Source organism: Sciurus carolinensis, chromosome 2, assembly GCF_902686445.1.
Source record: "Sciurus carolinensis chromosome 2, mSciCar1.2, whole genome shotgun sequence".
Taxonomy (NCBI): domain Eukaryota; kingdom Metazoa; phylum Chordata; class Mammalia; order Rodentia; family Sciuridae; genus Sciurus; species Sciurus carolinensis.
Window position 1 is genome coordinate 166,207,393 of NC_062214.1, and position 288,358 is coordinate 166,495,750.

The 288,358-nt window shown below is 38.3% G+C and overlaps 6 protein-coding genes and 1 non-coding gene across 30 annotated transcripts in view; 5 read left to right on the plus strand and 2 right to left on the minus strand.

Annotated features, from left to right (window-relative positions):
* Gphn (gephyrin) overlaps nt 1-6,867 on the plus strand; it is a 641,988-nt gene extending 635,121 nt beyond the window's left edge. For 19 of the 20 annotated variants that reach the window (XM_047539518.1, XM_047539521.1, XM_047539528.1 and 16 more), the window contains 2 exons: nt 4,701-4,797; nt 5,866-6,790. In XM_047539518.1, coding sequence (XP_047395474.1) covers nt 4,701-4,797; nt 5,866-5,999 — 231 coding nt within the window. In that variant the 3' untranslated portion in view covers nt 6,000-6,790. Of the gene's footprint in view, nt 1-4,700; nt 4,798-5,865 lie in introns of all 20 variants that reach the window. The other variant, XM_047539524.1, reaches the window with a different exon arrangement.
* Nucleotides 6,868-28,404: 21,537 nt separating this feature from the next.
* On the plus strand, nt 28,405-50,208 carry Garin2 (golgi associated RAB2 interactor family member 2). Its single transcript, XM_047539396.1, has 6 exons — nt 28,405-28,554; nt 31,000-31,199; nt 31,787-32,339; nt 35,315-35,562; nt 46,956-46,984; nt 50,153-50,208. Exons 1-6 carry the CDS (start codon nt 28,405-28,407, stop codon nt 50,206-50,208), a joined length of 1,236 nt encoding a protein of 411 aa, XP_047395352.1.
* A 25,165-nt stretch (nt 50,209-75,373) lies between these two features.
* Pals1 (protein associated with LIN7 1, MAGUK p55 family member) lies at nt 75,374-175,474 on the plus strand. Of its 5 annotated transcripts, XM_047538404.1 has the most exons (16): nt 75,382-75,518; nt 89,983-90,018; nt 103,618-103,711; nt 109,903-110,189; nt 119,365-119,573; nt 128,361-128,438; nt 129,012-129,158; nt 130,987-131,148; nt 131,832-131,909; nt 145,897-146,080; nt 146,782-146,853; nt 147,180-147,251; nt 149,683-149,850; nt 150,729-150,931; nt 155,652-155,762; nt 161,967-165,111. In XM_047538404.1, exons 4-16 carry the CDS (start codon nt 110,075-110,077, stop codon nt 162,141-162,143), a joined length of 1,776 nt encoding a protein of 591 aa, XP_047394360.1. In that variant the 5' UTR covers nt 75,382-75,518; nt 89,983-90,018; nt 103,618-103,711; nt 109,903-110,074; the 3' UTR covers nt 162,144-165,111. The 5 variants fall into 5 exon arrangements, with proteins under 5 accessions (XP_047394362.1, XP_047394358.1, XP_047394359.1 ...); XM_047538406.1 differs by lacking the exons at nt 89,983-90,018; nt 161,967-165,111 and adding an exon at nt 175,345-175,474 and having other exon boundaries at nt 75,374-75,518; nt 109,654-110,189; XM_047538402.1 differs by lacking the exon at nt 89,983-90,018 and having other exon boundaries at nt 75,374-75,518; nt 109,654-110,189.
* Nucleotides 97,481-97,553, plus strand: Trnaa-agc (transfer RNA alanine (anticodon AGC)). The gene has a single exon. It is a non-coding gene; the product is annotated as a tRNA-Ala (tRNA).
* Nucleotides 166,654-183,870, minus strand: Atp6v1d (ATPase H+ transporting V1 subunit D). Its single transcript, XM_047538407.1, has 9 exons — nt 183,630-183,870; nt 179,401-179,518; nt 176,361-176,440; nt 174,619-174,686; nt 174,252-174,296; nt 172,433-172,536; nt 171,106-171,172; nt 169,382-169,460; nt 166,654-167,516 (listed from the first exon to the last, which is right to left on the minus strand). Exons 1-9 carry the CDS (start codon nt 183,668-183,670, stop codon nt 167,375-167,377), a joined length of 744 nt encoding a protein of 247 aa, XP_047394363.1. The 5' UTR covers nt 183,671-183,870; the 3' UTR covers nt 166,654-167,374.
* A 390-nt stretch (nt 183,871-184,260) lies between these two features.
* Nucleotides 184,261-208,632, plus strand: Eif2s1 (eukaryotic translation initiation factor 2 subunit alpha). The gene is made up of 8 exons (XM_047539771.1): nt 184,261-184,401; nt 188,391-188,632; nt 194,014-194,093; nt 196,332-196,483; nt 202,616-202,722; nt 203,782-203,879; nt 204,556-204,699; nt 205,691-208,632. Exons 2-8 carry the CDS (start codon nt 188,392-188,394, stop codon nt 205,814-205,816), a joined length of 948 nt encoding a protein of 315 aa, XP_047395727.1. The 5' UTR covers nt 184,261-184,401; nt 188,391; the 3' UTR covers nt 205,817-208,632.
* Nucleotides 208,633-208,654: 22 nt separating this feature from the next.
* Nucleotides 208,655-237,415, minus strand: Plek2 (pleckstrin 2). Its single transcript, XM_047539770.1, has 9 exons — nt 237,158-237,415; nt 223,627-223,791; nt 218,406-218,587; nt 216,892-216,983; nt 216,402-216,589; nt 215,946-216,047; nt 213,583-213,666; nt 210,749-210,827; nt 208,655-209,884 (listed from the first exon to the last, which is right to left on the minus strand). The coding sequence occupies exons 1-9, from the start codon at nt 237,197-237,199 to the stop codon at nt 209,757-209,759; spliced, it is 1,062 nt and encodes a 353-aa protein (XP_047395726.1). The 5' UTR covers nt 237,200-237,415; the 3' UTR covers nt 208,655-209,756.
* Nucleotides 237,416-288,358: the final 50,943 nt, after the last annotated feature.

Here is a 288,358-nt window from a genome sequence, read left to right on the forward strand (position 1 = left end):
CATTCATCCAAAAAGTTATTGTGATAAGGCTCTTTTATCCACTCTTTGGGACCTTTAACCAGATCCCAGCTGAGGTGAGGCTTCCAGCAACACTCAGTGCCACAGTGTATCATCCTGGGCTTCTACCCGACTTTGGACACCTGTTTTCTCACAAACACTCTCCTCTACACTGTGCAGCTCTTAGTCCCAACCTGTTCCCCTGAATCCCTGGGGCATTCAGCTCCTCATCATTACCATCAAACTTTCCAGACACCATTCTCACAGACCTTCAGATCTCTGGAAGTTGCTTACATCTTCCTGTCTACCTTATCTCTGATCATCAGGCGCTTTACCTCCATTATTCCATATACCTTTATTTCTACTTCAGCAACTCACATGTTTATCCTTTTAATGTTCTGAATGGCTCCATCTCAATACTACCATTTAGTAATAATAGCAAACTACTTATCAGTAGATGGAAAATCTAGCATAAATATTCACTCCTATAACTCCTACCCTCTTCCCTCAGTGTGTAAATCCCCTTCCTCCAGCCCAAATCCTGGGGTGTGTGATATAACACCCCACACAATATTTTCTAAAATTCTCAACTTTTTTTTTCTTCTTCTTCCTTCTACTATAACTCACTCTAAAAATCCATAAACTTGGTTCAATTTTCTCTTCTTTGTCTTATTTTTACTTCCAGTCCACTAAGCCCTTAGAGTATACAGCTGTTTGAATTACCACTTCCAGTTTACAAATTTAGCAGCAGAAGCCAAAATTCACCTTACATATCCTATTATATCCTATGGATCAACTTCTTCCATTCCCTATTGCAATCTTCCAGATCTTCACCATTCTCCTCAAACCTGTCTCCCGTGCACATCCCCTGAGTTTCACAGCCAGATAAACCTGGGTTTGAATGATTGTCTAACATTTACTAATATTATAACTTTGGACATATTTAGTGGTTTCTAATCTTAACTACTTTTAAATCCCTTTTTTGTCTAACTGTAATTAAAATATATCTCCAATTAAAATCTATCAGTGCTTGCCATGATACCAGGGTTAAATCCAGACTCCTCTAAAGGGCATAGGAGGACCTCCATATGAAAGCCCAGGTTTTCTTCTCATGCTTCATCTGCTTCCCATCTTCACTCTGACCATAACAAGGTATTTACAACTTCCATAAAGAACATTAGGTTCCCTGCCTATACCTATGAGTAAGTAAGTTCTCTTGACTACCATCATTCCTTTCTTAGCTTGGTAAATTTCATACTTTCAAAACTCAGTCATCACATCCCCTATGAAGCTTTTCTCAAAGACACTTTGAGGTCACTTCTCAAATAGGAAAAACAGAATATTCTCCCTTTTGTTAATTAATAAATTTTATTTTTAGAGCACTTTTAGGTTCTTAGCAGAATTGAGTGAAAAAACAAAAAGGTTTTCCCACTATCAACATCTGGCACCAGAGTGGTACGTTTGCTAGAATTGATGAATCTGCATTGACATACGGTGATCACCCTGAGTCCACAGTTTACATTCATGTTCATTCTTGCTGTTGTATATACTATAGGTTTTGATAAATGTATAATGACATGTTACCTGTCATTATGATATACAGACTAGTTTCACTGTCCTACAGGTCCTGCATGCTCTGCTCACTCATCCTTCCTCTCTCAACTCCTGTCAACCATTGATTATTTTATTTGTTCCATAGCTTTGCCTTTTCCAGGAATCATGTAATATGTCACCTTTTCAGATTGACTTGACTTAGTAATGTGCATTTAAGTTTCCTCCACGTCTTTTCATGGCTTAGTAGCTTATTTTCTCTCAGTACTGAATAATGAATGTATCATCATTTGCATGTACACAGTTTATCCATTCACCTACTGAAGGACACATTGGTTACTTCCAAGCTTTGGCAACTTTGAATGAAGCCTTCGTGTGCAAACTTTTGTGTAGACATAAGTTTTTCACTTCATTTGGGTAAATACCAATGAGTGTGGTTATTGAGTTGTATGAGAAGGGTATGTTCATTTTATAAGAAACTGCCAGTTTTCCAAAGTGGCTATACCATTTTGCATTTCCATGAGCAGTGAATGAGAGTCCCTGTTGCTTCACATCCTTATCAGGATATGATGTTGTAAGTGGTTTAGATTTTGGCCACTATGATAAGATATATATATGTTAATGTATGTTGTTTTAATGTGCAATTTCATAATGACATATTAAGTTGAACATCCTTTCATATGCTTACTTCCCATCTGTACATCTTCTTTGGTGAAGTGTCTACTCAGATCTTTTGCCCATTTTTGAAATTGGATTATTCATTTTCTTATAACTGTGTTTCAAGGGTTCTTTGTTTATTTTGGATAACAATCTTTTATCAGGTGTTATGCAAAATTTTTCTCTCAGTCTATGACTAGTCTTCTCATTCCATAGACTTTTTTTTAACTAATTCTTTCCCTTAGATGTTTACATGTAGGCCATACCACATAATACTACAGCAAATAGTATAATTTTTTTCTCTTAAATAATAATTTAAGAGAAATAACTACTGTGTGCCAAGCACATATGAAAAAAAAAAAAAAAAACAGAGGAAACACTCTTAGTTCACATCCTTCTGCCCACTTTTTTTGGGGGGGTTATGGGAGATGAAGGGTAGTAGGGATTAAACCCAGTGGCACTTTACCACTAAACTCTATCCCCAACCTTTTGTTTGTTTGTTTTTTTAAGACAGAGGCTCACTAAGTTGCTTAGGGCCTCACTAAGTTGCTGCGACTGACCTCAAATTTGCAAAGCTCCTGCCTCAACCTCCCGAGCCTCTGGAATTACAGGAGTGCACCACCACATCCAGCCTTCTACCCACTTTTTAATGAATAAAGAAAGTCACTAGAAGGGGGATATCAACCATTTTTAACAGTCCTCATGGGTACTAGGCAAGTGTTCTACCACTGCAATACACCCCAGCCTTCACTTGGCTATTTTATTCACTAGTGTTTCAGCAAGGTTTTCATTTCTTCCCTATCAATAGCACTATTTGGTTCATGGTAATATTGTGGAGTGAGCACCAAAAACTGTGTCTATGTTTACCAAGGGGTTCATCATTCTTTAAAGCATTTAAACTCATGGTAAAAAAGTGCTTTCTTAAACTAAGCAGTGTAATAGACCAGAACAGTGTGAATATAAAAAATATATATTGGTTAATAAACTATTCTGCATTTCAGTAAAGTACCCCCCCTTAAAAAAAAACTAATCAGTTTCATTTCTGACTACAATAGGAACAACTGTTTATGTGTCTTTGTTTTTGTTTTTCAGTACTGGGAAATGAAGCCAGGGGCATTCTACCACTGAACTACATCCCCAGCCCTTTTTAGTTTTTATTTTGAGACAGGGTCTCCCAAAGTTGACCAAGTTGGCCTCAAACTTAGAATCCTCCTGCTTCAACCTCCTGAGCAACTGGGTTTATAGACACGTGCCATCATGCCCAGCTAGAAACAGCTGTTTGTAAAGAGACTATAAAACAAATTTTTTTCATTCACTTTAATTTGATACATTAGATTTTTGTTTCTTAAATTTACATAAACATCTCCCTCTAAAAATAAATTTTCATGTTTAGAGTAAGACTGAAAAATAACAAGTTTTTTTTAAAGTAGGATCATAAAGCTTGAGATGGTTTAACCATTATGTAGTACAATTGCATCTGAAGTTGAACAATCAGGTATAGGAAAGCAAAATAGCATGCTAATGCAGAAGACCAGTTAGCAGATGAGCTCAAAGAACCTAGATACTAAATATCTGCTATCATTCTAGTCCAGTGTCCATTCCACAGTATCACCATGAACCAAATAGTGCTATTACTAGTATGGGGGGGGGAATACTTTCTGAAACACTAGCAAATAAAATAGCTATGTGAAGGCCAGAGACATAGTGCACTGGTAGAGTACTTGCCTAGTATCAGTGAACCCAGAGTTTGATACCCACCACTACAAAAAAAAAAAAAAAAAAAAAAAAAAAAAAAAAAAAAAAAAAAAAAAAAATCCACATGAGTAGCTCTTGTAGTTTAGTGTTATAGAACACACAGACTGAAAGAAGCATAAGATGACTTAAGAATAATGACAGTTTACCCTATCAGTAATATAAGTGCAAACAATGAAGTGAAAGAGTGAGAAAAAGGAAAGGACCTATCCCTTTTATGTTGAAAATAGTTGTATATTTCAACTTTGGAATTGGAGTAGCTGAATAGTACCTAGTGCATAGTGAGTCCTCAGTAAATATTTACTGGATAGATGGATGGATGGATGGATGGATGGATGGATAGATGGATGGATGGATGGATGGGTGGGTGGATGGATGAATAGATACTGAATTTGTTTGTTTAGGTCTACCTCCTTTATTGTCACTATAACTACTTCTGTTTCTCAATTCATAGGAAGGGGTCTCTGTCCTCACAACTCATGAAACCACTACAGAATTAGACCTTATCTTTTTCATCTCTCCTTCTTGCCATAAAACTGGTTTCTTAGTCTTTTCTTTCCATCAGAACAACTCAACCCCTGGACTTCCCATTACTAAAAACATGAAGTGGAAGTGACAGAAATAGCAGAATGCCAATGTTGTCTTCCATTCCCATTGTATTCTTTGTAAAACCTCCACCACCCTGTAGTTTTGAGAAATGATGAGGTGACCAAGTTTGCTTCCTTTTTCTTTTTAATCTGTAGTTATCATGTGATGTAAAACTGGATCCTCGCCCAGAATATCATCGTTGTATATTGACTTGGCATCACCAAGAACCACTGCCTTGGGCACAGAGTACAGGTTAGTCATTCAGATCTGCAGGTACCCCTGTACCTTCATTCTGTTAAAACACAAATTTATATAAAATCTTCATTGGCTATACCTGATTTTAAAATTAGTATGCATTTTTTCTTTTCAAAAGGTTAGATAAGTTAAATCATTCCTAAACAGTATAGCATAACAGGACAAGAATTAAAAATTAATAAAAATTTAGTTGTTTCATTGAGCCATATTTTCTAAACACTGGAAATACAAATCTAGAATTATAGAAGATTCCATTCCATTAGTTCAAGCAACATTCTGAGCATAATTTTGGTTGTAGGAAAAGGAGGGCATCCTTAAGTGTGATATGCAAGCCAAATTTATAATGCGATCTCTGTAGATTCTACTATGTCCTAGACATTCTTGGTAAATTTTACGCATAGAATCAGGACTGATAATTCAGAGTTTTTTAGTTACCTGCCCTAGACTTTAAACATTTATCCCCAAATTCTCTGGACATATTTTGCCTAACTTTGATGCAATGCCACAAAAATTGTATTACCCTTTAAACAAAGGTCTTATCAAGTGTCAACATCAGCAAAGCACATGGACTTCGCCATCGGAGAAAGCTGCTTTCTCATTGGCCAGTTAGCAGGACCCTAAGCTGGTTATGAATCTTGTGAAAGTCAAATAAGATAGTTAAGTAAAATGCCTAGTACCTTGTCTGGCATTTAATAAAGAAATGATAGCTGCTACTGTTATTATCCTTATTATTTTAGTAGGTTTTTAAAAGACTTCTTTTCAGATACACATAGCATTATGACTTGAATTGGGAAAAATCTGTGGCATTTTGCATAATGCTATAAAATCCTGGTTTTCATTCTTTTAAACAGGAATTTCGCATGTCTGTTTTTGAAGTTCTAGAGAGAAGGAGTAGGATGTAATATATGGCCAACTGAAAAAGGTACTAGGAAGTCTGATCATCTCTCTCCCTCTTGTGACCCTACATTTCAGTTTGTCAGTTTTAAAGAAAAAAAAGGTCTGCAAGGGCTTCAAGTATATATACCATGATTCCTATGTTGCTGTAATGAGAGTATTTCATTCCAGGTAATCAGATGAGCAGCCGTCTGATGAGCATGCGCAGTGCCAATGGATTGTTGATGCTACCTCCAAAGACAGAGCAGTACGTGGAGCTCCACAAGGGCGAGGTGGTGGATGTCATGGTCATTGGACGGCTATGATGGTCACCATCAGGAGAAAGCTTTGATGCATGTCCACATATCATTGACTGTATCCTGTAATATGCAATGGCACAGCTAGTTTTTCTGATTTGGATAAAAGTTGATCTGTATAGTCAACATCTTGAACTATATTTCAAATGAATTTAAATACCTTTTAAAGAAAAAAAACACCTAAGAATAAATCTTAACAGACAATTCTATTCTGATAATATCAAAGCAAATTTTTCCTTTCTTGCAAATCGCTTTGTGTGTTCAATGCTAGGTCTGATAGCGATAGCTTTTAGTAGACAGCAGTAGGTGCCTGCAGAACTTGTGTTTTTCTCATCTTTAAAATACAACTACTTATGCTCTTAAATCAAGGCTGTCTGCTTATTTATACTAGCGTAGACAACACTTGGATTTCCCTTCTTAGTATGCTTCATAACTGCTTTACAGAGAGCTTTTGCTTGTTCTTTATCATGTATCTCGTGTTTATGTGCACTGTGCCAAAAGAAGAGTGACTGGGTGGAGGCCTTGCCCTGCCTCAAGAACCATCCTCTGCAGAGCATCGGGGAAGATTCTTACCCTAGTAGCCTCCTGGCACAGTACTCTTGGGCAGTAACTGGATACCTTTTATTTGAACAAACAAACTGGGGGAAAAATGCTTCCTTAAGTGCTGACAGCCTTTTTAACCAATACATTTAAAATTGTACAGAACAAAAAAAAAAAATCAAAGACTGATCTTGTACAGATATTAGTGTTACCAGCATTCACGTGGAAATCAAGAGCAAAGACAAAATAATGTTAAACAACTCTGTACCATAACATTTTCTGTAATGATACTGAAACTTAATGAATAAAAAAAAAATCCTTGATCATTATTTAAAAATTGATTGTGTTGGCCTTTTTATTAAAAAAAAATGATTGCTATACCATTCTGATGGGGTTGTAGTGGGATAAAAGGAATAGTAAAGTGGACTACCAAGGTTCAGTGGCATGAGGGAAAATTAAAATGTGGATAATAAAACTCTATGTCTTACTGTAGTATTTGGAAAAAATAGCATCATGATCTATAGCATTGTGAAAATATAGATTAGAAAATAAAAGAACCTCCAGTTAGTGCAGCCTTGCTGGTTATAGTTGACAAATAGTAAGCACTATAGAGGAAAGATACTTGATGATTTAGAAAAAATATCTTACTTTAGATGCCATAAAAGCAAATTTCAAATATTTATAGTTCTTTGAAAGGAAGGGGAAAATAAGTAATGAACCAAAAAATTTTAGGTAAGTGCATGGAAATTTTTCAAATCATGTTTGAAAGGAAGTAAGAAGTAGGGAAAATCTGTGCTAACCATTAAAAAAAATACAATAAATAAAATAGACTCTATCCATAATGATTCCTTTAATAAAAACTTAGGGGTACTTTTCAAATGGTGGTAACGGAGATGTATATGTTATAGAGTACACTTAGTAAAGCAAACTATAAAAGCTGGCAAAAAAGGCACCAAATGACAGTGATAAAGGCAAGTTGTAGATGATACTAATGGATACTAATACTCATTATTTCCAGAGTGGAAAACAAATTTTTCTATTTTTAAGTTTCCTTATATATATATAAGTTTATATATATATATATAAAATATGTATAGTTGTTGATGAACTTTTATTTTATTTATTTATATGCAATACTGAAAATTGAACCCAGTGCCTCACACGTGCTAGGCAAGTGCTGTACCACTCGGCTACAACCCCAGATCTTCTTTCTTTCTTTTTCTTTTTATTTATGTATTTATATTTTTTGTGGTAGGGATCAAACCATGATGTTTCATACACAAGCCTCCACTGAGCTACCTCTCCAGCCCCTTAAATTTTCTTTTGTATGTACAATTGAGGAAAAGATTAGTTAATAGAAGTCAAATTAAAGCAAGTGCAGAGTTCTTTACTTATATTCACTTACAAACTATTTATTAAGAATCTACTATATGCTTGGGTATAAAGTATGTTAAGCTACTATTTATAGAAATGAATAGGACAGAACAGCTGATACTGCATTCTATCAGGGGAGATAACAAAAATATGTGCAAATAACAATAATATTGTATATATTCAGTATCTGATACTATATGATAGTGTGTAGAAAGTGATAGTTGCTATATTACAGACTGAAAGGGTTGGAGGAATTCAAATGAGAACCTCCTCTAGGGTAAAATTTCAAGGTGTAAAATGGCATTATATTGAGTCTTGAAGGAAGGATAAAATTTTGAAAACGATGGTGCAGAAAGGATATTCCAAAAACAGAGAATTAAGGACCATGATAATTATTATTTTATGATAAAAGGTAAATGCCACAAAGGCAAGGATTTTTGTTTATTTTGTTCATTGATATCCTAAATCCTTAGAAAAGTTTCTGCCATATGTAAATATATATAAATACATTATATGGAACTTATTAGATACCAGGCACCATTATAAGCCCTTATTTCATGTTTAATTTTCACAATACCCCACAGGTTCTTATTCCCATATTACAGATGAGGAAACTGAGGCACCAAAAGATTAAGAAACTTGTCCCTGGTCTCACAGCATAGGAGAGGACCAAGGATTCAAATTAAGCACTCTGACTCCAAAGCCCATACTCTTGAACATTAGGCTATAGAAACAGAAAGTTGAAATATTTTAAGGCTGACAAAGTACATATTTAAGGCCCAAACTATAATGTTCTTAAATATCAAGGAGTCTAGATTTATTCTAGAGATGATAAAACTGTTAGAGATTCTTGATCAGGGAAGTGTCATGATCAGAGCTATCCTTTTAGGGGAAAGTCTCTGGCAGCATCAAGTAGGACAGGTTAGACTAGGGAGAAATTGAAATGAGAGAAACCAGTTAAATGATCAAGTCAGGCGTAGGTCTCCTGTCTATAATGCCAGCTACTCTGGAGGCTGAGACACAGAATAAAGGATCACAAGTTCAGCCCGCACAACTTAGTGAGAAACCCTGTCTCAAAGATTTTAGAAGGGCTGGTGAGGCAGCTCAGTGATAAAGACTTAGCCTATCATGTGCAAGACCCTGGGTTCAATCCTCAGAAGGAAGGAAGGAACCATTAATCAAGGTTGTGCAGTTAAGGGGTAGAGGTGATGAGAATGGGAAGGTCGGAGCAGATAAAAGTGCTTCAGAAGGTAAGAATGGAAGGAAGTAGATGACTGATTTTGAGTTTGGGGAAGGAAATTAGAGGAGAGCTGAATCAAAGTCTTCAATCTTGACTGAGAAAAATGTTAAACTATTAATTTTTTTTAAAGTTAGAAAAATGGATTATGTGGAGGAGTTGGTGAGTTTGGACATATGTTTAAGATGCCAAAGGAGTACTAAGTGACCATGTCCTGTCCTGTTGGTATTTGAAAGTGCAGGTTAGGAGAGCACAAAGAGGTACTGGCTGCATACAACCCTGGAGATCATTCACATAAATGATCCATCGGTGGATGAACAGGATTATCATGGAAAGTTTTGTCAAGAGAAGAGAAAAGACCTTGGGGTTAGAGGGAAAAGCCATCAATGGAATGGGGGAAAGCAGTTTGCAGAAGAGAAGAAATGGAAGTGCAGCATTCCACAAACCAGGGAGAAGAGTCTCAAAAAGGAAAAAGAATCAACTGTCAAATGCAAAAGAAATATCAAGAAGGATGAAGCCTAAAGAACATTTATTGACTATGCAATCATTTGTGAGCTCTAAGAGTAACAATTTCAATAGTGGGTTGAGAGCAAAAGAGATTGCAAAATGAAACTATGAATATGAATTCTTTGGAATTTGTGCATGAGGTAAAATTTGAGAAAGGAAGGACACAAGATGATAACTTGAGCCAAAGACAAGGTGGAAGGAAGATGTTTGTAGCTTTTGAAAAAGGAGAAACAACAGCAAAAGGAAAGAAGTGCTGGATTTAAGAATTCTGGTAGCCCAATTAACCTGAGGAAGAAAAGGGACATTTTTTCCTTCTGAGCTGGAAAACATATGAACATATTTGAAGTGGACACAAAAGAAATGTAAAACTTGATGAACAGAATGGTTTTACTTGGCATGGTGAACATTAATTTCATTCAGTCTATTCACATTTATTTGACCAAAATTTTTAAAGAATTAAGCATATATGAAATAATAACAAGTCTTCTTTGTCTTAGCAATTCATACTTAAAGACTACAGAAGAAGTTTTCAGAGTCTTACTTATACTGTACAGAAGTTAATCAGTTTTATGGTTCTGTTTTGGTTGTTTCAATCCATATCACACAATAAAAAAAGTACATAAACAGACAGTTTACGAAGTAAATGTTACTAAGTGATGTTGCATGTTACAGCAAGTAGATTGTTTGAATGACTTTCATTTTTAAGATTATTTGCTAACCAACAGAACTTTGTAGATCTAACTGATTACCCCCTCTTGATCTTTATGAAACCCTAACAAGGTAAGTCATTATCAGTCATTCCTAGGTACAGAAAGTTGGGTTTATATAACTACAGAATTCAGAGCAAATAAATTGTATCTTGTTATTCTAATAATGATGGATATAGATTAAGTAATGTATTGCATTCTAACATGTTTTTAAGTATTATGCTTGACTCTAAGAGATTTACTTCGTCACATAGTTTATTGATAATTTGTTCTAAAATCAAAAAGTTTAGAAATTGCTCAATTCTGGACTTTTTTTTTTTTTTTTTGCAGAGGCGGTATGGGGCAGTTACCAGAATTTCTCATGTGGTCTTTTGTAATATTTCAATTTATTTAACAAGTATTAATTAAGTATGCCAGGTTCCATGATAGGCACTGAGGATATAATGATAAATGAGACTAAGTTTCTGATATTCAAGAGGAGGAGATAGATTATAGGATAGGAAAGGAAAAATTATTGTAAATATAGACTAGGAAATGTCTATGAAGAAAATACAGTGATGTGTTAGAGAGTGACTGGGTGGAGGCCTAAATCAGGTTCAGTGGTTATGTCAGGGCCCATACATTTTGTAAAAGGCAAAAATCACATGCTAAGTATTTCAATAGAAAGGTTTTAATATAGGAATAAATTAAATAGATGTTGGAGGCCTAGAAAAGCACAAAAGAAACACTGAATATCAGAGATAATAACACAGGAAGTACCTACCACAGTCAGGACTGGGGAATTAGAAGGGAGAGAGATGAAGGTGATCAGATCTAAAACCTCAGCGGTCAGACACTTTGGAGCTAGGGATCAGCCCTCTAAGGAGAGAGCACTGCCAGATGCTGATTCTGAGTGCCAAAGTGGGTGGCAAATGCTAGCTAGAACAAGTTGCTGTTGCCAGGGTGACACTGACAGAAACAGGAGGCCAACAGGAAGGAGCTTCGTCCCTTCTCCCCTCCCACTGTCTTCCAAGCTCCCACTAGCCTAATGCAACCCATTGTTGAACCTAACAGAAAGCCAGATGGAGAGAGAAAGGCAGTTTTACCAAGTTCCAGCCACAAAACCACATGGCAATCTGCAATAGGGGATTTGGAGCTGAGAGATCATCACTTATCAAGTGACTGAGAACGGGCTCTCCAAACAGGTGACTTTTAAGCTGGGTTCTAAAATATGACAATAAGTCCCATGTGTGCAAAGTTGGGAGAGACAAGCATTTCAGACAGAGGGAAGAGCTTAAAGAATACAACATCAGGAGGGAGACAGAAGTATGATGAGGGAGGGGAAAGTGGTCTGAAATACAACTGGAGAAATCGAAGCCAGGACGGAGTCAGGTCATGCTCACCAGGGTCTAGGCTTGTGGGTGTAGTATTAAATAGACAGCCACAACTTATGGTGTATGTCATATAACCTAAGAGCACTGGGAAGCCACTAGGGTTTAAGAAAGAAAGAAATCAATTATTTACTAAACACCAATTGGATGCAAGGTGCCATGCTAAACAAGTAACTCATTCCCTCTGCCTCCCGCACCCGATCCTCTGCCTAGACTTCGTTTCCTGGTTAATGGCACCATCATTCACTCAGTTTCCAAAATGAGAAATTTGAATCATCTTTTCACTCTCCACATCCAGTGAGTCACCAAATTCTGACTCTACTAACAGTTCCTAAATTGTCTCTCTCTTTCCCATTCTGCTGCCACTACTGTGGGTCTCTGTGCCTCACCAGAATTGTTTTCCTCAAATCTGTCCCTTTCACTGCTATCAGAGTGATCAATTTGGAACATAAATCTCCCTATGTAAACCTTTTTACTAGGCAGCAGATGAGGTTCCAGTGCCCACTTACAACATTCAAAGTCCTCTTCATTCCACTCCGTCCCTCCTCTAGCCTCATTTTTCTCCACTCCAACTTTATGTAAGACCAGACCATCTCCAGTTACTCCCTCAAACCTTGTCATTTGATGCCTCAGTGCCTTTGCTGCACACTAATCTTTCAAGATTCAGTTTGAGGGTTGGGATGAAGCCTAGTGACAGAGCACTTGCCTAGCATACCACAAACAAGATTTAGCTAGGCAGTAGCTCCTCCAGGAAGCCTTCCCTAAATCCCCAGATTTAACAGAGTGCCTCTCCTCTGTGCTCCTGAGTCCCCTCTGTCTCACTACACCTTGAAATAATTTGTTGACAAATTATTTTATTTACAAATTTGTTTACAAATTATTCAAGTTCTCCCCAACTCAATGGCAGCTTCCTTGAAGGCAGAGACTGTTCATCTTTGTAGACTCTCCTAACTTGGTTCCCAGTGAATAGTAGGTGCTCATTTCTGACTGATCAACAGAACTGATCTTGCATAGCCACTCACCAGGAAGCCAGAGACAGAACATGGGAAGACCCTTCTTTTTTTTTTTTTTTATTTATTTTTATCGTAAACAAATGGGATACATGTTGTTTCTGTTTGTACATGGAGTAGCAGCATACCATTTGCATATTCATACATTTACATAGAGTAATGATGTTTGATTCATTCCGTTATTTTTTTCCTTCCCCCCACCCCTCCCACCTCTCTTTTCCCTCTATACAGTCCCTCCTTCCTCCATTCTTGCCCCCCTCCCATCCCCCATTACGTGTCATCATCCGCTTATCAGTGAGATCATTTGTCTTTTGGATTTTTTAGATTGGCTTATCTCACTTAGCATGATATTCTCCAATTTCATCTATTGGCCTGCAAATGCCATAATTTTATTATTCTTTATAGCTGAGTAATATTCCATTGTATATATATACCACAGTTTCTTTATCCATTCATCAATTGAAGGACATCTAGGTTGGTTCCACAGTCTGGCTATTGTGAATTGAGCAGCTATGAACATTGATGTGGCTGTATCTCTGTAGTATGCTGATTTTAAGTCCTTTGGGTATAGGCCGAGGAGTGGGATAGCTGGGTCAAATGGTAGGTCCATTCCAAGTTTTCTAAGAAATCTTCACACTGCTTTCCAGAGTGGCTGCACTAATTTGCAGCCCCACCAGCAATAAATGAGTGTACCTTTTTCCCCACATACTCTCCAACACCTATTGTTGCTTGTATTCTTCATAATCGCCATCCTAATTGGGGTGAGATGGAATCTTAGTGTAGTTTTCATTTGCATTTCTCTTATTACTAAACATGGTGAACATTTTTTTCATATGTTTGTTGATTGCTTATAGATCTTCTTCTGTGAAGTGTCTGTTCATATCCTTAGCCCATTTGTTGACTGGGTTATTTGTATTCTTGGTGTAGAGTTCTTTATATATTCTGGAAATTAGTGCTCTATCTGAAGTATGAGTGGCAAAGATATTCTCCCACTCTGTAGGCTCTCTCTTTGCATTGCCGATAGTTTCCTTTGCTGAGAGAAAGCTATTTAGTTTGAATCTATCCCAGATATTGATTCTTGCTTTTATTTCTTATGCTATGGGAGTCCTGTTAAGGAAGTCTGATCCTAAGCCAACAAGGTGAAGATTTGGACCTACTTTTTCTTCTATTAGATGCAGGGTCTCTGGTCTGATTTCAAGCTCCTTGATCCATTGTGAGTTGAGTTTTGTGCAGGGTGAGAGATAGGGGTTTAGTTTCATTCTGTTGCATATGGATTTCCAGTTTTCCCAGCACCATTTGTTGAAGAGGCTATCTTTTCTCCATTGCATATTTTTGGCACCTTTGTCTAGTATTAGAAAATTGTATTTATTTGGGTTTGTGTCCATGTCCTCTATTCTGTACCATTGATGCTACCTGTCTATTTTGGTGCCAATACCATGCTGTTTTTGTTACTATTGCTTTGTAGTATAGTTGAAGTTCTGGTATTGCGATACCCCCTGTTTCATTCTTCCTGCTAAGGATTGCTTTAGCTATTCTGGGTTTCTTATTCTTCCAGATGAATTTCATGATTGCTTGCTCTATTTCTGTAAGGTACGTCATTGGGATTTTAATTGGAATTGCATTGAACTGTATAGCACTTTTGGTAGTATGGCCATTTTGACAATATTAATTCTGCCTATCCAAGAACATGGGAGAGCTTTCCATCTTCTAAGGTCTTCCCTAATTTCTTTCTTCAATGTTTTATAGTTTTCATTGTAGAGATCTTTTACCTCTTTGGTTAGATTGATTCCCAAGTATTTTATTTTTTTTTTTTTGAGGCTATTGCAAATGGAGTTGTTTTCCTCATTTCCCTTTCAGCTGTTTTGTCACTTGTGTATAAAAATGCTTTAGATTTATGTGTGTTGATTTTATAGCCTGCTATTTTGCTGAATTCATTGATGAGGTCTAGAAGTTTTCTGGAGGAGGTTTTTGGATCCTCTAAATATAGAATCATGTCATCAGCAAATAGTGACTGCTTAAGTTCCTCTTTTCCTATTCGTATTCCTTTAATTTCTTTAGTCTGCCTAATTGCTCTGGCTAGAGTTTCGAGGACAATGTTGAATAAAAGTGGTGAAAGAGGACATCCCTGTCTTGTTCCCGTTTTTAAAAGGAATGGTTTCAGTTTTTCTCCATTAAGAATGATGTTGGAAAAAAAAAAAAAAAGAATGATGTTGGCCTTAGGCTTAGCATGAATAGCCTTTACAATGTTCAGGTATGTTCCTACTATCCCTATTTTTTCTAGTGTTTTGAGCATGAAGGGGTGTTGTATTTTGTCGAATGCTTTTTCTGCGTCAATTGAAATAAACATATGATTCTTATCCTTAAGTCTATTGACATGATGGATTATGTTTATTGATTTTTGAATGTTGAACCATCCTTGCATTCCAGGGATGAACCCCACTTGATCGTGGTGCATGATTTTCTTAATATGTTTTTGGATACGGTTTGCCAATATTTTGTTAAGGATCTTTGCATCTATATTCATAAGGATATTGGTCTAAAATTTTCTTTCCTTGATGTGTCTTTTCCTGGTTTGGGTATGAGGATGATATTAGCTTCATAGAATGAGTTCGGTAGGGTACCCTCCTTTTCTATTTCCTGGAATACTTTGAGAAGTATTGGAATGAGTTCTTCTGTGAAGGTCTTGTAGAACTCGGCTGAGAATCCGTCTGGTCCTGGGCTTTTCTTGGATGGTAGATTTTTAATGGCTTATTCTATTTCATTGCTTGATATTGATCTTTTTAAATTGTGTATGTCCTCCTGGTTCAGTTTGGGAGGAGCATATGTCTCTAGAAATTTGTCAATGTCTTCGGTAGCTTCTATTTTGTTGGAATACAGATTTTCAAAGTAGCTTCTCATTATTTTCTGTATCTCAGTGGTGTCTGTCGTGATATTTCCTTGTGCATCATGTATTTTAGTAATTTGAGTCTTCTCTCTCCTTCTCTTTGTTAGTGTGGCTAAGGGTTTGTCTATTTTGTTTACTTTCTCAAAGAACCAACTTTTTGTTTTGTCAATTTTTTGAATTGTTTCTTTTGTTTCAATTTCATTGATTTCAGCTCTGATTTTAATTATTTCCTGTCTTCTACTACTTTTGCTGTTATTCTGTTCTTCTTTTTCTAGGGCTTTGAGCTGTAATGTTAGGTCATTTAGTTGTTGAGTTTTCATTCTTTTCTGGAATGCACTCCATGCAATGAATTTTCCTCTCAGTACCGCTTGCATAGTGTCCCAGAGATTTTGATATGTTGTATCGTTGTTCTCATCGACCTCTAAGAATTTTTAATCTCCTCCCTGATGTTTTTTGTTATCCATGTTTCATTCAATAGCATATTATTTAGTCTCCAGGTGTTGGAGTAATTTCCCTTTTTTATTTTGTCATTGATTTCTACTCTCAGTCCATTATGATCTGATAGAACACAAGGCAGTATCTCTATTTTTTGCATTTCCTAAGGGCTGCTTTGTGGCATAACATATGGTCTATTTTCGAGAAGGTTCCATGTGCTGCTGAGAAGAAAGTGAATCTGCTCGTTGATGGATGGAATATTCTATATATGTCTATTAAGTCTAGGTTATTGATTATGTTATTGAGTTCTATGGTTTCTTTGGTTGGATTTTGTTTGGAAGATCTATCTAGTGGTGACAGCGGTGTGTTAAAGTCACCCAGAATTATTGTGTTGTGGTCTATGTGATTCCTGAAATTGAGAAGGATTTGTTTGATGTACAGGGATGCACCATTGTTTGGGGCATAAATATTTACTATCGTTATGTCTTCCTGATTTATGGTTCCCTTAAGCAGTATAAAATGTCCTTCTTTATCCCTTCTGACTAACTTTGGCTTGAAGTCCACTTTATCTGATATAAGGATGGAAACCCCCGCTTTTTTACTGAGTCCATGTGAGTGGTAGGTTTTTTCCCATCCTTTCACCTTTAGTCTGTGGATGTCTTTTTCTATGAGATGAGTCTCTTGCAGGCAGCATATTGTTGGGTCTTTCTTTTTAATCCATTCTGCCAGTCTATGTCTTTTGATGATGAGTTTAGGCCATTAATGTTCAGGGTTATTATTGAGATATGATTTGTATTCCCAGTCATTTGGCTTATTTTTGGTTTTTAAGTTGGCTTGGTTTCTCCTTTGAGTGGTTTTTCTCTAAGGTAGTTCCTCCCTTTTCTGACCTACATTGTTGTTTTTCATTTCCTCCTCATGGAATATTTTGTTGAGAACATTCTGTAGCGCAGGCTTCCTATTTGTAAATTCTTTTAACTTTTGTTTATCATGGAAGGATTTTATTTCATCTTCAAATCTGAAGGTTAGTTTTGCTGGGTATAGGATTCTTGGTTGGCAACCATGTTCTTTCAGAGCTTAAAATATGTCATTCTAGGCCCTTCTAGCTTTTAGAGTCTGGGTTGAGAAGTCGGCTGCTATCCGTATTGGTCAGCCCCTATATGTAATCTGATGCTTTTCTCTTGCAGCCTTCAAAATCCTATCTTTATTTTGAATGTTAGGCATTTCATTATAATGTGCCTTGGTGTGGATCTGTTGTGATTCTGTGCATTTGGTGTTCTGTAAGCCTCTTGTATTTGATTTTCCATTTCATTCTTCAGTTTTGGGAAATTTTCTGATATTATTTCATTGAATAGGTTGTTCATTCCTTTGGTTTGTATCTCTGTGCCTTCCTCAATCCCAATAATAATAATTCTTAAATTTGGTCTTTTCATGATGTCCCATAGTTCTTGGAGATTCTGTTCATGATTTCTTACCATCTTCTCTGTTTGGGCAACTTTATTTTCAAGATTAAATATTTTGTCTTCATTGTCTGAGCTTCTGTCTTCCAAGTGGTCTAGTCTTCTGGTGATGCTTTCCATTGAGTTTTTTATTTGGTTTATTGTCTCCTTCATTTCAAGGATTTCCATTTGTTTTTTTGTTTGTTTGTTTGTTTGTTTTTAGAATCTCTATCTCTTTGTTGAAATGATCTTTTGCTTCCTGCAGGTGCTCTTTCAGCTTATTGGTATTATCATTCATTGCCTGCATTTGCTCTCTTATCTCATCCTTGCTTCGCGAATCATCTTAATCATGTATAATCTGAAGTCATTTTCTGACATTTCTTCTAACATACTGTCATTGGATTCTATTAATATAGAATCTAGATTTGTTTGGATCATTTTCTTCCCTTGTTTTTTCATGTTGTTCATGTTTCTTCCCCTCTAGTAGTGCAGATCTGGGGTATTGCAGATTTCCCCCTACAGGCTTATAGTGGCCCTATAGGTTTCCAAAACCCTTTCTTTAAGGGGAGATCAATATTAGCAGTGCCCAATTCAGACACTATGCAATCCTAGACCAAATAGCCCCTATGGGAACAATAACAAAATTGTCATAACAAACAAAATGAGTTCAAATATTATCTTTGGTAAAACAAACAGGTTTGCAATAAGGTCTGCAGTTTCTAATGGAGGACAAAGAGGATGAAGAGGGATATAGAATGTGGTTGTTAATGGGATAAGAAAAGAATATACAGAAGTTCTAGAAAATAGAAAGGGTGAGAGTGTAATCAAAAGAAATTGGATGTTAGCATGCAAAAAAGGGAGAAAGAGACTCTGAGGGAACAGGTAAACAAAAGGAAAAGAGAGCAAGAAAAGTAAAGAAATAAAAACTTAAATTTTTAAAAAGGAGAAAAAAGAAAATCTACTGTATACCAGTCATATACTAATGAAACCTCCCAGTGTTCAGTAGCCTGATGCATGAGAGGTACCTGACAATGAGCTTCAAGCCTCCAGCAGGCGTCGCAGGATGGGATTTGCCCCACCCAAAGATCGGAGCTACGGCTTCCAGGATTATCCAAGATGGCCACTCTGGCCTCGAAATGTGTTGGCAAATGGGGAGCTGCCGCTCAGGGGTGGACGTGGTCAGCTGGAGGTCCTGGAGTGTGGATGCAGTTGGTCCACCAGGGGTCCTGGAGGTCCAGTGTGTTTGGTATGGTTGTGGGATCCTGAAGGCCGGGTGCAATCAGTCGGTTTGGGTTCCCGGTGATAGGGCGCAGTCAGTTGGTCTGGGAGTCCTGGCAGCAGGGAGCAGTCAGATGATGTGAGGGCCCCAGAGGCAGGGAGTGATCGGTTGGGCTGAGGAATCCTGGAGACGGAGCTCAATCAGTCCGGCCAGGGGTCCTACGGGGCCTGGCTGTTGTCTCAAAATGGCAGCAGCCACGTGTAATCAAGCCTGCAGGTACTGTAACAGTGAACTTCCAGGCAACAGCAGGCAGCTGGTGCTCCACTGGAGGTCGGGGATCAGTTTGCTGACTGTTGTCGGACGATCCGAGGTGAATCTTGAGCGTTAGGTGATGGATAGGTGTAAGGCAGGCGATGGACAGGCGAGAGGCAGGCAAATGGTGGATGATAGATGCCTGACAGTGAGCAATCTGCTCTCAAAAAAGGCGTCGATATGCTGGCAGACTGCAGGTCATCACAGCAGACAGATGGGTAAACACCAGGGGATCGATAAGCAGCAAAAACTTCCTCACTGAGAAATAGATATCCTCTGCTTGAAACCAGCATTATGGAGCGACAAGGAACGCAGCCTCCCTCTAGTCCGCCATCTTGGATCCCCAGGAAGACCCTTCTTATCCGAAGCTTACAACGCACAGCAGAGAGGACCCAATGCAAGAACAAGTAGGCCCAGCTCATGGGAGCAAGGACAGGGTTAATTGGTCATGGACCTCATGTTGACAAAGTGCTTCAAATTTGATTTATGGCATCATCACAAAACAAAGTCATAAATAGTTAAATATTTTGTGCATGTTAGAAAACTTTAATATTTGAAAAGTAAATAATTAAAACATGATAATTTTTATTTCCCTCTTTTGGTATTTCTTCACTTTTTAATATGTCAGTAGCCTCAAAAAATATAGAAGAAACACCAAATGATTTTGTCAAGCTACTTCAGAATTAAAATAATATCATCAACACTGAGGAAATGAAACTAGATTTATGCAAAAATATTTCCTGGTTGTGGAACAGGAAGAATGGCAAGTGATCCTGATTATGCTATATTAAATAAGATGCTGAATAAAGAACTACGTAACTAGAAACCTAGTTGCTGGTCCTAAGGTGTGACTATGGAAAGAATTCCTCCATCTGAAAGTTGGTACTCAGCATATAATATGGAAAACTGAGCTTCCAAGGCAAAAGCATCAGTCCCCTAGGGCCTTCACAGGGAGAGCCTGCCCTTTTCGGCAGATTCAGTCAGTTGTATATGTTCAGTTCTCGCCCAAGCCTGATCCATCAACTCTTCAAGCTATACATCCGGCCCTCTACTCTGCTTCTGGTACATATTCTGAGGGAGTGGATGCCATCAGCTCCATGACAGTCACACATCGTCCCAAATGGCAGTTACTTTCTTGTTAAGGAACACCATCACTGTTCATGTTTATTCTGAGAAACTGAAATACTCTCTGGGCCTGATCAAAAGCAAGCACTTGAATCTAGAATATAGAGACTTAAAAGAAGTGAACTCACTAAAGTTATGCCCGCTCCCAGGCCTGAGTAGCTAGCTAGCAGCCCCTGGTGGGCATCCATCCTCATAAGCAGGCAAGGAGGAAACTAGAGAGATGAGCATCTGCAGCACTCAACTCAGACATAAAAGTAAAGGATGCTATGGTAGGGGAGAATCCCAGAAAGGCAGGGACAAACAACCTAATCACATATTGTCAAGAGAGAGAGTTCCTTCAGAGAAAGGATACTATGAGTTTACTTGTAGTCATTCATTCATCTGGTGAACAATTGCTGAGTGCCTACTTAGCAAGTGTCCAGAATACACTAGATGCTGGAGATACCAAGATAAAACAGCCAAGTTTTACATCTGGCCCTCAACCCTGTTTCTAAGCAGAGCTGCCCAATAAGAATGCTATAGCCTTTTGCAGCTTTTCTTCATAAAGTGTCTTAAATATGTCTAAGTCTAAAAATTAGGATATAGGAAGACTGAATGATAATTATCAATTGAATGATAAATGGTGTAAAGTATTTTCAACTTTCACAGTATAATATCTTTTCCACAGTAATACTATTGCTAGGTTGACTTTTCTCCCCAAGGAAACCCTGAAATTGTCACAGGCTACAAGAACTTCCACCGCGAGCTGTCTGGGTTCCCCAGGAATGCTGAGGACACGTCACCTCAGTGGTTGATCTCCAGGCCTGCTTCTCGATGGTGCTCTTCTCTTACTTCAGAGCTGTGTCAGCACATTATGATGCAGGAGCAATAGAACAATGCCCAGAGTACCCTGGCCTGTGCTTCTTTTCCCAGTGGTTAGTTCCCTGCCCAGTAGACATGAACACCTCCTGCTAAAAGAAATGTGAAAAGAGTGGAAACGTGTATTGGGAGATTATTCTCCTATTCAACATCCAGGAGATTTCCAGAGACCTATTTCAACCTCATCTCCATGTAAGTGTCTATTTGGTTACTGCAACTTTGATGTGAACCTGAGGGACAAGGGAATGGATAGTTTTATTAATGCTGATCATTTGAGAGCAGAATGTCTCCATTCTTTCCAACTTCCTCTTTTCCTTCTAGTTTCCTTTCTTGTACCTCAACCGGAACAATCAGGAAACTCAGAGACTTAATACCTGAATGAACGAATTCCTTTTTCTTGAAAATAATTTTATTGACAGTTTGAGTTTGAAATGAAACCTTGCTGTCTGGATTTCTTTTAAATTTTGTTTTTTCAAACTGCTACCCTACTTTTCTTCCATTAGAGACTATGAATTGAATAAATATGTGAGAATACCATTGTTTTTAATTTTTATTAGCATATTATGAATCTCAGAAAAAATCCTATAGATAAAATGGTATGCTTCAAAGTGCTGTGAAGAATTTATCTCAAGTGCAAAGTATGGCAGAGAACAGTTTTAATGAATGATGAACACCATCATTTAAGAGCTATCATATAACTACAAACAAGAAATAGCACAACAGGGACTGGCAATGCTGCTCTCAGCGATAGATGGCTTCCTAGCATGTGTGAGGCCTTAGGTTCTATCTCAGCACCAGGGAAAAAAAGAAAGAAAGGAAAAAAAAAAGCATAATAAAGAGGAAAAGTCCACATGAGAATCTAGGTGGTAGATATATGGATGTTTACTATAGAAATTTTTTCAATTTTCATAGGCTTGAAATTTATTTGTAATAAAACACTGAAGGGAGAAGATCCCATGCGGATGGTAAAGAGCAACTATTTGCAGAGAACATTTTAGGGACCTGTATTGACATTCCTCTGAAGAAAGCAACCAGAAAACCCAACCCCAACACCTCCATGATGGCTCCTTGGACTCTCACTCCCTCCTCTTCCTGATTTCCATTAACAACCTATCACATTTCCAAAAAATTCCTGATGATTGCATTTATTCTGGAAAAATTAAGACACCCGACCATCAATGCAGGATTCACATACTCCATACAATACTGTACTTGTCCCTAACAGGCCGTGGTCATCCTTGAAACAGTAAGCACAGATGGGGAAGTCCTGGGGACAGCAGCATGGCAGTCAGGACAAAGCTGGAGCAGCCCCCTCCTGACACAGCTGTACTGAGTTTCCAGTGTATGACAAGCAATAATTTCTGGTCTGTAATCATACTTAATATGGGCTCTCTCTGCCTTTTCTTTAACTGAAGAACACAACAATGCTTTTTCAGATGAAAAATTATACTGTAATTCTGCAGAAAAGTACAGCCTGATGGTTACTGTCTGCCGAATTAATGTCCATTCAATTATAACTAGAAAAACAAAAATGACTGAGGAGGAGGAAAAGCACTAGTTAAAAGAAATAATAGAGATTTTAAAGGATCTGCTAGTGAAAGGATAAGTCAGGGTCCCTCTCAAATAAAATTAGATTCCTTTGTGCTGTCTTTGCTCTACAGCACAGTTAAAATCCTTATCTATGATAATATTATGCATATTGCTTGCTCCATAATTAAATGTATAGGGTGTTGGATGGACATAGCAAAAGGCATAAATTTTTTCCAAAAATATAAACTATGACTGGGAAAATCAATACGTAATCCTGGTAGAACATTATAACAAAAGATTCTGGGGCTGGAAGTATAGCTCAGGAATTAACCTCTGGGTTCGATCCCAGCACCTCAGAAACAAAACATTCTGTGCATCCATGAAATAAAGCTAGCTCTGCTTCCCCACAATAGTCTGTAGCAATCCTGCTTTGTTTCTCTACTTTAATTCACAAATTTGTTCAACATGTAAGTATTGTAATTCCATTATGTATACATTGGTAATCCTTTAATGTAAAATCTAATTACTCTTTTTAATATTAAAATTTAGTTTTTTATTTTTGAGTTTTATATTGTAGACCATATATATATATTTTTTTCAGTACTGGGGATTAAACCCAGGTGTCCTTTGTTGCTGAGCTACATCCCCAACCCTTTTCATTTTTTATATTTTGAGACAGGGTCTTGCTAAGTTGCTTAGGTTGACCTTGAATGTAATGATTCTCCTGTGTCAGTCTTCTGAGTTGCAGGGATTACAAGCGTGCACCACCATGCCGAGCATTCATATAATATTAATGAAGCATGAGAGTATGAATGTTCATACAGAATGTATATAAATAAGATTTGCTTTGTTGTTTTAAATATTTATATGGAATCTACAAATGTGTTTATTAATATAAATAACATTATTACAAATTCACCTGTAATCTTTCTGCTCTAACTTCTCATGATAAGGCTTTGGTCAAATTCCCACTGACAGGTATTGGCCACAGGATGATGTGAGACAGCACTATTCATGTTTTCATTTATCCTTATTAAAAATGTAAACGTAGATAATGATGGAAATGTTCTAAATAATAATGTTGACTAAGAACTATAAATACACTAAAACTTATTGAATTTGTACCCTTTAAATAAATGAAGGGATAATTTATAAATTATTTCTCAATAAAGCTATTTTTAAAATGGGTCTGAGCTAGGCACAGTGATACACTTCTTGGTCCCAGCACTCAGGAGGCTAAGATGGGAGGATCACTTGAGCCCTAGGAGTTTGAGACCAGTCTGGGAGAAACCATCTCAAAAGAAAAACAAGCAAACAAAATAACTGATCTAAATATAAAATTATTAGGAAATCAAAATTATCTTTAACATTCCAGTCCATACAAATTAGAATTATTTTGAGCCCCCAGAATTAATAATAATCAGTAAGTGCTACTATCAGGTAGAAGAGTAGAGGGCTGAGCTATCAAGCTTCTCATCTGTGACACCCACACCCCAAGAAAGTAAAGCAGAGCACAATGAACCTCTTTAAAAGAAAATCATTTCTCATTTAACTCTGGTCACAATTAATATTGGCATATCTTATAAGGATTATGATGTTCCCAATAGAGCTACACCATGATTGGTAACTGCTGCTTAAAAAAATTGTTATGGAGAAATATTAATATTAATATATATTATTTGTAATTAAGTGAAAAATCTATTTGTGAAACTGGAACAACCAAAATTTAAATACTGTTTCCAGGTATTGAGAATAACCCGAGTAAATAGTTAATTTAATATTTTAATTCTGAATTATTGATAAAGTGTGTACTGGTGTTGTTGGGGTGTGTGTGTGTGTGTGTGTGTGTGTGTGTGTGTGTGTGGTCAGAACTGGTTTCACAGAATCATTTGTGTCTCCTAAGAACAGTATAGACCTAGCTGGTCATGGTGGTGCACCCCTGTAATCCCAGCTACCTCAGAGTCTCAGGAGGATAGAAAGGTCAAGGCCAACCTCTGCAACTTAGCAAGAACCTGTCTCAAAATAAAAAATGTATATATATAAAAGAAGAAGAAGAAGAAAGGGGCTGGGGATGTTGCTCAGTAGTAGAGTGTCTTAGGGTTCAATACCCAGTACTGGAACAAAACAAAACACATGAAAAACAGTACAGTCTCAACTAATTAACTAGGATAATTGGAGAGGTCGGGTTGTACAATTTATAGATAATATTAAATCATAGTTAAAACAAAACTAATCAAAATTCAACACACATATAATCCAAAAGTGTCAAAATAATTCCATGAAAAAAATATAGAAACAAAAATCATCACATCGGAAATGATAAAAGAGCCTATAACTTTTTCTGCCCCTTAGCTAACCTCACCTTTGTTCCAGGGTTCAAAAAAAGGGGGAAGACCCCCTCGTGTTGGCAAGTCCCCGGCATCGCTTCCCTTCCTCTCATCTTCTCCTCCCTCTCTGTGTCCGCCAGCTCCCCTGGGATATCATCTGCCAACTGTTCAACTGTTCTCTGGAGGAATTGTTCTTGAATCCAAGGGATCCTGTGGCTACATAAATGACTGCACTGAGAAGGAACATTTTCTAATCCCAGTGACCATGTGGCACCTACTGATTCGCAAGTATCTGTAAAAAGTAGACATACCCTCCAATGTTTTCATTTTTGGGAGGGTTGTGGGTTTTGTTTTTTTTTTTCTTCTTTTTTTTTTTTTTTTTTTTCCTTTTCAAAAATGTGTACTCTATTGCCCACCTCTTGGGTTTTGTTGTTGTTGTTGTTGTTTTGTGTGTGTGTGTGTGGTACTAGGATTGAACCCAGGGTCTTGCACATGCTGGGCAAGTGCTTTGACACTACCCTATGCCCCCAGCTCCATCACCACCTCTGGATGAACAAGCTGACTGCTGCATTTCCTCAAGGTCATTATGAGATATGCCACTATTTTCTGGACTACTAAGAAAGAAAAATTGCTTTTGATCATATAACTTGATGCTTTTTACACTTAGACTTTTCCCTCACAATATCTACCTATTGTTCCTCTCTGCCATCATCTTCTGCACATTCCTTAAAGGGCTACCCTTGGACCTTCTTCCACGTCCCTGACATGCATTCTGTTGGTTTTGTACTGGGACATTCTCATTCTTAACAGAAGATATCAAAACAAGCTTCAGGAAAGTACAGGAACGCATTTTAATGGCAATTAAACACAACCCAGGTAGTACAGTCTGTATTACTCCTCCTTTGCCACATTAGCAAATACCTTCCTTGGCCACAGGAGCCCAGTATTCCACTGTTTGGCAGTTACAGGCCAACTATGAGCTAGGGACACATGACTCCAGTTCTACTCACAGACCATAAAGAAGATAGTCTTCAGCAGCCCCCTCTGACCAGGTCTCACCCTAGTAGACCTAGTAGTCAGTCAGAAGACTGACTCATGGACCTTGCATATGAAATAGAAGTAGGAATGAAATTAGCTTCCTTCTAAATACTTTTCTTTTTGTTTCTTTCACAAAAAGGTTTCATCATGAAAAGGAGGAAGCCCAAACTCAAGTGAGTGACAAACTTCTTTTCCAACAGAAGATGTGGTTCAGTCCTGAGTGGTGGTAAGATTTGTGGTCCCGTGTGCCACTCCTCCTCTTGCCCTTTGCTCTCTTCCTCCCTTTCTCTCTCCCTTTCTCTTCTGCATTTTCCAAGCTCTCTTTTCCTCTTCCTCACTCCTGAGAACCCAGGGTACCAAAGTCAGCTTTTCTAGACTTTAGAGGACATAGTGGGGCATGTGTGGAAGGGATGGGGACAGATCTTCCTTAGGTTGTGAACTGGGGCTCCACGCTTCCCCTTGCACAGACTCCTACCCTTCTCTCTGTCTCAGCAACACATTTAGAACTATATTGCTCAGGAAGAGGAAGGAGCAGGAGGAGCGGGGAAGGGTACTTCCTGTATTCTTTTGTCCTCCTTTCCTTTTTCTGCCTCTCACCCTTTCCATTTCTCACACCCATCTTCCCAAGCACCCTGGGCAGGGCTGAACACTGGCCACAGTACAGCTCCTCTAGTCAGGCTAAGAGGGTCTGAATCCTGGTTCGGGGACTTCCAGGCTATGTGATGTTGGGAAAGCTACTTTCTCTAAGTCTCAGTTGCCTTATCTATAAAATGAGTATTTTAATAGTGTTATTTTATAGTGTTTTCTGAATTATATGAGATAGTGCATTAAAGCTGTTAGTTCCTGCCATTTAACAAGCACTAAATAAATTCTGTTGATTATTATTTCTCATTCTCTTATTTTTAGAGGTGGTGGTGGTTGTTACTCTTTTTTTTCTGAATGCTCTTTTTTGGGTCCGATTTTCACATTCCTGCTCATAATGAATTATTTCAATTTCTTTACTTTCTTGCTCTTCTTGACTCATTTGACTTTTTCCCTGCGTACATTCATAAGATGTGCTGAAGGGATGCCACCAAGTTGCTACCGGTGGAAAGTCTGATGGCAATAATTGTGCCTTGGGCACAGCTTAACATGCTGAAATCCCTTGCTCAGAGCACACCTGGCAGCAGAGGTCTTTGTGTCCCGCAGTCCTGACTGGGACTACAACAAGAGATGCTCACTATTTGGGTGAGAGAAAAAAAGAGTCTCTGAGGAAGGACCCTTCCTCTAACTGGTGTGCTGTTTGTGAAGACAGAAATCTTTTTTCCAGTTATTTTTATTGTGCTAAAATACATATAACATGAAATTTATCATCTTAACCATACTTGAGAATATATCTCAGTGATATTAAATAATTTACAATGATGTTGCAGCCATCACCACCATTCATCTCCAGAGCTCTCTTCATCTTGTAAAGCTGAAACACTGTTTCCATTAAAAACTGGCTCCCCGTCCTCTCGACGTCCTCTATTCCCCTGGCAACCATCATTCTACTACTCTACTACTGAGTTATACCCCCAGTCCTGTTTCTTTTTCTTTTTATAATAGTAGTCATCCTTAAGGATATGATGTATTATTGAAGTAATGATTAGTGATATTTAGCATCTATTCATGTGGTTATTGGCCATTTGTGTATCTTTGGAGAAACCTCTGTTTAAGTGAGAAAGGTGATTTTTGAATGTCTGAACACACTACATTCTGGGATCTTACTCCGTTAAGAATTGTTATTCCTGAGAGGTAAAAGGTGAAATCCAATGACATAGAGTCACTGTTGTCTGTTGAAGTTGTTTTCAGGGGGAGGGAGGGAGAAAGGGAGAGAGAGAGCAAGAGAGAGAGAGCACGCCAGAGTTAGGCAGCAGACAAATGTCCAGCAGTTACTTCTCAACCAAGAGCTAAGGCTCAGTCATGTGTGAATAGCATGGAAAAAGTATTCTCAGTTTAGAACAGGAAGCCACACAAAAGGATTCACACAAAAGGATTAGAGAACACTGTGTGCAATGGGATCTTTAGTTAGAGATGTAGGAAATAATGTTTGGGGGAAACGGCATGTATTGAGAAGACTCCTAGAGAGGCCTTCCTGATCACCCTATAGGTATTGTTGCCAGCCACAGAGTCCAGTGGTATTACAGGTATCTCTTTTATGGTCTTTATAGTTCCTATTATCCAAACCCTCCCTCCTTCCCTCTCTCTCTCTCTCTTTTTGGCTTCCTTATTCTCTGTTAACCCATAGCATATAAGCTACATGAGGGCAGGGATCTTTTGTTTTTTTCTTTTAAGGCAGGGGATCTCACCAGTCCTGTTTAGATGTAACTACAGTGTCTGGCATAGTGCCAGGCATATCACAGATGTTGATAAAATTTGCTGAATTAATGAATAAATGAGCTAACTTAATTACATTGTATTCTCTCTGTATTCATTAATTGCACTTACATTCTCTCAATTTTCTGATGTTTGCATATAAGCATAATGAAGAAGATCAACAGGAAGTCCACCAATAAGCAAGATGCCCTCTGCGCCCCACCCCCTCGCAGTTCAGGAGATCTTCAAACTATGTTGGATGGAGGAGAGTATGCCCCTTTTGTATCTCCTCCCATGTTAGAGAGCAATTTTATTCAGGTAAATAAAACCTGGGCCCTGAATTAAGTACCAATAACCTCAGTATTTAATTTTCTCCAAGACAACTGAAAAAGTTGGGAGGAAACTTGTCTTAAATATGGTAAGAGAATGTGTGCTAATATTAAAGGGAACAGTTTGGGGACTTCAGAGAAACTGAAATAATAGCAATGTTAAAGGATCATTCATTTCAAATGTTCCCAACAAACTCTTAGTAATTCTGTCCTGATGCTGCCTTTATTGCATTCTAACATAATATTCCCAAAGTCACACCAAGGTGACTTTTAGAACATTTTGTCATAGGAAAACATGCAGATTACTTTTTTCTTAGACTTACTAGATGTTTTAAAGAAAAACATCTGTAACAAACTAGGGATTAAAATGAATCTTAAACTCAGCTAGTATCAGGGAGAAAAGCTTACTTTTTTCTAAGACTGTGCCTACATTGTGAATGAAACTGCTTGTCAGTGCATCTGAAAGCTGTGCTAACTCCCCTCTAACATTCAACATTAGAATATTCAGTCAAAGAAGTGGAGAGAGGAGCTCAGTGGTATGGGCCATACCTCTAACTTCAGAGAAATGCCTCGTCAATGCCTAACAGTCCACACTGAGCTCTAACTCCAGTACATTCCAGCAGCTACTCAGCTGATTCCACAGAGGGGTGACAGGGAGGATAACAGACACTTCTTCAAAGGTAAGGAGACTTCACCTCTCCTACACATGTTTTGTGCACTGATTCCTGACCTAGCATGACCCCCCCGCCCCAGTATACTACAGCAGGAAGTGAAGCCTCCAGAAACATTTGTTTCAGTGACAACTCATGATCTGATGCTCTTCACCTTCTACATATTTCTTTCCTACTAATAATATTTTACTTTTTTATACGCCCTTTTCAAATTACTGTTGGCGTATCTCATTGCATGACACTTGCCCTACACTGGGGAAATAGCCGTCTACAGATTAGACACAGTCCCACATCATAATTTGGTAAAAAGTCATAGCCTTCAAGATGCACAACCTTTCCTGGTCACCTTGTCTTTGGCAGCAAGCTACTTAATTTCCTGACTTGATGGGTTCAAATGAAGAAACAAAACAAAACAACAATAAAAAATAAAAAATAAAAAACACAATGATCTCAAATGGAGTGAAAGAGCCCAGGGTGCCAGCTTACTCCAGGAGACCTAGGTTCCCTTTTTGCTCTCACAAGACATCATATTCAGTCAGAGCAGTGACAGCCTCCAGGAACACAAGAGAAAAATCTTGTCCTGCTGTGTTCTTGTGAGGACTAGGAAACCTTCCCAGAGCCACCAGGAGGCCCCCCACCTGCTTCTCACTGGCCAGGCCTGCTCCACATGCCCCTGCTAAAATTAGTCATGGGCAAGGGGAAGGGGGTCCCAAGTCAGTTTAGGTTAATTGGGATTTAACCCTAGAAATGATTCACCATCTCTGAGGGGTGGATAATGAACAAACCCAGGATGCTGTTAATCAGGAAGAGGAGAGGCCCAGCTTTGGATAGATCATGAGTAGTGTGGATCACAACGTCTTTCAGAATATATTTACTTATAAGTGGTTTATTTTTAAATTAAACCAGTTATCATACAACTGAGAAAGCAGAGTAGCTCCTTTCTGGTTTCCTTCACATCTCTGTCTACCCCTTTTCCAGTCTCTTCTTTTGCTAACTAGCAGAGATGTTATTGCCCAAGGTTCTTGGACTTTGGGGTTTCTACATATACTGTCTGTTCCTATGCCCAGAAATTTCTCTACTCTACTAGTCAGTTTACCTCCCACATTCTTCAGGTGTCAGCTAGAAGTCCCTTCCTCAGAGGATATTTCCATGACCCCACATCCAAGGGTGGGCTGGAGTGAGCCTATTGGTAAGTATTCAGGAAGTTTACAAGTTGGTTGTTAAGTCCTGCCATCATCACCATCATCATCATCATCATGATTATTATTTTATTTATTTATTATTAGAAACAGGTATTGCTATGTTGTCCAAGCTGGCCATAAACTCCTGGGCTCAAGAAATCCTTCTGCCTGAATTTCTTGAATAGCTGAAATTACAGATGTATGCCACCATGCCTGGCTTAACACAGCCATTATTAAAAATTAAGTTATATTACTATGGATATAGCTCAGTGGTAAGAGTGTGTTCTCTGCATATATGAAGCCCTGTTAAATGTTCTCAGAACTTGTTCTTGGTAACACTTCCTACAGTAATAATTAGTTACTTAAGTTGTTTAATGTTTGTCTTCCCTGGGAGATCCCCACAGATGACAGACTGTGTCTCTTCACTATGGTGTCTCTGAAAATTAACCCAAATGAGCAAAGGAATGAACACATCATGATTCATTTCCCCTTTGTTTCCTGACTGCTCTTTGTTTCTAGTAAGTGAGGCTGTCAGTGCCCTGACTTTCATCTAAAATTCATCTTTCTGTTCTCTGCACTCAGGTCAACAGAAGAGGCGAATCCATTTACCTCCACAATCGAGCCAACTGGGTGACTGTAGGCATTTGTTCTTCGAGTTCCACCCAGGAGACTCCCAATGTGATGCTGCTGGCACATCTGACACCTGCTGCTAAAAAACATTCAGAACCCCTGTTTAAAAGTCTCCTGACATCCCCTTCTACAGGGAAGTTGGTGCTCACAAGGTGAGTTACAAAAAGAAGAGGTTAAGAGTCTCTTAGAAAATATGCAAGATCCCTGTGGAGTTGAAAATGGAAACGCTGATGACGATTACTCCAAAGTAGCTCTCACTTGCATTCCCTAAGGCAAGTGTTCTCAAAGTTGAGGAACATGGTTTGTTAATTTTAAAATAAATAAATAAACCTAAGTAACAAGAACTGATGACTCATAATAAATAACCTCCCAAGAACATGCCTCCTCCCCATGCAACATCCTAACTGCCATCAAAATTAGTTTTCGTCTTGTCTCAGCCAGTCACTTGCTCTACAATGTTGAGCAAATCACTTAAACTAGACACAACTTTTTTGGAGTTAATTAAAATGGATAATTTCTCATGAAAAATGGGTGACATTCTGAATTTTAGTACATCAGAGGTCTAGGCACATGATTAGGATGAGATGACTCTCAGGAGTCCTTCTTCAGAACTATCTGGGAAAAAAAATCTGTCATTCTGAGTCTCACTCTTCAAACTGTTAGAAATATAAAAGGAAAGACTTTTTTATAGGTCTTCAACCAGGTCTCCGGATAATGTTACATTTGCATTCATTTGCAGGTTTCTCCCTCTGCAGTTTGTTACTCTTTCTGTGCACGATGCTAAGAATATGCGCCTCAAATTGAAGTTGGTGAGTGGTCGAGCCTACTATTTACAGCTCTGTGCTCCTGCATATAAACAGGAGGCCTTATTTTCTCAGTGGGTGGACCTCATCTCCCTCTTGAATCGTGAGAAAATCAAAGTTCCCAAAGCATCAGAGGTCTCAAGTTTTTCAGAAATCACAAATAGCACAGATATCACAGGTTCCATGGACATCATGGACATTACAGAGTTCTCAACTATACAGAACCCACATGTGTACACATGGAAAGAAGCCATTCATGTCATGGAGAGCATAGATTTCTCAGAATTTGTAGACGTCACTGATGTCACAGATGTGACAGATGTTCCAGAAAATGAGGTCCCAGAGGTCTCAGATATAAAAATTGTCACAGAAGTCACAGAAGTCATAGAAGCCATAGAAGACACACATAGCTCTGATGCCTCAAATGTCTCAGGAGTCACCGTGGTGTTTGAAAATGATGACATAATAAGGGCCAAACTAGAGGAAAAGGTAGGTGACATGGAAGATTTTCATTCTTTAATAATCAATCATTAGAGCAATAAATGAGGTCATAGTTCTCAGTTGGGTGACATTAAATGTTAAAATGCTATGGAAACTTCTCTGAGTGACCAAAGTTTAAAAATGAGACCTGATCCCTAAGACCTGGTGTAAAGGAGTTGTAAGAATCTCCTGAAATAGGCAGTGACCATCCTTACTGTCAAACATAACCCAGTGCCCAAAAGCTATGGTGTAATGGAAAGAACTGAGAATGCAGAGTCAGAAGACTTGGGTTGGATTCTTAACCTGCTACATATTAGTTGTATGACTTTGGCTAACTCACTGAACCTACATGATCTTCCATTTCTTCACCCCTAAAATGAGGCTATTACTAAAAGAAAAAAGACTTTTTAATATACATAATATATGTTTTATATATTTTATATATTTTTTATTTATTTATAATATATCTTTATATATTTATTTATATTTATATTATATATTTATTTTATATATATTTATATTATGTATTTATATTTATTGTACATATTTATATATATTAATATAATATATATTTTAAATATATAGAGAAGTAGCCAGTAACTTGAAGGAAGGAAGGAAACTTCACTAGGTGAAGTCCAGGAGGTTGAAAAACACAGAGCCATGTCCAGGTTAATTCAAGTAGGATGGAGCATAATATATGTGGAGAATATTAGAATATAGGATTGAAAAGTTGCTTGTAAACCTTGAGTGCCAAGTTAAGAAGTGGAGACTTCACTCTGAAAACCTTAACTAAGGACTATATAAGGGAATGAAGGAGGTGTTTTTGTTTTTGTTTTGAAGATCAATCTGATGACAGGATGCATTATAGGTAAAGAGATCAGTCTGAAGAAAACTGCTAAAATTTCTCCACTAGGTTCACAATAGAAATAGATCAAAGGGTGAGGACAGATGTTTTCACAGAAGTTGTGCATAAATAATACTAGAAATATTTAAAATACTCTTTTTTGCTTATTTTACAATCTATAGACATTATACTGCACAATAGAATATCAGAACTTGCTCCTCCTATTGACCAGCATCTCCTATTTCTCCATGCACCGAGCTCCTCAAAAACATATTTAACCCATATAACTGTTAATTAAAAGAATAGACACAGACCTAGCCTCAGTAGCACGTTTGTAATTCCAGCTATTTTGGAGGCTGAGACAGGCAGAGGATAACAAGTGTGAGACAAGTCTAGGCAATTTAGTGAGACCCTATCTCAAAAAAAAAAAAAAAAAATGCTGTAGGTGTACTCAGTGTAGAGCACTTGCCTGACATGTTCAAGGCCCTGGGTTCAATCCCCAGTACTACAAAAAAAATTAAAAATTAGAAGAATAAAAACCGTCATTAGTAAAAGTGTGATCAACTGGGAATTTGTAGAGATTCATAGTGTGAATGAGAATTGGGTCAGTTTTCTTGAAATGATTATGAATCAAGAACCTTAAAAATATTTGTACTTTTTGACAGAAATGAAGATTTAATTACAAGGATGTTAGTTATGGGCCATGAGTGTAGCTCAGTGGTAGAGCATACTTAGCATGCATATGGTTCTGGGTTGGGTCCCCCACATATGCATACACACATTAATCATATCTTATGTTTTCCATGCTTATAATAATGAAAGCATGGAAGCAATTTAACCATCCACCAGAAATAGCTAAATACATTTGAACTTACGAAGGGTAGGTATCATGTTTATCTTGTTTACCTGACAAGATCATAGGCACTCAGTAAAAATTTGTTAAATGAATTACTATTTTGTAGTTATTACAATTGTTGAAGAATGTTTCTTGACCTGGAAAAATGTTTATGATATAAATTTGAGTGAAAAGTGAATAATATATTCTCTAGGCTGTGAAAATACATTTATACACACAGAGAGAGAGAAAAAATATGCCATATTGTAAATAAGCAGTTCATCTCTAGATTATAGGACTATGGACCACTTATGTCTTATTTATGCTTTTTTGAATTCTGTTTCCTACATTAAAGATTAATAATTTTTAATTAGGAAAAATTCAAGTGGTTTTACACAATTATCCATGACAGGAAGAAAATGCTTATAGTAATGAAATGTTAGGTGAAAAATATAGGCGACAACTTCAAAATGATTTAAAAGCAGATATATAAAAGATAAATAAATGAACAAAAAGATGGGAATTAATTGTGCTAGAGGAACATCTATTTTTGGACAGTGGCTTCATGCAAGGAATGGTTTTCTACCTTTCACTTTATTCCTTAGAGGATTTTCCAAATATTCTATAATAAATATATATAGCTTTCATTTTCAGGGGGAAAAAAGAAAGTGTTATCTTTCAAAATAAGATTACTACATAATTTTTAAGGAAATATAATAGAGGTAATGGACCAGGTAGGGGCAATGGGAGCAAGAAGGTGCAGATGTGAGGGATGTTAACACAGGCTTTGGGGCTCACCAACCTGATGATTCTGAGGCCTGAATGAGAGGTTCTGATGTGATCTGTGAGTGGGAGAAGTGGTACAGTAACAGATTCCAGGAAACTAGGAGAATGGGGAGAGATTTTAGGGTATTAGATTTTAGGTACAGGCTCTAAATCTTTTGAAAAACAAACCCTAGTATTATGAGCCCCAAGCCTCTGTCATCTTTTAGTTCCTCTTAGACTAATAGACTGGCATTTCCAGAAAACATTCCTTGCCCCCACAATTCACAGACAAGAAATGCTATAATTCTAAGTGCTGCTTGTTTTATGTGAGGTGACTTTGGTGTACATGACAACATGAGCTTTTGAATGTACTGTCAGGCTGTAGTGGGGCAGGCCCTGGTTCCCACACTGACTGCCTCTAACTCCTGTGGACACTTGGTAAATGTGGATGAAACGTTACTGTACTAGATACTACTCCATGATATTTCTATATCATAATCTTCTATTACCTGACTTACTATTGCTTTGTCATTTTCAAAGGAAAAAGTGGAGATCATTGTGAAGCCTGGATGTCTACGAGATACAAAAAGTAAGAGCGAATTCAAAGAATCCTCAAAACATGTCACCATCTCAGACATAACACTGACTTTCCAAGGTGAAAAGTGTTTTCAAACTACTTTGACTCCAGTAAGAAGTGAGGCAAACATATCCAAAGAAGTGAGTGACAAAACCTCTGAAGAAAAGACAACTGATCTGAAAAACACAGCTCTCAAGGCGGAAGACTCCAGGTATGTAAGGCAAGAAAATGTCGTGGGGGTTTCTAAGATACAAAGCAATGTAAATAGGTGCGTGCTTTAAAGTCCCTGTAATTGAGCCATTTGTCTCTGAAGAATCTCAGGGACAGGTACAGTGTAATTGCACAATGATATAGTAACTCTTAACTATCCACATTTGATTTGACCTTGGATAATTTTTATTTTTAAACCAGTTTCTTACACCACTCAGTTGATATTCTGGCTGTTGGCCTGGTGGCCTGTGTTTAGAAAATAGAATAGAATCACAGTGTTTATATTTTGAAGCTTGGGACATTGAATTCTGGAGGGATTGTGGGTACATTTTCTTTTATCTTTATACCTTTCTATATTTTCTTCTCTATACAGCCTCTATATATTTCATATATTTCTCTATACTTTGCACTAATGAAAATCTGAAAAACTGTAATTCCGATAGCTTTATTGCAAACTTGATTGCCAAAAAAACCCAACCAAACAAAACAAAACCAGCTTGGGCAACAAAGCAAGACCCCTATTAGTAACAATGAAAACGAGGAATGTAAATATATATATTTTTTTCCTGTTTTCCCCTGTTTTTCCCACTCATATATATATATTTATATTTAAAAGGAATTAACTAGAAAACTTTTAAATAATTTGAAGTGCTAAAAAGATGAGTTGATTCTTCAAAAAGAGCAATAAAACTGGACAAAACTGTCTAACCATTGGATTGGCTAATTCCTTTTTAAAGTAAAATTGAAAAATGTAAAAAGTAAAATGTATTGAGAAGGGCCAAATACAATTTTGTTTCAATAACTTGAAAATGCTAAATTAGGTTAAAAATTTTAAAAAAGCAAAATTGATACAATCAAATTGAGAACTGAAGAAATAGGAAAAAATTATCAAAAAAGCTCTCATTAAGTAAAAGACATAATTTGACTTTTCCTGGACAGTTTTTTAGACACTTTAAGAATTGTCTCTATTTTATGTATTGTTTTCATTTAATATAGAAATATAGAAAAAATATTATGTTTCTTGTTTTCACAATTTCATGAAGCAAATAATCTATTTGGATTATAAAGCCAGGTAAAAATAATACAAAAAAGAAAATTCTAGTTTAGTCTTATAATAAATACTAATTTCTTAGAATCTCAACAGGCAAAACACAACAAACAGTATAAAATTAAGGAAATGGTTAATATTAATCATATAAATATAACAGAGCAGAAATGTTATGGTAGTTTAGACATATGTAACAAATTTATATATTTTGTTTGCATTTTACAGTACTAGGGATCAAACCTAAGGGGACTCTACCACTGAACTACATCTTTAGTTCTTTTTATTTTTTATTTTGAGACAGGGTCTCACTGAATTACCAAGGCTGACCTTGAATTTGTAATCCTCCCGCTTCAGTTTCCAGAGTAGTTGGTAATAGAGTGTGCATTATCACAGAGGTCTCACAAGTTTTTTTTTAAATTAACAAACCAAAAGAATACTGAAAAGTGTACCTGTATGATTACACGAATGGTATGAATCTACATCGTGTACAACCATAGAAACAAAATGATGTACCCCATTTGTGTACAATGAATCAAAATGCAGTCTGTAAAAAATAAAAAAAGAATACTGAAAAGAGAATGTATTTTTCAATAGTAACAGCAACAAAAATCAAATAGTGAGGGTGATAAGATGACTGATTTTAAAAACACAAACTTAAATGTTAGAAATAAAGGACAACTTGGAAAAGGAAAAGAGGCTTTCCTTCTGGGTCAGTAAGTTTAAGACAGCAAAGTTGAAAAGACATCCTCAACTGATATATGTATTTAATATTAAACCAATGAACATCTTAACAGGGTATTTCAAGGAAATTATAAAATTATAAAAAACTAGGTGTGACGGTCTATGCCTATAATCCTAGCAGCTCAGGAGGCTAAAATAGGAGGATCTCAAGTTCAAGTCCAGACTCGGCCATTCAGAGAGGCTAGGCAACTTAGTGAGAAGCTGTCTGATGTGGCTCAGTGGACAAGCGCCCCCTGAGTTCAATTCCCAGTACTCCTCCCCCGCAAAAAAGAATGGTAATTATGAATAAAAGATTTAATATTCTAAGAACAGAATGGAATTCACTGATACTCACTTCTAGGGACATTTATAGGATTTAGGATTTAGTCAGGACTAAGAGATTGATGAAAAAGTTCTATAGATTATTTTTCTTTTCCAAGACCATGAATTTCAATGACACTTTGTGTACTTTTGGAAAACTGAAAAAAAAAAAAAAATTAAACAATGAGCTTGTTCAATTCGGCCCTTAGATTCACTAGTCTTTAGAATGTAAATAAAGCAATTTAAATCTAGACAAGATAAAGAGAATACGGACTTAAACTTTTCTATACTGTCAGTTTAGGTCTTTTAGAAATGAAGGATTTACTTTATGAAGCATTTATATTCCTTCCTATACCTTAACAATGGTGCTACATGACTGTTTTAAAGAGAATAGAAGGTTTTATTTTAATCTGCACCTATTTTTTAAGGTATACTTACTTTATACCCTCAGTCTCTTGAAAACTTTTATTATTAATCTCATTCAAATCACCAGATCAATTTTGGCACAGGCTATATGAATACTCATTTACAAACTCTTCAGAAAATTACTACTATATTTTTCCACGTTTTTTATTGGTGAATTATAGTTGTACATATTGTTGGGATTTGTTGTTACATATTTGTACATGGCACAGTATAACAATATAATTTGGCCAATATCACTCCCCAGCACTTCCCTCTCTCTGTCTTCCTCCCAGCCCTTGGTCCCTTTCCTTTGCTGATCCCTCTTTGATTTTTAGGAAAGCCACTCCCACCTTTGTTTTCCTTTTTCCTCTCTAGCTTCCTCATATGAGAAAAAACATGAGTTTGACTTACGTCACTTAACATGATGGTCTCTAGTTCCACCCATTTTCCTGCAAATAACACAATTTCATTTATCTTTATGTCTGACTAAAACTCCATTGTGTATATATACCACATTTTCTTTATCTATTCAACCATGTAGGCTGGTTCCATAGTTTGGCTATTGTGAATTGTGCTGCTGTAAACATGGTATGCATGTATCACTGTAATAAGATGACTTTAATTCTTCAGGGTAAATACCATTTACCCTAGAGGTTTTGGTTTTTTTTGTTTGGTTTGGTTTGGTACTAGAGATGGAATCCAGGGGTGCTTTACCACGGAGCTACACTCCCAGTCCTTTTTGTTTTATTTTGAGACAGGATCTTGCATTGAACTTGCAATCCTCTTGCTTTAGTCTCCCGAATTGCTGGGATTACAGGCATGCACCACCATGACTGACTCAGTGTAGTTTCAACTTGCATTACCCTAACTGCTAATGATGTTGAACATTTATCATGTATTTGTTGGCCATTTGTATTTTTTCTTTTAAGAAGTGTCTGTTAATTCATTTGCCCATTTATTAATTGGGTTATTTGCTATTTGGTGTAAAGTTTTTTGTGTTCTTTATGTATTCTAAATATTAATCTTCTGTCAGAAGAGTAACTAGCAAAGATTTTCTCCTATTTGATGGGTTCTCTCTTCACATTCCTAATTGTTCCCTTTGCTGTGAAGAAGCTTTTTAATTTGATGCTGTCCCCTTTATTAACTCTTGGTATTATTAACTCTTAAATAGGAATTTTAGGTGTACTATTGAGAAAGTTTTTGCCTGAGCCTAAAAGCTGGAGTGTTGACCCTATGTTTTCTTCTAGGTATTGTGTAGTTTCTTGTCTAATTCTGAGGTCATTTTGAATTGATTTTTAAGGGCTTAGTTTCATTCTTCTACATATGAATAATCAGTTGTCCCAGAACTACTGTTAAAAAGGTTGTCTTTTGCTGGGCGTGTTGGCACACAACCTGTAATCCCAGCGGCTCCAGAGACTGACACGCAGGAGGATCGAGTTCAAAGCCAGTAATGGCGAGGTGCTAAGCAACTCAGCAACTCAGTCACACCCTGTCTCTAAATAAAATACAAAACAGGGGCTAGGGATGTGGCTCAGAGATTGACTGTGTCCCTGAGTTCAATCCCTGGTATCAACCCCCACCCCCAAAATAAAGCTGTCTTTTTTCCAATATATGTTTTTGGCACCTTTGTCAAGGATCAGATGACTGTATCTTCTGTATGGGCTTGTCTATTTGTCTTCTGTTCTGTACCATTGGTCTGTGTGTGGTTTTATGCCAGTACCATGCAGTTTGTTATTATAGTTCTATAGTATACTTTGAAGTCAGGGTATTGTCATGCCTCCAGCATTGCTTTTTTAGCTTAGAATTCCTTTGCCTATTCTGGGTATTTTATTCTTCCAAATGAATTTTAGGACTGTTTTTTCTAGTTTGTTAAGAATGTCATTGGTGTTTTGATAGGGATTACAATTGAAACTGTATATTGCATTTGGTAGTACTACCATTTAACACTATTATTTCTGCCTATTCATGAACATGAGAGGTCTTTCCATCCTCTGAGGTTTTCTTCAATTTCTTTCTTCAGTGCCGTATAGTTTTCATTATACAGTTTTTTGTGTGTTAGTTTGTTTTGTTTTTCTCACCTTTTCACCTCTCTGGTTAGAATTATTCCTAAGTGGTTTTTTTGTTGTTGTTTTTATTTTTGTTTTTTGAGGTTATTGTGAATGGAATTGTTTTTGTGATTTCTTTCTCAGCAGTTTTATTGTTGTTATATAGGAAAGTTATTGATTTTTGTATGTTAATTTTACAAAATTAACCTGTTACTTTGCCAAATTTATTAGCTCTAGCAGTCTTTTAGTGGAGTTTTTTTTTTTTTTTTTTGGATCTTCTAGGTATAGTATCATATCATCTGCAAACAGTGATAATTTGACTTCTTCCTTTCCTATTTTTATTCATTTTATTTCTTTCTCTTGTCTAATTGCTCTGCTAGAATTTCTGCTACTACTCACTTAAATAGGAGTGGTAAGAGGTGGATATCCTTGTCTTGTTCCAGGTTTTAAAGGAAATATTTTCAGTTTTTACCCATTTACTATGATGAGGCTTGCTTTGAAATTCTCATACATAGCCTTTTTGATGTTGAGATATGTTGCTTTTATCCCTGGTTTCTTCAATGTTTTTAACATGTATGGGTGCTGAATATTGTTGGAGGCATTCTCTGCATCTATTGAGATTAATAAGTGATTTTTGTCCTTAATTTTGTTAATGTGAATGAATTACATTTATTGATTTGTATATATTAAACAATCCTTCCATCTCTGGGATAAAACCAACTTGGTCATGGTATACAATCTTCTTAAATATTCTTGAACATGATTTGCTAATATTTTATTAAGTATTTTTACATCTAAGTTAATCAGGGATATTGGTCTGTAGTTTTCTTTCCTTGATGTATCCTTCTCTGGTTTTGGTGTAAGCATAATGCTGGCTTCATAGAATGAATTTGGAGGTGTTCCATCCCTTTCTGTTTCATGGAATAATTTGAGGAGTTTTGGGATTAGTTCATCTTTGAAAGTCAGGTAGAATTCAACTGAGAATCCATCTGTTCCTGGGCTTGCTTTATTATTATTTTTTTCTTTCTTTCTTTCTTTCTTTTGTTAGAAGCAAGTCAGGCAGAATCACTTCTATGTTTGCTGTGTCTTCTTGATTCAATTTTGGAAGATTATATGTGTCAAGAAATGTATTAATTTCTTCTGGGTTTTCCAATTTATTGGAATATAAGTTTTCAAAATAGTCCCTAATGATCTGCTGGGTTTTTGAGATGTCTGTGATTTCTCCTTTTTCATTTCTAATTATTTCATTAATTTGGTTCCCCAAATTAATGATTTGGTTAGTTTAACTAATAGCTTATCAATTTTGTTTATTTTTTCAAACAACAAACTCTTTGTTTCATTGATCCTGTATATTGTTTTTTATTCTGAAATTCATTGATTTGGGAGCTGATTGTAATTATTTCCTCCCTTCCTGGTTTGGAATTAGTTTGTTCTTTCTTTTCAAGGGTCTTGAGGTGCCCCATTAGGTTGTTTATTTGGAATCTTTCTGATTTTCTTGTGTAGGCACTCATAGCTATACACTTTCCTCTTAGAACTGCCTTCATAGTGTCCCAGAGGTTCTGGTATGTTGTATCACCATTCTCATTTGAGTCTAAGTTTAAAATTTCTCTCTTGATTTCTTCAATCACCACTTATTATTCAAGATTATTGTTTGGTCTTCATGTGTTTATATAGTTTCTGCAAGGTTTGGTTATGTTGATTTCTAATTTCATTCCGTTACGATCTGATAAGAGACAAGGAATTATATCAGTTTTTTTCATATTTGCTAAGAGTTTGTGGCCTAAAATAAGGTCTATTTTGGAGACGTTTCCATGAGCCTCTGAGAAGAAAGTATATTCAACTGTTGTTGGATGAAATAGTCTATCGATGTCTGTTAGGTCCATTTGATTTATAATATTTTTCAGGTCCAATGAATCTTTACTGAGTTTATATCAGGATGACATATCTAATGATGAGACAGGTATGTTGAAATTACAAAGTATTATTGTACTGGAGTCTATCTGGGACTTCAATTTGAGTAGTGTCTCTTTTATGTCATTAGTTGCACCCACATTTTGAGCACAAATATTTATTATTATTATATCTACTTGTTAGATTTTTCCCTTTACCAATATGAAATGACCCTCTTTGTCTCTTCTGATTTATTTTGGTGTGAAATCTACTTTATCAAATATGAGAGTAGCTAATCTTGCTTGTTTTGGGGCTCCATTTGCATGGTATATCAATTTCTATCCTTTCACTTTCAGCCTGTGGCTGCCTTTCCACTTAAGGTTCATCTCTTGCAAACAACATATAGTTGGGTCTTGTTTTTTTAATCCATTTTTCCAGTCTATATCTTTTTATTGGAGGGATGAGACCATTTACAGTCAATGTTATTACAGAGAGATGTTTATTAATTCCTGCCATTTTAATTTATTTATCATTTTTAATTTGGTCCTGTTTCTCATTTGCTTAGCTACTCTTCAAATTAGATTTGTTCTTTTGTGAGCTGTAAGGTTTGTTTTTTATTTGTTCTATGTGCAGTATTTAAGTTCTGAAGTGCTGGTTTAGTAGTCACATGAATTCTTTTAGTTTTGGCTATCTTAGAAGGTTTTTATTTCATCTTCAATTTTGAATGATTGCTTTGCTGGATATAATAGTCTTGGTTGACAGTTATTTTCTTTCAGGACTTGAAACATATCATTCCAAGCCCTCCTGGCTTGTAGAGTTTGTGCTGAGAAATCAGAGGGGATTCTGATTGGCTTGCCTCTAAATGTGACCTTTCTTGAGGTTTATAAAATCTATCCTTCTTCATATTTAGGCATTTTAATTATAATGTGTCATAGAGACCTTCTTTTTTGATCTTGTCTGCTTGGGTTTCTGAATGCCTCCTGTGTCTGGGTGTCTGTCTCATTCTCTGGTTTGAAAGTTTTTCTGTTATTATTTCTCTGGAGAGTTTACCCATTCCATTAGCCCACATCTCACAGCCCTCCTCAATTCCAATAATTCTTAAATTTGGTCCCTTAATATTGTCCCAGATTTCTTGTATATTCTGATCCTGATTACTTTTTTTCCTTTAGTACTGCCTGAATATTCAAGGATGTCTTCCAGCTCTGAGATTCTGTCTTCAGCATGGTCTACTCTATTAGAGAGACTTTCAACTGGACATTTTATTTGATTTATTGGGTCTATCATTTCCAAGATTTCTGTTTGGTTCTTTTTCATGATTTCTATCTCCTTATTAAATTTTTCATTCATATTCTGTACTGACTTCCTTAATTCATTAATTCATTCAGTTGTTTTTCTGTGTTCTCTTAGAGTTCATTGCTGGGGATTGAACCCAGGGTCTTGTGCATGCCAGGCCAGCACTCTACCAACTGAGCTATATCCCCAGCCCTATAATGATTCTTTTGAATTCCTTATCTGATATTTCATATTCTTCAATATTTTGGAGGTTATTTGCTGGTATATTATGAACTTTAGAATACATTGGGTTAGCTTGCTTTTTCATATTTCTTATATTCATTTGGTGGGTTTTATGCATCTGTTGACAGAGATTTCTCTTCCACTCTATGTGTAGACCTTTGTAGGGCACAGTCTTCACTTCCTAAAGTGTCCTAGAGTGATCTGAATTGACACCCCTTATAGGTGTTCAAGAGCTTTTGTGTTATTTCTTTCTGTTTTTGCTATAGCAATGACTATCCATAGGTAGAACCTGGGGGTTCACACCTAGCTGTTTCTACTTGGGGCCTGGTCATTATCTTGGGTTCATCTCTTCTATTCCTTATATTAAAGTATAGCTGAAGATTGAATGTCATTAATTTGTGCATAGAGCAAGGTGCACTGTCTTTTAGTTGAGTTTAGTTCAGCAGCAAAGTTTCTACCCTGTGAACTTGTAGTGACACTGTAGGTTCCTAGCACCTCACAGAATAAGGGAAAATAAACAATAACCACAACCAATGCAAAGAATATAACCACAACCAATGCAAAGAATATACAGCATTAAACTAAATCCTTGGTTTCTACAATGACATCTATAATGTTCATTGCCAAAAACACAAAACAAAACAGAAATGGGTAGGGCCAGAAATTGCCAACAGCAAAACCAGTAAATATGAACTATATCCAGCATCAAAGTAAATAACAGGTGTCAACTATGTCATTCATAGCAGTAATAATTGCAACAACATTAAGGTGGAGACAGGAGTTATATAAACTAATTAGTGCTAAAAGATGGTAAGAATACAGTTAATTAAGAGAAAAGAAAATGTGATAGGTAGAAAAGAGTTCATAATTTCAAAAAGTGAACAGAAAGAATGCAAAAAATATGTAATGTGATGGTTATAAGGAAGGAGAAGAAAAAATAGAAATAACAAAGAGGTATAAAAGAGAGAACATTAGAATTTGTCTGTTAGCAGAAGAAAAGAGAGAAAGAGAAACAAGAGAAACTGACAAATGAAAAACAAAACAAAAAATACTAATCAAGACCCCTAAACCTCAAAAGACAAAACAAGGAAAAATAACTACATTTTCAAAATGCTAAATATGAGGAAAAAAAGAAATATGTATATATGTACATGAACAGTCAGCACAGCAAACACATACACAAAAACAAACAAAACAAAAAGAAAAAAGATTTTTAATAAAAAATTAAGGAATCATTTCAACTGAGGTGGCTAAAATAGTCAATGAGAATAGATGGACACTGTCTATGGCCAACTGTCTTTCTTTCCATTTCTTCTTGAGAGTAAGGACTGGAGGTTATTAACCACTTCCTCTTTTTTGTGTTGCTCACCAACCTGCCAGTTGGAGTGACCTAAGACTGAAACTGGTTCAAATAATTCTCACCTTCTCTTCTCCTCCCTAGTATGAGGTAGAATGGGAAGGGAAGTACTGTCAGGTGGAGTTTTGTCTGCAGAGACCAGATCAATGCATTCCAGGGAGGGTTGGAGGGTGCTGCTGCAGAGTTCCATGAGTGGAGTTCGAACAGGTAAGGCGTAGGTCTAATAAGGACTCAGAGGCTTTGCCTGGGTGGTTTCTTCTTTGGAGAGATTAGATCAACAAACCCCTGGGGTGTGGCAATTGCCAATCTCTGCTGGGAGTTTGAATCTCAGGAGCCTCTCAAGAATTCTACTTGTGGGGTTGGGGAGCCAATCCTTCACCCCGTCTGCTGCCCACAAACGCAATCTTTTCAGGCTTCCCAGGCTTAGTCCCTGAATATATTCACATCTGCCCATTCGGATTCCTGACCATTTCAGCTAGTCAAGTGAGCCACCAGACTCAAAAGAAGTGAGTTGGGCTCCCCTTCACTTTTCCAACTGAATCCCCCTGAGTAAAATATTCTCTGTGCCTGTTTTGCTCCCATTCTGCAAGGTACTCCCTAGGCTCTACAGAAGGTGGTAGGCACTTGCTAGGACAGTGTAGCCATGTTTGCTCAGATCTGCCCAGCTCCCACAGCAGCCGGTGTAGTGTGGTTACCTCAGGATGGCTCCCACCTCAGCTTAAACGGCCAGCTGGGAAACAAAGGACACTTTTCAAGCACCAGTTCACAGTTGCAGCCTCTGGATCAGCTAAGGACAGGCTGCTTTTCTGATTTCAGGGTTTTCTGTAGTAAATCTTTCCATTGTGTTGCTCTCTGTTCCCCTTCCCTCTGTGCTGAACCAATGCCACTACCACTGCTGTCACAAACAACTTGACTCCAATGTAGTCTTTCTTCTTTGCTTAATGTGCCCAAATTTCTGAGTCTCTAAGATACTCTAATTATCCAACATTGAATTTTAGTGAAATCCCTTTTTCACCTGCCTTGCAGAGAAGTACAGTACTTCTACTTGAATCCTGAGCCACAGAGCAACTAGGAGTGCAAGCCTTCCTTTAGTCTGCCATCTTGAATCTTTCAGAAAATTACTATTTTAAACTTACTTCCTAAAAGATTAATTTTAGAACTTGAACTGGATATATTTGCCTGATCCCTTAAATGGATCATAATTATGTAACTTTTCCTCCCAAACTCTGTGTTTTACTCAAGCAGCATATGTCAAAAATATTTATTGAAAATCTGGCCAATAAACAAGGATCTGATGAAAATTAAATGACTTATATAACCTTAAAGCTCTAAGAAAAAGAAAAAAAAAACCAAGGAGGAAAGAAAATAAAATTAAATGACTTAAGTTTATATTTTAGCATGCTAATGACATTAAGAAAATAAGTATTTTAACTATTGCTACTTTTTTTCTTTTAAATCAGGGGTACTGAAAAAGAAGTTTCTTATCCAAAGTCATTTCTAAAAGTTAAATTATTTGAAAAACTGACCACTAATCTCCTGTTTAATCCAATAAGCCATAAGAAATATTAATAAGTATACATAAGATATGTTCTTTGCCTACCAGATTCCCAATTGTTGTCACCCCTAGCAAGGGGTGAAGAAGTTAACAGAGATTGGTGGCTTCTCAGACCATCCATTCCAGAATTTATTCCCAGATCTCTATGAGACCTTATATTCCCAATAAAACTGATTTATTAACTTAATCCCCTGAGTAGCAGCAGTTAGTATCTGTCTCTGCCCAGAGGGAAGGGCTAATAGGCAGCAGGACTGGGGATGCCAGCAACCTCATTGAGTGACTGGAAAGAAATGCAATAAAAAAGATTGTATGTTATTACATAAAATATGCTTTTATAGCTTTTACAGTTTTGATAATCTGTAAAGAAATAATTTTACTCTAGTATTATAATCATTAACAGCCTCAGCTTGCTAAACATGACTCATTATTATCCACGAAGCATTTAGAGAATGACTAGTTATCTTATACATAGTACTTCTTTTCTAAATATTTGTGGTTATGATGGAAAATTTTTGAAATGTACTGTTTATTTTTACAGGAGCATGAGACCTCATTCACATCCTTCAGGTATGGAACAAATTCTATCACATTTCATTGTGATCTTTGGTGTCTAGGAGTTGCCTCTGGTTCTTGAATAAAAGAGTAGTTAAGAGGAAAGGAATCCATTCTGAGAGTCCTACACTTTCTCAAAGCCTATCCTCACACTACTTTTCAAGTGGCAGGCATTGCTTCACATTTCTTATTCTGTGCTGGTAGCATTTGGTTTTCCATTTACCTGAATTTAATCCATCAGGCATGAACTAATCCAAGACTAGTACAGCAGGAAGAATCCAAACTACAATAATAATAGGATCTCCTATCCTTGCAGATTTGAAAGGGGGATTGTCCACAACTAAATTTTTGGTAAATCTAAAATCAGTTAGCTACTCTTCTTCTCCTGCTTACATCTTTAGCCTTTCACTCACTGTCAGGTGATACTATTTAATGATCTAGGGAGAAGCAGTTTTTTCTTTACATAATCCCTTGTCTAATAAGATAACCTGGAATAACAAACTTTTGACATGAAAGTTATCTTACAGACAAATGTAGGAATCCCTCCATTTGCTGGCTACTAACCCACCTCCAAGTTTCTTTCTAACTAGGGAGATGGAATAGGCTTCAGCTTCAGTTATGCATAAAAAATAGTAGTACAGGACTGGGTGCTGTGGTGCATGACTATAATCCTAGCCACACTAGAGGCTGAGGCAGGAAGAACACAAATTTAAGGCCAGCCTGGGCAACTTAGCAAGACCCTAAGCAACTCAGCGAGACTCTGCCTCAAAATAAAAAAATAAAATAAAAGGGATTGGGGTATAGCTCAGAATGGTCTTGGGTTTAATTCCCAGTATCACACACACACATACACATATACAAATGTTATGGAAGAAAGTAACATTTAACTTGGCTTAAGTGGAGAGGAAAAAAATACTTCAAAAAGCTTGAATATTTTGAAGGCATTTGTAGTCACATTTATAAGTCCTACAAAAAAAAAAAATAAAGAGCAAATGATTATAGGATAGGTTTTGTGCAAATGTGATTTGTTTTTAGGCTTTCCCATTGGACATTAGTGTCCAAAAGTACTGGATAAACTTCATGGTAATATGAGGCCTATGTTCCAATTATAGGTTTGAATCTGAGAACATGGTAGGAAAATACTATTGTTGTTGTATAAAAAAAAATACAAAATTTCATTTGCAGTTTATAGAATTTTTATCTGTCAATTTCTAGTCCAAATTGTATTTCATAAAGAAATCAAGATAATGTTTAGAAATTTCAGAGTTATCTAGTACAGGTAAATATTTTCCTTGGTAGTCTTATAAGTAACATTGTTTATATTTAGTACATTTTATATTCTTTCTGAGGCATTCATTTATTTGGCTGTGGAAATTTGAAATTAATGTAGGATATTGATACTTTATTCTGTATATGACTAATTCTTTCACCTATCATCTGTCACAAACTCAATTTTGTTCAAATTGAACAAGTATTTGGTGACTATATTACATACAAGGCACTTTGGTAGGCTCTGGGAGATATTAAAAAAATAACAGGACATGTTACCTGGCCTTAAGATGTGTACAAATAATATAATTCATAATGTTGTATATACTTTAAAAATAGAGACTATTTTAAGCTCAGGAGAAAAAAATAACACAAAACTGTGAAGCAGGTAGTTTTGGCATTAAGAAAGGGGAAATGAGGATACTACAGATTGGGCATAATGTGAGCTAAGTGAAACAAATAGGATAGTGCAGGGAAGTTCAGTTCAGTTTAGGAATAGGGAGACATGCAGTTGGAAAGCAAGGCAGGAGCCGGATATGGAATATTTGCTAAGAAATTTATATACAACTGTTAGGTAGCTAAAGAGGAACTGCTAAAAGATAGGGAAATGTTAAAATTGGTGTCACATTTAAGATGACACGCTGACTGCAATCTCTGTCAGAGGAGGCCCAGAAGCAGAGACCTGTTAGGAAGCTATTATAACAGTTCAGGTGAAGGGTGCCAAAGTCTTGAACCACATAAGAAGCTGTCTGAACGAAAATAAGAGCAAAAATACACGGTTAACACAAGTTATTGACAGTCCTTTGAGGACAAGAGAAAAAAATTTGGGATGATGGTTGGGAGACAACATGACTAGGAAGTGTAAGTAAATAAAATGAGCTGTGGAAAGGAATCAGCAGAAGGTTGGAAAGGATGAAAAATCAGCTATTAAACACTCAAGTCAGAAAAAAGCCCCAGTTTTGAAATCTAACTGTATCTCCTCTGTTACATGAACATTTAATTTTTCTGGCCCTCAGTTTCTTTAACCATAAAATATGTGTGCACATGGCTCAAGTGCTGGGATAAAAAGGGCATGAATCTCTGTCTCAAGGCCTTTTTGGGAGTTTTGATATTTTAAGCTAATATGTTTGTGACCCTGATGGCCCATCTTTTAAAATCTAGCAGGCAGCTTGAAATAGGGCTCTGGAAATCAGGAGCTAAGCAAAAATACAATGAATGAACAGCAAACTTCACTTTGAGTTTGTTAAATAACAAGGATGATACAATATACAAAATTGGCACACAGGTTTTCCACAAAGCATTAACTATTTTCCATGTTTTGTTTTCTTTCATGTACTTTTTCATTTCTTTCCATCTCTCTCTCCCAATCTTTGTATTTTTTTCTCATTTAGGCTTGTATAGTTTTTCAGTTTTCCCCCTGTTTAGCATTTCTTTCCCCCTTTTCACCCTCCTCTAAATCATTTTTCCCCATTCATACACTTTTGCAAAAGCCAAATCTTAATCTTTCATTCCATTAAATTTAGTCTTAAGTATAGACTAAAAATGAGTTTGTAATTCCAATTTCTATTCTAGGTAGAAACTGGAATAATAATTGCTCCCCAAAATAGTAAATTTCTGGTAGTTTTACACTCATATCTGACTGCCATTCAATGCTAGTTAGGGTCAATGATCTTTAATAAATCTCTCATACTAGTCAGCAGTATGAGAGAATTACTTTTTATCTCTTTAACATAAAGTTTTGGGTAAAATGATACTTCAAACACACTATTTTTATGACATAACTATGTACCTACATGACAGGTCCCAGGCTGAACTTGTCTCTCTGGATCTAAGTCCATCTCTCTCCTTTCTTGACTTTTAGTTTCTTGCTTTCGTAGGCTTTATTTCTCTTTAACTTTTCTGATTTCTTTACAGTGAGACTGAACAATAGGCTTATCTATGATCCCATGGTATTTTTCCAGGATGAATAGAAATGAGACAAAGTATAAAGAGAGAGGAAAAACACTTATGAAATATTGGGAGGTTCCTTCCCACCCCTATATCTTTTTTCCACTTTCCTCTGAAATATTACAAATCATATTCCTTGGAATCCTAAGCAGTCAGGTTCATTCCCTGTTTATGAAGCCTGGGCTAAAAATAAAAAGGGGAAGGATGCCCCTAAAAGGAAACAGGTTTGTGAAATCTAACAATGAACACCACTAGAAAGAATGAAGACATTTTTGATGAGGTGATTAGAACATAATTTGAATTTAAGACCCAAATTAAGTTCTTTCTCCTTCTGTGCCTTTTTCTCTCCTGCTTTTGACCTTTTCTTTCTCACTTCTTCTCTAATGATCTCTTCCACTTTCCCCCACTTTTTACCCATTTTCCTTCCATCTTTATCCTCTCATATCAAATCCTCTTCTAAATTCCTCGACCCTGTGCCTCACCTGTCTCCCCCTTTCTCAGGGGAATGGATGTGAGGAAAGGAAAGTAAAACAGAAAAAGACAAAGTCACCAAAAAATTGTGTAAGAAACCTAAAGGTAAGTAACTTTTAAAAATTATGAATCTCTATAGATTTAAATGATAGATATGATACTTTCAGAAAAAAACCTGATACTTTCAGAAAAAAACTGTTAATGAGTGGAATCTTTTAATAGTAGTAGTGAATATTAGTAGTGACTCTTACAAAAGAGGTAGAACACAATGTTGAGGAGTTTGTAGTGGTTTCTGTCTTAGAATTCATCATGGGTCAAAAGGTAACATCAGCATGAGGAGGAGCAGAGGGAGCTTTGGCAAGACACTGAAAAAGAATTACATGCTGCTACTGCTATAGTGATTCTTCTCATTCACTCACTTACACTTCTTTGGTACCTCATACTCTTTCCCAATCTTTTTTCTTAAAGACCTCTTCCTTTAAAAGAAATGGGGGGCAGGGTCTCATGACCAATAGCATAGAGGAAAGGACCCAGGAAGGGAGGGGCAGAAAGAAAGGAGAAACACTAGGGAATGACATTGATCAAATTACATTGTTATAAAATGGCCATACTTTCAAAAGTGCTATACAGATTCAGTGAAATTCTCATAAAAATTCCAATGATGGGGGTTGGGGATGTAGCTCAGTTGGTAGAGTGCTTGCCTCCCAAGCATAAGGCCCTGGGTTCAATCCCTAGCACCACAAAAAAAAAAAAAAAAATTCCAATGGTGTTCTTCATAGAAATAGAAAAATCAGTCATGAAATTAATTTGGAAAAATAAGAGACCTAGAATAGCCAAAGCAATCCTCGTGAGAAAAGCAAGTACCAAGGCATCATAATACCAGATCTTATATTATACTACAGAGCTATAGTAACAAAAATAGCATGGTATTGGCACCAAAACAGACATGAAGACCAATGGAATAGAATAGAAGACACAGAGATAAACCCACATAAGTAAAGTAATCTCATACTAGTCAAAGGTGTCATTAACATACATTGGAGAAAAGATAGCCTCTTTAACAAAATGGTGCTGGGAAAACTGGAAATTCATATGTAGTAGAATAAAATTTAACTCCTATCTCTCACCCTGCACAAAACTCAACTCAAAGTGAATCAAAGACCCAGAAACTAGACCAGAAACCCTGTATCTGCTAGAAGAAAAATTAGGCCCACACTCCAATGCATTTGGTTCATACTGACTTCCTTAATAAAATTCCTAAAGCACAAGAAATAAAATTTTAAAAGTCAATAAACGGGATGGCAGGGCTGAGGTTGTGGCTCAGTGGTGGAGCGCTTGCCTGGCATGTGTGAGACCCTGGGTTCAATCCTCAGTACCACATATAAATAAATAAATAAAATAAAATAAAGGTCCATTGACAACTAAAAAAATTTTAAATAAGTGGGATGGCATCAAACTAAAAAGCTTCTGCACAGTAAAGGAAACAATCAAGAATGTAAAGAGAGGGGCGGGCCAAGATGGCGGACTAGAGGGCGGCTGCATTTCACGTTGCACCAGGACGCAAGATTCAAAAGAGGAGATAGTGAGAGACTTGGGGCCAACTCAAAGCCGCCGGGTGAGTCTCTCCTGTTGGGGAGGCGTCCCGGATGGGGCGGAAGCCCCGGGACGCAGGGAATTTGTGAAGTAGAGTGGCTCGGCGAGACGCCCCTCCCCCCGCTGGAGCGGTAAACACGGACAACTGGGATCATCGTAGAGGAGGCGGCTCAGCACAGCGCTTGGACTCGGAGCAACCACTGGGGCTCCGGGTGGCTGCCTGAGGAGGAGTTGCATCGAGAGCTGTTTGGACTCAGAGCGACCGCTTCTGAACACCCGGGGGGTTGCGCGGAGGAAGAGGAGAAGCGCGGCGGGTCGCTTGGCCTAGGAGTGACTGCATCAGAGCCACAGGCGGTTGCCAGAGGAGGAGGTGAGTGGTGAGTTGATTGGACTAAAAGCGACAGCTCCTGAACACCAGTGGCCTGCCTGAGGAGGAGCTGCGTGGCGAGCTGTTTAGACCCAGAACGACCGCTTCTGAACACCGGGGGGTTGCCCGGAGGAAGAGGAGAAGCACAGCGGGTCACTTGGTCTAGGAGTGACTGCATCAGAGCCACAGGCGGTTGCCAGAGGAGGAGCTGTGTGGCGAGCTGTTTGAACTCAGAACAACTGCTCCAGAACACTGGTGGCCTGCCTGGAGGAGGAGAGCGGTGGGACGCTTGGTCTAGGAGTGACTGCATCAGAGCCAAGGTGGTTGCCAGAGGAGGAGGCGAGTGGTGAGTTGACTGGACTAAAAGCGACCGCTCCTGAACACCGGTGGCCTGCCTGGAGGAGGACTGTGGTGAGTCACTTGTTCTCGGAGCCACCGCTCCTGAACACCCGGGGGGCTACCCCGAGGAGGAGGAGGAGGAACAGGGCGGGTCACTTGGACTTGGAGTGACTGCCTAGGGCTACGGGTGGTTGGCAGGAGGAGGAGACCCGAAGTGAGTTGTTTGGACTCCTAGTGACTGCGTCAGAAACCGGGCTGCTGTCTGGAGGAGGAGGTGTGTGGTGGGTCTCTGGGTCTCAGAGCTATTGTATGGGGCTCCAGGTGGTGGCTCAGAGGAGGGGCTGCATAGCCAGGCGATTGGTGCAGAGCAGGGTCCCAGGAGCTAGGTGGCTTCTTGCTGGAAGAGCCGCACAGAGACACGCCTAGGGGCGGAGCGAAGATTCCAGGACTGCGGGCAGATTCTCTGGGAGAGGCAGCCTAAAGAGACTCGCCTGCGAAGGGTGAGGCTCCCAGGCCCAGGACGTAGGTCCCGGCCCCTGGGATCGTTGCAAAGGAAGACAGCCCAGCCCAGGCGGTAGTTGTAGATTGAGGGGAACCTCTAGGAGGGCAACTGACCAGCAAGATGTCCCCACCGAGTGAGTCTTCCCTGCCGGGGGAGGTTTTCCCACAGGGACGGTAAAACCAGAGACACAGGCACAAACAGGCCTTGCCTCAGCCCGCAGTCTAGTTCCCCATTGGATGACCATTGGTCAACAAGTGGAGGCACCTCTGCCCACTAGCAGGGAATATACGCCACCTGAGGGTCACCACCCCTAGAGAGGCAGCTTCTTCGTGGAGCTCTGCATTATCAACCTCCTCCAAGACTTCAGGCTACTGAAGGATAAGAGGGGATATACTAGCAATCTTCAGGGACATTATAAGTTGATAGAGGAAATCTGCAATATCTTAATGACCCACTGATTCCTGAACAATATGAGAAAACAAGGGAAGAAAATGCCCCAAACAAATCTAGATGTTACATCAATAAAATCCAACGACAGCATGGCAGAAGAAATGACAGAAAGGGAGTTCAGAATGTACATAATTAAAATGAGTAGGGAAGCAAACGATGAGATGAAAGAGCAAATGCAGGCATTGAATGATCGCACCAATCGACAGTTAACAGAGCAAATTCAGGAAGCAAAAGATCATTTCAATAAAGAGTTAGAGATATTGAAAAAAAACCAAACAGAAATCCTTGAAATGAAGGAAACAATAAACCAAATTAAGAACTCCATAGAAAGCATAACCAATAGAATAGAACAGCTGGAAGACAAAACTTCAGATATTGAAGACAAAATATTTAACCTCGAAAACAAAGTTGAACAAACAGAGAAGATGGTGAGAAATCATGAACAGAATCTCCAAGAACTATGGGATATCATGAAAAGGCCAAATTTGAGAATTATTGGGATTGAGGAAGGCTTAGAGAAACAAACCAAAGGAATGAACAATCTATTTGAAGAAATAATATCAGAAAATTTCTCAAATCTGAAGAATGAAATGGAAAATCAAGTCCAAGAGGCTTATAGGACTCCAAATACACAAAATTACAACAGACCCACACCAAGGCACATTATAATGAAAATACCTAACATACAAAATAAAGACAGAATTTTAAAGGCTGTGAGAGAAAAGAACCAAATTACATTCAGGGGGAAGCCAATACGGATATCAGCAGATTTTTCAATCCAGACCCTAAAAGCTAGAAGGCCCTGGAACAACATTTTTCAAGCTCTGAAAGAAAATGGATGCCAACCAAGAATCTTATACCCAGCAAAACTTACCTTCAAATTTGACGATGAAATAAAATCATTCCATGATAAACAAAAGCTAAAAGAATTTACAAAAAGAAAGCCAGCATTACAGAACATTCTCAGCAAAATATTTCATGAGGAAGAGATAAGAAACAAAGAAGCAAATCAGCAAAGGGAGGAATTATCCTAAAGGAACTGTCAAATAAAGGAGGAACCAAGATGTGTCAAAAATTTTAAATATGAACCAAATGACTGGGAATACAAATCATATCTCAATAATAACCCTGAATGTTAATGGCCTGAATTCATCAATCAAAAGACATAGACTGGCAGATTGGATTAAAAAGAAAGATCCAACAATATGTTGCCTGCAAGATACTCACCTCATAGAAAGAGATACCCATAGACTAAAGGTGAAAGGATGGGGAAAAACATACCATGCACATGGACTCAGCAAAAAAGCTGGAGTATCCATCCTCATTTCAGATAATGTGGACTTCAAGCCAATGTTAGTCAGAAGGGATAAAGAAGGACATTTCATACTGCTTAAGGGAAGCATAAATCAGCAAGATATAACAACAATCATAAACATCTATGCCCCAAACAGTGGCTCATCCATGTATGTTAAACAAATCCTTCTCAATTTTAGAAACCAAATAGACCATAACACAATAATACTAGGTGATTTTAACACGCCTCTTTCACCACTGGACAGATCTTCCAAACAAAAATTGAACAAAGAAACCATAGATCTCAATAACACAATCAATAATTTAGACTTAACAGACATTTATAGAATATACCATCCAACCAAGAGCGAATACACTTTCTTCTCAGCAGCACAGGGATCCTTCTCTAAAATAGACCATATATTATGCCACAAAGCTAATGTCAGCAAATACAAGAAGATAGAGACACTACCTTGTATTCTATCAGATCATAATGGATTGAAGTTACAAATTAATGAAAGAGTAAAAAACGGAAACTACTCCAACACCTGGAGATTAAACAATATGCTACTATATGATGAATGGATAACAGAAGATATTAGGAAGGAAATTAAAAAATTCTTAGAGGTAAACGAGAACAAAGAAACATCATATCAAAATCTCTGGGACTCTATGAAAGCAGTACTTAGAGGAAGATTTATTTCATGGAGCGCATTTAATAAAAGAAGTAAAACTCAAAAAATAAATGACCTAACACTGCAACTCAAAGCCCTAGAAAAAGAAGAACAGACCAACACCAAAAGTAGTAGAAGACAGGAAATAGTTAAACTCAGAGCTGAAATCAACGAAATTGAAATGAAAGAAACAATACAAAAAATTGACAAAATAAATAGTTGGTTCTTCGAAAAAATAAACAAAATTGATAAACCTTTAGCCACACTAACAAAGAGAAGACGAGAGAAAACCCAAATCACTAAAATTCGGAATGAACTAGGAAATATCACAACAGACACGACTGAAATACAAAACATAATTAGAAGCTATTTTGAAAATCTATACTCCAACAAAATAGAAAATTTCGAAGACATCAACAGGTTTCTAGAGACATATGAATTGCCTAAACTGAACGAGGAGGACATACACAATTTAAATAGACCAATTTCAAGTAATGAAATAGAAGAAGTCATCAAAAGCCTTCCAACAAAGAAAAGTCCAGGACCAGATGGGTTCTCAGCCGAGTTCTACAAAACTTTTAAAGAAGAACTCATTCCAATACTTCTCAAAGTATTCCAGAAAATAGAAGAGGAGGGAACTCTCCCAAACTCATTCTATGAAGCCAATATTACCCTGATTCCTAAACCAGACAGAGACACATCAAGGAAAGAAAATTTCAGACCAATATCCTTAATGAACATCGACACAAAAATTCTCAACAAAATTTTAGCAAATCGCATACAAAAACATATTAAAAAGATAGTGCACCATGATCAAGTGGGTTTCATCCCAGGGATGCAAGGTTGGTTCAACATCAGGAAATCAATAAATGTCATTCACCATATCAATAGACTTAAAGTCAAGAATCACATGATTATTTCGATAGATGCAGAAAAAGCATTTGATAAAATACAGCACCCCTTCATGCTCAAAACACTAGAAAAAATAGGGATAGTGGGAACATTCCTTAACATTGTAAAGGCCATCTACGCTAAACCCATGGCTAATATCATTCTAAATGGTGAAAAACTGAAAGCATTCCCTCTAAAAACTGGAACAAGGCAGGGATGCCCTCTTTCACCACTTCTATTCAATATCGTCCTTGAAACTCTAGCCAGAGCAATTAGACCGACCAAAGAAATTAAAGGGATACGAATAGGAAAAGAAGAACTCAAACTATCCCTATTTGCTGATGATATGATTGTATACTTAGAGGAACCAGGAAATTCCACCAGAAAACTTTTAGATCTCATAAGTGAATTCAGTAAAGTAGCGGGATATAAGATCAATGCACATAAATCTAAGGCATTTTTATACATAAGTGATGAATCTTCAGAAAGAGAAATTAGGAAACTACCCCATTCACAATAGCTTTGAAAAAAATAAAGTATTTGGGAATCAATCTCACAAAAGAGGTGAAAGACCTCTACATTGAGAACTACAGAACACTAAAGAAAGAAATTCAAGAAAATCTTAGAAGATGGAAAGATCTCCCATGTTCTTAGATAGGAAGAATTAATATTGTCAAAATGGCCATACTACCAAAAGTGCTATACAGATTCAATGCAATTCCAATTAAAATCCCAATGATGTACCTTACAGAAATAGAGCAAGCAATTATGAAATTCATCTGGAAGAATAAAAAACCCAGAATAGCTAAAGCAATCCTTGGCAGAAAGAGTGAAGCAGGGGGTATTGCAATACCAGATCTTCAACTCTACTACAAAGCAATAGTAACAAAAACGGCATGGTATTGGTACCAAAATAGAAAGGTGGATCAATGGTACAGAATAGAGGACACAGACACAAACCCAAATAAATACAATTTTCTCATACTAGAAAAGGGGCCAAAAATATGCAATGGAGAAAAGATAGCCTCTTCAACAAATGGTGCTGGGAGAATTGGAAATCCATATGCAACAGAATGAAACTAAACCCCTATATCTCACCCTACACAAAACTCAACTCAAAATGGATTAAGGATCTCGGAATCAGACCAGAGACCTTGCATCTTATAGAAGAAAAAGTAGGTCCAGAGCTTCAACATGTCGGCTTAGGACCAGACTTCCTCAACAGGACTCCCATAGCACAAGAAATAAAAGCAAGAATTAATAACTGGGATAGATTCAAACTAAAAAGCTTTCTCTCAGCAAAGGAAACTATCAGGAATGCGAAGAAAGAGCCTACAGAGTGGGAGAAAATCTTTGCCAATCATACTTCAGATAGAGCGCTAATCTCCAGAATCTATAAAGAACTCAAAAAACTATACACCAAGAATGTAAATAATCCAATTGACAAATGGGCTAAAGAAATGAATAGGCACTTCACAGAAGAAGATATACAAGCAATCAACAAACATATGGAAAAATGTTCAACATCTCTAGTAATAAGAGAAATGCAAATCAAAACCACCCTAAGATTCCATCTCACCCCAATTAGAATGGCGATTATCAAGAATACAAGCAACAACAGGTGTTGGCGAGGATGTGGGGAGAAAGGTACACTTTTACATTGCTGGTGGGGCTGCAAATTAGTGCAGCCACTCTGGAAAGCAGTGTGGAGATTCCTTAGAAAACTTGGAATGGAAACACCATTTGACCCAGCTATCCCACTCCTTGGCCTATACCCAAAGGACTTAAAATCAGCATATTACAGAGATACAGCCACATCAATGTTCATAGCTGCTCAGTTCACAATAGCCAGATTGTGGAACCAACCTAGATGTCCTTCAATTGATGAATGGATAAAGAAAATGTGGTATATATATACAATGGAATATTACTCAGCCATAAAGAATGATAAAATTATGGCATTTGCAGGCAAATGGATGAAACTGGAGAATATCATGCTAAGTGAGATAAGCCAATCTCAAAAATCCAAAGGAAGAATGATATCGCTAATAAGTGGATGATGACACATAATGGGGGGTGGGAGGGGTTAGTGTTGGGGTTGGAGTTGGGTTTAGGGAGGGGGGCAGGAATGGAGGAAGGAAGGACTGTATAGATGGAGGGGAGGGGTGGGAGGGGAGGGGGGAAGGGAAAAAATGGCAGAATGAATCAAACAACATTACCCTATGTAAATTTATGTTTACACAAATGGTATGCCTTTACGCTATGTACAGACAGAGAAACAACATGTATCCCATTTGTTTACAATAAAAAAAAAAAAAGAATGTAAAGAGAGAGCGTATTGAATGGGAGAAAATCTTTGCCACTCACACCTCATATAGAGTGCTAATATCCAGGGTATACAAAGAACTCAAAAAGCTTAACACCAAAACAAAACAAAACTCAATCAATAAATGGACACAGGAACTAACCAGACACTCCTCAAAAGAAGAAATATGAATAATCAACAAATATATGAAAACATGTTCAACATCTCTAGCAATTAGATAAATGCAAATTAAAACTACACTGAAATTTTCATCTAACTTCAGTCAGAACGGCAATTATCAAGAATATGAGTAACAATAAATGTCGGCGAGGATGTGGGGACAAGGGTACACTCATACATTGCTGGTGGGACTGAAAACTGATGCAAGCACTATGGAAAACAGTATGAAGATTCCTCAAAAAGATAGGAATGGAACCACCATTTGACCCAGTTATCCCATTCACCTCAGTATATATCCTAAGGGTTTAAAATGAGAGTACTACAGTGATGCAGCTACATCAATGTTTACAGCAGCATAATTCACAATAGTTAAACTACGGAGCCAACCTAGGTGCTCTTCGACAGATAAATGGATAAAGAAAATGTTGTAAATATACAAAATGGAGTATTACTCAGTCATAAAAAAGAATGACTTTATGACATTTGCCTGTAAATGGATGGATCTGGAGACTATCATGCTAAGTGAAATAAGCCAATCTCCAAAAACCAAAGGTTGAATATTTTCTCCGATATGTGAATGCTAACACACAACAAGGGGGTGGAGAGGAAGAATAGAAGTTCATTGATTTAGAAAAAGGATGAAGGGAAGCGGGGAGGGATGGGAAAAAGAAAGTGGAATGAATATGACATAACTTTATTATGTACATACATGAATGTACCATAGTGAATCTCCCCATTGTGTACATCCACAATAAATCAATTAAAAATAACTATGGGTTAATGACAGAGAGATCAATAAATGGAAGGGAAGAAGGGTTAGGGGTATGGAAGGGTAGGAGAGGTACTGGGGACTGAATTAAAACAAGATAAATTTCATGCTTTTATAATTATGTCAAAATGGATTCTACTGTCAGGTGTAACTAAAAAGAGCCAATAAAAAATATAGTTATATCCTATGCATGTATGATTATGTAACAATGAATCCTACCATTGTGTATAATTATAATGCACCAGTAAAAAAATATGAGGGAAAAACCCCCCTCCTCCTGTCATACCCAAATTATGAAAATACTTATAGAACACCAACAGGGTTGTCACGTACAGTTGTGCAGCTTGTACACTGCATTGCATAGGGCACACCATTCAAACTGTAGTTTTGTACAATCCATAGCCTACCCAAGTATATGTGGTTTCCTGTTCTGCTGTATCTGAAATTTGAAACACCAGTTTTGCAGTAAGTTACAAATTTCTCTTAGCCATGGTAACAACAACCTAGGAACAGAGAGAGGAAGCAACGTAACTTTAAAATCATTGGTTTTTCTGTCTCCCCTATCATAGCTAATACTCTGTGTGCCTGCATGCAAGCAGGTATGTTTAAGCACTGAGTTCACAGAATTTAAAAGTTTGGTGAACCAGGCATGGCCTCAGCAAGAACCACTTGCCCATCTTGTCATGGTCCAGCTGGTGGAATTGAGGAGCCCACTGTTCTGCCCACCCTTTTGCCACTTCATTGCCAAAACAGATTAGCACTTGAGCACTCAGTTTATTAACAGAACTCCATCAAGATACACACCCTGGGTTGAAGGGAATGCACTTTAAAGGAGAACAATGTGGCCCAAAACCAAATGTCCATACACAATAATCCCTTGACTGCACAGATATTCTTTAGTCTATATCTAATCTTTTGTCATCTCTTTTCCTCCTGAAGAATGTCCCCTCCCCGCAAAAAAGAATGCTTTTAATATTCCCTTTAGCTTGTTTTGTGCTGGTGGACAGTGATGGGGTAGCATACAGGGTGGTCTCCACATCCACCTAGGAAAATTCCAAGTCCTGTCATATCTCATTATAGTTCAGAATTTAGAAAGAAATCTTCAAAACAAAATTCAATATTTACAATGATTTCTTTCTTTGCTATATTCTATAACAATGAAATTTCAAAGATTAGGTCTCACTGAGAGAAATTCACAAATAAAAAGAATGGGCAAAAATGACATACATACTTCAATTTTGACTTCTGAAATAGTGACTCCTAAATACTTAAACTGAAATGCTAATATGTGGGAAAAGATAAAATTTTTTAATGCTCAAAAATAATTACTAAGAAAATATTCATCTTGTTACAGCTGAAATAATGTGAAAGTTATATAAGCATATTATGATATATGTAAATCTCATGACCAAATTTTAGGATGTAGTTCAACTTAGATGAAAAATTTGCAAATAATTCAGTGACATTTAAATAAATTTTAAAGAACAAAAACATATAATCTTAATATCTTGAATGTTCAGGTTCTTGAATGGGCATAGCTTCTAAAAAATTTTTAAGAAATTAAAATTTTAAGAGGTTTTAAATATTGTTCCAATCTCTAAATTAAAAATTAAAAATGAGGCCTATGTAGTTCATTCAGTATTAGAGTCCTGTTCATCATTTATAAGCAGCACTTAAAGTAAATAACTAAAATCTAATCTGGCCAGAGGAGCTTTATTTTTATATTATAAATAAAAGCTGTATTATAAATATAATTGTACTTTTCTTCAATCACTTACTTTACTTGTATTACTTTTTGAGTCTTAAAATTAATAACTTTTAAAATATTCTGCATTTAAAATATAGAAGTTCTGTATTTCAGACCTTTTGAATTAAATGAACTGGCTTTTTATTTTTTGGTCAGGTAAATACAAACCACCCAACTAAACAAGCACACCTCAGGACAAGACCATGCAAGGGGAAAACAAAGAATGTCTTCTGAGTGGCGGAAATAAAGGCAACACCTAACCATTAAGAATTCACATTCATGTCAATCTAATTTCTTAATTCTTAACTATTTTAATTGTGGATATTTTAATGAAGTTAAAGAACTATGCAAAAACTATACAGTTTTCCATTTATAAACTCAGTTTTTGTTTTATAAGGCTTCTTTTCTTTGAGGTTGTTAGAAAAACTTATTACATATTGTTCTCTATGGTTTTATTTTTCTCATGTGAAACATAAGCCCAACGCTGTGTTGTTTGTAACATTGGGCACTGTGAGGTCTTTGAAGGTGTGGACTATGTTCCATCTTTGGGTTATAGCTGAGTTCTTGGAGGTGGTATTTACTGAATCCATAGGGTCATTTTCTATTTTAAAAATTAAAAGGAAACTATATGGCTAGGCATGTAGCTCAGTGGTAAAATGTTTGCCTAGCATGTTCAAGGCACTAGATTTGATCCCCAACACTGAAAAATTAAAAAAAAAGAAAACTCAAAAGTAAATTTGCAATTCACATTAGAACTCCTTCATTTAAATTAGAGATAAGGGTAGTTAGATTCTTAAGATTATAGAAATTTATTTAACTCAAATTTCACACAACACTGCATTTCTACTGTGAACTGAACTGCAAAGCTACTATCTCTCACCTCATCTTCTCTTCTCTGTCCCACAGACAACCCTCTAGAATTAACTATGCAGCCCAACATGGTAACCATTAGGTCCATGTGGCTGTTTAGCACTTAAAATGTTGCTAGTGTGACTGAGAAACTGAATTTTAGATTCCTTTTAATTATTTAAATTTAAATTTTAAAACAAAAGAATTATAGGATATTTTTCAATTAAACACAACTTTATCATTGGTAGGACTACTTTTTAAAAATTGTTGCCATTCTGGGACTGGGAACCCAGGGCCTCACATATTCTAGGCAAGTGCTCTAACACTGAGGTACATCCCCAGCACAGTAGGACTATATTTCTCATGTCAATTGTTGATAATTTAGCATCTAATTTGAGATTTACTATAAATGTAAAAAACACATCAAATTTTTGAATCTTTGTATGAAAAAGAGAATATAAAATACCTTATTAATAAGTTGTACATTGACTAAATATTTTTGAAATAGTAGCTTTTTTTTTGGGGGGGGTGTTGGGGATCAAACCCAGGGCCTTGTGCTTATAAGGCAAGCACTCTACCCACTGAGCTATCTCCCCAACCCTGAAATAGTAGCTTAAAATATTTAAAGATTAATTTCATGTTTCTTTTTAAAACTTTTAAAATGTAGTTATTAAATAATTTGTCTCAAAACTACATATACAAACAAAACATGTGATTTATGGTATATTTCCATTGGACAGGCACTGTTTAAGAGAAAAATCCTCTACTCATTTTCTTGGCTTACAGTCTAGGGGATTCCTCTTCCTCCTTTCCCTGCTGCTCCAAAGATGGAAGGAATGTCTTTCCCATCTCCATAATCAGGAACAAAAATGATTTCCATAAAACCAAGAAGAGACTACCACTGGGGACATTTTAAAATCAGGAATATGTATAAACCAACAGTTTCTAATTTGGAGGTAGTGGCCCCTTGTAGAAACTGCTTACTTGATACAGATTATCTGTAACAAATTGATTCTTTAGTGATGACAGTCATTAACTATGACTGATTATTATTATCTAGTAAGAATCCTTCAAAAGTTAGGTATATAAGTGCTCTGGAAAAGTTTGGGAGATTCTTACAAAGTTAAGACATTCTTAATATACAGCCAAACAATTCTACTCCTAAGCAGTTACTCAACAAAAATGAAAACATATTTATAACAAGACTCACACAGAAATGGTCATACAGTTTTATAATAGCAAAAAAAAAAAAAAAAAAATGGAAGCAATCCAAATGGCCATCAAACAGATAAGTAATTAAGCGAATTGTGGAACATTCATACAGTGAAACTACTTAGCCACAAATTGCTAATAAATGCTATAACACATGAGTGAATTTTTAGAACCATGTTGAGTGAAAGAAGAGCTACACACAAAAAGAGTATATACTATATGATTCGTATGAAGATTTAGACACAAAACTGATAAATTAGTGACTGAAGGGGTGGGAGGGAGGATATTAACTACAAAGTAGTATAGGGAAACTTTTTAAGGATATGGAAACATTCTATCTCTTATTTGGAAGAGTAGTTACATTGGTGTATACATTTATTAAACTAAATACTTTAAAATGGGTGGTTTTATTGCACTTAATTTATACCTCAATAAATTGTTTAAAAGCCAATACCATATATTCATAGACTAATCTTGAAGTTCTATAGTTTGGATCATGAAAGTCTCCCAAAGGCTCACTCATGTCCTCACCTATGATGCTACTGAGAGGTAGTACAACATTTAGGAGGTTGGGCCTAAATTTATTGGAGGAGCACCCTTGCCAGGGGACAGTAAAACCTTGGTTACTTCCACCCCTCCCTCTCTGTCTTTGCTTCCTGGCCATCAGGAGGTGAGCAGTTTCTTCTGCTGTATGCTCCCACCATGATGTACTGTGTAATCACAGGCCCAAAGCAACAGGCCCAAGCAAACGGGGATTGAATACTCTGAAATTATAAGCCCAAATTGGCCTTTCCCTTTGATTTTTCTCAGGTGTTTAGTCACAATGACAGGAAGCTGACAAAAAGTTTTATTAGGTTTAAAAAATAACATACAAACCTGCTCATCTTAATAATATACTGTATATTTTTCTTAAAAGTTTTGTGTTCAAAGAAAATTCATAAATATCCCATAACTTTCTGAAATATTCATCATTATTTTTAACAATGCACAGGAGAGTTTCATTACACTTTCCATTTAATTTACCTAAGCTTGTAAAATCTTATACTGATACTCCTTTATGTTACTTATATTTCTCACATCAGCCTATTATAAAAATAATTCATGGGGTAGCATACTGATTTCTTCTTTTTTTTTTTTTTTTTTTTGCAGTACTGGGGATCGAACTCAGGGCCTTGTGTTTGTGAGGCAAGCACTCTACCAGCTGAGCTATCTCCCCAGTCCAGCATACTGATTTCTTAGACCAGTACTGTGTTATAGATTATCTGTGCTTGTGAAATGATTAATACTTGTGCTGCCCAATATACACAATTATAGCTTTAAAATATAATTCATGAGACAACACTATAAGGGAAATATATTCATTACTTATTCTACTTTAAAAACAAAAATTAGAACTATATTTTGAAAATCTTTAAATAAAATGCAGATATTTTCCATATGAATGTATAAATGAGTGATACATACAAACACCAGATATTAATGTTACATGTATCTATCAGATTAGGTGGAATGGTCTCGATAATGTCAGTACTGTAGAAAAGTTCAACTAAAGACCAGTAAGCCCATTACATGACTGTTGCATATGGATGCAAAGTGTTATCATCCCAGGAAGTAGATCTTTATGATTTAGATATAAAATAACTCCTTAAATGCAAAGTACTTGAGTTAGAAGAGCCCTGGGATATAAACAGTCTAAGACATTAGCAGAACATTCTTCTTCAGTCACCACTATTGATACAGGATCCTATGCCACAGAGACAGTGCTTATTTTCCCAGTACTAGAAATGCTGCTGCCAGCACTGCATGGTAACAGGAGAAAGCAGGGGTGTCCTACACTTTATGGCTGCATAGACAGCATGAGTATACACTGCTGTCAATCAAATCCCAGTGTGAGGTTTCAATTTTGAATATATTTCCTAACAGATTGGAATGGGCAAATTAGATGGGGATGGGAGGGTTTGGGAAGAAAATAGATAATACAGATCTTATTAGCCATGAATGTGGACACAGACAATGGATTGTGATAATGATTTGGGCATTATTTGATTTTATCTACCCAATCCTAGTGGTTTCTTATGTAGAGAAGAGTAAAAAGCTATAAAGTCACAGATAAAAATAATCCTCAGGGTTGGGGATGTAGTTCAAATCTAATGCCTAGCCTTAGATGTGTAAAGCCCTGGGGTGGATCCCCAGGACCACGAAAGCAAGACAAAAAAACAACTAAACAAAAAGTATGTGCACAAATACTTGACATTCCTCACTGCAATAGGTGAAGCCTATTCACCTTCCCTTGACTGTTTACTAGATTTAGTAATTTGCTTCTAACCAAAAAAGTGGAAATGGTGGTGTGTAACTTTGGAGACTAAATCATAAAAAATAAAAAATAAATTTAAAAAAATACCTGTTACTTCTGTCTGGATCACTCTTGGATTCTTTTGGGGGAAACCAGCTGTTACATCCTGCAGGAAGGGTCAAATGACAGGAATTACAGCCCTAAGCTAACCACCGTGTAAGTGAGCATCCCTAGAAACTGACCCTTCAGTCCCAGTCACACCTTCAGATGACTGTAGTCCCAGTTGACATCCTGTTTGTAACCACAGTAGAAACCCTAAGGCAGAGTCACCCAATTAAATTGCTTCTGGTTTCCTGACACACACAAATGGAGAGCTTACATTTGTATGTACATAATTTTGTAATACAAAATCTCATTTATCCCTAATTCTAATATTAGAAGAGCTTGTCCTTCTGGATAAATTTTACATGAGAACTTCCAAACGTTTTATAAAATGATGTTAACTGAAGTTTTGGATGTCCTTTGAAGCCACTCCATTTCTTCATTAAATCAAATTCACACATTTTTACCAAGATCCTAGGTATATTCATCTCCTATATTTATTCTAAATTTAAAAGGAAAAACTGGTGTATTTTATTATTGGTGCCAAGTTGTTCTTAGCTCACCAGTGCCCTGAACTGAGATTACAAGGCTTGAGAGACTTGTTTGTTGTTCTGCCTTCCTGTGTTTGCCTGAAATGTTACCCAAAAGCCATGAGGCCTGAAAGCTTTCAATAAGTACTTGGTTAATTAGACCCTGGTATGTTGTTTACATTTATTTGATTTAGAACAGTTTATATTCCCAAATATGGTTTGAAGCATTCTTCTAAAAATTACTCTGAAAAAAAGGAAAAGAAACCAGTGTCCTTTTCCCTTAATGGCTCTAAAGGGATCCACTTTGATGCTCCAGACCTCTCACTCCACAAATATACTTTTAAAAACCTGGTTGGGGGCCAAGGCTTATCTATTCCAATTCCACTGGAATCTACCACATGGGAAGGTTAGAACTTTTTGTAAAAGATTTGTGAGTTCTTATATATCTGCTTCCACTGACAGTTCTTAGAAGTTCCTAGTTAGAAGTGCTTCCTATACCTAATCTGTAATCTGAAATTCTCATCCTCCAGCTGATCCCCCAGTCTCTCCCATGATACAGGTATATATGCTCCAATCTCACACAGCCATTAAAGGTTCTCATACATAAGCCTTTATAATCTGTTAAGTGTCAAAAACTTATGTAAGTTCTGAAGTACGAGTTAAGTGTAAGTAACTAATATCTATTTTTGTCTTTTGAGGGGACATTTTGCTTTCTAATTCTCAGCTGAATCAATTAGATGAGGAATTATTATAGTAGCTGGTGTGACCTGTGAAGCTAGGAAAGAGGTAGTAAAGGACAAATAGTTTTCTGTTTGCATTTGCCAATGTCCATCTCCTTCCTGTCACATGAGGGTACAGTCTACATATCAGTCTGAATGCACTCAATCTTGTTTAACCTCAGAAGATAAGTTGGGTCTACATCTGGTAAGTATTTGGATGGGAGAAGGGGACCAGGGGACAACAGCAATACTCCTTGTGTAGAAAATGTTCCTAAAATGAGATAGTCATAGGTCAAATATTTGACAAAGCTGAAGCTTCCCTTTGACCCTTTCATCATTCCTATTCTACCTACTTATGTTCTATTTCACTCATAATTCATTCAACAAATATTTGTTGATTACCATCCATGTATCAGGTACTATATTGGATGCCAAAGAATATAAAAATAAATAATTTTGAATAAAATAGACAAAGTTCATGCCTTTATGGAGCTTGCATTCTAGTTTGGGAGATAGATAATAAATATATAGTATTTAGGTGGTTAATAAGTCCAATGAAAAAATTCGATAGGGGTGTGAGGGAGTGCTGGGAGGTAGGGTGTGGGAGATGTCGCTATTTATCTAGAGCAGGACAGGCTTCACTGATAACATTTGAAATGAGACCTAATGGAAGAGAAGGAGTAGCCATGTGGAGACTAGACATTTCAAACATAAGAGCAAATTCAAAGGCTTCGAGTCAGAAGCTACTGGAACGTGAGAAGAAACAATGATGGTTGTGTGTTTGATGTGAAATGAGAAAAGGAAAGAGAAGAAAGAGCTGAGGCTGGGGAAATCACTGGGACTGCTATGTTGAACTGGAAAGGAACTTATTGCAGTAATTCAGTCAAAAGATGATTATGGGTTAGGGAGAAGTGGTTGAAATCTGGATATATATATATTTTTTTTATTGTAAACAAATGGGATACATGTTGTTTCTCTATTTGTACATGGCGTAAAGGCATACCATTTGTGTAATCATAAATTTACATAGGGTAATGTTGTTTGATTCATTCTGTTTTTTTTTCCCTTTCCCCCCACCCCTCCCACCCCTCTTTTCCCTCTATACAGTCCTTCCTTCCTCCATTCTTGCCCCCCTCCCTAACCCTAACTCTAACCCTAACACTAACCTCTCCCACCCCCCATTATGTGTCATCATCCACTTATTAGCGATATCATTTGTCCTTTGGTTTTTTGAGATTGGCTTATCTCACTTAGCATGATATTCTCCAGTTTCATCCATTTGCCTGCAAATGCCATAATTTTATCATTCTTTATGGCTGAGTAATATTCCATTGTATATATATATACCACATTTTTTTTATCCATTCATCAATTGAAGGACATCTAGGTTGGTTCCACAATCTGGCTATTGTGAACTGAGCAGCTATGAACATTGATGTGGCTGTGTCTCTGTAATATGCTGGAAATCTGGATATATTTTGACGATAGATATATTTCCTGATGAATTTGTTTGTGCAGTGTGAACGTATGCCTCATCATCTGGAAATGGGACAAAAAGCAATAGTTCTGACAGTTAAATTTGCAATGCTCATTAGAAATTCAAATGGAGACATTAAGCTGACAATTGAATACATGATTCTGGAGTTTGGAGCAGAAGTTCAGACTAGAGATAAATTTGGAGTTAACAGTGTATACCATGAGACCATGAGACCAGGTGAAATCACTGAAGGAGTAAGTGATAACACAATGATAGGGCTGGGGATATAGCTCAAAGGTAGAGCACCTGCCCAACATGTGCAAGGCCCTGGGTTCAATCCCCAGCACCACATATACACAAAAAAAAACACACACAAAAGAACAAAATAGGATGATAAAAATAGTTAATGCACATTTTGCTGGATTCTGTTCTAATCACTTCATTATATTTACTTTTTTTTTTCCCTTGGGGTACTGGGGATTGAACCCAATGGGACTACATCCCCAGTCCTTTTATTTTTAATTTTGAGACAAGGTCTCACTAAATTGCCAAGGGTCTTGCTGAAGCTGGTTTTGAATTTGCAATACTTCCTCAGCTTCCCCAGTTGCTGGGATTACAGGCATGTGCCACCACATCCAGCTCCTTCTAATCACTTTTCACATATAAATTCACTTAGTGCAATAGCTACTTTTATTATTTTCATTTTACAAGTGAGGAAACTGAATCTCTGAGAAATTAAGTGACTTTATTCTGATCGGACAGCTAGTGAGTGGGATTCAAAACCAGTTGGGATTCAAATCCAGGCAGACAGAAGTAAATTATTTAATGGTAGAGCTCTAGGACACCCCAAATTTTCAGCATTCAAGGAGATGAACAACCAGAATAGGAATCTGAGAAGGAAGTTCCAGTGAGAAACATGAGTCTTTTCAGGAGCTCAGAGAAGAAAATGGAAAAAATGATCAACTGTATAGGAGCTCAGAGAAGAAAATGGAAAAAATGATCAACTGTATCAGATACTGCTGACAGATCACGTCAGATCAGGATACCAAATTAACCATTGTATTTACCAAATTGGTGACCTTTTTCTGTTGTTTGTTTTATGCAGTGCTGGGGATGGAAAACCCAGGGCTTCATACAAATTAAAAAAGCACCTTTTCACACCCCCAGCCCAACAAAGCTGATTTTTGTTTGTTTTGAGAGAGGGGTCTCACCCTGTTGCCCAGCTGGTTTTGAACTCCTAGAATCAAGTGAACCTCTTGTCTCAGTTTGTGGTATGTGCCTGTAGTGGTGTGTGCCTGTAGCTGGAACTACATGCCCAGCACAAAAGCTGTTGTGAAGCATTAGTGAAGTTAAATTTCAATCATAATGGGTTCAAGAGGGAATAGAAGAGGCATTACAGTCCCATTCTTTAGCAGTCAGGCCAGATACACTCAAACTCATTTACAGGTATTCACATATAAATATGAGTTAAAGCAGTAGTTGAAATTTTTTTCCACACAAATAAAATGGAAATTTGATTGGGAGCTTGGTGAGAAAAAAATACAAGCAATTTTGCAGTCTTTTCCAACAACAAACTTTAATTTCCTCTTTTTTGACATTTCCTCTTTTCTGACATTCAGTCTTGATCTTTTCTTCATTTGAAAAGTTTCAGAGTTCCAAATTTACCTACCCTTCTCTCCCAAATAAAAATTCCCATGAACCATATGTTATATATCTAAACATTCCCAATCTGGAAAAGGACCACTCAGAAACTGATAAAAGTGTGAAAAGTGAGTGACATCTTAAGTATTATATACTGTCCTGAGGTGGTTATTGACTTATTTTCCCATTATAAGCCCAAGTATCTTTTCTATGTGTACGTGTTATTAAAATTTTAGATTTTTTTTTTTTTTTTGGTACTGGAGATTGACCACACTGCCTTGTGCCTGCTAGGCAAGCACTCTGCCACTGAGCTATGTCCTTATCATGCCATTCAAATTTAGAAAAAGGTTTGTCTCTTTATTTCAAATTTAATTTAAAAAAATTTTTTAAATTGACAAAAATCTACTCTCAGCGATTTTCAAGTATACCATACAATATTAATAATAGTCACCATGTTGTCTCTTTAGTTTATTCCTCCTTTAATATATTACTTTAATTTATTCCTGCTTTTGACTGAAATTTTGTATCCTTTGACCAATACCTTCCCAACTCACCCTGCCCCCAGGTCTCTCTTTTTTTTAAAGCCATGTATAAAGTTTCACTGCAGTTTATTCTGTTTCTACCTTACCCATCCCAATTAGCTAGGAAGGTTCCTCTTGATATAAGACCTTATCTTTGATTCCATAGAGCACCTGGTTTACATTTGTCATACTTTCCCTTGTATTTTATTTGCCTTATCTTGTCCCTTGTCACATGTTTCAATTCGTACAGCATCATACTTAGCACAAAAAAGTGTTCAGTATAGCTGGGTAGGTGGCTCATTCCTGTAATCCCAGTGACTCAGGAGGTTGAGGCAGGATAACAAATTCAAGGCCAGCCTCAACAATTTATTTAAGACTCTCAGTAACGTGGCAAGATCCCATTTCAAAATAAAAAAATCAAAAGGACTGAAGTTCTAGTTCAGTGGTTGAGTGTCGCTGGGTTCAATTCCCAGTAACAAAATAAAACAACAACAAGAAAAAACAAACAAAAAACCCAGCATATTTTTTACTAATGAGTGAGCATGTATTAAAGTCAATTCAGTTGAATAACAATAACCTGTACTAAATTTTACTGATGTTAACTGTAGACAGTGGAACTTTCTATTCCATGTAATATTAATTGTGTAATGTTCTTAGCTTAGAGACATAATATTTTTAGCTAAATCTAGAAAAGGTTAGATACTATTATAAAATATTGAACTAACAATGCTAATTAAATCCAATTAAATTAGAAAAGCTTACGATTTGCTTTTTGTAATTTATTTTAAAATTTAAGTATTTATTTACTAATTTTTATACCTGTCAATTTGTTGTTTCATAACTTCTCTTATATATGAAGCAGTGAATACTCTGCTTTTAATTCATATTATCTCTGATCATCTGGTTCATACAATTATAAATGTTTTGACTATGAATTTAGTCATAAAGAGGAGATATAATAGTTTGGTGAAAGATTTCACCAATAATAGTGAATGGTAGAATCTTGAAAACTCAGATTTCGGACCTGTTACAAATGACTGAAACAGAATCTTAATATGTTCTCCCAACTTACTTTCTTTTTTTTTTTTTTTTTTTTTTTGGTACCAGGAATTGAACTCAGGGGCACTTGACCACTGAGTCACATCCACAGCCCTATTTTGTATTTTATTTAGAGACAGGGTCTCAATGAGTTGCTTAGTGCTTCTTGGGATTACACGCATGCTCCCAGCTCTGTCCAACTTTTAATGAAGTAAAACAGCATGACATTTTCTACATAAATATCTAATAAGGGATATTGGCAGATGACAGGTAAGCAATTGCCCAGAAGAAATAAAGTTTTTACTGTGGTTACTCCCCTTCATTCACTTGATTTTATAGTTTGGCTTTCATTACTCACCCATAATACTTGGTTACAAATTTGCTAGGGTGAATCAGCAGGTCAATTGCCTTGTGACAAGGATAAACAACACTTTAGACAGGAAGTTTTTAAACCACTGATTGACCCATTTCATTCTATTTTGGTGTGAATATTATAGTCTCTTAACCTCCTATGCTATCCATGTTATACTTCAAATGCAGAGGGTGCCAGAATCTTAAAACCAGAAACAAAACAAAACAAAACCTATGTTATGTTACAGATGGTAAAATTGAGGCCCGGGAAGATTGTCACACATCCAGATCACAGAACTATTAGCAACAAGTCGAAACTCCAATCACCTTGCCTGTAGTTTCTCTACCTTCCACTCTTCCAGCCTCATTTTTTGTTTGTTTCATATAACACCAGTTTGATTTGGGAATTCTGGAATGGCTTTTCATCAGAGAGTAGATTATTCATTCATCTTTTAAAATGAAAAGACCTTTAGGAGGTAAAAATATTTTATGGCACTTTATAAAGGAAATTTCCATAAATTTGAGATCAGTAGCTGCTCTGTTTCTCACTAGTAAGTGATCATCATTTTATTAGAATGAGATCCTATAACTTGGGAATCTAAGCAACTGGGGCAGCAAGTTACCTGGGGGTTCATTTGAATGGAGGTGATTTGGAAAAAGGCCTGGACCAGGATATTGGAAGGTATGATGGAGAGATATTATCTAAAGAGATCATTCTTTCAACAGATCAGAGATCCATACCTATGGAAGTGATTTTGATCTCTGGCAAGGTCTGGAAACATCTTTTGTGTTACAATGGGAAAGGAAGACACAATTGGCATCTAGAGGTCTGAGGCTGAGAATGCTGCTAATCATTCTACAACATACAGGACAACTCCCACAAGATGAGTAATCCAGCCTAAATGTAAATAGGACTAAGGTTGAGAAACTGTGAACTAGAGGGAGGAAAAAGTCACCGAGGAGCTAGAGGAAGCTTCTTGGCTTATTTTATATATTTAAATTTATGTATTTTTAATGCATTTTATGTATTTAAGACACTGTAATCCCAGTGGCTTGGGAGGCTGAGGCAGGAGGATAGGGAGTTCAAAGCCAGCTTCAGCAAATTAGTGAGGCCCTAAGCAACTCAGCAGACCCCATTTCTAATACAAAAAATAATAATAATAAATTAAAAAAAGAAAATGAAAAAACTAGGAAAAACAAATGTTACATATACTAATCTTCATTGTTGTTTTTCCTATTTGAATGTGGCTAACAGTTTCTAAGAAAACTTGGAGAACTTTTACCTGTAGTTTTCAAATTCTCATGGCATCTTTGTGGAGGAATATAGATGAAGAGACAGTTTAGTTGAAATAAATTTGGAGTTGGTTGTCCCTTTGTATTCAAAGTCTATTGAGGAATGTTTGATGGCAGGAGGATTAAGGTCTTTAGTGGCATTGCAGCAGAGTTCTGTCCTTGGCTCTGTATTACTTGACATTTATAAACAACTTGAAAAAAGACATGGTTTGCTACGTTCAGAGCACATCAGTTCACTAGGAACACTAACAACCCACAGGTGTCCAGAAGAGAGTTAAGGGCAAGAATGTGAAAGAATTGGGAAGGACCTGGGGACATTGGAAATGGCAATTAAAAACACAGTAAGAAAAAATGAGGAAAGACATGATAACTGTTATTCAGAAGGCTTCCAGTGAGGGTTATGCATGCATGGTGTGACCCTTGGGAAATCTGGAATCAATCTGAAGTAATAGGCAGATTTTGGCTTAATAGGAGTTTGATTAGCAAATATTAGAACTATTCAAAGTCGGATCAGATGCTTTGTAGAGTTCTTGCTTATTATCAAAACACACTTTATGGTATTTATTAGAAGAGCCGAAGCAAGTTGGAGGCTTTTATTAGAAGCGTTGAGGTAAGCTGGCTGACGTGCGCGTGTGGTTCGGCTACTAGGGAGACAGAGGTGGGAGGGTCGCTTGAACCCAGAAGTTTGAGACCAACCTGGGCAGCATAGTGAGACCTCATCTCCACAACAACAAAATTAGTGCTAAAGCAAATATTCTGGTACGGTGTTTCTGCCGAGACCCGATTTCAGTCTGCTCGGAATCCCGTTTCCCCCGGACTGGCTTTCACAGCCCCTTCCCGAGTCCGCCCTACTCAGAGGGCGGCACAGGCACTCTCTGGCCTACGTAACTAAATCCACTCCACAGAGTTTTTGTGAAACAGCTGTGGCCCTTGGCATCCTTCCTTTCTGGTTTGTAGAACTCGGTCCCAGCTAGCAGCTTTTCGGAGTCGTCTGTGGAATCAGGGAATTCTTTCGTGGGACACTACCCACATCCAGGTGTACGTGTCGTGGTTGTGTTTTAAGCCAGCGTTGCGACGTGCTTGACAGGACGTGAGAAGACGCCTCAAGTGGGATCGGATTTTCCTCAGGAGATGACTATCATCCGGGGACAGAAGGGCCACAGGGCTGTAGAGCTTTAGCCGCTCCCGACTCCGCCTCAGGAAAACAGCAAGTTCTCACATAACCTAACCTCGGATTCAACCTCGAAGTGGCTTCTCAATTCCCGAGAGCACGACACGGTTCGCGTTTTATAGTTAGAGGAGCGCGAGTGCGCGCGACCGACCGCACGGAGCCACAGAGCGGACCAATGAGAGGACACTCTCTTCGCGCTGGCTCGGGATTGGGCGAACCGCGCCAGCCTCTCAGCCTGACAGTGGGCGGGGCGCGCTGGGGAGGGACTGGGATAGGCGCGTCCGCTGCGCCAGAGTCCCGGGGGCGCGTGCGCGGTCTCGCGGCGACCGCGGGGGCCGGTCTCGCGCGGTCTCGAGTTGGAGTTGCTGGCAGCGGCGACGGCCGCGACGGAGGAGGCTGGCGGTGGGGAGGGGGTGGAGACTAAAGATCCTGAGGTGGGGAATCGGGAGTTTCTGGATTCTTTATCCGGTATTTTAAGGGCCACTGGAGGACTGTGGCTTCTGCAGTGCTTAGGAGGAGCTGGGGCGCGAGGATTGGCGGCGCCGTGGCGCGGAGGTAAGAGGCGGACCGGTGGCAGCTGGGTTGTGGAGATCTTAATCAACAGGTCCGCGGGAGCGCGGAGGGGGAGGGGCGGCAGAGCTGGTCCTCTCGTTCCCTCCCCCACGCCCACCGCGCTCTCGGGCTCTGGCTGGACCCCCAGGCTGCCCGGCCGCCCGCTCTTGGCAGTGGGATCCGCGGCTGCGGCGGGTGCGAGCCCAACCTTTGTCCCTCAAAGTAACGCTGCCTGCGCGGTGCCCGCTCTCTGTGCCTTGGCCAGGGACGCACCTTGGCGCGGGCTCCAGCCGGCCCCGGCGAGTTGGGGGGCGCGCGGCTGAGAGTCGTCTGCGCGCTGAGCCCCGGCCAGGAGTTGGCGACTCCCCCGACGCCTTCCTGGCCGGGTCGGGAAATCGGCTGGGGAAACACTTTCCTTTAGAAGACGGAATGTAGCCAGCGTTCCACAGACTGAGTCAGCTCCTGGTATTCTGCTACTCCTGGCGTTCTTTAAACAGATAAACAGTTCCTGCTTCCTTGTGACCACTTTGAAAGAAAAACCTGATTTCCTTAATGCTTTCTGATAATTTACTCTGAGGTTGTAAATTAAACTTTGAAGCCTGTAAATCGTAAGCTATTTTCATTGAAAGGCGCTTTAGACGATCTCTGTTGTAAATTATGTAACTTCCTAATGATAACTCATCTTCTGTTTAGTTGATTGATACAGTAAGGCGTGTGGAATTTAAGTTTCGGTCGAAAGGTTTTTCCAGGCCCTTTATGAAGTACTATATAGTATGTGTTTTGTCCTGATTCTCTTTTAGAAGTCTAAGAATTTAGATTTGGAAAGCCTGTATAACAAGAATTGATTGAAGTATTGATCTGACCGATAAGATGACATGTGTTAATATTTCTAATTAAAAACAATATCATGTTTTAATGAGCGTATCCTAATTACCCTTTTGAATTATACCAGACATTAATAACCTATTAAATTCTGCGATAGGAACAAATGATGTGTTGGTTATTGGTGTCTTTGAAGCCTAAGTATTGGTGGTAATGAAAATTATTAAATAAGCTTTCTTGAATATGAACTACTAATTTTTTATGAGATTTCTGTGGACATAACATACAGGTTTTAAAAGTCTGTCTGAACTATTGGAGCGTACAGAAATTATTAAAATGTAAACACTATATATGGAACAGGCAAAAATATGAAAAGGATTATTTTATTATTGTTTTAAAAAAGTCGAGTGACTCTTACCATGTATGGCTTGCTTGAATGACTTGGCTAGGACAGACTTGAACTTGACAAGTAAAGGGGGCCATTAATAATGTTAACTCGTTTTAGAATGTTAAAATAAGAGAGGTTATATAAATTCTACATGAGGGTGACTCGTATGACCTTCCTGAATTATCTTTATTAAAAAAATCTCCTCAGAGTTATACTGAGAAATTTGGTCTGTTTATGTATCAGTACACTAAGATGTTCTATTTCTTTTATGTTTTCTGATTTTAGTGTGTTTGGAAAAAAAGGGTATCTTGACATATGTGCTTTAGAATATAATTTTTAATTATATACTTATTGAATCACAGAAGTATTGAGTTGGAAGCATTTGTAGTTGTTATAGAGTTCATCCTCATTTTCCGAAAAAAGAAATTGAGGTTTGTAGAAGTTAAGTAGCCTGTAGTTTGAGTGCTAGCTAATGATGGACTTGGAACTAAATGCTAAAATAATTGTTTCCATATTCCAACTTCAGTGCTGTCCTTAATTTATCTTATTAATAAATTTATAAATTACTTTCTCCAAATAATGTAAGTGATTGGTAGGATCAGTTCTTTCCCTTATGCATCCCCCTTCACCCCTTTTTTTTTTAAGTGGAGTACTGGGGATTGAACCCAGGGGTGCTGTACATTGGTTTACATTCCCAGACCTTTCTGTTTTGAGACAGGGTCTCCCTTAGTTGCTGAGGTCCGCTTCTAACTTGAGATTCTCTTGCCTCAGCCTCCACAGTAACTGATTTACAGGTGTGTGTCCCCATGCTGGCTGGCTTTTCCTTTTTTCAGTATTTCAAACAGTTTCAAATGAATATTCTTGTGCATGTCTCCTTGAGCACATGTGTGGTGGAAATACATGCCATTTGTAAGGGGAATTTCTAATAATGGGTTGATGTTCATTTCCAACTTTACTAGTTATAGCCAAATTACCCTCTAAAGGTGTAGTGACTTTCATTCCTACCAGCCGTGGTTTCTCTTCCTTGCCTTCAACTGGTATTGTCAGATTTTAAAATTTCTGCCAATTGAATGAGAAATTATGTTTCCTTCCTTTAAAAATATTTTTGACTTTGTACTACCACAGTCAACATACAGAATAGTTCTATCACCCAAAATTCCCTTGTGCTACCCTTTTGTATTCATCTTTCCCAACTATTTATCCCTGGGAACCAGTGATTTATTTTCCTTATGATTTTTCTTTTTCTTGAATATCATTAAATGGAATTATACAGTACTTAGCCTTTTTTCTGCTTTTCTTCATTTAGCGTGTATTTGAAATTCAACCATGTCATTGAGCAAATCCACAGTTCCTTATGTTTTATTGTTGAGTATAGTATTTCCTTATATGGATGTACCATCATTTTTTTATCCATTCACCAGTTGAAGGACGTTAGAGTTGTTTTCAGGTTTTTTGTGACTGTGAATAAATTTGCTATAAATCTGCGTGAATAGTGTTTTTGTGTGAACTTGTCTTCATATGCATAAGTACCTGAACGTGGGATTGCTGGTCATATGGGTAAAGTTGCTTAACTGTTAAACAAAACAAAACAAAATACCCAGTCTGGGGTAGGCAGAATAATAGCCCTTAAAGATGTTCTAGCAAGTGCATTGGTGCACACTTGTAATCCCAGTGACTGGCTCAGGAGTCTGGGGCAGGAGGGTTGCAAGTTCAAAGCCAAATTCAGCAATTTAGTGAGGGCTTAAGCAATTTATCAAGACCCTATCTCAAAATAAAACATAAGAGGTGAGGATGTGGCTCAGGGGTTAAGTGCCCCTGGGTTCCATCCCTGTACCAAAAAAAAAAAAGTTCTAATAACTAGAACCTGTGAATATGTTTGGTTACATGGCAAAATTGAATTAAGGTTGTTAATCAGCCTTAATACAGGAAGACGATCCAGGAGGGCCCAAGTATCAGAATTGTCTTTTAAAAAGGAAAGAGAAAGCTAAAGAATAGAGTCTGGGAAAAACATGTAACAATGGAAATAGGGTCAGCGAGATGGAGTGTTGCTGACTCTGAAGAGGAGAGGAGGCCTAAGAAATTAAGGTGATCTCTAGAAGATGGAAAATGCTAGGAAAGGCATTAATCTTAGAGTGTGCAGAAGAGAAAGCCCCCCTGCCAACCCCTTTATGTTAGCCCTCAATTGTAAACCTATGGATCTGTATATAGAGAGTTCTGTAAACCTGTAGATCTGTAAACTCAATATTTGGGTGTTTTGTTTTGTGGCACTTGGGATTGAACCCAGGGACGCTTAACCACTGAGCCACATCCCCAGCCCTTTTATTTTATTTTCTTTTACTTTGAGAAAGGGTCTCACTAAGTTAGAGCCTCACTAAGTTGCTGAGGCCTGCCTGAACTTGCAGTCCTCCTGCCTCAGCCTCCTGAGTCCCTGGGATTACATGTGTGTGTTACCTTGCCTGGCTCAGTTTGTGTTGCTTAAGATATTGTGTTTGTGATAATTTGTGATAGCAGCATAGTAAATGAAACACTGTCAAACTTTTTAAGGCAGTTGAACCACTTTGCATTCCCACTAGTAATGTATGAGTTCCAGTAACTTTATATTCTCATCAGCACTTGTTATGGTCAATCTTTTTAATTTTAGCTATTATAATACGTATTTCTTTGTGGTTTTTAATTGCAGTGCCCATGTGACTAATGATGTTGAGCAGCTTTTCATATGCTTCTTTGCCGTCTTTTATCTTCTTTGGTGAAGTGTCCAAATCTTCTGTTGGTTGATTGATTGCGTTTGACACCAGTGCACAGGCTGGCCTTGAAGTTTGGGACTCTAGGGATCCTCTTTCCTCAATCTCCTGACTGGGACTATAAGCATGCACCATCTTGCCCAGCTTAGATTGTTGTTGTTGTTTTTTTCCCTGTTTGTTTTTTGCGGGCCTGGGATTGAACACAGGGTTTTGTGCTTGCAAGCAGGTACTCTACCAGCTGAGCTATATCCCCAGCCCTGTTTCTTATTGTTAAAGAGTTCTTTTTCAGGGTGGGGATCCTGGGGATCAAGCCTTGGGCCTTGTGCATGCTAAGCAGCACTCTACCACTGAAAATCTGGCCCAGTGCCAGATTTGAGAATTCTTTGTTGTCTTTTGTCAAATAAGTAGTCTGCCAAGATTTTCTCCCAGTCCTGTGGCTTACTTTTCATCCTTCAGTAGTGTCTTTTGAGTTTTAAGTTTGATGAAGCCCTAATTACCAATTTTTAGTTTTATGAATGTGCCTTTTGGCATTGCAGCTCAGAATTTTTTGCCTTATTCACAGTCACAGATTTTCTCTTATATTGTTTCTACATATTTTGTTTGTATATTTTACATTTAAATGTATTTTATGTTTTAAGTCAATTTTTTTTTATAATGTGAGAGGTACAAATAGAACTTTGTTTATTTGTTCTGTTGCTACCTGATTTTTTTTTTTTTTTTTGAAAACATCCTCCTTTCTCACTGAATTACCCTTGTCTCTTTGTTAAAATCCATAAGATATGGACAACTTGTATTCTGTTGATCTGTTTACTTATACTTTTGCCAGTAATGTCTTAACATCAGGTGAGCCCTCCAGGTTAATTCTTTTTCAAAACTGTTGTGATTATTTTAGTTTCTTGGCCTTTCCACAGAATTCTTAGACGGCCTTATTGATAACACAACAATCTGTTGGGCTTCTGATTGGGATTATGTTTGATCCATAGATCAACCTGACATTTAACAGTATTGAGTCTTCTATGAACACAGTATTTCTCTCATTATTTAGGTCTTTGATTCCTTTCATGAGGGTTTCAGCATATAGATCCTGCAGTTTTTGAATTAGGTATATTTGATTTATTGATATAAAGGACTTTTTTTTTTTTTTTTTTTTTTTTGATAGTGCTGCCCAGGCTGACCTGGACTGGGCCTAAATAATCCTTCTGCCTCAGTCTCCCATATAGTGGGGACTACAGGGGTGTGTCCCCATGCCCTGTAGCCTGATTTTGTTGTTGTTACTGAACTTTAGGGAGGTTTCTTTTCTTTCTTTTGTTTCTTTCTTTCTTTGTTTTGTAGATTTCTTGGGATTCTCTAAGTAGATAATCGTATTGTATATGAATAGAGAGGCTTGTTGATGGACCTTTATTTTATTTATTATATGTGGTGCTGAGAATTGACCCAGTGCCTCATGTGCTAGGCAAGTGCTCTAACACTGAGTTACTTCAGCCCCATTGTGAAACTTTTTTTGCTTTTAGTCTATAAACCTTTTATTTCCTTTCTTTATTTAAATTTTCTTTATTTTTATTTGTTTTTTCTTGGCTTATTCCAGTGGCTAGGACTTCCAGTGAAATGTTGAAAAAGTGATGAGAAAAAAAGTCCTTATCTTAATTATTATCTTAAGGGAAAGTTATTCAGTGTTCATCTTTAAATATGTTAACTGTAGATCATTTGTGAAATCTCTTAACCAGGTTAAGGAAGTTTTTTGTGTCTCCAGACTACTGAGAGTTTTTGTTTGGTTGCTTTGTTTTAATCCTGAATGAATGTTGAATTTTTCAAATGCCCATTCTGCATCTGTTCAGATCATATAGATTTTTTTCCCTTTCCTCTAGTACATCATCATTTATACAGATTTTTTCAGTGTTGAACTAGCCTGTATGCTTTTGGGAGTAAACTCTGAGGTTATTTAAAAATAAATCATTTGAATTTTTAAGCATTAACATAATCAGGTGTCTGAGGCAGAATTGCAAGTTCATCTTGCAATAGTTGCCCATCTCAGCTACTTAGTGAGAACTGACTCAAATAAAAATAAAAGGGGAGGGCAATGTAGCTTAGTAGTAGATGCCCCTGGGTTCTATCCCATCTACTGCAAGAATGAATAAGTAAAACAAATATACATAATACTTAAATGAAGAAGGAGGGTTGGGATTATAGCTCCCATGGTAGAGTACTTGCCTGGCATGCATGAGGCCCTGGGTTTGTTCCCCAGCACCAAAACAAACCAACCCAAAAAACACAAAACAACAAAAACTGAAGAGTTTTATAAACTAAAGTAGAGAAGAGTCAGGATAATTCAATACTGGTACCTAAATTTTACATGTTAGTAGGACTTAAATTTCTTGATCTATATTGGAGTTTGGAGACTTGGAGGATTCTTATTTAAAAGGCCAGACAAGGTGGTACAGTCAGCAATTTAGAAGACTGAGATAGGAGGATCTCAAGTTCGAGGCCAGTCTCAGCAGCTTAGTGAGACCCTGTCTCAAAATAAAATAGGCTTGGGGATAAATATTTAAAAACATAAATAAAATTACTGAGTGAAGGCAGAAAATGTTATTTGTATTACTATAATCAAACACTGCTCATGCAGAGTTTAATTTCAATGAAGTATGTGAATGGACTCAGTGATCTTTTGTGTGGTTATGTCTGTCTTTGGTTTTACATACATGTCATAGAAATTTTATTCTAATAGTAAAAAGCCATATATCTTTAGGTGGGTGAATGATTAAACCGTGCATCCATTCCATTAAATAATAGTCTGTAGTAAAAAGATACAAAGTATTGATACATGCTATATAACCTGGATAAATCTCCAGAGATAATGCTGAATGACAAAAAAGCCAATCTCAGAAGGTTAATATGTGGTTACATTTATATAACATCTTGAAATGCAAAATTATAGAATTGAACAGATTAGTTGCTGCCAGGGGTTATGAGGTGGTAGAGGTGGGAGGGAAGTAGGTGTGACTTTAAAAGGAGCAAGTGTATCTTAACTGTATCACTCTCAGCACCCTGGTTGTGATGTTGTACTATTGTTTTTCAAATTGATAGCTTTGAAGTAAGCCAGGCTTGGGGCAGCACCCTGGAGTATTGCAAGTTAGAGGCCAGTCTCTGAAATTTGGTGAGACCCTGCCTCAAAGAATAAAGGAGATGAGGATGCAGCTTAGTGGTAAAGTACCCTGTGTTAATTCCCCAGTACTGGGAGGAAAATTAGTGTTGGGGAAAACTTGGTAAGGAATATGTGGATTTCTATAACTATAACTACACGTTCTTCCTTACAGTAGGAAGTCAACTGTAGAGCTTTCATTAGTCACATCAATGTTCGACGTGGTCAGAGTAGAATGATTTCAGTGATGATATTAATCAAAAGTGTGAAATGAAGTATAAATAAAGTGCCCGTAAGAAAAGCCAGAGTGTTTTTGTTTATACTTGATATGTTCCTTCATGAAAAATGTGGGTGCATTCTCATTAAATACATTTTGAATTGTGAAATTTTCCCATAGAAAACAGTTTAATTATGAAGAATAAAGTGTTAGAAACTTTATAATCAAGCTGTTTAGTTTTTATCATTTTATAAAATTGGGCTTATTATTAAGATTATAAAAATGCATGTAGTTTGGCCTTTTGGTTCATAATTTTACAGTTCTTCAGTTAATAATTGTCTCAAAGATCCTAAATATTGAAGTTTTGAGATCCCTTAATTTCTTGGCCTTTTAATCCTTTTAGGCAGTAGCGAACTATTTTCTGTAAATATTTTAAGCTTGTGTGGGGCATATTGTTCTATTGCAGGTACTCAGTTCTGCTTTTAGAGTACAAAGGTAGCCAGACAAATGAACATGATTGTGTTCTAATTAAACTTTACAGTTGTGCGTCACTTAATGACAGATATGTTCTGAGAAATGTGTAGGTAGTTAGGTGATAGAGTATACTTAGAAAAATCTAGATGGCATAGATTAGTCAGTCACTTGATGTAAGTAACTTTTGAGGCATTGAAGAGATGTGGAGAACATGAGATACATGAGGCTACTGTCCGTTTTAACCCAGCATACTGTTTCACTTTTATAAGTAGAAGGATTACATTCTAAAATAATAATTGAAAAGTATAGCATAGTAAGTACAGAAACCATTAAAAGAATATTTGTTATCATTTTCAAATAAGTACTGTATATATATGTGGTTATACTTTTTATGCAGGTTATGTTTGCACAAGCATCCCCATAGACTTGTATATATTGAACTGTGACATCACCAGATTAGAGGAATTTTACTCTACTACAGTCTTATGGGATCACTGTTTTATATGTGGTTTGTCCTTGACCTGAAACATCTTTTCCTTGTGTTGTTATACTTATAAAAACAGGGCATGACTGATTTGCCCTTTGAACTTAGTTTGCATACCTCTGCTTTTTTTTTTTTTTTTTTGCCTATATTTTTTAGGTGGACACAATTCCTTTATTTTATTTTTATGTGGTGCTGAGTATGAACCCAGTGCCTCACACATGCCAGGTGAGCACTCTAACACTGAGCCACAACCACAGCCCACATACCTCTGCTAAAAAATTAGTAGGGGAAATGACAATAAGTATAGTATATAAAGTATAGAAGTTTAAATTTTGAGGAAGACCAATTTTGTTAACTTTTTCAATTGATTTCAGTTTTGGTGTTTCATCTAAGAACTGTTTGCTTAACCCAAAGTTATAGAGAGTTTCTGTTATATTTCTTCTACATGTTCCATAGTTTATATTTAGATTTATGATCCATTTTGATGTGAATTTTATATGAAGTGTGAGGTATAGGTTGAATTTTTATTTAATTTGTCCACTTGTTCCATAGCTGGTTGTTTGAAAAGGCTGTCTTTTCTCCATTGAATTGCCCCATCTATTAATCAAAACTGTTGACTCAGTGTGGGTCCTGTTTTATGAACTCTTGTGTTCTACTGATGTGTGGTCCGTCTGTCTGCCAATACTGCACAACCTTGATTACTTCTCTTTAAATCAGTAATGTGAGTTCTCTACTTTTATTCTTTTTCAAAAATTTTGTTGGTATTTGAGTTCATATAAATTTAGAATAGCTTGTCAATTGCTATAAAATTATTTTTTGTAGATTGTGACAGGAATTAGGCAAAGTCAGAACATTTAAAGATAATTTAAATATTTAATTAGAAAATCTTCAAAGGGTTGTAGAAACAAAATGATTGAAAATACCTAAGAAAGTATAGATTTCACCAGATGCTGTGGTACATGCCTGTAATCCCAGCTTCTCAGGAAGCTGAGGCAGGAAGATTGCAAGTTCTAGGCCAGCCTGGGCAACTTAGATCCTGCTGCAAAAAAAGAATAAAAATATAAATGATTGGGAATGTAGATCAGTGATAAAGCACTCCTGGATTAAATCCTCAGTCCCAAAACTAAAACTAAAGCGTGTACATGTTTCTATTGTTTTGCAGTACACAGTGTATTGCATATGATTATTTAGGTATCTAAGATATCAAACAACCTATTTTTGTCTTTTAATAATGTGTTAAGGTAATTTAAAACCTATTCAAAAGCCTAGTGTTTGCTTTCTTATTTTATTTTTTATTGTATTATGAGGGATTGAACCTAGGGGTGCTCTACCACCAGGCTATACTCCAAGCCTTTTTTTTAATTTTGAAGCAGGGTCTCCCTAAATTGTGGAGGCTAGTCTTGAATTTGCCGTCCTCCTGCCTCAGCCTCCTGAGTGGTTGGGAATATAGGTGTGTGCCACTGGGCCCAGACCCAGTGGTAGCTTTTGAAGCCTCAGCTTAACATCTTAACATTGGGTCCCTACCATGCACCCCACCAAGTCATCTTTTTTGATTGCTCCTTTATATGTGCAGTCAAAATTAATTTCTTTGTTCTTTCATATACAGTTGTTTTTTGATATCTATAAGGGATTAGCATCCAAAATCTCTGGATGAGCTTGTCTTCTATGTAAAATGGTGCTGTATTTGTGTACAACCTCTGCACATCTTCCCATGTTCTTTAAGTTATGTCTATATTACTTTTTATACCTAATACTATGTAAATACTATGTAAGTAGTTGTTATACTGTATGGTTTAGAGAATAGTGACAAGAAAAGATGTCTGTACCTGTTTAGTACAGATGGAGTTTTTTTTCTTTAAAATATTTTCCTTCTACAGTTGGTTGAATACATGGATGTGGAACCCGCAGATATGGAGGACTGAGTATGATTGGTTATTTCTTCTTCTCAGACTTTGTTCATGCCATGCCCTTTACCTAGAACTTTGGCATTCCAACTCTTGACCAGACCCATAATAAGAAATATTTTACATAGGGAACCAGTTCATTTATGTTTTTGCATTAAAGTTTTCCTGAAACAACATCTTTGGTTACACATGGTGTATTTTGATTTTATATTCTATTTAGTTTTTTTAAAAAGTTGTTTGAGAGGGGCTAGAGTTGTAGCTCAGTGGTGGAGCGCTTGCCTAGCATGTGTGAGGCACTGGGTTCGATCCTCTGCACCATATAAAAACAAAGCCATATACAACTAAAAAATATTTTAAAAAAAATTTGGTTGAGAATCACTAAATCCATTTCATGGCTCACAGATGTGTCATATCCTGCAACTTGAAAGCCACTGAATGTAGTCTTGAATAACTCCTCCTCAGGAATCTATGTTCATTATTTCATTTAAAATTCAACTTGTCCAAACTTTTTCCCTTTAGGAACCCTTCACATTCCTGCCATTGCTTTAGAAAACTACGCATTGTTTTATATTCTTCCTCATAGCTAATTTGTAGCTTATCAAAGGCTATAACCATTGTTTTGAACTTATTTAAATATGTTCCAGACACAGTCTGTTCCTGACCAAAAATCTAGAAGAAAATGTACACATTAAACGAGTTCTTCTTTTGGTATAGAAATCAAAGGGCCTCACATTGAAACTGTATGAACTCTACCTTATACATATTGGACGTGGTAAATTTAACTATTTTAATTTATAAAAAATTCTAGTATTGAAAAATTATTTTGTGCTGGGTGTGGTGGTGAGAGCCTATAATCCCAGTGGCCCTGGAGGCTGAGAGAGGAGGATTTGCGAGTTCAAAGCCAGCCTCAGCAATGGGGAGGTGCCAAGCAACCCCACGAGACCCTGTCTCTAAATAAAATACAAAATAGGGCTGAGTATGTGACTCAGTGGTCAACTGCCCCTGGAGTTCAATTCCTTGTACCCCACCCCACATCAAAAAAAAAAAAAAAAAAGAGAGAGAGATTATTTTGTGAATGTGATTGTCATTTGGGCCCTTCCTCTTGAAACACACAACACAGTTGTGTGTATATATATATATGTTGTTGCAGGAGATGTGTTCATGAAAATAGGTGCAGATCCTTGAACCAGGGGATTCATCTAGGACCTATACAAGTGACCTGCAAATGTTTTTCAGAATGATTTACTTAAGGGTAATCAATAGATACTTAGAAATTGACAAAAGGAAACAATAGTTTTTTGTAGGCATCTTTAAAAAAATCTTATCTTTTTATACTTTATACCTTATCCTTTTATATTAAATTTTAGAGCAATATTGTTAGTTCATTTGATCAACTCCCAGTACATTTTGCTTCCTCCTAATTCTTTTCCAGAATTGTATCCCTTGCTTCATCTCTGTGTTAAACACTATGCTGTATTCTTTGTATATATTTCTTAAGATTACTGATGACATTTTAAAGTCTTTATCAGTATTATACCTTTTGCAAGGAAATTGAGACTCAAGAGTATTTTACCCAAAGTCCCATCGTAAGTGATAGCAGGATTAGAATTCAGTTTATTTTACCCCAGGCCCTTGTTTTCTACTTGGTATTATTGCATACCTCAAGGACTTTGTTTAACATGGTCTTCTTGATAAGATTAGAATCATTTTGAAGAAAATCATCTTTGACGTAGTGTTTAAAATATACTTGAATTAAAGTGAAGAATATTGAGCAGTTAAATTGTAAATAACCTCCTTAAGGGTGGGAGCTATAACTTTTTAATCTTAGTATCTTAATGTTTAATGTGGTTGTGATGCAATAAGAAATATGTTTGATCTTTGTCCCTGTTCCTAACATGGAGTTTCTAAGTCCCTTGGAATTTCTCTAGTGACAGGAGTGATAAGAGTATCTTTTGTTGCAAGGTGAGGTGCTTCTTGCCTGGGCCCTAGATAACTTCAGGTTGGGAGCCAGAAGGATCAAGGTATGATTAGAGGTTAGAACTTTGAGTCCCATCCCTTACTTCTGGGGAGGTAAAAGAAGTTAGGGTAGTTAGTCACCAATGGCCAGTGATTTAATCCATCATACTTGTGAAATGAAGACTACCAGAAAAGACTCTAAACAATTGTGTTTAGAGATCTTTTGGGTTAGTACATATATCAGGAACTGAGAGGGTGGTATACATAGAAGAAGCACCCCCACCCCCCCCACCAAAAATTCTTCTGTGTATCTCTTCCATCTGGCCATTCCTGAGTTATATCCTTTATAATAAACCAGTAACAGTAAGTAAGTACCTTCTTGAGTTCCTGAGCCATTCTAGTAAATTATGAACATTAATGGGAGAATTGCTGTTTGCAGGATTGGAGATGAGTTAGTATGAGGAAGAGGGATCCACACATTTGGTGTCCAAAGTATTGAGAGTGAAAAGAAGATCAGATTGACACATACTTTGTGCTTGGTTCTAGTTTGTAGTTTTATCATTTGTTTGTTTAAATTTTAGCTTTGTACTTTTTTTTTTTTTTTTTAAGATACTAAGGATTGAAATCAAGACCTTATGCATGCAAGGCAAGAGCTCTACCACTGTGCTATGTTCCAGCCCAGAACTTTAGCTTTGATTGTGAGCTTAATATCAGAGGCTGTTGTATCTTAGTCACCTCTGGGAAGTTGAGAATTTGAGACTAAAACAGTTCTGTTTATTCTGGGTTTGCTGTAAGTAAATTGAATTGGGAGGAAATCTAACTTTCTTTTTCTTTCCTTTCCTCTTTCCCTTTCTTTCTTCCTCCCTCCCTTTCTTTCATAGCAGAATGGGGACCCACTCTGTTCCCTAGGTTGGTCTTGAACTCATGAGCTCAAGTGATCTTCCTCAGTCACCTGAGTAGCTAGTATTACAGATATGTGCCACCATCCCTGGCAAAGACCTAACTTTCATTAGTTTTAGATTAAATTTTCTACAAAGACATAAACTTACCAGAGTGAATTTGCTAATGGCTTTATCTTGCTTTTCACAGGCACATACCATGAGGCATTGTAGTACACTTGTAGTGACTGTATAGGCTATAGAGAGGCTGTCACACTTTGCTGAAATGCCTTCTAGAATTGTGTGCGACTCTGGGAAAATTAATTTTCAAAGCTTGACTTCTTATCTGCAGAATGGAGAGAGTTAGTACTGCCTAGTACAGTAGGACTTCTTTGAGAATTTATTGAGATGTTGCATCAAGAATGGTAGGCATAAGCTGGGTGTAGTGGCCCATGCTTGTAATCCTATCAGTTTGGGAGGCCGAGGCAGGAGAATTGCAAGTTCAAGATCAGTCTCAGCAACTTAGGGAGACCCTGCCTCAAATAAATAAAAAGGACTGGGGATGTACCTCCATGGTACAGCACCCTTGGGTTCAATCCCCCAGTAACAACAGCAGCAAAAAAAGATGGTAGGCATAGTATCTGGTGTATATTAAGCACATCATAAATATTAGATAAGAGATGGATAGAAAACAAATCTGGTTTGTGAATGAGGTAGTTAACCTTATGTCTCTGTGACCAGAATACCTAACAATAACAAGTTAGAAGAGGAAAAGTTTATTTAGGGCTCATGGTTTCAGAGGTCTTAATCCACAGATGGCTGACCCTTGCTCTGGGTTCAAAATGAGACAGGATGTTGGGGAAGGGCATGGTGGAGGAAAGCTCTTACACCATGGTAGCCAGGAAGCAGGGAGAGGAGAGGAGGTATCAGGAAAGGTGAACCCTTCCATAAGCCCAGTGAGCACTCTTCTAGCTGTGTCACACCTGCCTACAGTTACCACCCAATCAGTTCTTTCAACTAGGATGAACTGATTAGGTTACATATCTCACAATCTGATGGTTTCATTTCCAAACAATCCTGCATTAATGCAGAAGCTTTTGAGGTATACCTCTATCCAAACTGTAATAGTAGTGATGAGCTGTTGGATTTAGATGTCTTAAATAGATTGTATGATTATAAAATTTTTGATTTAGTAATTTTATAGAAGTGTGGAATTTGTTGTCGTAGTCTGAGTGATGAATAATAGTAATTGTATATTGAGGTCAACCTTTTTCATCTCTGAAATAATAGTGAAAATCAATGTGGGAAAGCAGTTTGCTGCCTTACTTTAAACTACTACTTGTGTAGCAAGATAAAATTCTAGTCAGCTTTATCAGTTTCTGTTTGACTCTCAAGCATTATGCTGAGTGTTTTGTTATTAGGTTGTTTTCACTGCACTTTTTTTTCCCTTTTTTTCTTTTTTCGTAGTACTGGGGATTGAATCCAGGGCTTCACCCATGCTAGGTAAGTGCTCTGCCCCTGATCTCCACCCCAGCCTGCTCTTTACATGTAAATGACATAGTTTCAGAGTTAAGTTTACTGTGGTGATTTAAATCTTATGTTAGATAAAGCATGAATTTTACCAATGTAAATAATATATTTGTATATTTTTTTCTTTTTCATAATAAATGTCTTTCCTATCTCTTAGGCCTTACAGTTTTTATAAGGCCGACTTATAGGATACTCTTCCTCTGCAGGTAACCCTTGGGGCATTTTCTACAGTTCTAGTACAGCTCTTATCAAACAGTATTACAATTGAATTGGGTTTTGTTGTTATTTACTAATTTGATTTCCATGCTAGATTTTAAGTTTCTAAGTATAAAGATTGCCTTGGGAGCTTTTTTTTTTTTTTTCTTGGGCCAGGTTTTTTGTGCCAAGTGAGTACTTTCACTGTTGAATGAAAATGTAGTTTAGTTATCCCTCCCCCTTTTTTTTTTAAACATAAAGGATTTACAGTTTAGTAACCTTTGTACATTGACTTTTTATTCTTGTCTCTTGTTATTGAGGATATCCCCACATGTTTTCCTCCCCTTTAAATCTGGTCAAGGACATAACATTATTCATATCCTCAGTGATCACAGTACCACGGTATAAAAGTTCATTGGATTCTAAACTTGGTGACATTTGCATTCTCATCAGTCTTCCTTGTCAGATTCTTTCCCTTTCCTGTTCTGGTGGCACAGCCCTACATTGCCCCTGCTCAGTCTAATTTATAGGTAACTTCAGATATAAATCTTTATTAGTTTTAATTTTGCTTAGTATTCTCTAATATTCTTGTTCTAACTCTAAAATAGTTATTTTGTATTTCATCAGTGACAAAGCATTTCCCATTTCCCTGCCTGTTTTTTATTTGCATACCAATAAGCCATCTAGGTAGAGGTAATCATCTACTAATCTGCGGACCTTTGGAGCATATTTTTGCTCTAGTAAGCTGTAACGAGAAGTTGGAATATCTTGTAAGGCTTTTTTAGAGGTCCAAAACTTTAGAAACGCGTATTGGGAAAAATAATTGGGAGATTGGGAGGAAAATATTTGTAAGAAATACATTGAGAACAAAAAAAGCTGTATGAGTTGGGTATTTAGGATTCTTTGTCAGTGTGAGTTATTCACATGATAAAAGAATAAATACAGTCAGAATCATGAACCTGAAATTAAATTATTTTTGTAGTTCTGAATATCAAACCCAATGCCTCACTTGGCACCCTGCCACCAGTCACACCCCCCAGCCCTGACATATTTTAAAGTGTTAGTGATTTCCTTGTAATTTAAGTTTGTGTGTTCATTTTTAAAAAGTAATGCCTTTGTGTTTTTTCACAAAGTTGTGGCAGCAACACTTTCTTTTTTGTGTGAGCTATCGAAATAATACACAAGTTGGAAAATAGATACTAATGAGATCTGGCATTCTCATTTTTCAGGGATTTTAATTAAAGGTGCATATTCTTCCAAAATTTTTGTTATTGCCTTTACAACATTTAAAATGCATTTGTCAATGTGAATTATATACAAATACTATTCTAAAGTTTGCTTTTTTTTGCTTCCTTTTGTTTAATGTCAGTTCATATAGTGCTTCATGCTGTAACTACTTAAAAAAAAGTAAAGAGTTGGATGCAGAGCTCAATGCTAGATGTGTGCTAACACATGGTTTTGGTAGGCCCTAGATGTGTAAGGCCCTGGTTTGGTCCTTTGACCCTTTTCCCCGCAAAAGTAAATGCAGGTGAAGTTAATTTTAATAATATATTTATTTAATGCAATGTATCAAAATTACTTTTCAACATATATTAAATATAAAAAATAATGAGATAATTTGCATCTTTTTTTCCCCCTTTAGGATTAGGGATTGACCTCATCAGTACTTTGGCACTGTAGTCCCTAGTACCAAAAAGAAAAAAAAAAAGAAATATTGTCATGTGCCACATAGCAATGTTTTGGTTAGTATAAATCACATATTACAATAATCCCATAAAATTGTAATGGAGCTGAAAAATTCTTATCATCTAGTGATGTTGTAACATTGTAACACAACCCATTATTCATGAATTTGTGTGATACTAATATAAACAAATCGTTTTACCAGTTATATGAAAGTATAGCATGTACAATTACACACAGTGCATAGTAGCTGGTTAATGAGAATAAACAGCTGTTACCTGTTATGTATTTGCTATGGTGTACTATATTTTTAATTTTTATTTTAATGTATATCCTTCTACTTATAAAAAAGTTTACTGTAAAATAGTATATCTTAGACTGGCAGTAGACTCATGCATCTCATGTTTATTGTATGTATGGTGAGTGCATCAAAAGGCCATGATGAGGTTTATTTTATTATGATTATTACTATTATTTTAGGTGCTGGGGATTAAATCCCGGGCCTTGTACATGGTATGCAGGTGCTCTACCACTGAGCCCAGAGCCACATTGAAATGATATATATCATCTAGGTTTGTGTAAGTATACTCTGTGATGGTCACACAATAAAATTGCCTCATGAAGCATTTCTCAGAACCTATCCCTCATTAAATATGATAATGCTTGATCTATATTTAGATTTTATTATATTTATAATTGAAAAAGTGAACTCATCCAAATTATTCCAAAAATATTTAAGTTTTCTAATAATGGAATAAAGTATCATTTGTTAAATTAGTTAAAATTAAATAAAATTTAAACTTCAGTTCTTCAATTATTCTAGCTACATTTCATCTGCTCAATATCCACATTTGGCTAATAGCTACCAAGTTAGCTGTTGATAGTGAAAACCTTAACACTACACAGCATTCCATTATATAGACTTTCTGTATTTACCCAATATCCTATTGATGCCTTCCTCCTTGATATTATAAACAATGGTATAGTGGATATCCTTATAAAAATACATTATACAGATTTCTAGAAAAGGAATTGATCAGTGGTTTATTTTATTTTATTGACTCGGGAAGGTACTAGGGATTGAACCCAGAGGCACTTTTATCACTGAGCTACATTCTCAGTCCCTTTCATTTGTTTTATTTAATTTTTTAATTTTTTATTTTGAGTCTGGCTTTGAATTGTGATGCTCCTGCCTCAGCTTCCTAGGTCACTGGGATTACGGGCATGTGCTGTCATGCCCAACCTGTCAGTGGTTTCTTTTAATATTTGGTAGGTATTTCAAAATTGCCCTCCCAAAACATTGTATTGTTTTATAGAATTAACAGTACCTGGCTAGGGTTGTGGCTTGGTGGTAGTGTGCTGGCCTAGCACTCGTGAGGCCCTGGGTTCGATCCTCTGCACCACATAAAAATAAAATAAAGGTATTGTGTCCACCTGCAACTAAAATATGTATATTTAAACCCTAAAGACTAAAAATACATTTATAAAAAAATCTACAATATATAACATCTGTTTCCCTGTATAGTTTCCAGTATGGGTGAACTTTATTGATCACTCACACAGACACACAAAGCCTTATACCAAAATAACTATTTTTGCAACCATTTTTCTTATTCTCTAGTTGAAAGTAGAGGGCCATTTCACTATAAATATTTACTTGAGACATACAACAAAAGATAGCCAGAAGTCAGGGTATATAGCTCTGTGGTGGAGTGCTTGCCTAGCATGTACAGGATCCTGGGTTTAACTGCCAGCATCACTCCCCACCCCCCACCCCCAAAAAAAGATGAGAAATTCAAATAGGGGGGCAAGGAAGCAAAAGCATATCTCAAGGATGTTATCTTTCTATTACCAAGTAAATCAACATCTCAAAAATTTTACCTCATATACCCTTTTTCTCAGGAAAGTTCTTGGAGGACTCTCAGGAAGAGGGGAATGTGCGAGGAAAATTTCCCCAGGAGAGGGTTAAGAAATGATGGCTCCAAGAAATGATGCTATATGTTGAGAGAACAATTTCATGTTAGAGCCTGGTTCTGTTAGATTCCATGCAGTAAACTGATGGTAAACTCAACCCCAGTAATGGAAGAGTTTAATGAAAAGACTGTTCACAAAGGTGTAGGTGATGATAAGGGACTTAACAAAGGACCCTGAACCAGCCTAGGCTTAGCAACAGCAGGAAGCCTATTAAGCTCAATCCTGAAAGAACAAGGGAGAATGGTTACTATAATTTACCTAGAGCTGTAACTATAGAAGTTGGTCCACTTGATTGGAACTGTGACCTTAAAGGAACTTAACCTTTGCCAGACCACAAGAGGAAGCTGGGAGAATGAAGAACCCAATTGCTTTTTCCTTTCTTCCAGTGAGTATGTCCCATAGTAGATGGGTACTTCCTCTGTAAGATAAGAGAACATAGATTACAAAGTCTTTGAAAGCAGCCTTTTAGAATTTGGAGTAGATAGAGAAGGATGATGAATGAATCTGAGCAGAGAGAAATATCCAATAGAGAAAGGAAGATGGAGTGCTTCAAAAGCTATCCCACATATAACACAAAGAAGAAAATGATAGATTACCTGATTAGTTGAATATTGATTCTTCTACCAGAGAATGTGGGCATATGTTAGTATTTTCACAAGGAATTGAAATAAACTTATTGGATGAGGTAAATTTAAGAGAGTTACTTTTCATCTTTCATAGAATATGGTCAGCAGATATTAACTGTGATTGAAAAAGTCACAGGAAGTAGCATATACATACATATGTATATGTGTGTATATATATGTATAACATGCATGTGGTCTGTTCTATGCATGTTGCTCACATGCATGTTGCTAGAAATGAGGTAAATTCAAGATGAAAATAACTGAGTAAAAGCAATTTTGTGAAAAGGATATGTAGTTGTGTGTCACACAGTTGTACAGACAAGACTGAAGTATCAGTGTCGGAGTATATAAAGTAATTAAAAAACATTGTTATTACCATGCTAGTGATTAATTGTATCAGTTTACTTCCTTATTGTCATTAATGAATTTGAAGACATTACTCTCCTTGGGTTATTAAATATTTGAAGTAATAGTTATGTCCCCCACCCATTGTTTACTCATTCAGATTTAATGCATCAGGTACCAGGTTTATAATGTGAGCATACACAGCACTGTGCAGGGGCTGGAAGAGCCGAGCCACAAGTAGTAGATTGAGGTTGTTACTCATATGCAACTACTAGTAGATAAGGTTGGTACTCATATGCAAAAAATAATATATGACAATGCCACATAGGACATATTAATCACAAAGTAAGTAGTACAGAAAATAAGTGCTTTAAAATTTGATTATTAAATCAGAGACATCAATAGGTCGTTCTGAGGCTCTGTCTGTAAGTAGTATGGAAAAGATATTGATAATAGGTAGGAGGCTCGACGTGTAACCTTAAACTTGCATGATTTCCGACTCCTGCCTTGATATTATTTAGTGATTCTTTCCTTTGAAAAGAAAATAGGTATGTGTGGTTTTAACTTTTAACATTGTCACAAATATATCCCCTATTTCTTTTTTACTTCCTTTTTTCTCTTTCTGGTGTTTGGAATTGAACCTGGTGCCTTACATTTACTAGTCATGTATTCTGCCACTGAGATACACTCCCAGTCATATAACCTATTTCTGTATATGTATACTCTGTTTCTGTTTGCTATGGTCTTGGGTTAGTTTAGGCCAAAGTAAGAAATGTAAAAAATAATGGACTATTTTTTTGAGGTGGGGGGAATAGACACATTTCTAATTCAGTCAGTATGATCCTTTAAATGCACTTCTACTTCATATTAATTTAGGAATATCTATGTTTCATAAATAGATTTAACCTTAAGGCTCTTCTACTTTAACCTTCAGTTCATTTTGCTGATTTTGTGGGTTCTTCCAGTCTTGGGAATATTGTCTCCAGAAGAGACATTTAAACAAAAGCAGTTGTTCTTCCTCATCATTTATTTTTGTTGTGCTGGGAATCAGCTCTTCATTGCTTTAAAGGAAAGTACATGTTTGATCGAAGAAGAATGGCCATAACTCAACCTCTCATGTGCATATCTCTGTTAAACAATATTCAACCTTTGAATGTATTTTAAGTTTTTTTTTTTTTTTTTTTTTTTTTTGGTGCTGAGGATCAAACCCAGGGCCTTGTGCTACCGACTGAGCTATCTCCCCAGCCCGTATTTTAAGTTTTATGACCAGCTTACCATCCCTCAGCAGACCATGTTTATTTAACTATGTGTGTAAAATTAGAATGAGAACAATTATAGTCAGAAACTTCCCCTCTCCCCCACAAAAAGTCATTCTTCGAGCAAAAAGATTTTCATTCAGAAAAATATTTGTAGCACGGTAGTCCCTCCTTGGTGACATGTTCTAAGATCCACAGTGTATACCCAAAATGGTGGATAATATCAGGCACTATAAATATTGGTTTTTCCTATATATGCATACCTGTGATAAAGATTAGTTTATAAATTAGGCATAGTAGGAGATTAACAATAATAATAATGAAATAAAAAATTATGGTATACTGTAATAAAAGTTATATGAATGTGATCTCTGTTTCTGTTTCCCTTAACATATCTTATACTATAGTTAACCCTTCTTATTGACTGTGGGTAACCAAAACTTCAGAAAGTAAAAACATGGATAAGGGGGAACTATTATTTTGCACATAGTATAAGCTTATTAGATATGAATTAGACACAAATTAAGCCCCAGAGGGCTTGCAGTCTACTTGCGTGGATAAAACTAGTAAACATTGTGATTTCGAGGTAGAAAATAAATGGTACGGTGAAGAGATATTTAAGTATACAGGAAGGGTAGATTGTGGTTGTGAACAGGTGGGTTTAAAGAAGATTTTATAAGACACTGGAGGAGGAAAATTTAACATATTAAAGAAATGGAGAGAATGTTTTTCTGGGTATAGAATAATATATGAAAGCTGTGGAGGTAGGAAATTGCAGGGCTAGTATGGAAAATAGCAAATGTGGTTTGATTTGAGAGATAGGGGAGGGAGAAATAAAGTGAAAGAGTATTCTAGGACTAAGTCAAAAGGAGCCATATGAACATCAGACTAAGGAATTTGAAATTTCTCCTACAGAATAATGTTAAAGTGCAGTAAACACACTCCAGGACCAGATGTGCCATTTAGCTTTTGACATTGGGCAAATCACATATTTTGCTAAGCCAACATACAGAAGTGAACAGAGGACTATGTTGAGGGTTATGTGAGATAATTCATGCCAGGTGCTTAACTCAGTGAATGGATGGTACACAGTAAACCTTTGGTAAATAGTAGTTTGCAAAAGGAAAAAGCAACAAAAACTTGAAATATTGCCATGGCAATAGGGGTGCTTCAGGAATGTTAATATGGCTGGCTATAGTATATAAAATGATAGAGAGAGAGAGAGAGATCGAGGTTGGCAAGACTAGTTAAGCAATTTGTAAAAAAAAAAATCCATGCAAGAAATAATGTCTATATGATTAAGGTAGTGGCATGAGAACAAAGAAGCTAGGGTATATTGAGATATTATCAGGGGCTGGGGATATAGCTCAGTTGGTAGAGTACTTGCCTAGCATGCACAAGGCCCTGGGTTTAATCCCCAGTACCACCAAAAAAAAAAAAAAAAAGAGAGTGAGAGAGAGATTATCAGGTAGAATTGATGTCAGTTAATACAATTAGTTATAATGTATTTAGGGATATTATAGGTATGATTTTCAAGCTACTTAAATTTTACACCAGGAGGATAGCTAATTTCTCTAACAGGCAGTTCTGTTGTACTTTCAGGATATTCATTTTTCAAGATACAAATTAATGGTTTATTGTTAAAAATAGTATCACTAGGAAACTGGAATGTTGATAGCTTATTCACTTTTCATGTTCCATAGGAAAGTTCACATTTTCATTTCTCCACTTGATCGTGTCTGCTACTTGGTTTACTCAGTTTTTAGTGAACGAGCAATAGATGTTATTGCAATCAGGTGCTAAAATAAACATGTAGCCTATTAACATATAGTATGAATCATTTAAAGAAATGATTGATCATATTTAAAGGCAAAAGAAATGATGTAATTATGTGATTTTTTAAAGGAAGCATGTAATGAGCAGGAAATCATTTTATAGAAGTGTAACTTAGTACTATGGATTCACATAAGGGTTCACCCATCTGGATTTTAGTTTATATCCTATTCTAGTCATGTGACTTAACTTTTTCTGTACTATTTGGAAAATGAGAATATCTGTCCTGTCTCCTTAGTGTCCTGTCTAGCAATTAAATGCCTGCTAAAACTCCCACTTTAAATGCAATGCTTTATCACTTTTTCTTTTTTTTTTTTTGGGTGGTGCTGGGGATTGAACCAAGGGCCTTGTGCATGTGAGACAAGCACTCTACCAACTGAGCTATATCCCTAGTCCCTAAATACAATACTTTAAAAATGAAATTAACTATCTCCTTTCCAATTCTTATCCCCATTCTCCTGCCACCCTGGGGGTGAGAGTAGAGATCTGATTTTCTGGATTTTCCTATTTTAAGGTTGCATAATTTTCACAGATTCAGTTGTTATACTGAGTACTTTAGAATTATATTTATGTGTGTATATATATGTTATCTATTTGTATGCATATAGATATATAGATAGAACATTATATTTCCTGGTTTCCAAGTCCTGTCAAATTATCCTTTCTAATAAATAGTTTGAAACAATGTGTATTCCTTTCACTATTACTTTTATCTTCCCATGTGTAAAATATTAAAACATTGTCTTTTTTGGCTGCTTTGTTTACTTTTCCTCTAGTCAACTCTGGTTACAGTGTAGATTTAACTTTCAGAAACCTGTTGTCTCCCATTGCTTGCAGGAGAAAATTCTAATAATTTAGCTTAGCAGTCAGAGTCAACTCTGGCTTTATCTTCTATCTCTTACATTGGCCCTGTTCTTATCTAGACTGCTTTAACTCTCCAACTAGGCCTTATATATTCTTATTAGTAGCCATATGTGGAAAGTCACTATGCAGTCATTTTAAACCATGTTTTAAAATTCATTTCTAGGCAATTCAAAAATGTTATAAATTACCTTTAGTACTAATATATTGTTCATAAACTTTGCTAACCTTTGGGTGCATTAAATCTTTATTACTGAGGAGTTGAAGGTGATAATGGGGCAGTTCAAGTAACCAACCATTGATACCTTTGGTACTATTTGGCTTCTAACCAATTGCAGCCATGAGTGTGATCTTTAATATCTCCAAAGACCTTGAACTTTGTGTTTGATATGAACAAATACAAAACTTACACTGCTTAAAAACAAAATATTTTACTTTAATACACATAGTATATAGGGACCCCAATTATCTGGTTTTAAAAAAGAAAAATATCATGGGGACTGAGGATATACTTTAGTGGTACAGTGGTTGCATACATCTCAAGCATGGGTTGTGGGGTAAGGGAGACAAAGAATCATGATCTTTTGTTCCCTCACTGTTTCTTACATTGCATAGTACTACTGTTCAGATTTTGTGAAGGATGAGCCAGCGTGAAGCCCCATTGTTCCCCGTAAAGTTAAATTTTAAGTGTTAAAAAAGCAAGAAGAGTAATGAGAAATTATATGCCATTTATGAATGATATATTAATATGCATAAATGCATCCTACTATAATGTATAACTAATTAGAACAAATAAAAAAATTAAAAGAAAAAGCAAGATGTTATTGGATATTTGGATCTGTGATTTTTTTTTCATGGAATTTTATCCTTTAAATAATTTTTTCCTAAAAAAATTTTAGAATGGTACCAAAAACTAAACTGAGAATCTTACTGAGAATTAATCTTAATGATCAGTAGAAGTTTTTTTTCTTTATCTTACCGTTGGGTCATTCAGACTTGAGATGAGTCTTGGCTCTGCCACTTAGAATTCTGACCTTGAGAAACAACCTCATCTATCTTTCTTTCTTTTTGTGTGGTGTGAGACAGAGATATACTGGGGATTGAACCCAGGGGCACTTAAACCCTGAGCCACATTCCCATCCTTTTTTTTTTAAATTTTGAGATAGGGCCTCACTAAGTGAGGCTGGCTTTGAACTTGAGATCCTCCTGCCTCAGCCTCCTGAGTCCCTGGGATTACAGGCATGTACCATCATACCCAGCACTTAACCTCATCTGTAAACTGAAATTAATTGAGGAGTTGGAAGGGTTAGATGAGAGAATATATGGGAAATGCTTGGCACCATTGCCTGCCAACTGCTGCTGCTGCATTTTCACTTTCTTACTACCACTACCTTATCACTGATCACTCAGACCTTTAAAATTGATCACCCTGCTTTTGTTCTCTGTAAAATAAGGATAATAATTACTTTAAAATTAGTATAATAAAGATAGTAAAGGGTTATATGGTTTAATGGACATGAAGCCCTTTATATAGTCATGCAATCATTTAAGTACCTTCTATAATTGTTGAATGTTTATTTTGAGATTCTGTGTACCACTTTGCTTCCTTAAACCTGCCTCCTTACTTGTCTGGGATATTAATAGTATTTAAACATATAGTTTTATTTGAGGATTAATCAGATTTAAAGTACATAACAGTATTCATGATAGAGAGTGTTAAAATGGTCATTTATGACCTTCAATGTTTCGTCTAAATCTGTTTTTAGTTTTTCTTTGTGCCATTCTTAATGTAACTGTCATTTATGTGTTTTGCCTTTCAGCCAGATTGTAAGCAATTGATGGGTACTGCCATCATTTATTGGAATATGTTACTGAAAGCGTGTTTGCTTTCTTCCTCAGACCCCAATAGGCAGTGTAAAGTAATTTATTTGGCAGTTGTTTTTATTCCCTTTGTTTTATAACTATTCTGTTGGTGATCATTACCTTATTGGCTTTTAAAAAAAATATCTCTGCCTCTAAGTATTTGTATAATTTTGGCAAATGACTTAAAATTTCTGGATCTTCCTTTGTCATTTCTAAATAAGAGGAATGAATCCGATTAAAGGGTTTTTTTTTTTTTGTTGTTGTTGTTAGTTTCTTTGAGACAAGGTCCCTCTGCATTGCCCAGACTGGCCTTGAACTTTTGGGCTCAAGTGATTCTCCTGCTGGAACCCCCAGAGTAGCTGGGACTACATGTGAGTGCCACCATGAACAACTTTATTTGTTTTCGAAACATTTAAGTGAGCAGAACTTTTGTCTCTTCAACTTTTAAAACTTAAAGGATAAAATATGAAAGAGTTTCTGCTCTTATTTTCCCATCCATTGTGAAGATGACCCTTCAAATTCCTTCCTGAACATTTAATGGTTAAATTAAATACCTTTCTGAATTGAATGATACCTGAGGATCTTTGTTTCATTGTTAACTAGTTATTTGGAAATCAATATTTCTTAAAAATTTTGAAACACAATAAGCTAAAATACCACTGTTAGATGTTCAGCAAGGAAACTTCACTAAACTTGTGTGAGCAACATCCTAAATATTGAATGACTGAATGCTTCAGTGAATATAATATATACCGGGTTGGCTTTGTTTAACTCAGAGTTTCTCAAGTTTGGCATTATTGATATTTTGAACTGGATAATTTTTTGTTGTGGGGAGCTGTCCTGTGCATGTTAAGCATTCTGTCTTTAGTAGAGACGAAGTAGATTCCAGTAGCATCCCTCCCTCCCCGGTTATGGCAGTTAAAATTGTGTACAACCATTATTAAATTTCCCTAGGAATGGGAATGGGAGGCAGAGTCACCCTGGTTAAGAACCCTAGGCATCCAAAATGTTTCAGAAAAGCCAAGGTGATTTGGGAATAAATTTTTCTTTAAGCTCAATATTTTCTTAAGTTATAAGTTGACAGTATATAGTCATTTGTATTTATGGGATACAAAATGATGTTAGGATTTATGAATACAATATGGAATAATTAATCAAGCTAGTTAACATATCCATCCCCTCAAATACTTAACATTTTTTTTAATGTGAAAGCTTTTCAAATTTATTCTCTTAGTACTTTTGAAATGGAAAATACTCTGTGATATGTGATAGATCATATGTATAGTCCTCTCATAGTCCTCCTGAGATTTTTACCCTTTGACCATAATCTTCCCATTCCTTTACCCTCTGACCTTCCCTTGAGTCAGTTACTTTAGATTATGTATACATGTGATATTTTACCTGACTTATTTCACTTAGCACAGAATTCTCCAGTTTTATCTATGTTGTCACAATGACAGGGTCTTTTATAAGATGTCAGCATTTATCTTGGTTTTTGGAATATGCAATGGTCTTCTAAAAATTATTTCTCTGATGTATGATTTATATGAAACAGGATGTCATTTTAAGTGTATAGTTTGAGGTTTTGTTTTCTTTTAAAATCAGATGAATAGGTATAACATACTAAAATTTACAGCTTTTAAGGGTTCAGTTTTATGAGTTTTATAAAACAGCTTTATTCAGGTATATTTCAATATATTTCATATCCACGGGTCCCATTTTAGTTTTAATAAATTTTATGTAATTTCACATTCATCACTAAAAACTAATTTTAGAATAGTTCTTTGACATGAAACATCCCCTTTGCTGTTTTAGTCATTCTTTGCTCTGACCCTTAGTCCTTGGAAACCACCAGATTGTTTTCTATAAAAATACAAGTTTTGCTTTTTCTAGAAAATTTATATAATTGGAATCATACCATATGTACTGTTGTGTCTGGCATTGTTTTTGAGATCTTCCATGTTATTTCAGTAGTTCATCCTTTTTCATTGCTAAATAGTATCCCATATTTTGTTTATCCATTTGCCATTTAAAGGGTACTGTGTCCACTTTTAAGGTATTATTAATAATACTGCTATGCATATTTCTTACAGATCTTTGTGATTTTTACAAATAAAAATATATTTTTATTTCTCTTGTGTGGAATTGCTAGGTCATACAGTAAGCATACACTTAACTTTTTAAGCAACTGCCAACCAGGCTCTACATTTTAAATTCTCTCTGATTCCAGATTCTCTACATCCTCTCCAGTGCCAATTTATTGTTTTTAGTGGTATTTCATTGTGTTTCTTAAATACTTTATTGAAATATAATTCACATACCTTACAGCTCCCCCATTATTTCATGTGTACAGTTCACAGTTATACAGTATGTACGGTCCTTTGTGATTGACTTAACTTTGGTTTTCAAGTTTCGTCTCGGGTTGCAGCATGTTTCAGTACCTTTTTCTTTCTTTCTTTTTAACCTAATAATATTTCATGTATGAATATATACCTTTTTATTTATCCCTTTATCAGTTGGACATTTGGATCTTTGCCACTTTTCTATTATGACTAGTGCTGCTATGGACATTTTACACAAATTTGTGTGCATATGTATAGAAGTATGTTTTCATTTCTCTTGATTTTTACCTGGAGTGAAATTGCTGGGACATATGGTTTCCCTTTGTTTATCTTTTTGAGGAATTGCCAGACTGTTTTCAATACAAATGCACCATTTGACATTTCCAACAGCACTAATAATATACAGCATTAATTTTAATTATTTTCTGTTAGATATAGAGATGATGATGAATTTTTATAACTCTGTCCTAAGACATTTTAGTTCTCTGCAAACAGAATTGGATATCATATGGAATTAACCTTTCCCTCCTTTCCCTCTCCCTCAAAAACAGATTTTTACACTTGATTAATCATCTGATTTTTTTTATTTTACAGAGTAAGAAAATTAATCTGGTTAATCTGAGTTTTGTGAAAAATCAGGGAAAAGAAACTAAGGATAGTAGACAAGGTTTTTTCCAGTTTCCATAATGTAAGTTCTTTTCACTATTCTTGGCCTGAATCCTGTGTTAGCTGACAAAGCTGTTTCTATGGAAACAAATAGTCCAGCCTTTTAGAATGTCAGAGGAATGCTGATCACTTACAATGAGACTTCCCAGCTGCTGGTCAAGGGGCATTATTTGCTGGAGAAGTGGAGGAAGAATGAATTTAAAAAATTTTGAAGAGTTCTGGATTGTTGTATAGACTGTGAACATAATAATACATTCGGAATATGTCTTTTCCATTTGCCCCTGCCTAAAAATTAAGTTACCGAGTTTTTGGAAATTGTTTTCCTGCTAACCTGTCTTATTTCCCAGCTCATACTCAAATGATTCTATTTATTGGTACTGAGTTTTCAGTGGGCCTGTTCTGGTTAAACTATTTCAGTCCTCACCATCTGATTCATTTGTACTTATTGACACTAACTTAACTTCCTTTTACCCATAACCAATTCATGCAAGCAAAGCCCTTTCTCCCCGACTAGTTTGAAGTTATCATTGAAACAGCTTTGGCCTGCCAACCTGAAAATTTATTTTCTTGCTTTTTGAACTGTGTAGAGATTTATTTTTTTATGTTTGTTTGGGAGTGGGAGCAGGAAATCTGATGAGAATTTGCAATGTAGGCCTTTGAAAACTTTCCTTTATCTAATGTACCATTGGAAGGTTGAAAGGGGGGAATTAGGCCAGTAACTTGTAAATTCCATCAGGAGGTAATTCTCTTGTTCAGTCATTTACCAGCCTCTGAATTGTCACACAAGATTTTTTTTTTTTTAAGAGATGGGGAGAGTGCAGTTCCTTTTGGACTGGGACTTTTACTCTTTATTGATATATATTGAGTGTGTGTGTGTGTGTGTGTGTGTGTGTACGAACAAACTAGAGTATTTGTGGATTGCCTGCTTAAAAATTATAATGATATTAATGCAAAAACTATGGAGCACAGCATAATGGTTTGTTTTGTCTATTTGTTTTAAGAAGTTTAGGATCTTTCATAGCCTTCATGAATTAGCTTATGAACATGACATAGTCTTTTGGATTGTTTATGGTAAACTTGTGGTTTAACCAAGGAAGTCTGGAAAGATTTCTTGAAGAAATTAGGGACTTGAGGTATGTCTTGAAGGTAGAAAATGAAAGGAGATATTGTTCATATGGCATTTGGGCAGGAAACAACAAAAAAGTTATGGTATAGCTATAAATGAGGAGGCTAAATTAAAAGTCTCATGCAAGAAAGTAGTAAAAGACTGTTAAAAACTTAGATTTATCTTGTGAGTTTAGACTTTATTCTCTAGATAGTATTAAAACTACCAGAGGTTCTGAACAGAGGAATGATTTGTTCATATACGTGATTAAGCATTTATTCCTCACTAGTTATCATGGCTATAGATTTGAATAAAACAGATCCCTGTCAATTAGATAATTTAATCTGTGTGATCTATAGCCACCTTGGACTTATAGTGTCTGGAGCTAAACCCCTATTTCCCTTTTATTTTTCTTCTCTTCTAATTCTCCTTCTCTATTCTCTGTCATATTTCTTGATATCACCTCCTTAGCAACCCATGGGTAGTGGTTAAGAGTAATGGACGTGAGTTCAGACTGACTGAGTTTATATCCTGAAGTCTTCTCTTTGCTTGACCTGGACATAGGCTGTCTTTTAGATCCCGAGTTGAATCAGCCTAGTCTTGACCTCAAGGATTTTCTAGTCTAATGGAGTAGAAAGACAAAGATATAAATAGTTGTAATCTATCTTAATTAAGAATGTGTTAGGGATTGTAGAATTCCACAGATATATTTGAGCTAAGACTTAAAAGGAGAATAGACAAAGACTAGATCCTAGGTAATCTGGTTCTGGAAACCATTTTCTTCTCTTTTTTCTTTTGGGTTCTGGGGATTTAACCGATGAATGTTTTACTGCTAAGCTACATCCCCAACTCTTTTTATTTTTTCTTTTGAGACAGGCTCTCCCTAAGTTGCCCCGGGCCTTGCTAAATTGCTAAGACTGGCCTTCAACTTGCAATCTTTTTGCCTCAGCCTCCCAAGTCCCTGAGATTACAGGCTTGAGCACCCATGCTAGGCTTAGAAACTGTTTTCTTAAATATTATGCTGTCTTGAGTAACCACGTAGATGTTAGAGCACTAATTAGAATTGGAAACAGGAATAGGTTCAAAGAAAGTATGAACAAATTAGAGGGAAATTGGAGTTTAGTTCTGTACACATTAATTTCTAGGTCCCTGTTGGAAATTTTGGTAGCTAGAGTTATAGGCAGGGATTTTATCTTTATAACCCTAGTACTTAACCAAGGGTAAATGTTCAGTTAAATTTATGTAAAAATCACCCCTCTTTTATAAACATTTAATGACTTTCTTGCTGTCTTCAGAAGTAAGTTTTAAGGTATTTCATAAGTTATTTACTAGCCTTATTTGTACTTTTCCTGCCTACCTTTTGTCTTCCCTGCCTTTGTTCATGTGGCCCTTCCTTATTCTTCCATCTCCTCTTTAGGCCTACTTCAATTCCCATTCCTCATCTTCAAAATGTGCATTTTGGGGCTTACTTCTAAAGTTGTCATGAAGATTACATGAATGAATACTGTGTGAAATGCTTATTGCGCAGTAGTCTTTCCTTATCCTTGAGAGATACATTCTAAGATACCCCCCAGCAGGTGCCTAAAACCCAGGATAGTATCAACCCTATATATACTGTGTTATTCTTTTGTGTATAATAGTGACTAATGAGTGAGTAGCATGGCTATACAGTGTGGATATGCTGGACAAAGGAACAGTTTGCATTCTATGTAGAACTAAGCAAGATGGTCCAAGATTTCGTCACACTACGCAGAATTCATTCATTCAGTTTTAAACGTACACATTGTTTATTTCTGGAATTTTTCATTTCATATTTTTAGGCTACAAGTAACAAACCACAAAAAAGTGAAACCACAGACTACAAAACTGAATAAGGGCAGACTACTGTATTTCTGACACATAAAGAAGTATTCAGTAAATGTTGCTATTGTTATAATTGGTACTACTACTTCCTTTTCATCCTTACCTCTTTCTTTTCTCTTTTTGTCCTGCTGTATGAAGTAGACACAGAGTTCCATTGATTTATAATCTTCATATTTCTTGAATGTAATTTTTCTTCATTTTCACTCTTCATTCAGGACCCCTTTTCTTACAGGTATTTTCAAACTAGTCTCATTGCCATCTTTCAGTCAACCCTCTATCCTATGGGAGTAATATTTCTATAAAACTGAATGTGATTTTATCATCCCCTTCTTAAAATCCTTTAATGATACTTAACTGCTTTCAGAATAAAGTTCTTTAGTTTCTAAAAACTTTTCAGTCTGCCCTCCTACTTCCCTTTCTGTTGTTATTCATATAGGACATTTTCCCATTGTCCCATCCAGCTTTACTGCATTCTATTATTTCTGATAGTGCCATTGTTTCTTATTGTTCCTTCCTATTGGTCATGTGATTCTGTCTGTCTGGAATAGACCCTCCCCTCTGTGTGGCTAATTTTTAGTTATACTTGAAAAGTAGCAGCAAAAAAATGTATCCTTATGTTTTCGGTCTTTCTTCACCACAGACTAAATTGTAGATGTTTATATATTCTCTGTATATTTGTGACATTCCAAGTTTAGTTAAACAATATTTCTTAAGCATTTCTATGTGACATGATTATGCTAAGTGCTAGAGGTATAAAAATAGCTGTCAAAACACATTTGAATCTGGTGAGGAGAGACCAACAGGGAATGATTATTTATTTATTTATTTATTTATTTTTACTCTTTTTCCCAGTGTACTGTGAACACCAAGAGAGATAACCAAAATGAAATTTTAAGTGGATTAATATCAGGTTGCAGATATTTTTCTAAGAGTAAAAGACTAGATCCAGAAAGATAAGCATGATAATAATAGTTTACCCATAAAAATTCTGACCCAGATCACCTGGCCTAGTCTCTCTTGCATGGTCTGTAATTTCCCTCATGATTTAGTATAGTGAATGTGCACATATTCTTAAGAGTTTTTAGGAAATTCTTAAACATTTTAAGAGTTTTAATTTAAGGTCATAATTTTTATAGACTAGCATATATGTTGTTAAAATATTTTATTCATTATTAAGTTTGATTTTCAATAATTTAGTAATTGTTATAATAAAGAAGGTTGAGAGTTAATTTTCTGGAAATAGGTATACTCCTAGATTTTAAAAATTAAAATTAAGCATAGCACTAGGGTAACTCCTATAAAAATTTCTGCTTGCTTGTAATGAAACCATTAAATAAGCTGAATTTGCATTTGTATAATCAACATAAAGCTCAGCATCACATAGCATAAATCTAATAGCTCTCATTTTAATGAAAAAATAATATAAACTAATGGTAAATGAGGCACTTATTTGTAGGTAACATAGTTATAAATAAAGAAGCTAAAGTTTGAATGGAAGACTATAGCAGAATTCTTGTGAAAATGGAATTTTAGTGCCAAATGTAACTTGTCTCTGTTTTCCTGATTGTTGGCTTTCGTGGTTGTCCTGGTAACCTAGGTAGGTTTGTTTTAAGCAGTTTGTTTTCTGTTCCTATTTTCATTGTGACCTGACATATTTTTAATAAGTTTGACTAATGTTAGGAATATCATCTAAAAACCGTTTTTGCTTAGTTGGCATTCTGCTCCAACTATTTCTTTACTGAAATGATGTTCAACTCAAGGAGGTAGTAGGTTTATTATTATAAATATTTTTAAAGCCTTGAGTGAAAGAAGGCTAATTAGATTAATGTGTGGGTTTACACATGTGTAAACAGTCTGCCTACTATGTACAAGAATGTCTTGATGAAAAGCCAGTGTCATCCTGTAAAATATTTTCTTATCGAAAGTATGTTGGGGAATTTAAAAAATTTTTTTTTAGTTGTAAATAATACCTTTATTATTTTTATGTGGTGCCGAGAATTGAACCTAGTGCCTCACACATGCTAGGCAAAGCGCTCTACCACTGAGCTACAACCCTAGCCCCTAAATAGGAGAAACAAATTAATACTACTAACTAGTATATGTATCTTTACTTTATAACTTGCATACCTTATCTTATTTAAAACTAAGAATAATCCTATGAATAAATTTTTTAAGTGAATCTGAAATTCAGAAAAACTGGTCTTAAATCATGAAGTGGCAGAGTCAAAATGAAAATTTAGTTTTCTTGTCTCCAAGTTTAAAATGTTCTTTTTCCTGTACAGTATGACTTCAAATACTTTTTGAGTACTAATAGATTTTTCTCTAAATGAATCTTGGTTAAAAGTTAACTCTACTTCTTTTTATAAATATGGCCAATTACAAAGACAGATAATCTACCTGGTTCTTTTCTACTATAATGTTTAATCCTTAGATACCTTTGCTACTAATTGAAGTTTCTCATTTGGGGACTTCTTTATCTCAAAAATTCCCCAAAATGAATTAAGTTTTCCTCACAGTACTGCCTATATTCCAAGGGAGCCACCAATATGACCTACTGTGTGCCTGATTGATTGCTATCAAAGACTTTAGCAGTTAACTAATTCCCTGTGTTTTAATTGAGCATAAAGTAGCATGTTGAGGCAACTTTGAAAAGATAATGTAATACTTCTTTATACTTTAAGCAGACTATTCTTTATAAAATTAGTACCCAAAGCTTTTACTTTCCTACTTTGCTAAACTTTGCATTTATATCATTTTGCTTAGCCATTAGATTGAATAGTGTACTTCAAGTTCTTGAGAGGTGACTTTTTTTAAAGCACTTTGATTTTCTCAGCATTAACTGTAAATCGAAAGGAATGTACTTAATCTACATAGCAAAATAGTATTATATATTTTACTAGACATTTTTTGTATTTTGTGGAAATGAAAGTGGGCTATGTAAAGTCTGCTTTTATATTGTAATTCTTACACTTTTTCTCCCCCATCTTTCCCCTTAGATTTCCCTCATGGATACTTTTTCATAGCATTATTATGTGATGTGAGAAGTTTTTTTTTGTGTGTGTTCTTTTTTTTTGAAAGTAACATGGATTTTATACTACAGAAATCAAGAAATTGGCTTTATAGGAAAAATTGATTTATAAAAGTGGTAACAGGTTTTATAGATAACCATGACAACATCCCATATGAATGGGCATGTTACACAGGAATCAGACAGCGAAGTAAAAATGTTGGTCTTGCATCACCAGAGGAATACCACAAGCACCGAGAGATGGCTGTTGACTGCCTGGAGATTTGGGCACCAGGATGATGCCAGTAAGACGAAGTGCACAGTTGGAGCGGTATTCGACAACAGCAGGATGACATGAGACTAGGAGAGAGGAAGAAGGGAAAAAGCAAGAACTTGACCTTAATTCTTCCATGAGACTCAAGAAACTAGCTCAAATTCCTCCGAAGACTGGAATAGATAACCCTATATTTGACACGGAAGAAGGAATTGTCTTAGAAAGTCCTCATTATACTGTGAAAATATTAGGTAAGTAAACATAGCGAAATGTTTTGCTTTGGTTTATATATGCCTTAGTATGAGTGATGTAGGAAAGAGCAAAGGCTTAAGAGAATGTAAGCACTGGCAGTTTGAATTCCAGACAAGATCAGTTCTTTCCTTGGAAGGACCTTATAACCGTCATTATTTACTTCTACCATGAGCTACATACATCCCCATCCCTTTTTTATTTTTATTTTGAGAAAGGGTCTCACTAAGTTGCTGAGTCTGGCCTTGAACTTGAGATTGTCCTACTTCAGTCTCCCAAGTTGCTGGGATTACAGGTATGCACCACCATGCCTAGCTATACAACATGTTTTAGATATAAAAAATTATATACGTGGCCTAACATTTAAAGTTGGAAACTTATATTTTATATCAGACTCACAAAATTTTATATCAGAATACTAAAAGCAATTTTCAGAGTTTGAATTTCTGATTTCATTAAAGTTTGCAAAATAGTAGTAAAATGAATACAGCTTAAATTGTATTTGATTTAATGACTCAGTAAGATAAACAAGTGCTATTCATGTGGTATCATACACATAAATATGACTCAGATTCCTTATACTATCTCTAAATTTCATAGTATGAAAAAATAAAACTAGTTTTGTGGGATTTATATATTTTTTATTTTTTTAAAAGTGCTTTAGTTGTAGGCGGACACTATACCTTTATTTTATTTATTTTTATGTGGTGCTGAGAATTGAACCCAGTGCCTCACACATGCTAGGCAAGTGCTCTACCACTGAGCCACAGTCCCAGCCCGGGATTTACTTATTTATATGTAAATTCTGTGACCATCTAACTCAAAGTCTTAAGAAAACTTCAGTAAGTTAAATAGTTCCCACTCCAGGGCTTCTTTGAGTTTATATAATGTTAATAGGCATTATGAATATAGGGAAATTGATAACTGATATCAAACAAATAATCTCAAACTGATCATTGAATTTACTGCCCCAGTTTTCCTCCACATACTGGTGTCACTTGAAACTAGTGTTAGAAGCTAAGTCAGTTTGAAAAACTCCACCTTAAACATTATTCGTGCTCCCTTTAAAACTAGGCTAACTAGGCTAAATGAAATATTTTATTTCTTAGTGGTTTACTACTTTTAGATGTGACAGAGATGCTTTCACTTTTTTGTGGAAGGAGAGTTTTGTTGTTATTGTTATCATGTTGCCATTCATTTAAATGTCTGTTGAGCCCGATATGAAGTACTGTAGCAAACATCATTCCACATATTAATAACCAGGGTAATCCTGTTAACCCAGGACTCTGTAATCTCCATTTGAGAGATAAAGAAATTGAACTTCAGTTAAATCACTTGTTTAAGACACAAAGCTTATAGTGGTAGAACAAGGTATGAATTCACCAGATCTGGAGTTGATACATACTGCAAAAGTGGAACCTTTACTTCACTCACCAGACCAGAGCTGTGGCTCCCAGAATAGGGCCTTGCGCACACTAGGCAAGGACTCTACCACAGAGTTACAGCCCCAGCCCTATATGAAGGAATTTTTTTTTGGTAGGGGGTGGGTACTGGGGGTTGAACTCAGGGGCACTCAGCCACTGAGCCCCCCATCCCCAGCCCTGTTTTGCATTTTATTTAGAGACAGGTTCTCACTGAGTTGCTAGTGTCGTGCTTTTGCTAAGACTGACTTTGAACTGGATATCCTCCTCTCTCAGCTTCCCAAACCACTGGGATTACAGGCATGAAGGAATTAATGTTCTTCTTCCTAAGGGATTTTTTTTTTTTTTTTTTAGAGTGAAAATACCTCAAGTCCTAATTGCCTCTTAGTAGCTTTTGTTTTCCACCACTCCTTTCTTTCTCTTTCCTTTTTTCCTTCCCTCCCTCCCTAAAATATTCTGTAAATATTCTTTATTGAAGAAAATATGTACAATATATCCAACCTGGATTGATTCTGCTTTTCTGTTTTAAAGTCCTGTAAGATTAACATCTGTCCATCTGCATTACATAGAATCAGAATAGGACATAAATATTTATCGAATAGACAATATTCATATAATTACAGTAAAGAAACAAGTATAGCTTAAAAGCAAATTCACTTAGGGGAATTATGGGGTTTTTTGACCTAAGCATAGAAAACAAGAACATTTTGTTTTCTTTTTTTCTTCTTTTTTCCTGTTTCTTTCTGGTATTCTTGTTTTTCTTTTTAAAATTTTCAAAGAAATTCTCAGTTTGTTGCCCAGGTTAGTCACAAATTTGGGGGCTTCAGTGATCTTCTCACCTTATCTTCTCAAATGTAGTTGTGCAACCACTAAGCCTCTCAGCATCTTCTTCTGGTTGTTGTTTGTTTGTTTGTTTGTTTGTTTTTGTTGTTGTTTTTTCTCTCTTTGTGCGGTACTGGGGATGGAAACACAGTGCTTCACACAAGTGGGGATACCACTGAACTACATCCCTAGGCTCCACTTTTCTCTATTTTTCCATTGCTGACTTTTTTGCAGATTTAGAAGACAGCTGTTTGTTCCAGTTTATAATCCACTGTGGTTTTCATAAATAATCTATTCAGTACAAAACTGTTAATTATCAGATACAAGAAAAACTAGCATAAGTTATAGAGTTGAAGATTGTTATTATCAGTCATAGCCTCAGTTTTTATATATATTCAGTTTTAAGTTTTCATTTAAAATGAAAAACCTTTTTGCCAAACATCTGTTTTCCTGTTCATAATCTGCTAACACATCAAACTACATAGAAGTACTCCCTTAAAATTGTGTCTCTTGTCAGTGTTTTGATTAATATACACATGACAAGAGTCAACTTCTCAGCTTTTTCACGGTAGAAACAGCAACCTTGTTTTAAATGAGGGAAGGATGTGGCAACCGATTTATTTGAGAGGGAGCCTTCAGTTTCCAAACAGTACATCATTTATCTGTAAGTAGACACAGTACTTTTTTGGAAATTTAAAGTATGATTGACAAGATTAGATTCTTTAACTGGGTGTTTTTTTTTTTCTTAATTTTTTTTTTTTGTAGTTGTAGTTGGACAGTGTACCTTTATTTTATTTATTTATTTTTATGCAGTGCTAAGGATCGAACCCAATGCCTCACACCTCCTAGGCAGTGCTCTGCCACTGAGCTACAGCCCCAACCCTAACTGGGTGGTTTTTAATGATGGTTAGCATTGGGTGGTTTTTAATGAAGTTTAGCAATGGTGGTTGCTCAACTTGGCAATGTGTTGAGGGTATCAAACTGAATTTTACTTAAAATCTTATCAAAAATTAGAAAATTTGTGATTTGGGAATGTGATTTCAAATGAATAATTATAATACTGTAAGTTATAAAATTTTTTATATATTAAGGAGGCTGCCTTAAAATTAGCTTTAGTTTTAAATCTTCCCTATTGCAAATAAAATGTTGTCTTTGTTTTCTTCCATAATCAAAGCAAACTACCTTTTCAAGTTAGGGTGGAATGAGATAGAATAGGTTAAATATCAAATACTTCCATGTTTGGATTTCACTGTTTTGTGTTCACTGTTAAGTAATTTTGGATCAGGGATGCGGATAAGTAGATATAGTAGAATATTTAAAGGGAATGAACCAGGGAGAGATACCATCTATCATATATGTGCCTATATGTGTATTATACCTTTGAAGAAACATCAGGAAGAGCACATAGAGGGAGGAGCTGTTTTGTGGTTAATAAGGGGATTCTTGAAATTTGTGACTAGGGTTTTTTTTCTAATTTATACCAAATACTTTAGGGTGAAGAAAATAGAAGACACACAAAGGGGAAGGAAACTGGAGTGAATAAAGCTAAAGAATGAGACTTTTTCATAACTTTAATAACATGTTTCAGTCTTAGTATACACATTTCCCCCCTCAGATGTCTCTGGATCTTCAAACTATTCAAAAGAATCTTGACATTTTAAAGTAAAACATCTGTTCCACATTTCTTTCTGACATTAACTTTTGATTTTTGATTGACCATGGAATATACTGGAATTTTGTCTGATTGTGATAAACTTGTTTTTTATTAAAATTTATTAAAATTTATTTATTTTAAAACCAATAAACAAAATTATACAACCAATAAATCTTGAATATTACCTATCAAAATTTGCTTAACTGCTGTATATAATTCCAAACAAACTTTATTGTTCCTTTAGGGACTTTTATGGAATCCCCCCAACAACCTCCTTCCTGAAAGTAAAATGATTAAACCTGTTGGTACTAGGTTTAATGTTTAAAGTGTTGAGATCATTTAAGACTTTTCTGATTTTAGTAAAATTGCTAAAATTGGGGCTAACCCAAAGCGTACATTAAAAGAATCCATTGGACTGTATGTGTGAATTTTGGTTATTAATGCATAAGGGAGAAAATAGAAGACACACAAAGGGGAAGGAAATTGGAGTGAATAAAGCTAAAAAAAATGAGACTTTTTCATAACTTTAATCACATTGTAGGGATGTCAGAGTCAGAATTGAGTACTTTTAGATCAGTCCCTTATTGCTATTGACTTTGGTCATGTTAATTTTTCTGAGCCTCAGTTTCAGGACTTTTTTGAGGACCAAATGAAAAAAATTATATGCAAGTAAGTGATAAGTGACACAGTGTAGTTTTGAAGAAAATGTATGTATGTGTGTATGTGTTTAGTGTTGCTGGGTATTGAACCCAGGGCCTTAGAAATGCTGAGCTACATCTCTAGCCCTAAAATTTAATTTTTATAAGAACCAGAAGCTACCAGAGAGATCATCATTAATGAAATTAATTTATGACCTTCACTAGTAATTTTTTGTTTCATTTTAAAAAATAATAGCTTTATTAAGGTATGATTTATATGTCATAAAATTCACTTTAAATTTGTACAATTCATTAGCTTATAGAATATTCAGAAGGTTCTATAATCATCACCACTATATAATTACACAATATTTTCATCACCCTAAAAGAAATCCTGTACCTATTCTCCTTTCCTCCCAGCCCCTAGTAATCACTAATATACTTTCTGTCTCCTTGGACTTACTTATTCTGGGAATTTCATGTGCATGGAATTACACAATATGGATCCTTTGTTGACTAGCCTCTTTTCACTTAGCATTATATTTTCAGGGTCCATCCAGTTGTAGCACAAATCAGTACTTCATTTCTTTTTTTTTTTTTTCCTTTTTATGTCTGAGTAATATTCCATTGTCTATATATACCATATTTTGTTTATCTGTTCAACTCTTGATGAATATCTGGGTTTTCTTGTTTTAGCTATTGTCAATAGTGTTGTTAGGGATACTTATATACAAGTTTTTATTTGAACAACCATTTTCCATTCTTTTGGATATATATGTAGGAGTATGATTGCTGGGTCACATGGTAATTCTGTGTTTAACTGTTGTACTCTTCCACAGTGCCTGTACTATTTGATATTTGCACCAGCAGTGTATGGATGTTCCAGTTTCTCTACATGCTTACCATCACTTCTCAGTGTCTTTTTAATATTTCTCATTTTATCACCCAGTCTTTTTTGAACTAGAATAAATAGAAAATAGGAAGTATTTTCACATTAGAATACATAAGTCTTTTACTTAAAAGAAGAGTGTGTATCCTGGGTTTAGAAATAAATTATATATTTTTTCATGCAGGTGTGAACGAATGCTTAAGAAATTCTATTCTAATCAAACCCCTTCAACCTTTTAATTTTTTTTTAGTTTTAAATTTTTTATTTTTGGTATTGAAGCTTGAACCTGAGGATACTTTACCACTGAGCTACATCCCTACCCCTTTTTATTTTTTACCTTGAGACAGGATTTTGCTAAGTGAACCTGAGATTCTCCTGCCTCAGTCTCCCAAATTGCTGGGATTACAGCTGTGTCTCAACCATGCCCACCTCAAACCCCTTCATCTTATAGAAGGTTCCAGAGACTTGAGGGGTTTTGCAGTAACATATAATATAACTAAAGAGTAATCATTTGCTAAGATATAGACATTCTGACTCTAGGACTTTTTCCTTACCATGTGGATTTCAATTTTGTCCAGAAAACAATCATGAAGCTTTTGTATTTGATTGAATAGAAGTCATTCAGAATAGATCTGCTTTGAAACATCTCTAGAGATGGAGATGCCTTAGCTTCCTTAGGTAATTTTAGTGTTTACCTATATAATCAAAAAATTCTCCCATATGACTGCCCAGAGTCTTATGTATTTGAAGATTGGATTTTCATATAGATTAACTCTTGATGATTGCTTTTTGTTGCCTGTTTTAGAATCTTCGTTCTTTTACATTTTAGATTCTCGGGAGAGGGCAAGACTGGAGAATTAAAGGAATGGATTTGTAGACTACTGCATATGTTTATATTTATCTGATTAATTGTACTCCAAAGCCAATAAAACTGATTTTTTTCTTTAAGATCGTTTAGCCTTTCTTTGAGCATAAATGATCAGAATTTAAATATTATATGAAATGTTAGAGACCATGATGGAACCTAGAATAATTTCTACTGAAAATCAAGTAAGAAGAAATAGATCAAACTGCAGGGCAAGGAATTTAAACTATATATAAAGACCTTCTTTGTAGGAAAATTGCTGTAGTCTAGAACTTTTTACCAAAGGCAAATTTGCTATGCCTGCCTCAGCTTCTTATCACATATCCCTATCCTGCCTTGCTCTGGTTCTTCTCTGCCTCATTCTTCTTTGTCCACTCCCTGACTTAGTTATGTCAGTATTTCACGGTAACTGAGCAATTCTCCATGCATCTGTTTCTCTGTATGTGATTCTTTCTTCTTATGTCTCTTGTCTGTATATGGGGTTATTTATGAAAGGGAATCTCTTCTATTGGTAGTCTGTCCTCTCTTTGTGTAGGGTGTCTTCATCTTTTCCTTTTGTGGTGCTAGAGAATGAACTCAGGACCTCAGGCATAGTAGACAAGTGTTCTACCTCTGAGATACACCCCTAGTCCCCTGTCTTCATCTTAATTACAGAAGAGTGTACATATTTGATAGTACTGATTTACTGTAGCATCTGATTAGATTTTTTAATTCCCTCTGAAATTGCATAGAATATTGAAGAACTTAGGTGAATTTTTATTCTAAGTTATAAATATAGTCATCAAAATGGAACATTTCTCTGGGTGGAAAATTAACTGTTCTGGAATAATGCATATTTATGAAGTAATAAATATGTAGTAGTGGGGACTGAACCCAGGGGCACTTAACCACTGCTCTTCAGCCCTTTATTTTTTATTTTGAGACAGGATCTTGCTAAGTTTCTTAGAGTCTTGCTAAGGTGCTAAGCCTGGCTTTGAACTTGTGATCCTCCTGCCTCAGCCTCCTGAGCTACTGAGATTACAGGTGTGAGCCACCCTGCCCAGCTTATGAAGTACTTTATAAGATGTACCTCTTAGGAACAAAGTTGTTTTCCATCTACAACTAAGTATTCTGACCTTTGAAATTAAGAATTTTTACACGAAATCAAAATATGAATGAGAATTTATATCAAACATGAATCTCTGCATCAGTTACCAGTTATATTCATTATGACATCATTCTTAATATCAAAGGGAAAAAACCTTGTCAGAATATATTAATGAGTAAAAACAATGAACTCATTTCATTTTTCATAATCAGCATTAAGACTAATGCCATAGGTATTTATTATTTTATATGCCATCTTATAAGACAGAAGCCACATCACTTTTAATGTCCTTTAAAATTGCTAAACTTATTTGTCAGTACATACCAGTTTTATCTCAGGGCATGTATCATTTGGTAATTCAGATTTTCTCTAAAGTAATTAATTTGTTTCAGCTACATGTGGTTTTATTCATATCTCCTTTATTTAATGCTGTTTTGAAACATTTGTTTGGTAACGATCTGTTCTACTTGTTCATTAAACATTTTAATTAATAGATTTCTGTAGGTTTTATTTTTTTCTAAATTTGTTTTTATTAAAAAAATTTTTTTTTCATACATGTATATAGGGTAATAATGTCTGTCTCACACTACCATCCTTCCCATCCCCATTCGGTAGGTTTTATATGAAGAAATAACAAAAAGACTTAAATGGGGAGATTCTTTTTCCATATGACTGTGTATATGAACACACTATACTTTTTCCTAGGTTTATTTATAGGTTTAATTTCAGTCAATACCTCAGTAGGACTTTTCTTTATTGAAGAATGGGGGAAAGAGAATGGGAGGTATACTGAAAAAAATTATTAATTTTAAAAGTCAAGAAAAAAATTTAAAAGTGATGACTTTTAATGTAATAACTTTTTATTTTAACGCTCTTACATAGACACTTTTGGGGAGCAGGGAAGAGACTACCAGTGATTCTTAACCATTTTGGAATAAACATTTCCCAGAAAAATGTATATGTTTTATATATATATGTTTTTTATGTAGTAGACCTATGATAAACATACACATGCTGAGAACTTCAAAAACGATTTTAAGAGATTTACATATTTATTAGAGTTTTAGGGACAACAGAAGTGCCTGGTGAATGTGAATAAACTCCAACCTCCCTATTAATCAAAGAAATCAAAGTTTTTTAAAATGATGACTGTTTATAAAAATATTAAATTAGCAAAAACTCCCTGTAAATCTGTTTGACCTTTAAAATGTCAGAATCTTAATGTAAAAGTCATTTCTAGGAACTATTTTAATAAAATGTTTCAGATTTATGTGCAGAAATGATTAGTATATGCTGAAATATTTGTTATTTACACTAGCAAAAATGGAAGCAACCTAAATGTTCAACTTTTGTATAATGGTCATCATAAATTACAGTTAAGCCAAGTAAAATATCATGGAATCATTGTATTTGTTTCAAAAGACTCGTGATATGAAAAAAACAATTCCAATGTACTTTTAAATGAAATAGGAAATATCCCAAATGTTAAGAAAAAAATTTATTTCTAGGAGATGGAACTGTTGATGGTTTTAACTTTGTTTTTTTCCCTTCATTTATTTTTATAATGAGTTTATATTAGTTTGTAATTAAAACATTTTTAAAGATGCCAAGTTAATCTCTTGTACAGTTTAGAGCTTTACTTAAAAATCAGTAAATGACATAGGTTGTAACACTCAAAAATGTTTGCAGGTTTTGTTTTTCCTGAAAATTTAAATTGGTTTAAGAATCTTCTATGTTAAAACACATGTTGAATTAAAACAAAAACAATTAATTTTTTGATACCTTTGCTTTCTCCTACTAGAAGTGGAAGACTTGTTTTCTTCACTTAAACATATCCAACATACTTTAGTAGATTCTCAGAGCCAGGAGGATATTTCACTGCTCTTACAACTTGTACAAAATAAAGATTTTCAGAATGCATTTAAGATACACAATGCTGTCACAGTACACATGAACAAGGCCAGTCCTCCGTTTCCTCTTATTTCCAATGCACAAGATCTTGCACAAGAGGTATGTATTCTGAACTTCTTGTTGATATCTACAAGGTAATAGTAAGTCAATATTATTGGAAAATAACTGATGTGCCTATAAAGCTTATTTAAATTAATTGCATGTTAATGATTTCTGTGATAGGAAAAATTGTGCATTTTTGTCCTGAAAAAAAAAAATGTATATTTAGTTCAGTCAGAATTTTGTTTTGTGTAGAAAGTTAATTTTGTGTGTAAAATTATAGTACTAGTAGTAGTAAAAATTATTTCAGTTACTATAGGGCAACGTTTTTAATGCTGTAAAGTGTGTTTTATTAATCTTAAGCATTGTACATTATAAATTCAGAAAAAGGAATACTTATAAAATACTGATACTGATAAGATAAAATTATAACTGAGATAACCAGGTGTCATAAAGTTGTAACTCCTAAGATTTATTAATTGTAGATATTTTGAAGTTTTTTTCCCCTACAAAAACTTTTGTGGCTATTCCAAATTTTATTAAATTCTAATGTACTGTAAAAGTTTCCTCTGTTAACATGCTGACTTTAAATTCTAGGTTTTGATACTAGTTGATAGTGTTTGAAATATCTTTCAAATTAAAGACTTTAAAAGGATATAAAATATACCACCTCTTGTTGTAGGGGAATGGATATTATGTCATTCTTCTTGTATTTTAAGTTATTTTGATATTGTAAAAATAATAATTCTAGAAGCCTATCAAGTAAATGTGTTTCACTGAATCCAAGCATGAGACAGAAAGTGGACTGCAGGGAGGGTAAGACTTCCAAAGCTACAGACCTAAGCATTAGGTTAGGAGATAATTTTTCAGATTAGCACAGAGTGGTCCTAAAGGGAGGTATTTTCCTCATTGAGATGTCTAAGATGGCAGAGACCCAACATGAAGAGCTGCGGTGAGAAGTCTAGTGTTACACAGAACTAGGAGAAAATGATAGGGATCTGTTCCCGGAGAGGAAACTTTCCATCCACCAGAGTTTTAAAAGAAAGAACTATTAGAATCTATTCCTTGAGCTCATCTTTTATTGTTGAAATTAATTTTGCAGTATGTTTTATTAAAGAACTATCAGGTTGGGATGTATAGCTCAGTGGGAGAGAACTGGCATGCTTGAAGTCCCTGGGTTTGATCCCCAGCATCTCACACACACAAAGAATTATCACTAGTTTTTTTATTTTAAAAATGACCACTTATCTGCAAGATTATTTATTTTTAAAATCATACTTATGATAGTTTAAAGGTTTTTCTGAAAATAGCTTTTTTTACAGAGACTAAAATAACTAGTATTACTTCAATTTTATATTATTCACAAATATAATGTAATTATAAAAATAAATGTGCAGAGTTGAGAGAAATCCCAGATAAATCATTGTAATCATTCCCTTTCCACCAGTTAGGTGAAAAAAGGTTTATCTAGCTAGCCTTTGTTTTTGCTGAATGGTTGGAGGAAGAGAATGAGAAAAGCAAGAGAGTTCAAAATTGCTCCAATTGAGAAAAGTTAACTCACACCATGGAAAATACTTGAGAATTTTTTTGTTGGTGATGGTATATGTGGAAATGATAGTGACCTTGGACTGGGTGTAATCTTAAAATGAGTGCAAATGACTAACCTAGTCAGGGCCATAATATATGTTTGTGCTAAAATGTGAATGGTTTCCCCTGGAGTTGTACAGTGCATGCTTGTGAAATAGCCCTGACTTTCAGAACATTACATTGATGAGAAAAACACATACTTACAGTTCTCATTAAAACAGGACTATAAATCTGATAACAAAGTTCTAAAGCTTAAATCAACCCATTGCCTTTATTTTACTGGGGAAAAAAATCTAGCTATCACCTTATGCTCCTACCTTTGCCCATTTTGTATTTCTGGATATTAAAGGTGAGGTTTTGTGACTGACATAAGATTTACTAGGCTGTTCATCTGCCCATATTTTACATTTTAGTATTCATAATTACAACAATCTGGAATTTAAAAGAAGAATTAACCTCATACTTTAGTTGTATCATTTTAAAATGGATTTAATCTAAGTGATAAACTCAAGGACTTAGTGAGACATTAGAAAGTGTTCTTTGTTTGAAAACTTATTATATTAAGATCCAGATAAAACCTTTGATGATCTAGGGTATTTAATAAACACAAAACATAATTTTTGGTTATTATAGTGCTTTTATAAAGAAAAGATCAAGAACTTGGGCTTCATTAAGTGAACTTTTGCTTATCCAAAAACATCTTTAAAGAGAGTACAGTGCAAGCCAGTAGCACAATGAGATGTACCAAATTCTTTGTGTGTTGGTGATGAGGAGAGTGATAGAAACGAGGAAGAAGGCATAGAAGGAGATTTAATTTGCTGAGTCTGAAGGTTGATTGAGAAATTACCAGAAAGCCTAAGAAAGAAGAGGCACAGAAGTGTTAGTGATTGAGAAAGCTGACATAGTTCTTAAAAATGAATAAAGGGGATCTTTTCTTTGCTTTTCTCTCCCCCTGACTCACTCTCTTCTCCTCCTCGCTTTTCCACTCTCTCTAGCGCGCGCCCTTTCTCTTTCCTTTCTCTTTTCCTCTCTTTTTCTCTCTTACCCTGCAGGGAGACACTCTGTTTGCTTAATAAACTCCCTTATGTGATTTCCTGTGTCCGGCGTGGTTTCTGTGGGATCTCTTACATTGGTACCCGTGACTCGGGATGGGTCCTTCCACTGCCTCTCAGGCAAATGGAACCCATCCAACGCCCCAGTGCCCCCGACACGGCCCCACCTTCCATTTGCCCGACGCTCAGCTTTTTTGCCTGGACTTCAGATTGAGGCACCCATCCCCAGATGCCTTTACAACCTGCTCTTCCCCCATCCAGACTTCTACCATGGACCCCTCGATTAACCAGATTTCTGAAAAGGGAACTCCAAACTGCTTGCCCCATGCTGCCCCCTTCCAGCTCCAAGAAGCCAGAACGGTCATCACCCCTTCCCTATAGCAGTAAAGGAGTTAAGCCAGAAATTGGGTACAGCAGTTAGTGTAGAAATCAGGGATTAGTTAAATTGAGGAAGTGTGAAGTCCATGAAAACCATCTGCCTCTGGAAGTCTGGAAGTTGAAGACTGCCCCTGGAGAATGGACGTTTTGCATCTCATGTGCAAAATGTGAGCCCTAGTCACTTAGGCAGGAAGGAGAGATAAGGCGGGAAAGAACTGGAGAACAAAAGATTTTCTGATAAAAACAGAAACGGGAATGTATACAAAGCTGTTCCCCTGCCCTTTGCATCACAACCTAGCTTGTCAGTCTGAAAGCTGCTCTCCCTGCCCTTTCCGCTGCAGCCATTTTCCCCTCCTTCCAACTACTTGTCAGCCTGTGAACATCCTAACTAGCTATTGGTTCATCAGTTAGCTTGCACGTATCCTTTTCCATTATTGGTCCCCTGTTAGCCTGACTGGGTTAAACTGCTTAAGGATAGCATCCCTGCCGTCTTTTCTCTTGCTTTTCTCTCCCCTGACTCTCTTTCTCCTCCTCGCTTTTCTACTCTATCTAGCACATGCTCTATCTCTTTTCCTCTCATTTTCTCTCTTACCCTGCAGGGAGACACTCTATTTGCTTAGTAAACTCCCTTATGTGGGAAAAAAAAATTGAGTAAAGGGTAGGATATGGTCTTAAAAGATGCAATCTAGGTCCTGATGGCTAAGTAAGTTATATTAATAAATTTAAATGTATCTTATGATTGATCTACTTTGGTAAATTTTTAAAGTAATTAAATGACTAGTTGAAAGGAGAAATCAGTTTGATGCAAGAAAGACATCTGAAAAAATTTAATACTTTTTCCTTGCAATGAAAATTCTTAGGTCAGGCAAATTTTGTTAACTTGACAAAGAATAATGCTGGAAACCAATAACATCTTAGCGAATGGTGAAACAGCCAATACATTACCATTTAAGACTGCATTAAGATAAAGATACCAGACTCACCACTAGGATTCAGCATTTTTCTGTAGATAGTAGCCACTGCAATAATACCAGAAGAAGTGATGAAATAGAAGTTAAGGGACAGGTTAAAGTAGGATTGTCCCAATTTGATTGAGTCGAATTAGTTACTTAGAACACAACAACAGAAATCTTGGTATCATAATGAAAAAATATAGGTATGATTTGTGCATTTGCACATATATATTCCATTAAGATATGATATATAATGTTAAGGCTTTCACTGAATTGGTAGATAAATAAATAATTTTTTAATTATATTTTTATGAGTTTCTCTAGAAGGAAAATGTTACTAAAGAAAAGTTTAGAGCAAGAAATGTTGGGGCTGGGGTTGTAGGTCAGTAGTAGAGCACTTGCCTAGCATGTGTGAGACACTGGTTTCGATCCTCAGCACCATATAAAAATTAAAAATTAAAAAAAGAGAGAAATGTATGTGTTTGCACACCTACTGAAGGACTGCTATATATGTGGGAGTGGTGCTGAGGATTGAACCCATGGGCACTCTACCACTGAGCTACATCCCCAGCCCCTTCTATTTTTTATTTTGAGACAGGGTCTTGTTAAGTTGCTGAGGCTAACCTGGAATTTGGAATCCCTTTGCCTTAGCTTCCCAAGTTGCTGGGATCACAGGTATGAACCATCATTGCCCCCACTCTATGAGAATTTTAAACTGGAGTTGGATATAAACAGAGTGATGAATTTTAAACTGGAGTTGGATATAAACAGACTTCTGATTTAAAGTATTATTCTGATAACATTGTAGAAGGTATGTGAAGTCAAGAATGGAGGCAGAGAGGCTATTTGTCATTGTCCAGATATAAGATTTCAACTACCTTTTGGATATGGAATTAGAAATATTTAAAAAGAAAGTTAATAGGACATATTGTCCTTATGTGGGGAATGTAAAGGAGACCTTAAGGAGGACTTCTGCCCTCTCTTCCTTTCACTGAATTCATCAAACATTTGAGTGCTGTTTATTTTGTTGGTTTTGATTTTTGGTACCAGGGACTGAACCTAGGGGCACTTAACCACTGAGCCACATCCCCAACCCTCTTTTTATGTTTTTTATATTGAGACAGTGTCTCACTAAGTTGCTGAGTTGGCTTTGAACTTGGAATCCTCCTGACTCAACCTCCTGAGTCACTGGGATTATAGGTTTGAGCTACCATGCCTGGCTTGAGTGCTGTTTTTGCTAAGCATTCTGCCAATAATCAGATGTAAAGTGGAATAAAATACCATTTTATCTTCAAATGAATTCAGTCTAGTGAGGATACAGTCCTCTCCAAAATTTTAAATCAAATTGTGTTCAGTCTTATAAAATGAGTACATATTATCTAAGCAAATAGAATAAGGCAATTCAGGTAGCTGAAACATCTAGTTTGTAATCAACAGAATTGTGGAGAGACAGAATGGCATTTATAGGGAACACCAAACAGTTTAATGCTGGAACAAAAAGGTTAAGACATGAGTAATGCCAGAGCTGGAAAAGAAGAATCAGATAATGAAAGTCCTTATATTTAAGGTGATCCTGCAAGTGACAGAGTCAGTGAGAACTAGAATGATCAAATTTCTATTTTTAGAATGAAAATGATATTTAATGATGATGGGAAGTAAAATGTTTTAAATAATTATTAGTACCAAGTCAAAGTAGTTTAAAATACTGTTATGAAAGTATGAATAAGATTATCTTTGGGTAAAAAACAAGTAAAAAGGGCTGGGGAGATAGCTCAGTTGGTAAAGCACTTGCCTTACAGGCAACAGGGTCCTGGGTTCGATCCCCAGCACAGCAAAAAAAAAAAAAAAAAAAAAAAAGTATAAGAATAAAGAAATAATAATATAGGAGTTAGCCTCATATCAGGTGCTTTCACATCTTCAGCCAATCTCATTTAAAAAATTTGCATTTGAACTGAATACATAGTCTTTTTTCCTTGTCATTCCCTAAATAATATAAGTAATCTGGAAATGATTTAAAATATCTGGGCAGAAAGGTATGTAGGTTGTATACAAATATTAGGCCCTTTTATAGAAGAGAGTTGAATGACCTTGAATTTTGGTATGAGAGTAAGGAATGACAGATTTTCTCAAAATCATAGGTGCTTTTTCTTTTCTTAGTAATCAACTTTCTTGAGATATAGTCCACATAGGCTTGTTTTATTTTGTTCAAAGTGTTTTCTCTCTCTCTCTCACACACACACACAGCTGTAAAAATCTATCACCACATCAAGTTATGGAAACATCCACTATTCCACAAAACTCCCTTATGACCCTTGTAGACAATAACCACTTCTTCGTTTCCCAGGCCGTGTTACCATCCATAGATCATCTTTTGATTTTATGAATTTGCAGCCTGTGGGATTTTCATATAAATGGAATGTATGTAGTTTTTTATGTCTGACCTCTTTTGCTTGATACAATGTTTTTGAGATTCATCCATGTTGTACATGTATTAATAGTTTGTAACTGTTTCTCCCCTTTCCCCCCCTCGCTGACCCAAAGCCTTCCCGTGCTAGGCAGGCACTTTATTACTAAGCTAAATCCTTAGCCCCAGTAGTTTTTAACTTCTTACTGAGTAAGATTCCATTATATGGCTATCCCACAGTTTGTTTTACCTTACCTATTATAGGGATGTATATTTGGGTTGTTTCCTATTTATCATTCTATCAAGTGTATAGTCCTTTTTATCATTCTGTGTGCTGTGTAGTAATATCTTGTTTTAATTTGCATTTCCATATATGCCTACTGATATTCAGCATTTTCCCGTATATTTATTGGCTGTTTCCCTGTCTTTCGTGAAATGACTGGTTCATTTTCTCATGTGTAAAATCAAATTGTTAGTTTTGTTGCATTCTAAGAGTTCTTAATATACATAATCCTTTGTCAGATATATATGTCAAGGGGAATAGTTTGGTAAAAACAGGTATAAAAAAATAAAGGTAGGATATACCAGATGATTATCCCTAGGTATAATAAAAGATCTTCCTTTTGTATCTTTCCTTTCCTGATTTTCACATGGTATATATCATTTCTCTAACTTAAAAATTGTTTCTAAAGTAAAAAAAGAAGCTTGCATCTGGAAAAAAATAGGAAATAGTAGTACAACTACAGAAGAGTACAAAGTTAGGGGAGAATATTTTTTTAAGATAAACATTTGGAGCATTTTTGTAACCAATGGAAAAGGAGATATAAGAACAGATTTAATTCCTTAGACCTTTGAGAAGTAGTCTGATGATGTACATTGACACTAGGATAGGTAAATTTGGTTAATAGGGGAAGGACTGAGTACTTACAGGAATTCTAAATGTCTTCAAAAGAGAAGATCTCATAGAGATTAAGAATGACTTAAAAGTAGAGCTTGGAAAATATGTCTAGTACAGAATATTATTATTGAATTAACTTGTGTCTTTGTATACCTTTGGTACATTTTAAATGGAAAGTTGTCTTTCTTCTTCGGAGTTGCTTCCTCCAGCTATCAAAGGTATACGGTCAGAGACTATAGATTTCTTTTTAAATTAAAGTAAATTTGATAAAGTTTAAAAAGGAAAACACATTATTTTAAACATCAGCCTTTAGTTATCCATAGTTTTAGATCATGGCTTTTGTCCATTCATAAGATTTTAATGGACTTAAGATAATATTTGCAGTGCTATTTTGGTTTTACACAGAGAACTCCACTATTGGTTACATGTTTTCCTAGGTACCAAAACTAGAGAACAGGCTGGTTTTGATACTACTATATTGCTTTGATATACCTGTGAGAAAATTAATCCCCAAATTATCATCTCTTAGATTTGAATGGGAATTTAGATAAAAGTCCCATAAAAGGGACAGAATTACTGTTTTTTTAATCATGATTTACTCTTTTTAAAAATTCTATATATAGATTTACTTGTATATAATTTCATTAATTGTGATAATTTTGGTTTTGTTATCCCAATTATTGCAAAATGCTCTTTTTGGTGGGTAATTCTGTTTGGAGATAGAAAGGGGGGAGAATCAGGTCTTGACCGTAAGCACACTATGTAATTTTTGGGAAGAAGTAGTGTGCAGAGGAAATGAACTGAACTTACAGCTCAAATGATTAGAAACTGAAAAGGGAAATAAAGCAGAAGGAGGGAATGAAAATTATTTGGGTGTGACTCAGTGGTAGAGTACTTGTCTAGCAAGCACAAGGCCCTGTATTCAGTCCCCAGAATGGGGAAAGAAAAGGTGTAAATTATTTAAGTGGAAGGAACAATAGAATTCACAACTTTCCAAAGCTGGTACTTTGAAAAGAATAAGAAAATAGACAAAAGTTTATTAAGCTAGATAAATTAAAAAAAAAAACAAGTAGCATTAGGAAAGAAAGAAGGAGCATGAATGCAGACACAATATATTGAGATATCTCATGAGGTCTATGAAGAACCTTTAAATGATAATACTATCCTACAGATGAGGAAACAGAAGTTCTGCCATCCCCAGAATTATCATAATGATGGGTACTTATCCTAGGAGTTCAAAGATTGTCCTACTTTGGGGAAAATTTTTTAATGCAGTTCATTGTGTTATGGTATTTGCTCTATTATACACATATAAATTTGTCTTTTTAGTCTATAACTCTTTGTCATCTCAGATTTTAAACGTAGTTATAAAAAACTAAAATAGCAAAGTTAAAAGTTTTCTTCACTTATGTAATCATTATTAGTGTGTTTTAAAGTATGTTAGGAGAAACTTGCAAGACGGAAGTACTTTATTTATAGATAGAAATACCACAATCTTAGTGTTTATTTTAAAATAAGGAATGATGATTATACCTATAAGATTGGAACATCTTTGTTTCCATTTTTGTTTATTAGGTACAAACCATTTTGAGGCCAGTTCATCAGAAGGAAGGACAAGAACTAACTGCTTTGCTGAGTACTCCACATATTCAGGTAAAAAACAGTGAGAGCATCATATATATGATTTTTCTGGAATTTATCTGGGTTTTTTTGTTTGTTTGTTCATTTTTTCCAAAATGAAACTTCTCTAGGGTTGAAAGAGACCTCAGACATTATTTTGCCAGTCTTGATGTTTGCAACCTCCTCTGCAAACTGATAAATATTATTGGATTATAAATTTTCGTATTTAACATTAATCATTCTCTAAACAACTTTTCTTTCAAAATTGAATAAAAGCTTAAATTTTGGTTATTTTCCATAAATTTTAATTATCTAGAGTAATTATGCCTTTACATTAATTTTATTTGTATGAAGTTTAGTAAGCCTTTTGGACTTTCATAATCCATTTCAGAGTATGCCCTGATACACTTAACACGTCTTTCATAGCAGCAGTTCCAAAAGATACAGGGTTGCATCTATACTTCAGTTGGAAGGTTTGCACATACAACTAAATATAGAACTTTTAAAGATTAATAATCAGAATACTACATATATAGTAAGGTTCAAATCTCTTTATAGAAATAAAATATGCTAATACTTAAAATGCTGTGGATTTCTTTGAAACAGGCACTTTTATTGGCCCATGATAAGGTTGCTGAGCAGGAAATGCAGCTAGAACCCATTTCAGATGAAAGAGTTTATGAAAGCATTGGCCAGTATGGAGGAGAAACTGTAAAAATAGTTCGTATAGAAAAGGCTCGTGATATTCCATTGGTAAGTGTCCCACATCTCTCAGCTGCGAAAGATCTCTCATATGGCACGTATTGGAAGAACCCAATATATTCTTGGTGGTTTTTCTTTTTTGAGGTAATTCGTTGGAGTTCTTCTGTGTTCTGGCCATCTTAAACTCCTTATTCAGTTGAGAAAAATTTGTTAATTGTATTTTGGGTTATTTTGTTTTGTGGATTCAGTTTTTTTGTTTGTTTTGGTACTGGGGATTGAACCCAAGGAACCTTTGCTGCTGAGCTCCATCCACAGTCCTGTTTTCATTTTTATGTTGAGACAGGGTCTCACTAAACTGCAGAGGTTCTCACTAAAAGTTGCTAAGGGTCTTGCTAAGTTGCTGAGTTTGACCTCAAACTTGTATTCTCCTGCCTTGGCCTCCCAGGTTACTGGGATTACAGGTGTACACTACTGAACCTAGTAGTAATGGTACTTTACTCATCCATAATTTGATTGACACAATAGCTTGTGAAATATTTGTTGAGAAACAAAGAAGGGGTAAGTAATTTATTCATTATTCTCCCAACTTATTTTTTAAAACAATAATTAGAGACTCTAATCTTTTAATTCAATTAAATTTATTAACACAATTTCTTGTTTAGATACTCTTCAAAAAAGTCTATATTCCTTAATATTTGTCTTACAGTTTTTATATGTAAAACTTTTCAAATATCTTTTCTCAGACTATCACTACCTTAAGCTTCTTTCTGTCATAATCAGAGAAATATTCTTGAATCCTGATGTCTCAGATTGTGTCTTGAGTAGTGTGGCACATGAAGTAAGGAATGTAGTTTTATAGGATTTTATGTAGTTAGTTCTCCCACCAAGAGAATACAATTGGAAAAGCCATGAGAAAATGATAAAATAAAAAGACTAGGAGAACAAGCCTTATTCTTTATCTTTTACTTCCAGTTTTGAGCACACATTTTTCAGTTGTGCTTCCAATTTGTATACTAATATTGTTTAATACTTTTCAATGTAAATGGAATGAAGCTTTAGTATTTAACATTTAACAACCAGATTGGAGTTCATTCCTTCATCATGTTTTGAATTTAAAAAAGCTCTTTGTAGTTAAAAGTCATGTTCATTAGTCATGCCTACATGTAGTAAAACAATTTGAATAGAATCCAGCATATAGACAACAAATATAATTATAGTCACTTTTTTTAAAGCAAGTGCTTTTTTCTGCTATTGTATGCTTCAAATGTTTGCTTGATTTCAGAATTTTAAGTGTTTCTGAAGCAGGAAATGTTGTGGGGAAAAATAGTCTGCTTTCAAATATAATTATAATTATTACTCTAGTTATGTAAGTAAATTTTTTTGTCCAGATAATTGAAGGCTAATATTGTGGAGAGGAAAAAATTTATAATTTAAAAATGAAGAAATTCTTTTTTTTATTAAAACAATTTTTTTATACATGTATATAGGGTAATAATGTCTGTCTCAATCTACTGTCCTTCCCATCCCTACCCACCCCTCGCCTCCCCTTCCGTCATTCCCCTCCCCTTCCATCACTCCCCTCTGTACAATCCAAAGTTCTTCATTCTTCCCTACCCACCCCCATTATGAATCTGCATCCACTTATCAGAGAAAACATTTGGCCTTTGGTTTTTTGGAATGGACTTATTTCACTTTGCATGATAGTCTCCAGTTCTATCTATTTACCTGCAAATGCCATAATTCCATTCTTCTTTAAGACTGAGTAATATTCCATTGTGTATATGTACCATATTTTCTTTGTCCATTAAAAATGAAGAAGTTCTTAATAAAAAAATTGGTTTTCTGTTTTAAATTAGGTTTTTTTTTTTTTTTTTTTAAGGGTGCCACAGTTCGTAATGAAATGGATTCTGTCATCATTAGCCGGATAGTAAAAGGAGGTGCTGCAGAGAAAAGTGGTCTCTTACACGAAGGAGATGAAGTTCTGGAGATTAATGGCATTGAAATTAGGGGAAAAGATGTCAACGAGGTTTTTGACTTGCTGGTAAGTTGATACAGGTAGAAGAATAATTGATACCTCTTAAGAAACTGGTTTTTTTGTAGTCGTTGTTAGACTTAGAATAAAAATTGTTTGTTTTTTTTTGTTTGTCGTTTTTGGGGTTTTTTGGTACTAGAAATTTAACCAGGTGTGCTTAACCACTGAGCAACATTCCTAGCCTTTTTTATATTTTATTGAGAGACAGGGTCTCGCTGAGTTGCTTAGGTCCTCACTAAATTGCTGAGACTGACTTTAAACTTGTGATCTTCCTTGCCTCAGCCTCCCAAGCTTCTGGGATTACAGGCATGCACCACCATGCCTGGTGCAGAGTGCCTGTTATCATCATTTTAACCCATTTTATTGGCTAATTTTAGTTTGTGCACTGCTTACAGCTGTTTAAGTGCCAGAAGTTATAATGATTCCTGTCAGGTTTGGAGGTAATGAAGGCTGCTGCTGAATGAAGCAGTCAGTGTTGTACTGGGCAATAATAGGGAACCCAGCAGTAAAACTCTATATAGTTAAGAAACAGAATGGATGATATAGACAAGCCATCTGGAAATTGTGGATATTTGCATATAAAACTATGGAGGAGTTCCAGAATAGTTCAGTTTGGGCAGTATTGATCATAGTATTATGGAATGATTTTCATAAATACAGGTTTTAAAAATAACTTTATCTTTTCATTGTAGTCTGATATGCATGGTACTTTGACATTTGTTCTGATTCCCAGTCAACAGATCAAGCCTCCTCCAGCCAAGGAAACAGTAGTAAGTGATTTTTTTAATGTTTGTTATTTATTGTTTCATGATTATTGTTACTTATCTATATCAGAAATTTCACTATAAATATTTCTTTTTTTTTTCACTATAAATATTTCTTACACTCAAGTAAAAAAGGCAGATTCAGTATTTATTTCAATAAGTATAAAATAACCAACATTTCAAACTTAAACTGAACATTTTTATTTATTTATTTATTTATTATTTATTTATTTTTTTTTTTTTTGCGGTGCTGGGGATTGAACCCAGGGCCTTGTGCTTGCGAGGCAGGCACTCTTACCAACTGAGCTATATCCCCAGCCCTGAACATTTTTAAAATCAAAAGAAAATATTTCGGTTTCCCATAATTTTTATGATTTTTAACATTGAACTTTATCTTTTTCTCAAGTAATAAGTGGGTTTATTTAACTTAGTATAGGAGAAAAAGTACTTTTATGTGTAACTCTTAGAGTATATTGCTGTATGTTAAACATTTATTGAGCTCTATTAAAGGATGGACTTCATTACCATAGAAACCCAGCAGTTTCACTCTTTGATGTCTATATCCAAGAGAAATGAAAACATACATTCACAGAAGAACTTGTATATGTATATTCATGGCAGCATTATTCATGATAGCCAGAAAGTAAAAAGAAACCTAGATATCTACCAACTGATAAAGGTAAAACAAAGTTTGATTTATTCATACGACATATTATTTGATAATAATAAAAGTCTAAAATAAGTACACTTGCTACAACATCAATGAACTTGAAAAAGTTATGCCAAGTAAAAGAAGCCAGTCAAAATACCATGTATTGATGCCACTGCCATCACCCAGAGGTTGTATTTTGAGGCACCGCTGCCACAGGCCCAGCTGCAGTCACCGGGAGGATTTCCTCTAGGGGCACAGCTGTTCCTGATGCTGCTGCCGCAGGCACCCAGAGATCTTTTCTCCGGGCATTGCTGCTGTCTACACTGCTGCTGCCATAGCTGCTGCTGCCGTCCCCCACCCCTGGATGTCACCTGGAGGTCTTCTCTCTCTGTGCTAGAGGCCACTGCTACCACTGATCCCCCACCTGCTGCCAGTGCCACCAATGACTGCAGCTGCTGCTGATCCTCTGCTTGCTGCCACCAACCCCTGACACTATTTATTTCCATGACTACCTAGAGGTTCACTGCCAGGGAGACTCCAGGTTTGGTTGCGTGCAGCTGCATTCATCTTGAGATGCTAGCCAGGGCCTGGGAGATTGGGATGCCAGCAGGTTTGCTGCCACCACCATCTTGGGGCCCAGCCACTGCTATATGGGGACATGGGCCAGCACCTGGAAGTTTAGTGTCAGAGTGCCTGCGAATTTGTCTGCGCCTGGGGTCTTCCTCCTGGGAGTGCTGGTTGCCACCATCTGGTTGCTATTTTTCGTTATTGCTCATCCCTGGTGTTCTCTCTCCAAATTCCAGCGGCATTTAGATCTTAGGACTGCAACATGACCAAACCCAGGACATCTGAAGCTCAGATCAGTGAGATAGTGACTGGGTCTGCCAGGACCAGTCTGGGCCAGCAATCTTGTGAGAAGTCAAAGAGCTGAGAAACTTTTTAATACCAACAGAGACAGTTGTTCAATTTTCCATTGAGTTTATTTTTATTTCTGTTTTTTTCTTCTCTAACATCTCTCTCCACCATATTTGGAGCAAGGTATTTTTCATGCATCAATTTGTTGAGGATGGTGATATATGCATGGTGTTTTGCAGTTCTTTTGTATATTCTTATATTTTTAATTTTTTTTTCCTTTACGTGTATTCTTCTCTCACTTGTCTGTTTTCCTGGATTCCCTTTCTACCTTTTTTCCACCTAATGACCAATCTCTGTCAGCTCCTGTTCCATTCTTCCTGTGGATTTTTACTTCTAGCTTCTCTCTTTCTCCCTCATAAATATCATGTCATACACTATCTCTGTTCTCTCTTGATCCACCATTTGAAATTGTAAACCCTTTTAGCAAATTTCTGTTTATATTGTAGACAGTGATTGAACTCATCATTTCTGTTTGTAGCTAGAGGAAAGTAGATGCCTTGGGGGGAGCTATTCTTAGATTTGGGACTGTGTATTATTTACACTGGGTGCTGTTGACGTTGGTCTCCCTCTTAAAGGTGGTATACTGTAAATCTTCAGGGACAGTATAGGTCTACAGGGTAGAATCTGTACTGCCTCAGATCCATAGAGTTAGATGGAAAAAAACACAAGCAATATGAAAAAAAACAGGGAATAAAGTGCCCCAAACAAACCAAGATGCCCCAATAAGAGAATCCACTGACAACACAGTAGAAATGTCCAATAATGAGTTTAGAATGTACATAGTTAAACTCATCTGTGAAGTAAAAATGGTATAAAGAGTGAAATCAAAGAGAAAATACAGGAGGTGAAAGATCACTTCAATAAAGAGTTAGAGATTGTGGGAAAAAAAGAAACAACCAGAAATCCTTGAAATGAAGGAATCAGTATTCCAAATTATAAATCAATGGAAAGCCTCATCAACAGACTGGACCATTTGGAAGACAGAACCTGGGCAATGAAGACAAAATATTTAATATTGAAGATAAAGTTGAGCATGTAGAGAAGATGGTAAGAATCTATGATTGGAACTTCTAAGAATTATGGGATAACATGAAAAGGCCAAATTTTTAAAAAGTCATTGGGATAGATGAAGGAGCAGTGATATAAACCAAAGGCATGCATAGTCTTTTCAGTGACATAATATGAGAAAATTTCCCAAACCTAAAGAATGAAATGGAAAAAACAAATACAGGAGGCTTACAAGACCCTAAATTTACAAAATTACAGCAGACCCACACTAAAATGCAGAATCAGGTAAAATTTTAGGCCATGAGAGAAAAAAAGCAAATTACATATAGAAGGAAACCAGTCTGGATCTCAACTGATTTCTCAACCCAGACCCTCAAAACTAGGAGGTCTTGGAACAACATATTTCAAGCTCTGAAAGAAAATGAATGCCAACCCAAGAATTTTATATCCAGCAAAATTAAGTTTCAGATTTGAAGATGAAGTAAAAACCTTCCATGATAAACAAAAATTAAAAGAATTGGAAAGCCTGAACTACAGAACATTTCAATGAAATATTCCATGAGGAAGAAGTAGAAAAAAAAAAAGGGGGAAATCAGTAAAGTGGGGAACTACACTAAAAGAATAGTCAAAGGAAAAACTAAATCAAATTAAAACTCAGAAATAATCCAAAATGACCAGGAATACAAATCATATCAATAATAACCTTGAATGTAAATGGCCTAAACTCATCAATCAAAAGGCATATACTTGCAGATTACATTAAAAATAAGACCCAACAATATGCTCTCTCCAAAAGACTCGCCTCATAGGCAAAGACATCGACAGACTGAAGGTGAAAGGATGGGAAAAAACATGTCACTCATATGGATTGCGTAAATAAGCAGGGGTTTCCATCTTTACATCAGAAAAAAGTGGACTTCAGGCCAAAGTTAATCAGAAGGGCCAAAGAAGGGCATTTCATTCTACTGATGGGAATTACATGTTAGCAAGACTTAACAATTATAAATATTTATGCCCCAAATAATGGAGCATCTATGTACACCAAACAAACCCTTCTCAATTTCAAGAATCAAATAAACCACATTACAATAATATTGGGTGAATTTAACACACCTCTCTCACTACTGGACAGATCTTCTATACAAAAACTAAATAAAGAAACTATAGAACTAAATAATACAATCAATAATTTAGACTTAGCAAATGTATATAGAATATTTCATTCATCAACAAGCGAATACACTTTTTTCTCAGCAGCACATGGATTCTTCTCTAAAATTGACTATATCTTATTCCACAAAGCAACTCTTAGTACATACAAAAAAATGGAGATAATACCCTGCATTCTATTAGATCATAATGGACTGAAATTAGAAATCAACAATGAAATTAAAAAATAAAAGCTACTGTAACACATGAAGACTAAGTAATACACTTTTTTTTATTTTAATTTTTTTTTGTAAACAAATGGGATACATGTTGTTTCTGTTTGTACATGGAATAACAGCATACCATTTGCGTAGTCATACATTTACATAGGGTAATGATGTTTGATTCATTCTGTTATTTTGTCCTTCCCCCCCACCCCACCCACCCCTCTTTTCCCTTTAAGTAATACACTTTTGAATGACAAATGGATACTAGAATAAATCAAGGATGAAGTAAAAAAATACTTAGAGGTAAATAAGAATACTGATACAACATACCCAAATCTCTGGGACACTATGATGGCAGTACTAAAAGGAAAGGTTATTGCATTGAACTAATTTATTAAAAGAATAAAAGTCAACAAATAAATGAACATCTCAAAGCCCTAGAAAAAGAAGAACAAATCAAAACCAAATCAGTAGAAGATAGGAAATAATTAACATCAGAGCTGAAATCAATGAATTGAAACAAAAGAAACAATTGAAAAAATTTACAAAACAAAAAGTAAATTCTTTGAAAAAAATCAATAAAATTGATAAACCCTTAGCCACGTTAATGAAGAGAAAAAGAGAAAAAACCCAAATTACTAAACTACATGATTTTAAAGGGAACTATCAAAATGGACACAACTGAAATACAAAAGATAATTAGAAATTACTTTGAAAATTTGAATTCCAATAAAATAGAGCATATTGAAGACATCAACAGATTTCTAGAGACATATGACCTACCTAAACTGAATCAGGAGGTCATACATGATTTAAACAGAACAATTTCAAGTAATGAAATAGAAAACCCCATCAAAAACCTATCAATTAAGAAGAGCCCAGGACCAGATGGATTCTCAGCAGAGTTCCACAAGACTTTCAAAGAAGGATTAACACCAGTATTCCTCAAATTATTCCATGAAATAGAAAACAAAAACACCCTTTCAAATTCATTCTATGAGGCTAATATCACCCTGATATCAAAACCAAAGATACATCAAGGAAAGAAAACTTCAGACCAATATCCCTGATGAACATAGATGTAAAAATTCTCAATAAAATTCTGGCAAATCGCATACAAAAACATATTTAAAAGATAGTGTACCATGATCAAGTGGGGTTCATCCCAGGGATGCAGGGTTGGTTCAGCATTCGAAAATCAATAAATGTAATTCATCATATCCATAGACCCAAAAATAAGAATCATATGATCATCTTAATGGGTGCAGAAAAAGCATTTGATAAAATACAGCACCCCATCATGTTCAAAACACTAAAAAAAACTAGGAATAGTAGGAACATACCTCAACATCATAAAAGCCATACATGCTAACCCCAAGGCCAACATAATTCTAAATGGAGAAAAATTGAAAACATTCCCTCTAAAAGCTGGAATGAGACGAAGGATGCCCTCTTTCACCACTTTTATTCAACATTGTCCTTGAAATTCTAGCCAGAGCAATGAGACAGAAGTAAGAAATTAAAAGGATATAAATAGGTAAAGAACTCAAACTGTTCAGCACTATTTGCTGATGACATGATTCTATATTTAAAAGATCCAAAAAAATTCTACCAAAAAACTTTAAGAACTAATAAATGAACTCAACAAAGTAGCAGGATATAAAATCAATATCCATAAATCAGACACATTCCTTTATATCAGTAATGAATCCACAGAAAGAGAAATAAAGAAAACTACCCCATTCACAGTAGCCTCAAAAAAATAAACAAACAAACTTGGGAGTCAGTCTAACAAAAGAGGTGAAAGACCCCTCTACAATGAAAACTACAGAACACTAAAGGTAGAAATTGAAGAAGACCTTAGGAGATAGAAGTAAACTCCCTTGCTCCTGGATAGGCAGAATTAATATTGTCAAAATGGCCATACTACCAAAAGTGTTATACAGATTCAGTGCAATTCCTATTAAAATCCCCATGACATTCTTCATAGAAACAGAAAGCAATCTTGAAATTCATTTGGAAAAATAAGAGATCTAGAATAGTCAGAGCAATCCTTAGCAAGAAAAAGCAGGAGACATCAGAATACCAGACCTCCAGCTATACTACTGAGTATAGTAATAAAAACAGCATGGTATTGGCACCAAAGCAGACCCGTAGACCAATGTACAGGATCAAAGACAGAGAAAAACCCTTATAAATACAGTTATCTCATACTAGACAAAGGCACTGAAAACATTCACTGGAAAAAAGATAGCCTATTCAACAAATAGTGCTGAGTAAAATAGAAAGTCATATATAACAAAATGAAATTAAATCTTTATCTCTCTCACCCTGCACAAAAATTAACTCAAAATGAATCAGACTTAGGAACTAGAATAGAGACCCTGCACCTACTAGAAGAAAAAGTAGGCCCAAATCTTCACCATGTCGGCCTAGGATCTGACTTCTTTAACAAGACCCCTAAAGTGCAAGAAGTTAAATCGAGAATCAATAAATGGGATGGATTCAAACTAAAAAGCTTCTTCTCAGCAAAAGAAACAATAATATGAAGAAAGATCCTACAGATTGGGAGAAGATCTTTACTATAGGCACCTCAGATAAAGCGTTAATATCCAGGATATATAAAGAACTTAAAAAGCCTAACACCCAAAAAACAGCTCAATCAATAGATTTCACCTCACTCCAATTAGAATGGCAATTATCAAGAATACAAGCAACAATAAATGTTAGCAAGGATATGGGGAGTAAGGTACATTATATGTTGTGGTGGGAATGCAAAATGATGCAACCATTATGGAAAGCAGTGTGGAGAGTCCTCAGAAAACTTGGAATGGAACCACCATTTGACCCAGCTATCAGTTTATACCCAAAGAACTTAAAATCAGTGTACTACAGTGTACTACAGTACTACATTGATGTAGCCACATCAATGTTTATAGCAGCTCTGCTCACAATAGCTAAACTGTGGAACCAACCGAAGTGCCCTTCAACAGATAATGGATAAAGAAAGCATGATATATATTTACACACACATATGCACGCACGCACAATGGAATATTACTCAGCTTTAAAGAAGAATGAAATTATGGCATTTGCCAGTAAATGGATGGCATTGGAGAATATCATGCTAAGTGAAATAAGCCAATCCCAAAAAAACAAAGGTTGAATGTTTTCTCTGGTATATGGATGCTAATTCACAATAGGGTGGGGGCACTAGGGAGGAATAGTTATGTTATATTAGGTAAAGAGGAGTGAAGGAAGGGGAAGGGGGGTAGGAAGGATAGTAGAATGAAACAGACATTATTATCTCATGTACATATATGACTGCATGACTGATGTGATCCTACAATATGTACAATCAGAATAATGAAAAATTGTACTTCATTTATATGATTTATCAAAATGTATAAATGCATTCTCCTGTCATGTACAACTCATTAGAACAAATTTTAAAAGATCATGTATTGGTTCATTTATATGAAATACCTAGAATAGATAAATCTGAAGAAATAGAAAGTAGATTAGTGGTTCCTTAAATGTCAGGTTGGGGAGTTGGGAGAGAATGGGAATGATCGCCAGTCAGTACCAGGTTGTTCTGGTGGGGATGATAAAAATGTTTTTAAATTGTTTTGTGGTGATAGTTACGTAACTGAATATATTGAAAACCATCCAGTTGTCTACATAAATGAAATGTATAGTATATGAACTATATCTCAAACTTTAAAAACGATAAACTTTAAAGTGCTTGATTAACAGGGAAGCCTGATTTATTCCATCTGTGGTTATTTTTATCTTTATAAAACCATGATGGTTTAAGAAAGAACACCATTTCATTTTTTCTCAGTATTTCATCACAGGCATGCTTTATATTTTGGCTATCATTCCTTGTCTTCCCCTTATTCTTTATGGAACATATTGAAGTTGGTATTGCATCTGCAACCAACCTTCTGCTTGCAATTTGTAGAAAGAGAAATGAGAAAAACAGAGTTCTCTGAATTCAAACTCTCTGTGCATTGTACCTTTTCACATCTCTCTCCTGGGAATAAGCCCCAAACTTCAAAAGTAACTGTGCACAGAGAGGAGGGTTGTAATATTCTCTTTCTTAAAAGTTTTTAATAATCTATCCCTCCTGAATAAATAACTTTTGTCTTTTAAGAATGAATATCAGAGGTTAAGATACATTTTATCAACATTTCTTCAATTCATGCAGCCTGGAATTCTCTAAAAGAAAAGCCACATCTTTAATATGTAAAATTAATCTAAGTGTTACATTAATACTAATTTTGATATTTTATCCAAAATTAGAATATTGAATGAATGAATTTAGGATGCAGATTGCTCCAACGTAAGAATGCAATAACTTATCCTTCAGTGACTATTTAACTCTCACCTTTCATTATTTAGAACAAAAGAGTTGTTTAATCTGAAAATCAAAGAAATGTCTATTATAGGGTTTGTGGGAAAATATAGATTCATTGTGAGCAGTCTTAGGAACCACTTAACTAACAAATGAAATAGTTATAAAAAGAAAGGATGGGGAGAGAGGAAAAGAGAAGTGATGCCAGGTTTACTTCTTTCAAAATATAGCTTTTGATTAATAGGGATCTTTTCAAAGTAAAAAGAGTGAAGTGTAGTGTTTCTACTCTTTTCCTTCCTTTCCTCCTTTTTCTTTTTTCTTTTTAAACTTCTTATAATTTATTAATGAGAAAAAGAATTCCATATGAGTTACCATCAGAATTAAAGATATAGTTCACCAATAAAAGATATTTCCTTTCTTCCTTTTTCAACTCTGATTTTATACTGTCTCTTGCAAGATTTTTATCAAAATATAACTGGCTTAAATAAACTTCTATTATTAAAACTATTAAAAAGCTTTTCCACAAAGGGAACAATGATAGAAAATCATAATTTTGGTGTCAATGTGCAGGATAAGTATCTATGGAATTAGTGTCTATGTAAATTAAAATGAGCTTATTGAAAATTATTGTACAGATCAGTAATAAGAACAGCAAAAGATATCTTTATGTTTTATGTTTTGTGGTATTAAAAAGAAGCATGTATTTAACATAGATGTACAAAATAGGCATTATCCACAGCCTCAGTATAATAACTTGCCAAATTATAATGTCATACATAGCCAGAATAAGCTAGATCAGGAGAAGTACTGTCTGAGATGTTAAATATCTTTTGTGTCACACAGCAAAACAGTGGCTGCTTTTTTAGTAGCGTAGGACAAGAGTCTGGAAGCTTTGTAGTTCCCTTCTGGGTGACTGTCACATTTGTCCTAGAAAATGTACATATTGTTCAAACTGTGTAGCTTCCTTCTCTCACACAGCCTTAATTAAAAGTTCAGATTTCCCAAACAAGTCTGTAAAACTTTAGATTTTTCTATCTTATAATTGAAATAATATAAAGACATAATTTGCTTTTTTTTTTTAATAAGAAACTTTTTTCATCTACTTTAATGCCTTCATACAACAGAGGAGTAAATTGAAATAAAGGGGATCACACTGCTTATTAATGATGGAATATGTACCCCAAAATTCATAGATTGTTGAGTGTTCAATAAATATTAGATATTATTTACTTTGTCTCTGGCAGTACAAAGATATGTTGGTAGTAAAGACTAGTTGAGATGCATTCGTTTTACTATCAAAGAAATAAAATGTATTATAGAATCTCCATTTTAATTTTGTTCTCATTTGGAAGAAGATTTTTATGAATGAAAATTTTATCAGAAAATAAAAAATGTAGAGAATTTCCATGTATATTGGATGAATGTTCCTTTTCAAATTAGGACAGTTGCTCTGTTAAATTTGCTATTACTCTAAGGTTCATATATCTGTTAATCTAGTAAATATCAACTGGATATCCTACAGACAGCCCAAACTTTTCACCTATTAAAAAAAAAAAAAAAAAAAGAAGATAACAAATAATAAAGAAAATTTCTTTCTTGGTAGATGAGGAGGAGGAGGAGGAGGAGGAATCCCAGAGTCAGTTGAAGGTGATTGAAAACTGGCTTGGTGCTGCAAAGACATTTCTTGACTAGCTTTTACTGTTTTCTCTTTAAAAAATTACAAGTAATTTTGAAAATTAAAGCTAAATCTACTATAATAAGAAATATGGAAAGAAAAATTACAAAGAAAATTATTTTAGAGTATTTGTGCCTTAGGAAAGATGTAAAAAATGAATCCTTATCCCTTTACCCTATTTCTCTTTCATCATTTAAGACTTCAACTGTGAACAGCTTACAGGTACTAAAAAAAATACAGAAATAAAATGTTGGGCCAGAGATAATTTTGTCCAAACAGTTCTGTAGTTTGAAATTTAAACCGAAGATTTCATTTGGTTTAAAAACACTGTTTTGAGCAGACACATTGAACTGAATTTATCACAGCACTGTTAGACCCTGGTGTTTTCCTGTGAGGGTCAGCTTCTCTCTTTCATTTATAAAAGACTTTGTTGTTCTTTGCGTAGAAAACAAAATAAGCCACTATCAGGGAACATTGGTGGAGGTAACTTCTACAACTTATAAGAATTGATCAGTGGAATATGTAGGCAGACATTATATAGTACATATTAAGGCAGTATCCGGACTTTAACTCATTCACATAGTCAAATTCCCTGACCTGAAATAAATTTTGCTTGGGAAAAAATTAAGAACTTATTATTAATTTTTCAGTGTTGCTTTTGCTCTTAATTTTAGGGTACATTTTAGATGGGACTAGATAAACTTGTCATATAAGGAAAGCACGTTTTCTGACCTCCTCTTCCCACCTCACACAAAGAGGGACTCTGTGCCAAGCCATTTAAATCAAGATAGGCTAAGAACTGCCTATACAGGAACATATGGAAAAGTATCTCTGGGGGATTTTTTTTTTTTTTTAACCTGTGGCAAAGATTATAAACCTAGATGTTGCCTCTTCACTAGTCTTTTTAGTTTCCCTTACGGTGGTAGTTCTCAATGATTTCTTTACCCAACAGTTATCCCAGGAATCTGACAAAAATGCAGAATCTAAAAGTCTGAAGTGTGGCATAAGAATTCATCGTTTTAATAAATATCTCAGGCATGTGATGTAGCAAAACACTTTGAAAAACAACATGCTAGGTATTGCTTTCAGAAAGTGATTTGATAAAATTCTCAGTCAGGCTTGATAGATCTTTGAAAAGCCTGATAAAAACAATCCTTCCTGGCCTGAGGTTGTGGCTCGGTGGCAGACTGCTTGCCTAGCACATGTGAGGCACTGGGTTTGATCCTTACTACCACATAAAAATAAACAAATAAAGGCATGCTGTCCATCTATAACTACTAAAAAAACTTTTTAAATGAGCCCTTCACTACTTCAAGTGATGCTTTTTTTAGCTAAAAGGTAATAATTTAAATTCTGAAACCATTATTAACTGGCAGGCATGGCACTCCAGTAGAGTTTTTTAAATGCATCTCTCTAGATCATTCTTGTATCAGATGCTTTTCTCATGCCAAGATTATAAATTGGTATATATACTTTTGTTTTTTCAAATTTATTTTTGTTTTTACAGACTGCATTTTGATTCATTTTACACAAATGGGGCATAGCTTTTCATTTCTGTGGTTGTACACAATGTAGATTCACATCATTCATGTAATCATTCATGTACATAGCGTAATGTATACTCTTTTTAATGAATCTCCCAACTCTGTTTTAATTCACTACTAATCCACGTAACTTTCTAAAATTCATTTTTGGTACTGACAAAGTGCTCAAGATTTTCATCAAAATTCTAATATTTTCACATCAAGAATAAGGCTACTTAGGCCTGTAGTTAGATACCAGCAGAATACTAAAATATATTAACCATATTTGACCTGAGATGACACAATTTCATTTATATGAAATAAAATACAAGGGAATCAGTGTTCCTAGAACTTAGGATGATTTTTACCTTTGGAGAGGGGATAAGGTGAGTAGTGACTCCACGTGAGAGAAGGTGAGGACTTCTGAGATGCTGGTGATATTCTGGTTCTTGAATTGGGTGCTAGTTACCTATGTGTTCTGTTTATGAAGATTTATTGTGCTATGTACACTTAGAATTATTTTTATTTTTTTGTACTTCCATAAATATGTCAGAGAAAAGTTACTGCCAAAAGCAGACGAATATTTAAAAGTTCTACTTGTTAGCTATTGTACATTTTTCTCAGTGTTGCTATTTGTATATTCAGAGTGTTCCTCATCTCCTGTTTATATTAGTTAATAACTTTTTTATAGTTAAGAAATATCCTTTATCTGATGATACCTAAAACCAAATTTCTGAAAGAGGATGTCTCCCCCTCCAATTATTTTTTACTGGTATATTATAGTTGTACATGATGATAGGATTTGTTGTTACATATTGATATATGCATACATTCTAACAGTATAGTTTGGCCAATAGAGGCTGTTGCTTTTCATTAGGATTCTAGGCTCTATATAATGCAGACATTCATATATATGTGTGTGTGTCTTTATGGTTTAGAAAGTGTGTGTGTCAGGCATAGTGTTGCATACCTGTAATCCCAGCGAATCAGGAGGGTGAGGCCAGAAGATTGCAAGTTCAAGGCCTTCCTCAGAGACTTAGTGAGGCCCTAAGCAACTTAGCAAAACCCCCAAAATAAAATAATAAATGGTTGAACGTGTGGTTCAGTGGTTAAATGCCCCTTGGTTCAATCCCTGGTATCAAAAAAAAAAAAAAAAAGAGTATTTGTTTTGATACACTGGGGATTAAACCCAGGGCACTCTACCACTGACTGCATCCCAATCTCTTTTTGAGACAAGATGCTCTGAGTCTGACCTTGAACTTGTCATTTTCCTGCTTCAGTCTTTCCACTTGTGGGGATTACAGGAATGTACCACCACACCTGGCTAAAAGGTATTTTATTAAATTTCATTTAGTCTGTTATCATTGATTGAGAGGAGTCAATTTTGTCAGTGTTTCATGTGCTTAAAAAGATGCTAACGTCACTGAAGTGGTTTTTGAGGCAGACCAGTAATATCTTTATGGTATACAGCCACAGTTATGGTAAAGGTAAAAGATGTAAGAAAAGTCAAATAGCACCTGGATAGAAATGGAACTATAAAATTCTTAGGCTATTGATCTATTGCTTGGCTTACTGAGCTCAGACTTGGAGTTTAACCTATCTAGGGCAGAAACACTCATTTTGTGTAGATGTTAAATTTCCTTAGATGAAGGTACATTTCTTACAGATTTTGGAAATGTCACATTTTTAGGTTAAATAGGAATTAAAAATTAAAGAGAATATTAATTCCTTTATGCCTCCGTAGAAGTAAGAGTATTTTGTTATGTTTTACAGAGGCTTAGGGAAAAATGGCTTAGGAAATAGCTTATATTTCCATAAAATTCATGTGAGTTCTTAACTATCTCTTATGCTAAATAGCATGGCACAATTCTTTGACTTATTCTCATATGCAAAAAACATGTTGGCAAAAATCATAACTTGTACTTTCAATAATATTTCAAGCCTACTTAGTATTCAGACATATATTGATTATAATCATAGGTAATTTTAGCAGTTTGGGGTATTTGTTTCATTAACCTTTAGAAGTGCTGAGAGATTCAGGTACAGTTGCACCGAGAGTGGGATGGAGATTTACGACGCAGCCCCAGGGAAACCAACACTTGCTCATATGAGAGTTAGTGAGGTTTAAATCTACCTTTTTGATAAGCAGTGGTTTAGAAATTGCACACCTTATTGAAGTCTCATTGTTCTCACAGGTCAGACTATTTGTATTATATTTCTTTAGCTTTTCATGCTTTCTAAGGCACTTTTGCACAATAGCTTTTTGGCTGCTAATGGTAAAGTAGTTTGGGCACTCTATGTATTCGCAATCCACAGAGAGAAGACAACAGATGCAAATTCTGCCCCAAAATACAGCTACTTAACTAAATACCCTTCTCTCAACTCATTTCTGTGCACTGATAAACAATTATATTTATAAAATTTTGTGTTGCCGTTTTATTATTATTGTAGTTTTTTTTTTTAATTTTTTATTTTTTATCTTTTTAGATCCATGTTAAAGCTCATTTTGACTATGACCCCTCAGATGATCCTTATGTTCCATGTCGAGAGTTAGGACTGTCTTTTCAAAAAGGAGACATCCTTCATGTCATCAGTCAAGAAGATCCAAACTGGTGGCAGGCCTACAGGGAAGGGGATGAAGATAATCAGCCTCTTGCTGGTCTCGTTCCAGGTAACCAGCAATATTATAGAAAATATATAGTATTAAAAATATGTAGTATTAAGGGGCTAAGAGAATAGCTTAGTGGTAGGACATGTGTTTAGCATGAACAAGGATTGAAGGTCAGTCATTTTGAAAGACTCCTGTACTAAAATCTTAGTCCTATGAGGAAAATATGTTTTCCATTATTTGTATCACTGGTAACTTAAAGGTACAAAGCAAAAATCATTACTATGCACATACATAGAAACACAAGGAAGGATTACAAATAATAAAAGCAAGAGAATGTGTTGAATGTGCCTTGGAACCAAAAAGTGATGAATATCCACATTTTCCTTTATAAACCTAATGCCTAGAATTGATTTTTGAAATAATCCTAAGTGACCAAAGCCATTATAAGATCCAGCATGAAAACTTTTTGGAAGTTGAACTATTACATTTTATAATGTTGATTTATTATTTTTTATAATAGATGATATAGTAATTTAATGATATATTAGGACTGATTAAGTAGGATCCGAACTAAACATTTGGAGGCTTATGTATGATAGCTAACATTATTAATCTAATGGGTAGCAGAAGGATTTGCAAGGAAATAGATTTACTTCTAGTAAAATTTACTTCTAGTAAGAATTACTTCTAGTAAAAATTTAAAAATATTTTTACCCTTTTACCTTAAATATCTTATTCTTCTTTTTCCTTTTGCTATTAAGGGAAAAGCTTTCAGCAGCAAAGGGAAGCCATGAAGCAAACCATAGAAGAAGATAAGGAGCCAGAAAAATCAGGTTAGACATTTTTACTTGATATTAATAAAAGATGTCTTGGTTTACATCTGGAACCATATTTAAATTTGCATATCAGAACTGTCAAGAAAGATGTATTCATAGGAAGTGTGATGTAAGAGGCAAAACTGATTATCTTAGAATGGTAAAGAATAAGTTATTAAAGAGAAGTGTGATTAATAGAAAATTTTAAATACTTTTGGAAAATAGTTCTAGGAACAGTGTCATGAGTACAAATTTAAATGAAAAACAATTCTTTAGGTTGAAATGTATACCTTTGTTCAATAAAACAAATACCACATTTACACTTACTTATAATTTCTCAACAGGAAAACTGTGGTGTGCAAAGAAGAATAAAAAGAAAAGGAAAAAGGTTTTATATAATGCCAATAAAAATGATGGTAAGTTCTACTCTCAGGTATACCTGGGGTTATATCTGAAAGGGGTCTAGGTCTAATGCTAGAAAGAAATGAAAATGGTATTTTCAGTAAGTTTCCCTAGTCCTGTATTGACCCTAAATATAACGTGTGCTTAAGAAAGTCATTATGTATAAATTATTTTCTTTTAAGAGACCTGTGAATAATATGATGTTTTCAATTCTGGGAAAAACTGTTATAAAAAGTAGGGAATATTAACCAGGTGCAGTGGTGCATGCTTGTAATCCCAGCAGCTCAGGAGGCTGAGGCAGGAGGATCACAAGTTCAAAGCCAGCCTCAGCAAAATCGAGGTGCTGAGCAACTCAGTGAAACCTTGTTTCTAAATAAAATACAAGATAGGGCTTGGAATGTGGCTCAGTGATCGAGTACCCTGAGTTCAATCCCCATATCACCTGTCAAAAAGTAAAGTAATATTAAGTGTATATGGTGTTACATTGATGGGTTTCCTTTAATTTTTTTAAAATTTAAATTATTTGCAAAATTATTGCTTGGTTGTAACTAATTCTTACAAAATATGTCTAAAGTGAAAAATAAATATTTTGTCAGTCATGGCATACATCCCAGAGGCAATTCATTTCACAGAGCCCACTACTTGCTGGCTGAGTCAGGTTCACGGGAATTTTTTTTTTTTTTTTTTTTTTTTTTTAATTTTGACTGATTACTAAGAGTAAAAAGTGTGGAACTTGTAGCTTCTCCTAAAATCAAGAGCTCTAATAACACTGGGCTTGTATTCCTAATTGACTGTAGTTGCTGGACTTGAATGATAACTGCTGTTCTTATATTTGAGTACCTGCTGTCTAGTTCAGCAATCTCTATCACTCCTAGTTTTTTATAAACCCAATCTTATTTTCTTATTTAATTACCTTCTTGGTTGGTCTTCATGGGCATTTGAATTTGCTACCTCTGCTTTGCTTCATGTTAGAAAGAAGCAAATAATGAAAGCATTCCTTACACACAGTTTATAACGTGAAATCTTTGGGGGTGACATAAAATAATGAAGATAAAGTGACATAGATTACTAAATTCTTCCATACTACACTAAATCTGAGAGTCAATCAACTTTAATTTTTTTCTAAAATAAAATTTATTGAGTTTTTAATTTTATCTCTATAATTGTGATTAGTATCTGTTTAATTTTTTTGAAACAGTGTAAAATTAACTGGTCTAGCTCTTAGAGCGACTATACTGTAGAAAACTTGATAAATCTGAAGCCTATAGAGATTTATTTTGCCGTAAATCAAAATGTAGCCATTGGTTGTACATGTTAGAAGGAACTCAAAGTAGAGAAAGCATTTTGAAAAGGGAAGGAATTACATTTGTTCTTCATAATGATATCATTATTATTTTTAATAAATAGCTACCATTTAAAATATCTGCTCTATTCCATGGCAGCATCTGTCTATATGCTTTAGTTCTCACAGTAAATTCCTTGAGATTACAAATTGATAGATTGAAGTTCAGATATTCGAGTGATGTGCTTAAATTCTTACAGTTTAAACAGTTGAGCTGGAATTTAAACAAATATAGTTTGAACTCTGACCCTGTGCCAGGCTCTGTACTGAGCATTTGCAATACTAACATGGTTCTTGAATCTAAAATAGAATTTATAGCTAAAAAGTTTGACTACCTATTTGATGTCCCTTCCCAGTTAGGTGAAATAACATGAGTGAAGACATGGCAGGCTGCTAGTTGTGTACCTCTCTTCTTACCACTTAATAGCTCTGGTTTCATCTGGATTGTGTACTTCAGGAATGTTACCCCACCCATGATATTTTATGTCTCATCTTGAGTCATTTTCTGGGTTAGTATTCCAAAATAAAGTAGATATAAATGCAGAATGTATGGATAGCATAAGCCTGACTTACTTGCAAGTGATATAACTGTAGGAAAATATTCTAGCACTACATGTAAATGTTTATGCCTGCTGTTTTACTACTAAGCATATCCATTATGACTGATCTTAAAACAACCCCCTTAAATAGAGTATTAGTTTCTGCATTTTACAGAAATGACAGATATTCTCTTTAGTTTATCCCCTGGCACCCTACCTTCTGTCAAACTGTTCACTTCAAACTGGTGATTTTATGTAAGGATCAGTATATTGAATTGTATTAGACATTCAAACACAGTATGAAACAAGCTGTAAAAATTTCTAGAAGGATTAATATATTTTTGTCTGATTTATTTTCATAGCATCCTAGCAAGGATATAATAATGGGAAAATGCTCATGATATTATATCACTCTCATGTTTCTATCATAATGCAATAAGTTAAGCATTTTAATGATAGTAAATTGTGCTTCTTTCCAATTTGGGAGGGAAGATCTATAGGTATTTATATCTTTATGACATGCAATAATTCTGTCTAAAGGGCTTAACTTTTTCTTTCCTAAAGATTATGACAATGAGGAGATCTTAACTTATGAGGAAATGTCACTTTATCATCAGCCAGCAAATAGGAAAAGACCTATCATCTTGATTGGTCCACAGAACTGTGGCCAGAATGAATTGCGTCAAAGGCTCATGAACAAAGAAAAGGATAGATTTGCATCTGCAGTTCCTCGTAAGTTTGGACACATTTCCATTTGCTTGTCAGCTTACCACCTCAGTACCTAACTAGGGGAATTTTCATTTATTTCATTGAAACGATGTCAATGAAAGAAGAACTTCAACGATATTTAAAAAAATTTTTTTTAATTGTTGATGGACCTTTATTTTATTTATTTATATGCAGTGCTAAGAATCAAATCCAGTGCCTTACACATGCTAGGCAAGTGTTCTAGCACTAACCTACAATCCCAGCCCCTAACAAAATATTTTGACAAATTTTTATTACATATAATTCTTGAGAAATTTACATTTTCCTAACACTATGGTAATTATTTTCTAAATGAATTTCAGTTTGGACCACTTACAATTCCCTCTTCATAATCAACTCCTCGTTCTATAAACTGATTATGAAGATAGAAATTAAGACTTCATCTCTAAAAACTAAAATTGTTTTAAGACTATGTAGTGTCTAATCTTATGGAAATAAATTTTAGGAGAAGATGAATGAATGTTTTTTTTGTTTTTGTTTTTGTTTTTTTGGCGGTACTAGGGATCAAACTCAGGGCCTTGTGCTTTAGAGGCAAGCACTCTACCAGCTGAGCTATCTCCTCAGCCCTGAATGAGTGTTTTAAGTACAAGATGAAGTAATTTAAAATGTAAACATAAAATGAATTAAGGTAACTAAATTTAACTATTAAGATACTACAAACATTTTTATTCATGTCTCAATCTGGAATAAGAACAATTTTAAACACATGGGCTCTTATTTCCTCAATTCACTAATTCCTAATCTATGTTAAAAAGTAAAAATTATTATTTTTGATTAGATGTATTATCCCTCTTCCTCATTCTTACCCATGCTCATTATCTCATCTAATTTTGTTTACCTAGATACAACTCGGAGTAGGCGAGATCATGAAGTGGCTGGTAGAGATTACCACTTTGTTTCACGGCAAGCATTTGAGGCAGATATAGCAGCTGGAAAGTTCATTGAGCATGGGGAATTTGAGAAAAATTTGTATGGAACCAGCGTAGATTCTGTACGGCAAGTGATCAACTCTGGCAAAATATGTCTCCTAAGTCTTCGTACACAGGTGAGGAAGAATTGTGGCTTGGGGTGTTGAACTTGGCATGTTTTGCAAACTAATCCAGTAAGAACTCTGTTTTGGTCCAAGAATGACAGAGCCCAATTAAGTCCTCACACTGTTTTTCTAGCAGTTTGCTATGTAAAATCAAATAGGTTCATTTTCTGTACATATATATTTTTGGAAACTTAAAATAAGAGTATGATACTGATAGTACTTTGAATATTTTAGAGATTATAAAAGAATATCCTTTTCAATTCCAATCTGACAACAAGTAGAAAATTTGAAGGTCATTCTTAGGGCTTTAAATGCCATTGTTCAAGTAGTAACAAGTGTCACAATGAATGGTTTTATGTAAATAATGAAACCTCAGTGTCAGTTGTTTGCAGACTAAGCAAAAACTTAAATTTACTAACCAGTGATTCTTAGACTTCTATTTTTTAAAATTTTAGAAATTTTAGGTTTTAAAGATTGTGTTTGTTATGGAATTTTTTTTTTAACTTTTTCTAGACTGTTCAGCTTCAACATAGAACTTTCTTTAATGTGATTGAATCTCTTACTGATGTCAACTCAGGCCACATGGTGGTTCCTTAAAGAGATTTTTTTGTTTTATTTTATTTGTTCTTTTTAGTTATATATGATAGTAGAATGTATTTTGGCATATTATATATATACATGGAGTATAACTTATTCTAATTGGGATCCTTTTCTTGTACTCGATACAGAGTTATCCTGGTCATGTTTTCAAATACAGGGCTATGTCCGATTCATTCCACTGTCCTTTCTGTTCCCCTCCCCTCCTTCCCTTCATTTCCCTTTGTCTAATCTAGTGGACTTCTGTTCTTCCCCTCCCCATCCTTCCTTGTTGTGGGTTAGCATCCACATATCAGAGAGAACATTTGGCCTTTGGTTTTTGGGGTTTGGCTTATTTCACTTAGCATGATGTTCTCTAGTACTATCTATTTACCCACAAATGCCATAATTTAATTCTTCCTTATGGCTAAGTGTATATACTCAGTTGTGTATATATACTACATTTTCTTCATCCATTCATCTTTTGAAGGGCACCTTGGTTGGTTTCATAACTTGAATATTAGGAATTGAGCTACTATAAACATTGATGTGACTGCATCACTGTAGTATGCTGATTTTAAATCTGTTGGGTTAGACTGAGGAGTCGGATAACTGGATCAAATGGTGGTTCCATTCCAAGTTTTATGAGGAATCTCCATACTGCTCTCCATAGTGGTCGCATCAATTTGCAGTCCCACCAGCAATGTATGAGAATACCTTTCTCCCCACATCCTTGCCAACATTTATTGTTACTTGTATTCTTTATTATTGCCATTCTGACTGGAGTGAAATGGAATCTGCATGTAGTTTTAATTTGCATTTCTCTGATTGCTAGAGATGTTGAATATTATTTTATATATTTTTTGACCATTTGTATTTCTTCTTCTTTGAAGTGTGTTCGGTTCCCTTGCCCATTTATTGATTGGGTTATTTATTTATTTTTTGGTGTTAAGTTTCTGAGTTCTTTGTATAACCCAGAAATTAATGCTCTGAAGTACAGATGGTAAAGATTCTCTGCCATTCTATAGGCTATCTCTTCACGTTCTTGATTATTTCCTTTGCAGAGAAGAAGCTTTTTAATTTGATATCATCCCATTTGTTGATTCTTGATTGTACTTTTTGAGCTTTAGGAGTTCATTTGGGAAAATAAAGAGGCCTAGAATAGCCAAAGAAAGCCTTAGTGAGAAGAGTGAAGCAGGAGGCATCACAATACCAGACTTAAATTATTCTGCAGAGCTATAATAACAAAAATGGCATGGGGTTGGCACCAAAACCGACATAAAGACCAATAGAACAGAATAGAAGACACAAAGACACACCCACATAAATACAGTTACCTCATACTAGGCAAAGGTGCTGTAAACATACATTGGAGAAAAGATAGCCTCTTCACCAAATGGTGATGGAAAACTGGAAATCCGTATGCAGTAGAATGAAATTGAACCCCTATGTCTCACACTACATAGAACTCAACTCAAAGTGGATCAAAGACCTAGGCATTAGACCAGAGACGCTGTGCTTACTAGAAGAAAAAGTAGGCCCAGCCCTACATCATATTTTGTTTAAGGTAATACATCTGCCATTTAGTGGGTGCCTGTGAAAGCAGAACCACCAGAATTGTCTGCCCCAGTTGTTCTGGCTCAGATACCCGTAAATTCAACCTCAGACACTGGCCTGATTGCCACATGTACATATAAGAGAAACCAGACTCATCTGGAGAGACTAGCCTCTCCCTGAGGGGCATTCAGCAAAGCACACTTTAAAAAGGAAGCATTACAAGAAAGTTAAAGGAAAACAGGACTTTGAGAGGGAACAATTACAAAGGGTAATGACCGTCGCTAAACCCAAAGTGTCACATATGCTTAACCTAAAATATTAAGTATAAGTATTGCATCTAAAAAAACATTTTTACAAAAGTAAAAACTTGAGATGTACTTGTTATGGGCCATGGGGTTTTCCACTTGACCTTTAGTGCTTTAGGGCCCAAATGGCAGAGGAGTGGGTGCACTTGTGTGCCCAGCCACCTTGCTGCCAGGCTGAGAGTAACAGATGAAACAACCTGCTCCAGGGCCTAACTGTCCAATTGGCTACCTTTGTGGCTCACTCCCCTCATGGCTTTGGTCACTGTTGCCCATGGAAATGGCTGGGGACAAGGATGTCCCTTTCTTTTGGCATAACTGAACATCATGTAATTGTGCTTAAAATAATGGGGAAGGCACAGGCCAAGGCTTCTGTCTCCCCTACAATGTCCAGGCTCCCTGCTCACCTCCCCTGAATTCTAGACTGAAAGCAGCTCTTCTAGATTCTGACCTCCCACCCCACCCACTGGGAATACTGGGTGTCCCCCATCAGCAGGAGGGTTCTGGTTGTGGTGTGTGAGTGACTCCTTCCCACAGGCCAGGTCAGAATAGGGGGATGGAAGGGAATTGCTCCTCTTCTAACCCATAGACTGGTTGACTGGGGCTGCACTTGACCTCTTTGTAGCTCCAGGAGGACCTTGGTGGCTGCTTATCTACCCTCTCCCTGGGCACCCTATGACTGAGTAGCCAGCCCTTGAGGTCCGAATGTGTGGGGTTGGACCCCAGCATGAGCTAAGCACAGCCTAACTAGTTCTGCCACCAGAGCAAGCCCACATCAGTGATGATCTGGATTTCCATCACAGCCTCTAGCATCATCATGCCTTTGACCAGCAGGCTGACCAATGAGAGCCACAGCTCCAAGGGTGCTGCCGTCAGTAGGCACTGCTGCAGGCCTGGGTGAAGGGCATATCCTCTGCTGATGCATACTCAGGTGCAGGTGGTGAGGGTGCTCAGCTTGCCACACCAACTGGATGTCCCTGGTGGTCCAGGGACAAAAGGGCAGTTTAGTGACCTCCAAGTGCAGGAAGGATTCCCAGCCAGGCCTTCAGCAGCCAGGTAAACAGCATCTTGCAGCCACTCCACAGCATCTTACAGTAATATATACTATATATAATATAATATATATAGTTGAAGATGGTGGCATGGGTCTGGTCACCCAACAGTGCCAGCTTTCTGGAATTCAGGGACAGATCTGGGCCCCCTGGTTGTGTACACACAGGATCCAGGTGATCATAGCTTGTTGGGGTTCTGCTTGAAGCACCAAGAAACAGCCAGGAGCACAATGTATGTATAGTGGCAGTCTCCCCAGCACATCTGAGTGGTGCCAGCACTGTCTAGCCATGGCCACAGGTGCCCCAAGGCAGGGAAGAACAAGGGTCAGGAGGGGCACTGCTATAGGAGCAGGAGGGAAAGCCGGACAAGGGCAGGCAGCAAGTCACCTGGAGAAACCAACAAGATGGGATGATGGTAGGTAGCCCCTCAGCTAGAAGATACATGAGTCCTACTCCACAAGGCATCTTAAAGAGATGTACATAGAGGAAAATTGACTCTAAAATGGCTACCCTAAAGCAGTAATTAGATTTTCTTTGTTCTTTAGGGGACAAAGGCACTAAGGCAGTACTGTTTCGATTATGAATATATGATTTAAGAGAAGTATAAATGTTTTTTACTAAATTTCTTCAGAATACTTTGTATTATTTGGGTTAACAGGTTTTACCAAAGAACTCAGAATAGTTAAGCATATTGTCTTAATGTGTCTGTTATCTCCATTTTGGTAGAATGTTTCAGTGGAGGATACATGGTGATACAATGGTAAAAATAAAATGAAATTTTCCATTCACACAATCTGCTTTTCCTTGGATATGCTTTTCTAGAATATTTTTTGGCATGTATATTTGAAATTTTTCTCTCTGATGTTATTTGTATTTAGTACCTGGCACATAGAAAAACAATTGCCTTGATTCTAATTCCTCCAAAATGGATTTTTAATTTGGTTGTTATAATCTCTAGGCAGTCTTAGAAGGATATTTTAGTGTCACATAGTTGTGTCCCTCAATATCATTCCCTTATATTTGATTACATTAAAGAGCAAGCTAACATAATATGAATGAATTTATAACTATGTAGTATATTCTTATAGTGAATATGATCTTAAAATACTGTGAATTGTTATGAGGATATTTCAAAATACTTAGCAGTGTTTTTTTAAAAATATCACATTATGTTTCAAGTATATTATCAAGAAGTAGTTCAATGATGAAAATAATTTTTAAAATTCAGGTATCTTTTCTTTACAGTCTTTGAAGACCCTCCGGAATTCAGATTTGAAACCATATATTATCTTCATTGCACCTCCTTCACAAGAAAGACTTCGGGCATTATTGGCCAAAGAAGGCAAGAATCCAAAGGTAAAATTATGTACTATTGTACTATTTCATGGAAGATAAACACAAAACAGTCCTGATCTCATCTATCCCAGTGCTTAAAAGCTATCTAAGCTTCAGGCTTCAAACTGATTATTCTTTCAAGGATATCTCTTGCTCCAAAATTGTCATAGTTGCCACTGGTAAACCATGGCAGCTCTCCAAAGCAGAAGAAGCTCTTGTTCCCCAGATATTTCCTATTGTTAACTCCAAATGTATTGTAACTTCTGAAGTTCTTTTTAAAACTTCTTTAATCTTCTTCATATGAATCCGTGACACTTCCAATAGGAATTTGTGGGCCACCCTCCTCTACCCCAAAACTCTCAGCTTATTCTCAGGGGTCACTCACTCACTGTCCCACATTTGTAGGGTACCATAGTTGAGGCTCTTCTGGTTTTTTCCCCCCTTTAACTGTGTTCTGTTTTTATTCTCCTTTGGGTCTTTTTACATAATCTAGAACAGAAAAATTTTAATTAATATAGATTTTTGCTGGATATGGTATAGGTAGTCCATGTTATACTAAATGTTATTAACAATTAAATGACTAATAATATACTGATAACATCAATCAGAAGGCAATGACATTATTTAAATACATAAAATAAAAATTATGTCAGGTGACTTGCTGTATATCAAAGTAATACTCTTCCTCGTTGTTTTTTCTTTTTTTCAATTTTTTTTAGTTGTAGATGGACACAATGCCTTTATTTTATTTATTTATTTATTTATTTATTTATTTATTTATTTTGTGGTGCTGAGGATCAAACCCAGTGCCTCACACGTGCTAGGCAAGCTCTCTACCACTAACCCACAACCCCAGCCCCCCTCGTTTTTTTTGGTACTTACTTCTCAAATATATCTATTTTAGACAGGGATCATGGGCTGAGGATATAACTCTGTGGTCCAGCATTTGTCTGGCATATGTGAGGCTCTGGATTTGATCCCCAGCACTGCAAAGAAAGAGGGATCACCAAAATTGCCTCATTTCATTTGTTGTACCTCTAAACCTCCTTACATAGTCATCAAAAGTACTATAATACTTTTTTCTTTTGATTCTTAGCCTTCTGCCATGATCACCAATCTTCCTTTCCCAACCCCAAGATATCTTTTTTCCATTCTACATCTACTTAACATTTCCTATTCAATCTGTATGTTACATAGTATTTTTTAATGTCTTAAGCTATAGACATCAGGGACTTTCCCTCCTACATGTTGAGCATAATTCTGGTTGCTTTGTCTGGGCTAAGTAGGCTAACTGACTGGTTAAAATAGAACTTCATCCCTTTGTCACTTTTGTAGCATACTTGTAAATTCAAAATATTGGAGTCAGAATATCTGTTGTCCTTTGCACTTGGAACAGTAAAGAAATGTGAGATGTGGTTGCTGGCTGTTCTAGAGAAGGATCACAATATAATAAGGGAAATAAGCTTATTAATTCTGTATAAATTTAGCGTCCAAAAACTACTTAGGTAGACCGGGAACACTATGGTTGCTGAAGGAAAATATGCACACTAAGGGGCTGGAGTATAGATTAGTGGTAGAGTGCTTGTGTAACATGCACAAGGTCTAATCTTTGTATTTTAGCATATATAAAGATTCAGCATTATACTATAGACTTTATACTTCCAAAGCAGGTTAAGCAACTTTCTTCTGATTGGTCTCTGGCAGTTTTCTCATGGAAGTTTTTTCTACTTTGTATTGAATTGTTTGTCCTAAATTGAGCAAAATCTAGAAAGGTCCACATTATATATGTTTTCAAAGCAAGAACTTAATATCAAAATGTTTTGCCAATATGTAGTATACTTGATTTTCTAATTAGAACATCCTAATTTAAATCAATTAATGTATACTTTACTTCAATCATATGCATTTTAATTGTATAATTCATTTGTTCAGTAAGTTTTGGCAAAATGTTTACCCACGTATGACAATCAAGATTTAGAACATTTCTGTCACTCTAGGAAATTCTCTTATGCCCCTTTGAAGCTACTACTCATCCATTCCTGTCTTTGCAACCATTTATCTGCTTACTCTTCCTATAGATTTGTCTGTTCTAGAAGTTCATATAAATGGAGCCATAAAGTATTTTTAAGTTTGTGTCTGGCTTTTGATCAGCATAAGGTTTGAGATTCATTCATATTACATCTAACAATAGTTCATTTCTCCTTAATGCTGAGTAATATACTGTGATATAAATATACCCAAAGGTGTTTATTCATTTTTCAGTTGAAAACCTTTCAAGTTGTTCCCAGTTTTGAGCTAGTATAACCAAAGCTGCTCTAAGCATTCATGTACTCTTTTGGTGAGCATGTTTTTATTCCTCTTGGATAAATACCTAGAAGTGAAATTGCTGGATCATATGATAAGTATATATTTTAACTATATGAAAAAACTGTACACCTCTACCACCAATATGTGATGGTTTCCGTTGATCCATATTCTTACACATTTTTGTTATCATATATAATTTTTTTTTTTTTGTCCTAGAGATTGAACCTAGGTGCACATTACCACCAAGCCACATCCCCAGCCCTTTTTATTTATTATTTTGAGACAGGGTCTCACTGGGTTGTTTAGGGCCTTGCATAGTTGCTGAGGCTGGCCTTGGACTTGGAGTTCTTCTGCCTCAACCTCCTAAGTCGTTGGGATTACAGGTGTGTACCACCATTCCTGGCTATATGTAATTATTTTAGCCATTCTAATAGATGTGAAATGGTATCATTATGGTTTTCATTTGCATTTTCCTGATGACTTTTCATGTAGCCATTTGGACATATTCTTTTGTGAAATACCTCAAACCTTCTCATTTTTAAAAAGTTTTGTTTTCTGATAAGAATTTTTAATATATTATGGATGTAAGTCCCTTATTAGAGGTATGTATTACAATTATTATCTCCAGGTCTTTGTATTTATTTAACAGTATTCTTTGAAGATCAGAAATGTTAATAAAGTTCACTTTTCTTTTTCATAAGGTCAATGATTTTTGTGCATATCCAGAATATTTACCTCTAAGATTGTAAAGATTTTATCCTATGTTTTCTTCTTAACGCTTCTTAGTTTTAATTTCTATATTTAGGTCTGTGATGTATATTAAATTAATCTTAGTTTTAGTTTGAGGTAAGGGTAGAGGTTTTATTTTTAATCACATGTGTATATTCAGTTATTCTGGTGTCGTTTGTTGAAAAGACTGTCCTTTCCTTGTGAATTATGTTGGCACCTTTGTTGAAAATGAACTGGTTATTTCTGGACTCTTATTCTGTACTTACACTGATCTCACACTGTCTCTATAACTGTAGCATCATTTTAAGGCTTGAAAAACAGACAATAAAAAGTAATAAAGTACTGCTATATGCTGCAACATGGGTGAACCTTACAAACATTACACTAATTGAAAGAATCCAGACACAATAGACCACGTGTTATTTGATTCCATTTATGTACAATGTTCAGAAAAGGCAAATCTGTGGAATCCTAAAGTAGATCAGTGACTGTTTAGAGATTGGGGTTGAGTGGGGGAAAGTGCTAATGGTTTATGGGTTTTGGTTTTTGGGATAGGGGCAGGTGATAAAATGTTCTAAAATTGATCATGGTGTCAATTGCAGAAGTCTGTGACCATACTAAAAACTATTAAGTGATAGTTTTAAGTGATACTTTAAATGGGTGAATTGTATGAAATTGTATGGTATATGCTTAATAACTCAAGAAGCTGTTACTATACCCCCCCCCCAATAAAAATCTTGACAGGCTTTTCTTGTAGAAATTTAAATGATTATTCTAAAATTGATATAGGAAATAAACGGAATTACCAAAAAACTTAGGAAAACAGAGTTGGAGGGCTTTGTCTTTTTTACCTATATAATTCACTTCTGCTTTTATTTTATTCTTATAATTACTATGACTTTAATTTTCACTTGCTTTAGTTTCTGAAGATGAAAGCTTATCATTATCTTTTTTTTCTTTCTTTCTTTTGGCAGTGCTGGGATTGAACCCAGTGCCTCATGCATGCCAGGCAAGCATTTTACCATTGAGCCATGTCCCCAGCATTTTTATCGTTTTGTTAGAAATATTTTCTGATTTCCCTTGTCATTTTCTTCTTTAACCCATGGATTTTTTTTAGAAGTATGTTATTCGATTTCCATCTGTTTGGGGATTTAAAAAATATCTTACTGATTTACAACCATTGTAATCAGGGAGAATAGGCCCTGACAGATATCAGTCTTTTGAAATTCATTGAGCCTTATTTTATGGCCCATTGTCTGTTTTGTCTTAATGAATGTTTCATGCATACCTATAAAAATGTGTATTCCTTAGTTGCTGGTTTGAGGGTAGTGTATCTGATTGTCTTTTTATTCCACTTACGTTTCTATCTTCTTTGCTATTTCTTTTTCTTTTCTTTCTTTCTTTTTTTTGGTGGTGCTATTTTCTAATGGTGCTTTGTTACTCAGATGATGGAAGTATTGAGTGAAAACAAATCTTTAACATAATGAAGTTGCACTAGCTTCAAAAGTGATGCAAAATGTAACCACTTAAACTATTAACTAATTGTGCTTTGAATTTCTGAATCTGTTTTAGAAAGGAGAAGGAGTTGAAAGTAGTTAACTGACAGTATGAAATAGTCAGTTTTGTCTATAGACTAATTTTTCAGTTCAGAACATTTTGAGCTAAAATATTTTATTTCTGCTTGGTCATAGATTGTAATTTAAACAAGAAATTCAGACATAAAAGTACTAAATAATCCTTTTTTGCATAAGATGAAATAATGCCTTAAATTTGCTAAAAAGTGATCCCAAACTTAGAGTGGATATAAGTTTTAGCAAAAATGTTATATTGCGTTTTGTTGCGATGGTGAAGTAAAGTCCTTGATAAGGAACAAAGGATTCTGTGTACCATATTCAGATGCATGGCATTCCAGAGAGCTACACAAAGCCGCCTTAGGACAAGCTAATGGTAATTTCAGTTTTCCTACTGTTACAACTAGTTCAGTTGAATGACATAAGTTGTTTTGTGGGTTCAAATATAGTATTAACCCATTGTGTCCCATATACATAGGACACCTGTAAAAACTTAAGCAATTTTATGGGACCCTATAAAATGTTTTTTATAGGATTTATAGGTTTCTGTATAGAACAATGCGATGTAATATGTTAGTGTGTGACTTTTGTATTTAAGACATTGGGTCTGAATTTATCTTCATTGATAAAGATGATTTGTGGGAAGTTTCACTTTCTTGGTCACAGGGTTCTCAATGAATTTTGCACATAGCTTTTCCACCTGCTTGTCCTTGTGAAACAGCCTGTTCCTTTACTCTTTAAAGTAGCTGTTCTTTGTAGTGTCTTAAACTGTTAGGATGCTTTTTTGCATCTTAAATATATCCATTGTATATTGAAAACTATATATATATATATATATATATATATATATATATGTATATATATATCACCAAAATATATTAGTTCTTGGGCTGACCCAAGATTTTTTTAAGAAAAAGATAACGTGTTTTATCAGTTCTTTTCTTTTCCCCATAATGTTTTTCTGTCTATCTCTGTTTCAGATATAAAAAGCAGGCACTCTTTACCAGAGTCAAGAGTAGAGAGATTTGGGGCTGAGGTTGTAGCTCAGTGGTAGAGCATTTGCCCTGCACACATGAGGCACTAGGTTCAATCCTCAGCACCACATAAAAATAAATAAGTTAATAAAGGTATTGTATCCATCTACAACTAAAAAATATAAAAAAAAAAAGGAGTGGAAAGATTTTGAATCCTTGCTCCACCCAGAAAAGTTGACTATGTTACAGAAAATATTCCTTTTAGGAAGAGGTTACGATGCCCTAAAATGTTAAAAAAAAAAAAGAATGTTTCTAGGGAATTCAAAATAACATTCTATACATTATTATCTTGTGAGGGGTGAGAGAAATATATGAAAACCTAAATTATGGTATAAAATGGGATATAGAATTCCAAATAATTCATAGTGTATGTTTTGAAGGTGCAGAGTAAAGGAAAACATGGTGGCCCATTGAGAAGGTTGGAAAGGAACTCTTGAGGTCAAGTGTTTGAGAAACAAAGAAAGCGATATGAGGGCATATCTTGTTCTTGGGCCATCTGACTCATCCTGTATTTTGGTAAGGATAAGGATGACCTCAGAGTTTTCTTTGTTGTTTGTTGTTTGATTTTTTACTTCTGTTTGCAGCCTGAAGAGTTGAGAGAAATCATTGAGAAGACTAGAGAGATGGAGCAGAACAATGGCCACTACTTCGACACAGCAATTGTGAATTCAGATCTTGATAAAGCTTATCAGGAATTGCTTAGATTAATTAATAAACTTGATACTGAACCTCAGTGGGTGCCATCCACTTGGCTGAGATGAAGGAAACATCTGTTCTGTGGCATGACTGAACTTGATCTGGCAAACTGCCAATAGGAAGATGGCTCCAATACTTCAAGATTGAGGATAAGGGTGGAAGATGGCAGGATAAACTGCAGACCTGTTAGATTTTTTAAACTAGTGAGAAGTCCCCTTAGGCTATTTGTGCACAACATTCTTTATTCTCTACACATGGCTTTAAGGGACTCTTGCTTCATTTGGAGATTTTAAATGAAAGCTTTCAACTGAGCAGTTCCATTTTATCCTGGTAAAAACTTTGTTTTCACCTAACTAAATCTTTTCTGCTTGCTTGATCATATTTCTGTGAAAAACTTGTATGTATATACACAGTATTCCATGTCTCAAATAGTTATAAATATTGACATTATTTAACATTTAACTTAAATGACGTCATGGGAATATTTTGGGGTCTATGCTTCTATGCACTGAGCAGAAGCAGTATTTGCTTAGGAGACTGGTTAAGAAATCAGAAATACTTTCCTAAAGAAGAAAAAGAAAAATGGTGCGTGTCACTTTGGTTTGGAACTGCTTGTTAGATTTTTATTCCTTTATATGTCTCTTAATTCTTAAAAAACAAACAAACAACATTCCATTAGAAGCACCAGTTTTTTAGCTCAAACTTTGTGAATTAGACTGCACACTCAGCAGACTCTAATGTAGTCAAAGGTATACAAAACACACTGATCTTTTTAAAGATATAGTAATTTTCTGAATTTTTTTTGTTAAATTGTCACAAGTGATTTGATAGTCTTGCTTCCTTTCTCTGATATGAGTAATACAATAGGTGTATCTGTTATACTTTTTATGAATGGCAAACATTCAAACTGTTGACTGTTAAAAAAAAGTTTCTTCCTCGTGATGCAAAATTTTTTATATAAATGGGAGAACATAGTACATTTGAGTTTTTTGCATTTTTATATATGAGCACAGTATTATTCTGTGTTACATATATAGGTAACAAACTGGAATTCTGTTGAGGACTATAGCTGCTGTAAGGTATACTAATATTTAATAGATCAACAAATGGTCATTGATAACACTTGTTCTGCATTGGAATAAAATTATATATATATATATATATATACACACACACACACACTAGGAGAATACCATGACACTTGACTTTGAGATCAGAAGGAAAGGAATAACTAAAAGTCATTCGAACATTTTAGGAAAATAACATTGGAGGGGAAGAGTTACTAAGCACATAGAAACAGGTATTTATCCTAACAAGGTCTGCCGCTGGACTCAAATTGAACAATTTGCTAAAGCATAAAAGAAATTTTAAGCTAATGGGATTTTTGTACTGTCTTTGTAGCTGTAGCTTTAAAATCCAGTGTCTGTAATTGTCATGGAAAGTTTAATTTGTAGTCATTTCATGCCTTTAATGTAGTGTGGTGTGTGACAAACAACCTCAAATGTGAATGCCTTATTTTTGTTTTTATGATGTTAGCCACAGCATTTCCTGTTCCCAAAGCTAAACAAACACTGGAATGATACTGACTTGTCACTTAATTTAACATAAGCAACTGTTAAAGAACTTTGTCTCAGTGTCATGTATATATGTGATTTTTTTTCTCTTCATGATTTTATTTGAACAAATGTAGACAGTTTATATGTTGCCTTTTTCTATTCAAATTTGCATGGCCTCTTCAGTTGGTTGGGGAGTGTGTCCTGTCTGAAAACACTTTCAAGATAATATTCCTTAGGAAGAAGTAACATTCCTGGTTTGAGGGAAGGAATGCTATATATACTATCTCCTCAGGCCTAAAACACTCCAGCTGGTAGCAGGAAAAATGCAAAGGTCACACCCATTTTCTGCATTGAAAAACAAGGAATATACTTAGCACTTAATTTTTTTTTTCAGTTCCAGTTTACTTTCTCCTCAGGTACAAAAGGTAGTCTGTGGTCAACAGTGGAGTTTTGCAAACTGCATATTGTAACTGACAGCTGTTTTTAACCTCAAGATTGAAAATATTGACAGTTCATGTAAAGTTTGAGTAAGGTTTTAGGTAGTGTCAGTAAGAGGCTGTTGTGCCACTGCTGATAGTAGGGCCACACTAGGACCCCATGTTGTCAAGACATGTGGTTTTCATAAGCAGATCCTATCCCAAGGGACATGCCATGCTACCATGCTATACTTCTAGGAGCTCTAAGGTTGACAGATACTTCCAGATCAGTGAAGTCCTATAATTTTCTCCATCAGCAAAAGTAGAGGGATAGAAATGTTTGTCTAGAACTTTCCTAAATCCTAGTGATACAAATGTGCTGATATTCAACACAGTCCTTAAACAACATGAAAACTGCTGTGCTGACTTCCTCAACAGAACATGGAAGAAAGCTGTGCTATCCATCTGGTTGTACAGCCATTCTAGCCAATTCTATTTTCTGTCCCTCCATGGTTCTGATCGGAAAGTGCAGTCATGGAAGTCTTAACCACTTATTATAGAAATGATGGCAGTAGCTAATGAAATATACTTGGGAAATCCAAACCAGTATCTGTCTTTGTTTCTTAAATTTTCATTAAGTCAGAACAAGTGGAAGAATAGTATTTAGATGAATCCAGATTTGCTTTCTGTGAAATTTAATGTCTGGATTTTTTCCCATTTCTCCTGGCCTAAGGAATAAGTATTGATAAGGAATGATTTGAATGTAATTTTGTGAATGTGTGGAAAATAGAAACCAGGGTTATAGCCTTAATGAAGGTAACCATTCTGATGTCTGTTGTTAATCCCCCTTTGTACTCTTGTACCTTGTATCCGCACTGTTATTTTGAGATGTTATACTGCACACCATATTGTAAAAATAAAAAGTAAAATTATATTTCAAATTTAAAAAGCCACTGAGTACCTTGTCTTACGATATTTGTATTCACTTCCATTCAAGGTTTCCACATATATAAAGACAGCTTTCTTCTTCCAAGTGTTTGCCAAAAGTAATACTATTGGAATCTCTGGGTGGAATACAAATTACCTTTCAATCTGTGCTTATTGTGGGGGAATGCCCTCTGTTGGCACAGTAAAGTAGGTTCTGTTCCCTTAGTAGTTAAAGTAAATATTAAAAAATTGACAGCTTAAGGTTGTGAACTTGTAAAGTTTCCAGGGGAAATTTATCCTAAATGTAACCAAGGAATTAAGGAAGCTGAGGATAGCATGATGTGAATTGTGCAAATAACAACATACTTCATTTTTCCTTTTTCTACTAGACCATTCAGTATTTCCCAAAGGACAGAAATCATATACGGGCAAAAAGTTTAATTCAAATAAACACCTGCTGTATATCTAGCTTTCAACTTGTATTTCCTTATCTATCCCCTTCTATGGATCAGATCAAATTCCACACAACAAATTGTCCACTATTTTCTCTTGATTTCTTTTTAATAAATGCTAACCCATAAGATCATCTGCAGTCCTTATAGGCAGTTTAATCAAGTTAGTAAACTCCAGAGCTTTAAGAAACACTGAATTCATCTAAATGAAAATTCACCAAATAATTCTGGCTCCCTATCTCCATCTTCATTTGTCTCCTAGAAAAACTGTACATACTGTTTAAGCACCAAGCCTCTGAAATCAAGGTACACTTTACTGGGGCTGGGGAGATAGATCACTTGGTAGAGTGCTTGCCTTGCAAGCACAAGGTCCTGGGTTAGATCCCCAGCACCACAAAAAAAAAAAAAAAAAAAGATACACTTGACTTACATTGTAGTTATGCTGTTTGGCCCATCTAAGCCTCCATTTCCCCATCTCCTATATAGAATTTACCTCACCAAGATGTCAAGGAATTTTAGAAGTTGAATAGCCAGTGCTGCCTATTTTTAAAATACTTGTGAATTCAGTAACTGGTTTTCTAATCACCCCTGAATTTACACTCAGATTTTATTCTGTGAGCCAGATTTTCTACAAATCATCTCCAGGACAGGCTCTAATTTTACCTTTAAAGAGCTTAAGTTTTAAACACAGCATGAAGGGTAAAAGTTAAGGTGTAAAAATTCTGAAACAAGGCACACACCTGTAATTCTAGCTACTCAGGAGGCTGAGCTGGGAGAATGGTGAATTCAAGGCCAGCCTGGACAACTTGGAGAAACCCCACCTCACCACTTTCTAGCTTTTTAACCTAAGATCATTTAAGCTCCCTGTCCTCAATTTTTTCCTCCATGAAATGGGGATTATTGTGAACTAACAAATAAAACAGTGCCTACCGCAGTTCATTAAAACACAATAGGGCTAGTGCCACAATTTTATAACTAAGAGCTATTCCATGAATGTCATGCCCAAAATGCCTGTAACTGATTGAAAGGCTGAGTAATCATGGATAAACAGGCCAAAATCAAACAGTACTAAAAACTCAGTTATCATCTGTGGTGGCCAAGTACCTCATCTTCATACCTGATTTGTTATTGCTTATAAAAGAGTAAAAAGTTACATTATTTATTCCACAATGGAGATCTGTATTTTTCTTGATTAGGAAAGAATCATTATGAAGTCCTCTTAACTCACTGGCAATCATTTATTAGGACTGCATAATGCAAAAATTGTCTCAAAATAAGGCTTTTAGTAAAACATTGATATATAGAGGGAGTTAAAAAAAATAACATTAGCAGAGAAAGACTTATGGATGGCAATATAGTCACTGATTGCAGCATAGAATGCAGCTACTATTCTTAGTAAGTTAATAATAAAAAAGGGGAACAACTTACTTTTTAAATCATTTTACTCTGTTCATAACACACATTTAAATGGCAGAACTGTCCCATGACAGACAAGACAAGAGATCTGTCATGCAAGGAAGTGAAGGTTTTCATAAAGCTTGAGCAGAGAAGTACCATGGTGAAACAAGGAGGACTGCACTAACATCAGGCAATAGCGCCAAGGACTGTAGGTAGGAACAAAGGTAGCTCCACAGTAAATGGCCTAAGACCACTAATGTTCCCTAAGGGGTATGTCCTAATGTGCTTGGTAAAGAGATCATGTGTAACACACTGTAAATTGAGTAGTGTGACACTTCAGCAGAAGAAATCCTGTAAGTTTTACAAATCCCATTCACCTGTAACAAATACTGAATTATGAGTCCACAAAAGTAATCCCAAAAATGGACACCCCAGTAAATGACTAGTGAAATTCTTAGGCCAAAAAACAGCCACATGTATCAAACCTACACACTGAATTAAGCTGGAACCAGTGGTGCGGGTTTCTGAAAGAACACAGCAGGAAAGATTATTCAAATAGAAGATCTTCGTCCTTCTCCTCAGCCAGAAGGTTAGCAGGCTCCATCACCTCTCCAGCTGCTCTCCGTTGCTCCAAGTCCTTCTCACATTTTTCCTTGAGAATCTTTTTCTTCTCCTGTATTTTCTTTAATCTGTAAGATAAAGGGGGGAATTTTCTAAACACCGCTTCACTATTAAGTAGATTTGATTTCTTCTAGTTTTGTAACAAGGATAATAATAACCCTAACTAGGACAAAATTTGATACCATTAATTTCAATATCAGTAATTTATAACCCATTGAAGAAGATTTGGGGTATAATATGCTAACTTAAGGTATAAGCTGATTTCACAAGTCCTCTTCAGGTTAAATAAATTTTGAAACTCATTTCCTAATGGAACAAATTTTGAGCATTTAGATATGTATTAAAATTTGAGGGGGCTGGGGGAGTAGCTTGGTGGTACAACACTTGCCTAGCATGAGTGAGACACTGGTTAGATGCACAATACCACATAAAAATAAACAAGCTGGGCGCAGTGGTGCAGGCCTGTAATCCCAGCAGCTCAGGAGGGAGGCAGGAGGATTGAATTTCAAAACCAGTGTCAGCAAAAGTGAGATGCTAAGCAACTCAGTGAGATCCTGTCTCTAATTAAAATTCAAAATAGGGCTGGGGATGTGGATCAAGGGTTGAGTGCCCCTGAATTCAGTTCCTAGAACCCCCAAATAAAGAAATAAACAAAGTAAAGGTGTTGTATCCATCTACAACTAAATATATATACTAAAAACAAATTTTTGGATCACCCAGTGCTGAACATCACTGGAGGTAAGTCTACATCATACGAAGATGCTGCTCAAGGTCTTAAGACCAGCACGTCTTCCCTAAACACTCCTTTCACCTACCTACCCCTCCAACTTCTCTGAACCAGGAATGCTGACCCTGTACACCATCAATTTAATATTTATCCCTACTGGCTCTAAATCTTCATAACCAATTCATGAACATGCATCATTTCTCTCCAAAAACTGCTAATTCTTTCTGGAAATGCCCCAAATACTTTATGCCATCTCCTGAACCTACTCAACATGCAATACATATTTGCTGATTAAATAATACCAGTTTCTTACCTCAGTTTTTAAGCAGGAGATACCCAATCTAAACCATTGTTTCATTTTAAAGAATAATTAGGTCTTAATAGTTTCTCTGAAAGGCCTCAATTTCTGGAGATGCCATGTTTAAGATACATGCAAAACCTGACACTGATTTGTCTCCACAGCCTTTGGCAGTACAGTTATGTGCAGGGCATTTATCCCATCATCTGCATTGGATGTCTGAAACTGGACAGTACTGAGTCCTTTGTATACTATACTTTTTCTTACACAGTTGGCCCTTTGTGTCTACAAATTTCATATCTACAGATTAAACCAATTGTGAATTGAAAATATACATACCTATTGTAGTTTGATTTATGAATTAGGTACAATAAGAAATTAGTAACTGATCTTCTTACTAAGAACTTTGACCTTTTCACTTAAATAATATTATGGCTTCTCTTTGGCATATCTGAATTACAGCATCGACACCCTTGTGCTTTGGGGCCATTATAAAATGAAATAAGGGTTACACAAACACAAGCATTATTCTACTAGGACAATCAACAGTCAATCTGAGAACTGAGATGACTACTAAGGGACAGCTTGGTAGGGTTAGGGTTAGGGTTAGGGTTAGGGTTAAGGATGGTTCACCCCCTGACAGTGGGTCAGCATGAGATTTTACATGCAACTTACAACAGCATGCAATTGAGAATTTATAGATCATTTCTGGAAATTTCCATTTAATATTTTCAGACTGCAATTGACAACAGATACCTAAAACCATGAAAGGCAAAACCACAGATAAAAGTACTGTTGTATTATTTTTTGCTTCTTATTTATCAGAATAAAGTACAAGGTAATCAACAAATTGAGCCTTTGGAATATGGAAAACAAAAAATGATCAGTAACTGCCAGTTTCAACAAACCTGTAGAACTCTTCTCGCTCTCTCTCATCCAGCTCTGTGATGATATAAGCAAGGGTGCGTTCAATCCGGGGAATGATGACTAGAGTTTAAAAATACGTATGTGAGAAATTCAAAGTTGCTTTTTTCAAATTACCAGTGCTCAGTTTTCTAATTATAAAACTATCACACATTTAATGCAGAGAACTTGGAAAATAAAAACACAAAGTTAAAATGAAATATAATCCAACCTCCCAAAAGTTAACTACTGTAAATATTTTGGTGCCTATTTTCTTTTCTTTATATAGGTAACACACTGCACCATAATAGACCCAACATGAATATAATGAATATACATGAATAGGTAACGCTGAACCACAGATGTTATTTTAAAGTATAATTTTAATCTACTGTTAAAAATACGGAGCAGAGTCCAGGCATGCTGGCACATACCTGTAGTCCCAGCAATATGGGAGGCTGCAGCAAGGGGACTATAAGTCTAAGACCAACCTCACCAATTCAGTAAGGCCCTAAGTAGATTAGCAAGACTCCATCTCAAAATACAAATAAATAAATAAAAAGAGTTGGGGATATAGCTCAGTGGTAGAGCACCCCTGGGTCTAATCCAAGTACCAAGAAGAGAAAGAAAGCTGGGTTTGTGGCTCAGCAGTTAAGCCCCCCAAGTTTTGAGTCCTGGTACAAAAAAAAAAAAAATAAAAAACACCAAGAGAGAAAAAAAAGACTGAGCAGAGGAGTAGGGAATTGTGGCACATGCCTATAATACCAGCAACTGGGGAGGAGGCAAAGGCAGGAGGATCACAAGTTCGAGGCCAGCAAAATAGAAAATAAAAAGGGCTGGGGATGTAGTGCATTGGTAAGAGGTCCCCTGGGTTCCATCCCTAACACAAAACAGTCATTAAATTCTATTTTACATAGAATTTGCCTACTCTACTTCTAGAACAGGAACTGCCTGAAGCTGAAAACTATTAACCATACCACTGTGTTTTGCTTGCAGTTCCATGTGCCCTGGCACTAGCAAGCAGTAAAGAAATGTACTTCTAAGCTGGGGATGAAGCTCAGTGATAGAGTGCTTGCCTAGCATGTGCCAGGCCTTGGTTTGATCCCCAGCACCACCAAAAAAAGTTTCTGAATTTTAAAAAAATGTTCCTTTAAAACACTAACAGAGCGCCAAAGGAATCTTTTTGCTTCAAATTTTGCTCCTTTCTTGCCTTAAAACTGAATATTTATTTAATGGAAACAGTTTCTTGAATAAAAAGCACTGTTAATGCAATGCAATCATGTTTTTAAAATAATGAAATAAACAGAAAATAAATGCATCAAATGGGAAATTTACTTTTAGGATAGCCCAAAGAGATGGATTTAAAGTTACATATTTAACATATCCAAAAAGATACACTGTTCAACCATTAGAAGGAACTAAAGAAAACATTAAGGCTCTTGAGAAATAGCTTTGGCCTTTTACCAACTGCATGTGTGACCAAAAATTAATAAGACATTCTACAATTTTTAATTCCACTTTCTTCCGTCACCCCCCCAGATCATACACACAGGTCTCTCACTTCACTACACTTTTTGGTACTACTGACATTTCTCTCCTCATGCTGTGAGCAGCACAATGTCTTATTCACCTTGCAATTTTCAGTACTGAGCCCAAGTCCTAGCAGTTGCCTAACAAGATGGGAGGGACCAGTAAAGGAACAAAGCATCTCACAGCAGTTTTGACTCACCATGTTCAATGGCATTCACACGCCTGTTAGTTATCTTAATAGCTTCATCCAAAGTAACAAAGGAAGTCTAAAATAAGAGAACAAAAAAGTAATGTAGTGCAAAGTCTTCCTAATCATACCTGTACACTTGGCTCCACTCAGACTGTACCTATAGAAAACATTTAGGAACCCAAAAGACAACTTCTTTTCAACATGCTTAAAAAAACGGAATATTGTGAGAGATTTCCACAGAGCTAACCATTATTTCCACATTATTATAATGTGTTTACTTCAGACTCACCTATATAAAGACAAAAGTGACAAGAGAAGAGACTCATTCACTAATAACCTAGATGTACATTAAGTGGCCACAAAAAGAAAAAAGGCTTCAGGTATAAATCATGTTATACTTGCATTTAAAATACTGGGCTATAAAGAATAATAAAATTACAGCATTTGCGGGCAAATGGATGAAATTGAAGAATATCATGCTAAGTGAGATAAGCCAATCTCAAAAAACCAAAGGACAAATGATCTCACTGATAATCTCACAAATGATACATAATGGGGGGGTGGGAGGGAGGCAAGAATGGAGGAAGGAGGGACTGTATAGAGGGAAAAGAGGGGTGGGAGGGGTGGGGGGGAAGGAAAAAAAATAACAGAATGAATCAAACACCATTACCCTATGTAAATGTATGATTACACAATGGTATGCCTCTACTTCATGTAAAAACAGAGAAACAAGTTGTACCCCATTTGTTTACAATTTAAAAATAAATTAAAAATAAAATAAAATACTGGGCTGGGGCTCAATGGTAGAGCGCTTGCTTGGCACGTGGGAGGCACTGGGTTCAATCCTCAGCACCACATTAAAAAAAAAATAAAGGTGGTGTGTCCAACTATGATTAAAAAATATTTTGAAAAACAAAACAAACTAGTATTGACCATTACTGTTCTCACCAATAGAGTAAAACCAAAACACTAAATACACATTTGATAAATAATGAGAAGTAGGGACAACTGTGCAGAAGCCACCATTGTAGAAATCAAAACATCAGGCTTTTTTCACACAGGATTATAGTCAAAGCAGAAAGCACAAAGGGCAGTGTGCTCCTGCACAATCTCTGAATGTCTCCACTAGCCTAGTAAAAACCATACAGGAGGGCTGGGGTTGTGGCTCTGTGGTAGAGCACTTGCCTAGCATGCCAAAGGCACTGGGTTTGATCTTCAGCACCATGTAAAAATAAATAAATAAATGAATAAATTAATTAAGTAAATAAAGATGCTGTGTTCTACACTAAAACAAAAAACAAACATACAGGAGTTCTTTAGTTTTGCTGCTACTTACCTGTAGTGAAGCTAGTTCTACCAGTAGTTCCACTGCTTTGGCATAATTCCTCTTTAATTTAGCCAACTGTTCCCCACCTCTGGCTAAACCAGTTAGTTCATAACCTGAAAGAACCAGTCAGACAACATTTGTAATTAGACAGTAAATAATCTCCCATAAAATTCCTAAAAGACATACAGTAAAAGTAAAATATGAGTGAGGTAAAACAATAACAAAAAAATTCCTAAAAGATAATTCAGAAAAACACCAAACATGGAAAAACAAATTCTCTTAATTCCTATTAAGTGCAAACACAAAGTGCCCATCTCACTCCCAGACACTGTGGAGACATCCTGCTAAATCGTTTTTCCACAAGGATTCTAGTCTATCTAAAGCTAGTGAAGAACACTTTTTTTTCCAGTGCTGGGAATGGAACCCAGAGCCTTGCATATGCCAGGCATGCCTCTACTCATCTACACCCCAGTCCTGGAAGAGAAACTTCTGACCACCCTCCACTTGACTAGCTTGCTGGATTAATTTACACCCCCTATTCCCTTTGGAAACTATACTACCTAATGCCCACAGTGCAGTGACTCTCCATTAAGAGGGGCCTCTCTGGAATGCTCTAATTCTTCATATAAGCCATAATCAATACTGCATATTTCATAACTACCATTGAGGTATGAGTACCAAAAGAAAGAATACTGTTTCTATGAAGAATAAACAGTTTTACTTTTGAAAGACAAAAAAATGTACCAAATCAGAAATGGGACAGGTGAGACAAATACAAAATATTGGAAAGGGGTTGTAAAAAACATTCAGCTGGGCACGGTGGTGCATGCCTCTAATTCCAGTGGCTTGGGAGGCTAAGGCAGAAGGATCACAAATTCAAAGCCAGCCTCAGCAATTTAGTGAGACTAATTTAGTGAGGGCTGAGGATATGACTCAGTGGTTAAGCACTGGTGGGTTCAATCCTGGTTAAAAAAAAAAAAAAAAAAAAGATTCAGCATTAAGATTACATCATAGTTGCTCTGGGGCTGTAGCTCAGTGGTATAGCACCTGCCTTGCACATGTGAGGCACTGGGTTTGATCCTCAGCGCCACATAAAAATAAATAAAATAAAGGTATTGTGTCTACCTACAACTTAAAAGATTACAGCATAGCATCTAAGAGTTTATTCCAGTTTACAAAGAAGCAAATGAAATTATAAACAATGCAGTATAGGTGTAGTTTTTGCAGAAAGACATCACGGAAGTCTAATCAGTGTATTCATAACCATAGAAAAGGCCTAATATTTTTTAAATGGCAAATAATTCTAAATTAAAATTAAAAATTTTTTTAGTACTGGGGATTAAACCCAGGGACCTTATCACTGAGCTATATTCCTGGTCCTTTTTATTCTTTTTTATTTTGATTGTGAGCCTAAGTTACCCAGCCTAGCCTCAAACTTGTGATTCTCCTGCCTCAGCTTCCTAAGTAGCTAATTATGGGCACACACCACCACACGTGGCAAATGAAATATTCTAAGATGCACAATGTTTTCTGATTCCTACCCAAAGTACTTTTTTGATTACCTGATTAACTTTTGTGACCTTAGCAAATAAGAGAGTTCCTAATATTGGAACTTCTGAACTCTAAGAAGGTCTGACAAATATCATTTCCAGAACCAGGTTCATTTGAAGAGGAAAGAGGTAGCTGGGAATGCAGCCCAGTGATAGAGTGTTTGCCTAGCATGCACAAGGCCCTGGATTTAAACCCCAGCACCACGAAAAAAATTTTTAAAAAAATGGGAAACAAGAGATCCCAGATATACAAATTAAAAAAAAAGTATCACACTTACTGTCAGTTCCTTCGTGGTAATGTTCAAACACTGGTAAAGTAACACCTGTTAAACACAAAGCATTAAAGAATACAAATATGGACTTGAAGTATTGTTTCTTAACCACTGTTCCCTATATTTCTTTTTCATCAAATTCTCAAAAGTCAAGAGATTAAGTATGGAATTGTAATTGGTTTCAATTAATGAATTGAGACCTTTCTTCTCAATTCTCAGCGATAAGGACCTGTTCCTAGTTTTAACATGTAAAGTCAATCAAGTTGTTCTAAGTATAAGAAAAAAATGGCATATCAAGATATTATTTTATAAATGGTTAATTTTTAAATGTCACCTTTTCTCCTCCAAAGGTTCTAAAGAGTTGAAAAGTCACCTGCAACATTATCTTTCTTTGCTCGAATCTTCACTTGGGCTTTATTCACATTTTGGATAACCGTGGTGCTGCAGAAGAAGACAAAGCCTTTATTAGGTTTTCCTTTTAGAAATAAACCTACAAGCTGGGTGCAGTGGTGCACGCTATAACACAGTGAGACCCTGTCTCTAAATGAAATACAAAATACAAAACAGGGCTGGGATGTGGTTCAGTGGTCAAGTACCCTGAGTTCAATCCCCGGTACCCAAAAAAACAAAAAAACAAAACAAAAAAACCAACCTGCAAGGACCCAATGAGTTAGTCTCAATATTAAATAAGACCAAGAACCAGATGTCACAATGAAGTAAATTCTGATGATTGTCTTTTAGCCAGAAAAGGGGAAAAATCTTTGCTACCATAGGAAAGCCTCAGAAAACAGAGAATGAACAATACTTAAAACATTAGGCATAAGAAAACAACAAAGGATGATTCTAAAGTACATGGATTTCTTGAATTTTCAGTGAGTACATGGATATGTGACTTTAGGAGTTCTCAGTCCTCTAGTGTAATTTCAAGAAAACTTTCTTCCCTTTTAGTTTTGCTATGTAGTTGGTTAAGCTGTTGTTCAGATTTCTTTACCCTAACTTCCTTCAGGCTCCAGCTGACACCCTATCTGTTATCATAAAGTTTTATGATATCCATATCCATTCTAAAACATACTTACATACTGTTGATTTCCTCCCTCAGCTGAAAAGATTCAATGCAAGCTGTTTATCCTACCAGCACTGGCAAACGTTCAAGCCCACAACTTCACTTGGCCTTATGGCCTTCAGGCTGTAAGGCCTGCCATCCAGGGAAGCCGCCTTCTTAAGGAGCCATCATGTCATTGGGAAAAGAAAACTAAATAAAAAATTCTGAAAACAACTTCCACCTTTGTCCCTAACGAGCCATGTGACTTCAGGAAGACATTTCACTTAAACTGAGAATAACAATGGTTACCTACCTCACAAGGTTATCTGGAAAATAACCAATACTTCAAGTGACATAACCCACTTTCAAACCACTGTGTATGCTTGCTAAAGAATATACTGATAGGACAAAAGTCATAAAGCTGCTGTTTGTTTTGGTACTGGGAATCAATCCCAGGGGCACTTTAATATTGAGTCACATCCCTAGACCTTTTTATTTTTTTATGAGACAGGGTCTCACTAAGTTGCTTAGGGACTCACTAAGTTGCTAAGCCTGGCGTCAAATTTGAGATCCTCCTGCCTCAGCCTCCTGAGTCACTGGATAACAGGTGTGTGTCCCCACATCCTGCTATGCTCCTGCCTTGTAACTAATAGATTCCATTCTCAAAAATTTAGCCTAAGGAAATAATTCAATAGAACAAAAATATATAACCATGTATCTTCTCTAATATTCCAAACACTGAAAAACAACCCAAAGAACCACTATCAGGAGAAAAAGTTTAATACATCACGGTACATCTTGAGAAAGATTACAGAGCTATGTGAAAATAAGGAAAAAATATTTATGATACCACATTAAATAAAAATGAACTATAAAAATCAAGTATCTTGTGCCTGCAACTGCATAGGACACCTGTGGATGGTAATAGTTAAAATAAGGGGGTTAAGTGTTTCTCAATATTACTGTCATTTGTCTTTAATGCATATACATTTTTAAACTTAGAATGATTTTAATTAATGAAATTATGAGCTGAAAACAGTAACTTGTTTTAAACCACCCTGCTGTCATCTTACCTGAAGTCCCCCGCTGTGAACTTAGCCTCAGCTAGTGAAAAGGCAGCTTCTCTCATCACTTCACCCATCAACATTTTAGTCTGAAAAAGTATAAACCAACAGCAGATTCGACCAAGTTTTTTATAGGGAAAAATTATGTTAAAATTAAGTGCCTTTAATAGCCATCCTATTTAATGCTAGGTATGTAATATCAGAAATAAATGTTCATTTGATAATGATAAACAAAAATTTCCAATTTTGAACAGTTTTAGTTATGATCACTAACAATGTTGCAAAACCATGAGTTTTATAATTAAAACATTAGAACATATGCATTAATAAACAAAAAACTGTACATTTACTGAGGGACTTATCTTGCTCCTAAACATGTACATGTGATTTGCTCAAATTAATCTTTTAAATTCACCACAGATAAGAGTCAAAAATCCTAATGCCACATTGATTCTACAGGACAGCTGGAAAATGTAATACTTGCAAATACCTAATAATTTGTTTTGAAAGAGGAGAAAAACTGCATCAGATGGGCAGGGAGTTGGCTTATCAAGTATTAAAAATCTACAGCTACAATAAGGAAATACATCTGGTATGGAAAAGATAAGAAATAGAACAAAATGTTTTTATAGGAAAACAAGCCTAGGCCAGGTGTGGTGGCACACACCTATAATCCAAGAGACAGGAGGCTGAGGCAGGAGGATTGAAAGTTCGAGGCCAGTCATGGCAATGTAGTGAGATGCTGTCTCAAAATAAAAAAATATAAAGGGTTGGGGATGTAGCTTAGTGGTACAGCACCCCTGGGTTCAATCCCCAGTACTGCAAAAAAAAGAAAAAAGAAAAAAAGAAAGATGCTCAGATATAAATGGGAATATAGTACAATAAAGCACCCATTCAACTGTTCATCCATTTACAAATGATAAAGATAAATCCCTTACATTGCCCCACACACACCAAAAATAAATAAAATGATCCAGACATATTAGAAATAAAGTTTTTAAAAAAAATCTGTGAGTCAAGCATGGTGGTACACACCTGTAGTCCCAGTTACTTAAAAGGCTAATACAGAAGGACCAGATGAACCCAGGAGTTTGAGGCCAGCCTGGGTCACTTAATGAGACCCTATCTCAAAATTTTTTAAAAAGTTCTTTACTCCCTTGCTGCTCTGAGCTGAGCAGCATTCCTCTGCTATAATGTTCTGTCTCACTTCAGGACCAGAGCATTGGAGCTAGACAAAAGCAGACTGAAACCTCTGAAATCAGTGGATGACATCAATCTACTTCAACTATGCTATTTTTTATTTTGACCACTCAGATCTGCTGTTGAAAACCTCAGTTCACCACATATATCTGTATTCACTACAATGAGCTCCACTGAGCAGAGAAAGGCATTCAGGTGGCCAAGTGAATGCTAAGACCCAGTATGTGAATGCCTGATTCACAGTAGTATTTGAAGAGGTCAGGAAAAAAAGGAAACCCAGACTGAGAAAACTGAAAGACATGACACAGCATCCTGGATTGGATCTGGGACAAAAACCAGAAATTAAAGAAAACCTGGTGAAATCCTAATAAAGTCCAGAGTTTAGTTAATAGTAATATACTGGTGTTAGTTTCCTAGATTTGACCAACGTATCCAGAAATATAACATTAAGAGAAACTAAAAGTGAGTGAGGGATACATGGAAATTCTCTATATTATCCTTGAAACTTTTCTGTAAATCTAAAATAATTACAAAATAAAATGTTTATGAAAAAATAAAAAATAAGCAAAAAAGGCTGGGGCTATTGCTCAGTGGTAAAGCACACCTGAGTTCACTCCCCATTACCACAAAAATAGCATTCTTTAAAAAAGGGCCAGGAATGTAACTTAGTGGTAGAGCACTTGCTAGCATGCATGAGGCCATGGGTTCAACCCCCAGCATCTTTAAAAAGAAAAAAAAGAAGAGGTAAGGTTAAATTCCAAATGAAGTACTGTGAAGCTATCATAAAGAATGAGACAGATTTTTATGTATTGATATAGAAAGCTGTCCATGTTCTGCCACCATTGGGTAGGGGAGAGAAGGGAGCAGACCAGGAAATATCACAGAATTTTATATATGCATATAACCTCTGCATGTTTATTATTATCAGAAAACATTCATGTGTATACACAATACTCTTAAAAGGTGCTTTACACATGTGATACTTTTTGTACATGCTACCAAAAAGGTGACATGGGGATGAAAGACCATATACCAGTGTCAAGAACTACCCCTGGAAAACAAAGGAAGGATCATTGTGGAGAAAGGTAAGATATAAGAGAACCCTTATTCTTTTATATAAGTATGTATTAATATATTTTTCACCTAAAGAGTACTGAATTAAAACTTACTATATGCCAGCACTATTCCAGGCACTAGGAATATAGTGCTGAAAAGACAAAGGCCATCCACGCTGGAACCTGTATCGTCTAGTGGGGCAAAACAATCAAGTAAGAAAATGCCGTGCAGTAGTACATGCTACAATATAATTAAATACAGAGTTGTGACAGTAGTAAAAATGGTGGTCATTCAAATTGGGTAATCAGCAATGACCTCTCCAAAGAGACTGGAATGGCCAGGTGAGCCACTCCTAAGAAGCTCTGGGGAAAGAGTATTTTAGGGAGAAGAAAAAGTTAATAGGCCCTGAAGGACATCAGAAAGAATGTTCCAAATGAGGTCAGAGAGGCAGGCAGGGGACAGATCAGATCAAGTGAGGTTTTGTAGCTTAGCAGGCTTATTAAGGAGTTTGGATTTAATTCAATGAACAAAACTAAAATCTTTATATGTATGTATGCTAGTATTTCTCTAGTATTATACTCATCATAATGGTGTTTTCACTTTTGAAAGCAAAAAAAGTTAACTAAAATAACTAAAAATTAGGGCATAAGGCTATATCTCAGTATGCACAAGGCCCTGGTTTCAATTTCCAATTCCAAAAAAGAAAAAAAGAAACAAGAAAATGCCAAGGGTCATACTCCATTATCCTTAGATATTTATAAAATAAATACTGCTTAAGTAAAGTTCATTCTACCTCTATTATCTTCTTCAGGATCTGTCGGAATCGAAGAGTTAGGGCATCAGATTTTTTCTTCAGAAGGTTTCGACCTGTCTGTGCTCCTTTTAAACGAGCCTTCATGATGGTCTGTGCCCTACATAAATTATAAACAACAACATTCATTGTCATTACTTAAAGACATAAAATACCTCTGCAACATAGTATTAAAGTAATCCTTTATTCTTTTGATGTGATGAGAAAAAATATATAATTTGTAGCTTACAAATTTAACTGGTTTCTCAATACTAGATATTTCTACTATTACTGTTCCTTAAATGAGAAGTTCATTCACTTACAACAGAAACAATTCCATAATCAATATTTGGAATAAGTATTAATTAAATCATAATAAGCACTATCAGGAAATTTATTTTATGATGACAGCATAGTTTAAATGCTTATTTGACTTGTAAATTAATAATGTTTCAGTTTCCATTAGAGATGTATTAGGGATTGAAAAAAATCTATTCACTAATACATAGAAAATTTGGATGCTGGTTACCTCAATAATAGAGCACTTGCCAAGCATGCATGAGGCCCTGGGTTCAACCCCCAGCACCCTAAAAAAATTTTGGAATGCAATTACCCTCAAGACCAACAATTCCACTTTGAGGAATTTGTCCTAGAGATTTATTCCCACATGTGTACAAAAACATGTTCAACGGGTTGGGGATATAGCTCAGTTCATAGAGTGCTTGCCTGTCAAGCACGAGGCCCTGGGTTCAATCCCCAGCACCGACAAAAATAAAGTTCAAGATTAAGGATGAGTACTCCACCCTTATTTGTAACAGTGGAAGAATGGAAACTAAGGCTCAAGCAGGATGCAGTGGCACACACTTCTAATCCCAGCTACTGAGGAGGCTGAGATAGAAGGATCACAAGTTCAAGGCCAGATTGAACAGCTTAGGGAGGCCTATCTCAAAATAAAAACTAAAAAAGGTGTTGGGGATATAACTCAATGGTAGAATATCCTTGGATTCAATTTCCAGTACCATTAAAAAAAAAAAAAAAAAAGGCTCAAACCTAGGTAACTACCCCAAATACTACCACCCTACCCTACTTTAATTTTTCCCCCACTGTGGTACTAGGGATTGAACCAGGGCTTTGCACAGGCTAAGCAGGTGCTCTATCACTAAGCTACAATCCCTCAGTCCTGCCCCACATTAAAGATGTAAAGTAACAGCAAATAACAGTTCTCACCTTGCAAAGCAGTTAGCAGTGGCTGATTTTGCACTGACTGAAGTGAAGCTGGTTCAGTTTCCAGTCTGAACAGGAGCTACCCACACCAATGTGTACATTTAATACATGGTGCTATTGACACTACATACCAGAATTGGGGCTCAAAAGAGTGGGATCAAATTTAAGTAAAATCCTAGTACTGCTGATTCCAATAAGTTTAGAGTACACAGGTGAACTGGTTGGTAGGTTTTTTTTTTTTGGGGGGGGGGCACGGGGGGATAACTGGGAATTCAACCCAGGGACAATTTACTACAGAGTTACATCCTCCACCCTTTTTATTTTTTATTTTTAGACAAGGTCTCACCAAGTTGCTTAGGACCTCACTGAATTGCTGAGGCTGGCGAGCTCAACTTGCAATCCTCCTGTCCTGGTCTCCCAAACTGCTGGGATTACAGATGTGCACCCAGCTACAATTTTAATGATAATTTGATATCCTAATTTACTGCTACTTTTAATATCCTGCTAGATGACGGCACCTCTATGAAAGGGGCAAATTTTAATTTCAGAAGTCTCTATGCGTGACCTGTCCAAGCACTTACAACTAATATGTAGAAAACCTGGATTTGCCTGACTTCTCCAAATCTTTCATACCTCTTTTGCTTCCACTCTAAATTTGTTTTGTTTTCTCTGGTACATAAGTGAGTGAAAGCAACATTTCAGAGGATATACTGTAAGTGGACTGTAGATGAAACAGAAGTCACTGGTGTATTTTCTAGCCTAGGAATTTTAAAACCTGTTCTTTTACATGTTTCAGAACTGCTCAGGACTACAAAAAAAAAGTTCTGACCTTCAGCTAGGACAATGACTTTGTTTTCAGCTGAATCAAAGACATCTGACTACATGACAAAGAACTTGCTGTCAGGCTTTGGGGAAAATATGTACTTCCTGCATCTGATTTTCCTCTCAATTCACAAATTGAGTGCTCCCAAATAGCAGTTTTCACCTTCACAAACCTATCATTTTTCTTGTCTAGGCCCAAAGAAGTCCATTTTTTCCTCTTAGTCTCAAAAAGTTCCAAAGTAAAAACACAACATGCTAACATTCTGACTACTGTCAAAGATAAACACAGCCAGACATTAGCTAAAGCAGGAGGGGAAGATTTTATTCAGAAACCACTGTGTCACTGCAGGAAAGCACTGAGTTACATTTTGATTTGTGTAGAAGTAACTGGGTGTGTTAAAAAGAATGAGGGAATGGACCTTGAGTGGCAGAAGTGAAAAATAACAGTTTTGGTCAGTGCAAATGCAATTAGGCCTGGTGTGTCTGTTAGCTGACAATTAGGGTTCTATCCAGTCAGAGAGTCTGGGAGACAAGAGATCCTATCCTTCCTAATGATTATATTTCAAAGACGTGCTCTCAGGTTCTTCAGAGGGACACTTCTTAAAGGTTCACAGATAAACCCTTTTCAGTAAATGCTTTAAAAAAAGGGAAGTCATGGATCTATCAATCAGGAGTTGGACAGAACAAATATTTAATTCTCCTAGCAGCTTTCAGCTTTTTCAGGCAAGCATATTTTTGTTAATTTTTGTAGTGCTGGGGATGGAACCCACAGCCTCACGCATGCTAAGCAAGCACTCTGCAACTGAGCTATACCCCATGCCAGTATTTTAATGGGGAGCTGAGGTCATCCTAGGGCATGGCCTTATACCGATCAAAGTCATGGTTGTTTCTCAGTGCACAGATTTGGAAGGAGTCATTATGTGCTGGCAGTTATGCAGTTCCCCCAAGGTAGTACTATCCTTATCTGTTTCACAGGCATTGCCTTTCTCCACAACTAGTTCTTTTCCTACCTAGTACAATCAACCATAAGGAAGTCAGTGGGGTGAAAGTTAAGATCAAATTTAAATTTCCTTAATTTCATTAAGAGCTACAGTGACACTGGCAGACACATAAATTTGGAGTTTGAATATAAATGTTTGAGGGTCCTCATATACTGTAAGAAGATGAGAAAGAACACCCCCAAAAGACAGGACCATCATGAAAAGATCCGTCAGAATCAAAACTTATTTTCTGCTTCTTCACTGACGAAAAAGGAAGGAAAAGAAGAGAGCACAAAGAACAATCTTTATTCTCACAAGCTGTTAAGCACATTTGGGAAAACTTTAAAATGTTCTTTACGAACTGGCCAAGCACATATATGATATGATGCCATTTTCTCTTGACAAAGATTTCAGGGCAACAGAGAAAGGCAACGCAGGATTGAACAGATTTCAAAGCATGGGCTGGTTCAAGAAATATTCTCTGTGGATCTTCTATGGACTATTTAATCAAGATGCTCTCTCATCCTAGACAAAGCCCCCAGGCTGTTGGGAAAAAAACGATATGCAGTAAATTAATATCCACCTACAACGTGATGAGCCATCTTAATAGAGGTCTGAAAAGGTGCAGTGGTAACAGTACAAAAGGACTGCCTCAGAAACGAAGAGATATCGTCCCACCGCTGCTGAAAGTTCAGGATCTTGGAAAATGAGTAAGGGAATTCATGACTGAATCCGACGTCCGAGCTAGGGCGACTCGATTCAATCCGGACTTTGGCTAAGGGACCCTCTATATGCTTCCCATAACGCGTAAACGTCCCTTCTCAGAGCATTTATCAACCCCCCCTGACTTTTCCGTCTCGTCACTAAACGGTGATCTCTGTAAGGGCAGAGATGGCGACAGTTGAGTTACATAAATCCAGTGCGTGGCTCAACAAGGGTATAGGGAATGAATGACTCGACTAACGAACAGACTGCGGACCTCCACAAAAGCCAGCAGGCCGGGCGCCTTTTCCTACCGGTTGGGATGGCTCTGTTCAATCTAATTCACTCAGGAGAATTGTGGGTTCAAGAAAAGACCCTGGGGAAGAGCTCAGGATTAGCCTGGGGAACAAGGAACCTCGCTGGTGTTCCAGAGTATGGAGGAATGGCGCTCCAGGCAGGCGTTCCTGAACCTAAGAGAGCCACTCCTCTCATTCTTTTACTTACATTCGCGAGGGGAAGATTTCGATCCGGTCTTTGCCCGACATTATGACGATGACTGTTCGGCTCCGGTCCCCGGCCGGGCAATTGCGGTTGCAAGAGCTCCAGTACTGGCCACCACAGTGCCTTCCTCTACCGGAGGCACCGTTTATGTCACATGACCCCTTCTGTTGCTAAGAGGTAGCAGGGATACCCATTTTTCACTTCCGCTTCCAGTTGTCTGAGACTTGAGGGAGTGGGCTGGACATAGGCGATGCCCGGATGTGAAGGCGCGCGCATCACGGAATTCCGGTTCGCCTCCCAGCCCCGCCCCTTCCAGCTCCCCGGCAGCGGAGCAAATCGCTTCAAGTGCTGAGCGAAAGAGAACACTCCTTCTTTCCTCTATCTGTCGTCTTTAGTCACAGCGCCATCTCATGGTCAGCTAAAAGTTGGAGAGGATTCGTCCTTCGAGGATAACGAATCAGAGTCCTACCCGTTTCTCACGCCTCGGAAATTCCTTATAAAAATCTACAGCTAGCTAGAAAACGGACTTTTGAGAACCTTATGTGGTTCACACTCTCCCTGGTCCTTGGAGGATGCACACTCTATGATCGGTGAAGAAGGAAGGGCTTCTTCCGTCGGCGCTTGCGTGGTGCGAGGTGGTTCCGCATGCGCGTTGAAGTTTAGCGAAGCGCACGCTGCGGCAGCTCGGCGGCTGGTGTGGGTCTACCAAGTCTGATCTCTCGGACTGAAGAGCTCGGCGCGGGAATTTAGTGCGGGATTCACACACATACCTCAGGTGACTAATCCCGCAGTTCGGTTTACCCAAGAACTCACTTTAGTTTGTGTCTACTGACAGGAGTGGTCGAGAGGGTAGGCCCCGGACTAACTCCCCCTCCTTTTCCCGACCCGGCGCGGGAAGTGTCTGGACACCATCGCCACCGCCCGCTGATTCCGTCAGGGCCTTCTCTCCGGCGCGGTGTCGGTCTTCCTGTGTGCAGAGCCATCATTCTATCAGCGGAGAAATCTCGTGAAGGAAAGTGGGCCAAGTGGATTTTACGTCCTCTTCAGTCTGTTTTAAAGAGAGCATGCCTTGAGGTGGGGCGACCTCGGGAGAACACCCCGTCACCCCATCCGCCCCGGGGCGCTGAGCGCTTTGCCTTTTTCCTAGTCTGAGAATTCTCTTATCTCCTCACCCCTCCCGCCCATCGATATTACCAGAAATTCCCCAGTTCTCTGGAATTCAGACTTGACTCTCAGGCAACCAGTAGAATGGGCTCCCATGCGGAAAAGAGCTGGGTCGTAGACTAGTTTATTAATCTGATAATTAAAATTGAAGTTTAAGATGTCTTTGCGCTCTAGTGCGTTTCTGTAGAATGAATCATCCCTTGAATATTGTTAATATCAGTTAGTAATATTTTGGAAATGGTGAGAATAGAACTATAATCTTAAGAGTTTTGCACAACTAAAAGCCCAAAATTAGGGAATACTTTAGAGTTAAACGCGTATACGTTGTAAGGTCCCTTTAGTTATCCCCCAAACTTAGGCTGCTTTAGTTTTCATTAAGCAAGAAACATCTTTCTTGGAGAAAGGAGTTGACAAAAGAACTCTGACTTTTCTCTCGAATGAGTTATTATTCAAGGAAAACACTCTTTAACTCTTGTTTTCCTCTATGTGTGTGTTAAGTTTGGAGTTACTTCTTTGAACTGCTGCCTCTCAGTTCATGTGATGCAAAATTACAGTTGCTGATTCTCAAAAGATATAGCTGTGTGGTGTACAGTAATATTTGTAGAGTTTGGTGGTACTTCCTATTTCAACTACATTGAAATAATTGAAAGTTTTGTTTGTATAACACAAACCAAGCATTACCAAGCATTTAGAGGTGGACAAGTTTTCCCAACACAATACACTGGAAAGGAATATGAACTTCTTGTATCCATTGTAGTAACTTAACCATGGCCTCCTTTAAGGGGAAAGTCCTAACTATCATTGGTCTTGGCAAAATTACTGACAGTGCAAGGTATTTGTAATTAACATGAAGTTTGATTATTATCTTCTGGAAGATAGTTGATGTCTTTTATGTTAGAACACATAACTGTATAGTACTTTGGCCTATTGAGGCTTTATGGGTTAAAGACACTTGCAGATTTAATGTCAGAAGACTTGGGTTTAGCTTTTGTTTTAGTAATTGGTATGCATTTATCCTTAAGGAATTCATTTAATATTTCTGTTCCTTGACTCCCTGTTAATTGATTGCTTCACTCTGCTCCCTTTATAGTATATTGTAATTATTTGCTTACTCGATTGTTTCCAACTTTATATTTAATTCCTTAGATAAGAATCTTATATCAGTAATGCATATTACATAGTAGATGCTGGGGAAAAAAGTTAACAGATTAAGTTATAAAATGGACACAATATTTCCTTTGCCTTTTTGTATCTTAGGTTGGTATAATACACTTTTCACGATGTTTTTACATATATTTTCATTGATACCCTCAACAAACCTGTGGAGTAGGTGGCATAGATGAGAAAAGCAGTTCACAGGGCATGACTTTCCCAAGCAACCACAGACAGTAAGCAGGACAGAACAAGGACTGAACCCAAGTTCAGGGCTCTTCCCAAAATTCACAAGGCTGCTGGCCTGACTTGACACCTGTTGAAAACCAAATTCAAAAATGTGAATGTTTTGAAAATGATAGAAAGGGCTAAGTAAATATCTAGTGTGGTTTCTGTTTTCCTGAGTGAGGGGGAAAAGCTAGTTAAACTCATTTTTTAAAAGTTACTAGCATTTCATAAGATGATATGTTCAAAATCTATTAAACAGTATAAAGATGGTTTGTGATATAGATTCTTCTGCAGTGATCAGCTACTTCCTTCTTTGCTGTGAATAACATACCATCAGCAGTATTATATTATTCTATATGTTGCAATTCCTAATTTCCTATGTTCTTTAACCATCAAAGTAAACCTTGTTTCCCCAAAAGCATCACCTTTACTTTTCGGAGAAACTTGGTTAAAAAAAATGTAGTTGACACCTGTTAAAAGTCTAAAAATTGCTCCACAGCACTAATTTTGGTGATTTGAGACTCAAGTCTCAAATACAATTACTTTATGTACAGATATTTGACAACAGCTGCTCCCCCAACCCTGAAAGAGCCCTGTGTTTAAATGAAACAACCATTTCAGCTGTTTCTTAGTGGATAGTTCTGGCCATTGAGTGTCTGCTTCCTTTGTTTGCTACATCCCTACATTGTCAAACTACAAGAAAATTACTTCTGCCACATATGTTGTTTTTGTTAAACAGGATAGATTGATACTAATAGTTTGCATGAATATGTGGTATATGTTACCAACACTGAATATGTATATTGATGTGTTTTATTTGTGTAAGATGTTTCTTACTGCAACATATTTACCAGTAATATTGAGAGAAAATATATCTTGATTTATAAAAGCAAAGACTCTGTATCCCAACTTTATAGATATCAGTATAAGAGAGAGGAAGTTGTTTCTGTACCTCAATTTGTTTATAAAATGGGAGAAATAAGGGAGAAAGTGGTACCTCAAGGAGATGGGCAGTGGCCAGATTACATAGGACCCTGTAAGTAATGGAAAGGCAATATAAGTCCCACAGTTCTCTTCCCAGTGGTAGGGGTATATATATGAATGCCAGGTGGCAGTTCTAATACTACACTACAGCATAACTGTGGAGTTCCATATGCTGGATATAGGTAGTCTGCATAAAGTCAGGTATTGGCAGCCATATTTCCCCATTAACAAAAATAAGTTATTAAATAAATTTTCACCAGTTTTTCTTAGGCCTTTAGGTCCTATAACTGCCTGTCTTCTGAACTCTGGCAACAGTAAATGGGTTAAGGTTAACAGAAAAACATGAAAATCATCGGCCACTATTAATTTGAGAGCCTCTTTGTTCAAATATTCTTCTACCCATGATATGACTCCAGCTTATGGGTCCTAAAAAATGTGGTACTGAAAGTAGCCTAGAGGTTGAGAGAAACTTGAACTCTGTAGTAAATAGAGATTTGTAAACCTGTTCTCAAAATTAGATACTGAACAAAATATAAATTAGAGGGGCAAGTGTATTTTAAAAGAAAGAAAATTGTCAAACATTTCGTTTTAGGTTTTGGTTTCCTTGACACATGATACTTTAATTTTGACTATAAGAAGTAGTAATGGGCTAGAGATTTAACTCAGGAATGAAGCATTTGCCTAGTGTGCTTAAGACCCTGTGTTCATTTCCCAGCACTACAAAATAAAAAAGATTGTGTATGTCATTGGTATATTGGGTAAGGGTTAAGTCATAAGAAAATTCTTCCCTTTACTTACTGGGTAGTAACATGCAATCTTAGCTAAATTGAAGGAAGAGTAGCTTGGATTTTGCTGACAAGTTTATAACAGTAGTGATGCTTCCCATCATTTCATATTCCTTAAAGTGGTAGTGTTAAAATAGTATTTTACTCTTGAGGTATTCCTTTCATCCTTTAGTCTCAGAGTACTTTATAGATGGTCATTATTTTTTATGATTCCTCTAAAACTGATGGCAAAGATTCACCCAAGCCTTACAAAAATGTAGAGCAAAATAAATATTAAAGCTTAGTTCCTGGATACCCATCTGTTTTGTGATACTATTTAAGAAGTTCAAAGGGATGAGAAGACTAATAATTATTGTATCTTTTGTTTACTTTCATTGACAAGATGTAGAAAATTGACGTTAATTTTTACTTTAACTGGACATTTAATTTGATTCTTTTGGTTAAATTGCAGAATGCCAGGTCTAAGTTGTAGATTTTATCAACACAAATTTCCTGAGGTGGAAGATGTAGTGATGGTGAATGTAAGGTCCATTGCTGAAATGGGAGCTTATGTCAGCTTGCTGGAATACAACAACATTGAAGGCATGATTCTTCTCAGTGAATTATCCAGAAGGCGTATCCGTTCTATAAACAAACTCATCCGAATTGGCAGGAATGAATGTGTGGTTGTTATTAGAGTGGACAAAGAAAAAGGTAAGTGAGAAAAATTTTTATTTTTTTATTTTTACAGACTGCATTTTGTTTCATTGTGCACAAATGGAGTACAACTTTTTGTTTCTATGGTTGTACATGATGTAGATTCATACCATTCAAGTAATCATACTTGTACATAGGGTAATGATGTCTGTCTCATTCTACCATCTTTTATACCCCCTCCCCCTCTCATATCCCTCTGTGTAATCCAAAGTTCCTCCATTCTTCTCTTACCCCCCCACTCCCTGCCTCCATTATGTATCATCATCCATTTATCAGAAAAAATATTCTACCTTTGGTTTTTTGGGATTGGCTTATTTCACTTAGCATGAGATTCTCCAATTCCATTCATTTACCTGCAGATGCCATAATTTTATTCTTCTTTACAACTGAATAATATTCCATTGTGTATATATACCACAATTTCTTTACCTATTCATCTATTAAGGTCATCTAGGTTGGTTCCACCATCTAGCTATTGTGAATTGAGCTGCCATAAACATTGATGTGGCTGTGTCACTGTAGTATGCTGATTTTAAGTCCTTTGGGTATAGGCCGAGGAGTGGAATAACTGGGTCAAAAGGTGGGTCCATTCCAAGTTTTCTGAGAATCTCCATACAGCTTTCCAGAGTGGTTACACCAATTTGCAACTCCACCAGCAATGTCTAAGTGTGCCTTTTTCCCCACATCCATGCCAACACCTATTGCCTCAGTGAGACCCTGTCTCTAAATAAAATACAAAATAGGGATAGGGATATGTCTCAGTGGTTGAGTACCCCTGAGTTCAATCCCTAGTACCACCACCACCACCACCACCACCGGTCAAAAAAAAAACAGCCCAAAGTTTCCTGTATTTGTGTAGAAAAATAAAATTTTCAAATTAGAGAAGCTTCACAGTCTTCACACAGGATAAATGCTAATAAAACTATGTCTAGGCACACCAAATTAGGAAAGAAAAAGAAATCTTGGCAATAATTAGAAGAAAATAGTATATTACATACAAGGGAATGCTGATGCAAATTACTGTGGTGTTCTTGTTGGAAATAATAGAGGCCAGGGCATTGAATAATGTTTTTAAGCCACTGAAAGAAAAAAAAAATTGGCAAATGAGAATTGTGTATCCTAAGGTAATATTGAATAATGAAAGTCAAAGACATTTTCAGGTAAATAGAAACTAAGAGACTCAGTTGCTGAATTGAACTGCGTTGTAAGAAATGATAAAGTGGTGCTGGGGTTGTGGCCCAGTGGTGGAGCGCTCACCTAGCATGTGTAAGGCACTGGATTTGATTCTCAGCACCACATAAAAATAAATAAGTAAAGGTATTCTGTCCACTGACAACTAAAAAAAAAAAAATTTTTTTTTAATGATAAAGTTCTTCAGGCTAACAAGAAATATGTGAGTAATTGTAAAATACTATTTTTCCTCCTCTTAATTTCTTTAAAATGAATTTAGTTGTTGGTCTTATTTGTACCCTCAGGATTTACACAAATCTAGATGGTGTAGCCTGCTACACACCTTGTTTATATTTTAGTCTTATGGGATCACTTCCACTTGTGCAGTTGACCAAATGTTGACCAAAATATCTCTGTGTGGCACATGTATGTATATAATGTGTGTGTGTATTAAAGGATTGGTACTATCCATAGTTTCAGGCATCCAAACATAAGGAGAAACTGTTGTACAATTGGCTTCATTATGGATGCCAAATAGACATACAGAATCTAAGAAAACATAGAACATCATTTAAAGTAGACGTAATATGTTTGACAACTAAAACACAAAAGCAAGGAGATATAATGAATGGTAAATAGATTATTTCTGTTTTGTTTTGTTTTGTTTTCGAGACAGGGTGTCACTATGCTACCCAAGCTGGCCTTGAACTCGTGCTCCTCCTGCCTGTTACCTGAATAACTAGGATTACAAGCATGAGCTGCTGTGGGGCAGGATTAACTTTTTTTTTTTTTTTTTTTTTTTTTTTTTTTTGAGTGATGCTGGGGATGGAACCCAGGGCCTTGTGCTCAAGCACTCTACCAACTGAGCTATCTCCCCAACCCAGGATTAACTCTTAACAAAACTAAAAAGGATACATTATTGTAATTTTTAGAACAACCACTAAAACAAAACCATAGGAGTAATCAAAAAACCATAGCAAAAAAATGGTGTTCTAAAAATATAAGTTTACAGGAAAAGAGGAACAAACACAAAAGTAAACAAATACCTAAAATGTAGACCTGAATCTATTTATATCAATAATTACATTAAATGAAGCAAATATTGCAGTTAAAAGACAGAGATTGTTATAGTGAATTAAAAGACAAGACCCAACATTAATGCTCTTTATAAGAATTGTAGTTAATTCAAGATAAGTGGCTGGAAAAGTACTATGTACAGAATGCCATTAGGAGACGGGTGTCTCATGTTAATACTAGGTAAAGTAGACTTAAAGACAGTATTTCCAGAGTGAATAGGGACTTTTTTTAATCATATAGGGTCATTTTGTTAGAATGATAGCACAGTCATCAGCGTCTGTGTGCTGAATAGAGAGAGATTCTTTAAATAAGAAGCCAAAATCTGTGGTCAAAGTTGGAGATTTGAAGAGGCTCTGAACACTTGATGGAACAACTACCCCCAAAAAAGAAAATCAGTAAAGACCTTGACCTAATTGATATTTAGAGAGAACATTACATCCAGAAAGAGAATATGCATTTTTTTCCAAGCATGCATGCCGTATTCATCAAGATAGATGATAAGTTGAACCATGATTTCAGTACCCAGAAGTGTCGAAATCATACCAAAAAAAAAAGTCAAAATAGTACATGCAAAATATGTTTTTTGTTTGAGTACTAGGGGTTGAACTCAGGGGTGCTTTGCAACTGTGCTTTATCCCTAGTCCTTCTTTTATTTTTTAGTTTGAGGCAGAGTTTCACTACATTGCTGAGACTAACTTCAAACTTACGATCTTCCTTTCTCGGCCTCCTGAGTCATTGGGATTACAGGCATGTACCACCACACCTAGCTACAAAGTATGTTCTTGGATCACACGGGAACTTAGTTTGATATCAATATCATTGTATCTTGAGTGGAAAAAATAAGTATTTGCAAAATTAAATAAGCTCATCTAAATAATCCATGTATTAAAGAAGGCCTTGGGGAAAATTTATAATTTTAATTGCTTGTGTTAGAAAAGATTAAAGATCTACAGTTACCTATGTTTTGACTTTAAGAAGATAAAAAGGGCTCTTGGGGCATAGCTCAGTGGTTGTGTTTTTCCAACATGCAGGGCCATGAGTTTGACCCCTAGCAATACAAAGAAAATTTTGAAAGTCAACAGAAAAAAAAAGACCCAGCAATGTATAAAAACGTAAAAGGATAGTAAAGCATAACCAAGTGGAGTATATGGAATGCAATGCCAGTTGGTTTAACACTCAAAACTTCAGCAGGGCATGGTGGCATACACCTGTAATCTAGTCTGCTCTGGAGGCTCAGGTAAGTGGATCACAAGTTTTAGGCCAGCCTCAGTAACTTAGACCCTATCTCAAAATAAAAAATTAAAAGGGCTGGGAATGTAACAGCATCCCTGGGTTCAATTCCCAGTAGTGGAGAGAGAGAGAGAAAAAAAAGGACAAAAATTTGGTGTATATTCTTACTAATACAATTACTTGATGATCAACAAAGGTACAGAATTAAGAGAGAAAGGGTTGTCTTTTTTTTTTTTTTTTTGACCAAATGATGGTGGGACAGCTGAATAGAATAAAGACAAACCAGAATATTGTAAGAACTGTTTTAACAACCTAAAATATCTGTCTACGTCATTCATTTCAAAAATGAGTGAAAGATTTGAATAAGCAGTTCACCAAAGAAGAAAATGAATAGCAGATATGCACATGAAAAGATGTTGAACATTATTAGTCACTAGGGAAATACAGGTTAATAACAGTGACCCTGGGTTTGATATCCAGCACTACAAAACAAAATGAAGATAGGCATGTAGTGGTATGCATCTGTAGTCCCAGCTACTTGGGAGTCTAAGGCAGTAGTTTTGCTTGAGTCTAGGAGTTTGAGCCCAGCTTAGGCAATACAGTGAAACTCTTCTCTCAAAAAATAAATAAGTAAATAGATAGATAGACAGACAGACCAACCTGATAGATGAGAAATGCTTATGGGAATGCAAAAATGGTACATCCACTTTAGAAAACAGTTTGGCAGTTAAAAATGAGTATATATACTGTACAACCCAGCAATCATTTCTTGGTATTTACCCACATAAAATTAAAACTTAAATTCACAACGAAACCTGTTCAGTTTTTTACAGTGATGTGAGGTTTGATGGTTCTTGATTGTGGTGATTACATGACTATGTTTTAACAGAATTCAGAACTGTACACTAAAGTGGTGAATTTTACTATGTATAAGTGGGTTTGCGGGGGGGGGTTGATGAAAGAAATGCTCAGAATCTGAAATAGTCAATGTATATTAACAATGTCAGAGGAATTACAGTCATATTCATTTTAATAAATGTAAAAAAGCATTTGACAACACCAATACCCATTCATTAACAAAAAGTCAGCGATCTAGAAATAGAAGGGAATTTCCTTAATCAAATAAAGGGTGTCTAGGAAAAAACTATGGACAGACTTTCCTCTAAGATAAGGTACAAGGCAAGAATGTTCTTTCTTATCACTGTTATTTGGCATTGCACTGGAAATCCTAACAAGGCACAAGTTTGTGGGTTTCTACCACATTATAAATTTTTTTTTTTTCTTTTTTTGTACTGGGGATTGAACCCAGGGGTGCTTAACCACTGAGCCACAGCCTCAGCCCTTTTTTTTATTTTGAGACAGGATCTTTCTTAGGGCCTCAGCCTCCTGAGCTGCTGGGATTACAGTCATGTGCCACCACACCCAGCCACATTTTAGCTATTTGACAAGTTAACATAGAAGAAAGATCTATTCAGTATTGTAAGGTTTAGTGAGTGCTTAAGTAAAGCACCTATCATTACTTGGATATAGTAGTCATTTGCTAGATGACAATTTTAATATGTTCCTTTTGTGTCTGTATGTGAGCTGTGTTGAGGTTAACTTCTTAAACTAAGTCAAATCAGTGACTTTCTGCTCTGCAAAATTTAGGTAAGAAAGTAGAGGGAAGGAGAGGCATTTGGCTAGCTAGTTTCCTCCACCAGAGTAATAGAGACTATTTTAAAAGGCATTTCTGAAAACAAATCAGAATATCTCATCTTTTATTTCTTATGCAGTTTTTATTTATACGATTTTAGTGGGGAATACTTGTAAGATTATTAATCAAACAATTTTTTTATAAAAATTGGACAGAATGGTGTGCTGGCACTTAAACATAGATAATTTTTTTCAAAATTTTCTCATAGGATATATCGATTTGTCAAAAAGAAGAGTTTCTCCAGAGGAAGCAATCAAATGTGAAGACAAATTCACAAAATCCAAAACCGTAAGTTCATTTTTAAATTTTTTTATTTATAATATTCTTTTAGTTTTCGATGGACCTTTATTTTTTAATTTACTTATTTATATGCGGTGCTGAGAATCAAACCCAGTGCCTCAAGCATGCCAGGCAAGCACTTCACCACTGAGCTAGAACCCCACCCCTGTAAGTCCATTTCTGGTCAAATTTGTCCACTGTATGTTTAATAAATACTAGGATGTATCATTCTTGGCAGAAAAATGAAAAATAAAAATCTTCATTTTACTGTGACTCTATTATATGCCCAATTATGTGTTACATGGAAATCTGATTTGAAGTTTTAATTCCAAAAGAGTACAATTACAGTGTTATTTATCTCTTCTTGCCACTACTGGAAAACATTGATCACCATCTAATATTCTCAAGTTAGTACTGGAAGTTAGTGTTTTGAAACCATTTTAGGTTAAATTAATTCCAGGTGATGTCAGCTGGCTTAGCTTATTTTTTAATTTTTTAATTTTTGCATTGCCAACGATTGAACCCAGGCCCCTGCACATGCTAGGCAAACATTCTACCACTGAGCTACATTCTCAGCCGTATCTTATTTTTATAAGGTCTTGCTGTGTTGCTGAGGCTGCTTTTAGGATTTCCTGGCGTTGGGGAAGTGGCCTAGTGGTAGAGTACTTTTCTGGTATGTGTGAAGCCCTAGGTTTGATCTCCAGCACCAGCAAGGGTGAAAAAAGTGATATTCCTGCCTTAGACTCTCAAGTAGCAAGGATTACAGTCATGTGCCATCACACGTGGCAGCTTAGCCTATTTCTGTTTAAGATGATGTAACACACAGTTCTTGTCATTCAACACTATTCTCTGGTAAAGGTAACAGACAAATAGAAAATGTCAAAGCAGGAACCTGTTAATGAGGAATGAGGCTGTTAGGATTTTCTCTCTCTCTCTCTCTCTCTCTCTCTCTCTCTCTCTCTCTCTCTCTCTCTCTCTCTTTCTCTCTTTCTCTCTCTTTTCTTTTCTTCTTTTCCCTTTGTGGTGCTGGTAATGGACTGCAGGGCTAGTTCATGCTAAGTCCATACCCTTTCCACTCAGCTACACCCCCAGCCCCAGATCCTCCTTTCCTAACAGCATTGTTTATAGTTTCTGTGCCTTTCACTGGTATCTTTTGTTCTTTTCTGCCATATGTGTTCCTGTCCTCAAGATAAAATGCCAAGGAAGTAATGCTTGAGTTTTTTAAATCTTGGTTAATCTCAGTAAAAGAAAAAAAAAAAAAAAATCTAATGTCCATCAAATTATTATCCAGATCACTCTCTCTTTGTTTTACTAATGCATTCACACATCAATAAAATTTATTATGGCTTATATTTTTGAAAATACCATCAGTAAAATCTTTTTAATAGCACCTTAATATTCATAATGTCTTTAGATGAACAGCCTTGGCATTACCTCACTGCTTAATAGAAATGCACAATCTCAGGTCCCACTGAGTTTGAGAAACATTCTAGGACAGTTTTTTTATTTTTATTTTTGGTCTCCCTAGGATATTATTAAAATAAATACTTGCCCAGCACAGTTGCATGTCCCAGTTACTCAAGAGGAGAACTGTTTGAGCTTACCAGTTCCAGGCCAACCTAGGCAATACAACAAAACTCCATCTTGTTTCAATAAAATGAGTATGTTATCAAGATGATAAGATGATAAAATGAAACAACCAATATTAGTACCTTTCCTTACTCAGTATTCACAAGTAACTAACATGAAAACCCTTTAAAATACTTTTTCTCTTCTCTTAGGAGGTTAGAAAAGTGGTCTTGTAAGTGACTGATACTGAAGGATAATTGTTAAATGATAGCAGAGCAAAAAAAATCTTAAAGTTACAATTGATTCTGTGTTTTCATGTGGAATAATAACTTATGTTTATATACCAATTTTCCATTTAGAGTATATTTGTATATATTTGATCCATGTAAGAGCTCTGTGTAATATCTCCCTTTCCCAAATGAAACAAATTCAGAGATATTAATTGGTCCCATTGTCAAAATTTAATCCAAGTCTTAGGACACTAACTTGTGTACTTCCTCCCTGTATTATGCCCACTTGAGTTCATGTGAATATTTCTTTATAACTCTAGAAAGCTTGTATGGAGAACTTTTGTTAAAGAATCACTACAGTCAAATTTTGCTATCTACTGAAATGTAGCAATTACGTTTTTATAGATTTCTTTTCTTGAAATTGTTGAGCTCTTCATTCTATTTCTAGGTTTATAGCATTCTTCGTCATGTTGCTGAGGTGTTAGAATATACCAAGGATGAGCAACTGGAAAGCCTGTTCCAGAGGACTGCTTGGGTCTTTGATGACAAGTATAAGAGACCTGGTTATGGTGCCTATGATGCGTTTAAGCATGCAGTCTCGTAAGAACACCTTGATTCTGCTTATACTGATACATCAGCTGCTGGGTCTGGCATACGTATAGGTTGATAACCTGGCATTTAATAACAACATCCATTTATTTAGTCCTTTCCATATTTAGATAAAAGTATTTATGTACAAAAAGGCTTATGCTAGCTGGGCATGGTGGCGTACACCTGTAGTCCCAGCAGCTTGGTAGGCTGAGGCAGGAGGATTGCAAGTTCAAAGCCAGCCTCAGCAACTTAGCAAGGCCCTGCTGCAAAACTAAAATTTTTAAAAAGGGGGTGGGGATATGGCGAAGTGGTAAAGCACCTCTGAGTTCAATCCCTGGTACCAAAAAATTAAACAAAAACCCATGCATTGTGACAATCCTACATGGTCAAGTCTTTGTAATTTTAAATACAATAGATATAGTTCACAATCCATTTGGTTTCATCTGACACTACTCCATTATACACTTTTATTTCCTGGTTTCATTATTATCATAGATGACTTCATGACCAGTGTGGATATCTCATCTAAAAGTATAATTTCTTATTTATTTTACCTCATTTCTTTGACCTCAACCCCTGCCACTTTAGCCAGTCTTCCATGTGGCTTCACTCTGGGCCTTTTTATCTTCAGGCTTTGCTCTGCCTCTAAAACTTTTAATCCACATGTTCTATTTGTGTGCACCTGTGTGTTTTAGTTACAAGGAATTAAAACCCAGGGTCCCACATATGATACTAAACAAGTGCCCTGCCAACTAAGTCACATCCTTAACCCTATTTTATTTTATTTTATTTTATTTTATTCATTTCACTGAGGTGCCCAGGCTGTACTTGAACTTGCAGTTCTCTTGCCTCCACCTCCCTCAGAGTTGGAATTACAAGTGTGCACCACCTTGGCCAGTGTGCACATTCTATTCTTTTGGCTAGGAATTTTCTACCCTGGCTCCCACGCAGTCAGTCCTACTCTGTTTCTTAAATTCTTACATATTAATCTGACTCTAAACCTTTTTTTTTCCTTCTTTTGTCTTTTAACCCTTTTGTACTTTGTGGGGAGCCATCCATGTTTAGCAGAATCAGGCGTGGCTGAGCCGTGGGATACAGAGGTCTTACTCCCAGGAACTGGCAGTCATGAGAGACTGTTTCAGACAGCCAAGGAGTGGGTGGCCCTGTATAGAGTTGGCTTACTGTCTGAGAATATGCTAATTCTCTAAGCAAATAGCTTCCCTAACTCCACCCCATCCTGTTCCTCACAGAAGAAGCCACTCCTGGTCTTGGCCCCTTTACCTATTCAACTATAAATAAAGGGAAGGTAGGTTTCTCCATCTTGTTGGAGGCCAGATCTGGTATGGCTCAGTCTGTCACACCCCTTTCCATTTGATAAGAGTATTGGCTCTTGTGCTTATTTTTAATTAATTTATAGCCAGCACCATCCTCCGACAGATATCTCTTCCCTCATCCACGCTGGACGTGGCTGAACCCGCCCCCTTTACACTGCTTTCTCTTTCTTATCCAGTGTAGACACGATGAACCAATCTCATGAGCTTTTGCCTCTTGCCCTGTTTTCCCTTCTCTTACATCCAGCCATGAACTGATGTTCCTGCTTTCTGTGTACTTATAGATTTCCGGGTGCTGCTAGGAAAAATCAGTTTTACACTTGGTGCCACTGCATATTCATGGTCTCCAACCTCTGCTGGGTCTTCACTGCTACCCTACATTCTGTCTGTTTCTTGTCAGTTCTCCTCCCATTTTTATGGTTTTAGAGCTTCTCTATGTTCTTTGTCATAAACACACTTTACCCCTCTTCCCTCACTCTTAGCTGGTGTGCTCACTGCCTATTTTATTTTGTAAAGAAAATAGAAGCCATTCCACAAGGACTCCTCATGTTAGCCTTTCATAACTGTGACAAATACCTGAGAAAAACAACAGAGGAGGAAGGAGTTCAGAGATTTTAGCCAGTGGTTGACTGTCTCCATGACTTGGGACTTGAGGTGAGGCAGAACATTGTGGTGGGAGGGCATAACAGAAGAAAGCTGCTCAGCTCATGGCAGCCAAGAAGCAGAGGGAAGAGAAGGGGTCAGGGACAAGAAACAGTCCCCAAGAGCATACCCCCAGTGACTGTCCTCCAACCAGGTCTCACTCCTGTAGTTCCCAATAGTGTCTTCAAGTTATTTTGCACTGAATAAGGTCAGAACCCTTGTGATCCATCACTTCTCAAAAGTTCCATTGCTGCATTGAGGACCAAAAGCCTTCAGCATGTGAGTCTTTGGGGACACTTCATATCCAAACCATAACACTTCTCTACTTATGATCCACTATCTGAACATACTTATCTCTGTCCCACCTGTCATTTTCTTCTATGCTCCTAGAATTCATTTCCTTCCTGCTCAATCTAATCTTTAATACCCTGTTCCCAACTCCTGCTCAGTGATCTGTTACTCCCTCTTTTGGATCTTCATCTTTTCCCTTCATTGATTTTGCTTCATCAGCATAAAAATATTCTCTGGTTTCTTTGGTTTATACTAAAAAACAACATTTTGACCTTCCTTCAACTTACAACAAGCACTGTTTTCTTTAGTGGCCAGACACTTTGAGTTCTCTGCAGTTGGTGTCTCTCCTTCTTTACCTCTTAGTCCTTCCTAAATATTAATGCTCTAGAGCTGTTTCACCGCTGTTCTAAGATTACTTCCCAACCTTTGTGCTGCCAAGAAGTGCTGATCTTATAAACCCTCAGAGTGGATGAGCAAGCCTTGGGTCTATTAGAGCCCCCAAGCACACCATTCCAATTTACCTTCATGTGACTTTTTTTAAATCACATTGTGGAAAGGTAAGAATAATAATAATAATAGCTAATTTAACTTCATATAATTCTAACAATCTATGGTTTAGTACCATTATTATCTCAACTGTATAGTTGAGGATATTGATGCAAAGATTAAATTATTTATTCAGGGTCACACAGCAAACAAATCATAGAGCCAATATTCAAACCCAGGCATTGTGGTTCTATCCAGAGTTTCTTCTGTTAACCATTAAGCACTGTTTTATCCTTTTGTTCTGCACTCCTCAATCAGTGAATTTTTATTTATTTATTTGTGTACTGGGGATTGAACCAGGACAGTCCACCACTGAGTTTTTTTTGTTTTCAGGTAGTTTCTCATTGTGTTGCCAGAGTTAACCTAGAACCTGCAATCCTCCTGCCTCAAGCTCCCAAGTTGCAGAGATTAGAAACATGCCAACCATGCCCAACCATGTTTTTTAAAAATTATTTGTGTATTTTAACTATTTATTGTATATTCAAACCCAGAGCCTCACACATGCCAGACAAGTGCTGCCCCACAGAGCTACACCCCAAGCCCCGTCAGTGTATTTCTTTTCTTTTATTTATTTTTATATATATTTTTTCGTTGTTGATGGACCTTTATTTTATTCATTTATTTAGGTGCAATGCTGAGAAGCACTCTACCACTAAGCCACAACCCCAGCCCGCTTTTTTTTTTTTTTTAATTCTTTTATTTATTTTATGTAGTGCTGAGAATCAAACCCAGTGCTGCCTCATGTGTACTAGGCAAGTGCTTGACCATTGAGCTACAACTCCAGCCCCTTTTCTTTATCTTTTCTTTTTTTTTTTGGGCTAAGAATTGAACTCTAACCACTGAGCAACACCCCTGGCTCCTTTGTATTTTTTATTTTAAGATAGGTCTCGCTAAGTTGTTTAGGGTCTCTCCAAGTTGCTGAGGCTAATCTCAAACTTATAATCCTCTTGCCTTAGCCTACGAAGTTGCTGGGATTACAGGTGTGTACCACCACACCTAGCCAGTCAGCATGTGTTTTGGTTTACTGTCATCACTTGGTTCTAGCTTGACCCTTTAGCTTTTGTCTGCAGCACCTACTCCATTACCACTAAGCCTTAGCATGTTTTACTCTCTTTTACTCTTCTCTTGCTTCATCAACCTGTGTAGCAACTGCTCAGGTTTAACTAATGCTGATTCTTTGCAATGTGTGCTTCAGGTTTTTCTTTTTTAATTAAGAAATTAAACTTCTGAAATAATTGAAAGTGTTTTGCCTGTGTAGACCCATTCCCTCCATTCATCAGTGGTAACCACTATTCTGAAATTATTAGTGTATATCATTATCATTTTGTTTTTATGGTGTCACTGTATACAAGTTGAGCATCTTCATTCCGAAAATCTGAACTGTCCCAAAATCTGAAACTTTAAGCACTGACATGATGCCACAAGTGGAAAATTTCACATCTGACGTCCTGGGACAGGGTGCAGTGAAAATACAGGTACACTAAAAATAGCATATAAAATTACCTTTAGGATATATGTGCAAGATATATATGAAAGATAATTGAATTTCATGTTTAGACTTGGATCCCCTCCCTTGAGAAACCATATTCTGTATATGCAGTTATTTCAAAATCTGAAAAAATCCAAAATACTTCTGATGTAAGAATTTTGGATAAGGGATTTGCAACCTTTTCTACATATCCATAAAGGTTATGTAGAATAATTTGTGAATTTAACATTTAATCTATTGTATCTTTCTGTGGCTCACATTTTGCCTTATAAGGCTGTTACTGAGCAGAATTTCTTCAAATTGATAGAGATGTATACCTTCTACATCTATATTAATTTCCATATAAATATTTCATTTTGAGACTATGCTTTATCTGTTCCTCTATTAAGAGAGATTTAGCTAGGCGTAATGGCACACACCTGTAATCCTCATGATTTGGGAGGCTTAGGCTGAAGAATCACAAGTTCAAGGCCAGCCTGGACAACTTAGTGAGATCCTGTCTCAAAATAAAAAATAAGGACTGGGATTGTGGTTCAATTGTAGAGCCGCCTGCCTGGCATGTGTGAGGCACTAGGTTCGATTCTCAGCACCACATAAAAGTAAATAAATAAAATAAAGGTATTGTGTCCATCTACAACTAAAAAAAAAAAAAAAAAAAATTTAAAAATAAATAAAAAATAAAAAGGATTGGAAATGTAGCTCAGTATAAAGCACCCCTATGTTCAATCCCCAGTATCAAAAACACATTAAGCAATATTTAATTCATTTTCTCTTTCATTGCATTTTTTTGAAAATATTTTTTTGTTGTAGGTGGACACAATATCCGTATTTATTTGTTTTTATGTGGTGCAGAGGATTGAACCCAGTGCCTTGCATGTGAGAGGCAAGCACTCTACTACTGAGCCCCAGCCCCTTCATTGCATTTTTCAAACAATGTTGCGATGAATATCCATGTACATGTCTCCATGTGTACATGTTTCTAGGATATGTACATAGAAATGGAATTGTCGGGTCATCAGATCACATGTGTATAGGTGTGGGTTTGTATACACACACACACATTCTTTATATTGATTTGATTTTCAAAATTACTCTCCAGATTTATTCTTTAATTTGTATTCCCTCTAGCAACTGTGTAATATTCCTATATTCTGTCATCCTCACCAGCATTTGGTGTGTGTCTCAAGATTTTTTTCCCTTTTGCTGGTATCTTGATTTGTGTGCTCCTGATTATTGGTAAGCATGCAAATTGTTATTATTAACAGCATTTCAAATGTATTGATAATTGATGTTTCTTCTATGAAACATCTATCTCATTTGCCAACTTTGTATTCATTTGTCTTCCTTTGTCATCTTGTTGCTTTGTAGACATTTTTATTAGTCTGTCTTCTTGTTACTTTGTATGAGCTAAGTGAAGGGTCCCTGCACCCAAATTCTGTCACCTCTCGTTCCTTAACCAGATCCCATTTATATAGACCTGATATTTATTCATGCCATTCCTTTTTTGTGTATCATAACTCTTCCTGGTAACTGTTCTCCCTTTACTTCTTAAGGTATTACCATTCTTACAGCCATTATTTCTTTCTTCCCTTTTTTTTTTTTTTTTTAAGACAAGATCTTGCTAAGTTGCTGAGGCTAGCCTCAGACCTGGTGATCCTCTTGCCTCAGACTGCCAAATTGCTGGAATTACAGGCATGTAACACCATGCCCTGCTTTTCAACTTTAATTCTGACACTGAGGCCAGTGCTTTATTGTTACATGCATTATTCTGTGGCATAGTGTGTTATGGCTCATAACTATCAGTATTGTAACCTTGACCTTTGTTGTTGTTTGTTTAATTAGAGATCCATCTATTTTGGATAGTTTAGATTTGAACGAAGATGAACGGGAAGTACTCATTAACAACATTAATAGACGTTTGACCCCACAGGCTGTCAAAATTCGAGCAGGTAATTGACTTTCTCTCTCCTTTTTTTTTTTTTTTTTGGCAATGCTGGAGATTGAACCCAAGGCCTTGTGCTACAAGGCAAGCACTTTACCAACTGAACTGTATTCCCAGTCCAGTAATTGACTTTCTAAATGATTTTTAAAAATATTTTGCATGTTTGAAAAAACTGTTAATTAATTAAACTTACCAAAGAGTGTATTTCCACATCTATAAATATTTTTCTAAATATTTTTTTATATAACAAGAAAAGTTTGAGGTTTGGGGGATGCTTTTCCCCCTCTCCAGTACTGGGGATCGAATCCATGTTTCTTGCACATTAGGCAAGCACTCTACTACAGAGCCACATTCCCAGCCCAAGAAGTTATTTTTGCTTCTGCACAGTCAATATAAACTATATATTGTCATATGAGTTCATCTAACTTGAAGTTAGCCCCTTTTTAAAGGAGGAATTTATTATGTTGTTTTAGTTCATACTTTAAAGTATTTTACTAGGCTAGGGGTGTAATTCAGTGGTAGAGTACTTACCTAGTGTGTGCAAGACCCTAGATTTCATCCCTAGTACCATGAGTGAAAAAAAAGCAAATTATTTCAATAGGACAGTGGTATCCTTCCATGATTCTGGACTGAATGGTTGATAATAGTTGGAAATATTTTTTTGAGACATTTTTCCTATACAAATACTATATAAGAACCTATACCAGGGGTAGGGATGAATTACTTATTTACATAGTTTTCTTTAGGACTAAATTCTAAGAATTGTTAGGTCAAACAGCAATTTCTAAGCAGTTCTAGACAAATTGCTACTGAAGTGTTTGTTAAATTTGTCTTCTATAGTTTTGTTATTAGATCGCTTAATATAGATGAGAAGATAGTTTTACTGCATATCCAAATATTTTTAATTGTGAAAATTTATAGCTGGGATCGATTTCTAAATGATAGGGTGATGGACATTTTCATAAGCATTTGAATACTAATGCATTTGCTCTATCTCTGATTTCTTTAAACCTTTAAATGTTTCTTAAATTTTTTGGTATCAGCTTTTGAATTTTTATAATTTTAGATATTGAAGTGGCTTGTTATGGTTATGAAGGTATTGATGCTGTAAAAGAAGCCCTGAGAGCAGGTTTGAATTGTTCTACAGAAACAATGCCCATCAAGGTGAGTTATCAGTCTTCTCCCACCCAAGGCACTGGTTTGAATCCTCAGCACTACACACAAAGATGATGATGTTTTATGTTCTTAAAATTGAGCAGTGGTTCTTGTTGACTTCTCTTGGTGATATTTTCTACTACATAGTGGCTTTTTGTTGTTGCTACTATATAGTAGTGGACAAGGATTCCTATTACAAATGGGCCAAGGATTCTAAACCTCTTTAACAGTAAAGAGTTACAGTGCCCAAAATGTTCTTAGCACTTGAAAAGAGTAACATAATCTCAACTACATACACACAACTTTCATGAGATTTGATCTGCATCTTTCATTAGCAATAAAATAAACTGTATGACTATTATTCAGAATCTCTTAAAAGGATTTCTTTCATCAGTTTAGAGGTAGTTAGCACCATTGTACTAATGATAACTATAGTTAGGTCAGCCACCATAGACCCCAAATCCTAATTCTTCATAGCCTTATAATGGACTATTTATAATACTGGATTATATCATCATCATACCTGGATGCTACATTAATAAACATCCCAAATTGCTAACCTACAGAATTGAGAGATGAGTCTTGAGATGATTTGTTAATGCAGCAGATTAATAAAAGAATCTTCAAACATCCTAGTAGTTGCTTTGTACAGGTGCATTCATAATTGAATTTTTGTCTTCTTTAGATTAATCTAATAGCTCCTCCTCGGTATGTGATGACTACGACAACCCTGGAGAGGACAGAAGGCCTCTCTGTCCTCAATCAAGCTATGGCCGTTATCAAAGAAAAGATCGAGGAAAAGAGGGGTGTGTTCAATGTTCAAATGGAGGTGAGATCAGTGCTTTGATTTACTTTGTTCTTAAAGTTTTTAGGAAACTTAAGTCACCTAAATAATTTGTGCTCCAAAATACCTGATCATTGCCTTTTGAGTATATTTAAGATTATAAATATGCTAAATATAAAATATGATCATTGATTCAAAGCATTCCTAAAAGAGGGTTTTATACATAAATAAGAACTATCAGCACTGGAATGTCATCCTGGGATGGACATTCAGAACTACATTCACTGATGATAATGGATGTTTGTTTACCACAGGGAGAAAAATAGACAATAGAAATGAGAAATTTCATTGTTAGAATTTGAGTGTGGGATGTTTAAAACTGAACCTTAGAATAAAAAATAGGAATAAGCTCCTGTTTTGTCAGCTCTATATGAATGAAACCTAAATTCCATACATATATACGTGTGTATGTATGTATGGTTCTTTCTCTGGAAAGGAATAGTAATTTATTTTGTCCAGAAGATGCATGTTTTCAGGATATTTTTGGTCTTAAAAGCAATAGCCACAGAGATTAATTTTAATTTTTAGTTTTAGATTATAAAGATGGTAGAAAATACTGTTTTTTTAAATATATACTTCTTTTTCTTGTACTCCTCATAAATTTCTTATTTTTTAACTAGTAGAATTTAATTACAAGTCAGCAGTCAAAAGTAAACATATATGATAGTTGTTAAGAAAGGGAAGTATTTTTTTAAGAGTTAAAATTAGCCAGGCACACACCTGTAATCCCAGCTATTTAGGAGGCTGAAGCAAGAGAATCACAAGTTTGAGGCCAACTTGGGTAACTTAGCAAGAACATGTCTCAAAATAAAATTTAGAAAAGGGCTGGGGATGTAACTCAGTGGTAGAGTGGCCCTGGTCTGACTCCCCAATACTGGAGCGGGGAAAAAATTAAAACACTAAGCAGTGATAGTATTGAAATTGAATCTGTACGCTATTTAACTACTTCACTTTGAAATTATGCCTGTTTCCACAGCCCAAGGTGGTCACAGATACAGATGAGACTGAACTTGCAAGGCAGCTGGAGAGGCTTGAGAGAGAAAATGCAGAAGTGGATGGAGATGATGATGCAGAAGAAATGGAAGCCAAAGCTGAAGATTAACTTTGTGGGAAGCATAGTCCAATTTGAGAAACATGAAGCAGCCTTTCTTGGCTATAAACCCTAGACTTGAAAGTATTGAAAACTTCAAAGCTGAATATTTTTTGTTTCCAAGTATTTAAATGTTTCAACACACTAGAACATGAAATGCCCTCCTAAATGTCAGCTGTTTTCACACAGTAACTCCCAACACATTTTTCAAGGGAGCGACCCAATTTCTCTAGAGAAAATCTTTGAGCCTAGAAAGGTCCTAAAATTGGGCTTGTGATTTCCATATATGATGTCTCCAGATTGGCACTCTTTGTGGTTCAGTGCCTCCTTGAGATTTACCAGGGGCACCCAAAGCAAATAATAACAGTCCCAATCTTTCTATAAAAAATGTATTCAAACAAACATCAAATAAATTTCTGGGATATTTAACTATAGGCCTCTTCCTTCTTGTCACCAGTTAACAGCATTCCAAATGATAAGACCCTAATTCTTTTATCTTAGTCTAGATGCAGAAATATAAGAGCAGGTAATCAAAGGATCTATAAAAGATCAAAGGATCTTTTTAAGAAAAAGTAATTTTAACTTCAGTCATGGTGATATTGACCGTTAGGGGTATAAAGCCTTAAAATGCAATTAAAGAATTACATTGTTATGTGCCTTTTACCTATTTGAGATTGATAGCAACTTGTAATATGAGAGTTTATGACACTGGATCCTTACTGGTCTGCTAGCTACTTGGCTTGAGTTTATGATTCAAGATGCTAAAGTATATTTGTTTTTAAAGATGCTGCTTCTTCAATTTACTTATTTTGGATATCATTACCCAATTTTTGATATTTTTTCATCCCCTTTAAAATATCTCCTAGGTACTACCTAGATCTTTGGTTCTCTTTATAACAGAATATAGCTCTGCCTGAATGCAATTACTGTAATTATTTTTTTTACATTTTCATCATTTTTATTTTCAAGAACCAGTTATTATAAAGGCATATGTACAAAATAAATTTCACAGGTAACATCTGAAGTTACAGGTACAGTAGTCAGGTGTAGAAAATCTTGAGTTACTTCGGTGTGTTTGTAGATTTAATCTCTTAGGGTATTTGAGGTACCAGTTATAGAACTTTACTGATAGCCCTAGGAACGTCTATTAAAACACATAGATTAGTCAGGCGTGGTGGTGCACGCCTATAATCCCAGTGGCTCAGGAGGCTGAGACGGGAGGATCACAAGTTCAAAGCCAGCCTCAGCAACTTAGCAAGGCCCTAGGCAACTCAGCAAGACTCTGTCTCTAAATAAAATATTAAAAAAGACTGGGAATGTGGCTCAGTGGTAAAGTGCTCCTGGGTTCAATCCCTAGTGCCAAAAAAAATGCATACATCAAACTTAACCCACCCTAGTCGACCCAGGAGTAGATGTAACTCATTAAAGCTTTTGGAGTTGGGTGCTGTGGTGTGCACCTGTAGTCAAACCTGCTTTAGGAGGATTGCTTGAGCCTGGGAATTTGAGGCCAGCCTGGGCAACAAGTGAGATCCTATCTCTTTTTTTAAAGGGGGACTGACTAGAAGATTCTTAGAAGAATTTATTCTGCCAATTATGAAGGTTTGTCTCTTTGTTCAATTTAGCAGGTCATATTAACTTCAGATGGCCCATTCCAAGGTTTGCCATCCAGCATGCCACATGGGAAATAGAGAATCTGGATGTACTAAAGATTGACACAAAATTTTTATTTCTATATTTGAGACATCAAAAAAGTTATAAAAACTCATAACATCAAAATGTTACCATAATACAAAAGGTGCTCCTTTGCTGTATGCATGGAAATTGAATTTGTTTTGTTTATTGAAATTTTTATACTTTGAAAGCCATAACTGTAGAAAAATATTGGTGGCTTCTGTGGTGAGTGATTTTTATCCTATGTGGGCCTTTTGCTCAGTTTTGCAACAATTTTGTAAATTGTTGACCCTAGCCAAAGAAAAGATCAGTATTTCACTGATAGGAGGAAGAAAACAGACTAAAGTATATATATGCTGACCTAAAAGCAGGGACAAGGTTCATGAGGACAAGGTAAACACAGCCCTGAACAGCTTAAATAGGATTGACGATGACAGTTGAGCAGCCTACCCAAATCCTGATGCTCTGTCAAAGCCTTTTCATTAAAAATATTCAGTTACCTATTTTTCCCCCTCAACCTCTAGACAAGTGGTTAATTCTTACAACAAAATTAGCAACAGATTGGGTCTCGTTTGTGCATACATTAATTGAAAATGTCCAAAAGGAAATAGAAGATTCGAAATTTTTTTTTTTTTGGTATCGATTTTATAGCAAATAATTCTTACGAGACAATGATCAGGCACTTTAGGGAGCTACAGAGGCATGTTAATCACCATGCTAAGCAGAGTTATTACTCAGCTGGCATACTTCATTCATAACCCATTTTAACATTAAGAACTATTTAAATGGTAGGGATTTTTAAGAAGTTTAAATGCTAGTACCTTACCAGTTTCACTGATTTGCCTCAAGCTGATGGCCATCTACTTTCCAGTTCTTAGAAATTCTATTTCCCATATAAAGTAAGGGACAGTTGTGCCAATTTTGAGATCAGGCAGCCATTAAACCAAATGTAGTTTAATTCAGATAGGCACCTGTCAATACTCAAAAAGCAATAAAAGTTTTTTAAAAAGCAATAAATAATTCTGGGGACTCTAGATATTGGCAAAATGCCAAATGGAAAGTGGTGCTTTATTTAAAGGGTGGGAATAAGGAAAAAATCAAAACAAAAAACAGCACTTGAACTCCCTGATCCTTCACGTCAGGTATTCTAGACAAAATTAATAAGAGGAAACCGTTCAGTCCAAGAGGACAAGTTTTTATTTAGCACTACAGAAGTATCCACTCCTTAAATATAGGCTACATTTTATTTATTCACTGAAGTCCAAGTACTTGCACTTGGCAAGAACACTGGCAATGGCTTGTGCCAGATCACTGTATAAATTTGAAAATAATAAAAACGTTCTTTAAAAATACTATGATACAGACTTTTCACTATTTTAGGTTAATCTACCAACTGGGGAATTTTGTTGGTGCTGATTTGTCTCGATGTTTGTTCTAAAACCCAAAGTTTCTCTAGGCATGGAGGTTTAAGCCTATAACCCCAGGGAGGCTGACACAGGAGGATCGCAAGTTCTAGACCAGCCTCAGCAACTTAGACCCTCAGAAACTTACTAAGACCCTGTCTCAAAAAATAAGGACGGGATATAGCTCAGTGGTAAAGCACCCCTGGGTTCAATCCCCAGTACAAAAAGTGTAAAAAGCTAGTAATGTACCTCAGAGGTAGAATGTTCCTGGGTTCAATCCTCAGTACAGCAGCAAAAAAGAAAAGAAAAGTGAGTCTTAATGACAGATCACTTGAAATGTTTCCATACTTACGAAAAACCTTTGAAAACTATAAAACTTTGTATAGGAGTTATAACCAGAAACAAATGTTGATTTGTATTCCAAAAAAATAAATAAATAAAATGTTGGCATTTCAGAGAAAGCTACTTTGAGAGTAGAATTTTATTTAATATTACATCATGACCAAAAAGGATCCAAGGACATGGCTGTCTGTCCTGATGGGCAGGAGTCAAGACACTGATGCCTAATGGCTTTACTAGCTTTCCAGGTTGGTAACAGGAAGATGGAGGAGGAAATAGCACCACCACTGTCACCTGAGGAATTCACTCTTCAGCATTCTTACTCCAAAGCAGTGCAAAATATATAATGTTAAACTTTTGTTGTTTTCTTTAGTGCTGGAAATTAAACCCAGAGCCCTGTGCCTGCTAAATAGGCACTCTACCACAGAGCTACATCCCCAGCCCAACATTAAGTCTTAACACACTCCCATTCTCCAGGGATCCTGTCCATATCATCTGGTAGGAGGAAGGAATCCTGGTCCTGCTCCCTGAGGGCCTTATCATGTCAACTTTTTGATAGCTTCAATCCACTCTGCTCGTTCAGCCTTGCTGCTGGCCTGAATATAATAATGTATGTCATCCTTAGTGATCACTTTGAAGAGATTTCCTTGGACATTCCCTTTAACCCCTAGACAGGAAGAAAAAAAAAAAAATCAGTGATTAAATGTCTATGTCTACTTTTAGCTTGAACCAGAAGAAAGTTGGCTGAGAAATGGATGAACACAAATAATGAAGTATTTCTTATGTACTTAGGTACATGATTAGGGAATCCCACCAGATGCATGCTTCTTCTCTCTCCCTTTCTTACTCCCTACTCGTCACTTTAAGGCCTGCTAGTGGTTAATCAGGGTTTCTTGGAAACCCTCTCGCTGGCCCCTTAGGCTGGCCATAGACCATCAGTGTCATTCAAAGAATCGTCCAAGAATCCAGTATGTGTAAGTTAAAAGCAGGCATAGAATTTGGTGTTTGACTTCAAATTGTATGACTTTGAACTTCAACTTCCACATCCACAAAATGGGAATATCTTCCTACCATAGCTGACTCTTGTAGAAATGAAAGTGTTACTAACTGAAGCACTGTGTGAGCCTTAGATATTATTCATTGGTAGGAGCTTATGGGCAATGAGCACAGAAACTGAGGGGAAAGAATATTTAAAATGAGAATTACTGAGTTGTATTCTTAAAACTCTAAGAATATCCCTTGGTGCCCTTTCCTCCTTCTGAAATTGACTGCATTCATTGTCTCATTGATTAAAGCCCTACCCAGCACCCAAAGCCCAGTCTTTCACGGAGTGCAATTTTATACACCAGGAGCCTCAGCCCCATGGATTCCTTCAATTAATCAATAATCACTTTCACACTGAGTGATGGGTTCAGCAAGAGGGCAAAAATGAAGTGGTTAAGTAAATGCCAGAGATGTTGATACTGGTGGGGATTACTGAAATGTAGAAGACACCTGAGATCTTCAGGCCAGGACTGAGGTTGCAGCTTACCACTGGGAACACCATTGTCCTCCAGAGCAGACACGAGTGAACCACGAAGAGAAAACCCACCCACCGGCCTGTTCTCTTCCTGCAGAGAAAAGGAGACCTAATTAGGAATTTTGTGAATGCACAAAAAGGAAGAGTTATACTCCCCTGTAATCATCCTCAGGCCAGCTAAAGAAGTCTTTCCAAGTTATGTGTAGGGCTGGGGAAATAGCTCAGTGGTAGAGTGTTTGCCTAGCGTATAAAAGACCCTGGGTTCAATTCCCAGCACTGAGGGAGGGGAAAAAAGTTGAAATAGAAGATGAGGCTGAACTTGAGCATCATGTGGCCAAGTTACAGGAACCAGTAAGGAAGTTTGGGCCTCTTCATTTCACACCCAGTAGCAGCAGTGCCACCAATGTTCCTGTCACCAGGTCTGGCAGAGTTGAATATCAATCTGCCTCTTTCCTGGAGACCTCCCAAACAGAGCCTCTGATCCAGTATTCTACCAGGAGAAGCATGCACTGACTTCCTTAACCCCCTTGTGTTCATCTTGCCAAGAAATCAGGAAAAAAAGAAAACAACACAGTTCTATTTCTGCAAAACTTATATTCCTGCATATTATACATAGTTATACAAGTCTCTGGTATGTGGTTGAGATGAAACTGTATGAAGCAAAACTGGTTTATCATATCTCTGATTCAGAGCAACTTTATACACCAGGAGCCTCAGCCCCATGGATTCCTTCAATTAATCAATAATCAATTTCACACTGAGTGATGGATCCAGCAAGAGATAGGGCAAAAATGAAGTGGTTAAGTTACAGTGCCAGAGATGTTGATACTGGACTTGCCAAGGAAGGGAAAGTTCAGAGGAAGAGGAGATCCACCCCTAGAGGGGCGGAACAAGAGCAGCCATGGAGAGAGGACCTGAATCAGCCTGGAGAAATGAGTCCTGGGTGCAGGAATGAGCAGAGAGCCCAAGCAGGAGGAAGGGTGAGGGCAAAGCCAGGGAGCAAATTAAAGTGAAGGAAATTAAATTGTCTTTAAGGGATGCTGACTTGGCTCCTGTAAATTCATCAAGGGTCAAAGTAGGCTGGGCTAGACTGAATTAAGGCAAAACCAACATATTTATTTTATTCATTTGTTGATTTTTACCCACTCGTGAAAAATAATTTGATGAGCTAAGGGTGTAGCTCAATGGTAGAGCATTTGCCTCACAAGCTTGAGGTCCTGGGTTCCATTCCCAGCAGCAGAAAAAACAAAACAAAAACAAAAAAACAGATTTGAGGTAGCCACAAAGAAGTTTGACCTTTATTCTATAAGTAGACTTGAAATCAATGTGTGGGGGTTTGTTTGTTGGTTGATTTTGATTTTTTTGTTTTGTTTTGTTTTGTGTTATTTTGTTGGTACTGGGGTTTGAACCCAGGGGCACTTTACCATTAAGTCTCATCCACAGCCCTTTTTATTTTTTATTTTGAGATAGTCTGGCTAAGTTGCTTAGGGCCTCACTAAATTGCTGAGGCTGTCCTCAAACTTGAAATCCTCCTGTCTCAGCTTCCTGAGTCTCTGGGATTACAGGTGAGTGCACCACACCCAGCTTCAACCTGTGCATTTGGAAGGCTCAATTGGTTGACCCCTCGGGCAGCCCTCCTGCCATGTCCCTCCTTGAGCCTTGACCCTCCTGTGGCCTGGCAGAGTACCAAGGGCTCTTTTACCAGCTCTGGGCTTAGGGTACAGGTTCCTGACTGAAACACTTCACTATTTTTTTTGTGTGTTTTGTTTTTTGGGCACTAAGGATTGAGCCCAAAGCTTCATGCTGGGAAAGCACTCTGCCACTGAGCTACATCCCCAGCACTTTTTTATTTGTTGTGTCGCCCAGGCTGGCCTAGAACTTGTGATCCCCCTGCCTCAGCCTGGAGAGTAGCTGGGATTACCATTCTTCATTATCTCAAAAAATAAAATCTTACATGTACCAAGACAAGGTTAGGCAGTCTGACTAAAAGGACATTCTATTTTTCTTTTGACTGGAATTAGATCAATTCAGCATGAGGCACTACTTATTATCTGAAACTCAGAGCAAGCAATTCTTAGATCAATTAAAAAATAAGAAAACAAGTAAATTATGCCTTCCATACAACCTAAAAAATGGAGTAGCTTGACATGGTGGCACATGCTTATAATCCCAGCAACTCAGGAAGCTGAGGCAGGAAAATTGTAAGTTCAAGACCAGCCTCAGCAATTTAGCAAGGTCCTAAGCAACTTAGCACGACCCTATCTCAAAATAAAAAAGTAAAAGAGTTAGAGATGTAACCCAGTGGTAAAGCACCCATGAGTTAATCCCCAGTACCCAAAGAAAAGAAATGGTGGCACATGCCTGCAATCCCAGTGACCCTTGAGGCTGAGGCAGGAAGATCACAAGCTTGATGCCGGCCTCAGCATCTTACCAAGGCCCTATCTCAAAATGAAAAATAAAAAGGGCCAGGGATGTAGCTCAGGGGCACAACATCCCTGGGTTCAATCCCAGGTACCACACACACACACACACACACACACACACACACACGCACACAAAGCATAGGTACAAACAAGGAGTTGAAGAAGACAGAATTCATGGGCGATGAGGCTGGGAATCACACACAAAAAGCAGGTTTTAGGGAAAGCAAAAGATGTTTTTCTTCTCAAAATAATGAAGCTCCTCTCCCACAGGAAGAAGGTGGGTGCAGTGAGTGGATCCTTCCTGGGAGGAAAGGAAGGAGCAGCTGGTCCTGTAGGGGTGAGGGTGGGGGGAGTACGACCACTGCTGCTCTGCTGGGAGGTGTCTGGAAGCAGCAGGGCACCCAGGGAGCACATGGCACTCACTTTGGAAGGGTCATAGTAATGCAGGAAAGCGGGGTCCCTCCTCAGAACAAAGCGTCGCACCTTCCAGTTTTTCCTCTTGTGACCCTGCAGCAAGGAAAGGGTTCAAAGGTCCTTGGCAACAGCTCTACATCTCCTTCCCACTTCCTTGCACCTATCTAATGCCAAAGCCCAACATGCCAGCCTACTCCAATGAAACGACATTAAAAAAAGTAGGCCGGGCACACTGGCACGTGCCTGTATTCCCAGCAACTCAAGAGACTGAGTCAGGAGCATCACAAGTTCAAGACCAACATCAGAAATTTAGCAAGACCCTGTTTCAAAATAAAAAAGATATAGCTCAGTGGTAAAGCACCCCTGGGTTTAATCCCCAGTATTGCAAAAAACAAAAGTAAATAAAAACAGTCCACAGGACACCAGAAGATTGCAATGTGTCACAGGATTCCCAAGACATGATCTGTGGGAAGCCATCCTTATTTAGCAGATTCAGACTAGGTTGAGCCCTGGGACACAGAGGCCTGGCTTCTAGGAACTGCTGGGAGCATGTGGCGCTTCATGGGAGTGGTTCCCTGTCTCCTGGAATTTTCTCCCTAAGAGAATGGCTTCCCTAACTCCGCTCCTCCTGGTCGTGGCCCCCTTCACCTGTATATTATAAATGAAGGAGAGTTGGACGAGTTGTTGTTGTTAGAGTTCAGAGCTGGTATGGACAGACCCATCATGCCCCCTTCTCATTTAAAGAGTTTTGGCTCTTGTGTGTATATTGAGTAGATAAGTTTTTTTGGGTAATTGAGTGATATACCTCCAACATCATCCTCTGGCAATTAACCCTCTTCTCATCCACAGGGGACATGGCAGAGAGGATCCCACAATGATCCCCTGTAAGTGAGCCTCCAGTAAAATCACCCCCATATTTAATTGACAGAGTCAAGGACAGTTAGCATCAAAAGGAAGGAGACTGCATTATCCTGACACCACTCAGCACAAAAGAGAGGGACAGGGGCAGCAAGTGTCAACCTGAACCCAAGGCCACCAACTTCCACCTGCTTTTTACTGGGCAACTTAGTTCAAACAAACAAACTACAGCTGCATGTACATTTGTGCATTTTTTACATGTGCATACTTATACAGCAAAGCCACCATTCCATTCTGCATCAGAAAAAGAAGTGATCCATTATAGCACATGATAAAAACTAAATGTGTGAAATATTAATCTGCATGTGTATGTTGAGAGAGACTCTCTTTGGCCTCAGACCCTAGACAACAAACCTGCTTTAGCCTCTAGCCTGAAACACACTCAGTCTCTCCCAGACCCTCTTCATGCTCCTCCAGGGCCTTATTACTTCCCTCAGTAAGGACTCCTGTCAGACTCAGCAGACGCAGGGGTCTGGGGCCTGGTAAACAATCTAAAAGCAGATGGGGATCCTGTTGTGCAAGAAGCAGGTAACAAATTTGTGAAATGAGACAATTGTGCAATTTTTGGTACCAGGGATTTGAACCCAGGGGTACTTAACCACTGAGTCACACCCCCAGACTCTTTTATAAAAAAATTGTTCTAATTAGTTATACATGACAGTAGAATGCGTTTTGACACATCATACATAAATGAAGCATAACTTCCCATTCTTCTGGTTGTACATGATGTAGAATCTCACTGGTCATGTAATCATATATGCACATGGGGTAATAATGTCTTATTTATTCTACTATCCTTCCTACACCCCCATACCTGCTCCTCTCCCTTCCCTCCCCTCTGTCTAAAGCAAAGTACCTCCATTTTTCCGTAGCCCCAACTTATTGTGAATTAGCATCCACATATCAGAGAAAATATTTGGCCTTTGTTTTTTTGGGATTGGTTTATTTTGCTTAGAATGATATTCTCCAGCTCCATCCATTTACCTGCAAATACCATAATTTCATTCTTCTTTAAGGCTGAGTAATATTCCAGTGTGTGTGTGTGTATATATATGTATATATCACATTTTGAGGCAAGAGTGTCCCTATTGCTTAAGGCCTTGCTAAATTGCTGAAGTTGGCTCTGAATTTGCACTCCTCCTACCTCAGCTTCCTGAGTTGTTGAGATTACAGGCATTCACCACCTCAATGGGCCCAGAAGTTGCTTTCTAATACTGTGATAATTACATGTGTTTATGTTTTTCCAGAATAACCCTCATCCCTGGTACATGTGCGTGAGTAAGCACGTGATTGAATTGCTTCCCATGGTTCATGCTGGGTGACTGTTTCCGCAGACTCTGCTGGTAATGGGTGCGTTCTAGCATTCTCAGCCCCTCCCTCCGACTCTCCCTCCCAGGGGCTTGTTCCTGCCTCTTCTCAGTGTCCCTCTCCTCCCTGCTCAAAGGCAGTCATACCTGCTTGGACAGATAGCCTTGCTTGACCACCGTGCCGCTTAACTCCATAGTGCTGAGGCTGATTTCTTCCTTGGGACTTGTCTTCTTCTTGTAGCTCTCAGCCTAATGGGAGGGAGAGAGCAAGGACCCTGCTACAAAAAATAGCCTCAGCCCGGGTTCCAGGGGCCTCGAGGAGAAAGGGAATTCCTTAATGCCAGAGCCCCCGTGCAGGCCATATAGCCCATCTCGTAGAGTGCCTGCCTCTCATGCTGGAGGCCCGGGTTCGAGTCCCCAGCACTCTGGGTTTGTGGAAATTACAAACAAATGAAGCCAGAGCCCCCTGCTCCCTGGGGACACAGCTGTCCCCCAAGCCCTGGGCCTCTCCCTGTGGCTGTGGACCACCCCCAACCCCATGCCCATTCTTTCTGCTTCCTTCCCTCTCCCCTGGTGGCAAGAGGAGCCCATTCCCTAACTTACAAAAGTGTACAGGGCTGTGGAGTCATCCAGGAACTGCTCAGCCAGATCACCAGAGCGAATGGCTCCCATGCTCCGGACACCGACTGGCCTGAGGAAGTTCTCCTCCATGAGCACAGAGGCCAGCGTCACTGCCTCCAGACGGCTGGCCGCGAAGCTGCTAGAGATGAGCCAGTCCACCAAGGAGGAACCTGCGTTAGGCAGGGGCAGCACCCATCAGACCGTGGGCTACAACCCAACCTCCTCAGGGTGCTTGTTCCGTGACCTTCGCCCTCCTCCTAGACAGGCTCGGGCTCTACCCAAGAGCAGACTGAAGGTCGCACCTGCCCACACAGCTGTGGCCTTACCCACATGTGGCCACCTCAGGCCAGACCATTGCTCAGCAAATAGCTCTGGTTTCAATATGGGTTGGTCATACACTCCACTGAGTCCCGGGTCCCAAGTGTCCCAAGTGTCCACCACCTAGTTGGACCCCTGGGATGGACAGGCTCACCCAGGAAGGTCTTTCTGTAGGTGCTTCCCTGCTCCGTGTTGGGGCTTGGCCGGAGTCCACTGCTGCTATCGTGCATCTTGTCCACAATGCGGCTAAATGGAAGGAAGGCAAAGGAGAAGAGATCCTCATCACACAAGAGCGTCAAGGAGGGCCCAAGAGCCACTGCGAGGGAATAAAGCAGGTGATACACTCCAGGGGGGGGGGGGCCTTCAATTACGCATCAACATTTGACAGCAGAATTCTCAGACATTTCTCTTCTTCTTGGGCACCTAATTATCCTAATATTTCCATACCAGACTAGTATTATTGTTGTAGTAAGACTAAAGACTAAACCAAAAGTAGTGCTGGGGGTATAGCGTAGTGGTAAAGCACTTGCCTAGCATGTGCAAAACCCTAGGCTCAATCCCCAGTACTGCAAAGACAAAACCTAGGAGTGTTCAGAGGCCTACCTGGTTCTCTATGATCTGCTGCATTCAGTTCAAACCCCTCCAGCTCCGTCTCTATGCTGCACCTCTCTGAATCCAGCCACAACCCACCCCGATTTGCCATTCCTCCCTGCAGGTGCCATGGCTTAGCAGCCCCTAGACCCACAGAAGGTGCACAGGCAAGATTTCAAAGACTGGCATGGAGTTAAAAGCCCAGGAATGGATTCATATCACATCTGTGTGTGTGTGTGTGTGTGTGTGTGTGTGTGTGTGTGATGGAACCCAGGCCTCACACGTGCTAGGCAATTGCTCTACCACTGATCACGGCCACATCCCTCATCTGTGATGGGTGTAACAGTGTGGCTACCTGGGCGAGTTTCCACAACCAGATCTCCTTTCATACGCCCTTACTCGATCACCTCCACCACTGACCAGCTTTCCTTCTGCTCTATGGAACAATTACTGCCACCAACAGATCTTTCCCCATGTATATATGTGGGCTGGAAGGCCGCTGAGATGGGATGGTGTTTATTCCCATTGACGTCTGCTAAGTACCCGTACATGACATGTAGTTGGCACTCAACAGCTATTTTTTTTTCTTTCTAATTTTAAAAATTGATACATGGTAATTATACATATTTATGGGGTACTCAATAACACTTTTTTGAATGAATGAACAAGGAACACCCACCCAGCGACTGCAGCTGCTACCAGAACACATCATTCTTGCCAGCAGGCTACAAATGAGACTAGTGACCTGGTTGGTTGGTGGAGATTCCTAGGAAGCTGTGACACAGCCCTGAGCACCTGTCTGAAATGGAGTTGGGAGGTCTTGACCTCATTCACTGAGGTGGGCACAAGTGGCAAAGTTCTAAGTGGTTACATAGGAGTGGGGCCCATAGATCAGGCCATTCCCAGGTCATGAAAATAGTACAATCAGGACAGCTGAGAGCCCTGAAGCACACAGCAGTACCAGCCAGGCCTCAGTGGCACCACAGAGCCCTCCGAAGGACTGCCCCCCGCCCCCCACACAGGAGAGGCTGCAGCAAGGCCAGGCAGGGTGAAGGGATGGGTGGGCACGGCACTCACTGCAGGCTGATGTGAGGGGGCAGCTTGAAGGAGTTTTTTAATATGTGGAGTTGCTGGACCTTCCCTGGCTGCCCTGCGTGGATAGCTCCTGTTATCTCGAAGGCCCAGGCGTCCCTCTCCTCTCGAGAGCAGGCCTCCAGGAAGTACTCGGTGGAAGTTCTGGTCTTCAGCTTAATGAGGAGCTGTGGGAAGAAACAGTCAGACCAGCCCCCAGAGGCAGAGCCGGCAAGAGAATGCTGTCAGCAGAAATGAGGGCCAAGGCCGGGAGGCCAGTGACTGCCTAAAGCCCTGGCCCCTTCTCTACACCCCAATGGTCTTTGAGACTTTGCTTGGACACCTCCAGCAATGGGGAGCTGATGGCCTCCTCCTAAGGCAGGCTTTCCCCTTGGGGCAGATTAGTTAGCACGAGGACTGTTTTCAGACCGCTGTCCTGATTCTGCCTCTGGGGTCACACAGTCTCTCCTCCCATGACAGCCTTCAGCCTCTACAGCCAGACTGAATGGGGCGCAAACCCCAGCTCTGCCCCTCAGCTACAGATGCCGGAGTGAGGAACCTGAGTCTGTTTCTTACTAATGGCCACCTTGAATAAAACTCTTAGTGACACTCCCTTTGGGCCTCTTTTCTCTCTGACTTAAACATTCCCAGGTCATTCACACATTCCTCAGGTCAGGAGGAAGAGACAAGGCTGGGAGGACAGGGAGAAGGGTCCCTGGGGAACTTCCTGGGCAGCAGAGCACCAAGAGCACCTGCAGATATTTGCTAAGAAACTTACAAAAAGGCTATTTTTAAATAAGGACCTACGTGACTGGGGTGCATGCCTCTCCAGAGAGGGAAAAGTGCCTGATTGATATATATTTTTAAAGATTTTTTTGTTGTCGGTGGACCTTTATTTCTTTATATGTGGTGCTGAGGATCAAACCCAGTGTTTCACACGTGCTAGGCAAGCGCTCTCCACTGAGCCACAACCCCAGTCCCTGATTGATATTTTGATTAGACTGAAGGCTGCATGAATACTTCGTGGACAATAAATGCCTTACCCAAGATTGGGCAGGGGCTGACCTCCTTAAACCTAGATCTATAGAAACCCCTAGACAAGGGCCAATCTTTGGTATTCCTCCTTTGGGACCCCTCCCTCTTTGGGAGCTCTGCTTTCTTTCTATTACTGTAATAAATCCTGTTACTTTGCTCTCACCCTTGTGTCTGAGGTTTTATTTTTTTTATATTTTTTTGTTGTAGATGGACACGATGCGTTTATTTTATTTATTTTTAGGTGGTGCTGAGGATCGAACTCAATGCCCCACACATGCTAGGCAAGCGCTTTGCCACTGAGTTCCAGCTCCAGCACGTGTCCGTGGTTTTTATTCTTCAAATTCATGAGACAGCCAGGCACAGTGACACACGCCTGTAATCCCAGTAGTTCGGGAGGCTGAGACAGAAGAGTCACGAGTTCAAAGCCAGCCTCAGCAATGGCAAGGCGCTAAGCAGCTCAGTGAGACCCTGACTCTAAGTAAAATACAAAACAGGGCTGGTGATGGGGCTCAGCGGTTGAGTGCCCCTGAGTTCGATCCTCAGTACCCCTCCCTGCAAAAATCATGAGACAAAGAACCCTACCCTGTGCTCCATGTTATGATATGATATAGTTTACACTTCATCTCAACCAGTTTCTGTTTTTGCAGTGCTGGGGATTGAACCTAGGACCTTGGGCATACTACACAAGCACTCTACCACTGAGCCACATCCCCAATCCTTCAACTAGTTCACTCTTGCTAAATGTTCTGCACATATTGAGCACTCTCACAGATGTTCCACAGAATGGAATACGCTGCTTCAGGATCAGAGGGGTGCGGCATACCAGAGGCTACCGCCTGAGAGCACAGAGCTGTGGGCAGCTCCAGGTACCACAGTCTCATACTCAGTGTAGAGTCTTTCATGCAGGTCATTTTTTCATGCAGGTCATTTTTTCATCTTTTATTTATTTATTTTTGAACTGGGCAATGAATCCAGGAGCTTACCACTGAGCCACATCTCCAGTCTTTTTTATTTAAGTTGCTGAAGCTGGCCTTGAACATGAAATCCTCCTGCCTCAGCCTCCCAAATCACTGAGATTACAGGTGTGGGCTGCAACGCCTGGCACTTTGTGTTTTTTTGTTTTTTGTTTTTTTTTTTCTTTTCTCTTTTTCTTTCTTTTTCTTGTCTTTTTTGGTACTGGGGACTGAACTCAGGGGCACTCAACCACTGAGCCACACCCACAGCCCTATTTTGTATTTTATTTAGAGACAGAGTCTCACTGAGTTGCTTAGTGCCTTCCTTTTGCTGATTCTCCTGCCTCAGGCTCCCGAGCCGCTGGGATTACAGGTGTGCTCCACCGCACCTGGCCTGGCACTTTTCAGTTTAAATGGGCATCGAAGGAATTTCTTTGACGAATTGTGGGATCTTTCAATCTGACTCTATTGAATGTCATCTGAGTAGACCAGGTCTACCACTTCTGAAACATTCTATTTCATTCTGATTCTGTTTTCCCAAATGTTAACTCCCAACTTATTTTGCTTACAAACTTAATATTCTTCATCTAAACTAATAATGAAAGTGGTGAATAAGCTGGCTCACTGCTCAGGGACACCATGAAGATGTTCCTCCAAGATAACATTCACTCATCAGTATCACTGAAGAACAGAGTTCAGTCAGATCTGGAACCTGTACGGTCAGTCTGCAGTTCACCGTCTTAATGAAAAGAATTTCAGGAGAAACTAGAAATTTAAAAAAAAATCCAGATACACCCTTTTTATGGCTTCCCTTATTTTACACATGCTTTATGATTTGTTCTTAGTGGATCTGTTGGCTACTCTCAGTCTCTTCAAGCCCAAGTGTTCACGAACTAAGCAGATAACAAATCTGTTTGAGAATTTTTTGTAGAATTAACATGATGTTCATAACTCCAGACAATTTAACCAGATTCTCTTTTTTGAAACTAAACCAAAGTTTTCCCATCTACATCCCACCTACCAATACCTCTGCTCTCCACTGTTTCCCAAAGATTATGAAGAGATAGCGGGATAACAAGTTAGCTGGACATGGTGGCACACGCCTGTAATTCTAGCTACTTGGGAGGCTGAGGCAGGAAGATTGCAAGTTCAAGGCCAGCCTGAGCAAATTAGCAAGATCCTGTCTCAAAATAAAAAATAAAAAGGGTAGGGCGCTGGGGTTGTAGCTTAGTAGTTGAGCACTTGCCTGGCATGTGTAAGGCACTTGGTTCAATTCTCAGCATCACATAAAAATAAATAAATAAATAAATTGGAGGTATTGTGTCCATATACAACTAAAATAAATTAATTAATTAAAAGGGCTAGGGGTATAGACCAGTGGTAAAGCACTCCTGGCTTTAATACCCACACCACACATACACAAAAGAGTCAGTACGTCAGCAAGTTAACCTATGAATTCATGGGTTTCATTTACTGAGACCTAAAGTCTCTTCTCTCTTTTTTTTTTTTTTTTGAACTAGGGATTGAACCCACAGGAGTGCTTAATCACCGAGCCACATCCAAAGTCCTCTTTTATACTTTTTTATATTTTATTTTGAGAGGGAGTCTCACTAAGTTGCTTAGGACCTTGCTAAATTGCTGAGGCTGGTCTTGAACTTGCCATCCTCCTATCTCAGCCTCCGGAATTGCTGGAATTACAGGCATGTGCCAGCATGCCCAATTCTGAATTGTTTTAATAACTTTTTATTTTCTTATTTGAGAAAAATTCAACATTACAAAGTAATACAGAGGTTAAGATCACAAATGCCAGTAAATCCACTACCAGAATCAACTGTCATTAATATTTTCTCATACTTAGAAGGTTCTTTTTCCGGGGCACAGGGTACTGAGAATTGAATCCAGGGCACTTTACCACTGAGTTACGTTTCCAGCCCTTATTAATTTCTATTTCAAGACAGTGTCTCACTAAGTTGCCCAGGCTGGCCTGGAACTTGAAATCCTCCTGCCTCAGCCTTCCAAGCCACTGGAATTACAAGAAAGTTCCTTAATTGACTTCATTGCCTCTGGCCTCTTTCTTTTCTGCACATTGCAAGCATGGAAACCTCAAAGAAGAAAAACATGATAAGAAAGAAGAGCTGGGTTCAATCCCCAGTGCCAAAAAGAAAAGAAAGAAGGAAAGAAGAAAATGGTAAAACCCCCTTTTTATGCAAGTTGTGTGCAGGCCTATAATCCCAGTTACTCAGGAGGCAGGAGGATCACAAATTCAAGGCCAGCATAAGCAACTTAAGCAAGACACCCTGTCTCAAAAAAAAAGGTGTGGGAGGTGCCCCTGGGGATGTAGATCAGCAGTAGAGCAGGAGGTCCTGATTTCAATTTCCCAGTACCACAAAAAGTTGTTTTAAATAAATAAAAATAAAATTAACCATTTTCTTTTCTTTTTTTTCCATATTTTATTGGTGCATTATAATTATACATAATGGTGGGATTTCTTGTCACATATTTGTACATGCACAGGATATAACAGCATTTGCTTTCCTAATAAGTTTGTTTTGTTTTGTTTTGGTGCAGGGACTGAACCCAGGGGTGCTTAACCACTGCGTCACATCCCCAGCCCTTTTTTGTATTTTTATTAGAGGCAGGATCTCACTGAGTTACTTAGGGTCTCACTAAATTGTTGTGGCTGGCTTTGAACTCTGATCCTCCTGTCTCAGCCTCTCAAGGGACTGGGATTACAGGAGTGTGCCACTGCCCCAGCCCTAATAAGTTTTTGTCTGTTTTGCAGTACTAGGAAAATGCTCTACTACTGAACTACACCCCCAGCCCCTGAAATATGGTTTTTATGGGCGGGTGGAAGCCACCCCTGATTTCTGGAACATGCAAACCTCAGGGGGATGAAAGCCCTCATAGTGAAGCTCAAGAGAGCAGTAACTTCACCTTCACACAGTGCCTGCTTCCTCTCCCACAGAGTCTCAACAGACCACTACTTCATATCCCCATCACAACCATGTGAGATGTTTGGGTGTAATTATCTCTTCCCATCTTACAGATGACAGTGATGACTGAGAGAGGTCGAACTACTTGCCCCAGGTCATGGGCCCGGGAGTTGGTTGAGGCAGGACTGGAATCCAGGTCTTTCAATTTTAACTCAGCTCTTCCCATCACCCACACCACCTTCCCCAAAGAGGCCTGAAGTGAGGGTGTCTGGGGTGGGGAGCCCGGCGGCAGGGCCCTTCACGCACCGGACGGTTTTCATACTCCAAGCAGGGGCAGGTGATGGTGCAGCCATCCAGGAGGATCCGGCCCTTGGGCGGGGTCACTCTCCGACCCCCCTCAAGCTTGTAGTACAGCAGCGTGTTCTGCCGGAGGATGAACCATCGCGCCTTCCAGTTGTGGACAATGTGGCCCTGTGAACAGAGAGGAGAGCCCGAGGTGAGGCGGCTGAGGAGAGGATACCGTGTTCAGGGCCCCGTGTGCTGTGGCTCAGGTCACCAGACGCGCTATGGAAACAGCTGTCCAGTGAGAGACCAGCCGTATTTTGGATCTCAGTCATTTCTTTTGGGTATGCAGCAAATACCGTTGGCACTGACCTTCTAGTTCCCATTTAGTCCTTTTCTGGTTATAAATCTGTGTGTTGTGTAGTGTTTGGAGTTGAATCCAGACCTTGCACATGCAGGTCAGTGCTCTACCACAGAGCTGCACCCACCACCGGTCCCTGATCATGAATCCTGAGATAAACTGCAAAGTATTAAGAAGAAAAAAAGTCACTTGCCTATCATCCTGCTATTAGGAGACAACCATTGTTAACATTTGATATTTCCTTTCGGTCCTTTTTCCTATTAGTTTTCACTTGTTTTTAAAAAAAATATTTTTAGTTATAAACGGACACAATACTTTAAAAAAAATAGGGGGGTATTAGGGATTGAACTCAGGGGCACTCAACCACTGAGACACATCCCCAGCTTTTTCTGTATTTTATTTAGAGACAGGGTTTCAATGAGTTGCTTAGTGCCTCACTGAGGCTGCTGTGAACTTGCAATCCTCCTGCCTCAGCCTCCCAAGCTGCTGGGATCACAGGCATGGTCACTGTGCTCAGCACAATACCTTTATTTATTTGTTTATATTTTATGTGATACTGAGGATCAAACCCAGTGTCTCACATGTGCTAGGCAGGTGCTTTACCACTGAGCCACAACCACAGTCCCCTTTTTTAATTTTTTTAAATTAGACCATATTTATCAATGGTAGAGCACTTGCCTAGCATGTGAAAGGCCTTGGGTTCAACTAGTTCTGAAAAGAAGAAAATATATATCATATTGCAAGCCAGATGTAGTGGCACATGCCTATAATCCCAGTGACTTGGGAGACCGAGACAGGAGAATTGCAAGTTCAAGGCCAGCCTCAGCAACTTAGTGAGGCACTAAGCAACTTAGAGGGACCCTGTCTCAAAATAAAAAATAAAACAAAAAGGACTAGGGATGTGGCTCCATGGTAAAATGCCCCTGGATTCAATCCCCAGTACAACACACACACATACACACACACACACATACACAAAGACCATATTACATGTAGTTTTCTAATTTTAGTTGTGTTTAGCCTTACTGAGCATTTTCTCACACAATTAAATTTCTTTAAAATTTATTTTTTCATATATATATATATATATATATATATATATATATATATATATATAAACAACCTCTTTATTGGAGAATATTTGAGAAAGTAGTAGGAAGGAAGAAAACAAACCCATGACCTGCCTTACAATGTGGTGGCCAGATCAGCACTTTGAGACACTCATTCCTGTCCTTTTGACATGTATTTTTAAAAGCATGAACACATGACATGTCAAAATGGACCATCATCATTTTAAAAACACATCTTCTGACTTTGAAATGGAAGCATACACATAGAAAATTTGGGAAATACTGAAATGTATAAAGGAAATTAAAGTTATCTACCATTCCATTAGTCAAAAATAACCATAGCTAATATTTTCATATACTTCCTTAGACTTTTTTTTATCAGTTTTCTTTTTAACACAGTTAAGTTTATAGTATAGAAGATTCTTCAGTTTAATTAACAAAGGTTTGAATGGATGATGACAAAGACAGACTTGGGAACAGTATTTGCCACTCAAATTATCAACATGTTTTAAAGAGACAGAAAATAATCATTCAATGTTCCCTTTCCATTCATAAGGCAATCAAAATATGTATCAGTCAAAAGTCTGTGCTAAATTTCTACTAAGGTGAACCCTGACATGGATTAATTACCATGTTTATTTTTTTATTTTTTGTATCCAAACGGGTCTCCACCAACTCATAAAAATATTCCATACCCAAAACTTTCAACCACATTCTTCTAGGAGAGGAAAGATAACAGCTATAGCCTCATTAAAGCTTTTCACATCTCATACTGAAAAGTCTATAATGTGACTTAAACATTTTGCACACTCAAATTTACATAAAAGAGCTTTAGCAGGAAAATAAGAGATGACTGATAATGGCTCATGGAAGTTCTAGTTGATATAACAGACTTGACCTTATCAAGTTCCAAAGAATTTGTTATCAAAACGAAAAACAAACCCTCAGTTGTGTATAAGATCATAAACCCCTACATTAGCTGTCGGGGGAGTGGCCATGTAAGTTCACACATTACTGAAGGCAATGAGTTAGCAAATGCAAACTACAGTTTCCTCTTAGACAGTCACGATACACTGAATGAAATCGTCCTAAAAGAAAATCACAACACCTTGCTGCCTGTCTTTGAAAGCTCTCTGCGGAAGCCATCAGCCTAACGCAGAGGCCATGTAGTCATCCAAGGTGACCTTCCCATGGGTGCTGTACCATTTTGCAATTGAATTCAGTTTGGGGAGTCGACCTAAATCCTGGATGAAGTGCTGTCTCCAGCCCTTCTGTTCAGCCCAGAGTTCTTTCAATTCATCGAAGTCCATTGTACCAAACCTGTCTCTATCCATCACTGAAACTCTAAGCTGACAAGTCACCAGGTTACAAGGTTTGTATCCTCCAGCAACGCCAACTGTGGCAGACATCTCTGCAATTCATTGGCATTTGTTTGCTCATATTGTCCTGCGATAGCAGCAAAGTAACCACACAGAGGATCCTCGGTTTGTTCGGGAAGTGTAGGCCCTCCAGGAGCCCCTCCATACCCGCTGGGGTAGTACCCACTGCTGGCACCAGTGTGCCCCAGGGAGGCCTCGGTGCAGACCGTGCCCTACCTCCCCACCCCCAGCAACTCCTCTTCTTCTCCTCCTCCTTTTCCTTCTTCTTCCTCTTCCTCTTCCTCCACTTCCTCCTCCTTCTCCTTCTTGTTCTTCTTTTTGTACTAGGGATTGAACCCAGGGGAGCTTTACCACCGATTTACATCCCCAGTCCTTTTTAATTTTTTTTTTTTTTTTCAATTTTGAGGCAGGATCTTGCAAAGTTGTTCAGGCTGGCCTTGAATTTGCTATCCTCCTGCCTCAGCCTCCAGAGTAGTTGAGATTACAGATCTGTGCCACTGTGCCCTAAAATATTCCTTATAACTACTGTGCAGATGTAAAATTTACTTGCCAATCTCCTATTGTTTGAAACTGAGGTTGTTTCAAATTTTTTGCTGTTATAAACCATTCTACAATGAATATCTCACATATAAATTTTGATTGCATCTCTGATTTTCTTTCCTTAAGATACAATTCTTATGGTTGAGGTTATGGCCCAGTGGTAGAGTACTTGCCTAGCATGTGTGAGGCACTGGGTTCAATTCATAGCACCGCATATAAATAATAAAATAAAGGTCCATCAACAACTAAAAATATATATATTAAAAAAAGATATAATTCCTAGAAAGAATATTTCTAGTCAAAGGATCTGGGCAATCTCTAAAGCTATAGCTTCAATCACTTTACATCACTAAGGGACCTAACAGTCCAGCCTAACCAGCTGCGGCAGGTATAAAAGACAGGTTGTTTTGGAGGTTCCCAAGCAGTTAATAGAACCAATGGTCAGCATAGTCAGGCGCAGGCAGAGAACTAGTTTCTAGATCATGCCAATGGATAGGGGAATGGCTACTAAGAGACTGGAAAGTAGGGTTTGGTATACAGGAGAGCAACTTCTTGACATATTTCCAAGCAGAGCTCAATTTAGAGCCATGTTCTAACCTGGAGAAATGAGCTTTATATGGATCAGAGACCATTTTCCTAATTCACTCATTCCCTTACCTAGCACTTATAAATACCAAAGACCCTTCAGTTCTCACAACTGTGGTCTATGATTCCATTCCACTCTCAGCACATAATGAGAGCTATTAGGTAATCAAAAAGTTGTAGAAAGCTGGGTGCCGTGGTGTACGTCTATAATCCCAGTGGCTTGGGAGGCTGAGGTAGGAGGATTGAGAGTTCAAAGCCAGCCTCAGGAACTTAATGAGGCACTAAGCAACTCAGTGAGACCCTATCTTTAAATAAAATACAAAAAGGGGTTGGGGATGTGGCTCTGTGGTTGAGTGACCCTAGGTTTAATTCCCAGCACCAAAAAAAAAAAAAAAGTTGTAGAGCCAGGCATTGTGACACAGGCCTATAATCCTAACTACTCAGGAGACTGAGGCAGGAAGATCAAAAGTTCAAGGCCAGCCTGGGCGATTCAGTGAAAGCCTGCATCCAAATAAATCATAGAAAGGTGGGGGCTGGGGTTGTGACTCAGGGGTAGAGCGCTTGCCTAGCACATGTGAGGGACTAGGTTTGATCCTCAGCACCAAATAAAACAAAGGTATTGTATCCATCTACAACTAAAAAAAAATTTTTAAATTTTTTTTTTTAAATAGAAAGGACTGGGGATATAGCTCAGTGGTAGAGCACTCCTGGGTTCAATCCCTACCACCAAAGGGTGTTTCCTTCACTTGATCCCTGACAATGTGTATATGCAGTCTGAGGATTGGCAGTTTTATCCGACACAACACCAGCAGACGTGTTTAAAGAAACAAAAAAGTCTTAAATCAGCTCTTAGGGCTCTCTCTATGTGGCCAGTCTCTGGATCCCACTGCCTGTGATCTCCGACCGAGAGGATCTTGACACTCCTGCACTAGCCAGGGTGGCCTGGGGCATCTGGATGCTAAAGAATTCAAGGCAGCAAATGACTGTCACGCAAGGTAGTAGCTGAGGTAGGGAGAGGAGGACATCATGTAAATAGATGGTACAGGTGCTGTTGCGGGTGGTGAAATGATCTTAAACCTTAAAACAGGGGTCTTTTAGGCTGGCTTTCATGCCTCCAATTCATATGCTGAAGTTCTAACTCCAGTACCTCAGAATGTGACTATATGTGGAGACAGTCCCATTAAAGAGCTGATTAAGTTAAAATGGGACTATTAGGTTGGCACTAATCCAATCTGACTGACGTCTTTATGAGAAGAGATTTGGACACACGCAGAGACACCAGAGATCTTTGCTCCACAAGAAAGACCATGTGAGGACACAGCAAGAAGGCACCACTGGCAAGCCAAGCAGAAAGTCTTCAGAAGGAATCAAACCAGCCGACACCCTTGATCTTGAACTTCGAGGCTCTAGAACACTGAGAAAAAAATTTCTGTTGTTTAAGTCACCTGCTTTGGGATATTTTTGTTATGGCAGCTAGGGCAAACTAATACAAAAGGGAAAAGAGAAAGGAGGCTGAGGATGAAAGGGGAGAAAAATGGAACCAGATGCTGAGCAGAAAAAAAGCAGATACAGAGATGCTGTACATTCCTGGACAAAATGTTAAACTTCCCAGAATCCTTTGCACTTAGAGAATAGGTAGGTGACCCAGCTTCTGTCAATCCGAGGCAGAGCACTGATATATGCCGACAGCAGACAAACGTGGGGAAATGGGAACTTCTGGCAAGGGTAATAGTAGGACAGTTTCTTCTGACATCCAGATCCTACAGTTGTCAAAGATTTTCAGCAATGACTTTTCTAGTAGAAATATCTTCTTATAGAGATGATACTAACACAGAGCCATTAGGTGCTTCTGTCTGGCTGCACTATTCCTAGTTGTAGAGCATTCCAGCCTAATTCTCTGACCTCACAAGTAAACCTGAGTTGCTGGGGGCAGTGGCACATGCCTGTAATCCAGGTACTTGGGAGGCTGAGGTAGAAGGATCTCAAGTTCAAGGTCAGCCTTGGAAACTTGGTGAGACCTGGTGGCTTTCTTATGCTCAAATAATGAATATGCTGAGAAAGAAATTAGGAAAACTATTCCATTCACAATAATCTCAAAAAAATAAAATACTTAGACATTCATCTAACTATGAATATGAAGGATCTCTACAATGAAAACTACAGAACACTAAAGAAAAAAATTGAAGACGACCTTGGAAGATGGAAAGGCATGTTCTTGGATAAGCATAATTAATATTGTCAAATGGTCATGCTACCAAAAGCAATATACAGACTGAATGTAATTCCCATTAAAATACCAATGACATTCCTCACAAAATTAGAAAAAGCAATTCTAAAATTCAAAGAAACCCAGAACAGCCAAATAGTCAAATGATTGACAAGACCCCCAGTGATTCCCTCCTTCTGGAATATCTTCCCACATTTTAAAAATTAATTAATTAATTACTTTATTTATTTATAAGCAGTGCTGAGAATTGAACCCAGTGCCCCACGCATGCGAGGCGAGTGCTTTATCACTGAGCCACAACCCCAGCCCTCTTCCCACATTTTAAAGGGTTGGTCTGTGTGACTACAGAATATGGCAGAGTAGTGTAAATCATTTCCTACAATAGATGATAATGATGAGGATGAGGATGAGGATGATGTACTGGGGACTGAACCCAGGGTGCTTTACCACTGGGCCATATCCCAGGCCCTTTTTGCTTTTTGAGATAGGGTCTTGCTAAGTTGTTTAGGGCCTTGCTAAATTGCTGAGGTTAGCCTTAAACTTGGAATCCTCCTGCCTCAGCCTCCCAAGTTACTGGGATTATAGGCATGCCCCACCAATTACGATGTGTGGGCATTCTGACAGTAGGTTATAAAAGACTGCAGTTTATTAGTTCGTTCCCATTTCTGTCTCTCTCTTTTCAGGTAGCTCCCATGTCATGAGCAGCCCTATAGAGAGGCGAGGGCTGTAGGCCTGGGAGTGAGCTCGGAAGTGAACCTTCCTGCTAGCCAGGTCTTCAGGTGACTGCCTCATCGGGGCAACACTTTGTAATCTCAGAAGAGACCCTGAGCCAAAATCTTACACCTAGGTTTCCTGGATACTTGACCCTCAGAAACTATGAGACAATAAATGCTTGTTGTTTAAAGATGTTAAATTTGGGGGGTGATTTATTACAAACAATAAGCAATTGATAGATGCCTAACCCCAAGGAGGAGTCCAGATGGACGAGAAAGTTCAGAAGAGGGTGGGGTGGGGGTTAGTCACATTCCCTGCTGATGCTGGGGCTGTCTTATTAAATTTTTTAAAGATTTTTGCCCCACATTTTTAAATTGGTGCTTTAGAGTTGTACATAATGATGGGATTTGTTGTTACATATTTTCACATGCACATAATAAAATGATATAATTTGGCCAATATCATCCCCCAGTACTTCCCCCCTGCCTCCCTCTCTCCCACTCCCTGGTCCCTTTCTTCTACTGATCTCCCTGTGATTTTCATGAGATTTCCCTCCCCCACCTTACTTTTCTTTTTCCTCTCTAGCTTCCACATATGAGAGAAAACATACGACCCTTGACCTTCTGAGTTTGACTTATTTCATTAACATGATGGTCTCCAGTTCCATCATTTTCCTGTACGTGACATAATTTCACTTATCCTCATGGCTGAATAAAACTTCATTGTGTATATATGCCACATTTTCTTTATCCATTCATCCATTGATGGACACCTAAGCTGGTTCCATAGTTTGGTTATTGTAAATTGTGTTGCTACAAACATGGGTAAGGATGTGTAATTCATTATATTACACCGACTTTAATTCTTTAGGATACATATGTAGGAACAGTATAGCTGAGTTACATGGTGATTCCATGTCTAGTCTTTTTTGTGGGGAGGGTAGTACTAGGGATTGAATTCAGGGGCACTCAACCACCGAGCCACATCCCCAGTCCTATTTTGTATTTTATTTAGAGACAGGTTCTCACTGAGTTGCTTAGTGCCTTGCTTTTGCTGAGGCTGGCTTTGAACTCACAAACCTCCTGCCTCAGCCTCCTGAGCCACTGGGATTATAGGCTTGTGCCTAGTCTTTTGGGAAAACTTCATATTGATTTTCATAGTGGTTATACTAAGTTACAATCCTATTAACAGTGTAAAAGTGTTCATTTGCCTTCACATTCTCTCCAGCGTTTGTTATTATTTATATTATTGATGACTGTCATCTGACTGGTGTGAGATGAAATTTCAGTGTAGTTTGACTTTCATTTTCCTAACTGCTAATGATATTGAACATTTTTTCATATATTTGTTGACAATCTGTATTTCTTCTTTTAAGAACTGTCTGTGTGAGGCTGAGTTCGAAGGCTGTGTGGCGTCATCTGGTCAGCCAGGCTAAGCATAAAACCACTGCCAGGAGGAAGGTGCAGCTAAGTGGTAAAGAACTTGCCTAAAATGAGCAAAGCCCTGCCATCCCCAGAACCAGAAAACAATGCTAATGCTTTAGGGAAATTCCCCATAGGCTTATATATCTTGGGCTCCAAGGCATTTGGGAAAGGGATAGGGGAAGTGATGAGGACCACATCATCAAGGGCTTCCGTGTTGCCAGTTTGATTTTAATATTGGGACCAGAGGAAACTTCTTGAAGAATTTAAGCAGAAGTACAACAGGTTTAGATTCTCATGTTAAAACTATCACTCCAGCCAGGCACAGTGGCACAAGCCTGTAATCCCAGTGACTCAGGAGCCTGAGGCAGGAGATCACAAGTTCAAGGTCTGCTTCAGTCACTTAGACTCTGTCTCAAAATAAAAAATAAAAAGGGCTGGGGATGTTGCTCAGAGGTAAAGTGCCCCTGGGTTCAATCCCCAGTCTTCCCCTCACAAAAAAAAAAAAAAAAAAAAAAAAAAAAAAAAAAAAAAAAAAGAAAAGAAAAGAAAAGAAAGAAAGAAAAGAAAAAAGAAAAAGAAAGAGACCACTGATTTTCTTTTTCGGTACCAGGGGTGCTTAACCACTGAGCCACATCCCCAACCCATTTTGTTGTTGGTTGTTGCTTTTGTTTTTTTTGTTTGTTTGTTTTGTTTTGTTTTTTGAGAAAAGTTCTCTTTTTGGTACCAGGGATTGAACTCAGGGGTGCTTAACCACTAAGCCACATCTCCAGCCCTTTTCTATATTTGATGATTTAGAGACAGGGTCTCACTAAATTGCATAGGGCCTAAGTTGCTGAGGCTGGCTTTGAACTCGCAATCCTCCTGCCTCAACCTCCTGAGCCTCTGGGATTATTACAGGCGTGCAGCACTGCTCCCACCTGGCATAGAAAGAGACCAGTGAATGAAGCAAATGAGGATGGAATAGGGAGCTCAGCTGGAAGCTGCTGGAATATGCACAAAACTAGCAGGAAGGTGTCAGTGTCCCTGATCTACAGTAAGTGACACAGTGTGTATGGTTGTAAGTAGCTGGTCCAAAGTCACTAGACAAAGTGGGTCAGGCTAAAAACAGTGGTATAAGCTGAGAAAGAACCCAGGCCTCTCTCTACCAGCACATTTGTCCCCCGGCACAGAGAAGCCTTCCTCTTTAGGCACCTTGTTTACAAGCAGCTGGCTGGGACCAGAGGCCAGCTGGAGCCTTGGGTGGCTCAGAGTTCCATGAGCCCTCCTAGAGGAAAGGAGGGGGCGGTAGGATGGGATTAACGATGAGGAAACAGGGACCCCAAATGGTTTTACCCAAGGACCTGCAACTCCCCATCAAAGCAAAGATAGTACTTATGGGATGAATTGTGTCTCTCAAAAAGATACCTTGAGGTTCTAACCTCTGGTACCTGTGAATGTGATCTTATTTGGAAATTAAGTCTTTGTAGATGTAACCAAAATTAAGATGAAGTCACACCAGATGAGGGTGGGTACTAACTCGGTATGACTGGAGTCCTTATGTTATCATCAAGGTGTCCATTTGGGGTCCAGGTCTTTGATGTCCCGAAAAAAGAAATGAGCAAGACATACACAAGCAACAGGCAAAGTACAGATTTATTGAAGGTGAAGGTGGAAGTAGCACTCCATAAGGTAGAGCAGAGTGAGCCGAGCAAGAGAGAAGCTCGAGGGCCTGATGTCTGGAAATAAGTGTTTTACAATGCTGAGCTGTGATGCCTTCTCTTCCCTACAAGGACCTGATTGGCACCTGATTGAATATTGTTCAATTTTCCCCCATCGGTTACTTTGGAAAACCTAATTAGCATATTGTCCAATTGACCCTCATTGGTCATTTTATAATACCAAACCTGTGGTGGGAATGGTCATGGTGGTAAGTCCTCAGGGGAGGGAGCTCTCATGGTAACGCGACTTACCATAAACAGGGACATGACTCTGTCTAGTCCTCCAGTGGCATCCTTCTTATAACCTGTCTCTGCCAATCCTGGCATCCTGAACTCCCCTGACATTTAGAGGAAGAGGAGAGTTTGGACACTGAGAGACATGCAGGGAGAAGATGGACATGTGATGACCCAGAGATTGCACAGACACATTTACAAACCAAGGAACAGCAAGAATTGACAAGGATTCTCCCCAGTGGGTTTCAGAGGGAGTGTGGCCCTGCCAACACCTTGATTTTGGACTTCCAGCCTCCAGAACTCCTTTTGGTCTTTTTATTTCTATGCATATCTTTTCTTTTCTCCTATCATGTATCTTTTTAATCCAAAACTTGTTGGATTTTAACACCATAAACTTTTTTTTTTTTTTTTTTGGCGGTGCTGGGGATTTGAACCCAGGGCTTTGTGCTTGCAAGGCAAGCACTCTACCAACTGAGCTATATCCCCAGCCCCTACCATAAACATTTTTTAACATCAACATTACCATAATTTAACTAATCATTTGTTTATTTAGGGGGACATATTGGTAGTTTCTAGGTTCTTTTCAAACATATCTAAGACTTTCTTCATAGAGCTTTTATAGTATTTCCTTGGGATGGAGTCCTATAAAAAAAATTCCCAGGTCAAAACGTGTTAACATTGCAACGGTTGTTCAAGATAAAGAGCCCTGTGACAATGCCTCAAAGTGTCCCTAACTCTCCTTGCCGCCTACCTACAGTCTCAACACCCAGGAAGCCTCCTTCCCCCTCACTCTCCTGATAGCCAAGCCCTGGGAGCTCCCTGTATTTCGCCCACAGCTTTGCTTCCTTCTTGTCTGGGCTGGATTAGGAACCAAATCCATCATGCCCCTGCCTGTCTCCAGCTTGGCCCTTCCCCCGCTGAAGGCTGATGACTACTCTGCACTCTGGCTTTTAGCTGGGCCCTGCCCCACCTCTGGGCTGTAAGCCCTGCTAAACCTTCAGACTCCTGTGCCCTAGTCCTGTACATTTCAGTGGCCTAGGTGAGTGGTGATTGGGACAGATCAGTAGGAGGTGCCCATAGCAGGGGGATTGAGACCAGGATTTTGGAGCAGGAAAAGGTGTGGCTTCCACTGCCTCAGAGTCAGACTTCAAATCCCAGACTTTCGGTTTGGCTGAAATGAGGCCTGGGACCTGGGTATTTCGACTAAGCTCCTTCCTTTCAGTAGGCTGGGGTGGGGGGGAGCTCGGTTCTCACTTCTCTGCACCCTGGTTTTGCTAAGCAGGCCATCCAGAAAAGAATGCGTGCACATCCTTCTCCCCACATATCCTGTGAGCTCTGTGGCTTTCCCTGCAGCCCTCCTCTGACTCAGTGTGATGGCAGAGGTGGGAAATCATATAGGTAATCCCTGGCACAGAATCCCACCTGAGGGGGACTAACCTTGAGTGAACTCCTACCAGGGCCCCATGATGAACAGTTGGACCAAAACTCACCACCCAACTCATCCCACCACCTCAAGCTGCAGGGAGAAGCAGAAGTCCCTCCACAAGTTGTGCAGTCACCTCCCAGACCCTAGGGGACCAGTCGGTCATCACAATCACAGGGGTATGAAGTAGGCATGGAATTCTGGGACTGCTCATATCCAGTCTGACCCTTGATCTGCATCAGCCTCCTATCCTCCTTACATATTTAAGCAAATAACACACCTGCCTTCTAGTATCAAATACTGTGCAACACAAGGTGGTCACACCATAAACAAAATAAGTAAACAATTTGAGCCTTCAGGGCTGATAGGACCAGGAAAAGCAATAAGAGGGAAAGTTCCTTCATCCCTCATTACCCCCTCCCAAAGCTAAAACTCAGTAGAAGAGCAAAAATGCTCAGTACCAGATTCATTTATCTGCATGTTATTATGTTAGCAAGAACAGTTACCATAATATCAATGTTAAAATTTCTTTTTTTAATTTTGTGTGTGGTGCTGAGGATCAAATTCAGGGTCCTGCACAGGTTAGGCAAGCACTCTACCATTGAACTACAACCTCAGTCCTAAAAATGCTTCAAAATAGATACCACCTCTTGTGGCTAAATTTTCCACCTTGATCCCAAGCATGCTGTTTTTGTTTGGCCATATGGGGTGATTTTGGGGAATGGCTGTTCTTGTCCCAGCTACTACCAGCTCTGGGCACTCATTTTTCAGATCCTTATTTTCCTCAATTGCAATAACACCCAGGGTACTTGCTGCTCAGTAGACAGAGAGGGCCAACCAGAGTGGATGTGATCCTGGCTCCAGCACTCACTACTTTCAGAGCAAGTTACTTAACCACTCTGAGCTTTGCTTTCCACCTTGGTGAAAGTGGGCAATGTGACCCTATTCACACTTTAGTACTATCAGAGGATTAAACAAGACAACGTCCAGGAGTGGTTCAGTAAGTGCTAAAGAAACACAGCATTCCCCCTCCCTCCTGGTTAAGCTATAGAGCACGTCCATGTCGTTTTAATAAATTGTATTTACCCTGGAGGTGTAGCTAAATAGTAGAGCATTTGTTTAGCATGTGCAAGGCCTGGGTTCACCAGTACCAAATAAACAAAATTATATTTAAATACACTATTCATAACTATTTTCTTTTTTAAATTGACACATAATAACGGTACACATTTATGGGGTCCAATGTGACATTTCAATACATGCATACAATGTATAATAACCAGATCACAGTGCATGCATATCCATCACCTCAATCATGGGCCATTTCTTTGTGTTGGGAACAGTTGGGAAGTTCCCATATTTTGAATTGTTGTCAGTCACAGTCATCCTATTGTGCTACAGAATATTAGAAGTTGTTCTTTTTTCCAACTGTACCCCTGACCGGTTAACCATCCTCTCTCCATCCCCCACCCCTTATTCATAATATTTTAATATGTTTTGTTTTGTCCTGCGTTGTTTGTGTGGTGCTGGGGATGAGCCCCACGGCCTCGTGCTTGCTAAACACACTGTGCTACATTCCCAGGCCCGGTAGTTTTAAGATTCCCGCTTCGGACCCGCTGCCCGACCCCACACCACACTAAGCAAGCGGGATCCTCGCCTGGCCTTGCCGCGGCCCCTCTTTTCTATGGAAAGCGTTACTCCGCCTGGGTGCCAACGTCCAACCTACGTGCGCCCCACTGTCCCCACCGACTTGCAGCTCTCGGAGCAGGGCCCGAGTCAACCGATCCCACCCCCGGGGTTGGCGATGGGGACCCGGGCACGCGGGTCCGGTGGCGCGCGCCTGGACCGGCTCAGGTGAGAAGCAGCGGGGCCCGCGGTGGGCGCATCGGACCAGCACTCACCCTCTTCACCAGGAAACCCTCTTTGAGCACGCCGTCCTCCATGTCGCCGCCCGCACGCCTGGGCCACCCCAGGTGCGCTGTCCCGACGCTTTGCGCTTCTCCGCGCCCGCGCAGCCCGCGCCCGCTGCGCCCAGGAAGCCGCTCCGACACCGCGGGGCGACGCCTCCCTGGCGCGTGTCCAGAGCCAGAGACCGCGGGGCCTCCGGGGCAGGAAGTCGGGCCGGGTTAGGATCTTTGCCTTGATGTTGCCACCTGGAGGTGCTCCGGGGGCGGTGATTAGTCCTAGGTGCAGAGTCTGCCAACCCCGCCCCAGCTTTCTCCGACCTGGCAGGGTGCCCCTGGGGTGCCCTGCGCTTCCTAACTCTACCAGTCTCTGCACAGTTTCCTCCGCCCCAGATTTAACCCGACGCTCGCCTGGCACTTGGCATAGTGGGCTCCGTTAATACTTATCCAATCAAACGGCACTGAAAGGATTTCAAGGATTTGGAACCGTCCCTGAACTCAGCGGACATGGAAGTGGGAAGAATGGATAGGATGGAACTGAGATGGGAAGTTTTTCCAGGCCTCTGGTGGGGGTACAGGAGAGTTCCCCTTACAGTCACAACTTTAAGGCAGCTGGCACAGTATTGAGGGCAGGAGAGGGTTAGGGTCAACATCCACTCTCCAAAAGAAAAAAGGGAGAACCAAAGAATTCAGCATTAGGGACAAAATTTAAGGAGGTGCCAAGGAACTCAATAATGTAAATAAATAATAATTTAGTTTGATAATTTTTAAAAAATCAAAATTAATGGCCATGTATGGTGATGGCAATCCCAGCAACTCAGGAGGCTGAGGCAGGAAGACGGCAAATTCCAGGCTAGCATCGGCAACTTAGACTGTCTGGAAATAAAAAATAAAAAAGACCACAGGTGTAGCTTAGTGATAGAGCGTCCCACGGTTCAACCCTCAGCACGAGAAGGAAAAAAAAAAAAAAAAAGGCAAAAACATCCACGATGAACAAATTATCAAGTATCAAAACAGGATCAATAACAATACCCTACCTGCCCATGCTGGCACCAGAAACAAAAGGAAACATGAAGCAGAGGGCAGGGGCACACGTCTGTAATCTCAGCTATTCTGGAGGCTGAGGCAGGAGAATGGCAAGTTTGAGGTCAGTCTGGGCAACTTAGCAAGACCCTGTCTCAAAAAAAAAAGGTTGGAAAGAGCTTGGGGATGTAGGTCAGGGGTAAGGGCCCTTGGGTTCAATCCCCAGAATGCCCCAAAAGGAAACATGTGTAGCAGGGACCTGTCTTGGCGCAGTCACCTTTACTCATTTGCACTCCAGTGTGAAGGGCCCTGTCAAACTTTTCACCAGGCAGGGGAAAGGCCCTCAGATGCCCAGAAGGGAAGAGAAGACTATGGAAGAAGGGGTCCCAGCCTGTGGAAGGGCAGGGGTGCCTTTCAAAACCAGCCCCAAGCTGCCTCCCAATCCACTCCAGATGCTCCCATGCTGGGCCTTCTGCCCCACTGTTGCCCCTGTGAGTCAGTAACAGACATATGTGTTCAAGCCTGGCCCCAGGGAAAGCTGGCAGGGTTCAGGGCACTGTGTTGTTAGGGCAATGACCTACTGGCTTTTGGACCTCCAAGTCAAAAAACAGCAGGGTTTCCATTCTGTTTTCTTTATTAGGTGCTAGGTTTTACTTATTTTATTTAATACGCAGCAATCCCATGTGGTGAGTTTATCATCTCAGTTTTTCAGCCTTACAAAACTTGCCCAAAGTCACTCAGCTCCAGGGTGCCACAAGTGCATTTGCTTCTCAAGGAATTGTCCCAGCTCTGAAAGCTGGCTGGGCTCAAACCCAGGACTGGGAAGTTCTAATCCTCTCTGGCTTTGTTCAGCTCCTTCTTCCTCACAGAAGCTGTCCTGGTTCCACCTTCTGAGGCTTAAAAGAGGTGGCATTTACAAAAGGTGTCTTTGGCAAGAAGAATTTTCAAATGAGTTCACAGAAATGAGAAAGGGAGAAAGCACCCTCCCACCAAGAGCGAGTTAAGGCCTCCGCACACCTAGAACCTGCTTCCCCTCCTAGGGAAGCCCCTGGTCCAGCCAACTCTGTGACTCACTGGACTTGGGGCATGAGTCACACCCCTTCCTTCCCCAGGCTGTGGCGGCTGGGCCACCAGCCTACCGGGGAACAGTGCTGACATAAGCCCAACTCAACCACAGGGAGGAGGATGGACAGAGGGAAGCAAACAGCAGTGAACAGGGAGCACAGCAGGGAAGGAAGTTCCAAACCCAGGAACTTGTCTTGTTCTGCCAGGCAGACACCTCTCAAGGCTGGCAACTGATTTAAAAGGGTTCCTGATTCTCTCAGTCCTCCTCCCTTTTTATCATGAAGGACCAATAATGACTAGCATGTGTTGGCTGTTTGTCCAAAGCCATTAGATCAGTGTTTGGGTGAAGGTGATTCACAAACTGATATTACATTCCACCATTAAGAGAGTCATTTCTTTAGCTTTAAGTGAACATCCTCAATTTAAGATATATATAGTGGAGAAGGGTAAATCATGGAACCTTATTTGCAATGAATACTTTGACTCCATACGTTCATCAAAATCACAGAATCACAATCTAATCCCTAAAATCATTCAATCCAGACACTTCATTTTATAAGGGAGGACCCCCCTCAAAGCCCAGAGGAATAAAATGACTTGTCCAAGGTCTTCATCCAGTTAGTGACAAAACCAGGGCCAGAATATAGGCTAACAAAACTGTGTATTTCAAGGCTGGTTCCTAGCAAACAGGGGCACTTCCCCTAGGAGTGACAGCTTCAGAATACTGCAGTAAGAGGGTGGCTATGGAGGCCTGGAACGGGGCTGTCTACAGAACCAGAACAGACTTCAAAACAAATTTCTGTAATTCCTAAGACAATAAAAATGAATTTGTGCTGAGTGGCACATACCTATAATTCCATCAACTCGAAAGGCTGAGGCAGGTGGATCACAAGTTCAAGGCCAGCCTCAGCAACCTGCCTCAAACGATAATAATAAAAGGGCTGGGGTACAGCTTGGTGGTAAAGTGCTCCTGGCTTCAATCTATTTAAATACTTAAATAAATTTGTGCTTATCATAGAAAATTTAGAAAAATACCAAAAAAATTGATAAAACCACTCAAATTCTATCACTCATGCAGATGATCAGGGTTTTGTTTGTTTGTTTGCTACTAGGGATTGAATCCAGGGGCACTTTACCACTGAGCTACATCCTCAGCTTTTTTTATTTGGGGACAGAATGTTGCTAAATTGCTAAGGCTGGCCTCCAACTTGGGGTCTTTCTTCCTCAGCCTCCCAAGTCTCTGGAATTACAGCTACCATGCCTGGTGATGATTGGTATTTTTATAAGAACATTTATTTTTTTATATTTGCTTTCTAAAAAAAATGAACACTAACTTTGTCACTTACAGCTAATAAGCATCCTAACAGATCATTAAAATAATCCAAAGCCATAATTTTAATGACTGCATAAAATTTTGTTATAACTATCATAATATATTTAATCACTTTCATTTGGGTTGAGTTTCCTTTTTCACTATGTAAAAAATACTATGATAAATATTATGCATAAACATTTTGCCACATCTCTATTTCAGGTAAATGTCTAAAGTATAATTTTAGGTTCAAGGGTATACATTTTTAAATCCTTGATGCTTAGCACTAAACTTTTTAGAAATATGCCACCTGATATCCCCACAGCTGTTTGATGCCAGTGTCACTGTCCACACCAGCATCAAGTACAGTATTTTTAGAAACCTTTGCTGATTTTCTCAGAACCAGTAGGGACCTATTTGCATAGGCGGTGTTACCTCTGTCCTCTGACCTGGCTCCCTCGCCCCACTCCCTAGGGACAACCAGCTATAGGAGACTCCTGCAAGAGACTGGAAACTAGGAAGCTGCTGAGAAGGGGCAGTGGAAGTCCCAGACAAGGGCACACCGGCAGGAAAAGGAGGGAGTGTGGAGCCTGGCACACCCAGGAGAGCTCCCTGAAGGTACAGAAAAGCTCACAGGGGCTTAGGGTCTAGCACAGGGGTAAAGCACATGTGTGAGACCCTGCTTCAATATCCAGCAAGGGAAGGTGTGTGGAGTGGTGAGCAGGGCACAGTCAATGAGGAGAAGAGCTAGAAGTGCCACAAACACGAAACAGAAATTTTGCCTAATTCATGGCTTTGCTCAGGGCCATCCATCAAGTTGCCCCATTACAGCAGAAATATCTACAGCCCATCCTCAGCTTAAGATGGTTTGGCTTGAACTGGGGGTGTAGCCCCATGGTAAAGCATATGCTTAGCATGCAGAAGCTGTAGGTTTCAGTTCCCAGCAACGACCCCCACTTCTGGGCCAAAAAATAAAATGGTTTGGCTTATTTGACTTTACAACGGTGCGAACTGATATACAATAAATAGGCACTTTGGGTTTTGAATTTTTTTCTTTTTTCAGGCTAGCCATGTGCAGTAGGGTACTCTGTCAATGCTGGGCAGCACAGTGAGCAGCAGCTCCCAGTCAGCCACACTATCACAAGGGGAGCAGAGTATACTCTACAGTGTTCCTAAGCTATGATGTTTGGTAGATTAGGGCGTTAAATGCATTTTCAACTTATACTGGGTTTATTCAGACATAATTCCATTGTAAGTCAAGGACATCCATAACCATTCAAGCATCCATCAGTTCATTCACCAGAGCAGGAGACTTGCACTGAGTATGTCCTAAGTACAAAGCACAAACTGCCATGGGCGATACACAGGCCTGGACTCCAGGTTGCACACATCAGTGTAAACACGATATAACTTAGTGAAAGCAGACTGACCCACTCACCTCTCCATCCCAGTACCCACTCACACATTGGTGCCACAGGAAATGCCAGCAGACTACCTGACTTGTAACATCTCCCTCCTTCCCGTTCTATTGAAAGAGCTGGAGCATCTTGAGAAGGTGGTTACTCTCCAGAATGCTCAGTGAGCCTTTAGGGAACCCCCAGAATCCCTACTTCTCCATTAGGGTCATCAACCCTACCTACCCTGCCAGAACCTAGCCAGGAAGAAGAAATTCCTGGGAATGATAAGTGGAGGGGGTGGGGCAGGATGCAGGGTGACTGGGTGACTCAGTCCTGTGATCACACTAGGCGGAACTGCTGGGTATAGATAACGGCCTCTCCCCTCCTTCCAGACTCTTTTCCCTCTCTGCACTTCCTCCACCCTTCCCTAAATGTTATTCCTGGAAGCTTATTTTGTGGGGGTAAAAACAAAAAGTGGGGGGAGAACTTTGGCCTGGGGATGTATGCAGAACCCCAGAGCAAGAATGAGGTGGCCATGATGACATGTGGTGACCACAGAGTATGCCTCTGGTCACATCTGCTCTCCAGGCTTCAGAGGCTCCCACCCGGCTGGTCGCCAGAATCCCCAGCAGGACTTTTACCAGACCCACCCAGGCCACCACTTAAAACAGTTTGTTCACTGCAAAAAAGGGACTCGGGTAGGAGGGTGAACAAGTGAGCCCATGCTCCACAGTCCAAGAAGTGTGTCTGCACAGGGCTGCATTCTTGGGTTCCCCAGCAAGAGGGGATTTCGCACATAAAGGACTGCATTTTTCCAGAGCACAAGCTTTTTTCCATGTCATGGCAAGGTAGCAGGAACTGTGTCCATTCCCAGGAGATGTTGATTCCTGGGTTAGGAAATTCTCACTTTAAGACATCTCTCTTATAACCTACATGTGAACTACTGAGGAAAGAGAGGGAGAAGGGGAGGTAGAGACAAAGAAAAAATAAATCTCTCCAGGCAGGTTTGAAGGTTAGCTGGCGCTGAGAACTTTGGCCCTAGAAGATCCCTGACGTCCTCAGCTCTCCTTAGGAAAGGGCTCTGGAGCCCGTGAAGATCGGCCCCTTTGCTGAGGAGGACCCCGAGGAGGACCCCAAGGAGGCTCACCAGGGAGCCTCTGCCCTCGTGGCTGTTGTGACTGACTTGGAGCAGGATCTGGTGTGCAGCCAGTCTCCAGGCTGGCCTCCCACCTGCACGCTGAGGCGCCTGTAAAAGCGTCCAGGTGCCTGAGCACCGAGCTCCGCCCATGGGAGGGGCTGCCTGTTGCTGGGTGGAGCAGTTTGCAGCTGGCAATCTAAAGGGTGAAGCGGGCCCCAACTCTGTCCAACGCAGAGCTGTGAACTACAGCGCGCGCGAGGGGTGGAGGAAGCCGCAGACTTTCTGGGGTTAAGAATGGGAAGAGAGGGCAGGAAAATTGAATTCTGATTTTGAGCAATCACGCCTTTTCTTGGAGTTCCTGTACAGGTGCCGCTCTAACCAAGAATTCCCAACTGGAGACTGACGCTTCTAAGGACCCAGACTTGCGGAACAGCGCGGGCAGGCGTCCCACAGCGGTCAGAAGCGCCAGTTAATTGAGACATCAACACTTTCCCCAAAAGTCTGCGACTAGGGCGGGCGAGGCAAAGAGGAGCCCTGGTCGCAAACTTCAGGGAGGCTTAAGTTCTCAGAGACTTGCGGGTGCGGGGTCAGGCCCGGAGAGTACTGCCTCCTTAAATTTTACCCTCAATTTTAGTTGCTAGCTCCGTCCGAGTCTCCGCCCTAGTGAGAGTAGACGGTCTTAATTAGCTGGGGCTCTGGATTGCCGGTGGACTTCCACTGAAGCTGTTCTGCAACTTGGGGCCTTTAGAAGCCCACCTTCTCCAAGTAGAGCGAAGGTAATCTCACTTGAAGATCGGGAATTGAAATCTTTCCCGTGCAAAAGAGAATACGCTCCTAATAAATACAGAGATGGAACGACATGCTGGAGGTCTGTGCCGGCCTGGGACTTTAGACAAGCTGTTTGGTGATGCCGATGCCATTGGTCAGAGACCACACTTTGAGTGGCAAGGAGTTAAAATGCCTTTGGGCAAGTAACCGAGCTCTCTAAAGGAAAGACCTTGAACTCCGGACTGACTCCATAACTGGTACGGCCTGGGGCAAACTGAAAATGTACGCCCCTGGTTCTGAATTTTCAATAATTAAAACGGGAATGATAGTGCTAGAAATACGCGGGTGCCACAAGGAATCAAACACATGTTCAGAAGTAGCTCTGCAAAGCAGATTTTCTTCTGCAAAGTCTGGCAAGCAAGCACATGTGTGCCAGCAATCAGTCTTTTTTATTCTTAAAGCAGCTCTGCCCCTTGCTCGGATAGGAGGAGCTCTGGATTACAATCTACTCTATTGGCTAGTTATAAAATTGGAAGTGGCAAAGGGGAGGGCTATAATTTAAAGGGCCACCCTTGCATCTTAGGTCCCAATTAAGGCTAAATACAACATTCTTTTTTTTTTTTTTTTTTTTTATTGTACACAAATGGGATACATGTTGTTTCTCTATTTGTACATGGCCTAAAGGCATACCATTTGTGTAATCATAAATTTACATAGGGTAATGTTTGATTCATTCTGTTATTTTTTTCCCTTCCCCCCACCCCTCCCACCCCTCTTTTCCCTCTATACAGTCCTTCCTTCCTCCATTCTTGCCCCCCTCCCTAAACCTAACTCTAAACTTAACACTAACTCTTCCCACCCCCCATTATGTGTCCTCATTCACTTATTAGCGATATCATTCTTCCTTTGGTTTTTTGAGATTGGCTTATCTCACTTAGCATGATATTCTCCAGTTTCATCCATTTGCCTGCAAATGCCATAATTTTATCATTCTTTATGGCTGAGTAATATTCCATTGTATATATATATACCACAGTTTCTTTATCCATTCATCAATTGAAGGACATCTAGGTTGGTTCCACAATCTGGCTATTGTGAACTGAGCAGCTATGAACATTGATGTGGCTGTATCTCTGTAATATGCTGATTTTAAATCCTTTGGGTATAGGCCAAGGAGTGGGATAGCTGGGTCAAATGGTGGTTCCATTCCAAGTTTTCTAAGGAGTCTCCATACTGCTTTCCAGAGTGGCTGCACTAATTTGCAGCCCCACCAGCAATCTATGAGTGTACCTTTCTCCCCACATCCTCGCCAACACCTGTTGTTGCTTGTATTCTTGATAATCGCCATTCTAATTGGGGTGAGATGGAATCTTAGGGTGGTTTTGATTTGCATTTCTCTTATTACTAGAGATGTTGAACATTTTTCCCTATGTTTGTTGATTGCTTGTAGATCTTCTTCTGTGAAATGTCTATTCATTTCCTTAGCCCATTTGTCGATTGGATTATTTGCATTCTTGCTGTAGAGTTTTTTGAGTTCTTTATAGATTCTGGAGATTAGTGCTCTATCTGAAGTATGATTGGCAAAGATTTTCTCCCACTCTGTAGGCTCTCTCTTCACATTGCTAATAGTTTCCTTTGCTGAGAGAAAGCTTTTTAGTTTGAATCTATCCCAGTTATTAATTCTTGCTTTTATTTCTTGTGCTATGGGAGTCCTGTTGAGGAAGTCTGGTCCTAAGCCGACATGTTGAAGCTCTGGACCTACTTTTTCTTCTATAAGATGCAAGGTCTCTGGTCTGATTCTGAGGTCCTTAATCCATTTTGAGTTTAGTTTCGTGCATGGTGAGAGATATGGGTTTAGTTTCATTCTGTTGCATATGGATTTCCAATTCTCCCAGCACCATTTGTTGAAGAGGCTATCTTTTCTCCATTGCATATTTTTGGCCCCTTTGTCTAGTATGAGAAAATTGTATTTATTTGGGTTTGTGTCCGTGTCCTCTATTCTGTACCATTGATCCACCTTTCTATTTTGGTACCAATACCATGCCGTTTTTGTTACTATTGCTTTGTAGTAGAGTTGAAGATCTGGTATTGCGATACCCCCTGCTTCACTCTTTCTGCCAAGGATTGCTTTAGCTATTCTGGGTTTTTTATTCTTCCAGATGAATTTCATAATTGCTTGCTCTATTTCTGTAAGGTACATCATTGGGATTTTAATTGGAATTGCATTGAATCTGTATAGCACTTTTGGTAGTATGGCCATTTTGACAATATTAATTCTTCCTATCCAAGAACATGGGAGATCTTTCCATCTTCTAAGGTTTTCTTTAATTTCTTTCTTTAGTGTTCTGTAGTTCTCATGGTAGAGGTCTTTCACCTCTTTTGTGAGATTGATTCCCAAGTATTTTATTTTTTTCAATGCTATTGTGAATGGGGTAGTTTTCCTAATTTCTCTTTCTGAAGATTCATCGCTTATGTATAGAAATGCCTTAGATTTATGTGCATTGATCTTATATCCTGCTACTTCACTGAATTCACTTATGAGATCTAAAAGTTTTCTGGTGGAATTTCCTGGTTCCTCTAAGTATACAATCATATCATCAGCAAATAGGGATAGTTTGAGTTCTTCTTTTCCTATTCGTATTCCTTTAATTTCTTTGGTCTGTCTAATTGCTCTGGCTAGAGTTTCAAGGACGATATTGAAAAGAAGTGGTGAAAGAGGGCATCCCTGCCTTGTTCCAGTTTTTAGAGGGAATGATTTCAGTTTTTCACCATTTAGAATAATATTAGCCATGGGCTTAGTGTACATGGCCTTTACAATGTTAAGGAATGTTCCCACTATCCCTATTTTTTCTAGTGTTTTGAGCATGAAGGGATGCTGTATTTTATCAAATGCTTTTTCTGCATCTATCGAAATAATCATGTGATTCTTGAATTTAAGTCTATTGATATGGTGAATGACATTTATTGATTTCCTGATGTTGAACCAACCTTGCATCCCTGGGATGAAACCCACTTGATCATGGTGCACTATCTTTTTAATATGTTTTTGTATGCGATTTGCTAAAATTTTGTTGAGAATTTTTGCGTTGATGTTCATTAAGGATATTGGTCTGAAATTTTCTTTCCTCGATGTGTCTCTGTCTGGTTTAGGTATCAGGGTAATATTGGCTTCATAGAATGAGTTTGGAAGGGTTCCCTCCTCTTCTATTTTATGGAATACTTTGAGAAGTATTGGAATGAGCTCTTCTTTAAAAGTTTTGTAGAACTCGGCTGAGAACCCATCTGGTCCTGGACTTTTCTTTGTTGGTAGGCTTTTGATGACTTAATCTATTTCATTACTTGAAATTGGTCTATTTAAATTGTGTATGTCCTCCTCGTTCAGTTTAGGCAATTCATATGTCTCTAGAAACCTGTTGATGTCTTCGAAATTTTCTATTTTGTTGGAGTATAGATTTTCAAAATAGCTTCTAATTATGTTTTGTATTTCAGTCGTGTCTGTTGTGATATTTCCTTGTTCATTCCGAATTTTAGTGATTTGGGTTTTCTCTCGTCTTCTCTTTGTTAGTGTGGCTAAAGGTTTATCAATTTTGTTTATTTTTTCAAAGAACCAACTATTTATTTTGTCAATTTTTTGTATTGATTCTTTTGTTTCAATTTCGTTGATTTCAGCTCTGAGTTTAACTATTTCCTGTCTTCTACTACTTTTGGTGTTGGTCTGTTCTTCTTTTTCTAGGGCTTTGAGCTGTAGTGTTAGGTTGTTTATTTGTTGAGTTTTACTTCTTTTATTAAATGTGCTCCATGAAATAAATCTTCCTCTAAGTACTGCTTTCATAGTGTCCCAGAGATTTTGATATGATGTTTCTTTGTTCTCATTTACCTCTAAGAATTTTTTAATTTCCTTCCTAATATCTTCTGTTATCCATTCATCATATAATAGCATATTGTTTAATCTCCAGGTGTTGGAGTAGTTTCTGTTTTTTACTCTTTCATTTATTTCTAACTTCAATCCATTATGATCTGATAGAATACAAGGTAGTGTCTCTATCTTCTTGTATTTGCTGACATTAGCTTTGTGGCATAATATATGGTCTATTTTAGAGAAGGATCCCTGTGCTGCTGAGAAGAAAGTGTATTCACTCTTGGTTGGATGGTATATTCTATAAATGTCTGTTAAGTCTAAATTATTGATTGTGTTATTGAGATCTATGGTTTCTTTGTTCAATTTTTGTTTGGAAGATCTGTCCAGTGGTGAGAGAGGCGTGTTAAAATCACCTAGTATTATTGTGTTACGGTCTATTTGGTTTCTAAAATTGAGAAGGATTTGTTTGACATACATGGATGAGCCACTGTTTGGGGCATAGATGTTTATGATTGTTATATCTTGCTGATTTATGCTTCCCTTAAGCAGTATGAAATGTCCTTCTTTATCCCTTCTGACTGACATTGGCTTGAAGTCCACATTATCTGAAATGAGGATGGATACTCCAGCTTTTTTGCTGAGTCCATGTGCATGGTATGTTTTTCCCCATCCTTTCACCTTTAGTCTATGGGTATCTCTTTCTATGAGGTGAGTCTCTTGCAGGCAACATATTGTTGGATCTTTCTTTTTAATCCAATCTGTCAGTCTATGTCTTTTGATTGATGAATTCAGGCCATTAACATTCAGGGTTATTATTGAGATATGATTTGTATTCCCGGTCATTTGGTTCATATTTAAAATTTTATTTATTTATTTATTTATTTTTTGACACATCTTGGTTCCTCCTTCATTTGACAGTTCCTTTAGGATAATTCCTCCCTTTTCTGATTTGCTTCTTTGTTTTTTATTTCTTCCTCATGAAATATTTTGCCGAGAATGTTCTGTAATGCTGGCTTTCTTTTTGTAAATTCTTTTAGCTTTTGTTTATCATGGAAAAATTTTATTTCATCGTCAAATTTGAAGGTAAGCTTTGCTGGGTATAAGATTCTTGGTTGGCATCCATTTTGTTTCAGAGCTTGAAAAATGTTGTTCCAGGCCCTTCTAGCTTTTAGGGTCTGGATTGAAAAATCTGCTGATATCCGTATTGGTTTCCCCCTGAATGTAATTTGGTTCTTTTCTCTTTAAAATTCTGTCTTTATTTTGTATGTTAGGTATTTTCATTATAATGTGCCTTGGTGTGGGTCTGTTGTAATTTTGTGTATTTGGAGTCTTATAAGTCTCTTGAACTTGATTTTCCATTTCATTCTTCAGATTTGGGAAATTTTCTGATATTATTTCATTGAATAGATTGTTCATTCCTTTGGTTTGTTTCTCTAAGCCTTCCTCAATCCCAATAATTCTCAAATTTGGCCTTTTCATGATATCCCATAGTTCTTGGAGATTCTGTTCATGATTTCTTACCATCTTCTCTGTTTGTTCAACTTTGTTTTCAAGGTTAAATATTTTGTCTTCAATATCTGAGGTTCTGTCTTCCAGGTGTTCTATCCTATTGGTTGTGCTTTCTATGGAGCTCTTAATTTGATTTATTGTTTCCTTCATTTCAAGGATTTCTGTTTGGTTTTTTTTCAATATCTCTAACTCTTTAGTGAAATGATCTTTTGCTTCCTGTATTTGCTCTTTTAACTGTCGATCGGTGCTATCATTCAATGCCTGCGTTTGCTCTTTCATCTCATCATTCAATGCCTGCATTTGCTCTTTCATCTCATCGTTTGCTTCCCTAATCATTTTAATTATGTACATTCTGAACTCCCTTTCTGTCATTTCTTCTGCCATGCTGTTGTTGGATTCTATTGATGTAACATCTAGATTTGTTTGGGGCATTTTCTTCCCTTGTTTTCTCATATTGTTTAGAAATCAGTGGGTCATTAAGATATTACAGATTTCCTCTATTGACTTATAATGTCCCTGAAGATTGCTAGTATATCCCCTCTTATCCTTCAGTAGCCTGAAGTCTTGGAGGAAGTTGATAATGTGGTGCTCCACAAAGAAGCTGCCTCTCTAGGGTGGTGACCCTCAGATGGCGTATATTCCCTGCTAGTGGTCAGAGGTGTCTCCACTTGTTGACCAATGGTCATCCAACGGGGAACTAGGCTGCGGGCTGAGGCAAGGCCTATTTGTGCCTGTGTCTCTGGTTTTACCGTCCCTGTGGGAAAACCTCTCCCGGTAGGGAAGACTCACTCGGTGGGAACGTCTCGTTGGTCAGTTCCCCTCCTAGAGGTTCCCCTCAATCTACAACTACCGCCTGGGCTGGGTTGTCTTCCTCTGCAATGTTCCCAGGGGCCCGGACCTACCTCCTGGGCCTGGGAGCCTCACCCTCCGCAGGCGAGTCTCCTTAGGCTGCCTCTCCCAGATAATCTGCCCATGTCCTGGAAACTTCACTCTGCCCCTAGGCGTGTCTCTGTGCGGCTCTTCCAGCAAGAAGCCACCTAGCTCCTGGGACCCTGCTCTGCACCTAATCGCCTGGCTATGCGGCCCCTCCTCTGAGCCACCACCTGGAGCCCTGTACAATAGCTCCGATACCCAGAGACCCGCCACACACCTCCTCCACTGGACAGCAGCCCGGTTTCCGACGCAGTCACTAGGAGTCCAAGCAACTCATTTCGCATCTCCTCCTCCAGCCAACCTCCAGTAGCCCTAGGCAGTCACTCCAAGCCCAAGTGACCCGCCCTGTTCCTCCTCCTCCCCCTCGGGGTAGCCCCCCGGGTGTTCAGGAGCGGTGGCTCCGAGACCAAGTGACCCACCTTGCTCCTTGTCCAGGCAGGCCACCGGTGTTCAGGAGCGGTCGCTTTGAGTGCAATCAACTCACCACTCGCCTCCTCCTCTGGCAACTGCCTGTGGCTCTGATGCAGTCACTCCTAGACCAAGCGACCTGCCGCACTTCTCCTCTTCCTCCGGGCAACCCCCCTGGTGTTCAGGAGCGGTCGTTCTGAGTTCAAACAGCTCGCCTCGCAGCTCCTCCTCTGGCAACCGCCTGTGGCTCTGATGCAGTCACTCCTAGGCCAAGCGACCCGCCGCGCTTCTCCTCTTCCTCCGGGCAACCCCCCGGTGTTCAGAAGCGGTCACTCTGAGTCTAAACAGCTCACCACGCAGCTCCTCCTCAGGCAGCCACCCGGAGCCCCAGTGGTTGCTCCGAGTCCAAGCGCTGTGCTGAACCGCCTCCTCTACGATGATCCCAGTTGTCTGTGTTTACCGCTCCAGCGGGGGGAGGGGCGTCTCGCCGAGCAACTCTACTTCACAAATTCCCTGCGTTCCGGGGCTACCGCCCCATCCAGGACACCTCCCCAATGGGAGAGACTCACCCGGCGGCTTTGAGTTGGTCCCAAGTCTCTCACTATCTCCTCTATTGAATCCTGCGTCCTGGAGCAACGTGAAATGCAGCTGCCCTTTAGGCCGCCATCTTGAAACTCTAAATACAACATTCTTAAAACGGACTTCTGGACTTTCTATTTCTCACAATAGTGACCCAATTATTTCGTTATATCATGTGCATGCATGAATATGTAACAATGAATCCCACTATTATGTATAATTATAATTCACCAGTAAAAAGTATGGGAAAACAAACAAACCAAAAAACACCAGGAGTGCATCAAAACAAGCATGGGACTCTGGCAAATGGAGAGGAACCTGTGGGACTGCCTGAGCCTCACTCGAAGGACTGTTGAAAGGACTAGACAAACTTATCCACCTAAAGCACTTGGAAAGCACCAGGGTCATGGTAAATCCATGGAAATGCTTGTGATCTTCATTGCCCAGCCCAACCTCTCCTGAACATCCTGACTGTCAGGCTGTGAGCTTGTGTGGGGCATCATTTTCTTTTACATAGGAGGAAACTGAGCCTGATGGTAGAAGAATAACTGTTGGGTGAATGAAGCAACTTGAGATCACACTCAGGCTTCCTGACACTCAAGCCAGAGCTCTTCCTTCTGGGCTGCATCCTCAGTGGGCAAAAAGAAAAGGGGATGACAGCTAGGAGGTGACACGGCATCTCTCAGAAGTGCCGAGAAAGAGTGTGACTTGGATGGATGGATGGAAGGTAACCCTGCAGAAGCAACGATCCTTACCCAAACCACTCACCTGTTTGGACTTCTGGAGATGTGCTCTGAGCCATCGGTAGGAGCATGGGACTATGCAGGAACAGCCATCTCCTCAAACACTGGACCTCAGACGTGGACCCGGGCTGTTGTGCTTTGTGGGTCCCTGGTCTGCTTTTCAGTTTTTCTGTCTTCTCCTTTTTTGCCAACTGCTACTTCTCATTGCTGTCAGAGTGCCCACCTCCAGCAGCTACTCTGTAAATTGCTTACCATCTGATAGACTCAAACGAATAAACTGAATTGTTAGAATGGTGCTTAAAGTAATGACAGATGGCATCTACATGAGGCATCTGTGTGAGGTGCGTGAGGCTCTTCAGGTGTGTTCCTTTTTTTTTTTTTTAATTTTTTCTGTATGTTATAATGCTTTGACTTCTTAAAAAACTGGGGGTATAGTGTTATGGTGGAGCACTTGTCTGGCATCACGAGGGCCTGGGTTCCATCCACAGCACTGAATACACACACACACACACACACACTCCACCCCAAACCCTGTGGAGAGACAGCCTCTCTCAGGGCTAGTCAATTCTTAGAAATAGCAAGGAACGTGCCTTTGATATGCAGACCAACCAATCCAAAGCCAGCCTCTATTATCTGGCCTCTACACCCTGGAGGCAATGTCCCTCTGCTTTAATCATCCTAGGACCAGGTACCAGACAACTAGAGACACCCTATAGTTTAGAACCCTCTAAAAGTATTCAAACTAGCCACTCCCAAACGGTGTACCCTGCCTGCCTGACCTTTCCCGTGGGAACCCTAATAAAAGCATTGGCCTATGTCTTTTCCCCACTACAGTCTTCTGCCTGCTGGGCCTCCCGTGATCTGCCATGTGGCTCCATGTGATTCAGAGCCTCCTGCCTATAGAGCTTTGTTTGCCTGCACCTATTCTGTGTCTCCTCTCCTGACCACACCTGACTGACCATCACACAAAATGAAAAACATACAAAACAGCTTCTCCAGGTTTTCTTTTCTTTCCTTTTCTTCCTTTCTTTCTTTTTTGATGGAGGTAACTCTGAACTACACTCCCAACCCTTTTTATTTTATTTTTGAGACAGAGTTTCTCTACGTTGTCAAGGTTGGCCTTGAACTTGCCATCCTCCAGCCTCAGCATCCCAAATCTCTGGGATTACAGGTGTGAGCTACCATGCTCAGGTCCGGGCTTTTTCCTGGTCACCTGATTTCTGAGTCTGTGCTTTGGTTTGCCTGTGAGTGGCATTGCCAGACAGTGAATCTGGATGAATGAGTTATCTCTATAGCGTGAAAGGAAACGGATAGCAAAATCCCCGCAAGTTTAAAAAAGTATTACCCTTGTTAGTATTTTAATGACTATTATTCAAAGATTGACAGAGAATTTCTGAGCTCATTCTGAGAAACGGAACAGCTCTTACTTTTCCAAATCAGGGCACTCTGTGCTAGAGTGGTGGTTGTTGACTTCCCCTTCTAGAAGCCACCATCAGTCAGTTTATATCAAGGACAACACTTTGCCCTTGGCCCCAAATTGCACTTTTCTGAAGATGTTGGGGTGGCAGGGGGCACGATGGCACCATGAGCAATCCAGCCCTCAGAGCTGTGTTCACTCCCAACCAGAGCACCAGGAGCATGGCCACTGCATCCCCCTGCCCTTTATCAGTCCTCAAATGTCTGTTGATCTGCTTAGGACAGGAGAGATGGTTGAGGCTTAAGATGTCCAGCCCAAGCAGGGAGCCCCAAGGACTGAGCATGACGATCATTCTCCCAGAACGGTCCATCCCACTTCTCTCTCCAACAGGATGCTATTTATTCCTCAGGGGCCCCTCTTCTGAAGCCCCTGCCTGCACCCCCAGAGAGTTGCTCAGTGCAATTTAATAGTAATAATATCTGCCATATTTGGGGCACCGTGCTAACTCCCCGTGAATCCCAGCACCCCTGTGAGGTAGATGTTTCACTTTGCATTTGCAGGTGAACTAACTTGCCAAGGTTGTTAGGTCTGATTCCAAATTATGGGCTCTTATGAAGTGCACTGACATAGTACATTGTATTCTGAGGAGATGATCTCCCAATGCGCAGATGAGCACAGCTGGTCTGTTGCTCCAACTGAACAAAACAAAGGACTGACTGGATCAATCAATCATTGCAGGAGATAGAGGCATATCAGAGGGCCAGACAACTCCAGGGACCTGCCTGGGCTACAGGGCTAAACTACTCTGGGGTACCCTGGGGTGCTTTTCCTGCTCAGGACACTACTGGCTTCTGGAAGCAGACTTGGGTAGGAAGTCTATCACCTACCATGTGTAGGTCTCTGGGAAGTGGTCCTGGTGGTGGGTAGTCTACTTTTCTCTCAGAACCAGGAACAACTTGCTGAGGCAGGGGGATTGCAAGTTTGAGGCCAGCCTTAGCAATTTAGTGAGGCCCTCAGCAACTCAGAAATACCCTGTCTCTAAATAAAATACAAAAAAGGACTGGCAATGTTGCTCAGTGGTTGGGTGCCCGTGAGCTCAATCCTTGGTACCAAAAAAAAAGGTTGTGGGGGGAGCGGCTAGGGATGTGGCTTAGTGGTTAAGCACCCCTGGGTTCAATTCCCCAGTATCAACCCCCCCAAAAGAAGAAGAAAAACTAGGAACAACTTGAGAGAATGCTATCCCAGCAAGAGACTCAGGCAGTCAGCAGGAGCAGACCTGGTGTGCTGCAGGCCCTGGAACTGTCCAGGTCCCTCCTTGTGTATCTTCTGTAGAACAAACTTCCTGGGAAATCTGTTTCTTTTACCCACTCCCAATCTGCTTGGGTTACTGCAATAAAATACCTTATGAGGTCGCTTAAACAACAGAAATTTCTCTCTCACAGTTCTGGAGACTGGGAAATACAGGATTGAGGTTTTGGCTAAGTCAGTTCATAAGGGCGGACTTCCTGGTTTTCTTATGTGTCCTCACACTAAAGAAGAAAGATCATCTCTCCCATGTCTCCACTTATAAGGTCATTAATCCTACTCATGAGGGCTCCACCCTCATGGTCTGATTACCTCCTGTTAGGGTTTGGTTACGAGGTGATTCCCAAAACGCTCATGTGTTATCCAATGCAGCAACATTCAGAGGTGACATGATTAGAATTTGAGAGTTATAATCTAATCAGTGGCTTAATCCATTTGATGGATTAATAATATGAATGGATTACTGGTTGGTAATGGAGGCAGGTAGGGCATGACGAGAGGAAGTACGTCACTGGGAGTGTGCTCTGGGGATTGTTTTAGTCAGCTTTTTTACTGCTGTGACTAAAAGGCCTGACAAGAACAACTTTAGAGGAGGAAAAGTTTATTTGAGGGTTCACAGTTTCAGAGTCTCAGTTCATAGACAGGCAGCTCCATTCCTCAGGGCTTGAGGTGAGGCAGAACATCATGGCAGAAGAGTGTGGTGGAGGGAAGCAGCTCACATGATGATCAGGCAGCAGAGAGAGATTCCACTCGCCAAATACAACATAGATACTCCAAAGGCACACCCCCAATGACCCACTTCTAGCCACACTTTCCCTGCCTTCAGTTACCACTCAGTTAATCCCTTCAGGGGACTAATTCACTGGTTGGGTTAAGACTCTCACAACCCAATCATTTCTCCTCTAAATCTTCTTAAATTGTCTCACACATGAACTTTTGGGGGACAACTCACATCCAACTCACATCCAAACCATAACAGGGGTTATATTTTGTCCCTGGCTCTCCTCCCCTCCAGAAGACCAGAAGATAAAAGAATGAAGAAAAATGTATTGCCCACAACGGTAAAGAGAGCACTGGGGTCGCTCAAAACAATGTTCTCCCCAAAGAAAGGAAAGATGGGGCCTTTATTCAGGGAGCCTACACATATTTACATTGGGAAAGCACATGTTGGGGTGGGCACACTCTTGAGTGTGCTCAGTTTCAGGTCATAAGTCATAAAGGAAAGATGGTGGACACATTTCTGGGCATGTTCAGCTCAAGGTCACAAAGTGTGTGTTCAAAAAGAAGATGATGGACGTGAATGCTTCCGGTAGCTCAGTATCACAATGAGCCAGGTTTACTCTAGGCACCTAAAAGAGTGATTCAGAGTGGCTTCAGTGACCTTGGTTGATTCTTCAAAAGTTTCTTCAAAAAGTTTTAGCTGAAACAAAAAGAAAGTTCACTGAAGGTGCTTAAAGTTAACATAGGTGTTCACTCCCAAAGGTGCCTGCCTCACCCAGCAGCTAAACAGGATGACCAGTAAAATAGATAGATCTCCTACTCACACGTGGTCTTATTTCTCTCAGTGCTGGCCCACAAACCATTCTTTGCTGATGGAAACGTTCTGCTCTGCCCAATACCACTAATGGCTATTGAGCATTAAAATGTGGCTAGCATGAGGAACTGAAGTATACATTTCATTTCATTTTAATTAGAACTTAGCCACATGTGGCCAGTGGCTAGCAAAATAGATGACACAGATCTCCACCGGTAAGAATCACCATGCTTTCCAAATTGAAACTCAGGACCCCATAACCTAATGAATAGGAGTAGACATGTAGAACAAAATACTGGAAATTGGGACTGGATTGAGCATTTATAGATGTAAGATCTGTGCTTGAGCTCTAGCTCATCTTTGCCCCTCATTTATATAGGTTTTTGGTAGCAATGCTGGCAATCAAACCCAAGTCCTGTGCATGTAAACAAGCACTCTGCCACTGAGCTGTAGCCCCAGACTTGCTCAGGACACCCCGCCCCCACCTCCCCACCCCTGCCAGGGATTGAGTGCAAGGGCAGTTAATCACTGAGCCACATCCCCAGCCCCTCTTCTTCTTTTTGTTTGAGACAGGGTCTCCCTAAATTGCCGAGGCTGGTCTCAAACTTTTGATCCTCCTGCCTCAGCCTCCCAAGTGACCAAGATTACAGGCATGCACCACCACACCTGGCTCCTGCCTAGGAGTTTTTAAAGTTAGTTCTTGAAAGATTGTCCAGCGCCCCCACCGAACCCCCCCCCCCAAAGCCCTAGGTACTGCTGTTGTGAGGAATTGGAATGAGGAGACCTTCAGAGGTTCCTGGTGTATCTAGAGAAGAAAGGGAGTAGCTGGCCCACACACAGAGCCTGACCTGTCCCAGACACCTCCCAGGTAGAGCCCACAGGCCTCCTGTGAAAGAGGCAGGTAAGCTGCTGGGTGGGAGCTGTGATATCCAGGGCCCTCCTTCTGCCTAAAATCCTTTGCTTGCTGTCTGAATCCTCCCAATTACAGGTTGGTTTTTGCTCTCTTTTAGAAGTGAAGTTCTGGGGCTGGGGTAGTGGCTCAGTGACAGAGCTGCTTGCCTAGCACGGGTGAGGCACTGGGTTCAATCCTTAGCCCCATGTTAAGAAATAAATAAATAAATAAGATAAATTAAAAAACAAAAAGAAGTGAAGTTCTTTAGAGCTTTTGAGGAAAGGGGGAGGATCATTTGAAAGGCAGAGCAGAAGGAAAGGCTGGTCTGGTGGAACCCCAGGGGTTTAATCAAAGCACTACCAGAACTCAGGGTTCCCTGCAGGGGTGGGGGCGGTGTGGAAGCAGGGTCAAGAGTGGGAGACATTGGGGGAGATTGGAGACAGATTTGGGGAGGCACCAAAGACAAGTTTTAAAGCAGTTCAAATCCGTCCTGCTCCTCTGGGGCTCTCCGGTGGGTTTGGTTTCCTGTGCCAGGGTCTCGGCATGCATGGCTCTTACCTGTGCCCCCAGCTATGGCTAGCTTCTGCCTACTTCATCCCTCCTCCTCCTCCCTCTTCAGCTCCCAGCTTAAAGGTCATTTTCTCAGGCAGGTCTTTTTGGTTCCCAATCTTTACAATATATGAATAGTCGTCCCTCCATATCCATGGGGGTCTGGTTCCAGGACTCTACGCAGATACCAAAATCCACAGTTGCTCAAGTCCTTCATATAAAATGGTATATTTGCATATAATCCATGCACATCTTCCCATATGCTTTAAATCATCTCCAGGTTACTTATAATATCTGATACAATGTACATGCTGTTTAGTTGTTATACTGTATTGTTTAGGGAATAAATTCTGTACATGTTCAGTGTAGATGTTTTTTTCCCCCCAAAATGTTTCTGTTCTGTTGTGGATGGAGAACCTGAGAATGTGGAGGGGCAACTGCACTCTATGTTCTCCGAGTGTCTTCTCCTTTCTTCTTCCAACTGCTTATTGCTGAGCTCAACTTCTAATTAAATTCTTGTTGGAGCTGGATGTGGTGGTGCATGCCTGTAATCCCAGCAGCTCAGGAGGCCGAGGCAGGAGGATTGCAAGTTTGAGGACAGCCTAGCAACTTAGTGAGATACTGGCTCAAAAAAAAAAAAAAAAAAAAAAAAAAAAAAAAAAATATATATATATATATATATATATATATATATATAAAAGGGCTGGGGTTGTGGCTCAGTGGTCAAATGCCCTGGGTTCATTACCCAGTACCGCCCCCAATGGAAAAAAAAAAAAGTCGAGGGGATGATTTCCGAGTTGGTTCAGTGTTCTATGCTACTCTCAAAATCTAGGCTTTTCTCATTTTTTTCCTTCCATTATCAGTGTATTGTTGCCACAGCAACAACATCACATTTATCCCAAGCAGAAGGAAAAAGACAAAAAGGGGTTGGGGGAGGGCGTGTTGCTCGCAAGACTGAATTTTAAAAATTGGCCATTTGTACAAACTACTAGGATAGTACTTACAATATGGTTTTGTAATTATTTTCTGACCTCCGACCACTCCTCCAGTCCCCTCTGCTGAGAGCGTCTTCATAACAGAGCTGTGTCTTAGGGCTCTGCTCACCAGCTCCTAGTGCAGGCCTGGCACCTATAGTGCTGACCGCAGGGGAAGCTCTGCAGGGACCAGGAGTGGGTGATTGGGGGGAACACAGGCATGGGACGGGGTTGTATCCATGGCCAGAACTGGGGGACTCAGAGGGAAGTAGGCTTCGGGTGCCCACAGCACAGGAAAGAAGAAGTGGTAAGTCTTGGAAAAGATGGGACAGAGTTGTGGCAAATACTGCTACAATTGGAGGGGTAGAGCAGAAGGGAAGGGTGTGTCCCTGGAGTTTGTGCCCACACAGCTTCCTTCAGGTCCCATACTATTTTTTTTTCCATCTCAGTGTGTGTCCTTTCCTCCCGGCAAGTGTGAGTGCGAGCTGTTGCCCTACCCAGTGGTATCCAAGTGCAAGTTAGCCCTGGATTGGGGATTGCTGGTGAGTCCTGCAATCGCTGGAGAAATTAATGGATTTTAAATCCACCTCCCTTTTCCCACCTACATGGTCTGATGGAACTGAATGCTTAACAGCCGCTTTTTCTTTCTTTCTTTCTTTTTGGTACTGGGGATTGAACCCAGGGGTGCTTAACCAGTGAGCCACATCCCCAGACCTTTTTTATATTTTATTTAGAGACAGGGTTTTGCTGAGTTGCTTAGGGTCTCAGTAAGTTACTGAGGCTGACTTTGAACTCGTGATCCTCCTGCCTCAGTCTCCTGAGCTGCTGGGATTCAGGTATGCACCACTGTGCCTGGCATTAAGTGCTTTCTTAAAAAAATGGAAATAAAAAAGGTGAGGTAGGGGATGCAGAATCTAAAGTGTTGGAGACAGTAAAGAAAGAAGGAAGTGGACCTACCCACCTGCTCCACCCTTGTTTTCCCTCCCATCATCCAGGTCTCAGTATCTAGCATTTTCCTTAGCCCTGGGCCAGGAACTGCTTGAACAGGGTCCCTGCTTCCCAATGGCAGAAAGCCCACAGGCCTGGCTGCTCCCTGGGGCCTTATCCACTCAGCAAGGGTGCACCCACTGCATATCCTCATGTCTGCACATCTGTTCCCTGTGGTCCTACCCCAACCCTGACCAGCAGAGCAGGCCTTGTGCCCCTCCATTCCTTCCTCCCTGAAACTTCCCTCTCATTATCTTAATACTCCCCAAGTCCCACTTGGAAGGAAAGGACATCATCCCACCCAGTTCAACTGCTTTGTCTTGCCTGGGGAAACAAAGTTTAATATTAGGAATGTGAACATTTTAATGGCTGGTTTATGCTGCCTGAAACAAAACATCTCTAAGTGGTTTTCTCAAAATAACACATTAAAAACCCAAATGCACTCGATAGCTAACATTTTAAATATTCAGTATGATTCTCAGATTACCTTTCATAGACAGATCATCAGAACAGTGGTCTCTAGAAAATTCTCCACACAAGGGAGAATATTATTGGGTCTGACAGGATCTCTAGCCTGCTTGCTGAAGAAGGGAAAAGACTGGAGTTTCATCCTTGGGGTTTTCCATGATGAGTTCAGTAAAGAACTCAGGAGCCATGACTGTGAGATCTTTAGTTATATGGAAATGGATGGAACTTGCCTTGTTGGGTAGATAGTGTGGGAAATGTTGCGTTTTAGGAGAGAGTGCAAGTCCTCAGACTCCTGGGGCTTGTGACTGGGGAGCAGGGGTAACCCAGAGCAGCTTGCAGGGAGCTGGGACCACAGTGGCAAGGGAAGAGCAGTTGGGTGACGGGGCAGTTGCCATCTCTGGTTGCACTCCCCAGGCTGCTGCATGTGCTGGTGTTGACCGGCCAGGTCAAGGATCCAAGGTCCTAAAGAAGTGAGAACTCACCAGTTCTCCCCAGGTTCTTCAGGCTCCGGTGCTCTTTCCTCCTCCACTAGGAGAAATTAGATGAGCCAAAGGAATCAGAAAGGTGGAGTGTTAGAGGTGACCTGGCTGCAGGGAGGGAGGATGCTCAAGGTGGATGATGACTATGGGGGGAGGCAGGTGGCTTAAATATTTGTGACAGTCCCTTATAACTAACTGTAAAGCACAAAGCACTATCCGAATGCTCTTACAAAATCACCCAGTTGCCACCAGTTTAAAGGGAACTTCTGCCTACTGGCCACTAGGGGGAGTATGAGACCCACGCAGTTGAGACCGTCACTGCCAGGTAATGTCCTTGGTCTATAGATGGAGAGTACAAGAGGGGGTTGCCCTGAGAGCTGTGGCGGTCCCAGGGGTTCCAAGTTGAAGCTGGTCACTTTTGTCCTGTGCTTCTCTCCTTATATTGCACCCAAAACAGGACCCTACCTACTTGCTATGCCCCTGGAGCTAGGTTCTAAGATTTAGGTCGCCATTCATTTTTAGCTCTTATGCCCTGGGTTCTACTAAAATATTTGTTAATCTGAAGACCCATGTACACGGGTGGTTAACAGCAGATAATTTAGGGTTTAACCCTTCCAGGGACACTTAGATTTGTAATTTAATTCCTAAGAATGGAGGTCTATCAAGGCACAGTGGCGTAAGCCTGTAATCCCAGTGACCGGGGAGGCTGAGGCAGGAGGATTACAAGTTCAATTGCTTCAGCAATTTACTGAGATCTTGTCTCAAAAAAATTAAAAGGGCTGGGGATGTGGCTCAGTGGTTAAGCATCCCTGGGTTCAATCCCCAGAACCACAAGAAAGAGAAGGAAAGCAAAGCAGGTCTAGTCTTAGTTTCCTCAGGCCTCTGCACTGGGAGTGGGTGGGGAGGCTAAGCAGGTATAGGAACTGTAAGATGCCATATTTTCTGGCATGTTCTGAGACTTTTATGGGAACATTCCTACAGTCTCTTTCACACTTTCCCAGGCTCCCCAGGTGTCTCACGGGGGCTCAGAAAAGACTTTTCTGTCTCCACCTGCACCTCAGACCTCCCTACACCGAACAAGATGGCACATAGCTGTAATCCCAGTGGCTCCAGAGGCTGAGGCAGGAGGACCAAAGGTTCCAGGCCAGCCTCAGCAATTTAGGGAGATCATGTCTCAAAATAAAAGATAAAAAATGGCTGGTGATGTGGTTCAGTGGGTAAGTGCCCCTGGGTTCAATCCTTGGTACAAAAACAAAAGTATGTATATCACCTCTGACTTCTAGGTAATGTCAGAGGACCCGTCACCCACACTTCCACAAGCTGTCCTCAGTGCACCAAACCCAAAGCTGCATCTTGCTCCCAAGGTCATAGTAAAACTCATAACCAACACATACTCCTCATCACATGCCTGATACTTTTTTTTTTTTTTTTTTCTTTTTTCTTTTTTCAGTACGGGACACAGGGGTACTCTCCCATTGAGCTACATTCCCAACCCTTTGTAAAAAGTATTTTAAGTTGTGGATGGACCTTTATTTATTTATTTATATGTCGTTCTGAGGATGGAACCCAGTGCCTCACACATGCTAGGCAAGCGCTCTACCACTGAGCTATGACCTCAACCGCCCAACCCTTTTTATTTTTTATTTTGTTATAGGGTCTCACTAAGTTGCTGAGGCTGGCCTGGAACTTGAGATCCTCCGGCCTCACCCTCCTGAATTTCTGGGATTACAGGCATGCACTATGGCACCCAGCTGCTTGACTCTTATATACTAATATATATTTAATCTTCACAAGAACCCACTAGGGGGAACTGTTGCTATGAAGCCTGTTCCACCAATGAGGAATTTGAGGCCCAGAGAGGAAGAGTACTTTGACAGAGGTCACACAGCTGATAAATCAGAGTCATGATTCAAACTTAAGTGGTCCTGACTCCTTAGCTAGGCTTCTAACCAGTACACACACTGCCGCTTCAGAGAGTTAGGTGACCCTGCATTTTCAGTCTGTTCTCACAATCTCCTCCCTCATTAGGACGTAGTGAGGGGAGACACTTGCTTTATTCAGCACTGCCCCTTCCTTCCAACCTTGGCTTCCTCTCTTTAGTGTTGGTTATCTGCAGGTTGCTCCTACGGGGGGGCTCCTGTAGCCCCTCCCCACCTGCCCCAGACGTGGGCCTCACAGCCTGCTGGGGAGATAGGCCCTGGCCAGAGGAGCTATTGGGTATTCTGCCACCTCTTGTCAGGCCCTGTGGGCAGCTAACCACCTGATCTGATGTCATGAGGTCAGTCCCTGGCTAGTGGATTACCCCGGTAGAGTCAAGGGGATTGTAGGATCATAGAGTTGGAAGGAATTGCTAAGGTTCAAGACCCATTCTCTCTTTTTATATAAGATCAGAGCCCACAGAAAGGAAACAACTTGCTCAAATTCACAAAGCTCAATTAGGCTAAAACCATACTAAAAATGGCTTATTCTGTCAATAACAACTGTAACGAAGGTGATATATAACATTTACTTAGGGCTCACTGCCTGCCAGGAACCAACAATAAGCCCTTTCTATTGTCTTACCTTATTTAATTCTTTTCACAGCCTTGTAACTTGGACCAGGGCACACAGTTTTACTTTTTCCTCTTTGTTGCAGTTAAAATGTTTTTTAAACATATTATTTCAGGGGCTGGGGCTGGAGCTCAGTGGCAGAGCACTTGCCTAGCATGTGTGAGGCACTGGGTTCGGTCCTTAGCACCACACAAAAATAAAAATAAATGAATAAATAAAAAATAAAACAATTTTAAAAAACATTCTTTCAATAAGGACATAGAGCCCACATATGGAACCAAAAGGACACAGTAAGACTTATGTGTCCCTGCCACTCTTTCATCCTGTTGCTCCCGCTTCACAGGCAACTGCTGCTGATTGCAACGTGTACCTGGTGCTTTACAGTTTAAACAATGTTTTCTCATAAGTTATTGTCGTTGCCAGGCACAGTGGTGCACACTTATAATCCCAGCTCTTTGGGAGGCTGAGGCAGGAGGTTGGAAAGTTCAAGGTCAGCCTCGAACTTTAGCAAGACACTGTCTCAAAATAAAATGAAAAGGGCTGGGGCTGTAGCTCAGTGGTAGAGCACCCTGGGTTCAAGCCGCAGTACTGCAAAACAAACAAATTACTTTTTGTGAGCAGCTATGCCATGAATGTAGACCAGACCCATTTGAATCTTTCCACAGTGTTATTCAATTTTTTGAATTTATTGAATGTCAATAAATTCATAAGGTACCTCAGTTTCACCAGCTTTAATTCACCGAATACTCTTGATTTCACCTGGTATTGTGATCATGACAATCACCACTTCTCTTATTCCATTTCAATTTGTGTGTGTGTGTGTGTGTGTGTGTGTGTGTGCATGCATGTGCGCACGCATTACTGGGGATTTAACCCAGGGGGCTGTACCACTGAGCTACATCTCAGCCCTTTTTCAATTTTTATTTTGAGACACAGTATTGCGAAGTTGCCCATGCTGACCTCAAATTCATGATTCTCCTTCCTCAGCCTTCCGAGCTGCTGGGGTTATAGGCATGTGCCACCATACCTGGCATCTATTCTAGTCTGAATTACTAACATCTATAGCACTCAAGTCACGCATCACACTTTGCACAGTGATACATAAGTTACAGAAAGGCTGAGAAAGGGGCTGGGGATGTAGCTCAGTGGTAGAGCACATGCCTACCCTGTGGGAGACCCAGAGTTCAATCTTCAGTACAGAAAAAAAAAAAAAAAAAGGCTGAGGAAGGGTTAATAGCGGCTGCAGGATTTACGCAGGCAGAACTGAAAGCAAAGGCAGAGAGCTGATATAGATGCAAGAGTCCCTGTCGGTGGTCAGATAAGGTTAAGGAATTTTATCTGTCAAGATTCACAAATCTTATCTGTCAAGGCTCGGAGCTGTTCAAGGCACAGAACCTGTTCAAGGTGAACGTGGAGGGCAGGCTGTGCCCTGCTGAGTTACTCTGTGATGTATAGAACAGGAGTTTTCAGACTGCGTCTAACCCTGAGTGGCTCTCTTTCAAAAAGCAGGAATTTGCCATAACTTACTCCATCTTGAGTCCAAATGCAAAGGGACAATGCCTACACTTTGTTTGTACAAGTAAAACAACCACCACCTGCCCAGAGGGACAGAACCAGAGACTCATCACTGTGGCAATTTTCCTGAGCAAGGCTTGTGAAGAGTGATCAGGTAACAGGTTCAGCTTGTCTGCATGTTCTGGTCCTGGGGTGGGTGGTCTTCCTTTTATGAGTCTTAGGTGAGGGATTTACATCTGGTTAGTTGATAAACTCTGGTGTCTGTTTCTGATACGATTTGGGATGTCCACATATCTGGATCCTCCTGATTTATTTGGTAATTCAGCATGTAAAAATTATCTATCAATTTGTGCCTTGAGGTTATGCAGGGCAGATGGTGGTTGTTTATTTGTATGCCTGTACAGACAGGGCATTGAGTTATTTTCCCTCTGCATTTGAATTCAAAATGGAGTAATTCATGGCAAACTACTGCTTTACGAAACGGGAGTAACCCAGTGTAAGCTCAGCGGGCACGGTTAGTGGCCAAATAAAATCGGACAGAAAGTGGCCGGAGCAAGCTTTATTGGAATTTGGCTCTTGGGCCAAGTTCCCAGACCCCCGGGGTACAGCTCAAGTAGGAACCTAGAGAAAATCGCACTTGGCCCTGGCTGCCCAGGGTTTTTATAGGCCAGGATGGGAGGGGGTCCTGCTGAGTGACAGGTGGATGTGAAGAGTCAGTGGAATTTTCTAGCTCACTTGATGGTCACCTTTGGCAGGCTGGCTTTTGTCTCAGCTGCTCTGCTCTGCCCTCTACAATCACCTAAATTCTGACCTAACACCCAGGGTTAGGCACAGCCTGAAACTCTTGTTGTGTTCTTCATGGAGTAACAGAGCAGGACACAGTCTGCTCTCCACTGCAAGGTCCGGGGTTCCACTGTCCCGAGGACAGGTCGTTTGGAGTGAACTGGGCTTCACCAAGCAGGGAGAATCCTGCTGAGCTAAAGCCCCAGAAACAGAGTGGGGAGCTGTAGCCTGTCCGTCTTGTCAAGGTTCACCAGGTGGTCAGATAAGACGAGGTGGTTAAGTGGCCCTGTACCACCATCTTGAGCGCCCCTTCTTATGTATGTTGTGGTGTATCTGACAGCTCATGGGCCTGGTTTCCCTGATTTGGTTTGATATGTTCATGCATTCATGTGCTTCTGATTTGATAAGTTCACAGGTGGTAGCTTTTTATTAGGACTACTTATTTATCAGTTAGTGCCTTATTGTGCTGTGCAGCTGGGGTTTTTCTTTTTGACAACTTCTGCATGTCCATCATCTGGTGGTGATCTGCTTGTCTACACGAGTTATTAAGCCCTTCTGCCTTAGCACTTGCACTTAAAATGGAGTAATTCAGGACAAACTGCTGCTTTATACAAATGGAGTAACTCAGGGCCAGGCACTGTAGTTCCATGTAACATGGAGTAACTCAGCACAGGGCACAGACTGCCCTCCACATTATCTCATTAAATCTCAGCAAGACTCCCTAAGATAGAGTAGGCAGAAATGATTATTGTCTGCAACTCCAAGAGGTTAAGTGACTGCCCAGTGTTTGGCAGCTACAAAATGGCAGAGCTAAGATTTAAAGTCTGGTGGTCTGTAGCCTTTGAATTACACCCCTCTGCCTCCCTTGGTGAAAGAGCCCTGGGTGCTTAGAACCTGGAATGTGCCATAAATAGTTCACCTTCTACAAAGAGAAACTTGCGGTTGGTCAGGAAACAGGAGAAATCTCATCATTTCTTGAGTGTTTACATTCCAGAGTGGACTGCTCATTTTCTGTTCTAGGGCATGTTTACAAGGACACCTCTCCTCTGTGTTCCACCGTGAAGAAGCTCTCAGGCAAGGCTGGGGACTGGGGTAGGCTAGAGTACTAGAGTTGCCAGAACAAACTATCACCAACTTGCAGCTTGAATGACAGAAATGTACTCTTTCACCGTTCAGGGGGCCGTCTGAACTGCAGGCGTGGGCGGGCATGGTCTCTAGGGAGGCTCTGAGGAGGAACCACGCCAGCCTGTCCTGAGTTTGTAGATGATCACTCCAATCTCTGCTTCCTTTGCCACATGGCTTCTGTGTGTGTGTGTGTGTGTGTGTGTGTGTGTGTGTGTGTGTGTGTGTTTCTCATAGGATTTTGAGCCCACTCTAATCCAAGTACGACCTCATTTTAACCAATTCAAGGATGACCCCTAAGGGTCTCTGCAAAGGCCCTATTTCAAAATAAGGTCACATTTCTGAGATTCTGGGTGGACATGAGGAGATATTGTGTCTTCCTGGTTCATTCAGTGATAGGGATAGTCCTTCTAGAATATTCTGAGTCTTCCTTAACCGGCAGTGTTCTAACTCAGGACGGCAGTACCAGGACAATTCTATCCTCTTATAGAGAAGTCAGAGGAAAGGAGAAAGGCCTTTGGAGGGCTCCTCAGAGAAGCTCACAGACTGCACCAAGAAACGAAGCCGGCTGTGCCTGCAGGGCCGAAGCGTGTCACTTTAGTTGCATGGCTTTGGGGTCAAATGCTTATATATTAATGAGCATGAGAATGAGAATAAGAGTAAGACAGAGGAAAGGGAGATGGGAGGAAGAAAGCTGGCTTACATACAAGAATCACTCAAAGAATAAAAAAGTAAATAGTTGGGAATTATTTAACTTGGAATTCATGGTATTTTTTTTCAAAGAAAAATCTCGAGTGGGAGGAGCCAAGGAAAACATGAATTCATGAAGAGCTATCGCTTGATCTTGATTGTGAAGACTAGAGTTAAGACCAAAATGGAAACTAAAGACAAAATAAGACGCATCTATAATTTAACAAGTATATAGTATGGATGGGCAAAGTACCAAAAAATGCTTTTTGGGGGGGAAAAAGAAACTTGATGGTGAACTTGAAATAATAGTCATTATATTTATCAGGGTAAAGACAAAAGTTAGGGGAAATGGGATAGACTCTAAAAACATTCATGTTATTTAAGGACTGAATAGAAGATGAATAAGCACCAACACAATACTACAAGAAGGAGTCACTATTCAACAATTATCTAAATGGAGGACCACAGGCTGGATCAGAATTAGCTTCCAGTCACCTTTTTTTTAAATTATTATTAATGGTCACAATATCTTTATTTATTTATTTTTATGTGGTGCTGAGGATCGGTGCATCACCCATGCTAGGGAGTGCTCTACCACTGAGCCACAACCCCAGCCCCCTCTATCCACGTTTTTACCTCATGCACTACAATACATTTCAAATGTAATTTCATAAAAAGTTAGAGAAGAAAGTGGGAGAGCCAACATGTTTCGATTGTGTTGCGGAAAAAACATTTTTACGATGGATGCAGAAGCTATCAGAGACAGGAGGGATGGATCCAAATCTGTTTATAAAAGCCATTTGTTCCACCGAATATAATAAAGGAAACACAGAAAGTGAAAGCCACAGAAGGGGAAGAAATATATATAGCAAATAAAGCTTCCTATCTAAATAACTGAAGCACTGAACAAGTATAAAAGGTCAGAATGTTGCTCCTTTTTGATAAGTAGTCCAAGGACATGAATGGAGAGATTGCATGAAAAACTTTACATAGAGAAATGAGCAGCCCCACTACAAATCTTGAACTTGCAACTTGAACAACTTTTATGTTGTTATAAAAAGTCAATTTACAGATGTGGTGGCACATACCTGTAATCCCAGAAGTTCAGCAGACTGAGGCAGGAGTTTTGCAAGTTCAAAGCCAGTTTCGGCAAACTTAGTGAGGCCCCAAGCAACTTGGTGAGATTGTGTCTCAAAGAATAAATAAATAAAAAGAGCTCAGTGGTTAAGCACCCTCAGTTCGATCCCTTGTGCCCACACCTATCCTCCCAGCAACTCAGAAGGTTGAGACAAAATAAAATAAAAGGGGTTGGGGGTACATATAGTTCAATGGTTGAGCACTGGGTTCAATCTCCAGTACCCAACCCTCCAAAAAAGTCAATCTAAGTGACAAAACTTAACATTTGATAGGTCAGATTCCCTGATGGCAAAACCTATAAAATAGTTCCTATCCTTTGACTTCACAATCCTACATCTGAGGAAGTGGCTAAAGAAAATAATGTGAAGGGGAAAAGTCATTTCTACAAATGTTCACTGTAAATATTATTTACATAGAAAGCAATTAGAAACCAGCCACTTGCACAGATTTCTAAGTTGAAGTGGGGTTTAAGGATTGTACATCTGCATCAACTGGGATGCTTGTGGAAATGCAGATTGAGGCCACACTTCAAAGCTCGTCAGCCAGATCTCTGAAGGGAACCTGGGACACTCATTTCCTCCAGGGGTGAGAGGGTTCATTACCGCACTCTGGTTTGAGACTGAGTGCAAATCAGAGACCACAGAGCATTTGGAGAATCAGAGTGAGTCAAGTACCAGACCCCAAACATGCAGAGAAATGAGAAGAGGATCATGAGGACTGCAGAGATCACCGAATCAGGGCAGTGACCACAACAGGATATGGTGGCAGAGGCCAGTCATTGTCCATAATGTTGTGTTTTGTTCTAGAAACTGTCTTTAAAATACAACACGGTGGGGCTGGGGGTGTGGCTCAGTGATGGAGCGCTTGTCCGGCATGTGGGAGGCCCTAGGTTCGATCCTCAGCACCGCATATAAATAAATAAAATAAAGGTATTGTGTTAAAAAAAATACAACATGGTCATATGAGTTTTTGTTTATTTATCAAATTTCCAGGAAGGCCACTTGAAGAATTAATGGAGCATCTACAAAGAATCTTTCGGATCCTTGCCTCAGGCCATCCCTGCCTGAAAGTCATCCCTTCCCTTTTTCTCCTTTGGTTCCCTGGTCCCCAGGTGACTGAAAGTTCCTTTCTGCCTCACATTCTGTCCAAGGTGTCACACCCCGTAAGTGTCACCCACCTGTGTCCTTGGCCATGTTTAGTTGGAGGCACCATTGTGTGGGGTGTCATCCTGTCATCAGGACAGCTCACTGACCACGTATTTTTTCACCAAATAAGGGGAAACAAACAAACAAACAAAATATACATATATATATATATATAATTTATATATGTATATTTATGAACTTATAAATTTTAATATATTTATAAATTTTTATGTTATAAATAACAGATATATATTTATAAATTTATTTATAAACATAGTTATAAATATATAAAGGTATATATAAATTATAAATAATAAATTATATATTTATAATTTACTTATAAACATGGATAAATTTATACATTTGCATTATATAAATTTATATATACTATATTAATATATTATATATATATAGAGAGAGAGAGAGAGAGAAAGAGAGAGAGAGAGAGAGCAAGCTGGGGGATGTAGCTCAGTGGTAGAGTGCTTGCCTAGCATGTACGAAGTCCTGGGTTTGATCTCCAGCACCTTAAATAAATAATAATAAAATTTAAAAACTCAGCAGGGAGCTTATTGGAGACTACTATTTCCTTTTCAGATGGGGAGGGAGACAGGCCCGATGGCCTGATGGGGTGTATTGCTAATGCAGTTCTGAGCTCCTCTGGTTCCCTAAGGGCTAACTTCCCTGAGGGGCAGAAATGCCACTAAAGCTCTGTTTCCCAGAGAAGCCTCTTTCCTGGAACCTATAGATCCATTCTTGCCGGGAGCCTTGGGGCTTCTTGCCAGGATCTGCGAATGTCACAAGATACTACTGTCCAGCCAAGGTTGGCCAACCTCCCCCAAGAAGGCTGGGCCAATGCCCAGGATACCAGGCCTGTAGGCGCCTGTGTGGGAGGGTTAGGAGCATCCACTTCTACAGGGAGTCACTGGGGGACATTGGGGTAGCTAGGCCTAGCCCAGCAACATGCCCAAGATTTGATCTTGGTGCTCTGCAGCCCTGAGGGAGACTATACCTGCCTCCTTTCAAACTAACATGTCTGCTTCTGGGCCCCGAGACTCCGGCTCCTGCTCCTGCCTGGTTATCGCACCGCTGCTCCCTCTGGGTGGTACCCAGTCTTTGGCAGCCTTGCATGGTCCAGCAGAGGGAGCTCCTTTTCTATAAGGGAGGCCAGGCTCAGGAACGTGCCTTCAGGATGCCCAGGTGGGCACTTGGAGTTGTCCTTTGTTCCCAGTCTCCATCCAGCGTCATCTCACTGCCACCTGAAGCCCTTTTGCAAGTTCTTCCCAGAGGTGAGAAACCAGCCCAGAGAACACATTCACTCTTCTCCCAGCCCCTTGTGCAGTGACCTGCACTCTGGAGGAGAGAATCATGGAGAAGACATGGGGTGCTGTTATGATTTATATAATGGACCTTTTCTATTTCCTGGTGCTCCTTTTTTTTTTTTTTTTTTTTTTTTTTTTAAGTACTGGGGATGAACCCAGGGGCACTTTGCCACTAAACTACAGCCCCAGTCTTTTTTTTTATATTTTATTGTTTTACTTTGAGGCAGGGTCTTGTTAAGTTGCATAGTCTGGTCTTGAACTTGCAATCCTCCTGCCTCAGCCTCCTATATTGCTGGGATTATAGGTATAGGTGTGCACCACTAAGCTCAGCTCTTGACTACCTATTATATGTCAAATGATGTGCTAAGAAGTTACAACTATGAACAGACAGAAATGACTTTGCCCTCATGAAAGTAAGCATCCACAGTCTCAAAGTGACATAATTAAGTTGTAATGAGTGCTTAGAAGGAAATAAATAGGTGCTGTGATAGAAAATAAGCATCGGTCGGAGAAGGCCTCTCAGTCCGAGTGGCAGGCTGTTCATGGGGAGGAGCATTAGGCTGAAGGACTGGTAGGTGCAAAGACCCTGCAGAAGAGACAGCTTGGTGTGTTCAAGGAACCTCAAGTTCAGTGAGTGAGGGACAAGGCTTGTGGCATGAGATGCTTGAAGAGGTCTATAGGCTGGATGCCAGATCAGGGAGCCAAGTAAAGGGCTTTTGATTTCTGTCCAAATAAAATGGAAAATCATTGAAAGTTTTAAGCAAGTAACATGACCTGATTTAAAATCTCAAGCATCACTGTGACTGCAGGTCTGAGACTAGGCTGTGGGGATAGTGGGGACAAGGCAGCATGTAGGAGTCCCTGTAGTGCCCGGGTGAGAGAAGATGCTGGCTTGAACTTTGCTGGTAGACTAGAGAGAAATAGGGGGACTTGAGACACATTTGGAAGGCTATACCTAAAGGACTGCCTGATGGTCTAGAGTGAGGAAGAGGGAGAAATCGGGACTGAACCCGCAGTCCCCAGCCTGAGCCACCTCACTATGGGTGATGCTATTTACCAGGTGAAGACCTCGGGAGGGAGGATTACAAAGAGTGGGGGTGGGGTACAGGTTTTGCTTATCTTCAGACTTGTCTGATTCCAGAGTCAAGGAATGCATTATCTTATGTTCCTTCCCAGCCAGACTATAAACCCTCATTTATAGGTTGAGAAAACTGTGGCTAACACCAGTTGAGTCCAGAGTCGGAGCTGGAAAATAATCACAAGGAGCCATTTTGCCATTTAGGGCCTTCGGCTCTCAGGGTCCAGGGCTCCCGGTCTTGTACCCTCCCACCAGCCTGGCTCTCAAACTCCCTACCAACCAATTCCCCAAGGCCCCTTCAAGCCATCTTGGCATCAGCTCCAGGGACAGGATGCTCAGGCCCCAAGATGTTTTGTCTTATCCTAATCTTCTGAGCCTCCCCCACTTTCTTAAAATGCCTTTTCCTTTGCCCCCTGCTGGGTCAGCATCTAGAAGGCCAGCTGATCATGGGTTGGAGCCTGATGCTTGTTTCAGCTCCTAGTTGGTTTGGGTTCATTACTTCTCTGGGGATTGAATATTTCTGACTTCAAAATGGGACAAAATCCCTCCTTTCTTTACAGGATTTGGAGCAGAGGCTTAAAAGTCAGGAAGAACTTACTTTGAATACTAGCCAACAGCGTGACCTTGGGCAGGTCACCTCCCCAAACTGCAGCTATGTCACCTGCAAAACAGAAATAATAATCACCTTGCCTGTCACATCTTGTGAAGAGAAGATGACAAGATTTTGGAGGTGAGGTGCCTCACACCCAGAGTGTCAAGATAACTGGTAGCTAGTGCTCTTGCTGTTGTTGAGCATTGAAGGAGGCCACCCACAAGGAGACAGGTGACTGACATCAGTCCCTAAAACAGTTGGAAGATCATAGAATTAGAGATTAATGAGCTTTGGTCTACATGTCCCAAGCCTTAACACCACATAATACAGTTTGGATTCAGAATGTCCCCCCAAATCCCATGTGTTTGTTCCTGGCTGGTGATACCACTGAGAGGTGTAAAAAGACCATCAACAGCACAATAAGAACATGCAGATGTTTCCCGTATTATCCAGTTGAGAAATCATGGCTGTGGAAACTAGGAGGTTGTGACTAGTTGAAGAAAGTGGGTCACAGGGGGTGTGCACTGGAAGGGTATACTGGAACCCTGGCTTTCTCTCTCTCTCTCTCTCTCTCTCTCTCTCTCTCTCATTCTCTCATTCTCTCATTCTCTCCTCACTCTGCTTCCTGGCTGTCATAAGGTGATCAGCTTTGCTCTGCCACTTGCTCACTACCATGTTGTTCTACCTTTCCATAGGCCCTGAAATAATGGAGCCAAGTGACCATGGACTAAAACCTCTGAAACTGTGAGCCAAAATATATCTTCCCTCCTTTAATGTGATTTTCTCAGGTATTTTGTCACAGTGACAGAAAGCTGACAAATGCACCACACTTACCACTTTACACTGGCCTCTGCAGAAATTACAAAAGTCCAAAGCAAACTTCATATTGTTTTACAGCTTATTTTGTGTCTCTGCCTGGATGCCCTTGTCTATAAAATGGGGATAATTATTATACCTATCCTATGGGGTTGTGATGAAATCCAAATGAATTAGCATTTAAGCACTTAATAGGTGAGGTGTTCAGAATTGTGTCCAGAATGGGCTCTTATTTATATGTGAGTCGTTCTAAAATTTCACCAGTGAGTGTCTCTAGAGGGAAACATCTTTAGTATGATAGACATTTATGTTCCTTCAGCTGCAGAAGAAGAAAAAGTGAATAAAATCTGGGCTAATGAAAATTCACAGATTGACAACTTTGGGTAAAGTTGAAAGAGTAATCCAAGCATATTAGAACTTGAAAATGGACCTGGGAGTTCTTGAGATTCAAGAGTTTCCAGCCCTTGAGGTCAGAACAGCACCAATGTACAGTGACATTTTCCCTAGCCTTGGGTAACAGGGCGGCAAATACAATGCAGTAAATTTTTTTACAAATCTAGATATGTATTTTAGTCAGTTTTTCACTTCTGTGACTAAATGACCTGACCAGCACAACTATAGAGGAAGAAGAGTTTATTTGAGAGCTCAGGGTTTCAGAAGCCTTAGTCCTTAGAAGGCCGGCTCCATTCTTGGGACTGAGGTGAGGCTGAGCATCATGGTCTGGGAGGGTGGAGGAGGGAAGCCGCTCACCTCGTGGTGATCAGGAAGCAGAGAGTCCACTGGCCAGATACAGATATATACCCAAAGCCACGCCCCAATTCCCTCCTCCTCCAGCCACGCCCCACCACTTCAGTTACCCCTCAGTTAATCCCTATCAGGGCCTTAAATCACTGATTGGGTAAAGACTCTTATAACCCAATCATTGTTCCACAGAACCTTCTTGCACTATCTCACACGTGAACTTTTGGGGGACACCTCACAGCCAAGCCGTTTCATTTTCCAGTTTTGACATTCTTTATACTTTTGGTGCTAAAATATCTTTTTTTTTTTTTTTAAATAAAATGTGGGTGAGAGTTGTTGGTAATGTGGTGACTTATGATGATTTATACTGATCCATGAAATTCAAAATCTTTTTACTAATGGGAAAATGGTCCAGAGGGGAGATGTGACTTGCCCACAGTCAAAAGTGGTTGGTTTTAAGTCCTTTGATTATAGACCAAGGAGTGGGATAGCAGGTCAAGTGGTGGATCCATTCCAAGTTTTCTAAGGAATCTCCATGCTGCTTTCCAGAATGGCTGCACCAATTTGCAATCCCACCAGCAGTGTATGAGTGTACCTCTTTCTCCACATCCTCGTCAACACCTATTGTTGCTTGTGTTCTTGATAATAGCCATTCTAATTGGAGAGAGATGAAATCTTAGGGTAGTTTTGATTTGCATTTCTCTTATTACTAGAGATGTTGAACATTTTTCTATACATTTGTTGATTGATTGTATATCTTCTGTGAAGTGTCTGCTCAGTTCCTCAGCCCATTTATTGATTGGGTTATTTGTATTTTCTTTTTTTAAAAATATTTTTAGTCATAAATGGACACAATATCTTTATTTTATATTTATGTGGTGCTGAGATTCAAACCCAGTGCCCAGTGTGCCTAGCAAGCACTCTACACTGAGCCACAACCCCAATCATTGTAATTTTTTTTTTTTTTTTTTTTTTTTGGTGGTGCCAGGGATTGAACCCAGGGCCTTGTGCTTGCAAGGTAATCACTCTATCAACTGAGCTATATCCCTAGCCCAGTTATTTGTATTTTCAGTTGCACAGCCATATCAATGTTATAGCAGCTCAATTCACAATAGCTAGATTGTGGAACCAACCTAGAGGCCCTTCAATAGATGAATGGATAAAGAAACTGTGGTATTTATACACAATGGAATATTACTCAGCCATAAAGAAGAATAAAATTATGGCATTTGCAGGTAATTGGATGGAGTTCAAGAATATCACGCTAAGTGAGATAAGCCAAACCTAAAATACCAAAGGCCAAATGTTTTCTCTTTCTCTGATAAATGGATGCTGATAAATAACAGGCGGGAGGCAAGGAGGTCAGGGAAGAATGGAGGAACTTTGAATGAGGGGAGGAGAGAGGGCAAGGGGAAGTAAAGATGGTGGAATGAGGCAAACATCATTATCCTATATACATGTATGATTATATGAATGGTGTGACACTATATTGTGTACAACCACAGAAATGAAAAGTTGTACTCCATTTGTGTATAAGGAACCAAAATGCATTCTGCTGTCATGTATAATTAAATAAAAACAATAAAAAATAAATAAGAGGTTGGTGATAGAGCCAGTGCCACCACCTAGGTCTCCTGACTTCTGTCTAATGCTCTTTTCACTGGATTCTTCCACTAGCTCCTTTGTATCTCTTTCACTTGCAAGTCATTGAAATCCAACTCAAATTGACTTAAGCAAAAGGGAAATTCAAAAAGGATTTCAACCAGAGGGAGAAATAGATGATTGGCAGGAGACACAATGGATGCCCATTAAACCCATTAAGCCACTGGCACAGACTCCCTACAGAGCAGTCTCCCCTCTGTGGTTCAAAACCCACAACTAGGCTTTCCCATCAATTCCTATTCCCAGCACTATCGCCACCGCTATCATGCACTCGCACACCTCGTTCTGAGCAGGCCCTTCGGTATCTTTCTTTGGCTCATTTCCCACTAGCTCAAGTCATCTCTCCTCACTTTGACCAGGAGTGTCTAACCAACCCCAATCCAGCCAGTCTCTTGTTCCTCAGGGGTGGATCGTTCTCTCCAGAAAAGGTCATCGGAACGCAGAACACGCTGTCCCAGCAGCCTCTCAGCCCGAACTCATTAGCAGGGTAATTAAGGGAAGCATCTGCATTTTCTTTACTGTGTTGCCGATGACCGGCACTTATCTAAAGAACTAAAAATAAGTAGCAGGAGGTCGGACTTGTTTGAAGCTGGGTAATTGTGTATTTTCTCAAAGATCAACCTCCCTGATATGCATGTGGAGTTCCATGAAATGGAAATGGAAATGGACTATGAGCTATGATTCAGTTACAGGTGGGCAGGACTTACCCTGGAGCTCAGCTATGACCCTCTACTCACTCACCTTGCTCCATCGCTGGACCATGCCAGAGCATGGAGGACACCATGCTACACCCCTGTGCAGTCCTGATTCCATTTCCCTCCAGCCTGGTACATGGAGCCAATGGATTTCCTTCACTATGCCCTTCCTTTATCTGACCAAAGGGCAGGAGGAAGTGGAGGCAGGGAAAGAAGGCAGAATATTGAACCAAGTGTATTGAAGACATGGGACAAAAATGGAGAGTCTACTTTTATTTAAGTATTTTGGGAGAAAATAAATATGAATAAAATATGTAATAAAATGAAAATTTTAGATGAACATTTTAAATAAATTTTTAAGAGACAGGGTCTTACTATGTTGTCCAGACTGACTGACCCCAAACTCCTGGGCCCAAGATATTCTCCCACCTCAGCCATCTGAATAGCTGGAACTATAGGCATGCACTTCCAGGTTTATCTCAGGGTGAACATTTTTTTTTATTGTAAACAAATGGGATACATGTTGTTTCTCTGCTTGTACATGGAGTCAAGGCATACCATTTGTGTAATCATAAATTTACATAGGGTAATGTTGTTTGATTCATTCTGTTATTTTTTTCCTTCCCCCCACCCCTCTCACCCCTCTTTTCCCTCTATACAGTCCTTCCTTCCTCCATTCTTGCCCCCCTCCTTAACCCTAACCCTAAACTTAACCCTAACCCTAACCCTAAGGCTAACCCCTCCCACCCCCATTATATGTCATCATCTGCTTATCAGTGAGATCATTCGTCCTTTAGTTTTTTGAGATTGACTTATCTCACTTAGCATGATATTCTCCAATTTCATCCATTTGCCTGCAAATGCCATAATTTTATCATTCTTCATGGCAGAGTAATATTCCATTGTATATATATGCCAGTTTCTTTATCCATTCATCAACTGAAGGGCATCTAAGTTGGTTCCACAATTTGGCTATGGTGAATTGAGCAGCAATGAACATTGATGTGGCTGTATCTCTGTAGTATGCTGATTTTAAGTCCTTTGGGTATAGGCCGAGGAGTGGGATAGCTGGGTCAAATGGTGTGTCCATTCCAAGTTTTCTGAGGAATCTCCACACTGCTTTCCAGAGTGGTTGCACTAATTTGCAGCCCCACCAGCAATGTATGAGTGTACCTTTCTCCCCACATCCTCACCAACACCTGTTGTTGCTTGTATTCTTGATAATCACCATTCTAATTGGGGTGAGATGGAATCTTAGTGTAGTTTTGATTTGCATTTCTCTTATTACTAGAGATGTTGAACATTTTTCCATATGTTTGTTGATTGCTTGTACATCTTCTTCTGTGAAGTGTCTGTAGGATGAACATTTTTAAATAACTTCACTGCCTAGAAATTTTTCAGTTGTAGCTGTTGCTGTATATCAAGCTAACAGACCCAGGGTCCAAGTTCCTCTGTCTGAGAGGAATCTCTGTTCCTCCAGGTCTTACAAGGCAAACTTCATCTCCTGGAGGTTCAGCTTAGACCTGAGATATTTGGCAATTAGTGGAGATGGTTTGTGACACAGGACAGATGAAAAGTCAGCCCTCCCACGCGCTGGCCCCCTTCCTTTCCCACTTCTCCCCACTAAAGATTAAAATGCATGGGGCACCAGCTTTTAACCTCAACATCTTTCTTCCTGAGCCCAAGTGTGTAGCTTTCCACCACTCTAACATACTTGAAATAATCAACTTATTAAGAGAAAAGGTTGATTTTGGCTCACAATTTGGGAGGTTTCAGTCTATGATTGGTTAGTCCCATGGCTTGAGGCCTATGGAGGGACAGCACATCATGTTGGGAGCTCCTGGTGAGAGCAAAACGGCTCACTTCATGGCCAGGAAGTAAAGAAGAAGAAAAGGAAGAAACTGGGGTCGCACAGTCTCCTTCAAGGGCATGACCCCCATGGCCTAAAGATCTCTCACTGGACCCTACTTCTTACTAATAATGCCACCCTGAGTGGGGTAGGGTGTAGCTCAGTGATAGAATGCTTGCCTACCCTGTGTAATGCCTTGGGTTTAATCCCTAATACCGAAAAATAAAAAGAACCTAACACATGGACCTTTGGGAATATTCAGGATCCTAACTATAGCACCAGGTGACCACTATGAATTTAATCATTTCTTCTGTGGATTACTGCTTACAAAGTGGTAACTCAAGGAAAGAACCACATATAATCTACTCCCTAACACTCAGTCAACTTTTCCAATAGGTTCAGGACACACAATGCCTAGGACTATTAACTGTGTTGGTTAATAGTGTGCGTTAACTTCACTGTCCAGATACCTGGTTAAACATTATCCTAGGTATCTGTGAGAGCATTTTTGAAAGAGATTAATACTTGAATTAGTTGACTGAGTGAAGCAGACTGACCGCCCCAATGTGGGTGGGCCTTATCTAATCTGTTAGAGGTCTGAAAAGAACAAAAAAGGTGGAGTAAGGGGGAGTCAGGTGCTCTCTGCCTACTGTCTTTGAGCAGGGACATTTGTCTTCACCTGCCATTGAACTTAGATTTGGATTGGAACTTACAGTCATTGGTTTTTCTGGATCTCCAGCTTGCCAACTATAGATCAAGGAACTTCTCAGTCTCTATATACACATGGCTATATCTCTCCATACTATAGCTTCTGTTTCTCTAGAGAACCCAGACTCATACAGGCCCTCTACTTTTAGACTCAATGAAAATGTTTTAATTTTAATTTCTTTAAAAATTAGGAGCTAATAACTGTAATAATAATGAATGGATAAAAATGGTCTGCTTCCTGTTTGCCATGTTCTGAGCTGCTTTCCTCTATCATGCCTTTCCACCATGATGTTCCACCTCACCTCAGCCCCACAGCTAGGGAGTCATCTGACCATGAAATGAACCATGAGCAATAATACACTTTTTCTCCTCTAAGTTGTTCTTGTCAACTCTTTTTGTCACAGCAATGCTGACTAAAACAGAAATGGATAGCAAGAAAGGTCGTTGCTGTGACTGACATGACCATGTGGTTCAGAAACCTTTAAAGCTGGTTCATGGGAGGAATTTTGAAAAGCCTAGAGATGAAAGCTGAAAAAGGTTGAGAATGTTGTAAGTAGAGCTTAATGGGTGGTTTAGGTGGGAACTAAGAAGACTAGGATGATGATAGGACTGCAGACTCGGCTCGTGAGGTTTCAGAGGGGAAGGAGGACTCTTCTGGAAATTGGACTAGAGGTTATTCATGTTACATCCTGGCAAAGAAGTTGTCTTTATTTTGCCCATGTCTTGAAGTTTTCCGTGAGGTTGAATTTAAAGGTGATGGATTAACTAATCTGGCAGTGGAAATTTCAAGACAGCACAGAATTCAGGCAGTGACATGGATAGTTTTTAATCAAGTTTACTGTAGTAATCAGGAGCAGAAAGCAGAGCAGAAAGATAAAAAACTTGCAATTTGGCCAGAAAACTGTGAGTAAAACTGAGGCTAAGAAAGATGGTTGTTAATGAGATTATAGCTACTAAACATGTGCTAAGTACTTTACCCAGAGACAATAGGAAAGATGGCTTAAGGGCCTCTTAGAAATTGCCAATACCACACCCATTATAGGTTCAAAGATATAAAAGTAAAAATTTCTTCAGAAGAGACCATGGGGACACTGCTTGCACAGGCAGACCTTGAAATTTGTTTCTTCATGCCCAGCTACCCAACCACTCAGAAAACACTGCAGCTGTTCCCTTCAGCCCAGAAGACTGCTCAGGATGGCAGCAGACTTGGCATCACCTGCATTCTGCAGAAATGCAGGAAGGTGGAGTTAGGGGATCGTGGAATCTCCCACTGAGATTTCAAAGGAAGGTTGGGAGGCTAGTCAAAATGTAGCCAGGTGAGAACACCTGCAGGCAGCCCCTGAGAGGGTGATGCACGAAGATGTGAGAAGGAAGTCAAAGATGCAGTGAAGACCCTGAACCAGTACCTTGGAATGTCTGCCAAGGAAAATTGCAGAAAAGAAGAAACAAGTCATGCGGCATGAAACCAGGGCCATGGGGGCAGAACTACGCAAGCCCTTTGGAGAGAACATCACGATGCCATGTACCCCAGACATGGATCCACAGGACTTATTGCTCAGCTGGATTTGGATCCTGCTTTGGTACCATCCCTTCTTTCTATGTCCTTATTTCTTCCTTTTGGTAGGAACACATTTACTCTGTGCCATTATAATTGGATGTAACTTGCTTTTGATCTTTACAGGGAAAAACATCCAAGAGTCTGTCTTGAGTCTCAGATGAGATTTTGGACTTGGACTTTTGAGCAAGACTATAGGGACTCTTGGAAATGGACTAAATGTGTTTTGCATTGTGCAATAGGCATGAGCTTTTGGGGGTCATGGGCAGAATGTTGTGGTTTACATGTGAGGTGTTCCCCAAAATCTCATGTGTGAGACAATACAAGAATGTTCTTATGAGACCTATAATATAATAAGTGGATTAATCCACTAATGTGGATTAACTGAGTGGTAACTGACTATAGGCAGGTAGGGTGTAGCTGAGGAAGTAAGTCACTGGAGGTGTACCCTTTTGGATTCATATTTTGTCTTTGGTGAATACAGCTCTCTCTGCTTTCTGATTGTCATGTCCTGAGCTACTTTCCTCTGCCACATCCTTCTGACATGATGTTCTGCCTCAACTGGGGCCCAGAACTATGGAATCAGCCAACCCTGGACTGAATCTTTGAAACCATGAGCCAAAATAAACTTTCCCTCCTCTAATAGAAGAAGAAGAAGAAGGAGAAGGAGGAGGAGAAAATTTGGATTATGTTTACTTTATACCAATGTAATCATAAAATATAATTTTTAATACATCTTTATGGAATAATAGGCCCACAAATGCACAAGTGCCTAAGATCCATGCAAGTCATAATGAGACCTTGCTAACACTCTGTAGCACCCTCATCCTTAAGTGTTGAAGACCTTGTATCTGGGAGCCAGTGTCCACCCACTGATTCAGTGGGTTGACCAGGATGGCCTTCCGCTGACCTTGAAGACGGAGTTATTTTGGGACTTGTCATCTTGAGTTTTATCTATTAATAGAATGGTGTGTGTGTGCAGTGGGGGATGGCTCTCACCATGCAAGAGACGGAGTAAACCAGCACCAGGCATAGGGTGAGTAATAGCTTCTTCAAACAAGGGTGACTGTCAAGGAGCGCCATCCCTGCTTCTGCCTCCAGTTTTCTGTGTCCTGTCTAATTAGGTTGATCTCACTCCTGTAGCCTGGCCCCAAATATTTAGCGAGGCTACATGATGTGTCAGACACTGTTCAGGCCAAAGATAAACTACTGGATGTTTGCAGCCTTCTCAGGCAAACACCCTTGTAAACAAGCAGTTAGAGCAGAGTCTGGTGCTGGGGACAGACACTTTAATTTGGACTGGATGAAGGGTGAAGGCCTCACAGAAGAGGTAGCCCTGGAGCAGGGCTTGGGAGGATGAACTGGAATTTGACCACAGATGTGGCCTCAGGGGAAAGGGAAGTGGGGTCAGGCAGGTATCCTTCCAACCTCTCATAGGGAAGCATTTGTTTGTGAGTGTCAGAAAAGTGATGAAACCAGTAAAAGTTACATTCAGTGAGAAGCCCAAAATGATACATCCATTTGTTCTGTGACCATGTAAAGCTATTTCTTCCAGCAAAAAAGTAGAAACCAATCAAATTTAAAAGCACCATGAAAGAACTACCACTACCACAAAGTATTTAGTGCCCTGTAACTTTCTTTTCTTCCTTTTTTGTGGTACTGGGGGTTGAACCCAGAGGTGCTCTACCACTGAGTTACATTCCCAACCCTTCTTATTTTATTTGCTTATTTATTTATTTATTTTTGGGTACTGGGGATTGAACTCAGGGGCACTTGACCACAGAGTCACACCTCTAGTCCTATTTTATATTTTATTTAGAGACAGGGTCTCACTGAGTTGCTTAGCACCTCATCATTGCTGAGGCTGACTTTGAACTTGCGATCCTCCTGCCTCAGCCTCCTGAACCCCTGGGATTTCAGGAGTGCACCACCATGCACGGTCCTTTTTATTTTTTTATTTTGAGAAAAGGTCTAAGATGCCCAGACTGACCTTAAACTGGCACCCCTCCTGCCTCAGCCTTCCCAGTAACTGGGAACACAGGTGTGTGCCACTGTGCCCAGCTCAGGAGCTCCGGAGTCTAGGGTAGTACACTACAAATAGATATTTGTTCTTTGACTTTGGCACAGAGCTCCTAAAACCTTTAGAATTTTCTGAGTGATAGGAGTGGCTTTTGTTGTTCATAACAAGCCCCTTTCCTAACAGAACTAACAGAACTGAGTTTGTGCTAATGAGGTGGGACTCCTAGATGGCTTCTGGGTGGAGGCAGGTCACCAGGGAGATCAACACATGAACTGAGGATGGAAATTTCAGTCACACCTTTTGATCTCTATGGAAGGGAGAGGAGATAGTGTCAGGATCAAGTTGAATTGAATTGAGTTTTTGGACTCTCAGTCTGTGTGGCAGAATTGGAGGGTTGGTGAAGAAAATGGAAATGGTAATTCACAAGGAAATTCCTGGTCCTCAACCTTGTTTAAGGGAGGTAATTCACAAAGCATTACCTATGGCTCATGTAAAGTTCTTTTGGCTATGGAACCAAGTTTGTGAAGTAGTTCAAAAAAATAGATTTTCTCAGTCCTTATTTGTGCTATTATAACAGAATACTTGAGACTGGGTGGGTGATTTATAAAAGACAGAAATTTGTACGTTACCATTCTGGAGGCAGGAAGACTAAGATCAAGGTGCATACATCAAGCGTGTGGTGAAGGCCTGGTCTCTGCTTCTAAGAAATGTCCTTGAACACTCAGAAGGAGAAGAATGCTGTTGCTCTCATGGTAGAAGAGTGGAAGATCAAAGAAACAATCCATTCCTGAAAGACCTTTTGAAAAGGCATTAAATTCACCTTCATGGGCTGGTTGCACTTCAGGAAGCTAAAGCAGGAGGATCGTAAATTAAAGTCTAGCCTCAGCAACTTAGCTAGACCCTGTTTCAAAATAAAAAATAAAAGGGTTGGGGATGTAGATTAGTAGTAAAGTGCCCCCGGATTTGATCCCCAGTACCAAGAGAAAGAAAAAAGTCCCCCTTATGTTCTAATCACCTCTTAGAAGCTTTGCATCTTGCCAGTGCTGTGATACGTGCCTGTAATCCCAGTTACTCAGCTAACGCGGAGGATCACAAGTTCAAGGCCAGCCTGGGTCACTTAGAAAGACTGTTTCAACAATAAAAACATTTTAAGAAGGCTGGAATATAGCTCAGTGTTAGATCACCCCTGAGTTCAATCCTCAGTACTGCAAAAACAGAAACACAAATAAGTCCCAACTCTTAATGCTGTTATGGTAATTAAATTTCAATGAGTTTTGGAGGGGACAGATACTCAAACATTAGCACTGAGAAAAACGAGACTTTTGTCTTGCAGTACTGGAGATTGAACCCAGGGATGCTCTACCACTGAGCCACAAAGTCCCCAGTCCTTTTTATTTTTTTATTTTGAAACCGGGTATTACTAAGGTGTTGCAGCTGACCTCAAACTGGAGATCCTCCCGTCTCAACCTCTGGAATTACAGGAGCGCACCACCATGCCTGGTGAGCTTGCTCATTTGCGAGCCATTAAGACACTAAAGCTTATTCAATGTGCACATGACAGCTGCTCTGCTGACGGATCACATCAGGATTCAAAAATATGCCACTGACTTTAAAATTGGACCAAAGCAAATAGGATTAAATTTCATAGGCAGAAATGAGGTTCCCAAGCTCAGATCCAAAGAAACCGACTAGACCAGGGGTTCTCCAACTACAGCTTGTGTGCCAACTCTAGCCTTCCACTTGGTCTTGTTTTGTTTTGTGCAACTAGGAACCTAACCCACGCCCTGCACATTCTAGGCATGCTCTCTATCACTGAGCTGTTTACCCAGGCCCTCCTGCTGCCTTTGTAAAATAAAGTTTCATGGAGTGCAACAACATTCATTTGTTTTGATACAATCTATGGCTGCTTCCATGCTATAATGGCAGAGTAGAGACAAGGTCTCACAAGGACACGATCTGCAAAGTCTAAAATATTTACTATCTGGCTGACCTTTAACCTAAACAAGGAAGACCAGATGGGGCATATCTTAGTCTGTTCCGGCTACTATTCAAAATATCATACACTTGAATGGTTTATAAATACAATAAAAATTTACTTCTTCCAGTTCTGGAGGCTGGGCACTTCAAGGTGTTGGCTGATTTAGTGTCTGGCAAGGGCCCACTTCCTGGTTCAAAGATTTTAATTTTTTGCTGTGTCCTCACGTGGTGGAAGGGGTGGGTCTCTGTTCTCTTTTATAGGGGCACTAATCCCTATAAAAGAAAGTCCTCACCTCTTAATACCACCACCTTAGAGATTAGGATTTCAACGAATGTATTGGGAGGGGGACAGAAGCTTAGCAGGGAGATTTGAATTTGAGGCAGTTCAAGTAAAAAGGGTTTTTTTAAAAAAGGGTATCGTTATTTAGCCTGCATTACAGCATTATTATATTAAGACAAAGATTGTATTAGCTACATATCACTCATTTGACTATAAGTGACCAAAAGTAATACAAAATTAGCTCAGCACAAGAGGAATGCTTTGGAAGAAGGCCCCAGAGAGGGCAAGTGAGGCTCAGTAACCATCTCATCAGGACCTTTCTTCCCATCTCCCACCTCTTCTCCTGCCTATGGCTACCCCTCTTTGGGTACAGATCAACTTTCTGTGAAAGGGAAAAAATAAAAAAACATGGCTACAGAAAGTTTCCTACCACTATTTAGTTAGTTTTCACCAACTGTTATTTTTTTTATCTTCCTCAGCACATAGAAAGATGATACCTCACCAGGCATGGTGCTCACAAGCATCAAAAAAAAAAAAAAGTTTTTTTTTAAGGGCTGGGGATGTAGATCAGTGGTAGAGAGCCCCTGGGTTCAATCCCCAGTAAAACACACACACACAAGTTAGAGAGATAAAGAAGAAAAGAAGGGCTGGGGTTGTGGCTCAGTGGTGGAGCACTTGCCTAGCATGTGTGAGGCCCTGGGTTTGAGTCTTAGCACTGCATAGAAATACATGAATAAAATAAAGGTCTAGCAACATCTAAAAATATATATATATATTTTTTTGCTGTTTGATTCATTTAGTTATTTTTTCCCTTCCCCCCACCCCTCCCACCCCTCTTTTCCCTCTATACAGTCCTTCCTTCCTCCATTCTTGCCCCCCTCCCTAACCCTGACTCTAACCCTAACACTAACCCCTCCCACCCTCCATTATGTGTCATCATCCACTTATTAGCGATATCATTCGTCCTTTGGTTTTTTGAGATTGGCTTATCTCACTTAGCATGATATTTTCCAATTTCATCCATTTGCCTGCAAATGCCATAATTTTATCATTCTTTATGGCTGAGTAATATTCCATTGTATATATATATACCACAGTTTCTTTATCCATTCATCAATTGAAGGACATCTAGGTTGGTTCCACAATCTGGCTATTGTGAACTGAGCAGCTATGAACATTGATGTGACTGTATCTCTGTAGTATGCTGATTTTAAGTCCTTTGGGTATAGGCCCAGGAGTGGGATAGCTGGGTCAAATAGTGGTTCCATTCCAAGTTTTCTAAGGAATCTCCACACTGCTTTCCAGAGTGGCTGCACTAATTTGTAGCCCCACCAGCAATCTATGAGTGTACCTTTCTCCCCACATCCTCGCCAACACCTGTTGTTGCTTGTATTCTTGATAATCGCCATTCTAATTGGGGTGAGATGGAATCTTAGGGTGGTTTTGATTTGCATTTCTCTTATTACTAGAGATGTTGAACATTTTTCCATATGTTTGTTGATTGCTTGTAGATCTTCTTCTGTGAAGTGTCTATTCATTTCCTTAGCCCATTTGTCGATTGGATTATTTGCATTCTTGCTGTAGAGTTTTTTGAGTTCTTTATAGATTCTGGAGATTAGCGCTCTATCTGAAGTATGATTGGCAAAGATTTTCTCCCACTCTGTAGGCTCTCTTCACATTACTGATAGTTTCCTTTGCTGAGAGAAAGCTTTTTAGTTTGAATCTATCCCAGTTATTAATTCTTGCTTTTATTTCTTGTGCTATGGGAGTCCTGTTGAGGAAGTCTGGTCCTAAGCCGACATGTTGAAGCTCTGGACCTACTTTTTCTTCTGTAAGATGCAGGGTCTCTGGTCTGATTCCGAGGTCCTTAATCCATTTTGAGTTTAGTTTCGTGCATGGTGAGAGATATGGGTTTAGTTTCATTCTGTTGCATATGGATTTCCAATTCTCCCAGCACCATTTGTTGAAGAGGCTATCTTTTCTCCATTGCATATTTTTGGCCCCTTTGTCTAGTATGAGAAAATTGTATTTATTTGGGTTTGTGTCTGTGTCCTCTATTCTGTACCATTGATCCACCTTTCTTTTTTTTTTTTTTTTTCTTCTTTTTTTTTATTTATTTATTTATTTTTTTACGTTTACATAGGGTAATGATGTTTATTATATTTTTCCCCTCCCCCCCCCACCCCTCCCACCCCTCCCACCCCTCCCACCCCTCTTTTCCCTCTACACAGTCCTTCTTTCCTTCATTCTTACTGCTCTCCTTAGCCTAACTCTAAACCTAACCCTAAACCTAATGCTAGCCCGTCCCACCCCCCATTATATGTCCTCATCCGCTTATCAGCGAGATCATTCGTCCTTTAGTTTTTTGAGATTGGCTTATCTCACTTAGCATGATATTCTCCAATTTCGACCATTTGCCTACAAATGCCATAATTTTATCATTCTTCATTGCGGAGTAATATTCCATTGTATAAATATGCCACAGTTTCTTTATCCATTCATCAACCGAAGGACATCTAGGTTGGTTCCACAATCTGGCTATGGTGAATTGAGCAGCAATGAACATTGATGTGGCTGTATCTCTGTAGTATGCTGCTTTTAAGTCCTTTGGGTATAGGCCAAGGAGTGGGATAGCTGGGTCAAATGGTGTTTCCATTCCAAGCTTTCTGAGGAATCTCCACACTGCTTTCCAGAGTGGTTGCACTAATTTGCAACCCCACCAGCAATGTATGAGTGTTCCTTTTTCACCACATCCTCGCCAACACCTATTGTTGCTTGTATTCTTGATAATCGCCATTCTAATTGGGGTGAGATGAAATCTTAGGGTAGTTTTGATTTGCATTTCCCTTATTACTAGGGATGTTGAACATTTTTTCATATATCTGTTGATTACTTGTACATCTTCTTCTGTGAAGTGTCTGTTCATTTCCTTAGCCCATTTGTTGATTGGATTATTTGTATTCTTCGTGTAGAGTTTTTTGAGTTCTTTATAGATTCTGGAAATTAGCGCTCTATCTGAGGTATGGTTGGCAAAGATATTCTCCCACTCTGTAGGCTCTCTCTTCACATTTCTGATAGTTTCCTTTGCTGACAGAAAGCTTTTTAGTTTGAATCTATCCCAGTTGTTTATTCTTGCTTTTATTTCTTGTGCTATGGGAGTCCTGTTAAGGAAATCTGATCCTGAGCCAACAAGTTGAAGATTTGGACCTACTTTTTCTTCTATAAGATGCAGGGTCTCTGGTCTGATTCCGAGGTCCTTGATCCATTTTGAGTTGAGTTTTGTGTAGGGTGAGAGATAGGGGTTTAATTTCATTCTATTGCATATAGTTTTCCAGTTTTCCCAGCACCATTTGTTGAAGAGGCTATCTTTTCTCCATTGCATATTGTTGGAACCTTTGTCTAGTATGAGAAAATTGTATTTATTTGGGTTTGTGTCCATGTCCTCTATTCTGTACCATTGATCTACCTGTCTATTTTGGTACCAATACCATGCCGTTTTTGTTACTATTGCTTTGTAGTAGAGTTGAAAATCGGGTATTGCGATACCCGCTTCTTCACTCTTTCTGCCAAGGATTGCTTTAGATATTCTGGGTTTTTTATTCTTCCAGATGAATTTCATAATTTC

What these genes read in the sequence shown, in the direction of transcription:
- Eif2s1 (XM_047539771.1), top strand. Translation starts at nt 188,392, where the DNA reads ATGCCAGGTCTAAGTTGTAGATTTTATCAACACAAATTTCCTGAGGTG. An exon ending in AATTCACAAAATCCAAAACC is followed by an intron (nt 194,094 to 196,331) that starts GTAAGTTCATTT and finishes TTCTATTTCTAG; the next exon opens with GTTTATAGCATTCTTCGTCA. An exon ending in GCGTTTAAGCATGCAGTCTC is followed by an intron (nt 196,484 to 202,615) that starts GTAAGAACACCT and finishes TTGTTTAATTAG; the next exon opens with AGATCCATCTATTTTGGATA.
- Pals1 (XM_047538402.1), top strand. Translation starts at nt 110,075, where the DNA reads ATGAGACTCAAGAAACTAGCTCAAATTCCTCCGAAGACTGGAATAGAT. An exon ending in CACAAGATCTTGCACAAGAG is followed by an intron (nt 119,574 to 128,360) that starts GTATGTATTCTG and finishes TTTGTTTATTAG; the next exon opens with GTACAAACCATTTTGAGGCC. An exon ending in TCTTGCTGGTCTCGTTCCAG is followed by an intron (nt 146,081 to 146,781) that starts GTAACCAGCAAT and finishes TTTGCTATTAAG; the next exon opens with GGAAAAGCTTTCAGCAGCAA.
- Plek2 (XM_047539770.1), bottom strand. Translation starts at nt 237,199, where the DNA reads ATGGAGGACGGCGTGCTCAAAGAGGGTTTCCTGGTGAAGAGG. An exon ending in AAGGCTATCTGTCCAAGCAG is followed by an intron (nt 213,667 to 215,945) that starts GTATGACTGCCT and finishes TCCTTGCTGCAG; the next exon opens with GGTCACAAGAGGAAAAACTG. An exon ending in ATTACTATGACCCTTCCAAA is followed by an intron (nt 210,828 to 213,582) that starts GTGAGTGCCATG and finishes TTTTCTCTGCAG; the next exon opens with GAAGAGAACAGGCCGGTGGG.
- Atp6v1d (XM_047538407.1), bottom strand. Translation starts at nt 183,670, where the DNA reads ATGTCGGGCAAAGACCGGATCGAAATCTTCCCCTCGCGAAT. An exon ending in TCCTGAAGAAGATAATAGAG is followed by an intron (nt 176,441 to 179,400) that starts GTAGAATGAACT and finishes ATACTTTTTCAG; the next exon opens with ACTAAAATGTTGATGGGTGA. An exon ending in AAAGAAAGATAATGTTGCAG is followed by an intron (nt 174,297 to 174,618) that starts GTGACTTTTCAA and finishes TGTGTTTAACAG; the next exon opens with GTGTTACTTTACCAGTGTTT.
- Garin2 (XM_047539396.1), top strand. Translation starts at nt 28,405, where the DNA reads ATGAAGAAGATCAACAGGAAGTCCACCAATAAGCAAGATGCCCTCTGC. An exon ending in TAGAGAGCAATTTTATTCAG is followed by an intron (nt 28,555 to 30,999) that starts GTAAATAAAACC and finishes CTCTGCACTCAG; the next exon opens with GTCAACAGAAGAGGCGAATC. An exon ending in ACCTCATTCACATCCTTCAG is followed by an intron (nt 46,985 to 50,152) that starts GTATGGAACAAA and finishes ATTTCTTTACAG; the next exon opens with TGAGACTGAACAATAGGCTT.